This window comes from Capra hircus, chromosome 14 (assembly GCF_001704415.2).
Source record: "Capra hircus breed San Clemente chromosome 14, ASM170441v1, whole genome shotgun sequence".
NCBI lineage: Eukaryota > Metazoa > Chordata > Mammalia > Artiodactyla > Bovidae > Capra > Capra hircus.
Genome location: NC_030821.1, coordinates 1,419,250 through 1,707,607, shown reverse-complemented (window position 1 = coordinate 1,707,607; position 288,358 = coordinate 1,419,250). Strand labels below are relative to the sequence as shown.

The following is a 288,358-nucleotide window of genomic DNA, read 5'->3' as shown; positions in this document are numbered from 1 at the left end:
CATTTAGGCCTTTAATCAATTTTGAGTTTATTTTTGTGTACAGTGTTAGAAAGTGTTCTTCTCTTTTCACCTTTAGGAATTCAGCTTCCTGAAAGGACATCAAAAGAGCTAGTTTCAAGACAAAATATTCTCAGCCTACATTTAGAGGAGGACAATAAATATGTTTGACATTGAAAATTTAGTTAGGAAAAGTTGGGGTGGAAAGATAATGGTAATAACTTTAATAATGACTAATATTTGTTGAGCAATGCTTTATTACAGGTACTATACCCAATACTTTAGGTGCTAATTGAACCAAAAATATAAATTAGAAATCATGTGTGGCCGAAGAAATAAAGGAAAAGGAAATAACATCTGTGAACATCAGCTTTGTGTCAGATCTTTGTACATATCATTAAACTTATTTTTCTCAGGAAACTTATCAGATGAAACTTAGATTCAAACCCAGATCTTTTGACCAACAAATGCTCATGCTTTCTCCTGTGAGGCTTTGACCTGTATCAGGTAGCCCCCTGGAAGGGAGAGGCCCTGGTCCTAATGCAACTCAAAACCCTGCCACTGGCGGCACTATCACGAGACAAAAAAAATAAAAAAAAGTAACCCCTGGATTCCTGAATAAAGGAAAAAAAAACACAGAGACGGGGCAATGCATACCCAAATTAAGAAAAATGAGGAATTTTCATAATGAAAGGTGAGATGCTGCTGCTTTGAACAGGATGGTGAGTGTATCACATACATTGGGACATGGAAAATCATCATTTTGTACAAACAAGGGTCTTCAGAAGGGAAGGACCTAGAAGACACATTCCTAGCTAGGTCCTTTCAATAAAATCATTTAAAATGATCTAGTGATGATTTGAAACATGATACAGAAACATGGTTATTTTTAGTTGCATTTAAAGACTAAAATTAGGAAACATATCAGTGCTTCTCTGACGGCTCAGATGGTAAAGAATCTGCCTGCCAATGCAGGGGATGTGGGTTCGATCCCTGGGTCAGGAAGATACCCCGGAGGAGGAAATGACAACTCACTCCAGTATTCTTGCCTGGAGAATCCCATGGACAGAGGAGCCTGGCAGGCTATATAGTCCACGGGGTCACAGAGAGTCAGACACAACTGGGCACCTAACACTCCTAACACAAGGAAATATATCAGTGAAAGGTCAGAGCTAGTCCTAACATACTTGTAGAAATAAATCACACAGCTCTAATTCCAGGATTCTGGGGAAGCAGGCAAAATCAGAGGGTCACTAAGACCCAACTTCTGCTCCATGGACGAAAAAAGACTGGAACTGAGACCTGCTGTGTCATGGAAGAATCTTTAAAGAGAAGACATGACTCAAATTCTCACAACTGTCCCTGAATTTTTAGACATGATTCTGATTCTCATTATTGTCCTTGAATTTTTAAAAGATGTTCTATGAAATAAAAGTAGAGGCCAAGGCCTGTCCAATAGGAGATGTACACAGAGAAATGACCATGAATATTAGGGCCAGGAAAAGACATAATCAACATTTCCCATTGATGTCAGATACACAAATATAGAATTTATCCCAGGGCATATCACTGAAATGATATCTAGAAGAAGGAAGGCACTTTAATGAGTCATTATTCTTTCATTTGCATGGGGGATAGGGGACAGGGGGATAAAATTTTAGTCCTAAACTGCACGTCTCGTTGGAGTTAAAATAGGATTGTCATTGGAATTTCATTTTAAAGGGCTAAAAATTGACAGATCAGAGGATGAGATGAAAACTTTGCTTGACTCTGCTAGTACAATGATCTGGAGCACAATGGTAAAAAAGCACAAAACAGAACCAATTGGAGCTGGTTCCCTTCACTGACTGATTAACAAATAAGAAAATCATATCGGCACTGCAATCTGTTTCCCCAAATATATCTAAATGAAGAAAAGGAGATTGAAAATGGTGATACCATTAAATTGCAAAATTTTCTTCCACTATTAATTTCTCTTAAATTTGAAGGAGTATAATTTTTTTAACTTTAAATTTATAGTCTTAATTAATATTAAAGATATTTTAAAATGAAGAAACAAAATTTATCATTTTTTTCAAAGTTGCTATACTTTTTTTTAAAAAAAACACACAAAGGAGAAAGTTGCTTAAAGATCAGTGTTTAAACAGTCATAATATCTACATATACAAATATCTAGAACTGCATTTATTTTATACAACAAATTGATATTCAGCCTAGCTTTTCCTTGTCTTAATGCATTCCTTGTTCCTTCCCCATCAGCTAACTCTAACATCAGCCTGGAGCTTTACTGTTTTTCTAGAAAAGATCTCTTGCCATTGTGCCTTTGAGTGACTAACATGCACGGCTCACATCCACTCCCATTCCAAAAAAAAAAGGATGTAAAAAAATGACATGTTAAAATCGAATGAAGTTTAACATCTTTTTGATAATTCCAAAGTTTCAAACTCCATCGTGTTTGTTGCACCTCTGACAGTTTTCTAAATTAATTTATTTATTTCAATTGGAGGCTAATTACTTTACAATATTGTAGTGGTTTATGCCATCAGCTCAGTTCAGTCGCTCAGTCATGTCCGACTCTTTGCAACCCTGTGAACTGCAGCACGCCAGGCCTCCCTGTCCATCACCGGCGTGCTGTGATTCGTGGGGTCGCGAAGAGTCGGACACGATGGCAAAAACCACTACAATATTGTAAAGTAATTAGCCTCCAATTGCCATACATTGACATGAATCAGCCATGGGTGTACATGTGTTCCCCATCCTGACCCCCCTCCCACCTCCCTCCCCATCCCATCCCCTGGGTCATCCCAGTGCACCAGCCCTGAGCACCCTGTCTCGTGCATCGAACCTGGACTGGCGATCTGTTTCACACGTGATGATATACATGTTTCAGTGCTATTTTCTCAAATCACCGCACCCTCACCTTCTCCCACAGAGTCCAGAAGACTGTTCTTTACATCTGTGTCTCTTGTGCTGTCTTGCATATACGGTTGTTGCTACCATCTTTCTAAATTCCATATATATGCATTAGTGTACTGAATTGGTGTTTTTCTTTCTCACTTACTTCACTCTGTATAATAGGCTCCAGTTTCCTTATGAACTACAGCATGTTCTTTTTTTTTAATTATGGAAATTTTCAAACATATAGAAATGTATGAAAATAGTATAAGATATTTTATCTACTTCTTAATAGTGATTGACATTTTCCAATCTCAGCATACCTCTGAAAAAAAAAGAGTTGTGTGCTCTTTAAAGGAAAATAAACTTTGAACCACGAAGTAATAAACTTACCATCATATTTTACATTATAATTATTTTAAACTGGATCCCATAAACCTATAAGTTTAATATATTGTCCTTTCATTAAACTCTTGGGTTTATGGGATGCACTTTAAATCTACATTTTACATATAAAGATATAAGTATATCTATATATAACTCCTCTACCGTCTGTCTTAAAGAATGAAATATTTAGTGGACAGTGACTGCAACTGGAAAACATAATACTGGAGGTCAGATTCTGTGTCTACCACAACAGACCAGACAACTCTTTGTCAGTCACTTATATTTTACATTTCCTGGCAACAGTTTCCTCTGTTCCAAGTTTAAGAGGTTAAAATCACTTCCAATTCTAAGATTCTATGATTTCCAGAGAGTACAGTTCAGTAGTATGGCTACCAAAATTTTCACTATTATTTGAGATATCGCTCTCATTTACATGGCTTTCCCACAAGTTTTTTATTTTATTTTTTTTAAGACATAATTTAAGTTGTTCAAATGTTCAGAACATATGTGAACTATGGACTTCCCTGGTGGCTCAGACGATAAAGAATCTGCCTGCAATGCAGGAGAGATGTGGGTTCGATCCCAGGGTGGGGAAAATCCCCTGGAGAAGGGAATGGCTACCCATTCCAGTATTCTAGCCTGGACCATGGGGACAAAGAGCCGGACATGACTGAGCAACTTTCACTTCCACTTCACTTTTCAAAGGCAAAGTTTAAGGGATAACCAGAAAATGTGTCATACACCCCATCAGAAAATAAATCTTTTTCAAATAACGTCATAATAAGAATCCTTGAAGAGTGTGGTAGAAATTTCTGCAAAGCCATCAGTAGCAGGAGACTGCAAAGGAACATAGAACTGAGTAAACCTGAAATCCACGGCATGAAATAAACCATTGAGTGTTCCCAAATCTGAGGACAGAGACTATTCTCCCCAGATTGAAACAAAAGACTAACTTGGAAGATCCCATAACAAAATTGAAAATTGTACTCACTTTCTTTGTTGCAGTAGCCACAGATTTGATGGCTTAAACAATACAAAACTGTTACATTTCATGATTTTTTTATCTGTAGTCAGAAGCCTAGCACTGATCTCACAGGGTTAATAGCAAGGTGCCCTGTCTTCCTTTCTGCAGGATCTGGGGGATCCATTTCTTGGTCATCTGCATGCTCACGGAATTCAGGCCCTTGCAGCTGTGGACTGAAGACTTCACAGGGGATCTTCCAGGCTGTCAACACCTGGGAGCCGCTAAGCTCCCAGAGGCCTTTCTCCAGCCCTCACACACGGAACGCTACATCTCTGAACCAATGATGGGGCGCCAAGTCCTTTCCACACGGCCATCTCTCTCTTTCACAGTCAGGAGAGAGTCTCTGAATTTAAGGACTCATGTAATGAGATCAGGCACATCTGGATAATCCAGAATATTCTCTCAATCTCAGGGTCCATAACCTTTATCACAACTGCAAGGTAAGGTAACAGTGATGGGTTCTGGGGATTTAGGGCATCAAAACTACAAAAATTTATTCAAAATGGATCACAGAGCTGAATGCGAGAGGTAAAACATTAAAACTCTTAGGAGAAATTATAGGAGGAAATCTTTGTGATTTTTGGATTAGGTTATAGATTCTTAGAAATGCAAGCAGGCAAACAAAAAGTAGATAAATTAATTTTATAAAAATGAAAAACATTTGTTTTTTAAGGGATACCACTGAAAAAAATAAAACAACAATCCAAAGGAAAAAACATTTTTAAATCACATGTGTCATAAAGGAAAGGCATTCAGAATATATAAAGAACATTTACAAGTTAATAATAAAAAGATAAAGCAATTAAAACCAGACAAGGAATCTGAGTAGGTATTTCTGCACAAACCATATTCAAAGAGCTAATTAAACACAGGAAAATATGTGCAATCAGCATTAGCCAGGCACCACTTCATACCTGCAAGACTGGCTGCGGCCAAAGGACGCCAAAAAGCGCGTGTTTGGTGAGGATGCAGGGAAGCTGGGAGCCTCATATGCTGCAGGAGTCATGGGAACAGTCTGGCAGGTCCTCAGACGGCTAAAGAGAGAATTGCCATGCGATCTAGCAACTCCTCCCAATCCAGAGAAATAAAAACATTCAACCACATAAAAACTTGTACATGGATGTTTATAAGGCAGCATTACTCATAACAGTCAAAATGTGGAGACGGCCCAAATGTTTATTAACTGATGAATGGATATATCTACTTATTAATAAATAATAAAATCTGACCTATGTAGATAATAGAATACTCTTTGTTAATAAAACATAAAATGTAATGGATGAAGGTCAAAAGCAGTATACTCTAGTGAAAGAAGTCAGTCACAACAGACCATATATTGTATGATTTCATATAGGAAACAATGGTAGTCAAATTTTGAAGATAAATATGTTGATGGTCACCTAAGCCTGGGGTATCTGGAATGCTTGTACAAGGATTTTACTTTTTAAACTAATGCTAGATTTTTGATTGATGAAAATGGAGTAAAATTAGATTATGATGGTAGCTGTGTAACTGCAGATATCCTAAAATTAACATTAAAAATATTGAATTTTATACTTTATTATTTATGGTACTAAATGAAAACTATTTCAAAAAGTATCTATTTTAGGTTTGTGATCAGCAACCTGGCTTTTTTGTATGTTGCTTTCAAATTCTCAATCCTTTATTAGCTTTTCTCTTAATACATTTATGAGGATGACTAGCCTAATGTTAAAGAGAAAAAAATCACAGTGGTCATACATATCTCATTTCTCATTTCAGGGAAAGTTTCTAATGCTTAATCATGACTCTTTTTGTTTGCCATAGATTTTGAGAGATAGCCAACTCATATTTTACATTCTCCACAAAGAATTTTCAGACTACAACAGCCCTGAATCACATCTTCCTCTTTGAGTGTCTTTGATATTTACTGTTTGCATCATACATGCAAAGACAATAATCTTTGTGTTCCAATATTGCTAAATACTAAACAACTTTCAGAGTAAAACGAATGTCATAACTTCCCAGGCTATACCAGCACAGAATGAGCTACTTCACCCCGACACACCCCTGGCAGCCATTTCACATGTAGTGCCAAACAGATTTAAAACAGCTTTTCATGATTATCAACTAATTTTGTGTATCTTTTATGACTGCATCTTATTTCTCCTATTAAGCTCCTAGTGGGCATTAACTGTATTTATTCATATTTCCATGAAGTTTAAATGTAGGTTCTCAGTAAATGATGGTCAAAGCGCTATAAGCACAGTCCGGGAAAGGCCTGGCCTAGCACTGAACCCCAGTGTTCACACTGGGTTCAGCATTTCTTCCGTGTCTCTGTAGGACACTCATTTTTTCAAAGGTATTGTGTTGTGTGTGCGCTCAGTCGTATCCAGCTCTTTGCAACTTCGTGAATGATAGCCCGCCAGACTCCTCTGTCCGTGGAATGTTCCAGGCGAGAATTCTGGAGTGGTTGCCACGCCTCCTCCAAGGGACCTTCTCAGCCCAAGGCTTGAGCCTGCACCTCCTGCGTCTCCTGCATTGGCAAGCAGGTTCTTTACCCCTAGAGCCACCTGGGAAGATTGTTTTCAAAGGGGAGGGAATACACATTTCAAGACCCGGGTTAACCAGGGAGAGTCTGGGCTAGGAGACTTTGCTGTACTCAACAGTTAGTACAGCTTCAAAGTTAGCAGCGAATTAGTCTTGGAGACCAGGACCTATGCAATGTCAGTCCATGTGGGAACCAGGTACATTCTTGTTCTCCTTTCCTTTCCTTAATTTTTTTTTTTTTTAATTTGAACATTCTGTTTTAATGGTCGACTGTTTTAGCTCCGATTTTGTGCAACCTCAGAATCAAAGCGATTTAAAGAAACTATTTTCGAGGTAAGTCAGGCCTATATTTCCCATTTGGAACATGAACAAAGAAAAGAATGAATCATCCACCAACCTTGTGTCGTGAACTGATATTAGCACCGTGGTTAAACCTTCCCAACTGTGTTCTATTGATTGAGCAACGAAACTCTGCTCGAACTTCTTTGCTCTTCCCTTTTCACACAAGGCTTTTCACTTAATGAACTGGCTCCTGAGATGTGAATTGTTGTCATTCCTTGAGCCACAGAGTTAAAAATACCCAGACTTCATCAATAAGAATTATAGAGTTAGGTTTTTTTCCAGTCTGCCAGTATCACCATAAAAATGTGAATAACATCTTTAGATCAAATAGTACATAAAAGAAACTTTAGCAATAAAAATTAATAGGGTATCCATTTACTGCCTTACGGTCTGTTGCTTATTGAATTAGTCCAGTTGCTGGGGATAAAATCATAAAGCTTACTAAAGAAAAATAACATAAAAATGTATTTGTTTATGATCTTTCAATACCAAGAGAGGAATCAAATCCCTGATTTGAAAATCATTTTTCAAAAATATAACAGAATACAGAATAAAAAAGCAATTTACCTTTACCCAGTAGGATATGTTCAGACTGCAGGAATCAGGCAAAGAAACTCTCCACCATGTGCAGTTTTTCAAGGTGAAAGAAAATCCTTGTCAAATCCCAGCAGTGGAAGGAAATGAGGAACGGCGATTAATAACACTGTTGGCAGGACAGAATAAACCTTGAGATCTAAACAATCTTCCATCATACAGAAAGCACATGAATCTATTATCTCTCTGTGTTTTTTAATTGTTGGCTTGTTCTTTCTAAAATACTGTGGAATTCAGTTTAAATGTCTGCAAATATTTCTCATCATTAAAGTAGAATTATAGAAATTATTAGTCAGCCACATAAATACCCAAATGCTCCTATTATTTTGAAGGACATAAAGTACTTCAGCTTTTCCAAGAGTTATTTAGTAATTCGAAATAAACATTGCTCATACACTGTCTCTCACAGCTTCCAGCTACATAAACTGAACACCATTGCGGCTTGGACTGCCCTATCTCAGAGCGTGATTCGGACTATTATGTCTCTTCTTACACAAATGAGCAAATATAATCACAAATATCCTCCCTTGGAATATTCACCTGATTAACAAACTCATACATTTTGTTTTTCTTTTTTACCTTTGATCCATAGGTTTAAGGGATCATAAATGGTGTCCTCTCTGACATAGGATACTTCTGTTCCATTTCGGATTCCTCAAATTTGAACATTCATCCTTCCTAGTAAGAAAATGATCATACTATAAGAGAGAATGCTCATCTATCAAACTGTACACATTAGGGTAACACTAGCTGTTGTTAAGAGGAGGGCATGGCGACCCACTCCAGTATTGTTGCCTGGAAAATCCTACAGACAGAGGAGCCTGGTGGGCTACAGTTCATGGGGTCGCAAACTTAGCACACAGCTGTTGTTAACAAATGTATCTCAAAATGATCCAAACAATTTAGGTTATTTTGCATTTCACAATATTACTGGAAAGGTAACTGTTTTGGTGGGAGAACTCTCACCCATGTAATAACTCAGGGGCGCAGCTTCACAGCACCTCTGCAATGGGTGAGACTGCCACTGACTGGTGATCGTCATCCCCACCAGCCTGAGGGGATGAAACAAGGGCTGCCCACCAGAGCACTGGGAGGGGCTTGCCGTGCCTCCTCACGGCGACTCTGACTACGACGATCAGAACTCTAAGCACCAGCTGAGAAATAAGACCATGCTGTGTACCCAGAAAGCAAAGGCAATGCATATTTTGATGAGCAACTAGTTGCTTCTCTCACAGTTAAATAACTTAAATTATACTTTGTGAAAAATTAATGTTTACACTTCATAAAAATCTGAGTAATTAGGTCATTTATAAACTTGGTATAAGTTCAGAATACTTTATATGATGTATTTTATGATGCAATATATCCATTTCCTAAAAATACCTGGACTCAAAGGAGTTGTATGACTTGATCTGAAGTCACAGATTTAACTACTTTCCTGCACTGCATTGAAAGCAGATTCTTTACCAATGAGTCACCTGGGAAGCCGACTCATTGGAAAAGTCCCTGATGTTGGGAAAGACTGAAGGCAGAAGGAGAAGAGGGCGTCAGAGGATGAGATGGCTGGATGGCATCACTGATGCAATGGACATGAACTGAGGTGAACTCTGGGAGATGGTGAGGGACAGGGAAGCCTGGTGCCCTGCAGTCATGGGGTCGCAAAGAGCTGGACATGACAGGCGAACTGAACAATAACAGCTACCATCCTAGCTTTTTTTTTGGCCCTGCAGCTTGTGGAATCTTGGTCCCTGAATGGGGATCAGCTCAAGGCCCCTGAAGTGAAAGCCCACAACCATAAGCCCTGGAGCACCAGGGAAGTGCCAAGCCTAGCCTTTCTACTGGGCATTTTCAGTGTCCTCAGTGAAAGAGGACTAAGCAAGAGCACTAACAGAACAGTGTCTGCTTTGCATTCAGTCTGCTTATTGACCTCTTCTTCCAACAATACCTCATGCTAACATAAGCCAAACTTGCTGTACAGGTAACAATCACAGAAATCGAGAAACGGTGTGATAGAGCGACCACTATTTCAGACACCTAACAGGTGCTCATTGCATTTTAAAACTATCTGACATTTTATCAGAGACAAATCCTGCTCCAGGTGGCTTCAGTGGTGAATTCTTCCAAACTTTGTAGAGAGAAAGAATGCAATCTATTCCAAAAACAAGATGAAGACAGAATACTTTCCACCTCGTTCTGTGATGCCAGCATCATATCAACACCAAAAGTAGACAAAGACATTACAAGAAAACTATAGCAAAATACCCTTCATGAACATAAATGCAAAACTAATCAACATCACATACCAAACTAATTACAGTAACATGTGAAAAAGAAACAAGTGGACGTACCCTGCAAATGCATGAGTTTTAAATATTCAAAACTCACCTGATCTCATAAACAGACAAAAGTAGAAAACCCATGAGAGCTTTTCAAACAATGAGCATGTTATGAAATTCCACAACTGTTAATAGAAAATAAACCTCTCAGCAGACTAGAAATGTGTAGAAACTTCCATTAGTCTAATAAGTAGCATTAAAAAAAAAAACTACAGCAAACATATTTAATAGTAAAAGACTGAATTTTTCCCCAGACTGAGGAAAAGCAATGACGTTCACTTTCTCCGATTCAACATCACACTGTAACACAAGGGGAATAAGCGTGCATACGAAGTAGAAGGGAATCGAACTACCAATGGCGCTTTTCACAGACCTAGAGCAAGAAAGCTCACAATTTGTGCGGAAACACAAAAGACCCTGAACAGCTTGCGAAAGAAAAATGGAGCTGGAGGAATGAACCTTCCTGGCTTCAGACTACACTACAGAGTCACACTCATCAAAGCGCGGTACTGACACAGAAGCGGCGATGCAGACCAATGGGGCAAGACCGCAAGCCCAGAGATGAACTCGTGCGCCGGTGCGCGCTTCATCTTGACAAAGGAGGCGCAAATATACAACGGAAATACAATAGCGAAAGCCTCTCCAACAAGCGCTGATGAGAAGACCGCACATGCGAAAGAATGAAACTAAAACACTTCCCAACGCAATACGAAAATAAACTCAATATGGATTAAAGACTTAGATGGAAGGCCAGAAACTATAAAGTTCTCAGAGAAAACATAGGCAGCATGCTCTAACGTAAATCACAGCAAGATCCTCTTTGACCCACGTCCTAGAGTAATGAAAATAAAAACAAAAATAAACAAGATTTAATTAAACTTGATAATAAACAGAATTAAAAGACAAGCCTCAGAACCAGAGAAAATAACTACAAAGGAAGCAACCGACAAAGGATTAGTCTCCAAGATATACAAGCAGCTCATACCACTCAAAACCAGAAAGAAAACAGCCCAGTCAAAAAACGGGCAGAAGACCTAAACAGATGTTTCTCCAAAGACATACAGATGATCAATAACCACATGAAAAGATGCTCAACATCACTAATTATTAGAGAAATGTAAATCAAAACTAACACAAGGTATCACCTCACACCAGTCAGAATGGCCATCATCAAAAAATCTACAAACAGAGAATATGGAAAAAAGGGAACCGTCTTGTACTGTCGGTAGAAATGTAAGCTGATGCAACCATTGTGGAGAACAGAATGCAGATTCCTTAAAAATCTAGGAACAAATCTACCATATGACCCCGCAATCCCACTACTGGGCATATACCCTGAGACAGCCACAGTTCTAAAAGACACACGCACCCAAGGTTCACTGCAACACTATTCACAACAGTCAGGCTTGGGAGCAACCTAGATGTCCACAAGAGATGAACGGATCAAGAGGGCTTGGTGCATATATACAACAGAATATCACTCAAGAAGGAGCAGCCTTGAGTCCGGGATAGAGAGGTGGATGAACTCAGACCCCATTAAACAGAGTGAAGCAAATCAGAAGGAGAAAAACACACATCATATATTAACGCATTTATACGGAATCTAGAAAAATGGTATTCATGAACCTATTTGCAGGGAAGGAATGGAGATACAGATGTAGAGAACTGTTTCGTGGACTCAGTGGGAAAAGGATAGGGTGGGACGATTGGAAAGAGTAGTATCGACATGTACATGCTATCGCATGTGAAACAGACGGCTGGTGGGAAGTTGCTCTGTGACAGCGAGCCCAGCCTGGCACCCTGTGATGACCGAGAGCAGTGGAGTGGGGGCGCGGAGGAAGGACCCAGAGGGAAGGGATGCATGTGTAATCGCGACTGATTCGGACTGATGTATGGCAGAAACCAACACAACATTGTAGAGCAATCTTCCTACAACTGAAAAATAAACTAAAAAACAGAAGGGAAATAATAAAAGTATTACGCTTCATAAAAACTACACAATTATCTACTTAGAAAGTCTTTACAGAATATAAAAAGGAGCTGGGGGCTTCTAGAGCCATCAGTGACTTTACAGAGTCACACAGGATGGAGCTAATATACAAAATCCAATTATTTTCTATATGCTAGCAATAAACAACTGGAAATTAAAGTTTAAAAGGCAATATTATTTATAATAGCACTAGATAATGGAATACACAGTTATAAATTGAACGAAACACATGACGTTGTGTATGCTTAAAACACAAAACACTGATGAAAACAGGCAAAGAGAATCTCAGTCATTAAGAGAAATAAATCAATTATGGGTTAAAAGACTTTACATTATAAACATGTCAATTAACCCCAAATAGATTCATAGATTCAATACAACCTCAGTCAAAAATCTAAGCAAAATCTCAAAAATATACAAACAACTTCTGCAGCTCAATTCCAGAAAAATAAACGACCCAATCAAAAAATGGGCCAAAGAACTAAATAGACGTTTCTCCAAAGAAGACATACGGATGGCTAACAAGCACATGAAAAGATGCTCAACATCACTCATTATCAGAGAAATGCAAATCAAAACCACAATGAGGTACCACTTCACACCAGTCAGAATGGCTGCGATCCAAAAATCTGCAAGCAATAAATGCTGGAGAGGGTGTGGAGAAAAGGGAACCCTCCTACACTGTTGGTGGGAATGCAAACTAGTACAGCCACTATGGAGAACAGTGTGGAGATTCCTTAAAAAATTGCAAATAGAACTACCTTATGACCCAGCAATCCCACTGCTGGGCATACACACCGAGGAAACCAGAATTGAAAGAGACACATGTACCCCAATGTTCATCGCAGCACTGTTTATAATAGCCAGGACATGGAAACAACCTAGATGTCCATCAGCAGATGAATGGATAAGAAAGCTGTGGTACATATACACAATGGAGTATTACTCAGCCGTTAAAAAGAATTCTTTTGAATCAGTTCTGATGAGATGGATGAAACTGGAGCCGATTATACAGAGTGAAGTAAGCCAGAAAGAAAAACACCAATACAGTATACTAACACATATATATGAAATTTAGGAAGATGGCAATGACAACCCTGTATGCAAGACAGGGAAAGAGACACAGATGTGTATAATGGACTTTTGGACTCAGAGGGAGAGGGAGAGGGTGGGATGATTTGGGAGAATGACATTCTAACATGTATACTATCATGTAAGAATTGAATCGCCAGTCTATGTCTGATGCATGATACAGCATGCTTGGAGCTGGTGCATGGGGATGACCCAGAGAGGTGTTATGGGGAGGAAGGTGGGAGGGGGGTTCATATTTGGGAATGCATGTAAGAATTAAAGATTTTAAAATTTAAAAAAATTTAAAAAAAAAAGTCTAAGCAAAATTTTTCAACAAGCTAACCCTAAAATTAATACAAAAAGACGAATTAGAATTCCAAAAACAATTTTGAAGAAAAGAACAAAGTTGGAGGACTAACAATACATAATTTCAAAGCTTACTATAAAACGGCGCTAGTGAAACAGTGTAGTATTAGAGAAAAGAATGACTTAATGAGCAGTAAAGTGAAAGTGAAAGTCACTCAGTGGTGTCTGACTCTTTGTGACCCCAAGGGTCATGGAATTCTTTAGGCCAGAATACTGGAGTGGGTAGCCTTTTCCTTTTCTAGGGGATCTTCCCGACCCAGGAATCGAACCGGGAAGCCCAATGAAACAGAATAAAATCCAAAAATATATCTACATATATATGGCCAATTTATATTTTCTCAAGGACTTCTCTGGTGGCTGAGACGGTAACGCATCTGCCTGCAATGTGGGAGACCAGGGTTCAGTCCCTGCATCGGGAAGATACTCTGGAGAAGAAAATGGCAACCCACTCCAGCATTCTTGCCTGGAGAATCCCATGGACAGAGGGCCTGGTGGGCTACAGTCCATGGGGTCGCAAAGAGTCAGACTTTCACTATCACTCAAGGACAAATCTATAGAGAAATGACAGTCTTTCAACAAAAGATTCTAAGGCAAAGAGACAGTTATCCATCTAGCTCTACTTCAAATTATATTTCATCCCATCTTGAAAAACTGATTCAACATGAATCACAGACCTAAATGTAAAATGTAAAACTATAAAATTCCTAGAAGAAAGCATAAGATAAAATTTGCATTACTTTATGTTAGACATACATATGTTTGATCCTATGATCTTTGAAGGAAGAAATTAACTTCATCAAAGTCTAAAACATTTGCTTCTCCAAAGATACTTTTGAAAGAATGGGGACGAGAGATAGAAAATAAAGTCTCTGCTATGAATCTCCTTCATTGTTATTAAAAGTGTAGTTTCCTACAGAGAAGCGGGGCTGCCTCTGAGTTCTGGGTTCCCGTATACATACACATGGCTGCAGAGGAAATTTATCTGAAATTTCCTAAGCCTCTGATGAGAATTTCCCTCCATTCAAACTGTATTAACTCATTCTAAAGTTCCTGATATTTACTGTAGCATTTTCTACACATATCCAGGAGACACACGTTGGGTCTGTAATTAATGAGAGACCCAGTGCTTCAAAATTTGCAAGATAGCCAATGTACTGGCTTTTTAAAAATCTCTCTCAACCCATTTCCTTATTTTTATTTCCATTGCCACAACCTTGGTCTAGGTCATTTGTACTTCCTTCTTCGGCTACTGAATTACCTCTAAATCAGTGTTATTTCACTCCCCATCACACCCCAGTTTACCAAAGTCCTTCCTAATAAACAGAAGGGATTTAGTTTTTAACTTCCTAAAAGCTTCCAGCAACTCACTAGACAAAGCTCAATTTAAAAATTGTGAAATAAAAATATATACTTGAAATGACTATTATGGCACTTGAATATTAGAACAATACTTAGAATAAATTTTCTAACAGATGCTGTTTTAATATATCTTAAAAGAAAAGATCTGAATTCATAGAAATCTAAGTATTTTCTTATAAAGAATGTAATGAAAATCAGCTCATAAAATATATCTGAACAATATCCCAGCAATGCTCCTAGATCTTTAAAATGATCCATTTTGCAACTTTAGTTCTAATTTTATCATTTTCAGTGAGTTCACTGGTTGTTTGGTTTCATGTAAGGTTTTTCTACAAAATTAAATGTTGGCTTTCCTGGGGACTCAAACGGTAAAGCCTCTGCCCGCAATGAGGGAGACCCGGGTTCGATTCCTGGGTCGGGAATATCCCCTGGAGAAGGAAATGGCACTCCACTCCAGCACTCCTGCCTTGAAAATCCCATGGACGGAGGAGGCAGATAGGCTACAGTCTGTGGGGTCGCACAGAGTCAGACACAACTGAGCGGCTTCACTTTCCCTTTGACATTCATAGGTTCAAATGCTTCCTCAGACTCCTGATTTTTTCTGTAATATTTCAGATCTGTCACCATCATAGGCCTTGTCAAATACAATGCACAAACACACACATACATTTAACAAATTAATTTTTAAAACATAATGTATTATACTTATTGTACTTATTGTGATATTTCATTTCTTAAGTAAGCACCCTTAAAATTCAAAATTGAAGTATATTTACTTATTTTGGGGGTAAATTAGAACAACTGCAATCCCTCATTAGAATTCTAAATACCTAAAAGTCAAAACACATAAAAATGACGTTAAACAACTCAGTATATTAGGCAGTTTAATAATTCCCAAGGGAAATTAGCTAGGCAATTACTTGGGTAATATAAATCCCCAAAAAGCTGCTCTCAAACATAAAAACAGAGGAAAGAATAATTCTACTTAGCAAGGAAAGAAAGTGATTTTCTAAAAATCCCTTTTCTTCCATTTTCATGGTTCACTTTATGACAGCTGTGTATGATAGTTAAGTAATTTTATCTCTCCAACCAGCAATGACCATTTCTGTAGTGGACAATGACTTCTGTACAAGGTCAGAGCAGTGTGAATGGTTCTATAAGGAAAAGGTTTTTGAGCAAAGTTCATTTGAGACCATTCACTACCACAACAGCAGAAAACTGTTTCCATTATCCACATGAACCAGCTTTACTGCTCCAAGTCCAATGCACAGTTGCCAGGAGTGATGTGCGTCATTAAGCTTCAAGCAGATGCTCAGACTCAGAAGGTCCTGGGCGTTGCTCACCGTTCCAGCATAGTGCACCCGCAACGTCTAGGCAATCAAAGGCCAAGTGAAGAGCACACACTCTACTATTACAGAAGATTATTTGGCACACACTCTCAATTTTTACTGTCCTCCCTGGTGATCAACAGCATTAACCTGAAATGCAAGGCATTTCATACAGAACTTGCCATAAAGTAAAGCTTAAAAAAGCAAGAGAGTTCCAGAAAAACATCTATTTCTGTTTTATTAACTATGCCAAAGCCTTTGACTGTGTGGATCACAATAAACTGCAGAAAATTCTGAAAGAGATGGGAATACCAGAACACCTAACCTGCCTCTTGAGAAATCTGTATGCAGGTCAGGAAGCAACAGTTAGAACTGGACATGGAACAACAGACTGGTTCCAAATAGGAAAAGGAGTACGTCAAGGCTGTATATTGTCACCCTGCTTATTTAACTTCTATGCAGAGTACATCATGAGAAACGCTGGAGTGGAAGAAACACAAGCTGGAATCAAGATTGCCAGGAGAAATATCAATAACCTCAGATACGCAGATGACACCACATTTATGGCAGAAAGTGAAGAGGAGCTAAAAAGCCTCTTGATGAAAGTGAAAGAGGAGAGTGAAAAAGTTGGCTTAAAGCTCAACATTCAGAAAACAAAGATCATGGCATCTGGTCCCATCACTTCATGGGAAATAAATGGGGAAACAGTGGAAACAGTGGCTGACTTTATTTTGGGGGACTCCAAAATCCCTGCAGATGGTGATTGCAGCCATGAAATTAAAAGACGCTTACTCCTTGGAAGAAAAGTTATGACCAACATAGATAGCATATTCAAAAGCAGAGACATTACTTTGCCAACAAAGGTTCGTCTAATCAAGGCTATGGTTTTTCCTGTGGTCATGTATGGATATGAGAGTTGGACTGTGAAGAAAGCTGAGCACCAAAGAATTGATGCTTTTGAACTGTGGTGTTGGAGAAGACTCTTGAGAGTCCCTTGGACTGCAAGGGGATCCAACCAGTCCATTCTAAAGGAGATCAGCCCTGGGTATTCTTGGGAAGGACTGATGCTAAAGCTGAAACTCCAGTAGTTTGGCCACCTCATGCAAAGAGTTGACTCATTGGAAAAGACCCTGATGCTGGGAGGGATTGGGGGCAGGAGGAGAAGGGGACGACAGAGGATGAGATGGCTGGATGGCATCACTGACTCAATGGACATGAGTTTGAGTGAACTCTGGGAGATGTTGATGGACAGGGAGGCCTGGCGTGCTGCAATTCATGGGGTTGCAGAGTCGGACACGACTGAGCGACTGAACTGAACTGAACTGAAAGCTTGAAAGTGAATGGCCTATAACGAACAATTTGCTATGTATACCGATTTACTCTTGGGGGATGACCGTGGGTGCTTTATTTTTAGCAAAAAGAGACACGATAATTTCACTAGTTCCAGTCTTCACATCACCAAACTCTGTACAGTCAACATGAACACAGAGACTGTCTAGACACAAAGCAGCTAGTACCTGGTATTGCCTGCGGACACACACAGCCAGAAGGGAAGGGACGTGAAAGGGAGAACCATAGATTCTCTTTGCAAGCTGAACCCTAGATGCCAGCTGAAGAAATGTATGTGTATTATACTGACTTCAAAAGAAAAGGTTTAAAATTTAAGTAGTCAAGACACAGAAACAGAGCAACAAATATACTAGACCCTCTTAATAGCTTAATGGTTTTTCAGTGTCCTTGGTCTCTCCCGCTATAAATTTTCCCTTTCTGCCTTCTATCATGCTAACTACTAAGTAAAAACAAAGTCAGCTGATGATACCAGTGATCCCGCCTACTGTTTTCTCTAACAGTCACATCCCACCTCCTCTTGCAGAAGCCTCCGTCCTTCGCCATTCTGAGAACTCCGCGTCACAGCCAGCGCCGACCAGGGACAGTTTCTCCGTGGTGGCAAGTCTCGCATTGCAAGTGGTGCTCCACACTTGGAAACTTTTCCACGTTCGCGTCACGTCGTAACTGATCCAGATCTAGTCACTTCATCGTCCAGATCTGTCATGACCATGCAGTTAGGTCCGCACCCTCGGCCTCCTTCTCCAGGGGAGTCTTCCCAGCCCAGGAGGGTACACTGCAGCTCCCACGTTGCAGGCAGAGTCTTTCCCACCTGAACCGCCAGGAGAGCCCAGCTCCCATTGTTTCCTTCATGTCCTACTCTTAGCCCTTAATCACTATTCATGCAATATTTTACTTATATTATTTGACAAATTATTTGACCAAAGACGGTATCCTCCGTGTGCCTTTTATCTCTCGATTCCTGACCTAAGCACAGACCCCTGGTACTCAACGGGCACAGAATACTTATTGAATAAATAAGTACAAATAGTAAAATGTATTTAAAACAATGACTTCACTGTGCACTTGATGCTGAAATTCAGTCTCTAAGAATTCTATCTGAAGTAGTCAGTTAGATAACAATACAAAGATGTCAGTACATCTAGGGGCTCAGTTCTCCGAGCCCCCATCTTGGGGCCTTATATCTTGAGTTTAGTAGTGGGTAAAGAGATGTCCACTACATTTTCCTCTATATTTTTGTATGTCTGAAATATATCTTAATAAAATTTTTAAATTAAAATAAAAATGTAGAGATAAACAAAAATGTCACACATGAATATATTAACAGTGAACAACTAGGAAAAACTAAAATAAACTTTTAATAGGAAACATAAAATTAATTGTGGTATGTGAATATATAATAAATTGAAATAGATATAGCATTGAAAATGATGGTTTAGATTTTCTCTTTTGTGGGAAAATGACCATAATATAGTAATCAATGGGAAAGACAGTTTACAAAATACAAATTATATTGTGACCCCATTTATTTTAAACTCTTTGTTAATACAAAAGATATTTAATTTTTTCTTTCTAAAGATATACTGTGGTTCATTCTGGGTGGCAAGATTTTAGGACATATACATATTCTTCAAGTAAAATTTAAATGTTTTTTTACATAATTTATTATTTAAAAATTTTTTAAATGGTGTTTCTATTTGGAAAACAATTTTCTAAAAGTATTAATTCACTTGTATTTCTTTTTAAGGTCAAAAGAAATCCAAAGGGTGTTTGTTGATCTTTCTTTTGGTTTTATCTTTATTTATTTGCTTTAAAATAACTAAAGACATACAGCTAAATAAAATAAACCAAGGAACACATAATAAAACAACTTTATGCCTTTAAAGGCATATATAATTTCTCACTTTTTTCTCCTTTATGTTATAATCAGAAAGCAAAGTTTTTCTATGTTCATAAAGACATATTTCCTCCTTAGGTAGGCTGTTGTGATCATATTACCCAAGGCAATCAATCCCTATCAAGTTCCCAATGACATTTTTGTCACAGAGCTAGAATTAAAAAATTTTTTAATGTGTATAAAACACAGAAGACCCTGAATAGCAAAAGCAGTCTTGAGAAAGAAAAGTGAAGCTGGAGGTATCAGGTTCCCTGATTTCAAAGCTGAAGTAATCAAAACAGTATAGTACCAGTGCGTGCACACACGCACACACACACGCGAAACTGAAATATAGATCAACGGAGCTGGATAGGAAGCCCAGAAATAACCCCATACAGCAGTAATCAATTCGTCTATGACAAAAGAGGCAAGAATATACAATAGGAAAAGACACTCTCTTCAGTAAGTAGTGCTGGGGAAACTGGACAACCAAGTGCAAAAAAAAAAAAAAAAAGAAATTAGAACTTTCTCTAACACCATACACAAAAACAAATTAAAAATGGGTTAAAAACTTGAATGTAGGACTGGATACTATGAAGCTCTTAGAGGAAAACACAGCTAGAACACTCTTTGACATAAATCACATCAATATCTTTCCGTATCCATCTCCTAGAGTAATAAAAACAAAAACAAAACAAATGAGACCTAGTTAAACTTAAATGCATTTGCACAGTAAAGAAAATCATAAACAAACTGAAAAGACAACCCACAGGGTGGGAGAAAATATTTGCAAAAGAATTGACCAACAAGGTATTAATCTTCAAAATAGACAAACAGCTCATGGAACTCAATATCAAAAAAACAAACAACTCAATCAAAAAATGGACAGAAGATTTAAATAGATATTTCTCCAAAGAAGATATACAAAAAGCCCAGGAAAAGACACTCAAAATCACCAGTTGTTAGAGAAATGCAAGCCACACACATATTGCAAATAGAACACCTTATCTTTGACAAAGGAGGCAAGAAAATACAATGGATTAAAGACAATCTCTTTAACAAGTGGTGCTGGGAAAACTGGTCAACCACTTGTAAAAGACTGAAACTAGATCACTTTCTAACACCACACACAAAAATAAACTCAAAATGGATTAAAGATCTAAATGTAAGACCAGAAACTATAAAACTCCTAGAGGAGAACATAGGCAAAACACTCTCAGACATAAATCACAGCAGGATCCTCTATGATCCACCTCCCAGAATTCTGGAAATAAAAGCAAAAATAAACAAATGGGATCTAATTAAATTTAAAAGCTTCTGCACAACAAAGGAAAATATAAGCAAGGTGAAAAGACAGCCTTCGGAATGGGAGAAAATAATAGCAAATGAAGCAACTGACAAACAACTAATCTCAAAAATATACAAGCAACTTATGCAGCTCAATTCCACAAAAATAAACGACCCAATCAAAAAATGGGCCAAAGAACTAAACCGACATTTCTCCAAAGAAGACATACGGATGGCTAACAAATACATGAAAAGATGCTCAACATCACTCATTATTAGAGAAATGCAAATCAAAACCACAATGAGGTACCACTTCACACCAGTTAGAATGGCTGCGATCCAAAAGTCTGCAAGCAATAAATGCTGGAGAGGGTGTGGAGAAAAGGGAACCCTCCTACACTGTTGGTGGGAATGCAAACTAGTACAGCCACAATGGAGAACAGTGTGGAGATTCCTTAAAAAATTGCAAATAGAACTGCCTTATGACCCAGCAATCCCACTGCTGGGCATACACACCGAGGAAACCAGAATTGAAAGAGACACATGTACCCCAATGTTCATCGCAGCACTGTTTATAATAGCCAGGACATGGAAACAACCTAGATGTCCATCAGCAGATGAATGGATAAGAAAGCTGTGGTACATATACACAATGGAGTATTACTCAGCCATTAAAAAGAATACATTTGAATCAGTTCTGATGAGATGGATGAAACTGGAGCCGATTATACAGAGTGAAGTAAGCCAGAAAGAAAAACACCAATACAGTATACTGACACATATATATGGAATTTAGAAAGATGGCAATGACGACCCTGTATGCAAGACAGCAAAAGAGACACAGATGTGTATAATGGACTTTTGGACTCAGAGGGAGAGAGAGAGGGTGGGATGATTTGGGAGAATGGCATTGAAATATGTATACTATCAGGTAAGAATCAAATTGCCAGTCTATGTCCAATGCAGGATACAGCACGCTTGGGGCTGGTGCACGGGGATGACCCGGAGAGATGTTATGGGGAGGGAGGTGGGAGGGGGGTTCATGTTTGGGAATGCATGTACACCTGTGGTGGATTCATGTCAATGTATGGCAAAACCAATACAGTATTGTAAAGTAAAATAAAGTAAAAATAAAAATTTTTTTAAATAAAAAAATAAAATTAAAATCTCCCACCAGACAGAAAGGCCATCGAAAAAGTCTACAAATAAATGCTGGAGAGGGTGTAGATAAAAGAGAACTCTCCTAAACTGTTGGTGGGAATGTAAATTTGTGCAGTCACTATGGAGAACAGTATGGAAGTTTCTCCATACTGGAAAATAAATAAACTTTAATCAGAATTTAACTTTAAAAAAATTAAAGGGAAAAGTAGAATATTTTTCAAAATGACATCTGTGGTCTCATTCAGTAATTTACATCTAAAGAGCAATTGCCAATTTCTATTATCCTGTAATCTGAAGAACTAAAAGTTTGTTACATAAAACCTTTTTACATACATCAGTTCAGTTCAGTTCAGTCACTCAATCGTGTCCAGCTCTTTGCGACCTCATGAATCGCAGCACGCCAGGCCTCCCTGTCCATCAACAACTCCCGGAGTTCACCCAGACTCACATCCACTGAGTCAGTGATGCCATCCAGCCATCTCATCCTTTGTTGTCCCCTTCTCCTCCTGCCCCCAATCCCTCCCAGCATCAGAGTCTTTTCAGTGAGGCAACTCTTCTCATGAGGTGGCCAAAGTACTGGAGTTTCAGCTTCAGCATCATTCCTTCCAATGAACACCAGGACTGATCTCCTTTAGAATGGACTGGTTGGATCTCCTTGCAGTCCAAGGGACTCTCAAGAGTCTTCTCCAACACCACAGTTCAAAAGCATCTCTTCTTCAGCGCTCAGCTTTCTTCACAGTCCAACTCCCACATCCACACATGACCACAGGAAAAACCATAGCCTTGACTAGATGGACCTTTGTTGGCAAAGTAATGTCTCTGCTTTTCAGTATGCTATCTATGTTGGTCATAACTGTCCTTCTAAGGAGTAAGCGTCTTTTAATTTTATGGCTGCAGTCACCATCTGCAATGATTTTGGAGCCCCCCAAAATAAAGTCTGACACTGTTTCCACTGTTTCCCAATCTATTTCCCATGAAGTGATGGGACCAGATGCCATGATCTTCATTTTCTGAATGTGGAGCTTTAAGCCAACTTTTTCACTCTCCACTTTCACTTTCATCAAGAGGCTCTTTAGTTCCTCTTCACTTTCTGCCATAAGGGTGGGGTCACACAGAGCGTATTATTTTTTCTATAACAAACCTGGTCTTCCTACTGTGCCCCTCTGCCAGGAGGCAGCACGAGGAGTCCCACCCATGGCAAAGGTCATGAGGTTAAGGCGTCCGACAGGCAAAGGCGAGTCGGGCCTTAAGGGAGCCTCGCTGAATTTTCCTGAACATCTACCCCCAAAACCAGAGTCTGCCTGCCCTATTGTACTGTGCTTTCCACTCTTCTGACGTTACGGGGGCCTATCCCCGACCACCTTTCTCTGGAAAAAGTTAACTTGGAGCTCCAGTTAGTCTCCTGCATATGAAAAGAATGTTTCAGCTCCAACCCCCCTTTGATGGCTTTCTAACTTACATGACCGGTCTGTCCGGATATTTACAACTATGCTTGTGAATTGTTTATGGCCCCCAACAGGAGAGGCACGAAGCTTAAAGCATCTTAAAGATATAGAGCCCCTTTTTTAAAGAGCTAAGAATTATATTGGTGATGGGTTTCACTGTTGAGTCAACGACTGCTGCCAGACCTCCATATTCTTCATCTTTTAGGCACCTGGAGGATATTAATCAATGTAATTGGGATACAGAAAAAGGAATATAGTAGTTTTGATGTTAGCAACACTAGGCTTTCACGTTAGTAAACTTTCTCTTTGTTATAAATCACTGTACTCCTCTTTCTTTGTTATAAATCATTGTGTCCTTGCTATGTAAGAATGTAACCTTAATTAGTGCTTTCTGAGAGTGGCACCAGACTTTGGGAAGTACAACACTTTTAAGGGCAAATAAGTTTTCTGGTTGACAGACCCTTATCAGAAAAGGGCCGTAAAATGTCAATTGGCCTCCTGGCCAGAAGATGATGTAAATCACCCAAGACTTGTGTATACAGCTAGGTATGCAGAGAGAAAGCCTGGTCTCTGAGAAACTGACGCTGCATAATTTTGTATTATCCATTGATCTCTATGTACAACCAAAAGTATAGAAAGCTTTCCTGAACAATAAAGGATGGACCAGTTTCTCAGACCAGCTTCTCAAACTGGTTTCTTGGAAATCTGGCTCTCCGTGTCAACTTTCTCTCTCTCTCTCTCTCTTTCTCTCTTTCTCCCTCTCCCTCCCTCTCCTTTTCTGGCTGAATTCCCATCTGGAGCATGGAGGCTCACCACATCTATTTAACTTGCCTTGGCTTCTAAGACCCTGCGAGACAGAGCCCAAGGCAGGGCACCCTCCGCTATTCAAGCGGGCGCCAGTGGCCTACGTAGATGGTGCAAACCTCTTGTCTCGAGGTTTTATTAGCTTTTTGCGTAAACCAAGTTATTCAGCATCTTTTCTCCACCAATTTTCCTACTATACTATTCTTCCCTAGTCTCTCTTTATATTTTTGATTAAATAGTCCTTTCCCAGATGCTGACTCTGTCCCTGCTTCGAATTCCCTGGATCCACCAGGGCTGGACCCCAGCACCCCTCCTTGTCTGTGTTGAGTAAACAGTTTAAAGTTTAGTCTGATATCAAGAAAGGGCCCTTCAGGATATGTTCCATCTTACAGATAAAAAGGCTCAATCTCAAAGACAACTTCCTTCCAGCTGCTTCTCTCCTTAAGACAAAGCAGTCGTTCAGAGGCAGAGGGGAACACTTTATGATTCTTAGATGAAGATTCCTTACCAACCTCAAGGCTCCTCTAGGATGTCAACCCTTGGTAAACTTTCAGTCTGTCCTTCTTTGGTTGGGTCTCTGTCTCCTTCTCTCTTTTTTTGGAGTTGATTTACAGCGTTGTGTTAGCTTCAGGTGTGTAGCAAAGTGATTTGGTTATACGTCTACATGCACCCATTCTCTCTCAGGCTCTTTTCTCGCGTGAATTATTACAGAACATCGAGCAGAGTTCGCTGTGCTGTACAGCAGCTCCTCTTTCGTTCTCTCTCACACATACAGCAGTGTGTGTGTGTTAATCCCAAACTTCTGATTTATCCCTCCCTGTCTTGCTCCCCTTTGGTAACCAGAAATTTGCTTTTGATATCCATAAATCTGTTCCTGCTTTGTAAGTCAGTTCATTTGCACCATTTTTGGACCCTTGTTTGTGCTCAGGGTTCACTTTATCTCCTGCTGCTGCTGAAGGCAGTGCCAGAGTCTAACTTTGATCCTTCTACTTTCCAGCACAGACACCTGATCCTACAGCCGCCGCTGCAGGGCCAGGCTTGCTGGCCCAGGGTTTTGTCGAGACTTCTTTCCCAGGCATGTGTTCAGTGACATGGCCTTAGTCAGTCTGCCAAGTGCAAACATAGCATGAAGGCCTGACCCTGTGTGTTTGGTGATGTCCTTATTTACCTGACACGTGACCGCTCTGGGTTGAAACCTGAAGAATCGAAAGCGGGGCCCTGCAGCTGACACCTTCACACGCCATCTGCCTCACATGTGTCTCCTCTCCATTCAACAAGACTAGGAAAGCGAGTTCTCCCCATTCTTCCTCCTCTTCTTCTTAACAATATCTCCCCTGTTTAAACACAGGGATCTAGGTTACCAAACAAGATTTCTTCCATGCCTAAAGGGATGTGAACCACAAAAATCTCAACAATAACCTAGCTTTCAAGGCAAAATATAGATGCAAAAAGCTTCCTAGTGGATTAGACATGAAATCTCTTCCTGGCTGCATGCCTACATAGGTAGATACTAGTGGAGGAAGCACAGAAGGTCAAAAGGGAACCAAACAAAAGATTTTAAGCTATTAACACTATAGCCCATGTCAACTCTCCCTCATCTCTCTGCACAATTTAATTAAGCAGGCTTAATAGCAAAAGTGACAAAAAGTAATAAAAGTGATACCAGCACCTGCCTTCTTCTCTGCTTTCCCAGCTCTGGCCCCAGGGCACGCTGCAGTGGGTAGGGTACACAGCTAGAGCCAGCTCCATCACTCCTCCTGGAATCCAGTTCAGCTTCCAGAACTCTCAGTTCTGGGAGGAGATTCAGGGGAATTGTGTTGAGTCTCAGGTATCACCATGACAGGAAGTTCTGCTTCCAGCAATTAATACTATTTGAATTAGCCTCAGTTGATGTACCAAATTATACAGTCCCTCTCCCAATGTCTGTCCATCAGAGTGGAACCTGTTTTCAGAGTTCTCTCTCTCCCAAGGCTCATGCCAGACAATTATTTCCTTCTGAGACTTGGGAAGAAAAGGTTTGAATTGTCTATTAGCTCAACTACTTTATCTTACTTAGAAAGACAAGTTTAATAAATCAGAACATTCTTCTATTTGAATCCTGTCTACCAATACTACATTATCTTTAATTCATAAGGGGATGCACTATCTGAACTGTGAACAGTAGCATGACCTTGACTGTTTCTCATCTCTAGGGGAAGATTTCAAGACAGAAATTGAAATCTTGTTTCACCTTTTCATACCAGCTCCCAAGTTGATATATCCACATCCAGAATCTTCAGAAATTAAACGATGGTAAAAAAGATTAATACGGAGCTTCCCCAATGGCTCAGCAATAAAGAATCCGCCTGCAGTGCACGAGCTGCAGGAGATGTGGGTTTGATCCCTGGGTTGGGAAGATCCCCTGGAGGAGGCATGGAAACCCACTCCAGTATTCTTGCCTGGAGAATCCCATGGACAGAGGAGCCTTGCGGGCTACAGTCCATAGGGCTGCAAAGAGTCAGACGTGACTGAAGCAACTTAGCATGCATGAAAGAGATTAATAGTGGGAAGCAAAGGAAAACAGGGAAAAGCTCAAGTCTACTTTCCTAATCACCCTAGAAAATCCAGATGTTTTGTGAAGGATGACATTTGAAAACAGTGAGAATAAAATCACAGTTTGCAGGTATTAGGGACTGGAGCTGGGAGATGACTTTATACATAGTTAACAGTAAATGGGGAGAAGAAAAGTTTATTCCTGGTTTAGACATGCTGGAAAACACTTTCAAGGGGTATATCTTAGTTTGAGTTGCTATAACAAAATACTATAGACTTGGAAGTTTCTAAATGACAAAAAGCTATTTCTGAAGGCTGGGAAATCTAAGATAAAGGGTCTGGCAAATTCACTGTCTGGTGAGAACCCAGCTCCTCATTTGTCTAACTTTTTGCTACTGTCTTCCATGAAGGAAGGTCCAAGGGATCTTTCTGGGATCTCTTTTACAAGGAAACTAATGCCACTCACAAGGTCTCTGCCTTAAAGGCCTAATCACCTCCCAAAAGTCCCAGCTCCTAAAACCATCACCTTGGGGATTGGGTTTCAGCATATGAATTTAAAGGCAATGCAGTATTCGGTCCATACCAGGATACTGGAGACAAAAAGATCCAACTTGATAGAATACAATTTTCAAGTTGATCATTTCACCAAGACATTTTGTTCCATAGTAACAGCATTGTCAAAGAGTGAGGCAGGTTGCCTGACTCCTCTAGAAGTATTCTGTCAAAACATGGAGGCTTCTCAACATCTTTCCCACGAAATTCTTCTGAGAATTTTTCAATTGAGCCCCCGAAAACTATTATCTCATAAAATTTCTGAAAAAACAAAGCATCTTAATGGCAAATTTATTTCCTAACACCCCTCTCCAAGTAACTGAGGGCATAGGGGGCAAGGAAAGAGGTCTGATTATCACTAGCCAACATCAGGGTCACACCTGGCACGTAGTAGATGCTTGAGGGGAGAAGCAGCTGCTGCTGCTGCTAAGTCACTTCAGTCATGTCCGAGTCTGAGCGACACCCTAGATGGCAGCTCCAGGCAAGAACACTGGAGTGGGTTGCCACTCCCTTCTCCAATGCATGTATGCATGCTAAGTCGCTTCAGCCGTGTCCAACTCTTTGTGACCCCATGGACAGCAGCCCACCAGGCTCGTCCGTCCACAGGATTCTCCAGGCAAGAGTACTGAAGTGGGTTGCCATTTCCTTCTCCATGAGAGGCAAGCAGAGTGTGGCAGAAAAGAAAAAGGAAGAAAAAGAACAGACTCAGGGAAGGAGGATGGAAGGAATGAAAGGGAGGAGCAGTGAATAAGTGCATATTAGGCAGGCTTAACAAGGCTTTCTTCTTGACTTACATGAAATTGTAAATCTTGCATCATTCACAGATAGGAAACCTCTCAGGGAGTAACTGAAGGGCAAGGGAAAAATAACTTTTAGGTCAATAGAATTCTGAATACTTGACAACTGGCAGGGCTGGACCAAGAAAATTCCTCATATATCAGATTTGCCCAGAGTGAAACAAATCTCTCTTCACCAAGTAGTCAAAAGTGTCTTCAGTGCCTCATGTGCTTGGGGAAACACTCCAAGAATTGTCCAAACATTTCACTTGTACCGCTCCAGAAACGTTATAGCATCAGGCTGGCCTGCTCAGCGGTTGACTGCAAAACATACACTTGAGGAATCCAGGTAAAGCTTACCTGGTTTCCCTGAGCTTCTGGTAAAGTGCACAAGAGGCATGTGAGTGTGCGTGTGTGTGCGCACGCATGTGTGTGTGTGTGAGTGTGCGTGTGTGTGCGCGCATGTGTGTGTGTGTGAGTGAGTGTGCGTGTGTGTGCGTGTGTGTGTGTGCATGTGTGTGTGTGAGTGTGAGTGTGCGTGTGTGTGTGTGTGTGTGCACGTGCTTGTGGATGCATATGCACTTGCAGGCCTGCAGTTAATGCTGTGCAGGCCGATGCCTCAGAGCACAGAGATCTGTGCTCCTGGAGGTGTGTGTGCACGCTCGCACACGTTTGTGTAAGCAGAATGGGAAGTCTTGCTTGATCATCTTTTGTATATAATGTTTAGTATTTCTTATAAAAATTAAACAGTTGTTAAAAATTGGGGAGAAATAACAGATAATCACACTAAAAAGACATAAAAATCCCCCTTCAGTTCAGTTCAGTTCAGTCGCTCAGTCGTGTCCGACTCTTTGCGACCCCATGAATCACAGCACACCAAGCCTCCCTGTCCATCACCAACTCCCGGAGTTCACTCAGACTCACGTCCATCGAGTCCGTGATGCCATCCAGCCATCTCGTCCTCGGTTGTCCCCTTCTCCTCCTGCCCTCAATCCCTCCCAGTATCAGAGTCTTTTCCAATGAGTCAACGCTTCACATGAGGTAGCCAAAGTACTGGAGCTTCAGCTTTAGCATCATTCCTTCCAAAGAAATCCCAGGGCTGATCTCCTTCAGAATGGACTGGTTGGATCTCCTTGCAGTCCAAGGGACTCTCAAGAGTCTTCTCCAACACCACAGTTCAAAAGCATCAATTCTTCAGCACTCAGCCTTCTTCACAGTCCAACTCTCACATCCATACATGACCACTGGAAAGACCATAGCCTTGACTAGACAGAGCTTAGTCGGCAAAGTAATGTCTCTGCTTTTGAATATACTATCTAGGTTGGTCATAACATTTCTTCCAAGGAGTAAGTGTCTTTTAATTTCATGGCTGCAGTCACCATCTGCAGTGATTTTGGAGCCCCCCAAAATAAAGTCTAACACTGTTTCCATTGTTTCCCCATCTATTTCCCATGAAGTGATGGGATCAGATGCCATGATTTTCGTTTTCTGAATGTATCCCTCATAATGCCACAAATAGAAAATAAGCACTATTAATATTTTGGTATGTATATTCCAAGATTTTTTTCTACTGGGATTATACAAGGCATAATATTTTGTAAACTACTTAGAGACATAGCATGAATCACCCTGAATATTACTTTCTATCATGAAGTATATATTCTTTTGCCATGTGTTATTAATGCCTACAAATATTCCTATCATATAGTTATGGTCCTTCAATCATATTTTAAATGAGGGTTGTCACGTTTGCTATTAAATATTAATGCTCTGTTCACATCCATGACTATTTCCTTAATTGCTGTAGAAAAAAATCACTGGATCATAAGATATTATCTTTTAAAATATATTGCTCTACACATATGTCCTGTCACCTGTATTTTCCTCTATAAAGTGTATACTTTTTACCTAAACTATTGCCAATACTATCATTTTTCTCAGTTTTTCATATTTTAAATGTAAAGTATATAAACTTTTGTTTTCTTTAATCAGCTGTGAGATTAAATAACTCACATTCCTTTTAATTTAATTTTGTACTTTTCTGTTGTTTCATGTCCTATTCATGTTTTTGTTATTTATTTATTACTAATTCTTTCATTATTTTTTGTAAGGGCTCTTAATTTAATAAGAATATGTAGTTACTTTGGGGGAGTTTGTTGGAAAAGCACCTTATTGAGTTTCTTTTTGTTACAGTAAAAATAGTAACATGAGATCTACCCTTTCAGAAAAATTTGAAGTGTACAATACAATCTTGTTAATTATAGGCATGATGTTGCTCAGCAGATGTCTAGAACTTAATTCATTTTACATAACTGGAACATATTTTTAAACTTTATTCAAATATGCTAACATAGAAAGATTTTAGGTTTTTATATAGGCAAATATGGCATTTACCACTGTTTTTACTGACTATGCATGATGGTTTGCAATAGAGCTTATTTTTTGTGTTTTTTCTTTTAGCATTCCTGTTTAAATAGTTATTTTCCACTGGTTTGAAACTTTACTTTACATTGTATAAAATTCTGATTACACTGGAGCTTGTTCCTGACATTTTTATTCAGTCTCATTAATCTGACTTGTTGAGATTTGGTGCTAATTACATGCTGCTTTGATTAAAATGGCCTGGTTTTAATTCAAGAATTTGGTAACACCCTTATTTTTTAAAAAGAAATGTATGCTATTCTTCACTCTGTTCTTCCATTAAACTTCTGTACAATTTTAAGTTCCAAAAAAAATTTTTGGAAGTACAGAATGGAATTTAATTAATTCTTTAGTGGGATAAAATTAGCATCTCTATAACACTTATACTTCCCATCTCAGAACCTGATCTATGTTTATTTAATTAAGGTTTTTATTATGTCTCAAGTAAAGTGTATTAGCTCTATTTATTTAGGTTCTACATCTTCGTGTTCATTTTCAATAGTTTTTGATCTTCCAGAAAATATATTTGAAAGCCTTTCATGGATCAGGCAGTGTGGTAATTTATTCCTAGATAAATAAAGTTTGGATACCAATGCAAATGTAAACAGTTTATTATGTTGTCATTGCTGATAAATAATACAGCTTTTTATTTTTCTACTTGTATTTTAAAATATCCAATTTCTTATTAATCTTAATTTCGAATTACTTACGTTATCTAGTTAACAAACCCCATTATCTATAAATTAGAAAAATTTCGTACCATTCTTTTGAATATTTTTGCTTCAAATTTGTCTTTATAGTATTCAGTAATAGAGTCCAGAATAGTATGTATTTAAAAGTGTATATTAATACAATCAGAATTAGTTACAATAAGTTTTGTCCCTTTTTTCATTCTTCATTTGTGTACATTTTCTCTGTTTTACTTCATTTTTAATTATGAAAGCTTTGCCTATTTCATTATTTTTCAAGAAAGTAGGGTGGAGGGTTTGTCTACTTAAATGACATAAATTTACTTTCTCACATTTCTTGAGCTAGAAGTCTGATAGCAAGTGTCAGCAGGGTTAGTTTTTTCTGAGACTTCTTTCCATGATGTGTAGACAGCTATCTTCTCCCTGGGTCTTCTGTGTGCACTTCTATGTCCTAATTTCTTCTTTTGTTATTGACATAGCTGATTTAAGATGTCATATTAATTTCGGATGTTCAGTAAAGTGACTCCATTTTACACACACACACACACACACACACACACACATTCTTTCTGTACTCTTCCCCATTGTGGTTTGTCACAGGACGCTGACTGCAGCCCCCTATGCTATCAGTAGGGACTGCTGCTCCCCATTCTGTATAGCAGCCTGCATCTGCCAACCGCAGGCTCCTAATTATCCCTCCCCTCCTCGCCTCCCCACTGGTAACTGCAAGCCCGTTCTCTGAGGTCTGGGGGTCAGTTCCTATTTCACACATAGGTCTATCTGTGTCGTATTTTAGATTCCACATGAAAGTGGTGCCACATGGTATTTGTCCTTCTCTTTCTGACTTAGTATGATAATCTCTAAGTCCACCCATCTTGCTGCAAGTGGCATGATTTTATTCCTTCTTACAGCTGAGTAGTATTCCATTGTGTGTGTGTGTGTGCGTGTGTGTGTGTGCATGTGTGTGTGTGTATATATGTAGCATATCTTCTTTATCTATTCATCTGTTCATGGACATAAAACAGGCTGTTTTTATGTCTGGCTATTGTGAACAGGGCTGCTATAAACACAGGGGTGTGTGTATCTCTTTGAATTACAATTTTGTTCAGATATGTGCTCAGGACTGGGATTGCTGAATCACATGGCAATTCTAGTTTCAGTTTTTTGAGCAAGTTCCATATGTGTTTTTAAGAAAGCAGTTTTTGGTATTTATCCACCACATGTGAAGATTGTTCAAATTATTAAATTATTTCTTTTTCTTTATTATTTATGCCTACATGTGCACGCTCACTCAACATGTCCAACTCTTTGTGACCCCATGGATTGTCATCCATCAGGCTCCTCTGTCCATAGGATTTCCCAAGCAAGAATACTGGAGTGGGCTGCCATTTTCTTCTCCAGGGGATCTTCCTGAGCCAGGGATCAAACCCATATCTGCGTCTTCCACATTGACGGGCAGATTCTTTACCACTGAGCCACCTGGGAAGCCTGTATTGTCCTTAACATCTATTTTCTGGATTTAAATATATATATATTTTTGAATGGAATACTTAATTATTTTAAAGATGTTAAGGTATGAATTCTTCTATTTTTGTATGTATGGATGCATCGCCTATACTTCAGTGTTCAAATGACAAAATTTTTAATTTCTACAATTAGATTTAATTCCTTTCCATGAGCTACCAGCTTGCTTATGCAAACAACTTTCTCAAGTTCCTATATGTATTAGATATTACACAGTGGCTCCAAAAAAATCACGCTCCCAGTATTCAGGTCTTGTGTAATTCTACCACATACTGAGTTTGGGCTCGGCCAGGAGACTTACTTTGGCCATACATCAGCATACATGATGAGAGCAGAGGGTTGGTCAGCATTTGTACCCTGGGACTTCCTCTTCTAGAACCCAGTCTCCATGCTAGAAGGAATCCAGGCTATTTTCCTGAACAGAGAGAACACATGGAAATACTCCAGAGGATACAGCCTCACACGGAGAGCCCAGGTGGCCTGGCCCGCCCCCAACTAAAAGCAGCTGACAAAACCTGGTGCATGAGCCAGCTAGCCAAAAGAACCACAGGAACTAATCAGCACTGTTACCCGAAGCCATGGAACGCTGGGAGTGTTTGCTGTGCAACAACAGAAAACTGAAAATGTTTCTGTCTGAACTTAATCTGACTCGATGATATTTCTATTTAGCCAAGTCTCAGAGAAGGCTGTTGAGCAGGAAGATACTTAATTCTCCATATATCAAAACCACCACCAAGAAGCCAGGAATGTCCACAGTGAAACATGGAATGAAAACTTTTGTTCGTCTTTTGTTTTCTGCTGTGATGAATCCTTGCATTTTTTCAGTATAATTAGTGACCCAATGAAAGTAAAAAATATCGTTTATTAGATATCAATATTTTCAAAGTCATTGAATGCAATTTCTAAATCATCTCTTTTTTAAAATACGTGATGTCACATGTAACACTTGACTAGTGGTGATTAATTTGTTGTGAGTTACAAGCCTCTTTAAAAAAAAATGAGAAATTTGTGTGCCGTCTCCTCAGAAAAATATATCTGCATGAAGAAATAAATGATTATACGCAATTTTAGCAGTCTCATGGATTGTCTTATGCAAAATCATAGACATTTTAAAAATGAAGAGATTTTCAAATATATTTTAGTCAACTAATCTGTACTCAGACAAAAGCTTACTCTGAAGAAATACCAATAAAACAGAGAAAAAACAAAAATGTTCAGAGCCACCACAGGTGAAGCAAAGGTGATGCCTGACAAACTGCTTGTTGCCTTGAGCTCTCCATTTACCCACCGACACACCACACTGGCTTCCCTGGTGATGTGGGGGTAAAGAACCCGCCTGCCAATGCAGGAGACACGAGAGACACAGGCTCGATCCCTGGGTCAGGAAGATCCCCTGGAGCAGGAATGGCAACCCGCCCCAGGATTCTTGCCCAGAAAATCCCAGGGTCCAAGGAGCCTGGCAGACTACAGTCTAAGGGGCTGCAGAGTCGGACACGCCTGAGCACACACACCACACTGCTTCGCATAGCATCATCTGTGAATGACCACTTTAAAATAACGTGATAAAATTAAAGGCATGCAAGAGAAAGGTAAGCGATCAGGATGGGGTTGGAGCCAGAGCAGTTCTGACCCAAGCTGAGAGCGAGGAAAGAAGCTGAGACTACAGTCATTCCTGTCAAGGTAGGAGAAAACTGTGGGTATCACTGTGGACAGTTCAACACGAGACAGCAAGTGAGCAGCGGCTTTGCAGTCAGCTGGGCAGCCATTGCAACCATCCATTTCCTGTGTCAACTGACTGGATCACAGGGTGCCCAGATATTCGACCATGCATGATTCTGGGGGTCTCTATGAGGTGTCTTTGAATGGAATTGGCATTTGAACTGGTAGACTAGCTAATGCAGATGGCCATTCATACTGCGAGTGCCCTCATCCGATCAGCCGAAGGTCTGCAATAGGACAGAGAAGCATGTCCTCCCAGAGTAATAGAGAATCCTCCTGCCCGGAGACCTTCAAACTGGGACATCAGGACATTAGCTCTTCCTGGTTCTGCAGCAGCTCCCAGCCTTCGGACTGGAACCGAAACACGAGCGCTACAGATTGTCCAACCTCCGTCATCACCACGTGAGTCAATTGCTCACAATAAATCTCTTTGTGGACAGTATACATATAAAGAACATGGAAGAACCCTAATACAGCCATGTATTCTAGTGAGTCCAGGACAGACCAGGTTTGAGTCTGTGGCCCAACTCTTAACATTAATGCCTTCCTTTGTTACCCACATGCGCACTCAGGGCTTTGTTTTTGTTGCTGTTTTTACAAAGCAGGGAGAGGTTGTATTTGTCTGAAAAGAGACACAAGGGGAGGCTGAAGGTGTCCCCTCTGTGGGGCTGGCGAGTCATCCGTTTGTTGAGGATGACCCTGAGCAAGGCAACTGGCGGGTCACTGCGGGCTGGGGATGAAAGCCCCCAGAGGAGGACAGACCACCAGGGAGGCCATAAGATGGGGCGGGTAGGCTGGGAGAGGTGGCTGTTTGCCCAGCCTAGGCCATTCTTTTCAGGGCCCGTGGAGGCTGGTGGTGGCTGGCGGTACATGGCCTGATTTAACACACCCCCGAGTGCCGCCTTGCCCCTTGGGCATAGGAGGATAAGTCGCTTGTTCACAGAAGGCCTTCTGCTTACCAGGTTTGTTCTGGTGGGCAGAGCCGTCTAGGGATGCCCCTGTTTCTCCTAAGGTAAGTATACTTCACCTAAGCTGTCCGGCAGCACCAGCAGAGGCAGTGTCATGAAACGTGCTAATTTAATAAGGGGAAAAAGTATCAGATCAAGGAAAAAGTTCTTATTAATTAAGTTAACCACATCTCAAAAAGTATTTCTTTCTCCAAGTTAGGCTACAATAACAGCTTTATGTTGTTGTTCAGTCGCTCAGTCACGTCTGACTCTTTGTGACCCCATGGACTGCAGCACACCCGTCTTCCTTGTCTGTCACTCTTTCCTGGAGCTGCTCAAACTCATGTCCATTGAGTCAGCGATGCCATCCAATTATCTCATCCTCTGTCGTCCCCTTCTCCTCCTGCCTTCAGTCTTTCCCAGCATCAGGGTCTTTTCAAATGAGTCAGCTCTTTGCTCAGGTGGCCAAAGTATTGGCATGTCAGTTTCAGCACCAGTCCTTCCAATGAATATTCAGGGTTGATTTCCTTTAGTATTGATGGGTTTGATCTCCTTGCAGTCCAAGGGACTCTCAAGAGTCTTCTCCAACACCACAGTTCAAAAGCATCAATTCTTTAGTGCTCAACCTTCTTTATGTTACAACTGTTACATCTGTACATGACTACTGGAAAAACCATAGCTTTGATTAGATGGACCTTTTTCAGCAAGGTGATGTCTCTGCTTTTTTTTTTAATACACTGTCTAGGTTTGTCATTGCTTTCCTTCCAAGGAGCAAGCGTCTTTAAATTTCATGGCTGCAGTCACCATCTGCAGTGATTTTGGAGCCCAAAAAACTAAAGGCTGACAGTTTCCATTTTTCCCATCTAAAAGCTTTATTTTAGATAGAAGTAAAAGCACATTTTCATTCACCTTTTCCTCCACATAACTGAATCAAAAATTCTAAAGCCTTAAAATATATCTCCATTTTAAGTTCCATCCTGTAGGATTTTATCTTCACACTTTGGTTCTTTTTCCAATTAATGGTCCATTTGTGGAATGCATATGTAGTTATTTCAGTTCTCCATGGCTCATTAGAGAGCCTTCTCACTGACGGGCTTCATTCCCCTCGGTCTGATATGAATGTATTCATTAAGGACACACTATAAAATAACTAATAAAATAAATTTTGAGCATTTAAAATGAAGTAATAAAACACAACATACATGCCTTAAAAATAATCTAATCTGTTGTGGCTGTTTTAAAGATTTGAATTTGGGAAGCAAGTCTTCACAAGTGGTTTTTATTATAACTTGGAACCTGACTCCTCATTCAAATGTGCATATTAATGCCTAGTGCATATCAGGTAACTCCTGTGGGATGGATAACTGTGTTAGACTGTGCCAGAATAAAGAAGCAAGGATAAACACGAACCCGGCAGAGGGGCACCTGGGAGGAAACTCTTCCATTTATCCTTCCCCGAGTAATTTCTCAGTTTGCAAGAAACCATTGTCCCACTTTAATAGTAGAGTAGATCACAATTTAGTCTGACTTGTGGATAAAATCCTGTGTAAATATGTTGCTCCTGCTATTCTGCTCGATTACTTTTTACTTGTCTATTGTTTCAAAGAAAGGCCAGATCGCACCTTCTTGATTAGGGAGTGATTTCTTCAGCAGACGTGCCCTACCTCAGACACACTGACACTTTCATATTAACAACAAAACCCCCATATTCCTGGGACAAGCAAAAATTAGATTTGTTTTTCCTCTACTGACAAGAGGAAATTAAGAGAAAAATGCTGAATAAAAAAGTAACTATCCTAGATGGAACCTATGAATTGTATACAACTTATGTTAAAAGCAAGACTAAGTGTGTCTTTAGCTGATTGTGAAACAGCACATTTGACCACCAGCACTACCATCACTAACAAGTAAATAATTCAACTACATATCAAGATCTATAGATGCCCTTCATTACTTGGATTACCAAGAAGTTGTCATTTGCAAGGTAAGTTCCCCCAAATTCACAAATGTGATCAAGCTCCATTTCAATCTGGTCTCACAGCTACATTTAACATTCAAGTTCAAACCACACAAACAAAACCATTGTATTATCCTTGATGTGCAATGCTAACAAACTTTTGAAGAAAATACCACTTTCAAACTTATCTCTTACTGGTTTACTGATAGTGAGCTACAAGATAGGCATTTTAAAATTAGTGTTTCAGTATACATGATACGCAATACCATGGTTCTCTTTTTAATATTGCCCAACTGATAGAGTTGAAAACGAGACATGAGACGTGGTTGAAGAAGCCATTATTCTTAGCCATATGTTATGATGGTTAGATATAACTGCAGTGGTTTCAGATGCACACAGCAGTGAGTGATAGCTTGTACTGAGCAGCAGCAGTGAGCAACAGCTAGAATTGAGGCCTCGGTTCCCTGACCAGGAATCGAACCTTGGTCACCTGGGCTAGGGAGCCTAAATCCCCAGTTCTTACCTGCTTTGATGGGAAATTTCTGACGAGGAGACAGCAGGTAAAGAGAAAAGGAAAGTGCCTATTGGGAATGGGGAGCACACGTGAAAAGGTACGAGGTCAAACTCTGCAAAAGTCATGAGAGGCGTGCCTTCGGGAGGGTTCAATCATTTATAAGGGGGTAGTTTGGGGAATCTTTGCCTCCCCTCTGGCCACCTGTCTTGTTTCGCCCCCCTTTGCTTTGCCCCCCTGGCTAATTCATCTCAGCACCTTCCCCAAGGCACACACAGAACCCCAGCCAAGATGGACTTCAGCCCAAGGGTGTCTGGGGTGGGGGAGAATGCAAGACTATAGCCTGGCCTTTCCTGCCTCTTGACCCCGAGGGCCTTTCTGCCCGTGAGTAGTCTCTCCCTGGCCCCAGGAAGGGGAAATGTGTGATCTCTCGATCCGTTCTTCAAACCGAGTTTAGCCCCTCTTTGTCCCTGCCGTGACTGTTACAGTAAGGTGTCCACAGGAGACAGAGCCTGGCAATTTACCCCATGTCTGTTGTTATTTCTATTTTGAAGAGCAAACAAAGGCTGATTGTAAATGCCTAATCTGGAGCTCGCCTATCTCCTGTCTCAGGAACTGCAAACGGGAGGCTGGTTGTAAGTGTCCAGCCTGAAGCCTACCTTTTTCCTTTTTTCCATTTCCTACGAAACGTAAACAGGAAGCCAGCTATAAATGCCTAACCCAGAGTGGGCCCATCTCCCGGCTCAGTAACAATAAAATGTCAAAAAAATCCAGAGTTCTACCCTTTCTATGAAATATAGATCAAAACATAATTCAAAAGACCTAAAGTAAGCCATAAATAAATAACACGAAATAGTTTTCATAGGGAACACAATTGGTTTGGGCGGGATTAGATGGTCCTTTGATGGGATGGTGAGTTAGAAATGGTCCATTAAAGGGAACCAACTCAGCCATTCATGACCATTCTCAGACTTCGGAATCTCTAAATTTGTGAGCATTTTCTCTGTCTTACCTGTTTCATCTCTTCCCTCAGATATTCACAGCAGGGCATTCAGGTCTAAATATGCTAGCCTGTCATGAATAAACCATGCACTGCATAACTCTTTCATGAAAGCACATTTGTTAAATATTTAAGACATTTATACTCTGGCAGAAGGCTGATTCATGGATGTAAGAGTCAGGGTCACTTGATGAAGCGGGGTCACTCCTATTATTAGTCAGCTGAGACTAAAAATGCAATGTGGAAGGAATTCGCTTAAAAGTAGATGCGTACTAACTCGCTGTTTTGCCTACAGACATGGGAAGGGAGTGACCAGAAAAAGGAAGACAGAAGACCAACGGCCAAGAACTTGGCTTTGGTGTTGAATACACAGAATTCCTCACGTGGGTCTATTTTCTGCAAGCTGTGTAGCCACTCAAAGGGCTTCCTAAGATTGGCCTTAAGAAACAACTGAGTGTATCCCAATTATGAGTATTAAATGAGGTGATGGGGATGGCATCTGGCTGTATTCACAACGCCTGAGTAAGTCTTGACGCGATTTAGATCAAGGCTTCCGGGTAAAGGGATGTGTTTAGGAAGCACAGCTCTCAGCCCCCAAGTTTTCCGGAGAAAAGTCCTGGGGATTTGTGGCAGGCAGACGCAGGGGCAATCAAAGAGGAATAAACACACCCCAGGCCAGGTCAAGGGCCTCCCCCACTGGGTAAAAACACCATGGAACCCTGAATAATGGAGTGAGTCAGGGTCACGAGATACTGACAGGACTTGCTAGGACAGATTCTAGCTGGGAACAGCCCACGGAACGTGTCTGCCCAAGTGAAGGTGTCTTGAATGGACAGTCTGCGATGGCGCAGTTCCTGGGTGGGGCCCGGGACCCCAGCAAAGACGGCGCTGATCACCTGCGGGTCCCTGCACCTGACTCTCCCCAGATGCCAGGCTTCCTTCCTGGGAGATGTTCTTAGGAATCAGTTATCTGTCAAAGAACACTGTTTCTGAAACCCCCCCCCTTGATATATGTATATATCCCGTGCTTAAGCCGGATGTGGCTTGAGGAGCTAGAGGAGAGACAGACAGACAGATATTTCCAGGTAGATAGACAGGTAGTTTTTCTGCCAAAGAAATCTTTTGTCTGTCCTGCAAATCCTCTTCTCCTTTCTAGTTTCTAAATAAACTCTTCTCTTTTCTCATATTCTTTAACAGTAGTACTTACTGACCCTTTAAATTCAGATTGAATAAAGGAAAATAAATTCCTTTTTGGCTTTATCTTCAAATACAACTAGAGAAATAGTTGCATTCTTCTAATGCAACAACAACAACAACAAAAAAAGACAGAGAAATATGAAAATCTGTATCCCCCATATATTTACTGAACTCTCCATGGCGCCTGAATGCAATAAATATTAAAATAATAGATAACATTTCTACTTTCAAGAACCCAAACTTTGTTTTCCTGGGCTGTCATGTGGAGTAACAGAGCTGGGGCCTTTGTGGTAAGTCACTCGTGCCGACTTTAGACTGTTGCTGTTTGTAAGGAAACCCACGTTTCTCTACGGGCTTGTATATGTTTTGTCCCCCATCTGTCCTGTATCCACTGTACCGAAGTGAGCGACGCTTAGAATAAACTTTGCAGTGTGATCGAGGGAACCAAAAGCGACCTCGAGCCCTCCAGACAAAATGGCAGCAGCAGTGATAATTAGGGACCTTAAAACCTCCAAAGGGAGAGTGAAACTCGGGAGCCTTAAGCACAGAATGCTAGGTTCCTTGCAGCCTGTGCTTTAATTTAGCATGCTTGCCACTCAGCCAAAACCAAAGAGGTGCTAGTAAGACAATTCACCAAAACCCTTGCCCCATCGAAACAGCAACTTTTAGAAAAATCTTTGTACCACCTTGATACTCTTCCTCTAAATTCTAAAGCCATTTGTAATCCACTCTGGGAAAGATGAATCGCTTCCTTGATCCCAACTTTCTGTGCTTCTCAGATACCCAAGGATTCTCTATTTTCTTTGACCCTGAGAGTCCTAAAACTCTAACGGCCTGATGGACCTGTGTCTCTGTGGTTTCTCAAGCCAACCATTCTATTTCTTCCCCCATATCATCTGAAATAAAATTTCCTAAAGCTTCATCATCTCACTTTGACCTTAGAAATCTGGCCATCTCTGGCCATCTCTGACTATCTTATTTGACCTTAGAAATTTTAAAGCTCTATCATCTCAAAAGCTGCATCACTCCCCATCCCATCTGCTGCATTCCCCTAGAATTTCAACATCCACTAGAAAAAGACTGGATTTGGGAAACTCCTGACTGAACTTTATCTATGAAAGTTTTGGTCCACTGAGAGCCCTGCGTTACCCCGTCTCGCCAGTCCAGTTTTGCTCACAGGAGCAAGTGCGGACATCAATGTGCCAGTAATCTTTTGACATTATTAACATTCCCTGCCCGAAAGGATCAGGCTCGGATAACTATAACGCAGAATTATAATATGTTCAAATTTTCAAAAATCGTCACCAGTCTTGACAAGAAACTGAGAGTTTGGCAATTTGAGAGTTCTATGCCATTGGGATAGAAACCCAGGTGCTACCAAACATCAGTGCTACAAAATACCCCTTTTAATGGTATCACCTGCAGCCCTATGAGGAATATTATTTTCTAGAAAGCAAACATTTTTTTTCAATTAATCCCACACTGGATCATACTTCTGTCAGTGTTTGTAACGAAGGTGAGCAGTTTGTTTTTGGCCTCAGGATATGCTGTTAGAAATAAAATGTGCAACTTCCACTGTGCCTTGGGGAAACATCCAGACATCTGTACATTTTACAGTCTTTTTCTATGTTGCCACAGAGAGTATCATCTTGCCTTCTTCTTTGGCAGCTCTGGGGTAATATACAAAGCTGGTCTGAGTTATGAAATGCCAGTTGGAGACCCTTCAAAGTGTTCTCAAATAGAAATCACTTCCTTTGGAAATAAGGATTATCAGTTCTTCCAAAATACAATTTAATTATGCACTTACATAAAATGTCATCATCCTGGTACACTTGACATTTGTAATACATATTCTATTCCTATCATCTATATCAATGACAAATGACAGACTAAAAGCTGAGTTAAAATTATATCATCTGAAACATTTTATATAATTATGGGCAATTAGAATTTGTAAAGCATTAAAATAAATTTATCTTGTTTTTTTTTAAGCCTAATAAACCCAGAAGAAAGCTGGTACAAACAGTGACTCCTCAGTCTCTTAATCAAAAGGCTCGGTAAGAAAAACCAGGCACCAAGCTGAGTCGTGGCCCCTTCAGTCCCTCACCTTTGACCTTAGATAACCACCTTACCCCCCAAGATTGTTTTTTCACCAGCAAGACAAGAGGGAAAAATTAGAAACTCCCTAAGATTCTTCCAAGCAACAAACTCATGATCTCCTAATATCTACTGGGTACTGTATGTCCAGAATTTGCTAGATGCCAGAAGGGATCTCGACATAACTCATTATCTTGGGCTTACAGCCTATTTTTGTAAAAAGGAAGAAAAATATTAGGAACAGAATAAAAGATAATAAACAATTACCAAAGTACTTACTAAAAAATGTGTGCTCTCTAACCAGTATCACAGAAACTGAGAGCGGGGAGAGCTAAGTGATACAGATCTCTACACTTAAGCTTCATGTTGGTGTTGTTCAGTCACCCAGTCATGTCCGACTCTGCAACCCCAGGGACTGCAGCACGCCAGGCCTCCCTGTCCCTCACCATCTCCCAGAATTTGCCCAAGTTCATGTCCATTGCATTGGTGATGCCATCCATCCATCTCATCCTCTGACACCCTCTTCTCCTCCTGCCCTCAATCTTTCCCAGCATCAGGGTCTTTTCAAATGAGTCAGTTCTTCGCATCAGGTGGCCAAAGTATTGGAACTTCAGCTTCAACATCAGTCCTTCCAATGAACACTCAGGACTGATTTCCTTTAGAATGGACTGGCTGGATCTCCTTGCAGTCCAAGGGACTCTTGGGAGTCTTCTCCAGTACCACAGTTCAAAAGCAGCAATACTTTGGGCCTCAGCCTCCTCTACGGTCCAGCTCTCACAACCGTACGTGACCATTAGGAAAACCATAGCCTTGACTAGACGGACCTTTGTTGGCAAAGTGATGCCTTTGCTTTCCAACACACTGTCTAGGTTGGCGCAGCTTCCCTGCCAAGCAGCAGCTGTGCTCTGATTCCATGGCTGTGGTCACCATCTGCAGCGAGTCCGCAGCCCGAGATGAGGCAGCCTGTCACTGCTCCCACCTTTTCCCTTCTATCTGCCCCATGGAAGCGATGGTGCTGGATGCCACAACCTTTGTTTTCCTAAGACTTAGTTTTAAGCCGCTTTTCCTTTCTTCTGCTTCATCCTCACCAAAAGATCCTTTAGCTCCTCTTCACTTTTCTGCCATTAGAGTGGCACCATCCCCATACCCGAGGTTGCTGATGTTTCTCCCGCCTGTCTTGATTCCAGCTTGTAACTCATCCAGCCCGGCATTTCTCACGATGCACTCAGTGTATAGCTTAAATAAGCAGGGCGCCAGCAGACAGCCTTTCTTACTCCTCACAGGCAGCAGACACCCTGCCACACTCCTTTCTCAACCCCGAACCAGTCAGTTGTTCCACACAGAGTTCTAACTGTTGCTTCTTGACCCTCATACAGATTTCTCAGGAGACAGGTAAGAGGTTCTCAGGTTTCATAAGAATGACCACATTCTCTTCAGGTGGACTACAACTGGCTTTTCTAAGAAAATCTGGATGAAATTATAACCAATTCAATATATATTTTTGAATACTTTCCACACAGCTAATCAACAACTTATTTCAACAATTTTTCATTCATTTTTATTTCATCACTATTTGTTTTCCTAGTAAATTTTGCATCCTCAAGTTCTTTGGAATTGGTTTTGGTTTTGTTTTTAGGCTTTTTAAAATTTTAATTATTAAAGTACAGTTTATTTACAATACTGTGTTAGTCTCAGAGGTACAGTTTTGGTTTTTTCCATTATAGATTATTGCAAGATATTGAATACAGTTCCATGTGCTACAGAGTAAATCCGTACTGCTCAATTTTACATACCTTAGTGTGTATCTATTAATCCCATGCTCCTGATTTATCTCTCCTGATTCTCCTTCTCTTTCCCCCTACATCTCACTCACTGTTTCCAATTCACCTAAAGCATGCATAACATTAAGCCTGTCGACTTCATTAAATCTCCAAAAGCCTTTCATTCTACCCAACGAGGCACCTACAGCAGTGGTTTTCAATGATGGAATACTGACATACTTGTGTATAGAGAATCATGAAAGAGAGATGAATTCTAGGTGGCTTTCTGAAATTTTTATATGCCTTATACATGATGTAATCTGTTAGAAAATTCAGTCGTACTCCTAGATAGCATATACAAGAAAATCTTCTTTCAGCTGCCTGACAAAGAAAGAATTCAGGCTTCTATCTATACCATCCTATGATGCTTTTTGGTGCTTGAATCATTTATTTTGGTATGTAGCATATGTCCACCTTGAGTTGAACGGTTTTAATATATTTCTTGTTTTGGATCAGCTAAATTATATTATTTCACAATAGCTTATCTTTTCTTTCAATAAACCAGCAAATTGCTAGGTCCTCAATACATTTTTATTAAGAAATTCAATGAGTTTCCAAGTACTACATGGGACTTGAAAAAATGGGAAAAAACTGTTTCTCTTTGGAATTGGTTTCAGTTCTTACACTTTGGTCCAGGAAATCCCTCCATGTTACTCAGCAACAGAGTGGGACAGAGAAAGACAGAACGCAGGTGAGCCACTACTGGCTCCACCCCTGGGTCGGGAAGAGCCCCTGGAAGAGGCCTTCACTCCAGGGTTCCTTCACGGTGACCACTCCAGTGTTCTTTCCCGGAAGATCCCATGGACAGGGGCGCCTGGTGGGCTGCAGCCCATAGGCTCGCACAGAGCTGGACACAACTCAAGGAACTTGGCACTCATGCGTGCAGTGGTTATTATAAAAAATAAGGCAACCTCTGAAAATAAACTTTGGATACACCCTTAAAATGTTCATATCTGTACTCTTGAAAAGTATAGCTCAGTATTTGGCTTTAAAATAATGCAATTTTTTGCATATCTTCATGCATATTTAAAGACAACTCTGAGTATTTAAATATCCATGTGAAGAAAGCCGAGTGCCAAAGAATTGATGCTTTTGAACTGTGGTGTTGGAGAAGACTCTTGAGAGTCCCTTGGACTGCAAGGAGATCCACCCAGTCCATACTGAAGGAGATCAGCCCTGGGATTTCTTTGGAAGGACTGATGCTGAAGCTGAAACTCCAGTACTTTGGCCACCTTATGCGAAGAGTTGACTCGTTGGAAAAGACTCTGATGCTGGGAGGGATTGGGGGCAGGAGGAGAAGGGGACGACAGAGGATGAGATAGCTGGATGGCATCACGGACTTGATGGACATGAGTCTGAGTGAACTCCGGGAGTTGGTGATGGACAGGGAGGCCTGGCGTGCTGCGATTCATGCTTTTTTCCCCCTACAGCTGTAAAGAGTCGGACACGACTGAGCAACTGAACTGAACTGAACTGATATAGAGGCAATTCTATTTGATCAAGTTTATGTTTTTTTTTTTAACAGAAATAAGCATCCATTTATTGGATGTAGTGTTGAGAATGCATTTGCTTTAAACAGTTCTACTTCCAAATATATAAAAGAAAATTAAATATCAAACCATTTTACACATGCAGAAACTGAGGGAAGGAAAAATAAGCAAAATTAATAAAATGCCAGACTTATATAAATGATTTTCACACTAACCATGGCCATTCCACTGAAATAACTCATTCCAAGGCCACTTAATACCTTCAAGTTACCAAATTTATCAGTTATTTCTCTGTATTCATCTTGCTAAATGATTTGCTGAGATGAAACAGGTGACCCCTAACCACCAGACCCCTAGGGAATTCCCGACCCTTCTCCCCTCTTGAAACATTTCTTCACTTGGCTCTTCTGACGCTGAGTTATCTGATTTTTGCCCACATCTTTTCTTGCTCTCTCCTGGTCTTTTTCTGTTGGCTGCATCTCCTATTCCTGACTTCTAAATTATGGGGTAGCTCAGCTCCTTCTCTTCCTGGAATCTTCTCTGAGATGATTTCCTGCAGTCCTCCTATCTTAAATATTATCTAGATGTTGTAATACCCAGACTTACAGCCCTGAACCCATGACATTTACTCCTGATAGTAAATCTGCATGAATGTTTTATAGACCCTTCAAAGCTTACTTATCCAAAACAAATATATTTATTTCTGACCTCAAAGACAAGCTTCTCTCCCAATCTTCTTGACTCACATGGCTCCAATCATCCAATCAAAGCCTGAAACTGATTCCTCAGTTTTCCCAACTTCACAGAGCCAAACCTTCAAGAAACATTGCCTGCTCAAACTGCAAAATATCTCTTCTATATACAGCTGCTTTTTTTCCCCTACAGTTGCCTCTCAAGTTTCATTACTTCTTACTTGGACTACTGAAATCATTTTTCAACTGGTATCCCCGCTTCTAGTTTTGCTCTCCTATATTCCATTCATTGGAAAACAGCTAGAGTAATCACTGTAAAACATACATAGATTGTATCACTTATCTGTTTAAACTCTCTAAGGATGTCTCACCATTGGCAGATAAAACTGACCTCAAGCCCCAGAGCCCCCACATAAACAGTCTCTTGCCCACTTTTCAGATCACTTTTGAAAATGTTATCCCCTCACTTACACGTTCCAATTACACAGGTCATCCTTCTCTGTTCTCCAATCTTGCCAATGTTCTTCCTACCTTGGGGGTTATTCACAGTGTTCCTCCTAGCCTAGAAGGTTATTCCCACATATTTTCAAATAGTCAGGGCCCTCTCATCATTGAGGCCTTTGTTCAAATGTATGCCTAGGGCCTGAAGAAGGGAATGGCAACCCACTCCAGTATTCTTGCCGGGAGAATTCCATGACCAGAAGGGCTACAGTCCACGGAGTCGCAAAGAGTCGGACACGACTGAGCAATTAATACACACATACCTAGGGCCTAGTAAGAGCTCAGTCACCTCAGTCGTGTCTGCCTCTTTGCAACTCCACAGACTGTAGCCCCCCAGGCTCCTCTGTCTGTGAGATTCTCCCGGCAAGAATCCTGGAGTGGGTTGCCATGCCCTCCTCCGAGGGATCTTCCCGACACAAGGACTGAGCCTGCGTCTCCTGCCTCTCTTGCATTGCAGGCAGACTCTCCACCCACTGAGTAAGGGTTCAATAAATGTGGACAGATTGATAGAATGAACGAATGAAACATCACCTCCTCAGAGAGATCCTCACTGAGCATCTGAATTCCACCCATCTAAGTACCCATCACAGCCATTCTCTAGTGTTACCATGTTTTATTTTTGTCACCGAACATAACCATTCTCCGGAATGAATTACTCTCAGGTTTCCTGCCGATTATCTGAGTATCTCACAAGAATCAAGTGTCATGAGAGCAGGGCTCATCTTCTCTTACACTTCACGGCGTCGAGAGCAGCGCCTCGATTAAAGGGAGACCGCAAGGGCGGACACCGTGCTGAATAAAGAGGGAATGAGTAAATGTTATCTCCACTTTACAGAGAAAGAAAATGAGACTCAGAGAAGCCCAGTGAATTTCCTAAGGCCATACTGGTCATGCAGATGAGCGGCCAAACAAGGGTCCCAAGCTGACACTGTCTCACCTCGAGTTACTTTCTTTCCCCAACAGGCCAAGGCAGGTGGCAACTTGAGGTGAAGACAAGACATGTAGGCTCCTTTCTCCCTGCTTCTGCACACTAAGGCTCATGACAAATTCTGGAAACAACACAGAAGGTAAGCAAAGAAAAACTCTGGAAGGTGAGAAGAGGAAGGCACATGGTTTGGAATCCCAGAGCCAGAAAAATAAGGCAGAAGGAGGGCGATCTACAGGCATCCTCCTGTCGATCTAGAGACAGCCTTCAGGCAAGGGAGGCTCATTGCTTCCCGCAACAGAATGGAAGTCCCTTTGATAACAGCAGGTGAGCCCAGCACCACCCACAAGGGGGCTGGAGAGGGGACCCCATGAACAGTAAGCTGCGGGAGAGGCCTCTTCTCTCACAGAGTCTGACGCTCCCCTCCTTCACCTCGAAGGCAAGGCAGCTGGGCAACACGAGCAGGAGGGATGCCATCCCAACCTTCCCTGGCCGGGGAAGTCTTATCCTCCCTGAGGCTGAGGCTCTTCACCTCCAGGAAGGACCAATAGCTACCACAGCAGTGCCCAACAAGCCAGCAGACCAAAATAATATTACAAGTACTCTGAAAACCAAACTGCTGTTGGCACCACAACCCCAAACAGTAAGCCAGAGCCTGGGTACTAAACGAAGGACAACTGCCGGCTAAGTATAAGATTTGAATAATATCCAAGAGTTTCCTGTCCTAACAGATGAAATGACCAGTATACAACCAAAAGTCCTCTTGCTAAGAATCAAGAAACCACAACTTGAATAAGAAGAGACAATGGACTTGTGCTAATGACAAGATAAGCCAGATATGAAAAGTATCTGACAAGGAGTTTAAAGCAGCCATCATAAAAATGCTCCTACAATCAATTACAAATGCTCTTGAAACAAATGGGAAAATATTAGAAAACCTCAGCAGAGTGATGGAAATAATAAAAATTAACTAAATGTAAATTATAGAACTGAAAAATATGATAATGGGAACAATAAACTTGGTGGTTAGGCTCCATAGCAGTGGAGATGACAGAGAAGTGGATAAGTGAACTTGAGGAGTGATCAATAGAATTTGCTCAGTAGGAAAAACAGAAAGTAAACTGGAAAAAGAATAGACTCAGAAACTCCTGGGAATATAACAAAAGACTCAACATTCACATCATCAGAATCCTAGGAAGGCAAGGAGTGAAAACGGAGAAGGCTGGAAAAGATATTTGAAGACATAATGGCTGAAAGCTTCCCAATTTTGGCAAAAGACACAAACCCAAAGATTCTAGAAAACAATGGAGGGACTCCCTAGGTAGTCCAGTGTTTAAAACTTAATCTTCCAATATACGGGGTTGCAGGTTCAACCCCTCAGAAGCTAAGATTCCACGTGCTTCATGCCCAAACAACCAAACATAAACAGCAGAAGCAGTAAAGACTTTAAAAATGATCCACATCAAAAAAGTCTTTGAAAAAATAAAAGAAAATATAAGTGAAATTTAATACAGGGCAAACCCAAGAAAATCCTTGGCAAGACCCATAAATAAGCTTCTGAAAATCAAGACAAAAACAACCCTGAGAGCAGTCAGAGAGAAGGGCAGCATTACTTACAGAAGGCTCATTCTAATGAAATTCAGATTTCTCACGCGGACTATAGAGGACAGAAGGAAGTCGCTAACTTTCAACGCTGTGTGACTTTCCTAAACAACAGAATCATTAACTATCACTGTTAGTCGCTCAGTTGAATTCGACTCAGTGTGACCCCAAGGACTGTAGCCCGCCAGGTTCCTCTGTCTATGGAATTTTCCAGGCAAGAATACTGTGGGTTGCCATCCCCTTCTCCAGGGAGTCTTCCCGACCCAGGGATTAAACCGGGGCCTCCTTCCTGCATTGCAGGCAGCTTCTTTACTGACTGAGCCAGCAGGGAACTACATAGATAAATCTCTGATGGTACTTACCTAGAAGCAGACTAGATGAAGTTGCAAACGTGAGAAGTAGCTCCATGCAAATCAATGCCTGAAGCTCACCAGAGGCGTTTCTTTGACAGTCTCCTGGGTCTTCCCCAAGTGAATTTCTTACTTAGTAGGTAGCCTACACATTAAGTCCTGAGAAGGCTTTCTAAATTTGAGAGAAATCTGTCTAACCACTCACCATATAAAGTAACCACCGGAGAGAAACTTTGTTTTCTTCATATAGACTAGCCAGGACAGGACATTCCAGCTTAGGGTTACATATATTTTACAGAAGTATGCTCAGGTTTTTGTATTGTAAAATCTTAAGCTTTAGTCTTACCATGCATTTCTTCTGAAAAAGGACAGTAGAGCTGGAAACACGTATGCATGCGTGCGTGCTAAGCTGCTTCCATTGTGTCAGACTCTGGGCAGCCCCGTGGACTGGACCCCCCACAGGCTCCTCTGTCCATGGGATTCTTCAGGCAAGAATACTGGAGCGGGTTGCTGTGCCCTCTTCCAGGGAAATGTGTGTACACAGTATTCATTTTTTATGGATATACATATCAATATAGCTTTTAGATGTCCTCATAAGATTAGAAACCCCAGTGAAAGACTGAAAATTAAGTTAAACGGTAGATACCCACTAGGAAAGACTGAAGGGAAAATAAGGTTGCTGACTGTAGCTTCTTTAAAAGTAACTGCCATTATTTGGTCTTGACATTTCATTTTATTTAAAATATGCTTGTTTTATATATATAAAAATTCTCTCGAACTGTCCTTTGAGAACTAAAGGCAGTCTTTTAAGTGGGAAAGGTATTTCAGCTTTGCCTCTGATAGTATATCCTCAATGAAATGTAACTTGAAAATGGATTTTCTTATCATCCATGAAAAAGTATAAACTTAATCTAGTTTCAATTTCTTTATCTCCATACCCTTTTAATTGACACGTTGCCTCATCTAATGAAAAAGCAACCTCTCCACAATCATAGCTATTAGAATCTTATTTTGGCCTTGTCAAGACTAACTGACAGCAACTTGAAGCTTAAACACTGATAGTCGAAAATCTTCTAATCCGCAAACCAGTAAAATCTTCAGTATCCTGACTGAATATATATCTATTATTCTTTATACCTAACGTCAAGAGGATTTAGAGTGACAGATAACAAGAATCGAGAGCCTTAATGCACTTTAATTCTAGCTTTAAAAGTATTAGCTACTGTGATTTTTTCTCTCTAAAATATATTTAAATATAGAACAGGAGCTAAAGGTAAGCTATACAGACTTCTTAAAACACACCATTTACTGCCTTTTTAAAAATAATTCATTTTGTTCAACATCCATGAAAAAAGAATGAGCCCAGAGCTATGACCCAGGATATCAAAATCTGAAATCCCAAAGAGAATATACTCAAAATATAGAGCATATCCACTGAGATATAGCTGAGCAAAACTCTCTATTAGCAGCATACATGATACTACTTCACATATAAATCATATACAAAGGTAGGAAATGCATGTTTTCTATGTTAAATGCCTATTTTCTAGCTCTTTCTATATTCTATAAAAACAGAATATGAAATTACACTTCTAGCAGCATTCAGATTTTTATACATCTCTTACCCCCATTCATTATTGCTTTGTTTTCACATATGATTCAAATGTTTGTCTGCAAATATACCTGGAAGCCCTCTTGTGAGTCGCAGCTACATTTTCACCAGTCTCCCCAGCTGGCGAGCTGACGCATTCTCCATGAGTCTTCTGCTACTACTCTGCTCACGCTTCCAGGAGCGGCGACTTTCCTTTGGTAAATTAAGAACTCACAGAGTTTACCACAGACGTCATCAAGATGGAGAAAAAGGAGACCCCAGCCTCTGTTCTCCAACAAAAATAAAAAATCAGCTATCCACAGACACAAACAGCTCCAGGAAAGCTCTGGAGCTCAGTTAAGAAATATCAAAAACAGATTGGGGCAAAAAACCCTGAGAATTATTTTCCAAAAAACGGAAGAAAGAGAGCTGCATTTTGCCTGCATTATCCCATTCCCAAGCCAGCATCCTCAGCACTAACAGGGCTCTCCCAGGCTATTAACAGAAAAAGATCCCCTGGCAGGGAGAGAAGGTGAGCAGCCAGCTTCCTCAGCCTTTCAGGGCACTGTATGAGGGTCCCTGCTCACCTTCACCCCACTCAGACGTGAAAAGCTGAGGCACAAAGAGATGGCTCAGAACAAGAAAGAAGAGCAGGGACTGCCAGTAGCAGCCACACAGCCAGAGGAATCAAGGCTCCCAGGGACCTGCTCTGTAGACAAACTCAGCGGCCTCTGTCACTGAAGAAAGCAGTAACCAACACAGCTGCCATCGCCAGCACCCACTGCCATAAGCCTGGAGCAAGACTCGGGGTCACAGCGGTTCACACTGACAAAGGTCCACCAGTGTGGGAGCATAAGCTGGTGTAGCCACCAGGAGAAACAGTATGGCAGTTCCTCAAAAAGTCAAAAAATAGAGCTATCAGTTCAGTTCAGTTGCTCAGTCGTGTCTGACTCTTTGCGACCCCATGGACTGCAGCACACCAGGCCTCCCTGTCCATCACCAACTCCCGGAGTTTACTCAAACTCATGTCCATTGAGTTGTTGATGCCATCCAACCATCTCATCCTAGGTTGTCCCCTTCTCCTCCCGCCCTCAATATTTCCCAGCATCAGGATCTTTTCAGATGAGTCAGCTCTTTGCATCAGGTGGTCAAAATATCAGCTTCAGCATCAGTCCTTCCAGTGAACACCAGGACTGATCTCCTTTAGGATGGACTGGGTGGATCTCCTTGCAGTCCAAGGGACTCTCAAGAGTCTCCTCCAGCACCACAGTTCAAAAGCATCAATTCTTCGGCACTCAGCTTTCTTCACAGTCCAACTCTCACAGCCATACATGACCACAGGAAAAACCATAGCCTTGACTAGACAGACCTTTGTTGGCAAAGTAATGTCTCTGCTTTTGAATATGCTGTCTAGGTTGGTCATAACTCTTCTTCCAAGGAGTAAGCATCTATTAATTTCATGGCTGCAGTCACCATCTGCAGTGATTTTGGAGCCCCCCAAAAATAAAGTCAGCCACTGTTTCCACTGTTTCCCTGTCTATTTAACAGATGTATGTGTCTAATATTAGAGTGTATATATCTAATACATCTGTATGAGGTGGCAATCCCACTACTGGGCCTTTATCTGAAAAAGGTAAAATCACTGCCTTGAACAGATATCTGGACTGCTACACTCATTGCAGCATGATTCACAATCGCCAAGACACTTTCAGAAACAACCTTTGATTAACCCTTTAATGGATGACTGCAGTTTACAAGGCAGCGCTGTTTTATACAATAGAATGTGATTCAACCCTAAAAAGAAGGAGATCCTGCCATGCTCACCGTCACGGATGGACCTTGAGAGCATCATGCTAAGTGAAATGTCAGACAGAGAAAAACAAATGCAGTAGGACCTCACTCATGAGGAAACTAAAACACCGAGTTCAGGGAGACAGTAGGACAGCGGCTGCCGGGGCTGGGGGGTGGGTGAGACGGACGTATGTTAGTCAGAAAGAACAAACTTTCAGCTCTAAGATGATTAGGGTCTGGAGATCTAATGGTCACAGTGACTGCAGTTGACAATACTGTTCTGAATGGTTGAAAGTTGCTGTAAGAGGAGAATTACAATGTTCCCACCATGGGTTTCCCTGGTGGCTCAGTGGGTAAAGAATCCGCCCACAATGCAGGAGACCTGGGTTCGATCCCTGGGTTGAGATGATTCCCTGGAGAAGGGAAAGGCCACCCACTCCAGTACTCTGGCCTAGAGAATTCCCTGGACTGCATCGTCCCTGGGGTCACAAAGAGTCAGACAGGACTGCGCGACCTTCACACACTCACTCATCACGACAAGAACAAAATGCTGATTATGTGATGTAAAGGATGTGCTAACTAACTTTATTGGGGTAAATATTTCACAATACATACCAAGCCATTTTACTGCACACTGTAAGCTTACACAATGTATGTATCAATTATGAAGAAAGAAAAACGTTATTTAAAAAGTTATAAAAAAAAAAGAAAAACTAGAAGACCCAGGATCATCCAAGGGAGAAAGAACAAAATAGTTCGTCTAATAAAGTCACATTGTTGTGAGTTGAAAACTAGAGAAGCATTTGTTCTTAGGAAGTAAATTCAAATAGTAATTATATTCAAGATAGGCTTATCTTTCAATGTTATAAAAATCTTCAGAGTCCTCCATCATTTCAGACAAAATCTACTAAAAAGAGCATTAAGCAACAACTTTGATTAACAGCATCTAAATGATCAAAATCATGTTCTATAGTGAGAAGATAGAATACAGTTGGGTTGAATTCATAAGTAAAGAATTATGCTCTTCACAGGCATCTATACTCAATATCCTGTAATAAACCACACTGGAAAAGATATGAAGAAGAATAAATATATATGTGAATCACTGCGCTGTACACCAGAAGCTAACACAACACTGTAAATAAACTATACTCCAGTTTAAACAGAAGACAGAATTGCACTCTTACTGCGAACAGGTCTTTACGCACATGTGTGATCTCATTTAATGGTTTGATCACAAATTAGAAATCTGTGTTTCTCTTTGTAAATTTATCGTGTCCCAAGGTCGGTGAAAGGCAAAGTTTAAATGCTTCAAAACCAAATCTTTTCTCTACAGGAAACTGGCTGTGGAATGCGGTAGGGAAGCGCCTGCGAACAGCGGGTGGGCGGCAGGCTTCGGCCCACCGTTCCCATCTGAGAAAAGAGCCCCACACTCTCCGAGTTACCCACGACTTGTCTTTTGTGTGTCTCTTCCCCCCAGTTCCATAGTCTATCCACAAGCCTCGGCGACCCTACCTTGAAATTGCATTTTAAATCCCTGCATTTCTGCAAGGCTTTCCAGGTGGCGCAATGGTAAAGAACCTGCCTGCCAATAGAGGAGACATGCGATGCAGGTTCATCCCTAGATGGGAAGATCCCCTGGAGGGGGAAACGGCACCCCGCTCCAGTATCCTTGCCTGGAGATCCCATGGACAGAGGAGCCTGGCAGGCTGCAGTCCTTGGGGCCGCAGAGGGTCGGACACGACTGCGCAGGCACGTGGCCCCTGCTGCTCTTCTGCCGTCACTCCAGCCCGGGCAGCAACCATGTGCTGTTGAGCAAAGCAACAGATGCCGGCTGGGCGCTCTAAGCTTACTGATGGCCCCTTCTAGGGTATCCCCCATTTGGTGGTCAAAAAACATAGATAAAATTATGCCACTCCTTACTTACAAAGTTATTTTGGTTCACAAGTCATATTTGCAAAGCCCTACAAGATTTATCTTCTGTCCACGTCACCTGCCAGTATTCTCTCCTATTATCTGCTTCTCTCTTGACACACTGACCTTTTCTTGGCTCCTCACATGCACCAAGCCCATCCTAGACTTAGAGCCTTTGCACTAAATTGTTCTCTTCTCTCACAATGTTCTATATTTTTCTAGTGTCCAGCCGTGAAAAGGAATGAAGCGCTAAGACATGTTCACAACGTGAATGAACCTTGAAAACATGATGCTAAGTGAAATAAGCCACACACACGAAACAACACATAGTGTGAGTCCCCTTATAAGAGGCGCCAGAAAAGCAAAGACAGAAAGTCAAGTGGTTTCCTGGCAGGGAAGGCGCGGGGCAGAGGGCAGACGGGGGTGAAGGTGGATGGGCACAGCATTTCTTTGGGAGGTGATGAAAATGTTCTAAGATAGACTGTGGTGATGGTTGCGCAACTCTGTAAACACAGCAAAGTCACTGACTGGTACAGATTAAGTTTAAGGTACTGGTTCCAAACAGGAAAAGGAGTGCGTCAAGGCTGTATACTGTCACCCTGCTTGTTTACCTTATCTGCAGAGCACATCAGAACGCTGGGCTGGAAGAAACACAAGCTGGAATCAAGATTGCCGGGAGAAATATCAACAACCTCAGATATGCAGATCACACCACCCTTATGGCAGAAAGTGAAGAGGAGCTAAAAAGCCTCTTGATGAAAGTGAAAGTGGAGAGTGAAAAAGTTGGCTTAAAGCTCAACATTCAGAAAACAAAGATCATGGCATCTGGTCCCACCACTTCATTGGAAATAGATGGGGAAACAGTAGAAAAGTGTCAGACTTTATCTTTTGGGGGCTCCAAAATCACTGCAGATGGTGACTGCAGCCATGAAATTAAAGGACGCTTACTCCTTGGAAGGAAAGTTATGACCAACCTAGATAGCATATTCAAAAGCAGAGACATTACTTTGCCGACTAAGGTTCGTCTAGTCAAGGCTATGGTTTTTTCTGTGGTCATGTATGGATGTGAGAGTTGGACTGTGAAGAAGGCTGAGTGCTGAAGAATTGATGCTTTTGAACTGCGGTGTTGGAGAAGACTCTTGAGAGTCCCTTGGACTGCAAGGAGATCCAACCAGTCCATTCTAAAGGAGATCAGCCCTGGGTGTACTTTGGAAGGAATGATGCTAAAGCTGAAGCTCCAGTACTTTGGCCACCTCATGCGAAGAGCTGACTCATTGGAAAAGACTCTGATGCTGGGAGGGATTGGGGGCAGGAGGAAAAGGGGACGACAGAGGATGAGATGGCTGGATGGCATCACTGACTCAATGGATGTGAATCTGAGTGAACTCTGGGAGATGGTGATGGACAGGGAGGCCTGGCGTGCTGTGATTCATGGGGTTGCAAAGAGTCGGACATGACTGAGTGACTGAACTGAACTGAACTGATGGACATTCTCTCAAAAAAAAAAAAGAAATATTCTATGCCTTCTGATAAATCAATTCCATGCTTAAGCATTACTTTTTTAAGGAGGACTTTCCTAGCCTCCTCAGGAAAGTGACCACACAAATACTTTGTCATATCATCCCATTAAACTTCTCTTTTTAACACTCAGCCACTACCTATTTTTAAATTAGTATTTATTTACTAATTATCAATTCATCGTTGATGGTCTCTCTGCCTCCTCACCAGCACGAGTCTAATCCGAATGATCAGAACCTGTCCTCCGTGGTTCACCCCTGCACCATTAGATGGACTGTTGTAGAGCTCATGTCCCATAAATAACCACTGACTTCATCAGTGAGCCTAATTATCTTTCAGCAACAATCTTCACATCCTAGAGTCTCCTTGAAACGTGAAACATCTACAGGTCTTTCTTACCTCTAACATTTTATCTATCACAACATTGTCTATTGTCAGAGTTAGCCAAGCTAAAATGGCTTTGTTCTTGCTACCATTTTAGTATTTTCTGTTCTACACCTATTCGGGAAATATTTGATCCTCATCAAGGAAAAACCATCTAATCAATGAAGAATAATAAACTGAGATCAAAGTAGGTCTATACAATAACTTAAGCTCAGAAACTAATAAATAACTTGAAATAGCAATGGCATTTCGAATGTGGGAAGCAGACATATGGTCAAACAGCTCTAGGAACAACACGTGTTATCAAGGCAGTAACACTGCATTCGTGGCTAAAAACAGACTAGTAAAAGAAAGAATAGCAAGCCAAGTTCAAAACAATGAGGGAGGGAGAGATGAAAAGGAAGAGAAGGCGGAAGATATTACCAAAAATCTCAACTATAAATGTAACAGAAAAAAGTTATCACGGGCAGTTGGTACATGTACAAGTATCGTAATCCTTGCTCCAATGGTTTCCAAATCAGAACCACCTCAAAAGCAACTTAGAAATACACTTTCAGAGGTCATCGGACTCTGGTTTCAGCAAATGGCAATTGATGTAATAGACTTCCAAATACGTTGGTAGGGGGAAGTACTGCCTCTAATAAATACTAATATGAGTTTTTCTAGTTTTCAAAAATACCTGTATATATGTGTGGAGCACTGGAATTTTAAAGAGGTTCATGCATGATAAGAACCACCAAATGGTATGAGAAGAGGCTTCTGATATCTATCATAAATGAGGGCTTCCCTGGTGGCTCAGATGGTAAAGAATCCGCCTGCAATGCAGGAGACCTGGGTTTGATCCCTGGATTGGGGGAGATGTCCTGGAGGAGGGCATGGTGACCCAATTCAGTATTCCTGCCTGAAGAATCCCCATGGACAGAAGAGCCTGGCGGGCTATAGTCCATGAGGTCACAACTATTTTCCAAAAAAAAAAAACATACAGTCTCAGATCCAAGTCCTTGATGTTCATAATTCAAAGTCTTGAAGTACAGACCCTAGAACCTATATTTTTTAACAACTGTCTTATGCTATTTTAGACTTTGAAAATCTCTGATTTAATCCCATAAACTTGCATTTTGCAGACACAGAAGCAAAGATCCCCCTAGATTCTTGCTACCCAACCCAATAACCGGTGAGCATTAAGCTCCCAAGGATGCTTTCAGATAATAAAAGGTCTCCTTTAGTTCAGTTCAGTTCAGTTCAGTTGCTCAGTCATGTCCAACTCTTTGCGACCCCATGAATTGCAGCACGCCAGGCCTCCCTGTCCATCACCATCTTCCAGACTTCACTCAGACTCACGTTTATCGAGTCAGTGATGCCATCCAGCCATCTCATCCTCTGTCGTCCCCTTTTCCTCCTGCCCTCAATCCCTCCCAGCATCAGAGTCTTTTCCAGTGAGTCAACTCTTTGCATTGAGGTGGCCAAGGTACTGGAGTTTCAGCTTTAGCATCATTCTTTCCAAAGAAATCCCAGGGCTGATCTCCTTTAGAATGGACTGGTTGGATCTCCTTGCAGTCCAAGGGACTCTCAAGAGTCTTCTCCAGCACCACAGTTCAAAAGCATCAATTCTTCAGCACTCAGCTTTCTTCACAGCCCAACTCTCACATCCATACATGACCACTGGAAAAACCATAGCCTTGACTAAACGGACCTTTGTTGGCAAAGTAATGTCTCTGCTTTTGAATATGCTATCTAGGTTGGTCATAACTTTCCTTCCAAGGAGTAAGCGTCTTTTAATTTCATGGCTGCAGTGATTTTGCAGCCCCCCAAAATAAAGTCTGACACTGTTTCCACTATTTCCCCATTTATTTCCCATGAAGTGATGGGACCAGATGCCATGATCTTCGTTTTCTGAATGTTGAGCTTTAAGCCAACTTTTTCACTCTCCACTTTCACTTTCATCAAGAGGCTTTTTAGTTCCTCTTCACTTTCTGCCATAAGGGTGGTGTCATCTGCATATCTGAGGTTATTGATATTTCTCCCGGCAATCTTGATTCCAGCTTGTGCTTCTTCCAGCCCAGCATTTCTCATGATATACTCTGCATAGAAGTTAAATAAGCAGGGTGACAATATACAGCCTTGACCTACTCCTTTCCCTATTTGGAACCAGTCTGTTGTTCCATGTCCAGTTTTAACTGTTGCTTCCTGGCCTGGATACAGGTTTCTCAAGAGGCAGGTCAGGTGGTCTGGTATTCCCATCTCTTTCAGAGTTTTCCACAGTTTATTGTATCCACACAGTCAAAGGCTTTGGCATAGTCAATAAAGGTCTCCTTAGAAGACTCTTAAATACTTTGGTAAAACAGATGAGTGAAGTGCACGGGTGCCACGGTCACTAAGGAAGTCTGCGGTGTATCCAGTGGACACTCCCCTCCTGGGAGTCATGCACTGTTTGGAAGCACCCCGTATCAAGGAAGTGCTGTCATGTAGCTTACATCTGTGTTTCTGAACTTGGATTCAGAATAGAAAATCAAGTAAATTCACAGAGGCCAATTACAGAACTATTGTCAGTTCAGTCACTCAGTCGTGTCTGACTTTTTGTGACCCCATGGACTGCAGCATGCCAGGCTTCCCTGTCCATCACCAACTCCCAGAGCTTACTCAAACTCATGTCCATTGAGTCACTGATGCCATCCAACCATCTCATCCTCTGTCGTCCCCTTCTCTCACCATCAATCTTTCCCAGCATCAGGGTCTTTTCAAATGAGTCAGCTTTTTGCATCAGGTGGCCAAAGTATTGGAGTTTTAGCTTCAGTATCAGTCCTTCCAATGAATATTCAGGACTGATTTCCTTTAGGATGGACTGGTTGGATCTCCTTGCAGTCCAAGGGACTCTCAAGAGTCTTCTCCAACACCACAGTTCAAAACCATCAATTCTTTGGCGCTCAGCTTTCTTTATAGTCCAACTCACATCCATACATGACTACTGGAAAAACCATAGCCTTGACTAGATGGACCTTTGTTGGCGAAGTAATGTCTCTGCTTCTTAATTGCTGTCTAGGTTGGTCATAACTTTCCTTCCAAGGAGTAAGTGTCTTTTAATTTCATGGCTGCAATCACCATCTGCAGTGATTTTGGAGCCGAAAAAAATAAAGTCAGCCACTGTTTCCACTGTTTCTCCATCTATTTCCCATGAAATGATGGGACCGGATGCCATGATCTTAGTTTTCTAAATGCTGAGCTTTAAGTCAACTTTTTCACTCTCCTCTTTCACTTTCATCAAGAGGCTCTTTAGTTCCTCTTCACTTTCTGCCATAAGGGTGGTGTCATCTACATATCTGAGGTTGTTGTAGCAAGTCAGTCAGTGGCCGTGTCTTGGATTCATCAGATTACCTGCTCCTCCTGCAAGTCTCCTGCGTTGCAGGTAGATGCTTCACTGCTGAGCCATCAGGGAAGCCCTGCAGTATGCGTGGTGCCCCTGAAATGGTTCAATAAATAGGCCTGTAGGCAAGTTAGAATGAGAGTGAGAGGGACAGGTTAATAGCTGAAATGGAGATATATTTAGGACATAAATATGTATAACTTAGATATACAAGTAAAGCATAAGTTCATGGGAAACTGTAGCTACTCAGTCAACTTTTCCAATATTATATATTTTTAGGACTATATTTTCTAATTTTCCACTTAAGTTTCTCCACATCTTTTACACAAATCTAATCCAGCTTACTTTGACCCAGGTAGTGGAAATAAAGAAGGCAGAAATTTTTTCATTATTCCAGGGATGTATGCTTCTTTTGAATAAATACCCTTCTACACATTTCCAGTAATTCTTGTAAAAATAAAGATATTCCACCATATTAATTTCTAAAATAGCTTGAAAAGAAATTAGAAAGTTCTTAGTAATGTACTAATAAATAAATGATTAAACAGTATAAAGTAATTAAACATTTCAGAAAAAATTCTTCCTTAAAACCTTATTTCAAAAAAAGTAGAACTTTTCATTCAGTCTCTTTGCTGAATTCCAAATCACCATTAAATATTATCCTACTTGGTTTGACAAAGAAAAGAAACTAGTGATATTAATAGCAGTCTCCTTTAAAAGGAAAATGCTTGAAAATCTGGTATCCCTGTCGAGAAAGTTAGAAAAGCAAGAGAAAAACGTCGTTACATTGAAGCCATCACCTAAGTTAACTTTGTTTACAGTGTCTCTGCTACTGGAGATGGGCGAGAGGAGAGGCTCCAGATTGAGCACACACCGCGCGGTCCTCCCAGCTCCTAATTCAGCATGTCTAGGAGAAACAACAGTCAAGTTTGCATGCACTGATTTTTCTTCCCTCTAGAATCTCCTGTAGTTTATTGTTCATGACTTAATTATCCATAGTTCCATAACTTTAATAAAAACCTAATTTAATGAAGGAAGTTTAAATTTATTCCAGATCAGCATACAACACTTGCAAAAATGAGTTTAGCAGAAAAAAAATACATAAAAAGCTAACAAGGGCGAAAACGTCAGAAGACCTTCGGCTGTGAACTTAATTTTTTTTTAAGGGAAACGCAAGTTCATGCGTAAAGTAAATGACTAAGTAAAAATTTTGAGGCTTGTAGCAATGAGCAAGTGCTTGCAAGAATAAACAGCTAATGAAACATTTTTATGAAAAGAATGAATTAAGTCTGTACTTTATGCTAACAACTACCTGCTCAAAGAGAGGTCCTCCAAGTTGTATGTTTGACTGTACATTTATGCACCCAGTCAGTCAAGCAAAACGTGAGTCAGAGCTCACTAAACGAGCGCTGATGGGACTCTGAACCGAGAAGGCATCGTAAGAAGGTGCTGACTTTCCCGTCTCCCGCGTGCACTCCAAATACAGCCACATATGCAGCAAATTCCCTCCAGGAGAAATCCAAAGCTGAGGGACTGTTAGGTATGGAGCTAAAAAGAGAACATTCACATTGAGAAGGCTGGGAAAAACTACGATAACCTCTGGCCACCCCTGGACAGTCCCATCCAATCAGGCTGCGCGCAGCTTTCCCTGGTGACAGAAGTGCTTGGACCTCGCGTCTGGGCCCCAGCGCCCAGCTCTGACAGCCAGAGGGGCTCGCGAGCACAAGTCCCACCCGAGTGCGGCAAAGATGCAGGTACTAACGGGCCTCTGAGAGCTCGCTGAAGCTGTCCCCGCAGGGACCAGCACAGAGGGGCAGGGAAAAATCCTTGTCTCCCGGTCCCTCCTTGGAAGGGGTTTGATTGCAGACCTTACAGGCTGCTGCCTGAGGGTCTGACTTCCCTGCCTTCTCTCGCCAGCTTGCTCCAGTAAGAAAACCAAGCTGCCAGCATGCCCCTGGAAATAGCTTGTTCACGCATCTAGCATCCCAACTTTTGAGGCGGTTGCCTCAGGGACCAGTCATGGAATCACCCATCTCTGATAACCAGTAGGGCTCAGCACCCTGAGTCCCACGAAACTAGAGCAAACACACAGGCGGTTGCCAAGAAGCAAACAGCTCTCTAGATGGCTGTTCCCCTAGGGCTCAGCACAGAGACGGCGACTGAAAACAAACGGACTGCCAGGTATTTCTCCAGCAAAGATGGGTTTATTTGGGACCAGCTGAGAATTGCAATCTGGGGTCTGCAACCATGGTGAGCCATGTGGAGGTCCCCGCACAGCAGGGAGGAAGGGCGCCTTCACAGGGAGGACAAGGAGATTGGCGGCGACAGCAAAGCCCGCGGCTCTCCACGTGGAGTTCTCGCCAGGAAAGCTCTCTTCTCCGTTTTGAAACCTGCTGCCATCACGGGTGTGAGAGCTCCCCTTACTGGTCTCCCAGCTCTGAGATTTCTGCTTCTTAATTTTACAGGAAGCAGGTGAACATTTCCACCTCGTGTTTCTCCCTGTGAGGGCGTAAGGACATTCTCATAGATGGCCATCTGCTTCCAACGACTCCACACAGTCTTCTCTCCATACGTCTGTGTCCTAAACTCCTTTTCTCATGTAGACAGTGGGCTTCCCTGGTGGCTCAGAGGGTAAAGAATCTGCCTGCAATGCGGGAGACACGGGTTCCATCCCTGGGTCGGGAAGAAGATTCCCTGGTGAAGGGAATGGCTACACACTCCGTATTCTTGCCTGAAGCATTCCAAGGACAGAGGAGCCTGGCGGGCTACAGTCCATGGGGTCACAATGAGGCAGACACGACTGAGCAATAGCATTTTCATTTTTTACTTTTCATATCAGGTTGGGCTTCTCAAGTAGGGCTAGAGGTAAAGAACTCACCTGCCAGCGCAGGAGACTGAGAGAGGAGACTTGGATCCCTGGGTCGGGAAGATCCCCTGCAGGAGGGCACAGCAGCCCACTCCAGTCTCCTTGCCTGGAGAAGCCCACGGACAGAGGAGCCTGGCGGGCTGTGGTCCAGAGTCCAGAGTGTCTGACACAGCTGAAGGACGTAGCACGCACACGTGTCAGATTAGGGCCCAACCTCTTGACCATGACTGAGCAACTAACATTTCACTTTTCCCGTGACCTCATTTCCTCTTTTTTTTCTCTTTTTTTAGAGTATAATTGCTTGACAATGTTGTGTGAGTTCCCGCTGTACAGCACAGCAAATCAGTTACGGGTCCAGAAACCCCCGCTGTCAGGAATCTCCCTCCCCGCGCCCCAGCCAGCTCATCACAGAGCCCCGAGCTGAGCTCCTCGTGCTGTTCGGCAGGTCCCACTGGCCGTCTATTTTACACATGGAGTATATACGTGTCAGCCCTACTCATGTATCTTCATCACCTCTCTAAACAGCCTATCTCCAAATACAGTCACATTTTGAGACACCAGAGTTTGGAACTTCAACATAGGAATTTGGGAAGATACACATTTTAGCCTAAAACACCATCTGACCCCTCTTCCGTGTTCCTGCTGCCACAGTCAGAGTTGAGAGCCTGTCTCGTGACGTCTGTCCTAGAACCTCAATCCCAGCCTACAGCCTCCGCTCTCTCTTCCACATCGCCCTCATTCCTGCTTTATCTCTACTCGGACTTTGAAACAGGAGACGACTAGAACCCTTAGAATGAGTTTGCCCAAGGGTTAGCTCCTGCCTGAAAAATAAATAAGTTGATAAAGTATGCCCTGGCTTCCCTGGTGGCTCAGTGGTAAAGAATCCATCCACCAGTGCAGAAGATGCAGGGTTCAGTCCCTGGTTGGGAAGACCTCCTGGAGAAGGACATGGCAACCCGCTCCAGCGTTCTTGCCTGGAGAATCCCATGGACAGAGGAGCCTCGTGGGCTGCAGGCCACAGGTTTGCAGAGTCGGACACGACTGAGCACACACACAAAGCGTGTTCTGAACATTTTTAAAGGTCTCCCAGCCAAGACAAAACAAAATCTATAATATTAGGGTTGCCTTCAGGAAGACACAGTAAATTCACTTTTATGAAACGCTGAGACAATAGGGACAGACATGTATGTAAAACAGACCATACCTCTAGTTCCCAAGTGTTTATGTTGGTGCTTTCTACTCAGCAGACATTTCCATTCTTACATAACTTGTAAAACTTAAATTATTCTGGCTGCTACAGCTAAGGATACAGCTCTTCTATTTTGCTTACCGCTATTTCTCAGGGCTCAGAATCTACATAAAATTATCAGACACTCATCCATTCACCATAGGAGTGGTAAAGATAGAGCCCTTTGGGAAATAATTTCCCCACATAAATTGAAAGCCTTAAAAATGTTTATTGAGTCAGTAATTCCAACAGGATTCTAATGTAAGGACATTATTCTAAATATAGAAATCTTTTGCACAAAGATATTTAATGCTACACAGATGTGTAACCCTGAAGACAGAATTAACATATGTTTATAAACAGGTCAAATCCTTGAGAAAATAACAATAAAATTAATAGCTTCATAGTGAGCCATTTACTATGTGTCAAGCATTAAGCCACGTGTTTTATAAATATTATCTGAATTAATTATCATGACAACATCATGAATTAATTATTATTATCCTGGTGGCTCAGATGGTAAAGCATCTGCCTGCAATACAGGAGACCCAGGTTCGACTCCTGGGTTGGGAAGATCTCCTGGAGGAGGAAATGGCAACCCACTCCAGTATTCCTGCCTGGAGAATCCCAGGAATGGAGGAGCCTGGTAGGCTACAGTCCATGGGGTCGCAGAGAGTCAGACATGACTGAGCAACTTCACTTCACTTCACTTCATCCTTATTTTTTAGATGAAGAACCCAAGACTTAGAAAGATGAAGTAACTGGTCCAAATTTAAGCCGCTATTAACCCAGGGATCGAACCCAGGTCTCCTGCATTGCGGACAGATTCCTTATCAGCTGAGCCACAGGGGAGCCCAAGAACACTGGAGTGGGTAGCCTGTCCCTTCTCCAGCCAATCTTCCTGTAAGAGGAATTGAACTGGAGGTCTCCTGCACTGCAGGCGGATTCTCTCCCAGCTGAGCCACCAGGGGAGCCCCATGACAGCAGGGGCGCCTCCAGAGTATGAGCCTCCCCAGCAAGCAGTGCAGCCAGTCTTCAAACTCCAACAGCGAGCGACACTAGGATTCACTGCCTCTCGTTTCCCGCGGTTTTCAAGGCCACATTCCCTTGGAGTCTACATCGTTCTCATTCATTCCCTCTCTTCCACTCAGGACTCAGTAAGTTAATCGATTCACCTTTTGGTGTTAAGTAAAGGTAATGTCCTTTCTGAGTCTGAATTTTAAAGGAGACAGCTGAGAGTTAATGTCACTGAGTCTCAAAGTGTGGGCTAGGACCCATGAGAGTCCCTGAGATCTCTTCAGAAGACAGGTCAAGATTTACTTCATAACAAATCTAACACATCCATTGCTTTTTTCATTGCTTTTTTGCAGGTAATTTACAAGCGCTTCCCAGAAGCTACAGGATAGATCCCATCTCAACAGACCAAATGCAGAAATAGATCAGAGAATCTTGATGCCTTCTGTTAAGCCAGACATTAATCAGATTTGCCAAAATGAAGGGGGTTGGGGACTTCATGGCAAATAGATGGGGAAACAGTAGAAACAGTGGCTGACTTTGTTTTCCTGGGCTCCAAAATCACTGCAGATGGTGACTGCAGCCATGAAATTAAAAGACGCTTACTCCTTGGAAGGAAAATTATGACCAACCTAAACAGCATATTAAAAAGTAGAGACATTACTTTGTCAACAAAGGTCCATCTTGTCAAGGCTATGGTTTTTCCAGTAGTCATGTATGGATGTGAGAGTTGGACTATGAAGAAAGCTGAGCACCAAAGAATTGATGCTTTTGAACTGTGGTGTTGGAGAAGATTCTTGAGAGTCCCTTGGACTGCAAGGAGATCCAACCAGTCCATCCTAAAGGAAATCAGTCCTGGGTGTTCATTGTTAGGATTGATGTTGAAGCTGAAACTCCAATACTTTGGCCACCTGATGCGAAGAGCTGACTCATTTGAAAAGACCCTGATGCTGGGAAAGATTGAGGGCAGGAGGAGAAGGGGACAACAGAGGATGAGATGGTTGGATGGCATCACCGACTCAATGCACATGGGTTTGGGTGGATTCAGGGAGTTGGTGATGGACGGGGAGGCCTGGCATGTTGCAGTCCATGGGGTCGCAAAGAGTCGGACACGACTGAGTGACTGGACTGGACTGGGGATTTCATTCTTCTCACTAATCTTTTTTATTTTGGAAAATGTATTTGTTTTTCATTACAATATTCTTTATATTAACATGTAATGGTCTTATTATAACAGTTGTAAATTTTGCCTTATATTTTTATACAGTAATATCAATAGTCACAACTCACATAAACAAGAGTTCTCTGGAATTCCCAGTCATTTTTAAAAGTATAAACATGCCCTAAAACAAAAATGTAAGAATCACTGACCTTGCTAAGTTATTCAATAATAATGAAGTCCCTATTATCAGCTCCAGGTCAGCAAAGAAAACATTTTGGAAGATGTGATATTTCTAGCAGCTTTGATCTTTTTCACAGACATGGACACCTACTTGACCTAAGTTTGCTTTCAAGTTCTCATCACTCCCTCAAGATCTTAAAAAAAAAAAAAAAGAAAGAAAGAAAAGAATGCAGGCTGCTGCACTTATATCCAACCCCAATATTCAGCGATGAACAACTCATTTGTCCTTAAACCTAATAACATTTGCTGAGTACCTACATGAATCAAGTATTTAATCAATATTTGGCAGTGCTGAGACATAAACCTAAGTTTTCTTATTCCAAGTCAATTGCTCTTTCCCCTACATTGCCACTAAATAATGTTTTAAAGCAATCAGTTTAAGTACCCCCAGCAGCAGCATCACCACCCACTGTGCCAATATATAGCTGCCCACACCCCAACCCGCCTCCTGCTTTCTCTCAATTTCTTTCACACACACACACACACACACACACACACACACACACACACACTCTTAATAGAAACTAGCTGGACCCACATTTTCTAAAATAAAAAGAGAAATCACCATTTTGACCTTTGATCTCTTACGGTAAAATAGTCTCAACTGTAACTGTGACAGGAAAGGTTTTTGCTTCATTTCCATTGATAACGGTATCATTGAGCTCTTTCCTTGCAATACTTAACAATTCTCCGTGGTTTTTACTCAACGTCTCAATCCTTAAACTAACTTGTGAGTTAAGTATTATTATCCCCATTTTACAAACGAGGCCACTAATGCCTAGGGAGAGCAAATAACTTCTCCCTGGTCACGTAGCTACTACATTACAGAGCTAGGATCCATACTCAAATTTCTCTTTTTGAAATGCCTCAAATCCTTAAGCTAGCCCTTTACTGTCCTTTAAAAGTGTCGTTCTTCTTATTTCTATACGTGGTACCTGGAACGGAATCATTTGCTTGGCTCTCTCACGGCGGCTGGATATGGTGCACAAAGGCATGAGGAAATCAAGTTTTACTCCTATTACCCACTCGCTGACTTTTCTCGTGAGATGGTTTTAGTTCCCACTGTGTTATGGTTCCTCGGAAGTTTAAACAACAGGTCATGAAGCAAATGAAATGATGAGTAGCGGTATTTATTCACCCAGCTCTTCTGAGTTCAGTAAAAAATAATAAATTGGCTTTCTATTTTAATGTTAACCGAGACGCAAGAGAGCCCTCATGCAGTCCAGAGAGGAGGGGAAGAAATATGGACAGCGGCAAGTACAGTTAATTGAACATTTTATAGAACATTGAGAGAGTTCAAGGAAAGTGCATTTCCCATTTTTTATCTTCCCGTGTTTAATGAAAATCCACCTATTATGACTGCATAGAAAAAGAAGAAATAAAAGAGAATTATCATTTTTATTTCTACTTAGCAGCTCATCCAAGCATTTGAGTTTGCCAGGTCTAGAGGCAAAACGGGGAGAGTTGGTTGAAAGAGACAGGAGAGAACAAAGATATCCACCTTCAACCCCCCTCACCCAATTAGAACGCGCCTTTCCCTGGATGCACAGTTTAGCTTTTACAGTGGATTCTGAAGGAGACGAAGATTCCTTTCATTTCCCAGGACTCCTCCTGTTTGGGGCTTTACCTTCTGTCTCTCCAGTGGGTGCCCTGCTCCATTCTCCCTTGGGTGTCTGAGTCCAGATTAACTAAAACGTGTGCTCGATCAGCTTTGGCGGAACGCAGTACTGGGGTCCAATACCACTTATATTTCACTGCCGATCAAAATCAATAGGTGAGAAGAATGGAGCCCCAGCAAGAAATTTCAGGAAAGGGGATTACTCATTAGAAGCCGAGTCTTTGAAAAGCAAGTTCAGCCGTAGTGTCAAGACCAGCTCAACAAGCAGGGTTTCCAAAAGCGTGATACGGCCGGAGAATGAGAAACGAAACGCGAGAATTCAGTGAAAGGCGAGGATCAGGGGGCCAACACCGCTCCATGGTGAAGGTGCCGAAACTGAATCCAGCCAGCTTTACCGGACTTTCAGCCGTGAAGGACAGAATACGCAGGGAGTGAAGCTGTAACTCATGAGGCCTTCAGGGCCAAAGAACAAAAAGATCATTAACCACGGAGTAACTAAGAACCAGTAACCAATAACAAATCAGTAACTAAGACTAATATTCTTACCTATAGATTTTCCACCAGATACATAAAACGTGACTCAGACGCCAGCTGAGAAACAGTCTGGGGTCGGTTTCCCAACCCCAGGACCATATCTTGCTTTCAAGACTACGAACTGTTCCCTCTGGACTTGTTCCAAGAGTCTCCTGCCTTACGGCGTCCAGTGTATCAGTAATCTCGCATCCAGGGCCTGCTTTTCTGTATCCTTCCTGTCTCCTGCACCATCGTTGCTACCCTTTTAACCTAGTCACTGGGTTCTGAAGTCAAGTTTTCAGGAAGGACGTGTGTATCAGTCATATTACTGCTTTCATTTTCTGCATGTTCATGTTCTGATAAATATGTAACTCTTCCATGAAACTTTTAGAGGATACTGTACTTAAATTTTTTATAGCTTGTAGGTATTAGGCCCTAAGTGCCTATTAGCAAGAAAACGGAAAAGAGGAATGGAGGAACAAAAGGAATCCAAAGGAAGGAAGAGAGAAAACTGAGGCTTTGAAGAAGAAATGATGCTTTCTCTCGGCGGGGATTTTTCACTGCACCACCCTTCACCGTGAGGGCCCAGGATGGAGGAAATCGATGCCAACGGTGAAAGATTTTGCCAAGAACAAACAGGGAGATGCTGAGTCATTTCACTCCCAGTCCAGAATACTTTGCACAGCCGTGCCAGGATTCACTCTGTTTCAGTGACTTGGTTATAAAACCTCCATTTTCTAGATGCATTCTCTGGAGAGGTTTGGTAATTCCCATATCCCCTTAGGGTCTTACTATCTTTTCTCCCCTTAACCACACAAACCATCCTCAGCTCTATGATGTTTGGTTTCCAAGGAGAAATAAAAATGCTAATATCACATGTTTTGGTCACTCTGCTTAATCCGTTCTCTGCCCTTGGTTGCTTTGTTCCCTGTGTTAGGGGAAATGACCCCATAAGTGAGCCAGACACCCATGCCAACTGATTCCCACCTAGGTTTGACTATGGAAGAAAAAGTAAGGTGAGAGGAAGGCACAAATGATCTTACTTCCGTGGATAGCCTCTCTCCACAGTCTAGAGGGGCATCTCTGCACCCCCACACGGCCCCAGCCCACCCACAACAGTGCCTCGCTTCAGAGACCCGGATCCCACAGCCTTCGCCACGGCTCCAGCTGGCACCCCAGCTTCGGAAGCTCTGGTAGCATTTCCTGCTGCTTTCCCCGGGCAGAGCTGGAAATGATGCCCTCCTGCTGCTAGTGCAGCAGGTCAGCTGTGTGACCATTTGGGTATGAAGCTCTGTTTGAAATGCCGGCAGAGTTTGCTGCTTCTTGTCCGGACCCTCATGCGTCTCAGCTCCTCAGCTGATTTCTCCCTTTGAAAGAGAGCTCTTTGTTCAGCCCCTGATGTCCTCCCACTCTGTCGGACTCTCCCAGCCTCTCAGTCCTCAGGGCCAGACCTCACAAATGCAAGGTCTGTGCACAGAGAAAGCAGATGGACGCAAGAGCTGAGAGGCAGGATGCTTCTCACTTTCCTTCTGGGAGGCCTTATAAACAACCACAGCCTGAGAACTCAATGTAATAAGAACGACTGACGGAAGTTACTAGTAACACCCAGATGGTGCTAATGGTAAAGAACCCGCCTGCCACTGCAGGAGACATTAGAGACGCAGGTTCGATCCCTGAGTTGGGAAAATCCCCAGAGGAGAGCATGGCAACCCACTCCAGTGTTCTTGCCTGGAGAATCCCATGGACAGAGGAGCCTGGCAGTGACAGTCCATAGGGTTGCAAATGGACCCAGTTGGACATGACTGAAGCGACTCAGCACACAGCACAATAACACCAGTATTCCCCTACACACACACACACACACACACACACACACTCTCTCTCTCTCTCTCTCTCTCTCTCTCTCTCACATACACACTCCCAGAACCCTTTAGAAAAACATTTCGCAAAACTGGGAAAAACTCTGACTGTGCATTGATGTTTTATTTGATAGTATCCCCCAAACAATATGTCCAGTGTTTGACCAACTACAAGCCAGAAAACTCTGGGCACCTATGCGCCAACTTTAAGATGACATACGTGAAGCAAGACTACATGGTAAGATGGATCACAAACCGGTCATTGTCTTACAGGGAGATTCATCATACCATTCCTTCAAGCGTCAAACATCTCTAGCATACTCGAAGCATTGCTTTATTTATTAAAACTTGGGAAACACTTTTTCTCATGAGAAAAATATCAACATATGTCATCACTATATTTCAATTAACTGTCTTGAGTTCAGTTTGCCAAAATCTATAATGGAGACTGTCCTACTGAAAGCATTCTCAGGTTCAAAGACTAAATGCCTGGACACTTGGGTTATGTCCTACTTTGGGGCATTTGCTTCACGAGTCTTCCTTTAGAACAATGGAGATTCATGCCACAGAAGTTTAAAGAAGGAGGTATTCTGGAAGAGTCAGGATGCCTGAGGTCTGGAGAACAAAGATAGGACCTGAAGATCCAGTTCAGGGCAGCCCATTAGAAGGGCGTATCCTTTGCATCAGTGAGGCTGTCACAGGAAGCTACAGCTGAAAGGGTGTGCATGCTCATTACTCCAGAAAGCCTCAACATTTTAGTGCTAAATGTGCACTAATGGAGAGTGTTGGGGGGAAGAAACGGAGGCGGCACTACCAGGGAGTGCAAATCTCTATACTGGCTTTGCTGGGCAGTGAGGAGCATCCTGTTGAGGGGACTACATCCAGGAATAACCAGCAACAAGAAGCACGGGGTGGTGGGCGCCAAGGCAGAGGCGCGAAGGATAGCTTGGGTGGGAACGACCTTCCCAAATGAAGATGAGACAAGATCTCTTATCTCCCAGTAAACACTAAAGCAAAACAATGTGTGTACGTTTGGGAGAGCGGGGAGAGAAGGAGGTGAGGAGGCTGGCCATGAATGGCATAGGGTTTTGTCATATTAGGGTGCAAACATATACAGCAGAATTCTATTTACCCATACTGAACTATCCACCCATGCTTTTTCATCAAAACCTTTTAAAGGAATCTTTATAAGTGTAATGAAAGAGTATAAAATTTGGTACATTTCTCTTATGAGAAAATCAAAGATATCAATATCTAGGGTGTATTTAAAAGTAAAAGAGCCATGGCTTGAGGAACACATTATTCTAATGCCAGTGCTTCACTAGAGGACCTGAGCTTACAGTATAATGACTCAACAAGCCCACAGACATATGGACTGTTCTATGATTTTTTCTTTTTTTTTAAATGAGGTCAACACCTTATAAGCCATAGAGTTTTTAAAGATGAAATCACACACACACTCACAAATATTGGTTTCTATAAATCAGTTCAATTTTCTGATGAAATTGTTTCGATCAAAATTTAGTTCACAAAATGCAGATATAATTTATTTTTTATTGCCTTTACTTCCCTGTCAACACCGAAGTATTAGAAACTGTCAACACCGAAGTACTAGAAACTAAATATAATTTTCATTATACACAAAACGTGAAAGGTGAATACAAAGAATCGCTCTACTACATAGATTATTCCTAGGCTTCACAAAAGCAGTGATCAGAGGCTTCTAATTCATTGCTGAAGTGTATTATTTTTTTCCATGGAAAAAACAAAAATATAATGACAAAGTTGTTAATCCACTGCTGCTGCTGCTGCTGCTGCTAAGTGGCTTCAGTCGTGTCCGACTCTGTGCGACCCCATAGACAGCAGCCCACCAGGCTCCCCCGTCCCTAGGATTCTCCAGGCAAGAACACTGGAGTGAGTTGCCATTTCCTTCTCCAATGCATGAAAGTAAAAAGCAAAAGTGAAGTCGCTCAGTCATGTCCGACTCTTAGCGACCCCATGGACTGCAGCCCACCAGGCTCCTCCATCCATGGGATTTTCCAGGTAAGAGTACTGGAGTGGGGTGCCATTGCCTTCCAAAATGCAGGATATGATTTTATTTTTTTAGTACTTTTCCTTCCCTGTCAACACTGAATTACTAGAAACTGATTCTGAAAGTGAAAGTGAAGTCACTCAGTCATGTCTGACTCTTTGTGACCCCGGGGACTGTAGCCTAACAGGCTCCTCCATCCATGGGATTCTCCAGGCAAGAATACTGGAGTGGGCTGCCATTTCCTTCTCCAGAGGATCTTCCCGACCCAGGGATCGACCCGGGTCTCCCACATGGCAGGCAGACACTTTAACCTCAGAGCCACCAGGGAAGCTTTTCTGTGTAATTTTTCATTCACCTTTCAAGGGTTAATAATTTTGTTAATTATTTTCAGAAAGAAGGATACAACACTAGAAATAGCTTGGAACTTGGAGACATTGATGATAATGAGAGAAATTCAATCATTTTCTGGTTCTATCCCTGTAGCTCCATCAAATAAATTTAATAGGAAAAGAGATGATGATCCAAACGCAACCATGATTTCAAATTGGCAATAAATGAATATAAACCTAGCAAGATATTTTTACATGCTTATTTATAGCACTGATTTATAACAGGGAAAGCCCAATGGGCCTGAATCTTCACACGAAAGCCCTGCAGAGGGATTGACAGGACATGCGTGACACTGCAGAGGGGGGCCTGGCAATGCCGTCTACAGTCTAACATCTAGAAAACGTGGAAATCAAGTTACCAGAGTGCTTTGTCAGGAGCTAATCCAGGGAGGGGTCTGGAGCAAGAAAATACAAATTATAATCAAGTAAGTAAATAAGTTAAATTTGCTTAAAGCTTCCTTCAAAACCAGCTGTGTTGTAGAAGATGGGTAAGGATCTCAGATGAGGACTAGCCAATCAAATGCCTTATCACATGTCCCAGGCCTTTAATATATCCACTACATAAATGCAACAGTTTGTTAGACAAGAATATAGAAAATGTAGGTCTCAGCACAGTATTTCTGATGATGATGTCTAGAAAAATATTTAGCTATTGAAAGTGATTGGTGATAAAATAACTGTTGAACAACTTCTCCAGAATTTATCTGACAGGTTTTACAAGGAGAAACACGATCGACTGGGGAAACAGATGGGGTGACATGGATGGAGCTGAGTTTATGAGAGTCACACCAAAGTTACCAAAGGTAGCCGGGATCAGATTAATCAGGTGCTTGGCAGAGATGAAGTCATATACTGAGAACCGTGAACAACTCACTCAATCAATCTGTATACAGATCATCTCAGAGTGTTCAATATGGTAACAGAGGTGGTAAATATGGGAACAGGGAACTGATTTAAACACTCTATGAATTTTCATCTATATACAAAACATGAAAGCTGATATGAAGAACTGCTCTACTACACAGATTCTTCCTAGGCTTTACCAAGGCAGCAGTCAGAGACTTCTAATTCATTGCTGAAGTGTGTTCTCTTTCTCTGAGGAGAAAACAGAAATACAATGACAATGTTGTCGATTCAATTTTATCCTTAATATTCTCCCAAGGCTGAGTGCTTAACCACTGCTATGCAAAAGTATGAGTATTTTTGCTGCAAACACAATTGTTAGAGTGAAAGTGAAGTTTGAGAATTTGACAGAGAAAGTTGATTTTAAGCACATGCTATCAGTTGTTTAAGCCAGGATTAATGACAAAATTAAGAGTCCTGTTTCCACTAAAATATCTTTTGATAATAATATTCCTGGACAACAGAAGAGCCAGAGTTCAAGTAAACTTTCAGTTCACTGTACAGAAAAGTTAGTTAGATGTCTCAATAAGATAAGTAGAGAGAAATTTCCACCAAGAATAGCTTTAAAGCTTTGCACCGTATCACCTTTTAGCAACATTCTTTCAAGTGACTGAAGGTGTAAACCTAATTTCTCTCTGTACTTTTATGGGAGTCTGGATTAATATAAAAACAATTACCTCATCAATGAATTTAAAACGTGGCTCCATCTCTTTATAAATTCAATCTAACAGTCATAAAGATAGTGCATCATAGAACTATCAAAACAAGGGAAGAGATGATTAATTTTCCTAATGGAGAATAATAAAATATTGCTTGATATTGAAACCAATACATTTTTGTAGTAGAACTAAGCTAACGATGCTTAGTATGAAAGAAAGTGCTTCAAATGAATCATGCCTGCCTTGAACTTTCAGACTATATCCACAGACGCTGCTCCACCCTACACTTACTCAGCCTTCAGGAGATATTCTTGACAAAGCTTATGAAACATTAGTGTAGTTGATATAAATCTGGATTCATTAACATTCTATATATGTTACTGACTAGTTCCGTGAGGTTGGAAATTGTTTTTAAGTTCCCAGAACCTCAAGTTCCTTATCTTTCAAAATAGATAATAAGCTCTAATTCACAGAAATATTTTAACAATTAAACTTAACAGCGACAGAGACTGGAAGACAAGCATGGAGGCGTCCGCCTTTTGAATGTGATGAGTGCTGCATCCGAAGGGCCTCCCACTGTCTGAGAGCACCCAGGTGAGGCGGTTAAATCACTCCTGGGGACACAGGAGAAGCTGCACAGAGGATGCCGCATGCGATAAACGGTGCACCCAGAGAAGCTCAGAAGAACGTGAGCAACCAAGTAAGGGCCTCCTCCAGTGGGAAGGGAGAGGGGATTTTCAGGAGGAGACAGGGATCAAATGCCGGTGAGAGCGCCGACGAAGTTTCCCGCTAAATTAGAGAAGCCGTAACAAACCTTGTAAGACTTCAGCTTTACAGCACACAGGGAGCCAGTGGAGAAGCAGGGCAAGTGCTTTTATTCCTTGTTTTCTCATACTTCGGTCTTGCGTGTGGGATCCTAGTTCCCCGACCAGGGATCGAACCAGGGTCCCCTGCACTGGAAGCATGGAGTCTTAGCCACTGGACTGCAAGGGAAGTCCCTGCTTTTATTTCCTTTATTGAGCTACAATTAACATATAACACTAAAAGTTTAGGTGTACAATGTGTTAATTTGGTACATTTACTAATGCAATATGATTGCCACCATAGCGTTGCTGCTGCTAAATAGCTTCAGTCATGTCCGACTCTATGTGACCCCATAGACGGCAGCCCACCAGGCTCCCCCGTCCCTGGGACTCTCCAGACAAGAACACTGAGCGGGTTGCCATTTCAATCTCCAATGCATGAAAGTGAAAAGTGAAAGTGAAGTCACTCAGTCATGCCTGACTCTTAGCAACCCCATGGACTGCAGCCCACCAGGCTCCTCCACCCATGGGATTGTCCAGGCAAGAGTACCGGAGTGGGGTTAGCTAAACCTAATACCTCTATCACATACATAATTATTTCTTCTTTTGTGGCATAGACAATTAAGCTCTAATCTCTTATCAATTTATAATACAGTATTGTTGACTATGATCATTGCGCTCTACATTAAATCTTCAGTATTTATTTATCTACCAGTTGCAATTTTGTACCTTTAAACAACATCTACTGTGGAGAGTATATTGCTTTTAAAAAGACACTTTCAGCAGCAGTCTGGCATAACAGGGAAACTCATGGATAAAGGACACTGCCACAATAGCCAATAACTGAGGGAAGAAATTATGAGAAAATTATAAAACAGCACTTTACATAATATTAACGTCAAAAGACAACACTTTTATAAAATATAGGAACATATAAGAAAACATGAAAAAATAGAAAATTGCAATAGCTGTAAGCAAAGAAAAATTTGGAGGCAAATTTATGATACATACATTCTTCAGCTTTTTGGGCTTCCCTGGTAGCTCAGATGGTAAAGAATCTACCTGCAATGTGGGAGACCCAGGTTCAATCCTTGGGTCTCGTTTTAAAAATAAGCTAATCATTGACCTGGAGAAATTATAATTAAGTTTAAAAATATAAGTAAACTTGAAACAAAACGTAAACAATAAAATGAATCCAAACATATTTTATTTTAAAAAATACTATTGCTAATAAATTTTTACGAAATCTAGTCAAGAATAAAAGATCACATAATAAGTAAGTAAAATTAAGCATGTAAAAGGTGGCAGGGGGGGAATGGTCCTAAGATGGCAGAGGAATAGGATGGGGAGACCACTTTCTCCCTCACAAATTCATCAAAAGAACACTTCAACGCTGAGCAAACTTCACAAAACAACTTCTGAATGCTGGCAGAGGACATCAGGCGACCAGAAAAGCAGATCATTGTCTTCAAAAACAGGTAGAAAAAAATATAAAAGACGAAAAGAGAGACAAAGGAGGTAGGGAGGGAGCTCCGTCCTGGGAAGGAAATCTTAAGAAGAGAGGTTTCCAAACACCAGGAAACACTCTCGCAGCCGAGTCTGTGGCGAGCCTTGGAAGCACAGAGGGCAACATAACAGGAAGGAAAAATAAATAAATAGTTAAAACCAACAGATTACAAGCCCAACAGTAACTCCCCCAGCGGAAAAGCAGCGCAGATGCCTGCATCTGCCACTAGCAAGTAGGGGCAGGGCAGGGAGGCGCCAGAGGTGCGGGCTGCAGTGCTTTGTAAGAATCGGGCAGGAATGCCCCGTGCATAACCAGAACGATCTAACTCGGGCTAGCAAACCAGACTGTGGGATAGCTACCACCAGAAAAGCTGGAACATAAGACACCGCCAGGACCCTGCACAGAACAAAGGACGGAACAGAAATAGCCGGCTGCAGACCATCCCCCGCCGGGGACAGGCAGCCAGAGCCGTAAGGGCTGGAAAGGGGCAATCGCAGCCCCAGAGAGACTTTACCTACCTAACTGCAAGCAGGCTTCTTTGCTAAGACTTCTGGGGGTGCTGGACAGTCACCATCTGCCTCACAAGGGGCACCAGCGGTCCACCCAGAAAGCTGAGCAGCAGAGACAGGAAAGGCGACAAGTCGCAGCGACCGCGCTCGCCAAACACCTGAGCTACTCCAACCTGGGAAGGGCACAAAACGCAGTCCCAACTGAATCTGCGCCTCTAAGGGCTACCTGAGCGCCAAACCTGAGCGGCTTAGACCGGGCAGGTGCATGCACCCTAGGGCCGGCCTCAGACGGTTCCCGGCTGAGCAACGTAGAGCCTGAGAGGTGTGCGCCATGAGCAGGGGCAGGCCCAGTGGGGCACACGCCAGTGCTATTTCTTTGCAGCACCCCTCCCTCCCCACAGCGCAACTGAACTAGTGAGCCTAAAAAAAAAAGTGTCCACCACCGCCCCCCTGTGTCAGGACGGAAATCAGACACTGAAGAGACCAGCAAACAGAAGAAGTTAAACAGAGGGAACCGCCTTGGAAGTGACCCCACACTGCCCACAACACCAGAGAAAGGGCCAGATATATCTTTACTATTTTTACGATCATTCTTTTTTTTCTTCTTTTTTTTCTTTTTTGTTGATGTTCTTGTGTGGTTGTTTTTTCTTCTTTTCTTTTTCTTCTTTTTTTTTAACTTTTTAAAATTGTTAAGTCCTCTATTTCCCATTTAATTTTTATTTTTATAACCTGCTATTACTTTTCAAAAAAAAAAAGACCCTTTTTTTAAAGCAAATGCCGTATATAGTCTTTGCGTGGTTGTTGTGGTTGTTGTTTAATAATTCTTGCAGCTTTGTTATTTTTGTTTTTTTTTTTTCTTTCTTTTCTTTAATATTGTATTTTTGAAAATCCAACCTCTACTCTAGATTTTTAAACTTTGCTTTTTGGTATTTGTTGTCAATTTTGTACATTTAAAAACCCAAACTTCACTACCCAAGTTTACCTGAGAGAGAGATTACTGGCTTGACAACTCTCTCCTCCTTTGGACTCTCCTTTTTCTCCACCAGGTGGCCTCTGTCTCTCCCCTCCCCCATCTCTTCTCTATCCAACCCTGTGAATCTCTGCGTGTTCCAGATGGTGCAGAACACCTAAGGAACTGGTTACTGGCAGGATTTGTCTCTCTCCTTCTCATTCCTCTCTCTTATCCTCCTGGTCACCTCTGTCTACTTCCTCCCTCTCCTCTTCCCCATATAACTCTGTAAATACCTCTGAGCAGTCCAGACTGTGGAGCGCACATAAGGAAGTGACTACTGGCTAGCTTGCTCTCTCCTCTTTTGATCCTACCTCATCTCATTCTAGTCACCTCTAACTACCCCCTCCCTCTTCTCTTCTCCATGTAACTCAGTGAACCTCTCTGGGAGTCCCTCAATGTGGAGAAACTTTTCATCTTTAACCTAGATGTTTTATCATCAGTGCTGTATAGATGGAGAACTCTTGAGGCTACTGTAAAAATAAAACTGAAAACCAGAAGCAGGAGGCTTAAGTCCAAAGCCTGAGAACATCAGAGAACTCCTGAATTCAGGGAATATTAAGCAATAGGAGCTCATCAAATGCCTTCATACCTACACTGAAACCAAGCACCACCCAAGGGCCAATAAGTTCCAGAGCAAGACATACCATGCAAATTCTCCAGGAACACAGGAACACACCCCTGAGCTTCAATATACAGGCAGCTCAAAGTTGCTCCAAAACCTTTGATGTCTCATAACCCATTACTGGTCACTCCATTGCACTCCAGAGAGAAGAAATCCAGCTCCACCCACCGGAACTCCAACACAAGCCTCCCTAACCAAGAAACCTTGACAAGCCACTGATACAAACCCACCCACAGTGAGGAAGCTCCATAATAAAGAGAACTCCACAAATCCCCAGAATATAGAAAGGCCACCCCAAATGCAGCAATATAACCAAGATGAAGAGACAGAGGAATACTCAGCAGGTAAAAGAACAGGAGAGTTGCCCACCAAACCAAACAAAAGAGGAAGAGATAGGGAATCTACCTGAGAAAGAATTCCGAATATTGATAGTGAAAATGATCCAAAATCTTGAACTAAAAATGGAATCACAGATAAATAGCCTGGAGACAAGGACTGAGAAGATGCAAGCAAGGTTTAACAAGGACCTAGAAGAAATAAAAAAGAGTCAATATATAATGAATAATGCAATAAACGAGATCAGAAACACTCTGGAGGCAACAAATAGTAGAATAATGGAGGGGAGAAGATAGGATTAGTGAAATAGAGAATAGAATGGTAGAAATAAGTGAATCAGAGAGGAAAAAAGAAAAACGAATTAAAAGAAATTAGGACAACCTCAGAGACCTCCAGGACAATATGTAATGCCCCAACATTCGAATTATAGGAGTCCCAGAAAAAGAAGACAAAAAGAAAGACCATGAGAAAATCCTTGAGGAGACAATAGTTGAAAACTTTTCTAAAATGGGGAAGGAAATAATTACCCAAGTCCAAGAAACCCAGAGAGTTCCAAATAGGATAAACCCAAGGCGAAACACCCCAAGACACATATTAATCAAATTAACAAATATCAAACACAAAGAACAAATATTAAAAGCAGCAAGGGAAAAACAACAAATAACACACAAGGGGATTCCCATAAGGATAACAGCTGATCTTTCAATAGAAACTCTTCAGGCCAGGAGGGAATGGCAAGACATACTTAAAGTGATGAAAGACAATAACCTACAGCCCAGATTACTGTACCCAGCAAGGATCTCATTCAAATACAAAGGAGAAATCAAAAGCTTTACAGACAAGCAAAAGCTGAGAGAATTCAGCACCACCAAACCAGCTCTCCAACAAGTGCTAAAGGATATTCTCTAGACACAAAAAGGGTGTATAAACCCAAACCCAAAACAATAAAGTAAATGGCAACAGGATCATACTTATCAACAATTACCTTTAACATAAATGGGTTGAATGCCCCAACCAAAAGGCAAAGACTGGCTGAATGGATACAAAAACAAGATCCCTATATATGCTGCCTACAAGAGACCCACCTCAAAACAAGGGACACATACAGACTGAAAGTGAAGGGCTGGAAAAAGATATACCACACAAATAGAGACCAAAAGAAAGCAGGAGTGGCAATACTCATATCCGACAAAATGGACTTTAAAACAAAGGCTGTGGAAAGACAAAGAAGGCCACTACATAATGATCAAAGGATCAATCCAAGAAGAAGATATAACAATTATAAATATATATGCACCCAATATAGGACCACCACAATATGTAAGACAAAGGCTAACAAGCATGAAAGGGGAAATTAACAATAACACAATAAAGTGGGAGGCTTTAATACCCCACTCACACCTATGGACAGATCAACTAAACAGAAAATTAACAAAGAAATGCAAACTTTAAATGATACAATAGACCAGTTAGACCTAATTGATATCTATAGGACATTTCACCCCAAAACAATGAATTTCACCTTTTTCTCAAGTGTTCATGGAACCTTCTCCAGGATAGAGCCCATTCTGGGCCATAAATCTAACCTTGATAAATTTTTAAAAAATCGAAATCATTCCAACCATCTTTTCTGACCCTAATGCATTAAGACTAGATCTCAATTACAGGAGAAAAACTATTAAAAATCCCAACATATGGAGGCTGAACAGCATGCTTCTGAATAACCAACAAATCACAGAAGAAATCAAAAAAGAAATCAAAATATGCACAGAAATGAATGAATATGAAAACACAACAACCCAAAACCTGTGGGACACTATAAAAGCAGTGCTAAGAGGAAAGTTCATAGCAATACAGGCATACCTCAAGAAACAAGAAAAAAGTCAAATAAATAACCTAACTCTACACCTAAAGCAACTAGAAAATGAAGAAATGAAGAACCCCAGGGTTAGTAGAAGGAAAGAAATCTTAAAAATTAGGGCAGAAATAAATGCAAAAGAAACAAAAGAGACCATAGCAAAAATCAACAAAGCCAAAAGCTGGTTCTTTGAAAGGATAATTAAAATTGACAAACCATTAGCCAGACTCATCAAGAAACAAAGACAGAAAAGTCAAATCAATAAAATTAGAAATGAAAATGGAGAGATGACAACAGACAACACAGAAATACAAAGGATCATAAGAGACTACTATCAGCAGTTATATGCCAATAAAATGGACAACGTGGAAGAAATGGACAAATTCTTAGAAAAGTACAATTTTCCAAAACTGAACCAGGAAGAAATAGAAAATTTTAATAGACCCATCACAAGCACGGAAATTGAAACTGTAATCAGAAATCTTCCAGCAAACAAAAGCCCAGGTCCAGACGGCTTCACAGCTGAATTCTACCAAAAATTTTGAGAACAGCTAACACCTATCCTACTCAAACTCTTCCAGAAAATTGCAGAGGAAGGTAAACTTCCAAACTCATTCTATGAGGCCACCATCACCCTAATACCAAAACCTGACAAAGATGCCACAAAAAAAGGAAACTACAGGCCGATATCACTGATGAACATAGATGCAAAAATCAACAAAATTCTAGCAATCAGAATCCAACAACACATTAAAAAGATCATACACCATGACCAAGTGGGCTTTATCCCAGGGATGCAAGGATTCTTCAATATCCACAAATCAATCAGTGTAATTCACCACATTAACAAATTGAAAAATAAAAGCCATATTATTATCTCAATAGATGCAGAGAACGCCTTTGACAAAATTCAACATCCATTTATGATAAAAAAAAAAAGCTCTCCAGAAAGCAGGAATAGAAGGAACATACCTCAACATAATAAAAGCTATATATGACAAACCCACAGCAAACATTATCCTCAATGGGGAAACATTGAAAGCATTTCCCCTAAAGTCAGGAACAAGACAAGGGTGCCCACTTTCACCGCTACTATTCAACATAGTTCTGGAAGTTTTGGCCACAGCAATCAGAGCAGAAAAAGAAATAAAAGGAATCCAAATTGGAAAAGAAGAGGTAAAACTCTCACTGTATGCAGATGACATGATCCTCTACATAGAAAACCCTAAAGACTCCACGAGAAAATTACTAGAGCTAATCAATAAATATAGTAAAGTTGCAGGATATAAAATCAACACTCAGAAATCCCTTGCATTCCTATACACGAATAATGAGAAAGTAGAAAAAGAAATTAAGGAAAGAATTCCATTCACCATTGCAATGAAAAGAATAAAATATTTAGGAATATATCTACCTAAAGAAACTAAAGACCTATATATAAAAAATTATAAAATATTGGTGAAAGAAATCAAAGAGGACACTAATAGATGGAGAAATATACCATGTTCATGGATCGGAAGAATCAATATAGTGAAAATGAGTATACTACCCAAAGCAATTTACAAATTCAATGCAATCCCTATCAAGCTACCAGCCATATTTTTCACAGAACTAGAACAAATCATTTCAAGATTTGTATGGAAATACAAAAAACCTCGAATAGCCAAAGCAATCTTGAGAAAGAAGAATGGAACTGGAGGAATCAACTTGCCTGACTTCAGGCTCTACGACAAAGCCACAGTCATCAAGACAGTATGGTACTGGCACAAAGACAGACATATAGATCAATGGAACAAAATAGAAAGCCCAGAGATAAATCCACACACATATGGACACCTTATCTTTGACAAAGGAGGCAAGAATATACAATGGAGTAAAGACAATCTCTTTAACAAGTGGTGCTGGGAAAACTGGTCAACCACTTGTAAAAGAATGAAACTAGATCACTTTCTAACACCCCACACAAAAATGAACTCAAAATGGATTAAAGATCTAAATGTAAGACCAGAAACTATAAAACTCCTAGAGGAGAACATAGGCAAAACACTCTCAGACATAAATCACAGCAGGATCCTCTATGATCCACCTCCCAGAATTCTGGAAATAAAAGCAAAAATAAACAAATGGGATCTAATTAAAATTAAAAGCTTCTGCACAACAAAGGAAACTATAAGCAAGGTGAAAAGACAGCCTTCTGAATGGGAGAAAATAATAGCAAATGAAGCAACTGACAAACAACTAATCTCAAAAATATACAAGCAACTTATGCAGCTCAATTCCAGAAAAATAAACGACCCAATCAAAAAATGGGCCAAAGAACTAAATAGACATTTCTCCAAAGAAGACATACGGATGGCTAACAAACACATGAAAAGATGCTCAACATTATTCATTATCAGAGAAATGCAAATCAAAACCACAATGAGGTACCACTTCACACCAGTCAGAATGACTGTGATCCAAAAGTCTGAAAGCAATAAATGCTGCAGAGGGTGTGGAGAAAAGGGAACCCTCCTACACTGTTGGTGGGAATGCAAACTAGTACAGCCACTATGGAGAACAGTGTGGAGATTCCTTAAAAAATGCAAATAGAACTGCCTTATGACCCTGCAATCCCACTGCTGGGCATACACACCGAGGAAACCAGATTTGAAAGAGACACATGTACCCCAATGTTCATTGCAGCACTGTTTATAATAGCCAGGACATGGAAACAACCTAGATGTCCATCAGCAGATGAATGGATAAGAAAGCTGTGGTACATATACACAATGGAGTATTACTCAGCCATTAAAAAGAATACATTTGAATCAGTTCTAATGAGATGGATGAAACTGGAGTTGATTATACAGAGTGAAGTAAGCCAGAAAGAAAAACACCAATACAGTATACTAATACATAAACATGGAATTTAGAAAGATGGTAATGATGACCCTGTATGCGAGACAGCAAAAGAGACACAGATGTGTAGAGCGGACTTTTGAACTCTGAGGGAGAGGGAGAGGGTGGGATGATTTGGGAGAATGGGAATTCTAACATGTATACTATCATGTAAGAATCGAATTGCCAGTCTATGTTCGATGCAGGATACAGTATGCTCGGGGCTGGTGCACGGGGATGACCCAGAGAGATGATATGGGGAGGGAGGTGGGAGGGGGGTTCATGTTTGGGAACTCATGTACACCCGTGGCAGATTCATGTTAATGTATGGCAAAACCAATACAGTATTGTAAAGTAAAATAAAGTAAAAATAAATTTTTTTTTTAAAAAAAGGTGGAGGGTGGTACAATAACAAGTAAAAAACTGCTCTTTTAAGTTACCACCAGTGATTTAAATGCAAAACTGTATGTTAAGATATTTGAAAAAAAAATCATGAAATAGATAATTTCCTGGGAAAAAGGATAAAATTTCAAAAATTACCTAAAGAAAAATAAAAACCTAAAAAGAAAAATTGTAGTAAATTTTTAGTGGATGGATATTTAAAAATCGCTAAGTGAAAAGCATATAAATACCAAGCAATTGAAAGTGCAATGAAGAAAGGTTTTCTTTATAATAGCTGCCAAAAACACATAAAATATTGAAGAGCGATTCTGACAATATGTCCCATAGGAATTAAGCTCCCAAGCTCTTTACTGAGAATAAGCAAAGATCTAAATAAATCATTCTGGAGGCATCTACTAGGATTAAAGTAAGAAGGAATGAGCTAATTTTGCCAAACCTAACAATGTAGAAATATTACTGGATTATTTGAAATTCATAAATTATTGAAATGAAATAATTGGAAACAACAGTTAATACATGTGTAGCCTTTTCTATATGCCATAGCACTTTTACATAGATTAACCCATATAATCATCATATCTACCCCTTAGGTACATATTATGCTTTTCCGCATTTTATGCAGAAGGAAATAAAGCTCAGAAAAAATAGACTGCCCAACATCACATAGCTAGTAGATCTGGACACCAAGAATTAAATTCAGACAGCATGACCTCAAAATTCATGCTCTGACCTCTGTGAGAGTCACCCTCTCAAAGTTAAATGCCCCAAAACTGGAGGCCGGTCAAAAACATAGGATAAATGTATGCGTGCGTCCTAAGTCGCTTCAGTCTGTCCGACTCTTTGTGACAAGGCTCCTCTGTCCACAGGATTCTCCAGACAAAAGTACTGGAGTGGACTGCCATTTCCTTCTCCAGGGCACCTTCCCAACCCAGGGATCGAACCCGTGGTCTCTCATCTCCTGCATTGGTAGGCGAGTTCTTTACCAGTAGGACCACCTGGGAAGGATAAATATATATGCCTTTGAAAAATGGAAACCGCTGATATGTAATGTTAAATGAAAAAAGGAATAAATGGAACTCTGTAAGTGTAATATAACCTCAGTTGTATTGTTTTCACCCCCCCCCATAAGTGAATGTATGTTGAAAGAACAGATTAAAAATTAATAAAAAGCAGCTGACCAGAAATACACCCAATATGTCAAGTGTGGTTTGAGGTAAGATTATATATGAATTTGATTTTTAAATACATTTCAGGCTTTCTGAAGCAACAGGTACTACTTCCATTAAAAAATAAATAAGGCTGATTGTTTGGTATGAATAGTGACCATAGAGAAGAATAGTTACAATTTTTCTAAAAATAGTATTTTTAAAATGAGACATTCAGACACAAAATGTTCCCTGGCTTTAACATTTTCCAAAATATATGAAGTCAACTGAGAAACTATTATAACCAAAGCCAAAATATCCTTCCTTCCCAATCCAACTCCCATCATACCCTTCCCTCCTGCTCCAAAACATACATGATAACACAAGCTAACAAAAATTTATGTTTGATAAATATATAAAATCGATATTTACTGGAATATCCCCAAAAGTCACATAGTTACCCATTTCAAATAGTATAAAAAACTTATCTTAGTCTTTTACTATTCAATTCATACACAAAGATCAGCACCAGTCCGTCCAGTTACAGATCATGTGATTTTAGGCTTCATTGCAACCTTTTTCCCTAGCACATTTCTCTAGCGCAAGAAAAGAAAAAATAAATAAAGCAAGTCCAAAGTTTTTAGATTATCTTATTCCTAAATTAAATAAGCTATCATATTTTATCTTTTTGTTCAAATACTAAAGTCCATTGTTTTTATTGTTAAATATGCAATATTACTGAAATCTTTTTTTATTCAATGACCCCTCCATAATGCAGAGAAGGTGATGGCACCCTACTCCAGTACTCTTGCCTGGAAAATCCCATGGACGGAGGAGCCTGGTAGGCTGCGGTCCATGGGGTTGCGAAGAGTTGGACACAACTGAGCGACTTCCCTTTCACTTTTCACTTTCATGCACCGGAGAAGGAAATGGCAACCCACTCCAGTGTTCTTGCCTGGAGAATCCCAGGGACGGGGGAGCCTGGTGGGCTGCCGTCTATGGGGTCACACAGAGTCGGACACGACTGAAGTGACTTAGCAGCAGCAGCAGCAGCCTCCATAATGATGACTGATTTCGGGTCTCTTTCAGTATCCTTCCTGCCTCAAAAATCAAGCCTCCTCAAAGACAATGAATGTTTAACTGTATAATTATCTGCTTGGGTATCTCTCCCCAGGTCCACTTATCCTAGCTCAAAGGTCTCAAGTCAAACCTGGAAACCACAAATTGTATGGCAGCAACAGAATTCTGCCATAATGCAAGTGTCAGCGCCAGCCTCTATCTGCAACCGCAGCCGCTTTCAGCTTTCAGTTTTTATTTAAAAGGCTTAATTGGAAGTTTTTATTACTCCCAATTAGGCTTTTTAATTAAAAGGAAAAGTTGAAAGAGGCTGCAGGCAAATACTGCTGAAGCCCATATCAGCATAAAATCAAAGGAAATAAAAACAAAATTACGCTACTGTAAAACAGCAGTAACGGGCACAGCTTTCAATAATGTTTACCTCTGGTCATATTTAATGTTACGATAGCACACTGACAGTGATGAAGTGGACATGACTGATTGGAAAAACCAGAGCGTACCTAATGCAACAATAAAATTCATCAAAATGAGACTTAAAAAACCACATTAGCATTCAAGGCGAAAATCTACCAAAATGCACAGTTGACAATTCAAGTGGTTAGCAACTCTAATTCACCAGCATGGCGCTAACTCTACAGGCTAATGCAGACTCTCAAAATCTCTTTAACAAGCAGAATACTACGCATAAACAGTGTGGGTAATTGTTTATGTTGTAAGATGATTAGCTTTTTAATTTCGTTAAGGATTTTTTCGTTCCATATAAAGCCTTAGCTTGTCATTACTGTGGAGTTTTGCACTAGTGACGGTTTTTTAACTCAAAATGAAATTATAAGTAGCCCTCACTTGTATTTTGGGCATCTTTTAAATTCCCTGTTATGTTTTAGAGTAAAATAGAGCTTCTTATATAAAGGTGAGTTTATCATCAGTGGTAACAGATACAGGTAGAGATATTAGATCGGTACCAGATACAATTTCATACCTAATAAACTAGGCTATTTATCCTGAATTTTATCAATTATATCAAGGGTCTGAAGAAGATATTGAGAATAACTCTCATATAAGCTGTGGTATCAGGGAGTTATTTCTTCATGTTAGCTTTCTAACTCAGGATTAGATTAATATTTGCCCCCAAATAACAATACAAATTTGGGGGGAAATACACAACTGTCTCTGGAAGAAAGGGTAAATGCTATGCCACCAGGGTTGACAGAAATCTTCGTGTTTACGTCCAGTCACTTAGGGAGTTCATGTTTTTGGCAGTTGAAGTCTTTACTAGAAGATAACGGACATGTAACAGAGCCTCTCTTCCTTTCTCTAGAGACAATAAGCATGGAGTATCTCTTTCAGGAAGAGCGGTTCACTAAATCTGCAAACTGGGGACGGGCGATTCTGACTGTGTCACAGATTACAGTTTTCTTTGCTCTGCATATTCAATTTTCACAGAAAAAAAAATTAATTCCTGTTTTTCCTGGCCCTGCAAACACTTTTATGACTTCTTATAGTAACTAGAATAAAGTGAAAGTGAACTCACTCAGTCGTGTCCGACTCTTTGCGACCTCATGGACGGTAGCCCACCAGGATCTTCCGTCCATGGGATTGTCCAGGCAAGAATACTGGAGTGGGTAGCCATTTCCTTCTCCAGGGGATCTTCCCAACCCAGGGATAGAACCTGGGTCTCCTGCATTGTAGGCAGATGCTTTACCATCTGAGCCTAGAATAAAACCCCAAATTTTATGCATAGCTTATGAAAGTCCTACTTGATTTGGCTCACAATTTCAACCTTATCATGAGTCTTCTCTCTAGCTTACTCTTTTCCAATAGTAAAGATTTTCTTTTCATTCTGCAGACACACTAACAAGCTCTTTCATTCCTTGGGACATTAGCATCTGTCCTTCTCTATGCCCAATACTCCAACTTCCCAAATGCTAGTTTTCCTATGCCTCTCAATTTACATATAGTCTGAAAGTAAAATTTGCCTCTTCAAAGAAGACTTCTCCAATCATTTAGAAAGTCGATCACAGTTAATATCATATTCTGTCAAAATTCATATATTTATATACAAACCTAGACAGTGCATTAAAACGTAGAGACATCACTTTGCTGGCAGAGGTCCATCTAGTCAAAGTTATGGCTTTTCCACTAGTCATGTATGGATGTGAGAGTTGGACCATAAAAAAGGTGAGCACTGAAGAACTGATGCCTTTGAACTGTGGTTTGGAGAAGATTCTCAAGAAACCCTTGGACTGTGAGAAGCTCAAACCAGTCAATCGTAAAGGAAATCAATCCTGAATATTCATTGGAAGGACTGATGCTTAAGCTGAAGCTCCAATACTTTGGCCACCTGATGCGAAGAACGGGCTCACTGGAAAAGACCCTGATGGTGGGAAAGATTGAAGACAGGAGGAGAAGGGGACGACAGAGGATTAGACGGTTGGATGGCATCACCGATTCGATGGTTTTCCACTGTGTTCTTCAGCTCCAGAAATTTTCTTCGGTTTTCTCTTTATTATTTCTATCTCTTTGTTGGTCTTCTAATTTTGTTCATATGTTGCCATCCTAATTTTGTTTAATTGTCTTTCTGTGGTGTGTGTGTGTGTATTTCACTGAGCTTTCTTGAAGCAGTTATATTTATTTCTTTATCAGATGAATTGTAGATATTCCTATTTTGTATTAAGTTACTCAGAATTATTGTGATCCTTTTGTGGCATCATATTTCCTGGATTTTTCATGTTTCTTGAAGCTTTGAATTGTCTTCACATTTAGAGCAGCAATCACCTCTAGTCTTTACTGACTGACTTTGGGAGAGAAATACTTTCTGTCAGCTCTGTTAGGTGTTCTAAGGCTTTCACAGATCTTCCATGGATACAAATACCAGTACTGACTTAATTTTCTATTGTTGTTATAATAAATTACCTTGAATGTAGTGGCTTAAAAACAACACAAATTTATCATCTTCCAGCTCTGGGAGTTAGAAGTCTGATCTGGGTCTCGCTGGACTGAAATCCAGGTGTTTGCAATGCTCTGTCCCGTTCTGTTATGGTATGAATGCTGGTGGCCTCCCAAAACTCACATGGTGAAATTCTAATGCCTGGTGTGATACAATTAGTAAGTGCAACTTTGGGGATCTCCTTTGGTCGTGAAGCTGAAGCACTCAAGTACAGGACTAGTGCTCTTATAAAGCAGATCTCAGAGAGCTCTCTATAACCTTCCCCCATGTGAGACTATAACATGAAGTCTGTGACCTGGAACAGGGCCCTCAACCAATCAACCTAGCACCCTGATCTTGGATTTCCAGTCTCTAGAACTTCGAGAAATACATTTGTCATTTATAAGCCGTGTAATCTGTGGTTCTGTTATAGCACCCTAAACAGACCAAGACACTTTCTGAAACCTAAAGTGTTAGGCTTTTTGGCTTTCACAGACACGAAAAAACAAGGCAAGGGGTCTGCTTCCCCGCACTTCCCAATGTCTGCAATACGCCTGCATGCCTCGGCTCAGGGCGCCCTTCTTCCCTTCCAAACCACAATTTTATGCCTCTCTGACTCTTCCTCGTCATCACAGCTGGATCTCGAAACTTTTTTAAAGATTTATGTGATGAGGATGGAGGCACCCAGATAAACCAAGATAATTCCCCCCTCCCACCCCTCGGTCCTTAACTTTAACCGCATCTGAAAAGTGTCATTTTCCTAATATAACTCAGTTACAGGTCCCAGTGATTAGGGTATGGACGTATGCAGGGAAGCCATTCTTCTGCCTTCCGTGTTTCTCTTTCCGAGTCTCAATTCCCTCGCCTGGATAACAGGAGAGATAATGGTTCCTACTCTATAGGATTATAAGGATAAAATGTGATTATACACATGAAGCAGTTGGCCCAGCATCTGGCATATAATTGTGGCCTTAAAACTGTTAGCTACTCTCATAAATAATAACCTATACCTGCCCTGCCCACTCACTTTTAACAAAATCCACTTTCCACCACCAGAAAATAGTCAGGGTCACTAATTTTGAACCCTTCTTTATCACAGATTATTTTCTGTTTCTCATAGAACAAATTTTTCTGTTTCCACTGGTTAATCTTAACATTTCAAAAACATGTGTCTCCTTTTCAAATAAACAGGAGAGGTAGTACCAAGAGTTATACTTGCACCAATGAAATTTTCAAACTGCCACTCACTAATGGGTCTTAGACGCCTTAAAAACGTCTCCTGTGACTCTCCATGGATACTTTCAATCTAAATAAACCCTACACTAATATTCATCATAAAGATTCACATGTCTCTTTCCCCAAGGTCCAGAGCTGAGAGTGGTAAGGCAGCTAGCAATCACCTGCTGTTTTCAGAGGGCCTGGCGCCACAGTGTAACCAGATTGTCAAGGTTCACCTAGAGGATTACCTGCTAAATCACAAGTTTAAAGAAAACAATTTGGAGTTACCCAAGAGGAAACAACACACTTACTTATCTCTAGACTCTTCACACAGACTGTATTAAATTTTCCATAACCAAATTTACTGCAGAACTGAGAACAAGCATGCAATATTTGTGCTGAAAGTTTTTGATATTTGAAACTGCCTTTTATAAAGAAGCTTAAAACGTAGTGCAATTCCACATCTCTTTGGCAAAACTCATTTTTTTCCATTTTGGGAAACTTGTTTGGCCATCTAAATCCTCCGGAATACAAAGTAAAAATCAGTTCAAAACACAGGATATAAATTAAAGTAGATAATGGTTTCCACTGTTAAGATTTTTAAACACTATATTTGATGTCACTGAACTGTTCAAGAATTCTTTTAGCATCAATTTCTGTACATTTTTAAACCAATAAAATGCAAGTACTCAAAAAAATGAAGGGAAAAAGGAACAAAAAATCACATAAAAATACCCTTTTAATGACGACTAAATATATATTAAAATATAGCAATTGATGAGCCAAATGCTAATGAACTCTTAGAAAACTATTAAGCATTCTTCCAACACAAAGCAGTCATTGTTTTAGGTGTACGACATAGGAATTTAGAAAACACGTAGAATTCAGCCAAATAGATTTGTTGTAGTCAACATTCACAGACGCTGAAAAGGAAAGCATGTTTTGTTTGAAAAGGGCACCTCAATTCCCATCCCTGCCATCAAGTGAAAGGGAAAATATATGAGGATATCAACTGTGAAATGTCAGCATACTAAGTAGGGTATATAGCTTGTGTTTCTTGATATGAAAGGGAAAGACCTCAGTGAATGCTATTTGAAAGTCCATCTGCTGCAGAGCTAGACTGTACTTTCCACGTTCTATGAAGCCGCTCGGGGGGACGTGCAGAATGCGGAAGCACTATCTCCAAACATCGCCCCATCACCACCCACAGCTGTTCACGGGAGCGCCAGAGAGAATTTGGTGTGCTAAAGAAAATAAATCTAGAAGTAAAAAGAGCTTCTGAATTTAAACAAGAAAACGCAAGACCTGGAGCAAATGATATGGTTACCTTATCCCGTGAGACAAGCAGGCATGAATGAATGAATACATAAGATTTCTTACGAAGCCTAAACACAACCACAAACTGTAAAAAGAGTCTAGCTCTTCTGTTGCACTATCAAAGGCGGGGGGGGGGGGGGGGTGATGAGCTAGTCCAAAGCAAGGTGCAAAGGCAGATAGTGAAAGCCTGAAATTGAAATGGTGATAAACTATGTGAGCAAGTCCTGTAGATTAGATGAGTGTTTATTACAGCTCCGTTTCAGATTCCACTACAAGCACATACCATCTTAAAGAATAATTTTAAAAGCCCTCGTATTTTCATTTCAAAGGCAAAAGAAAAAGGAATGTAATCTACATGGACGCATCTGAGTTCATAAATGGCAGTAAGTCACAGTATCTGTACATGTTTCTCAAGAACACCCTCATCACCTCCCAGATTTAACAAGATGGCGTCAAAACTATAAACAGGATCATTTCCCACACAACGCGATCGCAGACACCTCTGCGGGGGGAGCGGGACACTGCGCGGCGTAACGTGCACGTGGAGAGGGGACGTGCAGCCAGACCCCCCACGCTCTATGAGCGAACATCACGAGATCAACAACGTGAGACATCCAGCCCAAATCCTGCTGCCCAGGCCAGGTACTTGTGCTTTTCTTACAATGGTAAGTTGGCTGGAAACTTTTAAAAGAGAGGATACTGGCGTTTGAGATGGATTTTGCTTTGAAAATATGGTTTGATAGATCACGCTACAAAATATAGCTTCATAGATCGCTCCAAAAGGAAATGGGCAGCCAAGCGGAACAAGGGCTCTCAGGAAAACACGTTTTCCACACCAACTTGGCCAAGGAAAAGAATGTGGGAAATACATTGAGGTTTGATTTGATGGTTCTCTTAAGCAAAACAAAAATCCAAACAAACAAACAAACAAAAAAAACCCTCTTTCACATCAGTGGCAAGATAGTGGCGTTGGTCTCTCTAAGATCAGCGCAATGACGGCTTGCTCCGTAGCACGCATCTCAGTAACCTGTCTTGGTGTTCAGTCGCTCAGTCACGTCGGACTCTTTGTGACCCCCCCCCCCGGACTGCAGCCCATCAGGCTCCTCTGTGCATGGGATTTCCCAGCAAGAACACCAGAGCGGGCTGTCATGTCCTTCTCTGGGGGACCTTCCCCACCCAGGATCTGAACCAGCGTCTCCCGCATTGGCAGGCGGGTCCTTACCACTGGGACGCCAGGGAAGCTCAATTAGGACAATGATGATCGGGACTCCGATTTACAGTCCACAAAGTGTGCTGGTCTGAGACAGCTTAAGAAATATGTCTAGTTAATGAGATCCAAAGCTTTTATTTGCTTTCCCTCAATCATCTGGATAATTTGTCTAAAACACTACTCTCTTCTACTGTGCCTTTTTAAATAATTCTGGCTGAATAAATTTTACTCATTTTTCAGTTGTACCTCCTCCCCTATTAAATATTAATCTGCCATCCTATTTTTCAGAACAGAAAAATCAGAAACACACTCCATATTTTACTAACATAAAATGATGGCAGAAAAACATCAGAAGCCAAAATATTCTTATTTTTTTCCCTTTTGTTCCCCTCAACCAGCTTAGAAAAGGAAACAACCAAAAAAAAAAAAAAAACGAGTCTGTCTTGCTTGAGCTTTTAATTAGCTCATCTCCCAAAAGAGGTAAGGCAGTGCTGTTAAGTGCTGTTCTGGTTTCAAATAATTACATGAAATGAGAGTCTGGGGCTGGAGTAACGATTGCCTCATCAGCATTCATCACTATTTCTCTACCATAAAGTGAAAGAAAAATAGTATTAAAAGAAAAAGAAAAGGTAAAATTATAAGTAGTGTACACAATTAAAAAAAAAAATCTTGGCATGGACCATCTTTTCCCCAGACACTGTTTGATTGCACACAGTGTGATGGTCATGTAAGAGCCACATTCTTGAAACACACCTATCTAGAACAATTCTTGTATGTGTTTCTACTTTCCATGCAAAAACCCTTACACTTTAGTGGGCCCCAGAACCATCTGGGGAGCTTATTAAAAGTTAAGATTCCCAGGACTCAAAAGATTCTGAAGCAGCATGTATGTCTGGGGCCTGTGAAATCTGAACACCCCAGGTTGATTCTCATTCAGCACACGTATGGATCATACATGGAGAAATACTTCCCTAGAGACCTGCACTACATCTTCCACCTATCAGAAGAAAGAAGATTCCCTGAATAAACCCTACACCCTAATAAGATGAAAATCCAGCCACAACCTTGTCTCACTGCCCACTCATGAATGAAGCCAGTGCACCTACCCTAAGCTGAAGCTTCTGGTGCCAGGTCCTTAGTACGTCCAGAAGGAATTCCTTTTATCTGAAGTAGGCTCTGTTCTAACCTTTGGAATCATATTTTATAACAAATGTTTTCCTCTGCTAAGCCCTCCATCTGACAATGCAGACAGCGTAGGCAGACCCACCTGCAGGACTGGCAGGGCTACAAACCCGGTGAAAATCCTCCTGGAGGTCACATGAGACGATTCTTTCCTACAGAGAGATGCAGAGGCCTAAGCTGTTTGAGATTTGGGTAAAGTGTGAGTCGTTCAGTCATGTCCGACTCTCTGTGGCACCATGGACCACAGCCCGCCAGGCTCCTCTGTCCGTGGGATTTTCCAGGCCAGAATACTGGAGCGGGTTGCCATTCCCTTCTCTAGAGGATCTTCCTGACCTCTCCAGGGGATCTTCCGGACCTCTCCAGGGGATCTTCCTGACCCAGGGGATCTTCCTGACCCAGGGGATCTTCCGGACCTCTCCAGGGGATCTTCCTGACCCAGGGGATCTTCCTGACCTCTCCAGGGGATCTTCCTGACCTCTCCAGGGGATCTTCCTGACCCAGGGGATGAACCTGCATCTCCTGCATTGGCTACTAGCGCCTCCTGGGTGCAAAGCTACTTGTGATTATAAGACATAGACGAGGAAAATGGAAATACCAAAGGGGAGCATCTTTTCTAAAGAGAGAGGATACACACGAAAAAGTAAATTCAAACGATATGAAATCTAAGAGTGAGAAGGCAAGATCTCTCCCCTCATATCTAACCTTCCAGCTCTGTTCTCCTAAAACAGATATTTCAACGTCTTCATTTTTAGTTATTTTACTGGTCACCATCACCACAATATATCTCCATGTCTCTCTTTATTTATAAAGGCCAGGCAGCTTCCCACGCTTTCCCATCATGAGAGATGAGGGATTTGGTACCTACCTAGCTCTCCTCCTCCCTCCTCCACCTATTATTTATTACTCATTAGAGATATTCCCAGTGTTTGCCTCTATAATTTTAAATTATGGTATTAAATTGCTAGCTTTGAATTAATTATCTCAGGCAGTATCTAAAGATGCTTTGGAAAATGAGGAAATTAGCCCATATCCTTCCTAAAGGTAAAGTGTTCAAACTGTTTTCTTAATCACTGACTTACGTGTTAGGTGACTAACCTGAGGCGAATCTATTGAAATCATTCTCTCTGCTATTCCTAGGCAGCAGTATGTCAGACAGGTATACTGTGGAGAATTGTTATAGAGTTTCTAAAACCTTATATTTGACATAAATATGAACTGATCTGACTGTTCTCATACATTATCATTCCAATAGACATCATTATCTTCTTGTAACTTTGATATGATACATGATTTTGACTCACACTACATGACTCTCACGTGTTAATAGAAAGTTTATGCTCCATCTTAAGGCTTCCCAGGTAGCACGCTTTATTTCAGCCCCATAGAAGCCCTTCTTATTTGACAGTGCCCTTGATTTCTAATCCAACTTCATCAGTATCATCCAAGAGTAATAAAACATGTATTGCAGAAAAAAAGGAAGTTACCAAATAACATCCTGAAACAAAGACAAGCTATCCATTCTGAAAGAATGACTGCTTTCAAACAACCTCACTGGCTTAGTTTTGCTAGAGGATAAATAACAGATATTGCTCAAAAGCTAACATGCTGCTGCTGCTGCTAAGTCGCTTCAGTCATGCCCGACTCTTCACGACCCCATGGACTGCAGCCCACCAGGCTCCCCATCCCTGGGATTTTCCAGGCAAGGACACTGGAGTGGGGCGCCATTGCCTTCTCCAATGCATGAAACTGAAAAGTGAAAGTGAAGTCTCTCAGTTGTGTCCGACTCTTTGCGACCCCATGGACTGCAGCCCACCAGGCTCCTCCATCCATGGGATTTTCCAGGCAAGGACACTGGAGTGGGGCGCCATCGTCTTCTCGGAAAAGCTAACATAGAATGACACAAATGGCAGAGCCGTACGTGAGGACTTAACGAATCTCAACTATTAAAGACATGGCAGGTGGGCAAAAAAACAATAACGAAGCCATGGCGTTGCTGGGACGTGCTTACTGAGCCAAACGGCAGGCTCACCTACCGATTGCTCACTCCTGTGCCCGACAGGAAGAGGGCTTCTCTCATTGTTTCTTTGAACAACAATATAGACACTGAATCAAAAGAAAGAGAAAGAAACACTACAATTACAAATCAAAGGCCACCTTTTACAAGAATTCTATGTCATATGCAACTAGAGACACAATTGCTTTTTGTTGTTGTTGTTTTAAGCACACTTGCACCACACAGAGCATTAACTTTCAGTATCATCGTGAGGCTAATTTATGTTATCAAGCTTGGATTTTCCTAGAATCAATTTTTTAATTTTCCTGGTAGGAAGTTACTGTCTCTTGAAAAACATACAGCATTAACCAATTACACAGTGTCTTTTAAACATTTATCGCAAGGCTTTGTGGAAAAGTATAAACCATTATGCAAGTTTATAAAGTCATACACTATTACGCATCCATGTGTGCGAAGTCCCTTCTGTCCTGCCTAACTCTTTTGTGACCCCATGGACTAGCCGGCCAGGCTCCTCTGTCCGTGGGATTCTCCAGGCAGGTTGCCCTGCCCGCCTCCCGGGCATCTTCCTGACCCAGGTGTGGAGCAAGCGTCTCTTACACCTCTGGCATTGGCGGGTGGGCTCTTTACCACTAGAGCACCTGCAAAGCCCAGATTGTGCGACAGTAGCTTCGTCTTGGGTTTGATATTTTCCCAAGAGGAAGAAAAATAATGGTTAGCAAAATCCTGCTACTGTTGCTAAGTCATTGCAGTCATGTCCAACTCTGTGTGACCCCATAGAGGGCAGCCCACCAGGCTCCCCCGTCCCCAGGATTCTCCAGGCAAGAACACTGGAGTGGGTTGCCATTTCCTACTCCAATGCATGAAAGTGAAAAGTGAAAGTGAAGTCGCTCAGTCATATCTGACTCCTAGTGACCCCATGGACTTGCAGTCTACCAGGCTCCTCCGTCCATAGGATTTTCCAGGCAAGAGTACTGGAGTGGGGTGCCATTGCCTTCTCCAAGCAAAATCCTAATTCTAACTAAATCTTTCAACTTTCTATTCATGAATCTGAATTCTACCCCTAGAATTTATTCCAGTAAAAAATATTTCCCTGCTCTAGCGACTATTTAATATAATGTTTTTTATTATTCATAGAATAAACTGGTACCAAATGGTAAGTAATTCCACAGTTGCATATGTAGCATCAAAGTACCAAGAAATCACAGTTCATGAATATAAATGATTATGGTCAATTCAGTATTTCATAAGAACAATCATTACGTACATGAAAGTGCAACGGACCCTCTTTACCACAGAATTTATACTAGCCCCTGGTGAACAACAATTTTTAGATATGAATGTTTTTGGTTTCAGCAATTTTCACTGCATTCTCTATATATTACAAATACTTGGTAACAGTAGCTACTATTTATTGTGCAACGTAGCCCTAAATGTTAGGTCAGAGTTATAACTTAGTGGTCACAACAACTGTGTTCAAGTGAAAGTTTACTAAGGGTTATTCATGATTGTTTCATGAGACTTCAAATTAAGCTCCCATAGAGGCAAATCTTCTAATTGCTAGTACAATTCAGATTCGATTTTTATTATTTTCATTATCTTGTTACAAAGATCAGGAAACAAAAGATAGACCAAAGGATAGAGAGAGAAGAGCAGAATTATTATAATGGAGAAGGTACTGAACTGAATTCTCCCAGTACGGCTCTGAAGTTTCAACATGTACTTTCCAAAACCACCTTAAGAAGAAAACCAAGGATTAGATTAGTGGTGTGGTTTGACATAATGATGTTCTTTGAGCCTCGGACACCACTCTACCTATGTGAATGCTGTTCCCCCTTTGAGCCACAGCCAAAGTGCATCCAGTCTTTCGTGGATCAAATGTCCAACTTCTCCCATTAAGCCCTTTTTGATTATTAAACCAAAGAGTGTATTTCAACTTTTAGTATTTAGAGTTTAAATAAACCAATTTAGCATAGAATTAGGTAGAGAGTAATCAAGCAGAAGGTACAAAGGTTTCCCACATATACCTGCTTTTGAATACATACAGCCTCCCTCTTTATCAACATCCCCCATCAGAGTGGTACATTCGTTACAACCGATGAAACCGGACCTGCACATCATTACCCATTGCCTGTCATCTATATTAGGCCCCCTCTTGGTGGTGTTCATTCTGTGAGCTGGGACACATTTATAATGACATGTAGCCACTATGACAGTATCACATCTGGCAATTTCACCGCCAATTTATCCTTTCCTTCTTTCTAACCCCAACAACCACTGATATTCTTTTTTATTGTCTCTATAGTTTTGCCTTCTCCCAAATGTCATACAGTCAAACAGTATGCAGGCATTTTTATATTAGTTCCTCTTGCTTAGTAATATGTATTTAAGATTCCTCCGTGTCTTTTCCTGGCTTGATGGCTCACTTCTTTTTCGCACCGAGTAATAATCCGGTGTCTACATGTACCCCGGCCTATCCAGTCACCTGTTGAAAGGCCTCTCGGTTGTTTCCAAGTGCGGGCAATTATGGATAAAGCTGCTGTAAACGCAGGTGTGCAGGTTTTTGTGTAGATGTAAGTCTTCAACTCCTTTGGGTAAATACCCAGGAATGTGACTGCTGGATCATACGGTAAGAGTAGGCGTAGTTTTACAAGAAACCACCAAACTATGTTCCAAAAGGACTATACCATTTTGCATTCCTAAATATAAAATAGCACAAATTGCTACTATTTATTTAGTAGCAATAAATGAGTTTCTATTGCCCCACATCCTTGCCAGCATTTGGTGTTGTCAGTATTCTGGATTTTTAGCTACTCTAATAGGTGTGAAGTGAGCGGTATCTCTTTGCTCTGACCTACAGTCCCCTGATAACATTCGATGTGAAGCATCTCTTCATATGCTTCTTGACATCCATATATTCTCTTTGGTGATGGATCTGTTAAGACCTTCGACCCATGTTTTTTAAGTTGTTTATTTTCTTGTTGTTGAGTTTTAAGAGTTCTTTCTATATTTGGGTCAGAGTTCTTTATCAGCTTTATCAGGCTTTTTTAAATTTTCTCTATGACTTGTCTTTTCATTCTCTTGATGTCTTTCACACAGAAATTTTTTAAATTACTGAAGTCCAACTTAGCAATTCTTTCTTCTTGAATCGCATCCTTTGTGTTGCGTCTGAAAACCACTGACAAATCCAAGGCCATCTAGGGTGTCTCCTACTTAATCTTTTAGGGGTTTTATAGTTTTGCGTTTTGCATTTAGGTCTATGATCTACTTTGAATTAACTTTAGAGAAGGGTACAAGGTCTGTATCTAGACTCCGTTTCTGTTTGCAAGTGGATGTCCAGCTGTCCCAGTAGTGATTGTTGAAGACCGTCTTTCACCATTGCGTCACCTTCGCCCTTTGTCACGCATCGGTTGACTGTATTTATGGAGGTCCGTCTCTGAGCTCTCCACTCTGCTCCACTGATCCGTGTGTCTGGAAGTGGGGTAGCATCCATCTCCCCTCATGCTGTTTTCTTAGATTTTTTCCTTTTTACATAACCATAATTAATAATAATAATAATATTTCCAGCTTTGATTCATGCTATATGCCAAAGAAAATGCTTGGCTAAGGTAAATCTAGTGGGTTCAGCTAGAATCCAGAGAAAAGCCAAGCTTCCTGGTTAAATGGGAAAAGGGGACAAAACATAAGCCGAGAGGTATCGCGTAACCCTGCGGATGGGAAATACTTCAATGTCCGTATTGAATGTCCTTGCAGTTAGGGGAAACTAACTTGTATAATGCACATTTTCTTGGCCTGTGAGTTAATTAGTTGGTAAATGTGAATACAATAGCTGATACCTCCGCTTAGCTCGCCTCACTTCCTCCTGAGATGGAGCGTTCCTGCAGAGACACAGACCTGTCTCTCCTCCAGGGTAGGGTTCCTGCATGGGCCACAACCCGGAGCAGACCCAGACATCAGAACAAGGAGTCTGCATGACCTTGGAATTGCTGGACGCAAGTCTATTTGGGTAGCAGAGATCAATCTCCTTGCTCTGCCTACCCTCTGTTAGTAGTAAACATTATTCTTGCCTCTATAGTTCTTTCGGATTTTTCTCTCAACATCTTCTCAGATGTTGAGAAAGGATGCTATTTGTTGGAGCTCTCTTGAGAAACCCACAAACCCATTTTTGTAAAATTCTGAATGTGCATTTACTTAAAAATCTAAAAAACAATTATATCAAAGTGGGAGAATTACAGGCAATTCAGTTTTGCATCTTTGCATATTCTAAACTTTTATGAATATATACATCGTAATTAGGAAAAAAGGTTAAACATATATATTTTTCAATAATATGTTTATCTCCTCCTTGGGAAAAAAATAATTGATCATACATAGTCCTTACACAAGGTGTTGTCTGAAAATGCTCACTATTCTTATTTTAGGCATTAAATGGTATTTCAGTAATGAGTCCCCAAATGGATTGCACAGTCAGGAGAAGCTTGCAGGAATTCTCCTGCCTCCTATATTATTAAGAACCTTCTCTAATCAGCTAACAGACTCTTGCAGTAATCAAAGAACACTGCCTCCCTTTAGCAGTTACAGATCTACATGACTTTTCAAAAACACATGAGCACGTTGCCTTCCCATGGGAGACAGCATCCCTTTGGTCCAGTAGAAGCCATGGTGTGCTTTAACGGTGGCATTTTCCTCCAAACATCACTAGCTTTCATAGAAGCAGCACCTGCGAAGTGCTGGAGGCAGCAGGCTTGGAATTAGGAGACATTTATTCCCTTCCCTGTTTCTGCTCACTTAGCCTGGCTTCATTTTGACCACCCAAAAAATGAGAAAAATAACGCTTGTTTGTTTCTTAACAGTAATACCAGGAAAAGAAATGGGAGTCTATAGAGAAAGGCTACAATCTGAGACTTTTACAAATAAAGAAAACTACACACACATGAACATTCAGAATCGTTATTATGTAATTAATTTCAGCCCTTCATCCATTTAGGTTATGTAAGAATTTTTTAACCCAAGATGAACTTAAATATGAGACATTTTCTCCGAAGATCACTAACTTTCACAAAAGCCAGGAGCTTCACAGTGCTAGAGGCTGGCTGGGTACCAAAATGGCAGAGAAGCACGGCCTTTGTCTCTAGGAGGAAAGCTGGTGTTCTCCAGCTCAACATCACCCTTGAGAGCTTCTTTCCCCAATCAAGAAATGAAAAATCACTTGTATGTGGCAAGTTAACCAAATAATAGTGGAAGAACGCCAGTTCTAGGAAAAGACGTTTTGATGGATGTGAAAGGAATGAAATCAGATTCCTGCTTTTAATAAAAGACAACAATAATAAAACTACAACGGATCGGTGTTCTACCCACAAGAGGAAGCTTACAAAGGAACAGAGCAGTTGTGCCAGGGAGCTGAAGCCCACAAGCATCTACAGCAGTTTGAAAAGGACAAAAGCATAAAGTACACAAAGCATAAACAGCACAAAAACAAGTGACATCTAAAAAAAACCACAAGAGACTCAGTAGAAAGGCAGGACAGCTTGAAGACAGAAAGGAGCAAATTAGACTCAAGGAAAAGGCTTGTTTTTATGAATCTGAACACACTGGCAAGACCAGGGAGACAGAAAATGACCTTTGCAACTTATCAGGGCTATGGGCGTCAGATAACTGGGAAAGGCCAGATTAAATAGCTTTTTTTTTTCCGCAAGAGTTTTGCTTTTTTTTAATAATTGAATTAATGAGCTTGATTTCAGTGTCCTTTAAAAAAAACAAGTAGGCAAAAGAAATAAGCCAGTGTTGACAAACAAGGCATTAGAAGATGCTTAAATGTTGTGCGATAGTTAAGCTTATAGCTTAGAACTGAGCCCAGCTGTGATCTTAGGGTAACAGCTGCAACACACATAGAGGGTTAAAAGTGTCGTGAGAAATCTGGGAGATCGGTTTTGAGGGTTTGCATTCCCTTTTTGAAGCGATCAGTTTGCCTGATTACCTCAGAGGCTTAAAGGAGATCAAAAGCTCCAGATGCTGTAATCTACTTTGTTGGAAAGAACTTCTAACTGAATCAGACATGGATAGAATACAATTACGTAAAAAGTAATGAAGTCTCCGATCGAGATTTGGAGCAGCAGTCTTTGGACTGCTCTAATTTCTTTACTGTTTCTTTTACAAAAGACACTGGTCGTTAGAAACATGCAGTGTTTCCAAAACGCCAGTAACTCCTGTTTAGGACAGGAGAAAAGACCCTCAGGGAAAAAACTCCTGGGGACTCTTTCTATATTTATGTTTTTGCTATGAAAATTATAGTCACATAAGACAGTGGGGATGGCATGGATATACAGTCATAATGAAGAGGGATAAACATGGCTTCCCATTTGAATTTATGACAAAGCATTTGGACAGATCTGGCAAAGCCCAACTCCCAACAAAACCAGATGGAGCTGCATATCACAGAGAGAAGCTCATGGGAGCTTTCCTCTAGAACGCAAAAACAAACCCCCACTTCTGACCATTCTTTAAACAGTGTGTCTGTGTGTTTGTTCTTCGTATCTTGGCCAGTCCTCTCCAGATAACTTCTGTACTCAAATTTTGAGAAACAGAAAATGATAAAGCAGTTGAGATGTTTACTTTCAACTCAGTATTGACAGTCAGGCAGGCAAAAAAAATATTTTCTTAACACGCACAGGGCTCATAAAACTATCGTGGGCACTTGGTACATGTTAAAGAAAAAGCATTGTTTTTGAACCAAAGAAAATGAATGGTGATGTTATCGATGATACGGGACACATATGTTCAGAAATTCATTAGAGGAGGAAGCCAAATGCAAGAGATGCAAGAAGGCATTTCTGACAAGAAACTGATCGTTTTTCTTTTCACTTTTGCTGTAAAAGAGCTCACGCTGGGAGGACCAGTCAGCCTCTCCTTGCTACACACTGCCACCTACAGGCCATCCCGAGATTGCTAGAGAGGACCTTGTTTTCTTTCTCAGGACTGAAAGTAAATGTCCTAATTAATTTCATGATGCCCCTACCTCTCATGCAGCATTACAGTTAACTCTGCAAATGCGCACTGGATCTTATGTTTACAATCATAAAATGAAAGTGCTGCCTCGGGTTTGAGACTGGTTTAGGAAAACTGAGAAAGCCCCTTCCTACACATCACATTTCATAGCAAGGCATGTCTTCCTTCCTGCTCCATTTCCTTTCAGGAAGCGCAGTATCAGGACTAGATGGTCAAAAAATTCTGAGTAAGGATCCCAGTGCTGCTAATTGAGATAAATCTAATATGCGAGCGCAGCATTTAATGAAGGCTTTTGATGACAGTGCTGGCTGGCAGGAGGAGTCTTTTTACCTAAATGTTTACTTATCTGTGATGCAAGCAGCCACTGCTTCTCAAGGAAAACATCACCAATGTTTACATTCAAAAAGATTTGGATTTTTTAGGTCATCTTTTTATAAACATAGAAAAAGGAAGTTAATAGTAGAAAGACTTTAACTGACACACTTTTAAAAATACACAAACTCAAGTATTAGTATCTGCTGAGTATAAATAAAATGACCAAAATATCATGGTTATTAGGGGGATACCATTATGAATTTAAAGACACAATTTGGTTCTTTCAATCAGGAACAAGAACATTATGACATTTTCCCTTTGGAAAGAATTATCAAATTACTTGCTTGAAAAAAAATTGATCAAGTCAGGCCAGAAAAGCAGCTTCCATGGCAACCAATGCATTAGAAGATCATAGATGTTCTATACCCTCATTTAGCATCTTGACTGATATAAATTCAGAGAGATTTAGTAAGCCCTAGATGAACTGAAAGCTAAATTTGATCACACTGATTGGTGAAAGCTACAATAACATTAGTGGCAAAAAAAATCAACAGATTCCCAAAGATGGATTGTGGTTTTTGTTAAATGCTTTAAATTCTCCCTTAACGTGAATTAATCAGAAACAGCCTTACACTTTAAAAATCTTTCTTTTTGTTCCACTGCAAATGTTTGGCTGGAAATTTCTATATACATCACGTTTCTGTTATTCAATTCACATCTTAAATGCACTGGAGAAGCTCCCTGTTTATAGGAATCATGCAATGGCATCATTTTGTGAAACAAAATCTTTATGTAGTACAAATAGTAACAATTTTCTCTCCTCCATGTATTTGTTAAATAATGATCTCCAGATATTGAATTTTCTTAAGGTAATACAGCCATAATTTGCAGATAACAAAATACCAGGAGACACTTTCAGAAATTACTCCTTGAGAGTTCAAAATTCAAAGATACCACACTGCAAAAAAGGAATTTGTACAAGCTGATTATCTCATATTTTCCTGTATTGTAAATGATAAGCATTTGTGTATTAGTCCAGTCTACTGACAGACAACCAGTGAGTGGATAAAGAATCCTTCTGCCAATGCAGGAGACCCAGAAGACGCAGGTTCCATCCCTGGATCGGGAAGATCCCCTGGAGGAGGAAAATGGCAACCCACTCCAGTATTCTTGCCTGAAAACCCCATGGGCAGTAAGGTCACAAGAGTCAGACACAACTGAGTGACTCTCTCTCTCACACACACACACACACACACACACACACACACACACACGACAGGCAATAAGGATCCTGCCATTCAGGTTCTCAGGTTGAGTTTGATGCTAAGTTGCTTCAGTCGTGTCCAACTCTTTGTGACCCCATGTAGACCACCAGGCTCCTCCGTCCCTGGAATTCCCCAGGCCAGAAGTGGGTTGCCATGGGGTGGAGTGGTTTGCCATTTTCTTCTCCACAGGTTGAGTTTAGCATAGCAGAAACTCAGTGGCCTGGTTATACTATGCACTCCAACACCAGAGGGAGGAAAATACTAATCAATCCTTTCTTAGTTAATAAGCTTTATTGTAGCTACATTTAGTTTCCTTTTCTTTTAAGGCTGATTGAAACCTGCAATATGTTGCATCGTTCTGGATCGGTGTGTGTGTACATATAGTGCCACTTGCCTGTTACATGGCTGGCCAGATGAAAGACACGCCCCCTCAGAGGAGAAGAAGATCTCATTTAAAACTTTCAGATGAGACTCTATTTTGGGGGCAGAATTTCTCTCCATATAATTGCAAGATTTGAGTTGAAATTCTGCATTCTAGCAGTGATACAACGTAGAACAAAAATGTCAGTCTTGATTCTTTATTCTTATACAGTGTTTTTGTCTGAACTTAAAGGCTTTTAAGTTCGCTGTCTTATTTCTCAAAAATGAGGACGGTATTTTACTCCAAATTATTTTAAATATTTGAAAATTATTTAAGACTCTGTAAGCCAACAATCACTTTTGCCTAAAATACTAATTTCCCCAGAAGAAACATACTATGATTCTATTTGCCAAATAATTAGGGGAAAGGGTTTGGTTCTATTTTGAATTAATTAGAAAATTACTTCCATTTTCCCATCTATTTGTAAGAAAAGACTGATCACAGGTGTGACTGTATTAGAAATTTTAATACTTATGTTGCAGAAGGGGAAAATACACATTTTATACGGAAACATTTGATAATGACCGTGCCTGTGACAGGCCCTTTGAAATTTAATAAGGCATTTATATAACACATCGGTTTTGACTAGATCACAACACTATACAGATCATCTCACCGATTTTCACAACACTGTTGACAGACAGGATATCCACCCTGAAGCTAGCGGGCTGGGGACATGAATGATGACCCACGTTTAAGTTTGTTCTGAAGCTTGTAACTACTCTGAGCTCCTTGAGGGTGAGCAGAATGTCTTATCATCGCATCTCCCCTGCTGAAGACACTGCTTTGCACAAGTTGAAAACAAATGAATTCATGACTCTTTGCCTCCACACCCCTTTTGTCTTCACAGATCACTACCTAAGTCCACCGAATCATACACCATCATGACGTATTTCCATGTAGCTAAACTAAGCATGGTAGGGAATCCGCCTGCAGTGCAGCAGACCCCAGTTCAATCCCTGGGTCAGGAAGTCCCCCTGGAGAAGGAACAGGCTGCCCACTCCAGGATTCTTGGGCTTCCCTGGTGGCTCAGATGGTAAAGAGTCTGCCTGCCATGCGGGAGACCTGGGTTCACTTTCTGAACTCGAAGAGCCCCTGGAGGAGGGCATGGCAACCAACTCCAGCGTTTCTGCCTAGAGCACCCCCACGGCAGAGGAGCCTGGTGGGCTACAGTCCAGGGGCCGCAGAGTCGGACATGACTGAGCGGCTGAGCACAGCCCTGAGGCCACGTGTGGGAGAGGGCTCTTCCGCGCGGCTATTCTCCATGTGAAACGAGAGCGATCCTTCTCCTTTTACTTTGAAAACTGGAAAACAAAATGACTTGGAAACTATGGTGCATAAGTTTAGACCGTCACTAAGAGACATGATCCAGCAAACTGGAGGATGCTAACAGAGGAATAATTATCTAAGGTTAACCACAGGTCTTAGTGCACTACCGTGACTTAATTAACGTCCATGGGGATTACTGATTTCTTCAGAAGAAACCCAGAACGCTTCCATCTGAAGGCCTGGATGACGCACTGAAGGACCTGGTAGCAGCAGCCCTCCACGACGGCCCGTGGGCCGCACCCCGTCTCCCACCCTGTTCTGCTCTTCACTGCCGTCTTGCATCTCAGGCGCTGGTCCTGCAAGGATGCTCTGGAGACCGACAGAACATGGCGGAAATGATGATACCTTTCTTCCGAGAAGACGTTATAGATAACTTCCATCTTATGCTCTCCTTCCCTCCGCACGTGTCTTTTCAGTTAAACTCTCCAACTAAAAGCCTGCAAGGAACCAAGGCTTCCCTATAATCAGATGAGTAAGTTTCAAAGTAATTCCAGATCCCCAGTAGAGACTTGGGATAACAGCAACCAGCCTACAGGTTGGCTGCAAACTCTTGAGAGACTCAGATGCATAATCCCAACTGAGTTGCTCCCAAATTTCTGACCCTCAGAAACTGTGAGATAATAAAGGCTCATTCTTTTAAGCTGCTATGTTTTGGGCTAATTTGTTTCACAGAAATAGATAACTAATACAGATTTGTAGATATATCTAAGGATTTTATGCTTTTGCAGTTTGAAAGTATGAGTGTAGAATTGAATGTTTTTTAAAATGCAAAAAGTGAACATCTAACTACATAAGACATGATCAGGATTTGGTTTTTCTACACTAAAGTTTGTGAGCCTGCATGCTCACTTGCTTCAGTCTTGTTCAACTCTCTGTGACCCCACAGACTGTAGTCCGCCAGGTTCCTCTGTCCGTGGAATTCTCCAGGCAAGAACACTGGAGTGGGTTGCCATGCCCTCCTCCAGGGGATCTTCCTGACCCCGGGGATCAAACCTGGGTCTCCTGCATTGCAGGCCAACTCTTTACCGCTGAGCCATGAGGGAAGACCCAGACTAAATGTTACGACTCCTAAATCATGGACATTGGGAAAAGCTGGAAATCTAAAAAGGTTTGTAATGAACATTTTCTACTATGATAAAGAAAGCTTTTAAGACATGAGGGAGTGGAGAATATTTCTGGATCAAAATATTGAACTAACAGTATGAAAAATAAATTCAACATAAAAAGAATAATGATTGAAGTGATGCTAAATAATTCACAGAGCAAGAGTTTTGTAATAAAACAAGGCCTTATGGGCTTAGGGTCTATATTTAGAGCAGATTGGAATATGAATGTCCATAAATTAAAGACATAAAGAAGGCTGAGCACCGAAGAATGGATGCTTTTGAACTGTGGTGTTGGAGAAGACTCTTGAGAGTACCTTGGACTGCAAGGAGATCCAACCAGTCCATCCTAAAGGAGATCAGAACGCTGAATATTCATGGGAAGGACTGAGGCTGAAGTTCCAATCCTTTTGCCACCCGATGTGAAGAGCCAACTCACTGGAAAAGACCCTGATGCTAGGAAAGACTGAAGGCGGGAGGAGAAGGGGACGACAGAGGATGAGATGGTTGGACGGCATCACCGACCTAATGGACATGAATTTGAGCAAGCTCCAGGAGACAGTGGAGGACAGAGGAGCCTGGTGTGCTGCAGTCTGTGGGGTTGCAAACAGTCGGACACGACATAGCAACTGAACAACAGCAGCAAAACAAATTAGACAAACAGTTTGGAAAATCACTGTTTAAAAGATTACATATTGATAAAATTGACCTTTTGACAAAGTCTTCCCTGAAATACCTGTAGGGAACAAATGAATGATGCATGACAACAGGCACAGCAAGAGAGCAGATGTAATATATCAAGTGTTGAAACTTGATCTTAGGAACTTCAGATCAAAAGGTAAAGGAAAGCTGGAAGAAATACTGTCACAAAGATTTCTACCTGGATACCATGGATACTGAGGCTACTGCTGCTGCTGGTAACCTGTTTCAATGTGTTTAACATGCAGCAGAGAAGGAGGGTGAGAAGATTTGCTTGGTCTCCAAGATGCTTTGATTTCATGTACAAAAGCTACAATCTCTATCTCCATGAAACACAATTTTCATTTTGGACTCTATATCAAAAATGTGCAATCCTTCAAGAATCACCACAATTTAGGCAGCACATTTATATAAGGAAAAAAACGGTCCCATGTTCAATACATTGAAGTGTATTGTGCTAATGTGTTTCATAAAATAAAGCAACCTTTAGAAAATGTATAGTTAATAAGCCCACATGTAGAAGCCTTCAAAAGTTGGATTAACTTGGATATGGGGATTATTTGATTTCATATTTATAAATAAAATGGAAAAAAATTCCACTATCTAAAAAATCTATTCTTTTATATGTAACGTTTCAGAAATTTCTTTCAAAAGATTTTTCTTTTGCACAAAGCATTCTCTTTTCATTTTATCCTGTGATTCTTCATACTACCTGACTTGTAAGAAGGTGACTGATATTTCCTTTTGAGGTTAGTTCAAACATGCTCTCAAGGGATCAATAACACAAATTCTAAGAAATTTAGTACGCACCCCCTGCCATGTACTGCTAGGTCAGCCAGAGGACCTAAAATCTTCAAAACACATGACTTATTTTTCTATTATCAAACACATTACTTTGAACTACAATCTTTAAAAAAAGAGACATTAACCTATTTACTTCTTATACAATATAACATACTACAGATTAAATGAAAGATTACTAAATATTCTAAATAATCCAATATAAAGCATAAAACTAACTAGTCTCTTCACTTTTAAATGGTTAAGCAGTGGTATTTGTCCATTTGATCTTCAAGATACTATTTTAAATAACTCTTCCATATTACCTGGGAAGCTCCTCAGGCAATACTTCATATCAGTGTTTTGAACAGGAATTTTTCTGTGTAGGCTCTCTCACTTTCACAAGAATCCTACATTTAAGGTATTTATTGATTGCAGAGAGTCTGGAGAAACATTAAGAGGGCAAAACTGGTGTTTCTTTTTTTTTAAGTACATTCAACAGGAAGCATTTAAGATCAAACTTCACACGGCTGCTTCCTGAATTAGCAAGATTTGATTTCTGCAGTTCAGATTCTTGCCAAATAGCAGAATCACAAACACCAGCCATTTTTATCTAAGGCTCAATTGTGATCAACCATCCACACGGAAAATTGCCAAGAACTCCAATAGATCACTGTTTCTCAAACTGTGGTCTCTGGACCATGGGCATCAGAAGCAACTGAGATGCTTTTTAATAACAGCTTTCTGAGCCCCACCCTTGATCTGCTGAGTCAGACTCTACCCAGGCAAACCTTAGACAGTCTAAAACTTGAGAACCCACTTTAGATGTGTTTTGTTACATTTCGGCCAAGCCAGACTACTGTAGCAAGAGCTACAGAGAGAAAAAGACATATAAACTCCTCAAATTATATTTATTTTACCTGTTTGTTAGTGGATATTGACTGCTATATCACACAGTTTCCTTTCTGTGGGAACACAGAAAGCATGGATTTCAGTAAAAAGCTTGGTTTTTCCTGGAAACAAAAAAAAGCTTGACTTTTATTCATAATTCTTACTTGTCTCTTTGTTCTGGTTACTAGATAGCTCAGCAACAAATTTGAGACCTGCCTCTTGTAATATTACAATATGTAATAAAATGTTTTGAACCTACTTCAACAATCTATTTAAATCTTCACCAACCCATGCAGGCGACGCAAGACACACGGGTTCGATCCCTGGGTAGGGAAGATCCCCGAGAGGAGGAAATGGTAACCTACTCTAGAATTCTTGTCCGGAAAATCCCATGGACAGAGGAGCCTGGTGAGCTATTGTCCATGGGGTTGCAGAGAATCGGACACGACTGAGTGAGTGAATACACACACATTAAAAAAATATCTCTTGAACATACTTCAGTAGTTTGATATCTTTAAAGAAGCGTGGATAGTAAAACAACTTAACTTAGTTGGGCAGGAAAAATGGAATATAAATTGGTAGACAGGTCAATAAACCTCCTTACAATGCAACCTAAGACTGCTTTCACTATTTTGATTGTTAGGTGGCACGTTAAGTCCATCCATTGAAATATATGCTTTATCATGTATGCTTTACATAGGTCTCCCCCATCTTTTCCTTTAAATGTTAAAAATTAATTTATTTGGCTTCACATTCTCCACATCTCAGACCTGGTGCAAAGGTACAACTGGAGGAAAACTGGGGATTAGAAATGGAGAGAGGACCTGAGTGTGCCATCGTAGGTGGAGCAGTGTCCAGGAAGGGTGGAGAGGCAGCTGGGGCGGTGGACGCTGGGGCAGCGGGCACTGGGGTGGTGGGCGCTGGGGCGGCGGACGCTGGGGAGGCGGACACTGGGCCTGTAAACCAGAGCTCTTTGTTGTCACAGTTAGCTGATAACCTATTTAATAATGTATCCCATATTTCAACGACATTTCCAAAAAGGTGAGAAACTTGTCCATGGGCCAAGATCCATCTACACTAAATATACTGAATTTCTGCAACATTACTAGATTAGTCATTGAAAAGAAACACATGTGTGGACTGGTCTTCACTGCTTGTCTTGGTGTATCAACACAGGCTAATTCCCAGGGATCACTTTCCTTCACATCCTTCAATAAGTGCTCAAACTAGTCCTTCACAAGTCATCTGTGGTGATGAACTAGTCTGGTTTGTTGTTTTTTTCTTTAATTTCCCACCTATCATCAACTGAAACTTTTGTAAAATACAATAATAAGTGAGTCATTAGAAAAATGAAATCACATACAAAGACACAAAATGCAAGGGCATTTCTTAATATTTTTTAAATAGCTTAAAATTATTATTATTACATTTGATAGATGTAAAACTGTCTGACAACTGTCTACAAAAGTTTCTAAATGCTTACTCTCAATTTATATATTCTTAATTGGAGCAGTAACATTATGTGGACAAGTACATCTTTGGGCTACTGTTTCTGAAACTTTCCATAAACAACCCCAGCAATAATCCATCAGTTTATAGTTTATGAACCCAATTTCCTATCAATTTTTACAAAAGGGATTATGCTTGCCCCTCTCAATTTCTCTTAATCTTTTTTCCTCCAAACAATTACTCAATTACAGTTGAAAATGAATTAGCAATCCCCAAGGCAAATCCTTTTAGTAGTACATGGTATAATTGAACCAAATCTAATTAGAGTAGCTTTTTAGCTATTCTTTTCTCAATTTTGGCCCTAATTTGGGACATCACTTCCTTTTCACCATTGTTGTTTTTTAGGGATTTCACTCGCGAACATCAGATTCTTCCCCCCTCAGGGCACAAAGCGAACTGCATTTCTCAGGCTCACGCCAGTTGGGCGGGACTATGACTGATCCAGCAACCAGAGCGTCAAGACCTGAGCTAGTCTCTTCCTGTCGCCTGGACCGAGAAACCAAAAACAAGCAAGCAAGCAAATAGGCCACAAAACACCCCCACAACTCCGTTCTGGTAGATTCACCTGCAGCATCTGCCGGAGCCTGCCTCTACTGCCCTGAGTCTCTGAAGGGCTGTGTGAAGCCAAACTCTCTTCTGATCCACACTGGAAACGAAGCACAAGCAAGAAATATATCTCCGTTGTGTTATGCACCTGAGATCGTGGGATTAATTGTTCCTGTAACTTAACCCAGGCTATTCTAGATAATGGTATTTTAAAAAAAGGAAAACGAAGCAAGAAAAAGAGACCTCAAACAAATATTAAGAGATGGAATAACTGTAGTAAAATTTAAAAGAAAAATGAAATAAAGGGAGACATTTCCTTATATCAAGAGGGCTTGACTTAGTCTAAGCTGGGCCAGGGAGTCCAGGAAGATCTCCCTGAAGACGGGAAACAGGTTGAGACACGAGCAGGATGTGGAGTTATTTGGAAGAAGAGGCAAAACGAGCACTTCAGACAAAACAAACCACGTGCGATGGTCTGGAAACTGGAAAATGTGCCGGCTGCCGTGTTAAAAAGAACAAGCAGCCCCTGGGGAGCTTGGGGAGCTGCGAGCCCGCGAGACGCCCGCCGGACACAGTCGTTGCGCCTCCGCTCCTCGGGCTCAGTGCTGGGCTCCTCTCCGCAGCCTCCGTCCGCTGAAGACCCCATCAGTGTTCTGGAGAACACACGTTCTTCTGCAGCAGTTCTGGGCGCACGAAAAATCTCATGTTTATTACCTGCCTGACCCATACAAGTTCCTAGTGAATAACTGACGACTGACTTGACGAATGAAGAAAAAGAATGACCGAAACAATAGTCTGCATGGGTCCACAACATCTGTCATCCGCTCTCAAGCAAAAGTCAGACCCCAAAATCATGTTAGAGCTATCCTAAACGTTGTGATTATCTAAATGTTGTTCCTATCACTTCTCTCTCAAGGATAGAGGAATCTCAAATCAGTTCTCATCAAAATGTGGAGAGAGCCAATATGAATTATCGAAAACAATTGATTTTTAAAGAATAAAAAAATGCCATTTTATTACTGCCAGTACAATAACACAAATTAATAGAATGATTGCAATGCTAAGGAGGAATTCTACTAATCCTTTTTTAATGAATCGGTCCCCAAAAAGTACCTGTTGGAGATCACCTGTATGACTACTCTTAGAGACGTAGTAAATAGTCTTTAGAATCTGTGCTACAAATCTTGAAGAACACAAAATCACTCAGAAAATCGACACACCTAGCTGGATAGACTAGAAGTTGCTGGAGATTTAACAGAGCAAAAACAGTGTATTTTTATGACAGTTACCATGTTTGTATTAGCATACTCATTTATTTTATGTGAATATGTGTAACAAAATTAATTGAAAAAAATCTTATTTCCTGAAGTTGATGTTTTACTCCCAAATCTTTTTCTATATACTATTTAAATAATATATTTCTCCTTTGTGAAAGGCACTGGAAAATAAAATTGACTTAAATTTGGACATATGTAGGTGCAGAAAAGTCTAGGAAACAAATAACCAAAGAGGATAGGCCCTTTCTCCTAGAAGTGTTTTACAGTTTCTATTCTTCACAAAATAGTCTTTATAATCTTTCAAATTCTCTCTTTTCACTGAGTAGTGAGCATCTATGGAAAAACTACCTTAACATTCCATCCACCTTTGATTCAAGAACTATCTCTAGTTTATCAAAGGCCCTAGGATAATGGAATACTTGCTCTTTCTAAAAAAATTATATTTTTTTAAATTTTGCTCTCCAGATTATTTTACATATGAACAACCAACAGAGAAATCTATTTTCCATTTTTGAAAGAAATTTCTGTCACAAGAAATTAAAAAAATAAAAATAAAAGGCAATTCAATCAATTTGAGATTTGCCCTGGATATTACTTCCTGATTCTCCTTGCTGATGGTTAGCAAGGTCGTTTCCATGATTATACTTTATCTTGATCCACTTTACATTTCAACTTAATGAAAAGTCATCCTCACTATAGGATACTGCTCTTTTATGAATCAGTATCACAGGAATCATTTATGCATCTTCAATATCGAGTCAGTCCCTCTGTCATTGCAATATCTAATCTACTATAAACATACCCCTCTGAGACAGAAACCGCTTGCAATAATTATAATTACTAATCTGTTTTCATCAAAAGTAATAAATTTTGCAGTCTATACCTGCAGTAATGCTGGATCATACTCCGATAAATTATTCTTAAATTGTATATTTTGCGTAGCTAAAGATTCCAGATGCATGAAGGCAAAGATGGATGGATGTATTCTTCAGCATAAAATACGTCAGGCTCACTAAAAGAGAAACACGGGGTCAAATGCCACTTAAAGCTGAGTCACTACTCTCTTTTGTGGTCTGGTGATTGAATGCACATAGTACCCTTCAGGCTTTCAACTCTTCTGTTTTTTTCTCCTTCTACAATAGCTCCTAATTACCCATGGCAGTGACTCATCTCGCAAAACATTACTAAAATTCCATCTTTAAGAATCTGCTGCATTTAAAGTCACTGTATTCAATTATTCCAATAACAGAGACCGACGTCCTGTTCTCTGTCCCTGGTGACTCGACTGGTAAAGAACCTGCCTGCAAGTGCAGGAGACACAAGGGACGCGGGCTGGACCCCTGGGTCGGGAAGATTCCCTGGAGGAGGAAACAGCAACCTGCTCTGGCGTTCTCGCCTGGAGAATCTCAAGGACACAGGAGCCTGGCGCGTTACAGCCCACACGGACGCAAGTAGGGGACACGACTGAGCACACACACACGCTCTATTCAAGGAATAAAATTTAAAAGCAGCAGATACGTATGGATTCTCGGAGTAATATTCCATTATTTTAAATTCTACTCCTTTCTAAAAGAAAAATCCTTAGTAATATCAGGGGACAGAGTTCATGAAAAGATTATGAGGAATCACCTTATGAGAAGATGACTTTTACTCAAAATCCTCAAGGGCCTTCCCATCTTCCATATGGATTGCAGTTTAAGCTGATAAATAGACAGGTTTTTGTCTCGGTTGAAAGCCTATAATTTACTTCTGTATAGAGAAGTTTAAACGGATTTTTCTTCTACTTAAACACCGGTATTTTTTCATCACCATTTTCTTCTTAGCATATTCACTCGTCAGTAATGTAAGATGACTGGGGACAGTGGAAAGATAACTTCTGCATTTGACAATAGAGCAGACATTATACCGTTTAAGGTAGGTCAAAGGTACCTTTCCAAGGGGTATCAACAGTGACCTTGAATGGTAACTTTCTGCTGTAAGTAAAACAATTTGGGGTAATATTCACCAGAACCAACTGCAGCCTCAAGGTCTGGAGATCAAGGGTCTCTTGTAAATGCAAAGAGTACAGACCTTTGTGCTCTTCATTAGCACATGTGAAACTTAAGGTCAGAAAGAATTCCAATGATGCTTCTGGTTTTATAGCATATATTCAGAGAGAAAGATTCCATCACAAGTAGATTTTGGCTCATACTCTTCCTACTCCTAGTTCTATGGATAAGAGACGGAGAGAGAAAAATTGGGGCTGTCAATTTTACAGTTATTTAAAAGTAGATCTAGTGACTTTCACTTTCAAATTGTCTTAATGCATACCTCACATAAGATCGATCCAAAATGCTTACTAGCAGATACTCACACTTTGAATTCCAATGAACACTGTATCTGTCGCCTCTTTTTAAATTCAACGCACATCTTTTTGATAGTGAGCCGCAAGAGCTGTTTGTGCATTTTGGAGATTAATCCCTTGTCAGTTGCTTCATTTGCAAATATTTTCTCCCATTCCAAGGGTTGTCTTTTTGTTTTGTTTATGGTTTCCTTTGCTGTGTAAAAGCTTTTATTAGATCCCAATTGTTTATTTTTGTTTTTATTTTCATTACTTTAGGAGGTGGATCAAAAAAGATCTTGCTGTGATTTATGCAAAGAATGTTCTGCCTGTGTTTTCCTCTAATAGTTTTATAGCATCCAGCCTTACATTTAAACAAGTAACCCAGTCAAAAAACGGGCAGAAGATCTAAACAGACATTTTCCAAAGAAGACATACAGATGGCCAAGAGGCACATGAAAAGGTGCTCAACATTACTAATTATTATAGAAATGCAAATCAAAACCACAATGAAGTATCAACTCACACTGGTCAGAATGGACATCATCAAAAACTCTGCAAACAGTAAGTGCTGGAGAGGGTGTGGAGTAAAGGACTCTTCCAACATTGTTGGCGGGAATGTAAATTGATTCAGCTACTATGGAGAATGGTATGGTGGTTTCTTAAAACACTAAAAATAGAACTACCATAAGACCATCGCACTCCTGGGCATACACCCAGAAGGAAACAATTCAAAAAGACACCTGCAGCCCAGTTCTCACTGCAGCACTGTTTACAGTAGCCAGGAGGGAAGCAGCCTAAACGTCCACAAGGGAGGGACTGACAAAGAGGGCGCGGAACAGATATACGACGGAACATCGCTCAGCCATAGAAGAGAGCAAAATAACGCCATCTGCAGGAGCGTGGATGGCCCTAGAGACTGCCACACCGAGTGAAGTCAGACACAGGAAGACAAATATGACATTGCTTACATGCGGAATCTAAGAAACAGGGTGCAGACGAATTTGCTGATAAAACAGAAGCAGAGCCATGCACGTAGAGGACAGAATTTACGGTTCCCAGGGGGAAGGGAGGGAGGGATAAATGGGAGATTGCAGGGGACACATACACGCTCCTACACGCACAACGGATGCCTAAGAAGAAGCTGCTGTATCGCACAAGGAACTCCACTCGGTACTCTGTAGTGGCCTGCATGGGAAAGAATCCACACCCACAGAGCAGAGTGGATACAAGCATGTGTGCAGCTGATTCATTTTCTGTGCACCTGAAACTAATATGACTGCCAATCAATTATACTCCATAGTGAAGCTGCTCAGTCGTGTCCGACTCTTTGGGACCCCATGGACTGCAGCCTATCAGGCTCCTCCGTCCACGGGATTTTCCAGGCAAGAGTGCTGGAGTGGATTGCCATTTCCTTCTCCAGGGGAATCTTCCTGACCCAGGAATCGAACCCGGGTCTCCCGCATTGCAGGCAGACGCTTTACCGCCTGAGCCACCAGGGACGCTGCCATTATACTCCATACATTTTTTAAAAAGAACAACCTACGTCATTACCTGAATGGAAAAGGTAGAAATGAAAAACCCTCTCCCGTCATCTTACACCATCACAGACACTAAACATAAAGTAGCAATGAAACAAGACACGGTGCTGCTAGTCCTATCTATTAGTCCAGACACAATCCCTGGATCTGCGTCAGGAAAACCGAAAAGGGATGAAAGGGTGGGGTTCCACGGGACATGATACAGAAAAACCCATTCCCCTCAGAGGCTAGAATTGAGTGATACAGAATTAGTGCATCAGCTCCCAATCTTCTTCATTCTACTGTAAGTAGAGAAATGAGAGCCAAGAATTTGTAGTTAAGTGGACATTGTTAGCTAGGCAACTATGTCCAAAGTATGTTATAAAACGAATCCATGTCTAGGAGAAAAAATGTCCTACGTAAACCACATGACATAAACCTTAGACCTAGACTGATATGAAAGCATAAAAGACATACTTCAGGTGAAATATCCCTGAGAGCAGGAACTTACCAAATCAAGATTGAAGACTGTTTCCCAGAAATGAAATTCTGGGGTAAAACCAATCAAATTTTAATAAAACTGTGTATACTTTCTCATTTATGTATTTATTTATGTTATCAAGCAGAGAAGAGGCTGAGAATGACCTAATTTGAGAGCATTTAAAGTGAAAAGCCTTAATGACATTAGTTGACCAGAATTTCAATGAGTCAGTGGGATAATACAAATATCCCAAAATGTTGATGCAGTCATGGACTATATTAAGAAGAAAATTTCGAAAGAAGAGGAACACAGTGTTCACATCTTTAAAAGAGAAAGAAACCCTGAACTCAGCAGGGATAAGGTGACATTTGGAATGTTGCATTTTTCCCCCATACTTGACATTTAAAGAGGGACGCTGGCAGTACACAGAAGTGCTTCTTGAAATACATTCAAAGGAGTATCACTGTGTTACAGAGAATAAGGCTATTGTGATCAAACAAATTTGAAAAATACGAGATTAAAAACATATGTCACTTTTAAAGCAATTTAAAAATTGTTTCAAAAGCCTCTTTCATGTGCGCATCCTTGGAAAATGTCTGTGCAAGTGTGCATTGAAGGTATGGTTTCTGGCCTTTCACTGATGGCTTTGACCACGGGATCCCTTTTTAAGATGGAGCTGTCAGAAATAGTATCGCAAAGGACATGCTTTTGGAAATATTGCCCTAAGTATGTTCAAAAGGTCATGGACCAAATGATAAGAAATTTGAAAGCCATACTCTTTGATTGGAAAAGTAGGCATTTTATACTGGCAACGAAATGGCTAAGGAGAATCATAAGAAGTGAATTACATTGGAAGACACTGATTTCTTTTGAGGACATATAAATTACAGTCATTGAATGGAAAACAAAGGGCATCTTTTGGTTTAATATAGAAAAGGCATTTCTGTCATTATATCTAAGAGTGTCATGGTCTTCCACAAGTAGCAATGAGGCTTCCTAAAAGAATAACATTTTTCCCTAATAGCCATCAGTCAGGAGATTTGGGAAAGAAACCTTGTATAGATAAAAGTTCAAATTAAAATGAGGTTAAAATTAATTCCAATACTATGATTTACATCTATGCATAATCATTTCTTCTCACTAAACCCACCTATATAGCTCTGCCATATTAGTAATAATCATAGAACATAACACCCTCTACTTGCTATCACTCCCTAATTAAAACTTCCAGTGGCTCTTATAGTGCTTATCAAATAAGCTCCTATTTCTTCAGACTTTCCATTAGTCATGTGACTGAGCCTACATGTAGCAAAACTCTAGCACTGTGTGAAAAAAGACGCGTGTTGACTGTGCGACGTTGTACAGATACTGTCTTGGGGATAAGAGATTACTGAGTGTTGTATCAAAACAGTTAAATCATTAGAATACTCTAAGGCGGCGGCGGGGGGGGGGGGGTGGGGGTTGGAAAGGCAAAGTTTTCAGCAATCCATATTCAGCAATTCTGAATCCAATGTGGGGTATGGCCCAGGAGTGTATGCTTTTCAGAAGCCCTCCAGTAGATCCTGGTGAACTGGTTTGGGGGCCTTTCTTCTGAATTCAGGCACCATTTGCATGGGGAGGAGGGGTGGAAACACACACCTCCCTGCCTCCTCTCACTGTTACTATCACGTCTCTGAAGTGAACGGTGGTGACAGATAGGCAAGATATAAGACCCTCAAATCCTTATCCTCAAATGTGAATCCAGTCAATGCTTTGCCCTTGAACCCTTACATGATGGACTGAACTGGCTCACTTCTAAACCACAAGGATGGTTTTGCCCAGACGCGACCAGTAGCCTAGATGATGCCTCCTTTACCCTGGGCCAGATCTGGTTCTGAAATGGATTTTCCTTGACTAGAAACCCTTCCCACTTTGGCAGGCAACCTCAGGCCTATCTTTCCATACCTGTCACATGACATCTCCCAAATGCATATTTCCAAAGATGAGTCAAAGACTAACGAATATCACTTTATTGCTCTCTTTTCCTGAGCACAAGTTCCTCTTTGGAAACTACTCTCATGAAGAACCTCTTCTCCATAAAAGTTGAGCTAGAGAACCATGACCATTCCTCAGATCGGTGCTGTGTTCTCCCCAGAGGATGTAAAGATTGTTACCAACATTTAAAGCCTCCTATAGTTTTCATTCAAACTACCTTTCTACCTTTATTCTTTTGTGACACCTTCACAAAGCAATCTACTTACTGTCTCCTGAACATTTAATCTTTAATGAATAACCCGTGTTCTCTCACCAGGTCTCCAAGCCTCTGGACATGCTACTTTGTCAAATGTTGGTCCCAGTAAAAGCAAGCTTTTTAGACCAGATGTTGGCAAACTTTTTCTATGAGAGACCAGAGAGCAAGCATTTTGGGCTTTGTCAGCCATCCTCTCCTCGTTACGACTACTCCATTCTGCTGTCATGTAGCATGAAAGTAGGCCCGTGTTTTGTGTTAAATGAATAAGTATAGCTGTTGTTCCTATAAAACTTCATAGACACAGACATGGGCAAATGTGGTCTGCAGCTCATGGCTCACAAAGCCACGTTTTAGATTCAGCTCAAGAGTTCTCTTCTCTGACTCCTTTCATGAAACTTTAGACCTGTTCACCCCAATCAAGCAGAAATAGAATTTCTTTTTTCATGCTCATCTAGAATTTATACTTATTTTTATTATGATAATTCCCTTATTGTACTACATATTTACATATTTAGTTTCCTCTCTAAACAGTGAATCCAGCAAGGATAAAGACTGTCCTATAAATCAGTATCAAACAAAACAGTTAGCATCCTATATGTACTCAATAAATGTTGACTATTTGATTAAATAAATGAAGTAATTAATTACCAGATGAATATAAATGCTAATTTAATGTGAATCTTGAAAAATGGATAGGATTCAGCAGACCTTTGAAATGTAAGTGTAAAATACTTTTACATCTAAGGAGAAACTATTTGTTTTTCTCCCCGAACACCCTCCTTCATTCAATCTGCAAGTATTGATTGAAGAGTACGTGCTAAAGGCAAAGCCCTTGAGAATTAACATTCTGTAAAGCAGTGCTTCCCAGAGTTGAAGACTATAAAGTTCACTAAGTCACTGTGCCCACTAAATGTGCCTATTATCGCCTGTGCATGAAAGTCCTTTTAAAAGTTAATGGGATCCTAATGCATAGAGCAGAATAAAAGAGAGGAATACGCAGACCAAATTACACAAGAATTTATGACACTCTGTCCCTGTATGTTGAACCAAGGGATTTAGGTTACTGAAGAGAGCATTCTAATGAATTCTTTTCATCTACTCTACACATCACTGTCCTTTCATTAGCAACACGTTGGAGAGGACAGCATGGCAGAGCACCAACATACTAATCGTTTGTTTGAGAAGATCCCTAGGTCTTTATGCCCCCTTTAAGTACCTTTAATCTTCTTTAATTAACTATGAATTTCTTAGTTTGTATTGTTTATTATTCTGTCCAATTGGCTCTCCTCATGGCCATCTGCTCTAATGTATATTTCATAACTGATCTGCATATATTTTAGATGTCATACTACTCTGGGCAATCATTTATGCAGTTGCTAAGAGCCAATTTCTGTTGGCTGAAAACTTAATATTTAAATGATGAAAGCTTAAATTATTTCTCCAAACATGTGAATATCTATTGTTAAGTTTTGAACATATCTGATCGCATTAAACTTATACCTCCTGTTTTGGGACAAAAGGACTTCATGTGTATGTTAGTATCCTGAGCCTCTACAATGTTCAAATGAGGTCCAACTCATTGTCATAACTGAAATTTTCACAGGTTCTGAGATTATCTGCCAAAGCTGAACTTCAGCTCATTGAAGTTGCCCCCAGCCACCCTCAAGTATTTGAGGATTGCCAAGAGACGTCTTGGAAGGGGACAGCAGAGGATGAGGTGGTTGGATGGCATCACCAACTCAATGGACATGAGTTTGAGTAAACTCCAGGAGTTGGTGATGGACAGGGAGGCCTGGTGTGCTGCAGTCCATTGGGTCACAAAGAGTCGGACACGGCTGAGCGACTGAACTGAACTGAACTGAAGAATGTCTTCTGTGTTCTCAAGAGGAAATCCATTCTCACTCGGTATTAACCCTTCTCTGCCACCTCTTGCTGTAAAACAGGATCGATATACGAAGCCTTCAAGGTCCCTTGCTATGGTAATAGAGGGAATAACATCTCCCTCTTTGTTCTGCTTTGCTGGTGGGAACAAGGCGGGGCCTATGCCCCGGTAGTTCACATATTTTAATAAGCCAAGTCTATTTTTCATCACAGTGGTTTTTTATTCTTAACACACAGACATAGGTCCATGTATTCTGATACACGGTATCAGGATATACCTTGAAAGGTAGGCTTTCAAGTAGAAATTTGCAGCTGTCTTCAAAGTAAGCTTTCTCCACTGAAGTCAGAAATTTTGTTCTTGGGAAAAGTTTATTTCCTTGATGGATTTCCTCAGGACCAGTTCTTTCAAAGCATCACCTCGCTGTTATAGTTAATGTACGCTAATGTCTCCCAGGTCGGCCCCTGTCCACACTGCTGTTTGTCATATTGAAAGACCAGCTTGTGCTCAAAATAGAATCCTTGCTATGTTCATAATACTTTCATCCTGAATGCCTTCTTTGATTTAGTAAAGACTGCTCATAAGAATTCTCAAAAAACCGTTAATCCACTTCTCTCTGGATTTAAAAAAAAAAAAGACATACAGGCTCTCATATATTAATATTACTAACATCTTGTCAGAAAGATCTGTCTTATATGGAGAAGTTCCCTGGTGACTTCGACTTTCTATTTAATGCTGGAAAAGATCTTGGATAATGCCTGCAGTGGCAATGTTCTACAAATGAGAATATTTAGCTCCAGAAAAATTAAAGGAATTTCAAAAGTCAAGCAGCTGGAAAGTTGAATATTGATTATAATAGTCACTCGGAAAGCCTAGAAAGATAAAGCTTTGAAGAAAAGGTTAGGAAAAATTCATCACAAACTTCGACGTACATAGTCATCGCAGGTCCTGGGAATTCCTAGCGCCGAGCTAGAAATGGCAACGTGCCTTAGGCAGGCCGACAACAAAGCTAATACATGTCACAGTTTACATTAGTTTCCCAGGGAAGGCTTATAAGGAAATGTTGCCAACCAAAAATTATGCTGAGTCCACACCCCACATCAAATTTTAAAACTGTATTTAGGACGATACAGTTTTTGTCATTCGGTATCGTTTTCATGCGCCCACTCTTTCCTCCAGTAAGTGCTCTTGTGGCAGTGTTGGAGATTTTTCTGTATTTATTGCATGGTGCCAAAAGACGGGTCAAAGGACATCTCTGAAATTCTTGCGGGCTAAGAAAAGAGAACATATTTCAGTGTCTTCTGAAAACAAAAGGAGCCTGCGAATGGGAGCTATGAATCTGCTCTCCGACAGCTCCTCTGTTTGTGATGGTTATTGCTTACAGGGCTTTACCGCTACCTGCAAGTGTAAATTGCGCTCCTGGGACTGCTCTGCACGTAACCTTTAGCTCACACTGGATATCAAACAAATGAAAGAGAGGCAATACCATCAGATGTGATGATTTATTTTTAAAGCACAAGTTTTTTGTTTAATATAAATGTAAAAACATAACTTTCCCTTCAAGCCAGCCAGGTAGTTTAGGCAATTTATCAAGCCAAAAGCACTGCAGCTTCACAGCAAAAAAGGAAGAAAACGCATTTGTGCCCAAGTAATTGTCTTTCTCTCTCTGTAATCTACCAAGATACATTTGGGGTGCAGGCGATTACAAATAACGATTACAGTCAAATACAGAAATTCCTTCAGGCAATGAGCCCAGTTTCTTCTTTAACTTTTAGAGGTGCACCAACATGACTAATTTAAGTCTCCTTTTGCCTTAGAAGTGCTTTGTTTTGTTTTTTTATTTCTTCAAGAAAACTTGTTGGCTCTCATTTTCTAATGAATTCCAATTCTCCTGAAAGACATTTTTTCTTCCATTGTCTCCTTTGATGAAAGCTATTTTATAACCTTTGTGCAAGTCCTGCCCAAATACAAGCAAAGCCATGTAAAGTGTGAGCTGTGTTGTGACTATTCCACATAGCTATCAGGTATTTACTGGGCGGTTCAGATGGTAAAGCGTCTGTCTACAATGTGGTAGACCTGGGTCGATCCCTGGGTTGGGAAGATCCCCTGGAGAAGGAAATGGCAATCTACTCCAGGACTATTGCCTGGAAAATCCCACGGACAGAGGAGCCTGATAGGCTATAGTCCATGGGGTCACAAAGAGTCGGACATGACTGAGCGAATTCACTTCACTCTACTATATGCCAGGAAGTATAAGGAAATGTAAAGGTTAACAAAAATTGTAAGATTATTGATCTCATGGAATTGACTATAGTGGGGAGATAAGAATGAAAGTAAGGAAATTAATAAACCAGGTAATTTAAAGTGGGTTAAATGACTTAGGATAGGAATGGCAGTTACTTCAAAGTGAGTAGAGAGACAGTACTTCCCTGGGAAGGGAATATTTGAGCTGAAACATGAAGACAAGAAGGACTCAGGCTTGGGAAGATCCAAGGGGAAATAGTTGGGATAGAAGGAATAAGCAATGTGAAGACTCAGTCAGAACAGAAAGGGGGTCAGTGAGGGGGAGTCACAGAGATACATGCTAAGAGTAGACAGGGGCCGGGTCACCCAGTGCTTTGCAGGTCACTGCACAGGATTCAATTACATCAGGGTGCAGGAGACCGATACCGGAAAATCTGAAGCAAAGGGACATGGGAGTCTTCAGGAAAGAAAGAAAAGATAAACGAAGCAGTAATTTCATTATGATATATTCTTGAGGTGTTTGCTTATTTGCTTTTTGCACAGAAATTTTGAAGCTTTGGAATTTAGCAGAATGATGGTATAGCATCTCTTGTCTAATAGACTGAGTGCTTCCTTCCTGTTTTGAGGTAACTAAGCCTGTTCTAACTTGCTTTGCAGGTGCATAAAAGTGGAGAGACTACAGCTACCTGATAATATACACTCCCAAGTACATTTAGTGGAACAGGGAACTCCAGAAACAGGGAACAGAAAATATAAATGCTATAAAACCTGAAGAATAATTTGAATCACAAATGGGCAATTAAACCTTACATTCTCTGACAAATGCAGAAGCCCATAGGCTGACTGTCTTTATCAACACAACAACCAAATTTCAAAACAAGGCTGCCTTGCCTTTACTGTCTTCAAGCTGTCTTATTCACACTCATAACAGAAAGTCAAATGAGAGGACTGCTACATTTGAATTAAAATTTCATAATCAGACTTCAAAATCAAAAATAGCTATAATGTTTAGACATTTCAAAGCACAGAAACATTAAGGAAATAGACTATACATTAAATCCTTTCATCTGTCAAATTCTGTACCATTTTCCACATATTCTCAGAACAAAGGGGAAAAAACTCAGGAAATTACTTCCAGAATTAGATCAGAAAAATTAAAAACCATTTTCTGTGCAATTTACTGTACATTTTGAAAACAAAGTTCTTAATGCCACTGAAAGCCTTTAATAAACTTTGAGCTACATTTTATGAAAGCAAAAGGAAATCTCTGCTCAAAGATATAGCTGATGTGATTCTGAAAGTCAGTTTGTCAAAGGAGTTAAATCAGATTAAAAAACTGGCTCAAAGTAAGCAAAACTGGTCAACTGAATGAACATTTTGTTAGATACCTGTACAAATATGGTACAAAAGATGTCTTTAAAAAGAAGCTGAAAATTCAGCTTAACTGATCACCTGAGAAGCCTTTATACACTGTCTAAACACAGAAAACCTGCCATTTTCCTCCCCATCTGTCTCTTCAGCTTTAATACCCAAACATCTTAGTGGTTTAGATGAGACTTTCATCACAACATTAACATGATGTGTTGAGGTTTGGCAGAGACTGGGCTTGAGAATTCTGTCTTCCCCCTACTATATTCTGTTCCGTCTTTTGATCCGAAAGATCAGAGACCCAGAGGAAAATATAAATACCAACTACTGGCAATGCGCAAGAATTCCTCAATAGTTTACCATTAATATGAGTCAAGACTAGACAAATTTCAATTGAATCTGAATTGTTATTGAGTACTAAAAGTATACATGTAATTCACAAGATATAGATGCAGAAGAATAAAAACACTAAGATTGATGTAAATGTTTGTTTTTTCTGAAATTTAACTACTTAAATTCAGTTCATCTTCCACAGTGTCTCTTTGATTGGTCCTATATCTTCCTGGGAAATGGAAACTGGCAATAAATTGAAATATTTCTGAAGAGAGAACCATAAAGGGCAGGTAACCCATCAATTTAAAAATAGCAGAATAACATAGAAGTTTAGCCTGTAAATGCTGGAAGTAGGTTACCTGGTCTTGATCTGGCTTTTCTACTTATAGTCATTAACTTCCATTATTTGTATAATGGGAATAATAATAGTACCTACATCATAGGATTTGGCAAATAATTAAATGAGAGGATATCTATAAAGTGTTGAAAATTGTTCCTGGCATGTAGTTAAAAGTATATATACCTGTTAGGCATTATTTTTTTAAAAGAAGTAACAGTTTACAAATGACCAGGAATTGTTCAAGATAAATAAAAGTGAATCCTGAAGTCTATAGTAAATGAAGTGTGAATAAATTATACGTAATGGTACTTAAAAAGTAATTGTAGTATCATCTGTTTTCATTCTAACTTATTCATCATTGGGGAATAAGCACAAATAATAAATAAACCCCAAAAGGCTGTATTAATAATTCCATTATTGAAAAATAACTAATGAAACAAGGGACACACTCCTCACTACATGATAACTTGAAAAATCATGAATGGGCTTACAGAGAGCTGATTTCAAATCTAGGCTCCACCCATGCTAGTTAGATGATCTCTCTGATATTCACAGGGTGGGTGGTTCCAACAAAATAGAAATATTAGGAAAAAAATTCTCACGAGCTTGGAATAGGGATTGAGAGAACTGTCAATATCCCTCAGCACCTGGCACAGAGTAAATATTCAATAAAAGTTACATGCTTCGCTTTTAAGACTAGTGCCACTGAGGTCAGTGCAACCTTCCTCCAATACCTGTCTGTGTTGCCATAGTCTGGGGCAAAGGTGAAGGCTGAGTTGATAACTGGTCTACCCTGGGAAAGGACTGACTGCTCCAACATGTATCTCATCAGGTGAAGGCAACTGAGATAAATTCTAAGCTGAAAAAAATAAAAGGAAGAAAAAGGTTTTCCTCTCTTGGGCCTCAGGGTTTTGTATTACTGAGATTATGTAGATCAACGTACCTTGCTCAAGATTCACTGAATTTAGTCGGATGTGATGGCCCGTAGCAGACTGGATCACACACAAGGACAGCCTCAAATGCACTGCGTCGCGAGAGTTGGCAAGACAGAGCAAGCACAAGCCAACTAGAAACGAATCAGCAATTCTTTTTAAAAGTGGGAATAGCTGCCTCTCCTTCCTATCGTTTTTTCTGTTTGGTCTTCATAAAAAGATACATTTGTACTTGCTTCAGGCAGATGCTTCTACTTTCTTACCTAATGATATAGGGAATCACTAGGGTAGTATTTTGGAAGAACAGATGTTGACTTCAACAAATGTGGCATTTTACTGTGGACAAAGCCAAAGAAAATCTGGCAAATACAATTTTCATAGGCCTACTCATCTGTAGAACTATTCTCAAGAATATTTAATCTAGATTAGCACTGTCACATAAAAATATGTGAGCTACTTGCTGAACTTTAGATTTTCTAGTAGCTATATTAAAAAATAAATGACATAATAAAAAATATATCTGATTTAATACAATATTTCAAAAATATTACTTCAAGATGCAATCAGGAAGTTCCCTGGCAATCTAGTGGTTAGGACTCTGCACTTTCACTGCTGGGCGCCCAGGCTGAGTTCAATCCCTGGTCAGGGAGCTAAAATCTGGCAAGTCACAGGTTGCAGCCAAAGGAAAAAAATGTAATCAATACAAAAGTATTAATGAAATATTTTACACTCTTTCTTTTGTACTAATCTTAAGAATCTATAGGGTATCTCATACATATGCATGTCTGCTACATCACTAAGTCATGTCCAACTCTTGTGAACTCATAGATTGTAGCCCAGCAGGCTTCTCTGTCCATGGGATTTCTCAGGAAAGAATACTGGAGTGGGTTGCCATTTCCTCCTCCAGGGGATCTCATCCCAGAGATTGAATCCATGTCTCCTGCATAGACAGGCAGATTCTTTAACACGGAACCACCTAGGAAGCCATCTTATACCTATAGCAGATCTCAATTCGGACTAACCACATTGAGTTAGTTGCTAGTCAATTAGCTCAGACTAAAGATTTGATATGAAATAATATAAGTAGACTGGGTTTTTATGTTCCTTTTTAATGACCATATATATCGATTTAGCACCATTTAAGATAACAAACTCTAATGTATTTTTTTGAGTCAGTTTTTGATCTGTTTCAATTCCTGGGCATAATCTAGGTGGTATAAATGGCTGCAACTGTCTTATCTAAAACTACCAGGGAGAATTCTGAAGTAGTGGTTCTCAAGAGGAAACCCGATGTACAAGATCAAAACCCACAGCAATCTGCCCTTAAGAGCCATCCTGAAATGCTTTTAAATTTTAATTACAATATCTAAGAAGATAGATATTTGCTAAATGAGTGAGCAAAGAGATGATGATGAAGAATGTATAACTGGATAAAATTCATATTTCATAACTTTATAGTTCATATTTTTGTTGGTAAAGATTTATTATATGTTCTGTTAAACCATTTATGGTGAAATAAACAAACACAGAGAGATATTACTATGGGTTATCTAAAACTTTTCTTCCAAGTAAAATTTACAGAAACCTAAAATTACTTCTAAATCATTCAATTCAGGGTAGAAACTGTATAATCAAGACAGACAGAGGCATGACATTAAAAAAATCTAGGACAGACCATGGAAGGTGAAGATCAGTAGAACCTTAAATTCATTACTTCAAGTTTTTCAAGACTTTCTAAATCTTTTTGTTTTAAAGTTGTTCAAAATTTTAGAAATATCATCTCTGCCTTTAATCATATTCTACATAAGCAGAGGAATCTGAAAATAATCATTAAAAGCTCATTTTCTCCTGTCCACACTATAATAACTTATAATTACATCCTACTTTTTTCTCATGTTAGCTTACCCAAGACACTATATCAAGGTCTTCTTATAAAATGTAGTTTTTATTACACTCTTCCCATACTCAAGGACTTCCTTGCTACTATCAGAGCAGCTCCAAACTCCTTGGCATCTTAAATCTTCCATCGGATGCCCATACATAATAATGTCTGCTGACTCACTATCGCATCAGCCACTCCTCTTTATATTTCTGCACATTCCGTGCCTAACAAATTATTTATGTCCAGAGTCTATGAGAAATGGTGGAGAGAGACATGCCAAAGTGCTCTATGAAATTTCACTCTGTCCTTTCTGAGGCCAGCCAGAGCGCCCATGAATCAGCTGTAAGAGACAGATACTCACACCTGGTCAGGAAGCAGCTGCAAATGTGAAGAAGAAGTGATGGGATCAAACACACAGGTATGGGCAATCTGATATTATGAGATCAGATACACAGACTGGAAAATCTGTTCAGTTGATATGTTAGAAACTCCTGCCAAACACTGAGAGGTCTTAAACCCTGAGTCCCTATAGAGCTGCCCAGTGCTAAGGATTTTTAGTGGTATTTGAAGGTCTGTTCTGTCAAGGTCGATGAAGTGTGCCAAATTAAACGACCTGTCCAGCACATGAATCAGTTTTGGGAATTTTAAGAGTTGAGTTTTTTTCCAGAAACTTTCCAGATTAACCAAAATCATGGTTACATGTGAACTCTTATTGTTTTACATAAGTTCAGACCTTATTAAAGCTAAAAATATAAATAATTTCATCACAGGCTCCTGTGCTACCTTCATGCAGAAAGAAGATGTAACATCAGTCCTATAACTAAGTGGAAGAGAAAATGCGTGAAAGTTGATCTGGTTACATGTAAGATCTATAAAAGGACTGTGTCTCTTTCATCCCCATTTTCAACAATTCTCAGCACTGAGAATAGCGGACACCTTAGAGTCTTTCTTTCAATTCTTTCAGTCGTTTATGACTGCTTAGTGAATAATCGGGGAGAAGGAAATGGCAACCCACTCCAGCATTCTTGCCTGGAGAATCCCAGGGACAGGGGAGCCTGGTGGGCCTCCGTGTATGGGGTCGCACAGAGTCGGACACGACTGAAGTGACTCAGCAGTAGCAGCAGCAGCGAATGATCTGGGTGTCAGAAGTGTTCCACCAAATGCATCTCAGGTTCTCGACTATCTACAGCATTTCCTATGGCCCAACACATCCCTTTCAAGAGTCACATGAACAATATTCTAGAGAGGACTTGAATCTTTTACTCACAAAGGTGTTGGTTTTGAATGGGAAAGGATGTATTCTTTACAGGGAATGCTGATATAATGTGCGCCAAGACAAGCTAAAAACACATACCATCATGCAGTTTTCAGAATGTTAGGCTAGCTCTAGATAACTATGTTCAGTTCAGTCAGTTCAGTCGCTCAGTCATGCCCGACTCTTTGTGACCCCATGGACCGTAGCACGCCAGGCCTCCCTGTCCATCACCAACTCCTGGAGTCCACCCAAACCCATGTCCATCCAGTCAGTGATGCCATCCAACCAGTGTATTCGCTAATATGTAGTTTTCTTTTAAGACAGAATTGTATTTTTCTTTCTTTTGGAAATATCAAAAAGGCAACATTGTCTAACAATGTCAAATACATGAAAAAGACCATGTAACTTTTATTTAGTATAATTATTGCTCTTTCCTAATATAAAATTTTATATAAAAGAGCTGTTCTTTTACCAAGTGAAAAAATAAACAATTTCTAACAATGGTACCTTTTAAAAAACTCAAGTGAGGTAAATTTGGCAAATAAGATATCTACTACAAGGCAATCATACTAAAATCTCATAAGCATCAATGTATAACTAGTATAATTGTGGTCTAAGAAAAATTCTATTAAGCAGTGGTATTAACATTTTTCTCCACTGTTTTCCTATTCTTAATATGGGTCACTGATCAGCTCCTTCAGAAATCATTTGTTATAAAATACTTTATAAAAATTAAGTTGACATTCTGGTCAAAACAATGAGTTAAACGGTCCCCCCTTCTTCTACACACACACACACACACACAGAGGACATATTTAATTACAGAAAATGGAAGTCATCTAATGTTGCCAGAGTCCTACAATCATTAGGCTCACAGGCTCACATTACAGTATGTATTATCTCACTGACTCCTCACAAAGAGGGGATATAAATATTCATATTTCTATTTTTACCGGGGAGGAAAATGAGTCTCATACATAAGGTGATTTTTCCAAAGATCAGTCAACTAGGAAGGTGGAATCTGGATATGAATTCAAGCGCTCTGCTTCTACAAGCTATTTATTTATACAGCATGACTCTACTTTTTTAGAGCTTTGTTCTTTTTATGTTTGTTTTTCCAGGAGCTTTGTTCTTGAAACAACATCTTAGGAAATCGGGAGAGCCTCACATTTTCCCTCAATTTAGTTCTGGTGCAGAAACACCACACATACACACGTGTGCACACATGCTCATGCACACACAAAGATACGCAAAAGGGTCAAAGTTAGGACATTAATCGTTTGCGGCGGACTCTCGTGTATGTGTGGTGCATTCCCAGTGAGAAGACGTAATGAGAAAGAGGCTGGATGGTTGTCGCGGTTATGAACATATTTTAGAGTCAAAAGCTTGATTCCTCCACCTCAGCGCTGTATGACCTGGAGCAAATTGTAACTTCTCTACATCCCAGACTCCTCACCTGTAAAAGGGGTCGAAGAACACTGCCTGCTTCATCCAGCCATTACATAAGGCCCGGGGCTCAGAGCCGGGCAAGGGGCAGGGGCGCAGGTAAACCACGCCGCCCTCGGGCTCAAAGGGAATGAGCAGAAGACGTGCTTCCTGGCCACCAGGACTGCTCTCCAATTTTCAGAGGCGAGTTTCGCACCAACTGTGGGGTGTTTTGCAAAGTGAACTTTGCAGCTTTTTACAATGAGAAGCGATTAAGTCACCTGCTGAGCTGTCATATACGGGCTATTGAGAGGACTGTAGGGCTGGAGAAGCTAAGTTGCCCAAGTTCAAAAAGCAGGTTCCTCAGCTGAGCTACATAATAGGAAGAAAGGTCACCTTTGACTGAGTTTTGCTCTTGGCTATCAAAGGTGGAAAGTCTTTCACAGCATATTCCCCACGTGCTTTAACAGCCCCCTGATGGACACTTTTGATAGAACGTTGGAAAGAAATGTTAAAGAAGTGAAAGTCTAAACTAAGCTTTCTCTCTGCAAGAAACTATCTTCTATTGTAACTACCTCTAGCTCCACCATGGTGCACTCTTGAAAAGGACCCCTTACAAAGCCAAAGATACAAACAGAGAACAAAAATCCATGCTACAACTCTCCTTTAAAATGCTTTAGATTTATTTGGAAAGTTCTACAAACATTCAGAGACTCAGCTGGAAGATTATTCAAGAAAAGAACCTCAGAGTCCAGCTGAACATTGATGAATACGCTTCCATCTAGCACGGTTCAAACAAACAATAATTCAGTTACTAAATCCTAAAAGATTTCAAAATCATAGAACTTGGAGGTTAAATAATGTGCCAGCACTACTGAATGTGCATAACCTCCATAAACTAAAAGCAATGTCTGTGTGAAGTCAGAATAACCACATGAGATGAAAAACAAAAGCCTCAATCAATACAAGTACTGCTTGGTAGGGATAAGCAAAATAACTTGTTGGATCATACCAAGTTTTTCTGATTTTGGTGAATCAAACAGTTGCTTTCTCACCATGCAGGAAAAACTTAAGAGGTAAAGCTCAGTACTACAGATATATTTGGATGTATATGAAATTGACAATTATGCGGAGTGGGTGAGGAGTAAGTCTAGCAACTATAAAGTGATCCAACTTGAACATTGATGGTAATGCTAAAATTTAATTTAATCTTATTCAAAGAGAAATGCATATAAGTAATAAAAGAAAATATGCCTTTGCACTTGCCAGTTAACTAGAAAATTCTGTGTCATCATTAGCCTTTTCAAGCATGTACTAAGATCTAATATTTCGCATGATGCATCTCTTCGTTTAGAAAGATGGCACTTCCAAACCACTGTCAGTGGATAATACAGTTCGAATGACTGTTTCAAAGTAGTGATCACTTTCCTTGCTGCAGGAAAGCAGTGTGATGCAGTCCTGTGTAAATCAGACCATCGTTCTCAATACCTTTTTCCTTCCGTACTATAAAATTATCAGTCTGCTCCTCTGGCTGTGTCATTTTCCAGTTCTTCCCTCTCTGGGGATGCTTCCTCACTCCCTCTGACATTAGGCGTGGCCACCTGACTCTCTTGAAGCGTTGTGGAGGGACAGCACAGAGGAAAGTGCACAGCGGCCCGTCCACGTCCCAGGCTGCACATCCCTAGATTCGACCGCGGGTCGAGCGCTGTGTTTACAGTATGCGACTGGTTGAATCAGCAGATGCAGACTCTAGATACAGAGGGCTGACTAAGGGACTTGAACAGCCTCAGAATTTGCATCCGTAGGGGGTCTGAAACCAAGTCCTCCCCCTCCCAGGGGATTACCAGGGATGACGACGTGCGGTCACCTGGGCACCTCTGATGTTGTGATGAAAGTACACACTTAGCACAACAAAAATGAGACACATGAGCAGACCCGAACCCAACCCACAGCTGGCGTCAACCCCGCTGACCCACAGCCTGAGACAGAGCTGACTCGGCAGGCCCCCAGGTGCAGGGACGAAGACAGGAAGGAGGGGTAACTGAAAGCTGCTGAATTCTGGGATGGCTTGTGCAGCAGTATTGAAACAAGAGCTGTCTTAAATGTTTAGAATGTGGACTCCAAAGTCAGAGAGGTCTCGATACGAACACTTATTCTGAAGTTTAACTCTGCAACTGTGCAAACTTCTTAATCTACCTGACTCTCGGCTCCCTCATTTTGTAAATCTGAGTGTAGCGATGTCAGCCTACTAGCACTGCTGCAAAGATTAAATGGCACGGTGTATGTGAAACAAACTGGAGAGGCCCAAGGGAGTCCTCTGTAAATAGCTCCTGTCATCATCATCATCATCGCTACCATCAAGTCATTTCTTCTACAATAATCGAGGCCTTGCTGAGTCAACGGTCGCTTGTGTCACGAAAGAACTCGTGTGAAACATCCATGGTAGGGTGTTACACAAAGTAGAACCTCATCAACATCTCCTTCCTAATAACTCTTTCCCAACCAGCACATACAGAAATGGAACTCGTGATTTTTGTTTCAGTAGGCTTCTCTGGTGGTTCAGAGGGTAAAGCGTCTGCCTACAATGCGGGAGACCCGGGTTTGATCCCTGGGTCGGGAAGATCCCCTGGAGAAGGAAATGACAACCCACTCCAGGATTCTTGCCTGGAAAATCCCATGGATGGATGAGCCTGGTAGGCTACAGTCCATGGGGTCGCAAAGAGTCGGACACAACTGAACGACTTCACTTTCACTTTGCACTATGCTAAACAACCAAGGTGACCAAAAATATAGCATCTTTTTGCACAAAGAGATGTAAACTCGCTAGTCCATCCCAGACTGAGGCCATAATCAAATCATTTTGAGAGTAACAACTGGTATTTCTCCGGTTTTCAAACCCATCTGCTGTTTTTCAGCCAACAGTCTGCACACACACACACACACACACACACACACACACACACACCCCATAAGCACGGCTGTGAGTCTGCAGTGGCAATCTCACACAAGTCTGAGGATCTACTGCCATAGTCTGTTAGGACTGACTGCTAAAACAAATGCCAGAAAATGAGAGACGTAAATAATAAACGATTATTTCTCACAGTTCTGGAGGCTGGAAGTCTGAGATCAGGGTGCGCTCATGCTTGAATTCTTGTTGAAGGCAGTCTTCCGGTTTTGTAGACAGCCATTTTCTAATTGTTTCCTCTCATGGTGGGGAGGGAGAGAGAGAGAGAGAGAATTACTCTGTGTCTCAAAGAACACTAATCCTACTCATGAGGGCCCCACCCTCCAAAACCTAAGTATCTCCCAAAGACCCCACCTCGCAGGGGGTTAGGACACCACACACGAACCTGAGGCAGACAGACGTTCCGTCCATAACGTCCACCTTGTGACTGGGCACCGCCATCCTTTCTAGACTCAGCTATGCTTCCATGGGGCGCCACAGTCCTCAAGGCCCCTGCACTTGACACTGGTGGCACTTCCTGCCACGGCCTTTGCCAGCTAATAGCCAAAGCCACTCAGTGTTCTAGGCCAACATGGGGAGACATGGATCCCTTTTCTCATCCACAACAATCTGTCAGAAATGAACCAATGTAATAGTCTCTTCTGTCCTAATAACTTACAGAGATTTTAGAGGAAATAATCCTTTCATTTTTTATGCATAGCCCTCATGTTCATAATATCCAAAAATGAGCCTGTCCCAGAAGGAAAGAAGGATGAAGCTGGACTTGAAACAAGTCTGAGAGATGGGCACCATTCTGTGGCCAGAATCACCACTCTGGGGCAACTGACCCAGTCCTGCTCCTGGGTCAATTCTGTCCTTTGCTATTGGGTCAGGTTTGTTCTCTTTGCCTTTCCTATTGATATGGATTATTCTCTATGAGGTCCTTCAGTCTGTCTTTTGAAATTTATCTTTCCACACACCTGGTCTCCCTGATCTACTCACACAAATTCAGGCTTGTAATGATATTGCCTTGAGCCTCCTGCTATAAATAAACTGCCATTTATTTGGTACAAAACAAAATGAATAAATGATGAGGAAAAAGCTTGAATGTGGGTAAGTTATCATACTCAGATGTTCAGCATTATTCTATTTTTAACCTCTTGGTTATCTAACAAGCAGCTCAAACACAGCACATCCAAAAATGAACTCTTGATTCCTCAGCCCACGCCCAACCCAAGAACCTACACGCCACCTTTGGCTCTGCTGCTTCTCACATTTCACATGTAACCCAAGAGCAAATCCCTTTGACTCTACAGTCAAAATAAATTTAGAATCCAGCAACTATTCATCGTTTCCATCACAGCAATGCTGACTCAGGTCTCTCATGGCCTCTCACCTGGGCAGTTATAAAAAACCCTCAAGTGGTCACTGCTTCCACACGAGACCATCGATTGTCTATTCTTAGTAAAGCCTGTGTGATCCTCTAAAAATATAAATCAGAAAATATCTTTGTTCTGGTCTTAGCCATTTACTGCTTCCCATCTCACAATAAAAGCTAGGATCTGCTCCCTTCACTTCATGGCAAACAGAAGGGGAAAAAGTGGAAGTGGTGTCACATTTGATTTTCTCGGGCTCCAAAATCACTGCAGATGGTAACTGCAGCCGTGAAATTAAAAGACGCTCACTCCTTGGAAGAAAAACTCTGATCACCTAGACACTATATTAAAAAGCAGATACACTACTTTGTCAACAAAGGTGGTGGTTTGGTGGTTTTAGTCACTAAGCTGTGTCTAACTCTTATGACCCCATGGACTGCAACCTGCCAGACTCCTCTGTCCATGGGATTCTCTGGGTAAGAATACTGGAGTGGGTTGCCATTTCCTTCTCCAGAGGATCTTCCTGACCCAGGGATCGAACCCGGGTCTCCTGTGTTGCAGACAGATTCTTTACCAACTGAGCTATAGGGAAGCCCCGTAGCTTCCCTGTCGACAAAGGTCCATCTGGTCAAAGTTATGATTTTTCCAGTGGTCGTGTATGGATGTGAGATCTGGACCATAAAGTAGGCTGAGTGCCGAAGAATTGATGCTTTTGAACTATGGTGCTGGAGAAGACTCTTGAGGGTCCCTTTTATAGCAAGCAGATCCAACCAGTCCATCCTAAAGGGAATCAGTCCTGAATATTCATTGGAAGGGCTGATGCTGAAGCTGAAACTCCAATACTTTGGCCACCTGATGTGAAGAGCAGAGTCATTGGAAAAGACCCTAACGCTGGGAAAGATTGAAGGCAGGAGGAGAAGGGGGTGGAAGAGGATGAGATGGTTAGATGGCATCACCTACTCAACAGACTTGAGTCTGAGCAAGCTTCAGGAGGTCTTGAAGGATGGGGAAGCCTGACGAGGTGCAGTGCACGTAAGACGTGACGGAGCAGCTGAGCAACAACAACAAGAGTCCTTAGGATACCTGGAAGACCCTACGTCCCCCGACACCCTGCTTCTGCCCGCGCTCGCCCGGTTCCCGTCACCGGCCTCCTTGCTGGGTCTCCAAGAGCCCAGATCAGTTTCCGTCTGCGGCCCGTGACTCTGCCGATCCCTCCGCCTGAACTGCTCCTCCTCCAAGAGGACTCTTGGGTGACTAATGCCCGCGACTTCCCTCCGATCGCGTTTTCGCAGGAGACCCATGCTAGCGCTGCTGACTCCTCTCTCCCCGCTCCACTTTGACCACCTTCTCCCATTCCCTCTACCCTGATTTATTCCTTCAGGTTCCCAAACATATCCGCCCCTATCATAGTAAACATTTATCCGTTCGCTGTGGAGTTGTCTTCTGTCTGTTCCCGTCCGTGTAAGCTGCATGAGGATGGCTGCTCTTCTTTGTTTTGCTCATCAAACAGTGCTAGATCTATAAAGGAACACACATTAAAAGCAAGAAAAACAAAATTATTTCATAACATAGTTAATGTTTATTTATATCAAATAGTACTTGCCCATCCTAAGGTATGGCCCAGGGAACTATCAGTTATCTTGTGATGAACCATATGGAAATGAATTTGAAAAAGTATGTGTATATATGTATAACAGAATCACTTTGCTGTACAGTAGAAATTAACACAACATTGAAAATCTACCATTTTCAATAAAATACATTTTTTAAAAAATAGTACTTGTCTCATCCAAGCAGAGGACCAAAGAGAGTTGTCAGATTTTATGAAACACGTTTTATTCTTCAATTCTAGTTATTTTTCCAAGTTGTCTGTATACACACCATTCTCTTGCACAAAAATACATACTAATTATTTCATCTATTTAAATGTCTTACATATGCAAGCTTCACATTTGTTGACGCTCTATCTAGTCTCCTGGGACCCAAGAGGTGTAAACGGATATGCAAATGTAACTTAGTCCAAATAGCTACATCATGATGTAATTTTTAGTAATGGGAAAATATCAAACACTGCTGATGTAAAAATGATACGGATAACAACGCTATAGAGAGAAAGTGGAAGGTGCTTTGGAACAAGTAAGATGAAACTTATGTATTAGCTTCATACACATGCTTTACTTACACTCACTCTAAAACAGCGTCTGCTTCTTCAGGCTCACACACAGACCTCAAGTATAACAAGTTAAAAACAAAAAGCTTCTCCTCCCATTCCCCAAACTTGCTCTTTCCTTAAGAAGAAAAATGGCACCAACATTCACCCTGTTATTCCCCCACCTTCAACACCTACTTAATACCAATAATCAAGCTCTGTCAATTCTATTCCATAATGTTTCTCAAAACCACCAATCCATTTTTTGCCTATACCACAGGAGCATACTCCTAAGTCAATATCCACCCCACAGCTTGCCTTTCTCAAATCTAGCCTCCAAAGAACATCTGATCTTACCATTTCATTGCTGGAAACATTCTTGTCCCCCTTGCCTTTACAGTCAAGTTTTAAAAATCTTAATGTGTCTGACCCAAAACTCTTTGGTATCTTAATATTGCCTTCCTCTTGAGAGTCAATTAAAGAAAACATTCTATGCCTGAGTGCAAAGTACACAGCAGAATATTTAAGAGGGATGATTTGGGTTACATCTCCTCAGAAGCAAACCATAAGAAGATTTGAGATGATCTGAGATAAACAGAAGCTCCCATCCCTTGGCCACCTGATGGGAAGAGCTGACTCACTAGAAAAGACCCTACAGGAAAGACTGAAGGCAAGGGAGAAGGAGGCGCAGAGGGTGAGATGGCTCGATGGCATCACCAGCTCAATGGACATGGGTCTGAGCAAACTCCGGCAGACAGTGGAGGACAGAGGAGCGTGGTGTGCTGGAGACCACAGGGTTGCAAAGAGCTGGACGTGACTTAGCAACTGAACAGCAGTAACAATGAGAAAAGAGGAAGATAAGGGAAGGAGAGAGGAGGAGGTGAGGATGGAAGGAAGGAAAGAAGAAAAGGGGGAAGAAGTGGGGAGAGCTGCCTCAGTATCAGCCTTTATAGATGCGTGTGCTCCGTCCCTTCGGTGGTGTCTGACTCTGCGACGGTGTGGACTATAGCCCCCCGGGCTCCTCTGTCCGTGGGACTCTCCAGGGAAGAATGCTGGAGCAGATTGCCATTCCCTCCTCCAGGGGGTCTTCAACCCAGGGATCGAACCCATGCCTCCTGCATCTCCTGCATGGCAAGTGGATTCTTTACCACTCAGCCACTGGGGAAGCCCGCCTTTACAGATAATGAGTCAGAAACATCTCGTACGGAAGCACACTATTTCTATTGTGAGTAACAAGTAACTTTTAAAACTTTATTCGCATCATAAGTGAATACCCAAATGGAAAAAGTTTCTCACTGGAAGAATTGTTTTCAATTTTTCCATATTAAATGCTTGCAGTAATCTCCTAGTTACATAAGGGAATAATAAGCCTGACGGATATGATACACTGCTTATTAAGGAAGAAGCATCTATTTCTCATTTCAAGTTAAATTAGATGCCAGGTAAAAATGCTGCTGTTGCTCTCCTTGTTTATTTAATTTTGGGGATTCATAATTACTGCATTGTTCTATTTCACCTAATCGGATGACAATTACAGTTTTCTGATTTGAAAAGTGTTTTCGCATGCTTCATCTCTTACACCTTCGTGAAGACCCAGCTCTCTAGACAGGGAGTGTCTAATTGTTGAATCGAAGTGACTCACCCCAATTGCATTGCTGTTGACGGAGCCAGCTCACTGCTCCTTCTTTCAACCACACTGACTCTCTGCATCTTTGTAGGAATTGTGGATTCTCATTTCATTTATGATTAGATGGCTTGGTTTTGTAGCTGCAGGAAGCCCTTCTGATCATTTATATTCATAGAAATATCAAATATTATGGCAAGCTACCTTATATCAACTCATCTCTCCCTTCAAAGAGCAGATGAGAAAATAAGACAAAGGCGATGTAGAGAGGTGCACTGACTACTGTTGAGTTCACTGAAAGGGCAACAAGTACAGCATAGAAACCTGCTGTCTGTTATCACCTATAAGGACAAAGATGAGCCTAATTTATATCAACAGTAAAGTGACTTTGCTTTCTCATTTTCTTTTCAAATCTAGTGGCAAAAGTAAATAAAATTAGAAGGAAGTTTTTGGAATTTCTCATCCTACCAACTTTTAAAATTTGAAAATACTTACCATAAGAAAGTCTTCTGCTGCCTTTTTATCTCACTCTCCCTTTCTTTCTGCTGTAAATAACCTGGTGATACAGAGCTGAAACTACTGGCATCTTGAAAGTGACTTCCAGGTCTTTAATCTTGCTGTTTCTGTTATCTTCCGATCTGTTTTCTTTGAACTATAAAAGCTCCGTCTCTGCCTTTAGCTATTTCTTTTAAAAAAAATCTACATCTCAAAATTTTTGCTCTTCTCCTCTTCAATCAGAGGCAGTCAGGATGATGTTTCATGCGCTAAGGCTACCAGCAGGGAGCTGAATATATCTTCAGACCAAGCACTTCTCAGCCACTGTTTTCTTTCATAATGATCCACCAATGGTCAGTTGTGCACTCTTGAGCAATTTTGATGTGCTAAGTCTCTTTAGTTGTATCCGACTACCTGCAACCCTATGGACTGCACCCCGCCAGGCCCCTCTGCCCACGGGATTCTCCAGGCGAGAGCACTGGAGTGGGCTGCCGTGCCCTCCTCCAGGGGATCGTCCTGACCCAGGGATCGAGCGGGTGTCTCTTAAGCCTGCTGCACTGGCAGGCAGGTTCTCACCACGTTGATGACAATGCACGATTTTAAGAGAAAGTTTATGGACCCTTTTAAAAATAAGTTGGATCACATCCAAGGTTATTTCTGGAACATTGAAGCTATAATTTTTTATGATATGCTTTCCTAAATGGGGAATAAAAGGATGGTATACATTTAGAGGTAGGAATTTCAAAATTATGTTTACACCTTAGGAGCAGGTTCCTGTGACTGTTATCTGAGCCATCTACTATGGTGACAAGAAAGGCAGATAATTATTTTTTAATCTGTGCATCAACTCTTCTTTAAGGAAATCCAAGGTGTTTTTGTTTGGGGGTACAGAAATATTTGGCATCAAATATTAAACATTTACTGTATGTCAAAATCTTGCCTACAGCCTTGCAAACTGGGTCTTGTGGAATCCAACTTGTAGTTAAGAAAACTGAAGCTGAGTGAAAGCCAGTGACTTGTGAACACTACACAGCTAATAAGCAGTAGAACTGGGAATCAGCTAGAATCATCCCACTCTAAAGCTTACGGTCACGTCACAAAAATAGTGATGCACCGTATCAAGATATATGTCATCCATCTTTGGGGGCACCCGTCCCTGTCCTGGGCTCTCAAACCCTCCCTAAGTGAGACTGACTCGGAGTTAGATCGGGTGAGCCAGGAACCTAACGTGAAAGGCTGAAGGAAAGAAAGAAGGGAGGGAAGGAGGGCATGGGAACAGGAGGGGCTGGCGGGGACCCAGAAGAGCAGCAGTCCCTGCCCCACTCCACCCCGGGTGCATTTCAAGTGCAAAATAACTCCGCAGGGGCAGCAATTACGTGGGGCAGGCGTGTGCCTCTCTGTAAGTGCATAGGTGGGAGCCCATCTCACAGGTCAATTTCTCCTCCACTTTATGGGCTGTAACATGCTGTGCACATCACGGTTCTTCAGGACAAATGCATTTCAGAAGAAAAATTAGTCTTGAACACTGAAACTTGCAACCATGTATATTTTACCAAACGTCAATCCCTATTTGCTGCCTGATTTGAGTGAGTCTGATTCATTATGCAGTTTCAAGCCTGAGAAAGTTCTTTCAAATAGAAAAAGAAAAAAGAAAAAGTGACTTGTCCCAAATCTTGGACCACATGCAGTTTCCAGAAGTATAATTTAAGTCATTTTCCATCATTCACTTATAATTTTGCTTTCTACTCTCCTGCTTCCAGCTAGGTTACAACCTCCTGGCCATAAGAAAAATTGCCTCAAGTCTTACCTTAATTCTCCCATTTTCAGATAATTTCAGATAAGAGCACATATTTGTTTGAGAGTCTACTGTACTATTCTCCTTTCTCTGACTAAATGTTAGACTAATTTTTTTTTATTTCAAATTTCTCTTCAAACTGTGACACTCTTCACTAATGATTAAGTATAATATTACTTATGATCATGTAAGAGGATCCTTCTAGATGCAAAATTTCTCAAGACAGGTATTTTTTGTCATGATTATCAAATTATCCTGAGACCTCTTTTAAAATAATATAATGTGGTGAAACAAATTTAAATTCTGTTATTATTTGTACTACAATATTCTAAATGAATGCTACTGGAAGTGAATTTTGAACATATTTTATGGCCTATATTTGTGCCAATAACAATAACAATAATATTCATGTTGTGCTTATATGCACCTGTGTTTAAAATAAATTATCTCATTTAAGCATCAGGAAAGACCATTTCATTCTGTACTTCAGATTTCTTCCTCGGGTAAAATTCCAAGATGAGAGATTCCTGGGTCACTAACTGTGGGCAATTTGCAAACTCAAAATACAGTTGTATCTACAAAGATTATATTAATTTATGCTCCCACCACCGATGCATGGAAACGCCTTTCATGCCATAGTTTTGTTAGCACTGGGTAGCCTATCATTCTTTTTTCAAAAATTTCTTCATTTGACAAGCAAAACCTGAGACCTCCCTCTTGTTTTAATTCGTATACTGGTAAGTTCGCTAGCCTCTTTTATTTCCTAATTGTCTGTTAGTGTCACACTGTTATCTTCGAGGATTTTCTTAATGCTGTGGTTCTCAATTTGAAAGTACTATTTAAATACTAAAACAATTAACCTTTCTTACATTTATTATAAATAGTTGTCCCAATTTAGCTTGACTCTTCACTTTAGTCTTTGTTATTTGGGACCTGCAGTCTTTTAGGTTCAAATAATTAAATGTATTTCTCTTAGTCTTTATGTATTCTTCCATTACAAAGCCATCTTAATAGAACGCAAAGAGTTCATATCACTCCCCTATCTTTTGACCTGCAGAGGCCCACCCCTCAGTGTAACATTCAAGATCATGACTTAGTTCTCACACATCTCTTACAGATCATCTTTCCTCATGTTCACCCTTCAAGGCTGTGACCTAATCTTGCCAAATTCCTTTTGTGAAAGCAACCTGCTTTCTTTCCCACAGCTCATTCTTCTCTCTTGTCGTTTTCCCCACTTCTGATGCCCACCATCTCCAGCCGCATCCCACTCTCCTGATTAAGTCAGATCCCATGTTCTCTTGCAGGACGCACGTCCCCAAGCCTCTCATCCTGTAGAACGTTTTCTCAAATGTCCCCACAGCATTCAAGTTCAGTTCCTTCAGAGCATTTACGGTGTGCTCTTTCCTTCCCAAGTAGACGCCAGACGCTCTGTGCAGGCCAATAGCTATATACTGGCATCTATGTATTATTTGACACATAGTTACGTCAGTCATCTTTTTGTTAAATGAATTAATGGCAAAACTTGATGATGAGGGTACTGGAATATCTGGCTTGTCTTATATATATATGATTTTTATTTCTAATACATGATGTGAAGAGAAGTAATCTGGAAGTCTTACACTTGAAGTAGGAAAGGAAAGGGCAAGAAGTATAAACATGTTTCCGAGGCCAAGAGCTATCGGAGTTACGCCGCAGCGTCTAGCCGGGGTATCTATGAAGAATGATTCATTAAGGCCTGGAAGAAGATGTGCATTTTTCCTTCCTCCTGTTATATTTCCCTATTTTACTCAACCTCAAATAACGCATAGTATGTGAAATTTAAATGCTACATCAAGCGATAACATCAGAAAAGAGAGTTTAAAGGGAAAAAAAGAAAGAAAAACTAACAAGAGAAATCTTAGGATGATTCAGTGAAATATCACGTAAAAGGTAATTTTAAAGGGAACTGGAATGGGTAGAAAGCAAGAATCTATTTCATTAGCTACATAAACCATTTTAGTGTGAACCTTCCCACAAGCTGCCAAAGAAAGCAATCTCTGATGTTTATTTTTCCCAGTCTGCCTCATGAATTTCAGCCTGGTGAAAACACTGATTCACTCTCAGAGCCCTTTCACAAACCACTAACCTGAAAAACGCAGCGGGTGGGTGTGGCAGGGGAAGGGGCCTGGCCCCTTCATGGTACAAACGTTCAAGACTAAATAAAGTGCTTTGTCAAAAATGAAAATTATTGTCCTAAAGAACAAAAGTGTCCTCAATAAAACAAAAATTGATCTCACTTCAGTGAAAAAGGCTATAAATCCATGAAACATGTTTCTCGATACAGTAAAGCAGAGATTAATGCAATAAACCTCTAAAGGAAGGCATGTCAGCAAAGCAAAATATCCAGCATGTGTCACTAAATATCTGTTTATCTCCAGTGACTTTTGTCCAGGTTTAACCTCAGATCTTCACTTACTTTTTCATTTAACAAAAATGTTGGGTCTTTGGGCTGAATAACACACTACTAAGGACTTCAATAAAGCAGTTCATATAACTTCATAAGCCATAAAATCTTTTTAAGGAGCTGATAATTTAATAAAAGTATGAAAAGAAAGCAATGAACACCTTAACTTTAAAAGTGCAATGAAGGGGAGAATGGTGCACAAGTTCAACAATTTTACTTTGTTTAAACTAGTATGGCAAAGATAATTATTTGACTCACATATTAAAAATGTACAACATCTATAGTCATGTACAAAGCAAATATTTTCACCAATAAAATTAATAAAACGTCAGGCAGCAAGCTAGTCGGTTTCATCTATCAAACTGGAAAAGACTGAAAAGGCACAAACAGCCATGGTGAGTGAGCGCGCAGGGAAGCCCAAGCTCTGCGCTCTGCGGACGAGCAAGAAAATCCCTGTACTTTGTTTCTAAAGTCCTCTTCAACATTTTTCCAGGTATTTTTTTCGCCTTTTCCGCCTAAGGAAACACTGCCTATTCCATTTTGGCATTGTTTCTTCCTTTCAAAGAAAATACACTCATTCACTTGACCGCGCTGGGTCTCAGCTGGGCCACAGGGGGTCTTTGTTCTCCGGAGGCAGGGGGAATCTTTAGTTACAGCAGGATCTCGTTTCCTGACCAGGGAACAACTCACATGGGTCCTCCCCATTGGAAGCCTGGAGCCTTAGCCACTGGACCACGAGGGAAGTCCGACTCTGTTTCGTTTTGAGTCCTGGAGATAATGCAAGGCTTTCTCCCTCTCATGTCACATGCCACCGGACCCAGAAGTGGGTTAGGTGTCCTTATTTCCCCTTGCCATTTCCAACTATTATTCTCAAAACAGTTAAAAAATACACACACACACCTACACACACCACACCCCCAACACACACCCCACACACACACACCCTCAAACATACACACCCATATTAAGGTAAAACTTTACCATAGAACAAAGCTTCTTGTTGATAGCATCTTTTTAAAAAGTATTAAGAGCAAAGGCATGCTAAATAAATTAATTAAAGAAAGTGGTCAGAAAAGGAAAAGAAAGCATAAATTTGAACATGAAGATTTCATAGCACCTTTGCGAGTCTAACCATCCTTCACTTCTGCTGTTTTCACATTTCTACGAGCTATGTCGCGATCTTGCGCACTCTCATCTAACACGGCATCTCTGACTCCCGCCAGTAGAGGCAGCACCTGCAACAGGAAGCACAGCTCACCAAAAAAAAGAGGGGGAGAGATTGTCATTACCAGTGACACACGCTCATCATTGCCCCTTCACCATTAGTAAGCCTACCACACTCCTAAACGGGGCAATGTCAATGAAAAATCGTAACATCAGACTTCCCTACCCATGCCTAATCTAGTTCACAAGCCAACCTGAAGTTGGGAATGCTGATTTATTACCATTTCCCAATTATTTTCCTGAAGGCACACTGTATCATTTGAATAACAGATTTCTGGAGTCAGAGCCTCATTACTGCAATGATTCAGCCCTCTATATATATCATTTATAATGCTATTTATGTCCATTTCATAAAAGAGCTGCAACATTTTCTCCATCAATTTCTGCTGCAAATTGCAAATGAGACAAAAGCCTTTCACTTGCATATATATCATAATGTTGCCCATTGGTTATAGTAATGTTTTTCAAATTTGATAATCACTACCAGCCATTAAAAGATCACTCCTTTCTATAAACTATAAAGCTTAAAATCATTGAACAGATTGGAAAAGCAATTATTAAAGCTATTTAGCAGAAAGTTTCTCTCAACAGAAATTTTATTATGCCTAATTTATATGAGATCTTATACCAGAAGATGGCATAAATTTGCTGCTTGTCTCTATGCTCCCCTTGAAGCACAGAAAGGACCCAAAAAATCATCTCATTATTATATTTCCACAAGAAACCCAGAAGTTAAGCTTACTCAAAATTTGCTACAGAAAAAACTAGGCAAGAGCCTCATGAATGCAACTGAACAGCCCTACCTCATCTTTCACAATGACTGCTACAATGTGGATTTATCTGAGGGGTCCACCATGAGCATGAAATGAGCTATTGTTTGACTGCTCACCTTGAATGGAATTCAATGATCTAGTTACGGGCAAAACCACCTCTGCACATGTTATTCATCATCATGTATCACTGTACCTAAGAGCATGGATACCAGTACCGAGCTTGCAGACGAGTCAATGCCTAAAGCCTTTAAGTCACACTCACATTTCCTCCCTGGCCTTCAATTTTCCCCTTGGATGAATGAGGGGAGTAATCTTGCCCATCTCAAAGGATTACTGCGCTGGTGAACGACTGATGCACAGCACCCTGCATACAGGAAGCTGTTACTGTTTAGTTGCTGAGTCGTGTCTGATACTGTTGTGGCCCCACGGACTGTAGCCCACCAGGCTCTGCCATCCGTGGGGTTTCCCCAGGGAAGAATGCTGGAGTGGGTCGCCATTCCCCTCTCCAGGGGATTGTCTGAACCCAGGAATTGAACCCACATCTCCTGCTTTGGAAGGTGGATTCTTTACCCCTGACCCACAGAGGAGCCCTAGGAAGTACTCAGTGGGTAATTATTGTCACGGAAAGTTTTCTCTCACCACACACTTGATCTGCAGTTCAGCTAGTGGGCAGGGATAGGATTTTATCTGGGAAATAGAGCGACATCAACAAGATAGTAGCATAGTGCTTTTCAGCCCTCTCTCCCCACCTAGAGAAACACAGATTTTGACAAACACTTAAAGATGAGAGTACCTTTGTGAGAGCCTGGAAGTCCAGTGGAAAGGTCCTTGCACCCCACTGAAGCAAAAAATCTGCGAACAGATACATCAAAGAGGATAAGAGAAAGTTTCACTTTATCCATAGGCGCCTTTGCCAAGATGGTACAGCTCAGGGCTAAGCGAGGCCTCTCAGCCCATGATTTCTGCCATGAAGAAAGCCACAGCAGAGTAAATGTCCCCCTTCACAGCTCTAAGGAACACTGCCCAGGAGGCCTGCTGCTTCATGCCCCGACCAGAAGGCTGAAGTGGCCAGCATGGCTGAGTAAACTGTTGTTAAGTTACTGCCAGATTACACTTGGCTGTTCCACCTCTATTTTATAAAACCACAAAGACGCCACCAAAAAACTGTTAGAAGTATGAACAAATTCAGTAAAGTTATACACAAAATCAACATCAAAGTTATACACAAAAGCAGCACTTCCATGCACCAAAATGAACGGTGCTGGTGGCTTCCAGGTCCCGGGTGCTGGAGGGGATGGGAAGGTGCTGGTCACCAGGTACAAAGCTTCAGCTCTACAGGGTAAATAATTCCGGTAATCTGATGTGCAGCATGGCGACTGCGGTTAATGACACTGCTTTACACACTTGACATTTGCTAAGAGGATAGACTTTGGATGTTCTCAAAAAAATGCAATAATAATGGTATCTATGTGAGGCAATGGATATGGTAATCAGCTGAATTGTGGTAATCACTTCACAGTCTGGGCTTCCCTGATAGCTCAGTTGGTAAAGATCGGCCTGCAATGCAGGAGACCCCAGTTTGATTCTCCAGGTTGGGAACATTCACTGGAGACGGGATAGGCTACCCTACTCCAGTATTCTTGGGCTTCCCTGGTGGCTCAACTGGTAAAGAATCTGCCTGCAGTGCGGGAGACCTGGATTTGATCCCTGGGTTGGGAAGATCTCCTGGAGAAGGGAAAGGCTACTCAGTCCAATATTCTGGCCTCGAGAATTCCAAGGACTGTGTAGCCCATGGGGTCTCAAAGAGTCGGACACGACTGAATGACTTTCACTTTCACTTTTCACAATCTATACATATATTAAACCATCACTTTGTACATCCATATATATACTTTTTATTTATCAAATATACCTCAATAAAGATTAGGGGGAGAAACAATATGTAAATAAGTTTTTGGAATCAGTAAAAAGACTGAGCTAAAAATGGGGAAAAAAAGCAAAAAATTCTATGAAGCACCTCTAAAATAACAGTATGCTCAAATGGCCAATAAAAATTTTTATTAAGATGCATTTAATGCATTTCTTACAGAAATATGATGAAGCATGCACCAAAAGAGAATATTTTGAAACTTCATAGCTAAATATTTTATTTTCCTTCATCCCCAAAGAAACAAATAAAATAAAAAGGAAATTAATTTGCACATTTTCTGAAGGCTTCTAAATGTTCAATAAATCTAGCAGGCAAAGGCATATAGGTGCAGGCAAATCAGACTTAGTGAGCTGATTCTCCCTTTGTGCTCAAAGTTATTCATTCATTTCTCAGGTTCCATAGGAACTGGAGTACTCAAAGCACTGTAAGCTTTATAAACATTATTATTTTGATAAGTAATTTTTATCCATAATGTTTTATTATTTCTATAGAACAGTGAGTTAGGTCTCATACATGGTAACTTAAATAGAGACTCTGCCATCAAGAAATCTAAAATTAAGAAGCAAGACAGACTACCATATAAGAGAACAAATAAGCACATAGGTTAAGATGTGTACGTGTCTTATGGATACTAGTATCAATAATTAGCAGAAATGTAAAAATAATAACAGGATTTTACAGTTACAAAGCACTTTTCTAATACACATGTTAAATGCTTCTCTGACTAATACTCTGAAATAAGACTTCATGCCCATTTCATAGGTAGAGAAACTGACACCGATGCTGATTGGCAGGTATTCATTTTCCACTCATGGCACTCACTGAACACTCCTGAACTTTCCTTCATTCTCCTTGGGGGGTGTGTGTGTGTGTGGTTTCTTAAAATTTTATTTATTTTTTAACTGAAGGATAACTGCTTTACAGAATCGTGTTGTTTCTGCCAAACATCAAGATGATTCAGCCACAAGTAGGTATACATGTCCCCTCCCTGTGAACCTCCCTCCCTCTCCCTCCCCATCCCACCCTCTAGGTTGATACACAGCCCCGGGTTTGAGTTCCCTGACTCATACAGCAAATTCCCGCTGGCTATGTATTTTACACATGGTCATGTATGTTTCCATGTTACTCTCCATACATCCCACACTCTCCTTCCTCCCACCCTCCCTTAGTTTTAATAAAATCTCTCAAAGCTTAGCAAGGTATATGGCACTCAAGCTAGAGACTACATTTCCATCTGAGTAAGCTCTGACCACCAGGCAGTGAGTGGAACTGAGCTGTACAACCTCCAGACTCCATAATTAAGGTCGCTTTCCTTCTTACTCCCTGTCTCTTTCTGCGCGCTGCAAGGCGGATGTGAGGCTGACTTCAGCCTCTGGAGGAGGACAGCACCGCAGGAGATGGTGGAGCACTACAGTGGGAGGATCTCGGCCGGGAGGCGCTCCGGAGCGGAGCTGCCGCCTCCCCTACACCCTGCACTCACAGGTCTGTGTGGTTGCCTCAGAGACACACGAGCCCCGCTGTGTATCTGAGCCCTGTACCTGAGGCCTCTGCTCTCTCCTCTCAGTCTCATCTCCGTTTCTCTTTACATTATTTCAGCCATAACTTTACCAAACCATCACTGAAGGGGCCAGAGGTCACCTGGCTAGAGATGCAGCAAGAAGTTGGTCCTTAAGCCTAGCCCCTGACCCAGCACCCTTCACATTTGCCTTAGGGAAATAGACTCGGCACAATAACCAAGCATGGCTGCAAAGAAACGTGTTAGAGGGATTTTCGGGATCTGCTTGACCTCACAGCCTGTGGAACAGAGGATATTAAAAGTAATATGTGCTTCTTTCTCCGTCTATTTTACCAGAGTCACTTCTTAAAAAATAGAGTAGGCGGAATGCTGAGTCTCTTCCATTTCCTACAGAAACGGCCACGTCTGTTAAACACAAGGAGCTTGCTGTCTCTGCACCAAACCCAGCTGTCTCCGCCCCAGGAGGCAAGCGCGCTGCGGCGGAAGTCTCGCATTCTGGCACATTCTCCTGATACAGCTCCGAGCCTGAGTCAGGGCCGCTTCCCTTTCTTCACTGCTCCACTACTGCACCCACCTCGGCATGAATCTTAACTTTGCCACAACAAGCCCACCATGCGTTCTTATGCCTCTGTTCTCTTCCCTCATTATATTGCTTTTTGCTGATTTATTTGTCACCCTCTGGTAAAAAGAAACACAATTTACTTTTAAAAATATGTACACGGATAAAACTATACACACATAGGCACAAGTTCAAAAACAAAGCCAAACATATATACAACTATCTGTGATAAAGTAAGGCTGTACCAATGTCAACATGTAATAGAATGGTCTCAATATTTAAATACAACACAGCAAATAACGTCCAATACAAACACGCTGGAGTGATTTCACTAAATGTCATGCACATGCTTTCCTTTTTACCAGATCAACCCAGTGTGGAACACACGTGGAACACATGCTGATCTGACCCACTATCGATCTTATTTCTTTTGCTTTTAATGAAAGCCGTGGTTGAAAACCCTAGCTGATACAAACAAGTCATTGTGAATAGTATTAAGGGCAGTACATTCTAGATAACAAGAAAATTCAAGTTAATTGAAATTAATAGTAAAATTAAATTCTGTGATCATCCTTCAGTGTAAATGAAGAACTATGCTATAATATGTCATTTATGTCTTTAGACACGAAGTTTAGCTCAATTATTTGTTCAGGACTTTGAAAATCAAGTACATCTTTTATTTAAATGTTTCTCTTAATCTTTCAGATAGCTCTTTTGGAAGTAACAGTTAAAAATTTGGGATAGAAAAGTGAAATGTAATACTGTATCTAATTATACTTTCTTCAAATTTTCATTTACAGTTACAATGCTGAGAAAAAAAATAGCTCTGGCCATCACTTGTAAATCTCACTGTAACAAGATTTTTTTCTTATTATCTCAGATATATCTGATTTGTTGAACTACATCATGTAATTTCAAATTTAATTGACTAAGGCTGTGTATAAGGCTTGTGGCTCAGCTGGTAAAGAATCCTCCTGCAGTGCGGGAGACCTGGGTTCGACACCTGGGTTGGGAAGATCCCCTGGAGAAGGGAAAGGCTACCCACTCCAGTATTCTGGCCTGGAGAATTCCACGGACTGTAGAGTCCATGGGGTCACAAAGAATCAGACAGGACTGAGTGACTTTCATTTCGGAGAAGGCGATGGCACCCTACTCCAGTACTCTTGCCTGGAAAATTCCATTGACGGAGGAGCCCGGTGGGCTGCAGTCCATGGGTTCGTGAAGAGTCGGGCACGACTGAGTGATTTCCCTTTCACTTTTCACTTTCACGCATTGGAGAAGGAAATGGCAACCCACTCCAGTGTTCTTGCCTGGACAATCCCAGGGACGGGGGAGCCTGATGGGCTGCCATCTATGGGGTCGCACAGAGTCGGACACGACTGAAGCGACTTAGCAGCAGTAGCAGCAAGGCTGCCAAAACTATTTTGAAATATGCTGAACTCTCTTATCTAAATATCGTCTTTAGCTTACTGGCGTAACAAACACACTGACACTGGTAGTTTCTGATGTTTTTAAAGAACTCCACTGTATTTTCTAGTTATACTCTCTGCTCCACAAACTTCTGATTCCCCTACAGTTTTTCCTCTTTATATTAATCGGTAGTACATTTTCCTAATTTTATAGGTATATCTCATTCAGCTGTAGGTGGGTTAAACTTAAACACAATAAACGTTTATGAAATCATCTTGCCATGTAACTCAGGCCTAAAATCTTGTGACCTGCAAAACTGATGCTTCTCCGGCTGTTACTCCTGTAATAACTATCACTTCTAAGCATTCTGCAACTGTGCATGTTTGAGAGGACGGCAGGTTATTAGTAAACCGTGTAGTTTTAAGTTGTAAGTTGTTTTATCACCAAAATCCCAAGTACCTCACCCGTATCTACTGAAAGAAAACTTCTTAGCATCTTAATGAGACGTTTTTCCTAACGGCGCCCAATCACAACCACATTTGTCTCTACTGAGGATTTCTCAGACAAGGTCAGGGGGCTGAGCAGGACACAGGACTCGCCTTGTCCCCTGAACACATCAGAAACGCATGTCCCCGTGGAAGGATTCTCACTGGAAACTAACTGGACGTTGGCAGGATGGCTGCCGCAGGACACGAGCTCTGAGGAGTCCCAGGGCATTGGGTAGGAAGGGAAGGGACGATGGGGGTGGGCCCTGCGTGCCTGGGAGGGGGCCTGGGGAGGAGAGGGACCCTCAGGGAGTGGCCCCTGGGGAGTGAGCACTGAGAGCCACACAGTGGGGACTCCGGCCTGGGGTGCAGCCCAGGGACACATCAGCGCAGCTGGCTGGGGGGCCTGTCGGAAGCCTGGTCTCTGCTACCGAGGGGTGTGTGTGTGTGTGTGTGTGAAGTCATGTCTGACTGCGACCCCATGGACTGTAGCCTACCAGGCTCCTCTGTCCATGGGATTCTCCAGGCAATAGTACTGGAGTGGACTGCCATTCCCTTCTCCAGGGGATCAAACCCCGGATCTCCCACATTGTAGACAGGCGCTTGCAGAATAGACATTAAAAACACAGAATGTGGGGGGAGGGTATTATTTATATCTTTTAGATTGTATTTGAACTTAAATGACTACCTGTTTAAAACAAGCAGATGTAATTATATGTCAACATATACAACCCCAAGGTAACCACAAATCAAAAATAATAGATACACAAAAACAAGAGAGAAAGCCTATATGTACAAGCTATGTATAATGACACGTGTTGCATTCAACATGTCAGCAGATATGGAAGACCCAGCAGTGGCCACAGGACTGGAAAAAGTCAACCTTCATTCCAGTTCCCAGAAGGCTAGTACTAAACAACTTCAAACTATCAGACAGTTGCACTCATCCCCCATGGTCATAAGGTCATGCTTAAAATCTTGCCTGCTAGACTTCAGCATTACACCAATCAAGAACTTCCAGGCATCCAAGCTGGGTTTAGAAAAGGCAGAGGAACCAGAGATCAAATTGCCAACATTCACTGGATCACAGAGAAAGTTAGGGAATTCCAGAAAAACTTCTATCTCTGTTTCATTGACTACGCTAAAGCCTTTGACTGTGTGCTGCTAAGTCGCTTCAGTCGTGTCCAACTCTGTGTAACCCCATAGACGGCAGCACACCAGGCTCCCCCATCCCTGGGATTCTCCAGGCAAGAACACTGGAATGGGTTGCCATTTCCTTCTCCAATGCATGAAAGTGAAAAGTGAAAGTGAAGTCGCTCAGTCTGTCCGACTCTTCACAACCCCATGGACTGCAGCCCACCAGGCTCCTCCGTCCATGGGATTTTCCAGGCGAGAGGACTGGAGTGGGGTGCCATTGCCTGTGTGGATCACAATAAACTGTGGAAAGCTCTTAAAAAGATGGAACTACCAGACCATCTAACCTGTCTTCTGAGAAACCTGTATACAGGTCAAGAAGAAACAGTTAGAACCCTGTGTAGAACAACTGATTGGTTCAGGATTGAGAAATAAGTACGACAGAGCTGTCTGTTGTCACCCTGTTTATTTAACCTATATGCTGAGCACATCATGAGAAATGCCAGGCTGGATAAGTTACAAGCTGGAATCAAGATAGGCAGGTGAAACATCAACAACTTCAGATATGCAGATAATACCACTCTAATTAATGGCTGAAAGTGAAGAGGAACTAAAGAACCTCTTGATAAGGGTGAAGAAGGAGAGAGAAAAATATGTCTTAAAACTAAATATTTAAAAAACTAAGATCATGGCTTTCCTGGTGGGTCAAATGGTAAAGAATTCACCTGCAAGGCAAGAGACATGGGTTTGATCCCTGGGTTGGGAACATCCCCTGGAGAAGGGAATGGCAACCCACTTCAGCATTCCTGCCAGGAGAATCCCATGGACAGAGGAGCCTGGTGGGCTACAGTCCATGGGGTCACAAAGAGTCAGATATGACTGAGTGACTACTCACAAGACCATGGCATCCAGTCCCATCACTCTGTGGCAAATAGAAGGGAAAAAGGCAGAAGCAGCAACAGATTTCCTCTTCTTGGCTCTAAAATCACTGCCTATATGCAGGCGGTGACTGCAGCCATGAAATCAGAAGATAATTGCTGCTTGGCAGGAAAGCTGTAACAAACCAGACATCATGTTGAAAAGCAAAGACATTACTCTACTGACAAAGGTCCGTATAGTCAAGGCTATGGTCTTCCCAGTGGGCACACACAGTTGTGAGAGCTGGACTGTAAAGAAGGCCAAGCGCCAAAGAACTGATGCCTTCGAACTATGGTGCTGGGGAAGACTCCTGAGAGTCTCTTGGGCTGCAAGGAGATCCAAGCAGTCAGTCTTAAAGGAAATCAATCCTGAATACTCACTGAAAGGTCAGATGCTGAAACTGAAGCTCCAGGATTTTGGTCACCTGATGAGAACAGCCGACTCATTGGAAATGTCCCTGATGCTGGGAAAGATTGAAGGCAGGAGGAGAAGAGGGGGTCAGAGGATGAGATGGCTGGATGGTATTACTGATGCAATGGACTCGAACTTGGGCAAACTTCGGGAGATGGTGAGGGACAGGGAGGCCTGGTGTCCTGCAGTCCCTGGGGTTGCAAGGAGTCAGACATGACTGGGCGACTGAACAACAGCGTGTATAATGACTGGTCACTAACAGGTTTGCATTCGCATTGAATCTTATACTTTGACAAAATCACATTTGAAATAACATTCATTTTCAAGTCTTGCCCTTACGTTGTCTCGGGGTCTACAGCTTACCGGAAATCACAGTTTACTGCCCAGAACTGCCGTGACATTGGACTGTGTCAGCTTAGCCAAGTCTAGGTCAGCGTTTCCTTGAATCTTCTTGTATGGCTCCAACTGAGACTGACCACAATGGAAATTTGCATGATATTAACATTTGAAAATGAAAGTGAGGAAACAACACTTTCCTCCCCTTCGCTCCCTTTTCCTCCTTTTTCCTCTTCCTTCCTTCTCATCTTGAAGCTCACTGTAAGAGTGTCAGGCAATACAGCAGCTCAGGCACCTTACTGCTGATCTGTTGCAAGCTCATCTCACTGGTAGGAGGTAACAGCCAGCCCCGTGGCATCTCCTACAGCTTTCCGGCTTCCAGGGGATTCCCTCCTTACGCTTTTCCACAAGCTGGCATGGTCCGTGTGTACTTCTGTGACAAAGGATGCCAGCTTCTACTGCAGGTCACCCACACCATCTCACTGAGTTGGAGATGATGAAAGACTAGATTCTAGCATGTCCTTGCTCCTATTACATGTCCTGTTCTCCTCCCCAACAGCCAGCCTGGCTGGCCCACAGCAACATCAGATCTAACACCAGACTTAAGAATCCTTGCTTAGACATATCCATTAGGTCTCATAATTATAAGAGCTAAGTGAAAGTGAAGTCTCTCAGTCGTGTCCGACTCTTTACGACCCCACAGACTGTCGCCTACCAGGCTTCTCTGTCCATGGTATTTTCCAGGCAAGAGTACTGGAGTGAGTTACCATTTCCTTCCCCAGGGGATCTTCCCAACCCAGGGATCGAACCCAGGTCTCCCAAGCTGTAGTCAGACGATTTACCGCTTTACGGTCTGAGCTACCAGGGAAGCCACAAGATCTAGATGGTAAGATCTAAAGCCTATAATAAATCCTTTATTCTATGTCACTCATGCTGGTTGCTCCTCCTGACCAAACCTTGACAATAGTCAACATTTTCTCAATGTTGACCATTTGTATTTCCATACCCAACAGCTGAGGGCTGCCCTGATGGCTCAAGCGGTAAAGGGTCAGCCTACAATGCAAGAGGCCTGTGTTTGGTTCCTGACTCAGGAAGATCTCCTGCAGAAGGAAAAGACTACCCACTCCAATATTCTTGCCTGGAGAATTCCATGGACTGAGGCGCCTGGTGGGCTACAGTCCATGGGGTCCCAAAGAGCTGGACATGACCGAGTGACTAAGACACACACACACCCCACAGCTGAAACAAACATGCCTCCGTATTTTGACTTCATTATCTTCATTCTAATAATAAAAACTACTTACCTAAAGGTAATTGTGTTATTTCGACTAAAGTGTTATTATTTATCCCAAACTCTAAAACGTCATATTCCATAATGTTCTTTCAATAAAACTCACACAAGCATTGAAACTCAGTCTCAATGCTTTGCCAACTGTGAGTCAGTTTATTCTTAATCTTTTTAATATAAAATTAATTCATACAATATTGGCACCTTAGTCAAGTGATGGTCAGTATAGTATCATGATTATAAATATAGATTGCAGAGGCAAACACCGGTGTTGAACCCAGCTTCTCCTCACACTTGCTGTGTATCCTGGACATGTTACTTATCTCTCTTGTCCTTCATCTCTTCATCTGCAAAATGGGACTAAGAAGAGTCCCTATGATTAAAGACTTGCTGTAAAGATTTAAAAATTAATGTAGCAAAAGTTTTTAGAACCATCCCTGGTATAATGTAAAGAAAGACCTTACTGGCATTAATTAGCTATTATTTAAATATTTGCCACAAATTCAGGTAAGAGACTAATGAGCAAAAGAACAAAGCTCTTTCTAGCTAGTAGGCTGCATTTATAACTCCTTTCCACTAATATTCTGTCTCTTAACAACTCATAAGTGGCTACAGCATAAATTTTAAAGTGCCTGTTCTTGCTAGCAATGCCTATAATGCACTCTAGTATTTTCTATTATTTTCTATTTGATTTTATTAACATGCTAGCTACATAACTCTTCCTCTAGGGAATTCTTTTTTTTTTTTTTTTTTGTCTCAGCTTCTTGACTTAGACCTGGAAGCCTGAAACAATTATGATGGGAATGCTGGGCAGAGTTACAATGAATTGCTTAAATTAATCAGTTCCTGCCCGTGGAGCTGTGATAAATCCCCCAAAGTGCATCCTGCTACATGATGGGGGAGGAGTGGGAAGGATGTTGAGAAGACCTCACCACTATCCACTATCATACATATATTATCACATCTCTATGAGTAAATATTTTGGGAAATTCTCTTTTTCTGAGCTTTGGTCCTTAACATTAACTCCTGTCATATGGGTTAGGACGTATTTTAATACAATCTCCTAAGACTGCCAGCTCCCACACCAAATGCTGCTCATAATCTACTAAGTTGATTTCATGACTTACAAAGTTATAATTTATGGCTTAAAAACCCTGTACTACCTTCAATAGCAGAGCTGTCAATCCATGCCTTCTCTTTCCAAAAAAAAAAAGAGCAAAGATGAAGAACAATGCAGAGGCCGGGCTCGCCTTGCAGCACCCTCACCTGTCCCTTCCTGGTCACCACCCACTTCAGTGCTTCCGCCTGTGCCTAGCTTCACTTTCTTCTCCCCCTAGCTCCCTGGCCTCACTGTGTAGCATTTAAGAACGTGAATACTGGGGTCAGAGGCTTGAACTGGGGCCTCAGTTTTGCCCGATTAGTTCTCTGACCTTGACCAACACTATTTACCTCTTTGAACGTCATTTTTCCCTACGTGCAAAAATAGGATACTGTAAACAACACATTCATAATATTAAAGCCAGGACCAAATGAGATAACACATGAATACCTGGAACAGATAAAGAACTTAATATAAATCAGCTGTGAATGTTGCTCTAAAAGCGAACTCACATAATAAGCTAATTGCTCATTTTTACAAAAGACTACTTAAAAGTAATTAGCCTCCAATTAAAATAAATAAGTAAATTTTTAAAAAAAGAAGAATGGGCCAAAATAAATAAATGACTACTTAATGTTTCCATTTCCAGCACACTAAATGTCAAAAACTTAAGCAAAGAACTTCTAACTACAGAATGTCAAAGATCAGCCAGCTTACAAAGAGAAACTTTTATGGCCGAAAAGCACTCCTCATGTCCTCCAGTCACATTTGTTGTTGTTCAGTCACTCAGTCACGTCCAACTCTTTGTGACCCCATGACTGTGGCACGTGAGGCCTCCCTGTCCCTCCTCACCATCTCCCGGACTTTGCTCAGTCTCATGTCCATTGAGTCGGTGATGCCACAGTTCAGCATCAATGTCCAGTCGGTAATGCCACTGGGCATTGCTGACACGTCACAATACAGACAGCTATATACTTGACTCTATTGTTGCTGAAAAGAAGAGGAAAAAAATAAAAAAGCAGATTTTTTTTCTTAAAAAGCACTAACAATATTTCTCTTTGTCTCTGAGTTAGCCTGGAAATATTTCAGAATTAGACCCATGGAAGTAAATTATTTTACTTTCTTCTGCTAAGACTAGTATTTAAAAAAAAGCAAATCTTAAGAAATGATTACACAGTGAGCTCTTTTGGAAAACAAGTAAGTCAAGACATGAATTAGCTGAATGAAAACTGTTTTTAGAATCATTAACAATCTGCAGGACACCCCCCCAACCCTTCCCCAATGAATCTTCCAATTTGCCACATGCTATTTTATACTTTTGTTGAAATCTATTTATGTATTCACATTACTTATTCACAGCCAGGAGATCAGAGCCCTAAAACAGAAATCACATTAAATGCAGCAGACAGAATGTGAAAAGGCTGTAAAATTACCCATCCATAGTTATGGAACTGTTATTAACCCTATGGCAACAGGCCAATCTAGAGAAGTTGTTTAAAGTTGTCATTCAGAGAGTGTTAGCACTCCACTGTGGTCCCATATTTTTCACATCCATTACGTCTGATTTACAAGTTTTCACTTTGGTAATGCATAACGTTTGCCCATTGGTAGTGTCGCTTTTTGCAGTTAGTTATAACTAAATAGAAGTTATATATCGTATTTTGACAACAAATGCATGAGGTAGATTTATGTTCATGTGTTCAATGCTATACAGTTCTGAATATTCACTTTCCCAGAAGCGAACTTCAGTGGCTTCAGCTGCCACCCATAAGCTTCATTCGGTCCTAAACAGAGGCACTTCAGGCTAGAGGATGAGTGAGTGGCTAAAAGAGGGAAAGCTGAATAACTCTACAGACAAATAAAAAGAGCCAGGATTTGATCCCTCGGGTTTTTCCTCTCTTTCACTGCTTTGACATAGGAGTATCTTATGAGTAAACTGAATCCCAGTAAGAGAAGCAGCTATGCATCCACTTTCAATTCTTTCAGTATACTGTAGTGACACGTCATTCTTTAGATTTATGCTTCATCACACTGAATTGAAATGGCTAAAGAAGACCTGACTTATGCCTGGAATAAAACGGGAGCATGAAAAAAATAAAAATCTAAGTTTGTATCTCTGACTAATTATAGAACTTCTTTGTATAACTGATTATATTTTGAGATGAGTTTTTACTGTCTCCAGTGTTCTTGCCTGGAGAATCCTATGGACAGAAGAGCCTGGTGGGCTGCTGTCCACAGGGTTGCACAGAGTCAGACACGACTGAAGTGACTTAGCATGCATTTACTGTCTTATGCTAAAAAAAAATCCATCCTATTACATTCTGATCATTGCTTCTTCTAATATACTTAGTAAAAAACTATTCAGTTTTTCTTAAAGGATTAAAATGAAGCTAAACAACAAAAAGAAGCAGAATGCAAAAATGTAGGAAGGCAGTCACTACTAAGTAATTTGTATCTTCAACAATAACAACTCCTAAAAATGCTTTCATAATTTACCATGTTTCCACAATAACCTTATGAATGCAATACAATTTTACAAAGCTCAAAACCAAAGGAAATTAAACAATTTATTATTTATAATATATGCATACATGCTCATTCCCTTCAGTCATGTCCAACTCTGTGCAACCCCATGGACTGTAGCCCGCCAGGCTCCTCCATGGGATTCTCCAGGCAAGAACACTGGAGTGGGGTGCTGGGCCCTGCTCCAGAGGATCTTCCCGACCCAGGGATCGAACCCAGGTGTCCTGCACCTTCTGAATCACAGGCAGATTCTTTACCACTGAGCCACCGGGGGAGAAAAGCAAATGAATGATACATATTCATTTATAACCAATTAGAAAGTAGAAACAGAAATTTGAATAGTGATTACCATGGTAGGCAGAGATGTATGATAAAGGAAGAAAACTTGAAAGATGAAAGCTATTGCTGGTGTTCCAGGACAAGGGTTGGTAAACTTAAACCCACAGGCTAGTCCCATTGTAGTCTGTTGGCCAAGGAAAGATTTCTTGGTAGACAACCATGTTCATTTGTTTACATACTGCCAAGTGATTGTCTTCATACGACAGCAGCAGAGTTGTTGTTCAGTCTTGAGTCCTGTCCGACTCTTGGCGACTCCATGGACTGCAGCGCACCAGGCTTCTCTGTCCTTCACTATCTCCTGGAGTTTGCTCAAACTCATGTCCGTTGAGTCGATGATGCCATCCAACCATCTCATCCTCTGTTGCCCCCTTCTCTTCCTGCCTTCAATCTTTCCCAGCATCCAGGTCTTTTAGAATGAGCTGGCTCTTCACATCAGGTGGCCGAAGGATTGGAGCTTCAACTTCAGCATCAGTCCTTCCAATGAATATTCAGGACTGATTTCCTTTAGAATTAATTTGTCTGATCTCCTTGCAGTCCAAGGGACTCTCAAGAGTCTTCTCCAACACCACAGTTCAAAAGTATCAATTCCTCAGTGCTCAGCCTTCTTTATGGCCCAACTCTCACATCGATACATGACTACTAGAAAATCATAGCTCTGACAACACAGACTTTTGTCAGCAAAGTGATGTCTCTGCTTTTTAATATGCTGGCAAGATTTGTCATAACTTTCCTTCCAAGGAGCAAGCATCTTTTCATTTCATAGTTGCAGTCACTGTCCACTGTGAATTTGGAGCCCAAGAAAATAAAGTCTGTCACTGTTTCCATTTTTTTCCCCATCTATTTGCCATAAAGTGATGGGACCGGATGCCATGATCTTCGCTTTTGAATGCTGAATTTGAGCTCAGCTTTTTCACTCTCCTCTTTCTCCCTCATCAAGAGGCTCTTCAGTTCCTCTTCACTTTTTGCCATAAGGGTGGTATCATCTTCATATCTGAGGCTTTGATGTTTCTCCTGGCAGTCTTAATTCTGGCTTGTGATTAATCCAGCCTGGCACTTTGCATAACATACTCTGCATATAAATTCAATAAGCCAGGTAACAATATACAACCCTGTCACACTCTTTTCCCAATTTTGAATCAGTCCAATGTTCCATGTCCGGTTCTAACTGTTGCTTCTTGACCACATACAGATTTCTCAGGAGACAGGTAAGGTGTTCTGATATTCCCATCTCTTTAAGAATTTTCCAGTTTTTTGTGATGCACACAGTCAAAGGCTTTAGCATAGCCAGTGAAGCAAACAGATTTTTTTCTGGTATTCCCTTGCTTTCTGCATGATCCAAAGAATGTTGGCAATTTGATCTCTGGTTCCTCTGCCTTTTCTAAATGCAACTTGTATATATGGAAGGTCTCAGTTCACATACTGCTAAAGCCTAGCTTGAAGGATTTTGAGCATTACCTTGCTAGCACATGAAATGAGTGTAATTGTGTGGTAGTCTGAACAGTCTTTAGCATTGCCCTTCTTTGGGATTGGAATGAAAATTGGCTTTTTCTAGTCCTGTGGCAACAATATTTGCTCAAATATTCATATTGACTACAACAGTTAAACAGCATTATCTTCTAAATTCCAGTTAACTTTTTGATCAAACACAAATTAAAGTACAGTGTTTCTTTTTAATGTTTAATTGTCCTTATACACCATTTCATTAGAGCAAGTTTATATATAGACCAGTGATTCTCAACTAGGGTCAATTTTGACACCTCTCCACCCTCCACATGGAACATTTGGCAATATCTGGGGACTTCCCACTTGGCTGCTACCACCAAGTTTCCTAGTAAGTAGAGGTCAAGGATGATATGGAACAGCCTAGAATGTACAAGGCAGCCCAGATCAAGAAAGCCCCGAATGTCAACTGGGCCGAGGTGAAACACCCTGACAGAGTCTCCCGGATTGAATCAGATGACAACTAGGGTCAAGATTGTTATGGTGAGGCCAAATCAACACAAGTGACGCCTCCTACAAAATCCTTCTGGACTTGGTCCCACAGGATGCATACCCAGGGGCTTCCCAGGTGGCACAGTGGTAAAGAATCCACCTGTCAGTGCAGGAGATACAAGAGACGTGGGTTCGATCCCTGGGTCAGGAAGATCTCCTGGAGTAGGAAATGACAACCCTCTCCAGCATCCTTGCCTGGAAAACTCCAGGGAGAGAGGAGCCTTGTGGGCTACAGTCCCTGGGGCTGCGAGGAGTCGGACAGACCGAGCGACTGAGCCTGGGCACACAGCCAGACACACACACATCCTGCACACTTTCATACAAATCATCTGCACAGTGAAAAGACTTGCAGCTCTCTCCATGATTCAGACTTCTTGGGTGTGCATTTTTCTCAAATCAAAAGCATTGTTCAGTCTGAGTTACCCACACAGACGGATCGCCCACGTTCTTTGGTGTATTTTCCACACAAGGAGACAGCACATGGACGTAATATTTTAACTTATACTATGGCTTACACTTCATCATTTCATATAGATAACTGACCACCTTTCAACAATATGGATTGCCAGAGGACACTTTTGCGAGGTATCTTATTTGTTATGCAGCTTTGAGTAGAGTGTGTGGCACCCATACATGCCTTGATCCACATCCAAATGATGTTAGTGAGCAGCCTTTTTAAAGAATGTCTGGAAAATTACATGTCATGAACTTCAACAGCCTGGCTGTCACCACCAGGAGGAAAAAAATGATTTCAGCAAATGCTTCAGATGTATCCCAAAGAGGCAGTGAACATTTGCATTGAAATAAAAAATCTGTTTTATAATTAGTATTCCATATGTAACTGTTTCCTTTTTAATTTTAGTGCATTAATGGGCATTTCTAATCTTCACAAGAAGATATATGACAGCTTTGTTGTTCATTAAGTGTCTGATTAGTAGCCTCTGACAAAGCAGGATTCTAAACAACCAAAATTAGTAAATGTTAATAGCCAATTCTGAATCTTCTGAAATGCATGCTCTGATGTTCATAATCACAGCTAGCATGCCCATTATTATTTGCTTATAGATGTTGTTAATAAAGACCTAGTAGAAACACTTATTAAGGAAATTGAAATAGTTGCTCTGCAAATGAATTAATCAATGTCTTTTTCTGTATGGTCTATATTAAATTGCAAAATTATTCAGGTTTACAATGTGCCTTAATATGTAAAGTTCACCAAGTGAAATATAAGACATTTTCAGAATTAATCTTAATTAATTGTTCTATCCACGACTAACCTAGACAAAATTATAAAGCAGATAGTATATATCTCAGTGTGCTTTCTATCCAATATATTTAGAGGTGCAAGAGCCACTTTTCATTGTTTTATTTTATTTTTAACTAACTTCATCCCTATCAGTTCAGGTTGTTCACGTTTCCAACAGTGCGGTTACTGTTGGAAACACTGTGTGGTTCAGTCTATCACACAAAGAGTGAAGTCACTCAGTCATCTCCGACTCTTTGCAACCCAATGGACTGTAGCCCACCAGGCTTCTGCGTCCACGGGATTCTCCAGGCTAGAGTACTGGAGTGGGTTGCCATTGCCTTCTCCAATGCATGAAAGTGAAAAGTGAAAGTGAAGTCGCTCAGTCCTATCTGACTTCTAGTGACCCAATGGACTGTAGCCCACCAGGCTCTGCCATCCCTGGGATTCTCCAGGCAAGAGTACTGGAGCAGGGTGCCACTGCCCTCTCCAATGCATGAAAGTGAAAAGTGAAAGTGAAGTCGCTCAGTCGTATCTGACTCCTACCGACCCCATGGACTGTAGCCCACCAGGCTCCTGCGTCCATGGGATTCTCCAGGCAAGAGTACTGGAGCGGGGTGCCACTGCCTTCTCCAGGTCTATCACACAGAAGCCACATCCACAAATCTAGCCAGAGTGAGCCTCCTCTACCTTGAGCTACCTCTGAAGCTGTTGTAAGACCACCACGCCCTTGAAAGTGTTACTATTTAAAGGCAACTATTTGCATAGCATGTTCTTAAAAATTCTTTTTTTTTTTTAATTATTTCCTTATTTGGCTTTGTGGGGTTTTAGTTGCATTACGTGGGATCTTTCCATGCTATGCTTGGGTTTACTTGCCCTGAGTCATATGGGATCTTCATTCCCTGATCAGGGATCAAATCTGTGTCCCTGCATTGCAAGGCTGATTCTCAACCACTGGAACACTAGGGAAATCCCAGACCTTAAGATTCTAAAGGCATGTTCGTTCATGTTTGAGAATTCATCTTAACTTTACATTTTATGTAAAACAGCAAAATATCACTATTAAGTATGGTGTGGAAAGTTAAGAATATATGTTATAATTCCTAGAGCAAATACTTAAAAAGTAATGTGGAAATGCCAATGACAAAGTCAAACATGGATTTTAAAAAAATATTTGATTAAATCATAAATGACAAGAAAGGAGGAGCAGAGGAACAAAAACAGAGGTGTCAAAGAGAAAATAAACAACAAATTGATAGGCTAAATCCAACAAAACCAATAATTACGTTAAATATTAATAGACTGAACATGCCAATTAACAGAATTTAAATGTCAAATTCAACTTTAAAAAAGGAAATCCCAACTACATGCTGGCTCTTGCATACGTAAACTTTAAAGATAAAGAGCATGTAGACTGAAAGTAAACAGGGGGGAAGCTAATGGACTGCTAACAGGGAGCAAGAAAGACTGAGGTAATGTTATATTACTATCAGACAACATTTATTTCAGGACAAAGCATATCCTCTCTATGACCTGAGTGATAATAAAAATACATTATATGAAATAAGTAGGATGCAAATATTGCTGTTGTTGCTTAGTTGCTACTTGAATTCAGTTCAGTCGCTCAGTCGTGTCCGACTCTTTGCGACCCCATGAATCCCAGCACGCCAGGCCTCCCTGTCCATCACCAACTCCCAGGGTTCACTCAGATTCACATTCATGAAGTCAGTGATGCCATCCACCCATCTCATCCTCAGTCGTCCCCTTCTCCTCCTGCCCCCAATCCCTCCCAGCATCAGAGTCTTTTCCAATGAGTCAGCTCTTCGCATGAGGTGGCCAAGGTACTGGAATTTCAGCTTTAGCATCATTCCTTCCAAAGAAATCCCAGGGCTGATCTCCTCCAGAATGGACTGGTTGGCTCTCCTTGCAGTCCAAGGGACTCTCAAGAGTCTTCTCCAACACCACAGTTCAAAAGCATCAATTCTTCGGCGCTCAGCCTTCTTCACAGTCCAACTCTCACATCCATACATGACCACAGGAAAAACCATAGCCTTGACTAGATGGACTTAAGTCGGCAAAGTAATGTCTCTACTTTTGAATATGCTATCTAGGTTGGTCATAACTTTTCTCCCAAGGAGTAAGCGTCTTTTAATTTCATGGCTGCAGTCACCATCTGCGGTGATTTTGGAGCCCAAAAAAATAAAGTCTGACACTGTTTCTACTGTTTCCCCATCTATTTCCCATGAAGTGATGGGACTGGATGCCATGATCTTCGTTTTCTGAATGTTGAGTTTTAAGCCAACTTTTTCACTCTCCTCTTTCACTTTCATCAAGAGGCTTTTGAGTTCCTCTTCACTTTCTGCCATAAGGGTGGTGTCATCTGCATATCTGAGATTATTGATATTTCTCCCGGCAATCTTGATTCCAGCTTGTGTTTCTTCCAGTCCAGTGTTTCTCATGACATACTCTGCATAGAAGTTAAATAAGCAGGGTGACAATATACAGCCTTGATGTACTCCTTTTCCTATTTGGAACCAGTCTGTTGTTCCATGTCCAGTTCTAACTGTTGCTTCCTGACCTGCATACAGATTTCTCAAGAGGCAGGTCAGGTGGTCTGGTATTCCCATCTCTCTCAGAATTTTCCACAGTTTATTGTGATCCACACAGTCAAAGGCTTTGGCATAGTCAATAAAGCAGAAATAGATGTTTTTCTGGAATCTCTTGCTTTTTCCATGATCCAGCGGATGTTGGCAATTTGATCTCTGGTTCCTCTGCCTTTTCTAAAACCAGCTTGAACATCTGGAAGTTCACCATTCACGTATTACTGAAGCCTGGCTTGGAGAATTTTGAGCATTACTTTACTAGCATGTGAGATGAGTGCAATTGTGCAGTAGTTTGGGCATTCTTTGGCATTGCCTTTCTTTGGGATTGGAATGAAAACGGACCTTTTCCAGTCCTGTGGCCACTGCTGAGTTTTCCAAACTTGCTGGCATATTGAGTGCAGGACTTTCACAGCATCATCTTTCAGGATTTGAAATAGCTCAACTAGAATGCCATCACCTCCACTAGCTTTGTTCATAGTGATGCTTTCTAAGGCCCAATTGACTTCACATTCCAGGATGTCTGGCTCTCGATGAGTGATCACACCATCGTGATTATCCGGGCCGTGAAGATCTTTTTTGTACAGTTCTTCTGTGTATTCTTGCCATCTCTTCTTAATATCTTCTGCTTCTATTAGGTCCATACCATTTCTGTCCTTTATCGAGCCCATCTTTGCATGAAATGTTCCCTTGGTATCTCTAATTTTCTTGAAGAGATCTCTAGTCTTTCCCATTCTGTTCTTTTCCTCTATTTCTTTACATTGATCACTGAAGAGGGCCTTCTTATCTCTTCTTGCTATTCTTTGGAACTCTGCATTCAGATGCTTATATCTTTCCTTTTCTCTTTGCTTTTCGCTTCTCTTCTTTTCACAGCTATTTGCAAGGCCTCCCCAGACAGCCATTTTGCTTTTTTGCATTTCTTTTCCTGGGGATGGTCTTGATCCCTGTCTCCTGTACAATGTCATGAACCTTATTCCATAGTTCATCAGGCACTCTATCTATCAGATCTAGGCCCTTAAATCTATTTCTCACTTCCACTGCATAATCATAAGGGATTTGATTTAGGTCATACCTGAGTAACCCAACGGACTGCAGCAAACCAGGCTTCCCTGTCCTTCACTATCTCCCAGAGGTTGCCCAAACTCATGTCTGCTGAGTTGATGATGCCATCCAACCATCTCATCCTCTGTTGCCCCCTTCTCCTCCTGCCCTCAATATTTCACAGAATCAAAGTCTTTTCCAATGAGTCAGTTCTTTGCGTCAGGTAGCCAAAGGATTGGAGCTTCAGCTTCAGCATCAGTCCGTCCAATGAATAGTCAGGGTTGATTTCCTTTAGGACTGATTGGTTGGATCTCCTTGCTGTCCAAGGGACTCTCAAGAGTCTTCTCCAACACCACAGTTCAAAAGCATCAATTCTTCAGCACTCCGCCTTCTTTATGGTTCAACTCTCACATTCATACGTAACTACTAGAAAAATCATAGCTTTGACTATACAGACCTTTGTTAGCAAAGTGATATCTCTCCTTTTCAATATGCTGTCAAGGTTTGCCATAGCTTTTCCTCCAGGGAGCAAGAGACTCTTCAGTTTCTCTTTGCTTTCTGTCATTAAGGTAGTGTCATCTGCATATCTGAGGTGATTGATATTTCTCCCGGCAATGTTGATTCCAGGTTGTGCTTCATCCAGTCCAGCATTTCTCATGATGTACTCTGCATATAAGTTAAATAAGCAGGGTGACAATATACAGCCTTGAGGTACTCCTTTCCCAGTTTGAAACCAGTCTGTTGTTCCATGTCTGGTTCTAACTGTTGCTTCTTGACCAGCACAGAGGATACAGTTTTCTCAGGAGGCAGGTAAGGTGATCTGGTATTTCCAGCTCTTTAAGAATTTTCCACATGCAAATGAAATCATGCATATAAAGAAATTATTAACTTTAGTGCTTAATTTAAATCTAGTTTCTTAAACTTCTGCCAGAAGAAGCTCAGTAAACCAAGAATAAATAGAAAAAGGAAAAAAACAAATGTAAGAGTGGAAATGAAAGAAACAGAAAATAGGCAATTGAGAAAACTCAAAATGCCAAAAATTGTTTCTTTGAGAAGATCAAAGAAATGTGTCAACCCCGGGCTACACTGATCCAGAGAAAGAGATAGAATGTAAATTACCATGATCAGCTTTGAAAGAAGTCTTGTCACTACAGATCTAGAAGACATTAAAAGGACAATGAGGAAATATTCTGGCTCAGCAAGCAAAAAATCCACCTGAAATGCAGTACACTAGGTTAGATCCCTGGGTCAGGAAGATTCCCCTGGAGGAGGAAATAGCAACCCACTCCGGTATTCTTGCCTGAAAGGTCCCATGGACTGTGGCCTGCGGGCTACAATCCAAAGGGTCACAGTCAGACATGACTGAGTGACTGAGCCCTCAAAGGAAATATTTTGAATAAATGAATGCCAACAATTTGGACTACTTGATAATATCTACTGTGAGAAGCTGTTGAAAAGAATAATGCATAAAGGAAAATGTATATAAAATGCTTAGGTTACATTGGTGCCAACAGTAAGTCAGGCCTTATATCTCTCACACAGCCTCTTAACTCCATGGGCATGAATAATTCACTTAATAAGTGAGAAAAGAGGAACTTAAAAATAATGACTAATTCTCAGGTTTACACAGAAAACAAGGAAGAGTTGTTATTTGAACCCATTGTCTACTTGGCTCTAAAGCTTATGCCTTCTTTTCTTCCAGAAACGTTTTAGTAAAACCTGGCTGTTTCCAAGAAACACCCACTACATGCCCACAAATAAAAGGGAACCATAACACAGCAGAAAATGTACTATATGTCTATGGGCTTCCTTGATAGCTCACCTGGTAAAACATCCACTTGCAATGCAGGAGACCTGGGTTTGATCCCTAGGTCAGGAGCATCCGCTGGAGAAAGGATAGGCTGCCCACTCCAGTATTCTTGGGCATCCCTTTGGCTCATCTGGTAAAGAATCCGCCTGCAATGCCGGAGACCTGGGTTTGATCCCTGGGTTGGAAGGATCCCCTGGAGAAGGGAAAGGATACCCACTCCAGTATTCTGGCCTGGAGAATTCCAACGACTCTATATTCCATGGGGTCAAAAAGAGTCAGACACGATTGAGTGTCTTTCGCTTTTCACTTTCACTATGGTTTAAAGAAAAGGAACTAGTGAACGCTCAAGCACCCAAGCAAACTCCAATATTAAAGTCACATTCTTTCTTATGAGCTATGATTAGAATGCAAAAGTAGGAAGTCAAGAGACACCTGGAGTAACAGGTAAATTTGGCCTTGGAGTACACAATGAAGCAGGGCAAAGGCTAACAGAGTTTTGCCAAGAGAACGCACTGGTCATAGAAAATGCCCTCTTCCAACAACACAAGAGAAGACTCTACACATGGACATCGCCAGATGGTCAATACCAAAATCAGATTGATTATATTCTTTGCAGCCAAAGATGGAGAAGCTCTATACAGTCAGCAAAAACAAGACCAGGAGCCAACTGTGGCTCAGATCATGAACTCCTTACTGCCAAATTCAGACTTATTGAAGAAAGTAGGGAAAACCACTAGACCATTCAGGTATGACCTAAATCAAATCCCTTATGATTATACAGTAGAAGTGACAAATATATTCAAGGAATTTGATCTGATAGACAGAGCGCCTGAGGAACTATGGATGGAAGTTCGTGACATTGTACAGGAGGCAGTGATCAAGACCATCCCCAAGAAAAAGAAATGCAAAAAGGCAATGTTGTCTGAGGAAGCCTTACAAATAGCTGAGAAAAGAAGAGAAGCAAAAGGCAAAGGAAAAAAGGAAAGATATACCCGTTTGAATGCAGAGTTCCAAAGAATAGCAAGGAGAGACAAGAAAGCCTTCCTCAGTGATCAGTGCAAAGAAATAGAGGAAATAGGAAATGGGAAAAACTAGAGATCTCCTCAAGAAAATTAGAGATACAAAAGGAACACTTCATGCGAAGATGGGCACAATAAAGGATAGAAATGGTATGGACCTAACAGAAGCAGAAGATATTAAGAAGAGGTGGCAAGAATATGCAGAACTGTACAAAAAAGATCTTCACGACCAAGATAATCACGATGGTGTGATCACTCACCTGGAGCCAGACATCCTGGAGTGTGAAGTCAAGTGGGCCTTAGGAAGCATCACAACGAACAAAGCTAGTGGAGGTGATGGAATTCCAGATGAGCTATTTCAAATCCTGAAAGATGATGCTGTGAAAGTGCTGCACTCAATATGCCAGCAAGTTTGGAAAACTCAGCAGTGGCCACAGGACTGGAAAAGGTCAGTTTTCATTCCAATTCCAAAGAAAGGCAATGCCAAAGAAGGTTCAAACTACCGTACAATTGCACTCATCTCAGATGCTAGCAAAGTAATGCTCAAAATTCTCCAAGCTAGGCTTCAACAGTACGTGAACCGTGAATTTCCAAATGCTCAAGCTAGATTTAGAAAAGGCAAAGGAACCAGAGATCAAATTGCCAACATCCATCCTAAAGGAAATCACTCCTGACTATCCATTGGAAGGACTGATACTGAAGCTGAAACTCCAATACTTTGGCCAACTGAACTGATTGGATCATCGAAAAGGCAAGAGAATTCCAGAAAAACACCAACTTCTGCTTTATTGACTATGTCAAAGCCTTTGACTGTGTTCAGTTCAGTTTAGATCAGTTCAGTCGCTCAGTCATGTCCAACTTTTTGCAACCCCATGGATTGCAGCATGCCAGGCTTCCCTGTCCATCACGAACACCCGTAACTTACTCAAACTCATGTCCATTGAGTTGGATCACTACAAACTGTGGAAAACACTTGAAGAGATGGGAATACCAGACCACCTGACTTGCCCCCTGAGAAATCTGTATGCAGGTCAAGAAGCAACAGTTAGAACTGGACATGGAACAACAGACTAGTTCCAAATCAGGAAAGGAGTACATCTAAGCTGTATACTGTCACCCTGCTTATTTAACTTATATGCAGAGTACATCATGAGAAATGCCGGGCTGGATGAAGCAAAAGCTGGACTCAAAATTGCCGAGAGAAATATCAATAACCTCAGATATGCAGATGACACCACCCTGATGGCAGAAAGCAAAGAACTAAAGATCCTCTTGAAGAAAGTGAAAAAAGTTGGCTTAAAACTCAACATTCAGAAAACTAAGATCATGGCATCCAGTTTCATCACTTCATGGAAAATAGATGGGGAAATGGTGGAAACAGTGAGACTTTATTTTCTGGGCTCCAAAATCACTGCAGATGGTGACTGCAGCCATGAAATTAAAAGACACTTGCTCCTTGGAAGAAAAGCTATGGCCAACCTAGATAGCATATTAAAAAACAGAGACATTACTTTGCCAACAAAGGTCCATCTAGTCAAAGCTATGGTTTTTCCAGTAGTCGTGTATGGATGTGAGAGTTTGAATATAAAGAAAGCTGAGCGCGGAAGAACTGATACTTTGAACTGTGGAGTTGGAGAAGATAAGAGAGTCCCTTGGACTGCAAGGAGATCCAACCAGTCCATCCTAAAGAAAATCAGTCCTGAATATTCATTGGAAGGACTGATGCTGAAACTACAATACTTTGGCCACCTGATACGAAGAACTGACTCACTAGAAAAGACCCTGATGCTGGGAAAAATTGAAGGCAGGAGGAGAAGGGGACAACAGAGGATGAGATGGTTGGATGGCATCACCGACTCAGTGGGCATGAGTTTGGGTAAACTCTGGGAGTTGGTGATGGACAGGGAAGCCTGGCGTGCTGCAGTCCATGGGTCACAAAGAGTCAGACACTACCGAGCAACTGAACTTAAGGTTAGGGTTCTGAATGGACATTGACATAAAGCTTAATATGGACACTGAACTATTAAAGTCAAAAGACCTCTACAGAAGAACCTGTCCTCAAAGGCATTCTAGTTTGAGATTGTTGACTGAAAAATATAGCCACAATCTGAAAGTAGAGAGTTATTTTATTTGGTGGGAATTTTTAGGACTCCAAGCCAGGGAGACAGTATCTCTGTAGCTCTGAGATAACTGCTCCAAGGAGGCTGGAGGGGGAGTCAGGCAATATACAAGCTTGCCACAAAGGGAGCAGGCAGTCTGAGCATTAAGATCAGGTATGGGTGAGGGAACTTTGTGCTCTGTGTGCGGGGAAGATGCAAGCCACTGGGTTTACTGGCTTCTTTCCTTTAGTATGCACCACAGTCATCAGGGGTCAAATCCTGTTTCCCTGTTCACCCTAAGGAGTGGCCGAGGGCTGCTTCCTGCATTCCCCCAGCTCCTCCGCAATCACCGCGTGGGTGGGGTGCCAGCATCCTCTGGATAGCAGTTTGAGGAGCTCGCATGCACAGTAGGAGACCGGACGTCCTGATAGCTGCGACATTTCTTGTCTATTGATATGGCAGGAGATAGTTTCATTTCACAAGACTCAATTTCAGAACAATAAAGCCTATGCCTTTTAAATGATACAACATGAGGCTTTACTAATAGATACAGTTTACCTTAGTGGATGCTTTTAAAAAATTATATCTAAATATTATTCTCTGTTTTCTTATTACTCCTAACATTCTAGGTGTCAAAATTGTATATTGTGAAAAAATTTTTTAATTTTACTTTTAAATTTAAAAATACAGGATAATAATTTTCACTTTAAAATTCTAAAATTACAATTAAATTTTAAGTACTATGAACATAATATACAATAACCATAATCATAGCAACTTCTCTAGGTCAGGAAGTAGGTTTCATACAGCTTAATACTTGCTATTAGGTAGTTAGAATAGGAAACAGGAATCCAGAATGGCGGTGGCAAAGGAAGGTGGGAGGTCGGAGTGCAGACCTCAGTTAGAACAAGCAGCTCTCCTGGGCAGCGCAATTCACACAGGGCGGGCCCAGGGGAGCGGGAAACCACACGCAAATAGAGGAGCCCAAGGGCCGGGGTCTGTCTCTCTCTCTCTCTCCCTCGCTCTCCCTCGCTCTCTCCTTGTCTCTCTCTCTTCGCGTCTTTTGGGTAGGCATGCTCTCACGCCTCAAAGATGTATTTTCCTTTATTTTCTAAACAAAACTGAGCTGTAACACGGAGCCATAACACTGGTCCATCCGAGGGCTGTAACGCTGGTCCGTCGCTTCAAATTTGAGTCTTAACAAGACAGAACCGAGGAAATTACATACTTCCCAGACACTTGCCATAAAAACTCAGTGCTATCCAAATTACTTATTTATTTTTATTGGCGGATAATTCCTTTAACGGTGTTGTGTTCGCTTCTGCGGAACGACAAGGTGAATCAACTGTAGGTACACACACGGCCCCTCCCTCGTGAGTCTCCCCCATCCCACCCCCAGGGCGTCGCAGAGCCCGGCTCCCTGGGCCTCCAGCAGCTTCCCACCAGCTGCCTAGGCACGCGCGGTGGTGAATCCGTCAGTGCAGCTCTCTCAGCTCAGCCCACCCTCTCCTTCCCTCCTGCGTCCACAGATTCGCTCTGCACGTCTGTATCTCTACTCCTGCCCTGCGAATACGTTCCCCTGCACCATTCTTTCTGGATTCCACAGATATGCTTTAATATATTACATCTAACTTCCTCTTTCTGACTTCCTTCACTCCGTATGGCAGACTGGGTTCTTCTACATCACTGCAAGTGACCAGTTTTGTTCCTGTTTATTACTGAGTAAAATTCCATTGTGTATATGTACCACAATTTTTCATCCATTCCTCTGTCAATGGACATTTAGGCTGCTTCCAAGTCCTGACTACTGCTAACAGTGTTGCAGTGAAAATTGAGGTACATGTTTCTTTTTGAATTATGGTGTTCTTAGGGTACATGCCCGGTAGTGGGACTGCTGGGTCTTTTTTAGTTTTTTAAGTGACCTCCATACTGTTCTCTAAAGTCAGTGTATCCAAATTATTTTCAACCAAATTACTTTTAAATTGTTAACTGCTATATATCTATACCCCAATGTACAGAATATAAATTTAATTCATAAGTTTATAATTTGTATATAAATTAAATGGATTTAGCAGACTAACAATGAATTTAACAGATTTAAATTATGTTTAATGGATTTAACAGACAAATCATGCTGAAAATATAATTAATTACTTAGTTAAGTTAATTACATTTCTAAAACATCAACCAAAAATCATCTGTGCTCTGATTTCTTATCATCAAAATGCTAAATGACAGTGCAGCAAATTTTCCATTTTCTATGTGAAATTGTAATATACCCTTACTTCTGAGGGTGAATCTAGAACCTATTATACAGAGTGAAGTAAGTCAGAAAGAGAAAGAAAAATATCATATACTAACACATATATATGGAATCTAGAAAAATGGTACTGATGAATTTATTTGCAAGGCAGCAATGGAGAAACAGACGTAGAGAACAGACTTATGGACACGGAGAGAGAGGAGGAAAGGATGAGACGTATGGGGAGAGTAACATGGAAACTTATATTACCATATGTAAAATAGATAGCCAGCAGGAATTTGCTCTATGTCTCAGGGAACTCAAACAGGGACTCTGTATCAACCTAGAGGGGTAGGATGCGGAGGGGGAGGGAGAGAGGTTCAAGAAGGAGGAGCCATTGACCTATGGCTAACTCATGTTAAGGTTTGACAGAAAACAACAAAATTCTATAAAGCAACTATCCTTCAATTATTAATTTTAAAAATGCTAAATGACAATGGAGCAAATTCCCAATTTCTATGTGAAATTATATGCTCACTTCTGTACCATGGCAAATTATAAATCCGATGTGAACACAAATCAAAAATATTTTGAGATATTCAAGAATTTAAAACGTCAATTGACTATTCTTTCCAAGCATGTGTGCATGCATATTCAGTCGTGTCCGACTCTGTGCGGCCCCGTGGGCTGCAGCCCACCAGGCTTCTCTGTCCATGGGATTCTCCAGGCAAGAATACTGGGGTGGGCTGCCATTTCCTCCTCCGGGGGATCTTCCCGACCCAGGGACAGAACTGCAGTCTCTTAGGTCTCCTGAGCTGGCAGGCGGGTTCTTCACCACTAGTGCTGCCTGGGAAGCCCCCAGATTTCTTTCCAAGAAACCCACTTAAATAAGAGTGGAAAATGAGAAAGAAGACTTGGGATATGAAATACAGCTTTCCAAGGATTCTGATAGAATGAAGTGTGCAAATAACAGCTGTGCAGCAGGTCTAGGAAATAACAGGTCCAAATGAGAAGAGGAACTTAGTAGGCTCTAAGAAGAAATTTGGATGTGAGAGTTGGACTGTGAAGAAAGCTGAGCGCCAAAGAATTGATGCTTTTGAACTGTGGTGTTGGAGAAGACTCTTGAGAGTCCCTTGGACTTCAAGAAGGTCCAACCAGTCCATTCTAAAGGAGATCAGTCCTGGGTATTCATTGGAAGGACTGATGCTAAAGCTGAAACTCCAATACTTTGGCCACCTCATGTGAAGAGTTGACTCACTGGAAAAGACCCTGATGCTGGGAGGGATTGGGGGCAGGAGGAGAAGGGGACAACAGAGGATGAGATGGCTGGATGGCATCACTGACTCGATGGACATGAGTTTGAGTGAACTCTGGGAGTTGGTGATGGACAGGGAGGCCTGGCGTGCTGCGATTCATGGGGTTGCAAAGATTTGGACACTACTGAGCAACTGAACAGAACTGAAATGAACTGAGGAAGAAATTCTTCCTAAAGAAAGCCACAAGAAACAACACAGAAATACAGTTTATGAAAAACTCATGTTTGTTATAAGAAGTCAATGACAGTGTGGCATGATTTACAGAAATTTATGAAGGGTTGGAAAAGCTAACCCAGGGACTTCCCTGGCAGCCCAGTGGTTGACTCTGAACTTCCACTGCAGGGGAGTGGGTTCAGTCTCTGGTCAGGGACTTGAGATCTCACATGTTGCTGTGGTACATCCAAAAAAAAAAAAAAAAGCGAATCCATTTGTCCTTAATCTTGGTGATATTCTTTTTCTAACCATGAAGTATTAACAGTGGGACTTTAGGAAGGAATTCTAGCAAGTAGTGATGATTCTGAAACTAAAAATATTAAAATAAAATTTATTTAGAATCAATATATGAAAGATCCTAAAGTATTTATTTAAATATAGACAATACATGAAATATTTATCTGGATGTAGGCAAAGCATAGGGTAATTACCTCAAGTCAACCTCTAGATTAACAGTGAAAGACCCCATTATGCTTGCAAAATCAAATATAAATATTATTAATAATAATAATGTGAAAGTAAAGCTATAGATGGCACAATTAGGAGAGGAAGGATAAGGGCACTAACAATTATGTCTCATATTAGTGCAAAGCCAAGAAGAGTTACTATCTGATTTTGATGAAATAATAAGTGTAAGTTGATAAATAATGCTTAATGTTATGAAAGTGAAAGTGTTAGTTACTCAGTCATGTCTGACTCTCTGCAACCCCATGGACTTTAGCCTGTGAGGCAGCTCTGTCCATGGGATTCTCCAGGCAAGAACACTGGAGTGAGGGTAGCCATTCCCTTTGCCAAGGAATCTTCCTGACCCAGGGACTGAACCCAGATCTCCAGCATTACGGGCAGATTCTTTACCATCTGAGTCACCAGAGAAGAGTCACTGTCTGAATTTGAGGAATAATAAGTATAAGTTGACAAATAATGCTTAAAGTTATAAAAGGAGCTAATAAAAGATAATTAATAATACCAATAACAATGATTGAGAAAAGAGGAAGGGATTGAAAAATATGAGTTAAATACCAATCTTCCCTAGTGGAGTCAATAGAGTTGATATTTCCAAAGGTGATATTTCAAGAACTACCTTATAGATGCATGGGATTATCCAGTAAAAGATCTAATAATAACAGTTGAAAAGGATTGTTTCTGACAAGGGAGTATAAAGGATAGAGCTTTTCATTATAAGCTTGTCTGTACTGCTGGAATTTTTAGCATACCCATTCTGTTTTGATCACAACAAATAATTTCAAATAAAATATAAAACAAAGAGAAAGAGTATTTCACAGATAATAGCATATAACCTTGACTAACAAATGAATTCTCTGAATATATTGCCATTGACATGAGAAAAAAAGCCTATAAAAGCAAGAATAGAACAAATTTCTCTAAGAGGTAGACAATGGCTATAATTCATATAAATTATTCTATATGCAATTTCATTAGCAATAAAACAAAAATTGATACGGCAAGAATAATTCTACTTCTAAAAGTTCTGCAAGCAATTCTCTTGTACAAGCTAAAGGGAATGTTGAGTCAAAACACTGCGGAGCAGCTTCAGGGCTAAGTCACCCCTGAAAAGATCCAGGTTATCAGTAAATCAAGGACTTCAACAAATTCTTAAAAGGATAAGAAGGTTCAACTCTATTCCAATAATGAGATATATAAATAATGAAAAATGTCAGCCAGCACAGTCTCCAGCAGAATTTCTGAGCCATCCACAATGCTTCCATTAAAGTTTGACAGTCACCAATTAATAGAATAGAGAAAATGTCTCCTTCAAAGCTAAGACCTTAGGATCCAGAGGCCTTTCTCTTTACTTGCAGTCTTTTAGTTTACGTCACCTAAATGCCCAGACTATTTTAACAGTTTTAGAAACCTCAGACCCCAAACTACATAAGGAAGATGCAATGTAAAAGTTCACGATTTCATGTTATTCAACAAGCTTACATACTGAAAACGCCAATTGTCTTCCAGTCTTCTCAGCTTCAAATGAGTTTCAGCCAGCCCCAGGAGTTGGCAATGGGCAGGGAGGTCTGGCATGCTGCAGTCCATGGGGTCGCAAAGGGTCGGACATGACTGAGCGGCTAGACTGAACTTCTCAGCTTCACCCCTTCTCCAGGTAAACTGGATTCAGCTGTGAACACATCCATGACGCATCAGGTGCTTATCAGGACACACTTATTCCCACCTGCTTCCTAAGAGCAGGCATTCTATTTCTGACCACAAGCTTGCATCTGCAACTTGATTTCAGGGAAAATCTACTGTTCTCACACAGCCATCTAGGTGCTACTCAATATCTTATGGTGAGTAGTGTGGTCCAAAGAATCTTCCTGCTCTGAAATGCATTCAAGTAGATTCTGTTATGTTAGTTACTACAGGACTGCATGACCAGGTGGGTTACACTGCCTGTGCTAAGATGAGGAAATGGGACGGGAAATCTGTGTGTGTGTGTGTGTTGCTTGTGGTCATGGGAAGCCAGGCGTTATTAAAGTTACCAGAAGGAGGGAGCAGGAGGAGATCATAAGTCATATTATGTAACATAACAGTTATAGTAACTGGTACTCCAAACAGATGTGTAACTTCTCTTAAAGCACTGTAGTATGATACAACTGCAAAGCTCCAACAAGAAACACGATGCAAAACCCCAGAGAGCCCGAGAAACACGGGCGATAACAGCAAGAGCATCAACAATTAAATGACAAGTATCCAGTGCCTATGACTCATATAGTTCACCTACACTTACATTTATCTATCTTATCTTATTTAATCTCAAAAAAATCCTATGCACTAAGTGCTATCACAACCCTTATTCCATTGATGAGGAAACGGAGACTTGGAAAGGATCTCTAACTTGCCCATACCTCGCAAATGGTATAACATCGATTCAAACTCAGACAGTAGAATTCCAGATCTGACATGATTAAGCACTCAGCTCCTGCATAGCTCAAGGGGGCTTCCCCAGTGGTTCGGTGGTAAAGAATCTGCCTAAAATGCAGCAGACCAAGATTCGATCCTTGGGTTGAGAAGATCCCCTGGAGAAGGAAATGGCAACCCACTCCAGTGTTCTTGCCTGGGAAATCACATGGACAGAGGAGCCTGGTTGGTGACAGTCCATGGCGTCAGAGAAGACTTAGTAACTAAACAACACAGGTCAAGACAAAGATTTACATATAAAGAGTAGATGACTGATTTTACTGAAGCTGAGCTAAAAGATATGCATTAGGTATCCAAGAAAAGGGTTATAAAGGAAAATAAGAAAAGGGGGATAACAACCTGTTGAGCTAGTACTAAGAAAAATTTAAAGGTGCCTAGGAGATCAGCCCTGGGATTTCTTTGGAAGGAATGATGCTAAAGCTGAAACTCCAGTACTTTGGCCACCTCATGCGAAGAGTTGACTCATTAGAAAAGACTCTGATGCTGGGAGGGATTGGGGGCAGGAGGAGAAGGGGACGACAGAGGCTGAGATGGCTGGATGGCATCACGGACTCAATGGACGTGAGTCTGAGTGAACTCCGAGAGTTGGTGATGGACAGGGAGGCCTGGCGTGCTGTGATTCATGGGGTCGCAAAGAGTCAGACACAACTGAGCGACTGAAATGAACTGAACTGAACTGAATCTCTTTTGTAAATATCTCCCAAAACTCAGGACTGATACAGGAAGTAGTTAGGTATAAATCACAAATACGAGAAAGGCAGAGGTAAGGCTGAACATATTTTAAGAGTTTATTTGTTAGCAATTTTAATTTAATAGCATATTTTAATAAGGGCTTCCCTGGTGGGTCAGGCAGTAAAGAATCTGTCTGCAGTACAGGAGACCTGACTTTGATCCCTGGGTCAGGAAGATCCACTGAAGAAGGGACTGGCAACCTGCTCCAGTGTTCCTGCCTGGAAAACTGCATGGACAGAGGAGCCTGGTGGGCTACATATAGTCCATAGGGTAACCAAGAGTCAGACACGACTAAGTGACCAATGCATTCACTTTTTAATAAAACAAGTTAAATTTATTTCTATGCATAAACAAAGTACTATGAAAGGAAAAGAGAAAATATATTTTAAAAAACTAAAGGATCTAATCTTATTTTTAAAAGACTGATATACAAAGATTTGTATGGTAAAGGGAGGTGATGAAATTATGAGGTTCAGTATTACAGAAGTTTAATAGGTCATTAATATCTATTTCTGTGTTCAATCTAACATTCGTTTTTCTCTTTTTCTATAAGCGTTATGGCTGCAACTACATTTTCCCTATTTGCTGAACTTTGAACCTGATATGCCTAAGACCTTCAGTCATCTTTCAGAAGAAGGAATGATCTAGCCTTTTGGAGAATAGAGTAAGCCCAACCTAATTGAAAAGACTCAAGATTCTATAACTCTGGATCTACTTTGGGACAGAAATTTTTTCAAGACCATTTGGAGTTGAAATACTATCTTCTTTGACAATTTTGTATTCTAAGAGTTGTGAATACATTTAAATATTAGATTAATAGATGAATAGGTGAAAAGAGAGGTAGGTAGGTAGAGAGATGGACTGATTGATTTCTAAGAGAACTTGGGACACAGAATGTAAACTATGATTAAAAAAAACAAGCAGTGTAGTCAAAAGGAAAGAATTAAACTCAAAATTCTATCCAAAATAATTCACTTTGAGATTTCACCGATAAATTATTTACTCAAGTTACACAGACCAAATGTAATATTCTTTGTCAGTGGGACACTTCATGGCTTGTCACCTTCATATGTAAAAACAACTTTTTAACTCTTTTTCTTGAGTTGGCTCAGGTTCCCACAAGTTTCTCTCAGATATTGCCATTTAGCAGTGTGATTGCTACATGTAATATAATATGACAAGACTGCCCATTAATGTGTTCTCTAAAACACCCTTAAGTAACTGACTTAATACAATATTTAGAATGGTGCAATCAGCTGGGAAATCTTGCTCTTGACTATAGTGACTGCTGAGCACAGATGGTAGCATTTCCCTCCAGCCTTTTATCCCTGAGCTTTCAGGGGCAATTTGTTCCCCCTGGAATCAAGTGCTCCAAATCAAATAAAAGTTTTAAAACAATGTTTTCTTCTCTAGAGCACAGACTTTAAAATAGAATAAAGAGGATTCTCCTGCTTAATTTACTATTTTCTTCCTTTCTCTACAAAATTACTGGTCACACTCAGTTCCCATTAATTGTTCAACTACAAAGGTTATTCAGAACTTCAACATAATTGATGCAGATTCATTACAACAGAAGAGGTTTTTCTAAATGTTACTTTTCCAAGCCTCATTTTTTTCCTTATCTAGTCAAAATACAAATGTAGGATCCACTGTTAAACTACATTTCTCTAGCCATGGAACATAAATGTCTGTTTCTCTCCAGAAATCATCTGTCACTTACAACAGAATCTCCAGAGTCTTTATTTCAGATTTACTGGATCAGAATCTCTGAAAAGGAGGCAAGATAAATTGCATTTTAACAAGATTCACAAAAGCTTTTTGGAGACATTAAAATTTGAAAGTATTAAATTATAAATTCCATAATTCCTCATCTTGATTGTAGACTTATTAATTGAAGCTTTATGAAGAAGTGAAAAAATTAACAGTTTATATATACATATATATATTATGTGCACATATATATATAATAAGTTAGTAAAATATTATAATCAAACTTCAAGACTTCAAACTCAGACCCATTAACTATAAAATTTTTTTTTAATTTTCAAATAAAAAGGTAAGCCATACTAAATGAAACTTAAAGGGATTGAGATTCTTATTATTTTTAACATGTATATGAAAATATTGAATTCAGAACCAAAAGTTAGGTCAATGAACTCATTGCTCATTCATTCTTTAGCTGATCCGTGTCAATCCTTCTACTAAGTGCTGGAGATAGAAACGTGAATTAGATACTCCAGCTAGTAGAATAAACACAAAAAAAAAGAGATCCCTGTAACATAATGCAGTAAAGATAGGCAAAGGTATATCAGAAGCACCAAAGAGTAAACTATCTCTGGTTGGGTGCAAAATGAAGGGATAGTGACAAGACTTCTTGGACATGACTCATGGATTGAGACTTTAAATAGAAGTATGAGTTAGATTGCTCAAGAGTATGAGTTAAGAGGATTCTAGGCAGAGACACCAGAATGAACAAAGATACGGAGACAAGAAAAAGTATGGTTTGTGAGATAAACTGGGAGTCATTCAGTGACCTGAAGAGAAAAACCAGTGTTAGGAATTGGTTTAGATTTGAAACTTGAAGACAGGCAAAAGTCTGATCATTAAATGCCTGGTGAGACATGTGAACTGCCTTGGATTTTAAATACTTTTTACTTTGCTCTTCCCTTCTCCCGGGACTCCAATTACAGGTTTGATAGACCACGTGGTAATATCCCCAAAGTCACTGAGATTACACACGTCTTAGTTTTCCTCTCCCCAGGCCTCATTGTCTGTGCCCTCTACATCCATATACTCAGGCTCACTGACCCCTGCTGCAGTGTCTCACCTGCTGTAAAGTCAATCCAGGGGATTGTATTCTGATTTTATTTTTATCTCTAAAACTTCCTCCTCACTTTGTATCCTTTACTTCTCTTCTCTTTATGCTCATTTTCTTTTTTTCACTTTTTAAGCCTTTTTTGTATTGAAGCACGGTTGACTTCGGCTTGCCTGGTGGCTCACATGGTAAAGAATCCGCCTGCAATGCAGGAGACCCAGGTTCACTCCCTGGGTAGGGAAGATCCCTGGGGGAGGGAATGGCTGCCCACTTCCTGCCTGGAGAATCTCACGGACAGAGCAACCTGGAGGGCTACAGTCCATGGGGTCACAAAGAGTTGGACATGACTGAGAGACTCAGCAGAGTTAATTTACAATATTACATTAGCATTAGCTGTACAACAGAGTGATCAAAATTTTTATAAATGTCAGGCAGAGAGAGACAAATAGTGCCTATTTTCACCTGTGGAATCTGAAAAATAAAACAAATGGACGTAACAAGACAGAAACAGACACAGAGAATGAACTAGTGGTCACCACTGGGGAGCGGAGGAGGGGAGGGGCGAGATCGGGGAAGGAGAGTAAGGAGAGACTGAGACATATAACATAAATAAAATAAAAACAGGTGATGTACAGCACTGAGAATATAGCCAATATTTGCTCATGTTTTCTTCTAAATCTCTGAGTGTATTTATAATCTGACGTCATTTGCTAATGGTATAATATTCATCACTTTGTGCATGCTGCTATAGACTGATTTTTCCCCTAACTATGGTCACAATTTCCTTCTTCATAAGTCTGGTAATTTTTTATTTATTGATGGATATTGTGTGTGTTTTCCCATATTTGGAGATTAGGTTTTGATCTGACAGGCAGTTAACTTACACGATACTTTTGAAATTTGTTTTTAAACTCTGCAGAGTGGATATAAAATACTCCTTGTCAGTTAGGTTTCTGCAAGAAAATTAAACCCTAGTGCCTAAGGCAATATTGAACATAATGAATTAATTATATCTAATGTATTTAGAATGGTATTATATCAACCCTGAAAGAAACAAGAAAAGAGTTATCCACATTTTTCCCACAGAATGCCAGCTGAGAAACACCAGTGGTTCAGCTGCACTACTAACGCATGGCCCTTTAGCAGTTTCTCGGAAGGTCCAGGTGTTTAGGGAGGACTCCTCATTCGAACTAAAACTCAAATGTCTTCCAGCTATGTGTGAATTCTGGAAACTTTTCAACTTACAGCTTCATAGCTGTTCTTTGCCTGACCTCAAGCAGTTTCACCATACACATGTACAACTTAGTATTTAGCAACAAATTCAAGGAGATTCCTAGACAGATTTTTTACATTTTTTCTCCATGCAGCCTCCACCTCCTCGCTATTTTGCTCCATAAATTCCAAATGCCTCAAGGTTCCTGGACAACAGTTCTGTCTACTCAACTCAGTAATACCACTGTGCTCTGTTCAAGACCCCCTCTCTACACTGTAGTCCGGAAAGTGTTTGAAGACAAAATAACTGTATTGTGCCAATTATTTGCTCAATGTCCGAAAGTTGTTGCAGCGTATATATTGTCCAGTTTTACCATTATTTATGGGAGGAAGGTAAGTCCAGTCCCAGAGTGAAAGCTTTATCTTGGACCTTAAATTATAGCTGATGGAGAGCCAACAGAGGATTTTAATCAAAAGACTGACATGGTTAGCTTTGTATCTCAAATGACTGTAGCAGTCCTGTGGAAGGAGAAGGTGAAAAAGATTAGACTGATAAAAGGGAGAAGCTCCAGAAATACTTAGGAGCTGAAACCATCAGGATAAGATGGTTTATTTTTTAAAAAATGTGAGAGGAAGGAGTCAGAAATACCTGTTAAGAACTTAAGCTTGGGTGTCTGAGTGCCACCCACTCATATGAGAAAGGGGACCTAGTTGGCGGCAGTTTTGTTGTTCACATTGTCTGTGAGGCGTCTTCGGAACATCCAAATGGAGAGAACCTTTGAAGCCTTGACTACACAAACCTGAAACTCAGGGGGTAGGATTTTGGTTGGAAGAAATGAAATCACGAGTAATGAGCACACAGTATACAGAAACTACAGAGGAAACGCTGTTGTTCAGGAAGCATATATGGACCCTAAGACAACACGGGGGAAATCAGCACACTAACATTTAAGGGTGAAAGGGATGAGATGGAGCTGGAGAAGTCCTCTGGAATGAAGAGAACCAGGAGACTGCAGAGGTTTCAAGGTAACGAAGACTATGATTTCAAATGAGAGCTCTAGCTAAGTAAAAGCTAGGAGAATGGTCATTTGTTTGTGCGATTAAAGAAGCAGAGGACCTTTACTCACTCAGTAGTGAGTGTGGCTGAAAGCCAAATGCCAACAGGCAAAGAACATGATGGGGAACAGAGAGCAAGTGAAGCCGACTCCTTTAAAGGCTAAAGAAAGCTCAGGAAGACATGTGTGGGTCAGGAGAGAAGACCTTTAGTATATGAGACTTGAATTCCTGAAAGCTGAAGAGAGGAACTTAAAAATACAGGAGAGGGTGGAGAAAATGGATTAAGGTCACAGAAGAGAGAGGCCAAGATGAAGTCAAGAACACAGAAGGATCGATTAGCCTCGATCAGGAGCCTTAATCTCCACTGGTGTCAGAGGAAAGAACATAGAAACCAGCAACGAAGCCCACACAGGTTTGTTCTGACCGAGGTTCCCACCTGTTTCGAGAGCAGTGACAAGACCTTGATCTGAGGATAGACTGCTACAGAGGCTGGGAAGAGAGAGCAAGGGTGTTGGGAACTGAGGGCAAAGGCCTTATTCTGAGAGACAGCTTTCATTCAAAGCCTTTACGGTGCTTCCCTGCTGACTCAGTCAGCAAAGAATCCGCCTGCAATGCAGGAGACCCAAGGTCAGCCCCTGGGTGGAGAAGATCCCCTGGAGGAGGGAATGGCAACCAAGTCCAGGATTCTTGCCTGGAGAATCCCATGGACACTACAGCCCATGGGATCTCAAGAGTCGGACACACTTAGGGACTAAACCACCACCACCACCACTGACAAAGACCCTGGCTAGGGAACAGTTGCTGAAGGCCTTAGTATCAATGCAAGCTGTCACATAGCATTCAGAGAATTTACAGGAGGGGGATACACATGAGAATGTTAATCACAACGATGATGATTAAAACTTATGTCCTGACAGATACCTCTCCACCCCGACCCTAACCCACCCGCCCTGCCCCCACGCACACAGGAGCTCCCTTCAGAACCGCAGTCCCCTGGCTTCCGAGAAGGCAGTGAAGCCTCAAGGCAAGGGAATCTCCGCAGAAGAGAGGTGCTGTCCCCAAGGTCACGATTCATTCCCAGCTACGGTCTGCACCCCCTGAATGGTCAATGCAAGGACCCAGAAATCCGGCCTCTGTGCCCAATGGGTGGGCTGAACTGCCATTCCAGTTCCAGGTCCCTAGAGAGCCGGCGGAGGCCGTGCTCGCTGTGGACCAGCAGTCCGACCTCTCTGTGTCCACTACCTCCCCTTCCTCCTCACACAGGGGCGTCACACACAGTACAGGATGCTTAGGTCTGAATTTCAGGCAATCGTGTTCTGAAGACTGTGTTTCTAATTAAAAAGTACTCATTGCTTGCCAGAAATTTTTAACTGGGCATCCTATATTTTTACCTGCTGAATCTGGCAACCTTATCCACAGGTTTTAATTCTGAGAGTACTTCCTAGTAAACATCCTTCACACCGATTCCATTTCAGAGTTGGCCTCCCAGGGAATGCAACCTGCACTCATCAGTGAATTCTGGAATTAGTTACCTACTGGACAGCTGGCAGTGAGGAACCCATGTCTGGGCATAAGCAGAATATAAACAGTTCCCAGAAGTAGAGTGACGCATGCGTGCTAAGTCGCTTCAGTCGTGTCTGACTCTGTGACTCCACGGACTGTAGCCCGCCAGGCTCCTTTGTCCATGGAATTTTCCAGGCAAGAATACTGGAGTGGGTTGACATTTCCTCCTCCAGGGGGATCTTCCCGACCCAGGGATCGAACCAGAGTCTCCTGCATCTCCTGAACTGGCAGGCAGATTCTTTACCACTGGGCCACACGGAAAGCCGGAAAGAAGAGGTAGCCTTATTTATATCCCTCCCAGGGAAGAACTTGGAGAATTTTTGCTTTTTCCTCACAATTTAGGGCTCTATGGGTTGAGAAGTCCTGACTCCCAAAGCAGGAATTCTACCAGGGGAAACGACAAAAATCTCACTAAACTTTAAGCTATGGTTATCTCTCTAGCACCTTAAGCTTCACGTGACAAAGGACCAGCAGGCAAGAAGTTACCAGACTGGGCAGAGGCAGTTGGTCATTAGAAAGAGACAGAGCTACTATCACATCATGGAGGCAGGGAGAAACAGGTTTGGCGCCCTTAGACATTGCCTGTTACTCCCTCGCTCAGTTTTGATGGTAAGCAGACAAGTACAGAACTCATGACTAGAGAAGGGCATAAATGACTAGGCGCTTTACTATATGCCCTAAAATGTACTGTGGCGGGACAAGAAAAAATTAAGACAGAAGAATAATAGAGGAGTGTTATAGAGAGGTCAGAACAAGCTTTCTCTATCAGAGTACACTGATTTCGCCTATCATCTTCTCCTGATTTTCCAAGAATAAAGATCTATTATCACTGAAAAAATTACTACATTATAGAGAATACAAATTAGTGTTTACTGAGAATCTGCTATATGTCAGGCAGTTTTCTTACATTATTCCCACATTAATTCTTACAACAACCTACAGGTTAAATCTTACTCGCCACGGATTGGAAATTGAGTTTTAAGAAGTGAACAGTGAAAGATATTTCTCTTACAGGATGCCCACCTGGGAAACTAATAGAACCTTGGGCTTCAGACAGACCATGGAGACTGAAAACAACACTGATACGGCCAATTAAAATGCTCAAAAGCATGGCTCTGCAATAGAACTTTCTAGGATGATGGAAATGTTTAATATCTATGTGTTTTCTGTCTCACAGGGTAGCCGCTAGCCACAAGCAGCTAGTGAGCAACTGGCATGTAACTAATGCAACTGAGGAATTTTCTTATTTTATTTAAATTTAATTAGCTTAGATTCTCGTTTAAATATCCATTTGTATTCAGTAGTACAGATCTAAAGTACCCCTGGAATTTTCTTTGTGCTTCTAATAAAATACACCCAGGGGTTAAGATGGTTGTTACATCAATGCAGCTCTGCATTTCCAGCATTAAGATCTCCACTTTATTGACCATACTTTTCCTCTCCCTCAAGTTCTGACAAAACTGCCCTCATGGCACTCCAAGCTCTAACTCTTAAGCAGAGCGAATGTGTCATACATGCTATGGGCTCCCGGGCAGCTCAGCAGTAAAGAGCCCACCTGCAATGCAGAAGCCGCAGGGAGACTAGTTTGACCTCTAGGTCGGGACGGTCCCCTGGAGGAAGGCATGACAACTCACTCCAGTCCTCCCGCCAAGAGAATTCCATAGAGGAGCCTGGTGTGCTACAGTTCATAGGGTTGCAAAGAGACGGACACGACTGAGTGGCTCAGCATGCACACACACATCACAGACATCAAGTAAAGATTTTTTTTAGCAGCTACTGCTAATTTCAGAGAGACCCTGCTATACAGAGGCTTCTCTGCTGGCTCCGACTGTAAAGAACCTGCCTGCAATGCGGGAGACCTGGGTTCAACCTCTGCTTTGGGAAGATCCCCTGGAGAAGGAGATGGCTGCCCACTGCAGTGTTCTTGCCTGGAGAATTCCGTGGACAGAGGAGCCTGGTGGACTATAGTCCATGGGGTTGCAAACAGTCAGACACGAGCTACTTTTTCCTTCTTCATAAATCCTTAGCTAGATAAAGCCTAATTTTTCTTTCTCAAAAATAATGTAGATCTATATTAAGTTAAACAGCTGTTTTCTCCTTTTTGTTGTTTTTATGCCTGGTTTTGTCGAGAGAGGCCGGTTTTGTTTTGTTTTTCACTGTGTGACTAATCTTTAAATGTCGCCAATTTACTGTTTACTGTCTGTTCAACCTCCTTCTCTAGAGATTTAGACCAAATAGATTTTTCCTGATTAGGTTGCTCATCATTATTTTCTGAGCTTCCAATTAAGTATCATCTGGCAATCTGGCAATTTTGTGAAACATTAAAGCAGGCTGTATTCAGTTCTGCCTTTTAACGTTTAACTTCCATTAAAGAGAATCTATTTTGAGACCACTGCAGAACTGAGACCTCCAAACATTTCATAAGTTTTGACACTTTGCCAAACCTACAAAAAGCTACACTCTGCCTAAAGGATTTTTTTAAATCAAATCCTGACAGACCATTTACCAAATTGAGTATCTTTAACTAATTTTCTGGCTTCTCTCATTTATTCTAGCGAATCACACTGAAATTCTTGAGTTTCGGTAATTCCACAACTTCCACAAATGTTTTGCAACTAACACTCCCTTTCTACAGGTTAAGTATGAGGTGAGAGAAACACCTCTTTGAGAGTGCTAGCAGGGTATCTCTCCCTGCCTTCATGAGTACTCGCTTTTAGCACCTGCTTCTGTGCTGAGACGAAAAAGGTGTAGGTTTTTAAAACCTAGAGTGTACTGCACATTAAAAAACCAAAAAGAAACACCAAACTTTTACCCTCAAGTTCTTATGGCTTTCAAGTAGCTGGCTAGATGATAGAGGCCACACAAAGAGAATCTGAGCAAATGCTCAGCTCTCTGAAGCCAGAGAACCTGAGTTTGAATCCTGATTCTATTGTTGAACATTAGACAATTATTGGACATGTCTGAACTTCTGCTTCTTCATCTAAAAAATAGGGATAATAATACTACCTACCTTATAATCTTGTTTTGAAAATTAAATAAGTTAATATTTGTAAAGCACTTAAAAATAGTGCCTGGCATAAAGAAACCTAGCCTAAGTACATGGAATCATAGTATACAAGGGTTGACTAGAACTCCAGATACTATTAACTTTATGTGTATATTTAACACTTGCATGATCTTAGAAACACTTCTTACACATACCTTTGAGACTGTAGTATTTAGATTCTAGAAATAGCACTAAAATTTTAAATGTTCGTTATAATTTTAAACAAAGAGGATTCACAGAGAAGGGGTTTTCACTCAAATTAGAGACTGGTGTTGCGGTATTTCTGTAATGGATACAGACAAGAGCTCTGTCTCCCTAATGGAAACGATGCCTACAGTTCTCACAGTGATGACAGCTATGGGCAGTGATGTGTCTACGGGCACCGCACTGCATTATTCATTCTGAGCAAATCTGCTCATTCAATCGACCGGTGCTCCTAAGTCACCTCCATTTCACCTCTTTCTTTGATTTTATTCACCTTTATTACTAAGTATGAGCAGTAACATTAGCACCGAAATGGCTTTCATGACATTTTACCTTTTACTCTAGTAAAGGATAAAGACATTAATAAAAAAAAAATCACAGAAATGTGAAACTTCAACTGATTTATACGAATTTACTTGAGCATATTAATTGAAGATGTGATCTAGTCAAGAGATTAAGGAATTTTCCCTAGAGAAGAGAGAATTGAACAGATGCTTGAAGGTGTGAGGAAGTTAACCATTCCTAGAAACAGCAGGAGCAAAGTGTCATGGAATGAAGTGAAGGTGAATGAGATCACCAACAAAGCTGGAATGGCAGGGAGAGAGCAGACCATACTGTGATATTAGGCCACGCTAAGGAATCTTACCCACGTCATACAGCCATAAAACCCACTGAAGGATCCTAACCAGGAGGTGAGGAGGGAACAAGCACGATCAGGTTTGAAATTAGTAAATTAGTAGGCCTACAAGGAGAAGAAGACAGACAGGGAGAAAAGGAGGTAACAGTTAAGTCAGTTAGTAGGGAGGCTATTTAAATATGCTGTCTTGAGCTCCCAGGTGACTAATGGAGATGGAAAGAGGTATAAATTCAAGAGATACTTAGGAATCTTGATTCACTGGGTGTGGGAGGTGAGGAAGAAGAGGTGTCAAAAGTAATTTCTAACTTTCTGACTTGTATAACTAGACCAGATTTAGGGAGAGAAAAATCATGAATTTTGAGGAGGGGGGGATTGCTGCATTTGAAATGCTTTTCTGTGTGTGCTGGTTTTTCCTGTTCTTTTTTTTTAATTTAAAGTACAGTTGATTTACAATATTGTATTAGTTTCAGGTGTACAACATAGTGATTTAATATTTTTGTAGATTATAGTCCATTTAAAGTTATTATAAAATATTGGCTATATTTCCAATATTTTGTGCTGTACAATATATCCTTTGGCTTTAGTTTTTATTATTTTAAAATTAGTTTTTGCTGGAGAATAGTTGTTTGCCGTGTTGTGTTAGTTTCTGCTGCACAGCAGAATGATTCAGCCACACAGATGCACATGCATACGCCCGCTCCCTTCCGGGTTTCTCCCTGTTCCCGGTCAGCGCAGTGCATTAGGCGTGTTCTCACTCGATGTCTACTCCATACGTACGCCAGCAGTGTGCGCGTGTCAGTCCCCATCTCCCAGTTCCACCCCCTTTCCCCCTTGGTATCCGTATATTTGGCCTTCCCTGGTGGCACAGACGATAGAGAGTCTGCCTGCAATCCAGGAGACCTGGGCTCCACCCCCGAGTCCGGAAGACCCCCTGTAGAAGGGAACAGCGCCCACTGCAGTGTTCTTGGGGCTTCCCTGGTGGTGCTCTCTACGCCTGCGCCTCTATCTCTGCTTTGCAAATGAGATCGTTTATGCCATTTGTACCTCTCCATTCCTACCTTATTTTGCCCCTATCTCTTTCCCGCTCCTAAAATATTCAAATACAGATATCAAGTTCACGGTGAGAAAAATGTCTAATTTTAAATACAACAAATTAGCTGGTACCAGACTACTCTTCCCATAGTAAATGATTATAAAACTGACAAAATATATGAAACAGTATTTTCAGATCTTGGTCAAGAAGGCAGCATTGAACTCTAATCCCTGAGAAAGGAAATACACAAAAGAAGTCCCATCATTGCCCTGAATTTCTGCCTCAGTGACAGTTTCCAGATCACAATGCAGGAAGGTGGGGCCCAGCAGAGCAAGGCAATTACCACTGGGCTGAGGGATCGAAGGCTGAAGTTGCCGAAGAAACTAAAGTTTGTGGAGCTGGATAGTGCAGACAAGGAAGCTGCATAGAAAAAGAGCTCACAAACCGACGTAAGGATCATCTATTACCTAGATATCTGAACAGGTTACAAAGTTTTGCTCTAAATATTTAGCAGGCCTTCAGGACACGCATCCAGATGCAGCTGTTCTCCCATCTCTGCTGGCTGCCAGTATTCCTTGTTTCGTAGCTACATCACTCCCACTGTAAACGCAGTCAGTAATGTGTTGTTTTTTTTAATAAGAAACAAATCAACTCAAAATGACTGAGAAAAAAGTTTTAACATTTTAGCCAATGAAATGCCAAAAAATGCAAATTCCAGAATCTAAAAAGTACGCTGGTGCCTCATGGACTGTCTCAGAGAGGAAAGCAGTACGTTTCCTCAGGCATTTCTTAAGGACAGAAATGAGCTCTGACTTTTACTCACATCTGGGGGTAAAGGTCTGTGAGTCACATCTCCAAGCCAACAACTGCCATGAGAGAAGAATAAAAGAGAAACTGCACTCGAACATGCTCGTATGCCTGCTCCCAAGCCCCTCAGGATTAACAGTAAAGGATGAAAAGCGTGATCCCACAAGAACACGGAGAACTGGAAGGTACAGGCAGCGAATGGGAGGCGTCAGAACTATCGCAGAAGGTAGAAAACACGATCGCGGCACGATACGCGCGACAATTCAGCAGCCAAAGTGTCGCAGATACCGACAGGGCAGCGGAAGCCAAGAGCAGCGACAAAGCCACACCGAGAGGCCGCGGGAAGGAGAAGCCTCGGGTAACGAAGGCTAGTCTTTAATATCGACTGGCCGAAACGTTTGTTTGGTTTTCCATACCACCTTATGGAAAAACCCAAACCAACTTTTCGGCCAACCTGACAGTAACAAGATCTAGTAGGTATCTAAAATCAATAAATGAACAGAAGCAGCTTCTTTGGACGTATGAAGGAAATGGCAGGAAATGCACAGAGAGAAGGCCGCACAGTCCCCCTTGAAGGGACCCGATCTGGAGTAGAGAGGAGGGGTGTAGAAAACAGCCGCACTCAGTCGTAAGCTTTTAAACTGTGTGATTTTTAACCCTACATATTTTGGACTGATGAAAATTCAGATTGCTTTTCTAAAGTTCAATAAGGCTCAAAATAAGTTCAGTAAGTTTATCAAATACGTCTTTTTTCAAATGTCACACTTTATTAAAAAGGGCTCCAGTTTTCTCAAAAGATCAATACTGTCATTTTCTGACAGTCAGTCTCCTCTGAGTATTACTGTTGAAGGTTGATGTATATTAATCACTGGCACATGGCGCTAGAAAGAACATTTATCTTACGGTTCTTGATTAAAGGATTATCACTTTACTTCTACATTCCTTCCATATATTAATCAATTTGCGAAAATCTTCCCACTACAAGCCTCCACTTGTTCACCCTCTGACGTGATATTTGAGGAGACGTAAAAGATATTCCAGGAGACTGGAAAGAGAGTGGAATTTGAAGCCAGATAGACTGAACTTTGTACTCTTGTTTTCTAACTTTCTAGCTTAAATATATTTATTAATTTCTCCAACCTACATTTTCTCATCTATAAAATGATAGCAATTCCATTATCATATAAAATAATGCACATAAACACCCTGCAGTGTGCACGGCGTGCAGTAGGTATTCAGCAAATGATGGGTATTTTCTCACATCCATTACATGATGGATTTCTATGGTATCTTAATCAGAATTTTGTAATCCGAGTGCCCATAAATTCACAGCCTATACAACAAGGCCATGTATCCTTTTAAAGTTTAAATTATCATCATCCAACTGTCCACAAGCTTTATTAACCAAAAAATGGTACCCCTAAGTGTCCCCAGTTATTTTAGGTCATCCAAGGAGCCCTGACGATTGTCCAGAAACCATCACTCCACACTGCTCCTCAGTGTCCTGCCCGTGAGGCGCCAGAGAAACCCCCAGACCAGCTCCACCACCACCTCCCGCGACCTACAGGGCCTGAGGGAAGACTCGGGCGTGAAGAGGCAACCAGATGAGAGCCCAGACTACAGGCAAGATCTGCGAGAGTTATCTGGGGGCGGGGGGAGGGGGAGGATAATTTAAGTTAGGGAACTGAGAGTCAAGTTGTTTTTGTTTTAATGAGGCGGGTTTTTAGTCTGTGCATGGGAATTACTGCAGCTAGTTTATCTGCCTTTGGTAAAAAGGGAGCTACAGCCAGCCATTCTAAATGCTTAAGATTCAAGCAGGGGCCTGTTTAGAATCAAAAAAGTTCTTGAATCAATGTAACTTTGTACCCATCTGAAAAACATAGTGAATCTTCATCATTCGCAGATTCTGTATCTGCAAATTTGCCCACTTGCTTACAGTTTACTGGAGACTCTGAGAGTGGTGAAAAATACGTCATCCGTGCATGTTCCCGGGGGAAGGCAGAGAGACACTGCCTCCCTGTTCTAATTCTCACAGTGTAAATGGTGTCCTTTTAAACAAGTGTCCTTCTCAAGGGTATTTAGTGCCACATTTTTTACACGTCGTGCTTTCTGTTGGTCATTCCCCTGTGGACAGTGGCCCTGAGCACAGTGCTGAAGGGCTGGCTAGTGTTTCCAACCAAGTACGGGGGCTGTGATTCGTCTTATGGAGAAAATACACGCACTAGATAAGCTTCCTTCAGGCAGGGGTTACAGAGCTACCGGCTGCAAGTTCGCTGCTGATGAATCAAGAATATATATTAAATAAGGTTTTTTAAAAACAGAAACATGTGTAAAAGAAGGTTACGTACTGATTGGCTGATGAAAATGCTGTGACTACAGGCTCCCTGGCATCCAACCCTGCATTTCCCCCGGGGCAGCGATTCCTCTTCTCTGATTCAGTGTTCCTGAAAACCCCTAGATAACAGAAGCGAATCATAAGCATCTACTATAGCCTGAGCTATTAAAGTAGCTGAGGGGCCTCTTCTTTGTCTGGGCCCTAGGGGAAAGTGAACCAGGGAGGCGTCAGCTCACTGGGGCAGGCTGGGGAGACAAGAACTAGTGAGATTCTGACTCTGCTGTGACAGAGGCTCTTGAGAACGCAACAGGGGGAAAAGCTCCAAAGGGTCTGAGCCGTAGGTCGCCACAGGTGGTATCAACCGTACCTCAGAATGGACCCTTCTCCAACTCCCCCAGGACTAGCAAGATGAGGGTCCAGGCCACTCAGTCATGGTCCAGGGGAAGCCATCCGCACTGGAGCTGCCCAGCTCATCTCTGCCCAGGGACAGAATGCCTTATTCCCGAGAATCAGCGCCGGAGCCAGAAGGGGCAGAATGGGGCCTGGGAAGGACTCATTCTCAGGCTTTCCTGTTTGGGGCCTACACTTACTAAATGGGTTTCTTTCTCGTTTGTTTGTTTAAGTGCCCAGTGTTAAAAGGGTATTGACTTCCTTGAACTAGGCAAGCAGACTAGAGTGAAACGGAAAAGGGATGGTAAATCAATAAAGTCAGCCTTTAGAAGCTCTTCTGAAACACTCCAAAGTAACTCTGTTTGCTGTTCCCAAGGTCCTGCGCGAGAGTCCTCTCAGCTTCTGACCATCGCCTCTTCCTGGCACCTCCCCACATCTTACTGAGAGCAGCAGTTCTGTTAAGTCTTTAAACACGTCTAATTCAAACCCAGGAAATCAGTCCTGAATATTCATTGGAAGGACTGATGTCGAAGCTGAAACTCCAATACTTTAGCCACTTGATGCAAAGAACTGACTCAATTGAAAAGACCCTGATGCTGGGAAAGATTGAAGGCAGGAGGAGAAGGGGACGACAGAGGATGAGATGGTTGGATGGCATCACCGACTCAATGGACATGAGTTTGAGTATGCTCCGGGAGTGATGGACAGGGAGGCCTGGTGTGCTGCAGTCCATGGGGTCACAAAGAGTCACACACGACAGAGCAACTAAACTGAATTCAATTCAAACCCAGTTCGTTTGCCTGCTTGGAAACAGATTCCAAACACTGGCTTCATTCTCAGTTCCTCTTCTTTCATAAGCAACACACACACACACACACAGAAGCACACCAACTGGTACAAATAAATACTGGTAGAGGCAGCTTTTGCATTATTAGTTTCGTAGTTTAGCTCAACGAGCCCCAAATGGAGAAAAGAGTAGACAAAGAAATGTCCTGCCAACTAAAGACAACAGCAAGAACACAGTGCTTACCAAGTACTAGGGACAAAGTCTTACCTACAGTAACTCATTTAATCCTCACAACTCCATGAGATGGTGATTTTCATAACCCTCATTTAAGACCTATGGCAATCAAGGGGTAGAACAGTTGAGTAACTTGCCCAGAGTTGCACAGTGACAAGCTTGAACTTGGGCAGTGTGGCTCTACAACATGCTTTCTGAACCAAAGCATAGCACTGCCTCCCCAGTTATCTGGAAACTCCTAAAATGGGAGAACTTGTTTGGTCTTTCTCTAGCAGTTCCTAGCATGATACGCTTACACCATTAGCTCACAAATACAAGTATCTACATGAGAACTTCTCTGAAGCTTGGGCAAGTTTTAGAATATGAAACTACCTTGAACGTTTTCAAGGATTTGTGGTGTCCCGTGTAATGCCATTACCAAGGGCAAGATTGTTCCAGTTAGCAGGTGGCGCTGTTTTTCCCTTTCTAGAAAAACACAAGCTAATCTGTGGAACAACAGGCCTTTCCCCAGTTTCCCATAGATAACCCAGTTCAGATTCAAGAGCATGGAGGTTTTGGTTGAAAAATACGGTTATGGGCTTCCCGGTGGCTCAGGGGTAAAGAATCCACCTTCCAACGCGAGAGCTGTGGGTTTGACCCCTGGTCCGGGAAGAGCCCACATACTGCAGAGCAACTAAGCCCATGCGCCGCAGCCGCTGAGCTGTCTCTGGAGCCTGGGAGCCGCGACGAAGGAGCCCGCGTGCGGCAGCCACTGAAGCCTGAGCGCCCCAGAAGCCATGCTCTCCAGCAGCAGAAGTACTGCAGTGAGGGGCACACGCCACAGCTAGAGAAGGGCCCCTGCCTGCTGAGACGAGAGGAAAGCCCACCGACGAGAGCCAGCAGAGTCAGGAAGTGAAATAATACATAAAATTAAAAATTAAAAAAAAAAACACACAAAAATACGGCGATGGTTCTGTGGAGCAGGGAAATAATAGCTTTTTGTGATTCTCTGACAGCTGGAATATGAGATGAGAAAAAGGTGAGGTGAATCTGAGATCACATACTCAGAGGAGACGGTACAGCGTTTATGACTAAGGGTGACAAAAAACACTGAGGAAGCGAGGAAAGGCCATAAACCATGACAAGCAAGTCAGCCTCTGGTATACTGAGACTGCCAACAGAAACAGCTGTCAGCCTGGGAGCCTGTGTCCTGTCAGTCAAATATTTACCGACTGCTTCTCAGGAAGATGCTCAGTGGTAAACATTCCGCAGAGACAAACACATTATACAAATGCGGTAAAATGTGCTGGAGAGATTTCCAGCCACTGCTAACCTCATCTGAGCAAATCTGAACAGTTCATTAACATCCAGACAACCATCCACATCTGACACTCCAGTCATTTTAAACCTTTCAAAAGTGAAAAGATTCAATAGAAATCACCAAAACAAAGTATGTTTCCTACTGTTTGATAAATCAGTAGTATTGTGTTTCTCACAAATATCTAACTCTAGACAGAACTTCAGTGTAGCGATGTGAACAGACTTACAAGCAATATTTTATTTCATTTGTTTGAAGATACCTGTTGATTTCTTATATATAAACTCCCTAGTTCATTTAATTATTTCTAGGTGATCTGGAACACCATTTTAAAGTTGACTACCCTTCTTTCAGCCTTCCCAGGTGGTGCTAGTGGTAAAGAACCCACCTACCAATAAAGGTTAGACCTAAGAGACATGGGTCTGATCCCTGGTTCGGGTAGATTTCCTGGAGGAGAGTATGGCAACCCACTCCTCGTCTGAAGAATCCAGGGACAGAAGAGCCTGGCGGGCTATAGTCTACAGGTTCACAAAGAGTCAGACACAACTGACGTGACTTAGCATGCATGCACACCCCCTTCTTTCACATGCCAATCTCTTTGAGATATACAGACTTAATATCTATTAATCAGGCAACAATCATTTGAATTCTATATACATAAAAGAAGAAGTTTCCACAATAATGTCTCTCATTCTTAAATATTGGTCATGTTGTAACAAGATAATGTTGCCATTTATGTACTAACAGAATTACTTTACACAGTAAGGTATTGATTTTCAAACTGCTCTCCTGAAGCCCAGGGTTCTGGGATGTGTAAGGAGTCTATTTGGGTGAAAAAGATGAAGAGAACTAAATGGCCAAGGGAACTGGGCCCACAAGCATCACTGTAATCAATTTTTAAATCTATCATAAATTACAGTCTTACATACAATATTTTGGGGAGAAAAATGATTTCTAGCTAAAAAAATACGTAAATTATCTCTAACGGAATTCTGTTCTGCCAGAGGGAAATATTGCAAATCTAATTCTAGTCTTCACCCTGTAAAAATGATAATTATTTTTAGTGGTTTCCAAGATAATGTGCTTCAATTATGCTCAGCTATTGGTTTAGGTAATTTCATATCAAGTGAATCTCAAATGTAATCAAATATCACAAAACATTTAAGTCACACTTTTAATCTGAAAAAAAATTTAGATTCCTTTCCCTTAAACAAATATATTACCTTTCACAATAATCATCAAAATGAGGTGAGTTTTTCTTTTGTTTTCCACACCTGTCAATAATGTTTCTTAGTTATTTGCACTTAAATTGACTATTTTCTCTCCAAAGTATTCTACCATCTCCATGAGTTTATTTTTCTATTATTCTATGTGAATAAAAATGAGGCATTCCTATCATACAACAAAATTAAATTATGTTATATGCCTGAAGTTCAAGGATAATTTAATTTTACATTTATTTATTTGTGGTATTTCTAAATTTATTTGAAGTGCTATGTTATTGTACAGAAAAATGATTCCATCTTTATAATGAAAAATAACTCATAATTTCATCAAGATTCCATTTAAAGTTATAGAGATAAGAAATATTCAAAGTCTCATCAACAGAATTCCTTCATAAATATCAATAGGTGACCAACATGTGTGAGTTGTGAGAAGCGTTTTAAACAGAATTAAACTGTATGTAGATCTTTTTATATTCTTCATCACCTCCTTAAAATATGGGAAATTAATAGATTGACAACACTGGATAGAAAGTTTAAAATTATTTTATCTAACACATTGTTTTATTGTTCAATATGGTGAATTTAAAGTCCCCCAAAACTCTTCTATCCAAAGCCCTTTCAATTTCATTACCATAAAACAGAATACTATAGACAATGGCATACAATGAATATAATAGAGAATTGTAGCTGTACGTCAGGACAGCCTTCCCTGAATTCCTACCCTCCAACAGAAATCGTAACAATAACCAAAGCACACAGGACATGTTCTATTTAAATATACTTACCAGAAGATTATAGGAATAGTTATTAACAGAAAACTACAGATAGCGAGCATTAAATGAGAAAATGACACGCAGATACTAAGCCAACTGCTTAGCTATTTATCACAGACTCTCCCATCTTCGGAACGTCCCTCTGCTCAGGCACAGCAACCAAGGGGCAGACGGCTCCTCGGTGTCCCTCCCACTCTGGCCCGAGGAGGCCCGAGCTCTCTCATCAGCATCATCATGCTGGCACCCTACCATTTCCAGGGTTTTTACAGGAATCATCTCTCACTTTCAGAGAAGGGTTTTCAACAGACTGAGAGACAATCACTCTCCTCCTCTCAGACATGCTCAGTCGTGTTCACTCTTTGTGACCCCTGGACTGTAGCCCACCAGGCTCCTCAGTCCATGGAATTTTCCAGGCAACAATACTAGAGTGGGTTGCTGTCTCCTACTTTAGGGGATCTTCCTGACTCAGGGATCAAGCCCACATCTCCTGCATTTGCTGTACTGGCAGACTAATTCGTTACCACTGTGCCACCTGGGAAGCTCCCAGGGACAGTCAGAAAGTCTAGCAAACAGACAAGATGGCACACGCAAAATTCACCTGGGACTGCGGGCAAGGCGGTGGTGAGGAAAAGTCGCCTGAAAACTAGTAAGGAAAGAGATCATTTGTAAAAGGGAATAAAAGGCTGTTTAATCAGGATTTGCTGACAACTGAAAAGAGACATGTATTCTCAAAAACATCATAGACTGTTATTTAAAGAGAAGAACTTTCGAGCACCCTAAGAAATAGGCAATCATTTGGAGGTACTCAAAAGACTGACTGTAGCTCAAGAGGGAAACGTTTGTTCATGGACAGTTGAAACTGATATTAGGCACTAGAGATATAGGCTAGCTATCAAAATGTCATTGACAGAGAACATAGTGGTTTCAAAATTAAACCCAAATCAATTAGGCTAACATAGTGGGATTACAAAATAAATCTCTATTACTACAATATGGGAAAATGAAAGCAAATCTTTTCTAGTGAACCACATTTCACTGAGTAACAAGGAAATTTATACTTTCCAATTAATACTATCTCAGTCATTTCAAATTTAACTTGTCTCCTTTTAGTATACAATATTTCCTTTCAAGTAACTATGGTTCAAGGATTCTCCCTGTCCTTTCCAAAGACTGCCAGAATATCTCCCATTTCACCTTCTCTTCTACAATGTGACCTTACCACATACCAGAAAGAAGTGGGGTCTAATTTCCTCAAAGAAGATATACAGAAGATATACAGATGGCACATGAAACGGTGTTCAACACTGCTTAGTGTTAGAGTGGTGCAAATTAAAACTACAATAACTCACACCACTCAGAACAGCCATCATCAAAAAAAAATCTACATACAATAAACGCTAGAGAGGGTGTGGGGAAAATGGAACCCTCTTTTGCTGTTGGTGGGAACGTAAATTGGTACAGCTACTATGCAGAACAGTATGGAGGTTCCTTAAAAAACTAAAAATGGGACTACATTATGATCCAACAATCCCACTTCTGGGCCTATACACGGAGAAAACCATAATTTGAAGATACATGTACCAAAACGTTCACAGCAGCACTACTATTTACAAAAGCCAGGACATGGAAACCACCTAAACATCCATCAACAGAGGAATGGATAGAGAAGATGTGCTGTATACACACACATACACACACACACACGTGTACACACATACACACACATGCATACATACACACATGCACACACACACAAACACATACACACACATATACACATACACGCACACATACACACACCCATATACATGCACATATACACACATGCACACACACATATACATGCACACATACACACACATGCACACACACATGCACACACACATGCACATACACAACCCCATATACACACACACATAAACACATGCACACATACACACACATACACACCCATATACATGCATACATACACACACGCACACATACACACACATGCACACACATGCGCACACACAGGCACACACACATACACACACGTACACACACCCATATACATGCACACATACACACACGCACACATACACACACATGCATGCCTATTTACATGCACACATACACACGCGCACACATACACACACATGCACACATATGCACACACATGCGCACACACAGGCACACACAGGCACACATACATACACACACATACACGCACCCATATACATGCACACATAACACACACATACATAACACACGCACACATACACACATGCATACATACACACATAACACACATATACACACACAACACACATACACACACATACACACATGCATACGCACACATACGCATACACACACCCGTATACACACATAACACATACACACGTGCACATACACACATGTACACACACATGCACACACATGCACACAGATACACACAACACACACAACACACGCACACATAACACACGCACACACATACACACGCACACATACACACATGTGCGCACACACATGCACACATATACACACATATACCCACACACACACACACACACATATAATGGAATATCACTCAGCCACAAAAAAAGAACAAAATGATGAAGTAATGCCATTAGCAGCAATGTGGATGGACCTAGAGATTGTCATACTGAGTGAAGAGAGTCAGACACACAAAGACAAATATCATATGATATCTCTTATATGTGAAATCTGAACAGGGGTACAAATGAGCTTAGTTACAAAACAAATGTAGAAATTAAATTTATGGTTACCAGGGAATAAAGGAGGGAGGGTAAACTGGGAGTTGGGAGACTAGGATTGACACATAACACTACTATATATGAAACACACAACTAATTAGAACCTACTCTACAGGACAGGGAACTCTACTCAATATTCTGTAAATCTGATACGGGAAAAGAGTCAAAAAATGCGTGGCTATATGCGTAACTCATCCACTACACTGCACCCCTGAAACTAACACAACACAGTAAATCAACCATACCAAAAAAAATCACTTTTGAAAACTGTAATAAGGTGCTACCACATACCACCATGATGGCTATCACCAAAGAGTCTACAAACGCTGAAGAGGGTGCGGAGAAAATGAACCATCTTACACTGTTGGTAGGAAAGCCAATTTGTACAGCTAGTATGGAAAACAGTATGGAGGCTTCTCAAAAATGAATAAATAAACAAAAGTAGAGTTGCCATATGATCCTGCAACCCCATTTCTGTGCATATAGTCAGAAAAAACTATAATGTGGAATGATAGTTTCACCCCAGTGTTCATAGGGGCACTATTTACCATAGCCAGGACATGAAAGGAAAATAATGTCCATTGACAGGTGAATGGATAAAGAAAATGCGTGTGTAATGGAATACTGCTGCTGCTGCTACGTCACTTCAGTCGTGTCCAACCCTGTGCAACCCCATAGATGGCAGCCCATCAGGCTCACCCACCCCTGGGATTCTCCAGGCAAGAACACTGAAGTGGGTTGCCATTTCCTTCTCCAATGCATGAAAGTGAAAGTGAAAGTGAAGTTGCTCAGTCGTGTCCAACTCTTGGTGACCCCATGGACTGCAGCCTACTAGGCTCCTCTGTCTATGGGATTTTCCAGGCAAGAGTACTACTCAGCCATAAAAAAAAGAATGAAATAATGCCATTTCTGGCAACATGGATGGACCTACAGATTATTAGAGTAAATACAGTAAGTCAGAAAGAGAAAGATAAATACCATATGATATCACATCTATGTGGAATCTCAGATAGAAGAAGCAAGAACTACAATCCCACAGACTCCAGAGTGAAAAACACAATCACAGAGAGCTAACCACAATGATTACATGGATCACAGCCTTCTGTGACACAATGAAGCTACGAGCCATGCCATGCAGGGCCACCCAAGACAGACGGGTCATGGTGGAGAGAGTTCTGACAAAATTCGGTCCACTGGAGTAGGCAATGGCAGACCACTCCAGGATTCTGCCTCAAGAATCCCGTTAACAGTATGAAAAGGCAAAAAGGATAAGACACCAAAAGCTGAGCCCCGCAAGTCAGTAAGGGCCCAATATGCTACTGGGGAAGAGTGGAGAAATGACCCCAGACAGAATGGAGAGGCTGGGCCAAAGCAGAAATGGCGCCCAGTTGTGGCTGTGTCTGATGAAAGTGAAGTCTGATGCTGTGAACAATGTCGCATAGAAGCCTGGAACGTTAGGTGCATGAATCAAGGTAAACTGGATGTGGTCCAGCAGGAGATGGCGAGAGTAAACATCAGTATTTTAGGAATCAGTGAACCAAAATGGATGAGAAGGGGGGAATTTAATTCATGGCCACTATACCTACTACTGTGGGCAAGAATCCCTTAGAAGAAATGGAGTAGCCCTCAAAGTCAACAAAAAAGTTCGAAATGCAGTACTTGGGTGCAGTCTCAACAACAAAAGAATGATCTCAGCTCCTTTCCAAGGCAAACCACACAGTATCACAGTAATCCAAGTCTATGCCCCAACCACTAATGCCCAAGAAGCTGGCACTGAACAGTTCTGTGAAGACCTGCAACACCTTCCAGAACTAACACCAAAAAAAGATATCTTTTCATCATAGGGAATTGGAATTCAAAAGTAGGAAATCAAGAGCTATCTGGGATAACAGGCAAGTTTGGCCTTGGAGAACAATATGAAACAGGGCAAAGACTAACAGTGTTTTGCCAAGAGAACACACGGGTCATAGCAAACACCCTCTTCCAACAACACAAGAGATGACACTACACATGGATATCACTGGATCATCAATAATGAAATCAAACTGATTATATATTCTTTGCAAATGAAGATGGAGAAGCTCTATAAAGTCAGCAAAAATAAGACCTAGAGCTGACTATGGCTCAAATAATGAACTCCTATTGCAAAATTCAGGCTTAAATTTAAGAAAGTAAGGGAAACCACTAGACCATTAAGGTATGACCTAAATCAAATCCCTTATGATTATACAGTAGAGGTGACAACTAGATTCAAGGGATTAGATCTGGTAGACAGAGTGTCTGAAGAACTATGCATGGAGGCTCATATACAGGAGGTGGTGATTAAAGCCATCCTCAAGAAAAAGAAATACAGGAAGGCAAGTGGTTAACTGAGGAGGCCTTACAAATAGCTGAGGAAAGAAGAGAAGGGAACGGCAAAGGAGAAAAGGAAAGACATACCCAACTGAATGCAGAGTTCCAAAGATAGAAAGCCTTATTAAATAAGCAAGGTGAAGAAACAGAGGAAAACAGAAGAATGGGAAAGGCTAGAGATCACTTCAAGAAAACTGGAGATACCAAGGGAACATTTCTAGCAAAGATGGGCACAATAAAAGACAGAAACAGCAAGGACCTAGCAGAAGCAGTAGAGGTCAAGAAAAGGCAGCAAGAATACTCAAAGAAACTGTATAAAAAAGATCTAAATGACTTAGATAACCATGACAGTGCGGTCATTAACCTACAGTCAGACATCCTGGAATGTGAAGTCAAGTGGGCCTTAGGAAGCATGACAATGATCAAATCTAGTGGAGGTGATGGAATTTCAGCTGAGCTATTTCAGATCCTAAAAGATGATGCTGTGAAAGTGCTGCACTCAGTATGCAAGCAAATATGGAAGACTAAGCAATGGCCACAGGGGGAAAGTTCAGTTTTCATTTCAATCTCAAAGAAAGGCAATACCAAGGAATGTTCAAAGTACCATACAACTGCATTCATTTCACATGCTAACAACCTAATGTTCAAAATCCTTCAAGCTAGGCTTCAACACTATGTGAACTGAGAACTTCCAGATGTACAAGCTGGATTTAGAAAAGGCAGAGGAACCAGAAATCAAAGTGCCAATATCCATTGGATCATAGAAAAAGAACTACTCCAGGAAAACATCTACTTCTGCTTTATTGACTACACTAAAGCCTTTGTGTAGATCACAAAAAAATGGAAAATTCTTAAAAGAGATGGGAATACCAGACTGCCTTGCCTGTATGTAGGTCTGAGGTCCTTTACACTCAGACACTCAGACACTCAGACACTCTTCGTCTCATCTCTGAGCCTCTGACGGACCATTGACACGACCAGTCCCTCCACATCTCCTCTCTAGAGGATATAGAACTTTCTTAATTTCCTCACACTCTGTGCATACCCAGGAACCGAGAAGGCCGCCTGCGTCATCCCCTCACCATACTCGCGCTTTCACCCTTGCCATATATGTGAGATTTTCTCTGAACTTGGCAGTCTCCCCTGAGCTCGCTTCTACTTGGCCCTCTGATATGATCAGATTCTTCCACACACGTGTGCACGTTTTTTCCACAGACGCTGGGCTCCACTTCTGAGAGGAGAAAAATGAGGGCATGAAAACCTAACCTCTTGACCACATCTCTCTCTCTCTTTTCTCTTCCTAAATCCACATGTTCAGAAAAGGAGAGCATCCTACATATGTTTTTTACAAGCAAACACTTCTTCATTTTATCTATTGATAACTCCTTCCCAGGAGACATGAAAACTCAGTTCCCAGCCTCAATAATAGAAGAGGGGTCTTCTCCACACTAAAAGATCATATAATCTGAACATCCCTGGCATGGCTCTTCATACAAAAGTCATAAAACTACTAGGAAAAAAGTCCATTTTGGCTTAATATCATGAAAATATCATTTCTGTTACAACATGGAATATTACTGTTTTCTAATCTTTAAATGGAAAAGTGAGCAGAAAGGGACCTGCTTTACCACTGAGTTCTTTCACTCAGGAGACATAATCTAACTGCAACATATTGGGATCATACTTTTAAAAGTACAGTGGCAGGTTTTCTGATTCCTTTGGATGTGGGTTTCATATCCTTTGGATATGATCATAGTGTAAGAGTGAAGACATCTCACATGGTATTAATAAATACATAATTAGCAGGTGAAATGAAAATCATTTACAATATGGATTCATAGAGCATCTTCCTCTTAGTGTCTTTATGTCATTCTGGTAATTCCCAAAACTTCCACGGGGCAAATTTACTAAAACAGTGAATATTTGCTTATTTTTGTCCTCCTCATCCATCATTGTTGCCCATTTGTTAAATGGGCAAGATAATTTATATTTGTGAATCAGTTGTCCCCTCTGTACAGCACTGAAAAGCAACAGGAAAATTTCCCGTACCCAAGTCAGATGTAAGGCTACCGACAATAATGCCAATCTGGAATTGAGTAAGAGTCAGTGCGTGGAGTGATCTCTCTAAAGGACTCTTGGGTTTAAAATACATATGTCTGACTAAACCCTAGTCTATGTGTGATCAATACACTAACCAATTTTCTGTTGTTTAAAGTCAAGGGCCAAAAAAAAAAATTTAAAACAAGGGCCAATTACTATAAAATAGCGACAATATGTTTATCACTATTTAACCATTAAGACTTGTCTTGTAATGAGAACTTTTAAGCATATGAACATCAGTAAAATATGCTTCTGAATAAAAAAGAAAATATGGATATTTCATTATCCATCTATAATTAACCATTATGCCACCTCTATGAAACTCTAAAGGAGAAAGCATTTTAAATTCACATAAGCCTTTTAAATCAGTAGAAGACAGGCACTCCATCTTGCTCATCTCTGTATTTCCAACACTAGCATCTGGCACATAAGCATTCTGAATAAATGAATGAGCCTAGATCAACCATTTTATTTTACAACTAAGGAAACTGAGACCCAGAGAGGTCATACATCTTCTCCTATCGTTCAGTAAGAACACTAGGAGGCTGCTAAAGTGAATCTGTACTCAGCATGAATGTTTCATTAATGTTGCTTATGTTATTAATGTATATGCTTATGGTTTATCACCTCCATATACACTTTTAGTATTTGCTCTGGTAATTTAGTTTAATATTAACAAGTACACTCAACTACATTTAGGTTCTTTTTGCTAAGTAAGATATAGCTACGTTTGCTACTGTTTGTTGATAATAAAACAAGAGGAAAAAAACAACAAGAAGAAATAATGTGTATACAATATTTAGTCAGTTTGGGACATATGGCTTCACTATACCCTAAGCTAAAACTTTTCTTTGGAGTGAAATATGTAAGAGATACTCAGGTGCAATAATATAATTTAAGTAATTCTGTATGTTACATATGGTCCTTTTGAAGAAGACCAAAAATCTTTAAAATTTCATAATATTGAAAAGTAGGTTGTAGCAAGGCTCTGCTGCTGCTGCTGCTGCTGCTAAGTCGCTTCAGTCGTGTCCGACTCTGTGCGACCCCATAGACGGCAGCCCACCAGGCTCCTCCATCCCTGGGATTCTCTAGGCGAGAACACTGGAGTGGGTTGCCATTTCCCTCTCCAATGCATGAAAGTGAAAAGGGAAAGTGAAGTCGCTCAGTCGTGTCCGACTCTTAGCGACCCCATGGACTGCAGCCCACCAGGCTCCTCTATCCATGGGATTTTCCAGGCAAGAGTATTGGAGTGGGGTGCCATTGCCTTCTCCAAGGATCTGCTACTGCAATTTATATTATTTATTATATATTATTTAGAATTTTTTACTATTTATTGAACAGAAATATATTTATTAAAGGAGAAATACATTTTAATGCAGATTATTCCTAGATCCTTCTTCTATAATATCTTGAAATTTCTACTTAAATTCAGTAATATTTATTGTGTGCCAAGCAGAATTGCCCACCCTGATTGGAATTTTCAGTCTAAAAGGACAAAGGGGGAAAAAATTAAAATATGATTGACAAGTACCACTGTAGATCTCTATACACATTATTTTAAGGGTGAATATTAGAGATTATTAATTCTGCCTGGGAATCCTTTGAGGCATTTTTTAGAAGAGGTGATTTTGAGCCAGGGTTCAAGGCATATGGAGGAAGTCATCAGATTAAAGGAAAGAAATAAAGCTCAAGACCTAAGGAAAACATGCACAATTACACAGAAAAAAGTGGAACAGCTGACAAATACAAGGCGCATCCGATGGTGCTGTGTGAGTAGAACAGGGGACATGAAGAACGGACACTTCCCTGGCATGGTTCTCAAAAGCAGATCTGGGCTCAGGTTATGAAGAACATTTTGCATCATGATAAAGAGTTTAACCTCATCTCCCAGGTAATGGAAAGCAATTTCTAAGCGGGAAACTAGTATAATTTGCTTTATAGATTAGAAAAAAGAATCAGTTGGAATAATGCAGAGACTGAAGACAGATAATAAGCAGGTTATTTAAACAGGTCAAATTTGATGACAAGAACATTATCAGAAAGAGCAGAAAGGAGGGAGCAGATTCTGGATACCTTTGAAGAGTTCCTTCGAAAGCCCTTGGCGACTGATTAACTGTGGACCTTAAAGAGAGACCTGAAGCGAAATTCCTCGGCTGAGCGGCTGAATGGATGCCAGGCAACTCTAACCAAACTGAAATGCACTAAAAAGAGAGTCAGGAGATCATAGCGTTTGTAAGACACAACAGCAAGTGCTCAAAATTTGAAAACTAAATAACTGATTGGTTTAATTTTCATTCAACTAGTAAATCAATCAACTCTATTTTCTCATCACAGTGAAAAGCTATATGAGGCCGACAAAGGGCCTGTTTAATATTCTGCTCCTGAAAACACTATTAAGACATAGTTTGATATAGACCCAAGTTGGACAGAAGACGGGATAACCTTTAGCTTCCCTTACTTCTTGTAATGAAACCATAGGGCGTGCAGCTCATTTTCCAATCCTGATGTCATAGTCCATGTAAACGGATACTTGTTCAGCTTCACACTTACCTTTCTCCTCCCCCTCACTCGGTCTAGGGGAAGATGGGCTGAATTACCTAACAAGTCACTGAGTTTGGAAACTATTAAAATGTTAGTTCAAGTCCTCCGGGAAGTTTATGCAAGACGGGATGAGACATGCAAGAGGTTACTGGAGGAAGTGCCCGTTAAGGATGAGGGGAGAGGAGACAGGGAAGGCAGGGAGAGCCTCCATGGTGCAGCGCGGGTCTGACAGCGGCTGCGGAGCGTCAGGAAAACTCTCAGACCACAGCGCCATTCCGAGAGGCTGGGCAAGGGCAACGGGGCCCTCACAAGGAGGCCGCCGACGAAAAAGCCTGAGGAAGGAGCGGCGCCAGTCCGCAAGCCCTGCTCAGTCCGCGCTGGGAGCAGCCCCAGGAGCGCCGAGGTGGCTCCAGAAAGGGCAGAAAGCGGGCAGTGGGCCAACCACGCTCCCTGCCGCAGAAGACGCAGGCACCGCGTCCCGCTCAGCCCGGGAGAGAGCGCGCACTGTCTCACCGTCCCCCTCCTTTTCTTGGGAACCAGACTCCCCGCAAATTGTTAGACACTCTACTGCTCCAGGTCAGGACATAAGATCTACCCTGTGGAGGGCAAGGAGTCCTGTGTTTATTTTTCAGGGAGGAAATATCTTTGTAACAGAAAGGAGGCTGAATCTTTGGGGACTGACATACCCTAAGAGTGATGAAGGCTTCTGGGGTAAGCTATGACCCATGACTTCAGGCTTTTTTGTTTGTCTGTTTACTTTGACCATGTGTAGAAATTATCGACCTTGAAATCTACAATTATCCATTTGTTGTTTTGTTTTGCTGTTCCTGCCCTGGCCTGAGAGACCGTGAGCTTTAAGCACAATGGCATTTTTTCACTTGCTGTCGATCACCGCTTACAGAGACGCTTTCTTTGGGAGGGCAGTGACATCTGCCCCAGGACTAACACGATGATGGCCATAACAAAGGTGGGGTTGCGTCTCCATGGAAGGAAGATCTACAGCTGACTCAGGAGGGCTACAACAGGCTCAGGAGGAGGGCTCCTTAGACAAGTATGGCTTCCTAGGCAGCCACGGCTGAGGCAAAGCTGAGCTGCAAGCAGCAGTCTTTATACACAGAGGCCGGCCCTAAAATTGGACAGGAGACAGAACATTTGCCTCTCTTGTGCTCAAGAAAATTAGAGATACCAAGGGAACATTTCATGCAAAGATGGGCTCAATAAAGGACAGAAGTGGTATGGACCTAACAGAAGCAGAAGATATTAAAAAGAGGTGGCAAGAATACACAGAAGAACTGTACAAAAAAGAGCTTCAAGACCCAGATAATCACGATGGTGTGATCACTCACCTACAGCCAGACATCCTGGAATGTGAAGTCAAGTGGGCCTCAGAAAGCATCACTATGAACAAAGCTAGTGGAGGTGATGGCATTCCAGTTGAGCTGTTTCAAATCCTGAAAGATGATGCTGTGAAAGTCCTGCACTCAATATGCCAGCAAGTTTGGAAAACTCAGCAGTGGCCACAGGACTGGAAAAGGTCAGTTTTCATTCCAATTCCAAAGAAAGGCAATGCCAAAGAATGCTCAAACTACCGCACAATTGCACTCATCTCACACGCTACTAAAGTAATGCTCAAAATTCTCCAAGCCAGGCTTCAGCAATACGTGAACCGTGAACTCCCTGATGTTCAAGCTGGTTTTAGAAAAGGCAGAGGAACCAGAGATCAAATTGCCAACATCTGCTGGATCATGGAAAAAAGCAAGAGAGTTCCAGAAAAACATCTATTTCTGCTTTATTGACTATGCCAAAGCCTTTGACTGTGTGGATCACAATAAACTGTGGAAAATTCTGAGAGATGGGAATACCAGACCACCTGACCTGCCTCTTGAGAAATCTATATGCAGGTCAGGAAGCAACACTTAGAACTGGACATGGAACAACAGACTGGTTCCAAATAGGGAAAGGAGTACGTCAAGGCTGTATATTGTCACCCTGCTTATTTAACTTCTATGCAGAGCACATCATGAGAAACGCTGGACTGGAAGAAACAAGCTGGAATCAAGATTGCAGGGAGAAATATCAATAACCTCAGATATGCAGATGACACCACCCTAATGGCAGAAAGTGAAGAGGAACTACAAAGCCTCTTGATGAAAGTGAAAGTGAAGTGTGAAAAAGTTGCCTTAAAGCTCAACATTCAGAAAACAAAGATCATGGCATCCAGTCCCATCACTTCATGGAAAATAGATGTGGAAACAGTGTCAGACTTTATTTTTGGGGGCTCCAAAATCACTGCAGATGGTGACTGCAGCCATGAAATTAAAAGACACTTACTCCTTGGAAGAAAAGTTATGACCAACCTAGATAGCATATTCAAAAGCAGAGACATTACTTTGCCGACTAAGGTCCATCTAGTCAAGGCTATGGTTTTTCCAGTGGTCATGTATGGATGTGAGAGTTGGACTGTGAAGAAGGCTGAGCACCGAATAATTAATGCTTTTGAACTGTGGTGTTGGAGAAGACTCTTGAGAGTCCCTTGGACTGCAAGGAGATCCAACCAGTCCATTCTGGAGGAGATCAGCCCTGGGATTTCTTTGGAGGGAATGATGCTAAAGCTGAAACTCCAGTACTTTGCCCACCTCATGCGAAGAGTTGACTCATTGGAAAAGACTTTGATGCTGGGAGGGATTGGGGGCAGGAGAAGAAGGGGATGACTGAGGATGAGACGGCTGGATTGCATCACTGACTCAATGGACGTGAGTCTGAGTGAACTCTGGGAGTTGGTGATGGACAGGGAGGCCTGGCGTGCTGCGATTCATGGGGTCACAAAGAGTCGGACACGACTGAGCGACTGAACTGAACTGAACTGAACCCGAGTTTTGCCCATGCTACACCACACTATTGAGTGTCCAGGTTCAGATTTTCAGTGTCAGGCACAGATAACAGTACAAAGAAGACGGGCAAAAAAAGAGGCTTTGACTATGGGATGGAAATGAGAGACTCCCTGAGATTTTCTGTCTGAAAATTTCTGTCCACCATTAAAAGTTTCTGAACTTTGAAAAGCAGCAGCCATGTCTCAAATGCAAGATCTGGAAGAGGACATGGTCCACAGAAGTGGATTTTGCTCCATATACACTAAAGAAAAAATTAAACTCTTACTTATTTCTCCCATTTGAGTTTATGACTTCTGGACCAACTGTCAAGCCAGGCTTTACAGCAAAGCTAGATCAAGATACTTTGGGTGAGATAAAACCTGTGGGAGTTTAGAGAAAATAGTTATCAAAGAAAAACCAGGACAAGAGTCATAATATCAGAAAATTATCATTTGGAACATCTACCAACGAAGAATCCTTCTTAAGTCATTTCTTATTTCCTAATTGATAAAAACCTCTGAAAGTGAAAGTGAAGTCGCTCAGTCGTGTCCAACTCTTTGTGACCCATGGCCTGTAGCCCACCAAGCTCCTCCGTCCATGGGATTCTCCAGGCAAGAATACTGGAATGGGTTGCCATTCCCTTCTCCAGGGGATCTTCCCGACCCAGGGATCAAACCCAGGTCTCCCACATTGCAGGCAGATGCTTTAACCTCTGCACCACCAGGGAAGCCCTTAAATACAAGAATACAGTCTCTCAGAAAACCTCTTATAGAGACACAGAACTTCAGATCCAAGTACTAACACCAAAGATTTCAAGGGAGAAAAGGAAGCCAGGTTGAAAGAAGGGGGAGGAGGCGGGAAAGGGGGGCAAAAGAGTGGCCTTACAGGGGTCTCCTGCCACCTGCAGATACCCAGGCGTTATGGGACTTTTCCCTGGGCTTCCAGAGAAGAGAGGACTGGAACTCGGCCCTACCAGAAATCAGACCAGACCAGAACCAGAATTCGAGTTCTCTGCCAAGAGGAGGTGATCAGTCTCCAATCCTCAGCCCTTCGACCAGATTCCTGCGTCCAGGACTGGGGGTCTAGAAAAACAGGGAAGGATAGGAAGGGTTAAGGAGAGGAAAGAGAGAGGGGAGGAGAGAGAGATCAATAAAGTCTCTTGTTCCTTACCGGTCAGTGCACTCTGGCCAGTTGTCCGCGTCAGGAGGAGACCAGGGACAAAAGGGTCCCAGTTGCGGCCGCTGTGTCTAGTCCATCAGCAGGCAAGCTGGCCCCTGAGTACCCCGAGTGGTCAGGATATCAGTCTCAGCAAAGAAGAGTCCCCGCCAGAGTCGCCATTTGTTGCAGGAAGGCAGACCCTTTCCAGGGCCCGAAACTGGGCTCTTGTCTAACACTCGGAAATGAACTGTCCGAGGAGACACAAGTGCTGACAACGCAAGAGACTTTATTGGGAAAGGGCACCCGGGTGGAGAGCAGCAGGGTGAGGGAACCCAGGAGAGCTGCTCTGCCGCGTGGCTCGCAATGTCGGGTTTTATGAACCAATGAAGAATCCTTCTTAAGTCATTTCTTATTTCCTAATTGATAAAAACCTCTAGCTTTAAAAAAAAAAAACTTTTTATTTTATATTGGGGTATCATATCATGCTCAGTTGCTCAGTCATGTCCAACTCTGCAACCCCATGAAATGCAGCCCGCCAGCTTCCCCTGTCCATGGGATCTTCCAGGCAAGAATACTGGAGTGCGTTGCCATTTCCTCCTCCAGGGGATCTTCCTGACCCAGAGATCAAACCCATGTCTCCTACATTGGCAGGCAGATTCTTTACCACTGAGCCCCCTGGGAAGCCCTGAATTGGGATATAGCAGATTAATATGATAGTTTCAGGTGAACACAGAAGGGACTCATCCATACATACACATGTGTCCATTCTCCTCCAATCCCCTCCCATCCAGGCTGCCACATAATGCTGAACAGAGTTCCATGTGCTATACAGTAGGTCCTTTCTGGTTATCTATTTTAAATACAGCAGTTTGTACGCTTTTTTTAAAGTGTGGCTTTTTTTAAAGTCAAAATCTTTCTTTTTCATACTTCCGATGCTAGATTCAGCTTTGTCTTCTGGGAAAGTTTAAAAATTTAGATATTTTGATGTTCAGAGATTTTCTGAGTAAAGTTTAAACTAAATACATTAACAAAAATGAAAAAAAAGAATTTTTTCTGCATTCCTTCACTTACACATCCTTGAATCAATGCTGTGGTCTTTGACAAACAACACTTACTTAGACTAGATCTTGGGTTCTGGATTCTGGAAATATTACTTTGCCTTGTATAACTGCTCTAGGAGCTAGGGATTGGCTCATTTCACAATTTGTTGTGTCTGTCTAACGCCAACACTTTCTGATGTGCATTTGGTCTCTTTAAAAAAAAAAAAAAAAGAGGGCAGCTCATAAGACAAACATTGGGCATTAAACATAGATGATGTCTGAGACTCTGAAGGACCTACACCCAGTGCAGGAGGGAAGAGTCCAGCCTGCAGCTTTTCAAAGAAACCCAACTCCGCCAAGGACTGAGAAACGACTCTACCTGAGGCTGAGCAGAATGTTAAGTTAAACAGGAGGGACTTTGCACTTAAATTTCTCTGGCATTCTACAACACAAGGGCAACAGAATTTGATTTTGGACTTTATTTCCTTCACGCTTTTTCTTAAACTTGAATTGATGAGCTGGTTCTTTTCTGCCTGCTCTCCAGATCTCTCTGTATACTTCTTGCCCCACAGGCGGTGCAGGCGCTTGGCCCCCTGACTCTCCACTGAACTCACCCCCAGGGAAGCACTGGCAGGACAAGAGGGAACTTAGGGCACGTGTTTATCCCCTCTGTTCCTCCCAGGTTGCCGTGAGTTCCTTTTCTCTCTGTGTGTAAGGTGGCCCTCTCCATGCAACTCCTCTCTCCAGAGTCTGAGGCTCCCCTGCTCCGTGGGTCCCTTCAGGCCCAGCGTGCTATCAAGTACCCCCTCCTGATAACCCCAGGACGCTCTTCATCCTTCTTCACTTCGGACGCCTTGTCTCCACTGCGGTCAACAGTTCTTTTATTAAACCCTTCTCTACTGCCTAGCGTGAGCTGCCATCTGCTTCCTACTAGAAGTTAATGGATACAGCCTGGAAGGGAATTCAGCGGACAAGTTACATTTCTCCCTGGGAATCTGATAAGAAGAAGAGGATTGTATTTTATGATTTTTCATTTGCTCTCTTTGAAGAACCTCTGATCGCCCCTTCTGGATATGCGGTTGGATATATTTGGGATGTGAAGTAACATATAAGTGAACTTCAGCCTTCAATGCAGAGAAGTCTTGGAGGAGGTAATTCAATTGGCTGTTGGTTTATCCTAGAACCGTTTGAGTGTAAAATCTATACTGCCTACAAGTGGTCTCAGTGGGTACTCAAAGGCGCAGTAACCAGTATTCGCAGAGCAGCCTCAGAAGGGTCATCCTGAGATGCCCACTCCCCTTCCCGGCTGACAGGGCTATAACTCTGGCTGACCAAAGACTAACAGTTAAGCCCCAGATGGTAAAGCCTCTGCCTGCAGTGCAGAAGACCCAGGGATTGAACCTGGAGAAGGGAACGGCAACCACTCCAGTATTCTTGCCTGGAGAGTCCCGTGGACAGAGGAGCCAGGTGGGCTACAGCCCGTGGGGTCGCACAGAGTCAGACACGACTGAATGACTAACGCTTTCACTTCCCAATGGATTAAGGTGCAGAAGCTTAGGCAGTTCTCATGGTGAGAGACGTTCACTGGCCACTCCCAATGTTCCCCTGGATGCAGAGGGAACCTCATCAGTGAAACACTGCTGGCCTCTCTCCACCCATGGCCCCCCAGTTCCCAACCCCCTAAATGACGCCACGTGACTGGTGAGTCCACGAGAAAGTGGGTATGAAGCCCTTCCTCCGGGTTGTGCATTCTTTCAGGAAGCCTCTGCCGACAGTGAGCAGGCAGTCCGTTCAGCTCCAGCCACAGATTCCCACCCTTTGGTTTGCGCTGTGTTGTGCAGAAGGCTGTCTTAATCCAGACAGCTACGACTTGGTGAGGAAACTGATCTAATTCCAGAATTCAGTATGAAGAAACACATTTGTATACAAACACAGGCCATCAGAGATAATATTTGGACTTCCAGCTGCCTTGCTCCTTGGAGAACAGAGGTAGCATTTATTTGTCATCCTCCCTGACCCCCAAAAAGTTAAAAGTTTCTCAGACCAAATTCCGTATTTTGCTAACATGATTTCTTGGCATTTATACCATGTAAATACTAATAAAGTTAATATTAACCTGCCATCAAAGACTGGCTTTCCCCGGGGGCTCAGTGGTAAAGAATTCTCCAGCCAATGCATGAGATGCAAGTTTGATCCCTGAGTTGGGAAAATCCTCCAGAAGAGGGCTCAGAAACTCACCCCAATATTCTTGCCTGAAGAATTCCATGGACAGAGGAGCCTGGTGGGCTACAGTGCATAGCACGGAACAGTTGGATACAACTGAAGTGACTTGGCAGGCACGCACCACCAAAGACGAAGCTGTGATTTCATTCTTTCTTTCACAAGAAAGGTAAATGCTATAATTGCCAGCAAAAACATAAAACGTTAAACTACATAGCAATCAAGGAAAAACCAAAAATAATATATCTGCAATTGTTTGGAAGATTTCGATTTATTAAGCCAAAATGAGCATGTAATTCTTGAAAAAACCACCTTGAAAACTGAATTAAAATAAATGGTGGAATTTTTCACTTAGTGTTACCTCTCCTGAGTCTTCCATCATTTTCTGTTCAGATAAACTACCAGCTTTGTTTCTTCTTCTTTGTCCTCCGTGTGGAGAATAAAGGTCAAAATCTGAGCGTGCATCTCTGTGGTAACTGTGACTGCTGATGAGGGCGTCGGGGAAGGAGCGGCTGACACCAGGCCAGCTCGAATGACAGAAAAAAGCATTGCACTGATAAGGGAGTCAGGCCTTCCTTGTGTTGTGTCATGTCTGATAGCAGTGGAGCACGCAGGGTAAGTGCTGGTTGACAAAGATATGCTCTTATGTGAAAACTATCACAGTTCAAATGAGGAAGACTGCTGCTTGGGAGGAATATTTCTGGGTTAAACAATTGAAGAGCTGCCAGAGCAGGCCACTGGAGGGTCATCGACAGCCCTGTTGAGAAAAAGACAAGGCTGGTGGGAAATTTCCCAACACGAGTCCCAGCGTTGGTACTGGTGATTTTGTGACATGTCTCTCTGGTGGTGGATTTCACTTCCTGAACAAACCCTTTTTTCAGCAAGGTTTGAGCTGGTCTGTGCTTGATACCAAGAACACAAGACTGACTTGTCCCAGGAGGGACAGTAAGTCACAATGCAAGCAGTGCGGACCAGAAGGAGAATGCTCTGAGTACACCAAGAGAGGACACGGCTCTGCCAGGAGAACCCAGGGATTCACAGGAAGTTGTTCTATACATAAACTACGTCTTGCAAGGAAAGATGACTCACTGGAAAAGACCCTTATACTGGGAAAGATTGAAGGCAAAAGGAGAAGGGGGCGGCAGAGAACGAGGTTATACTGTATCGCCAACTCAATGGCCATGAATGTGAGCAAACCCTGGGAGATGGTGAAGAACAGGGGAGCCTGGCGTGCTGCAGTCCATGGGGTCTCAAAGAGTCACACACAACTTAGAGACTGAAAGAGAACAACATGGAAAAAACAATGTCTGAGGAAGGAAGGGGTATTTCACGAACGAGGAGTGTTCTGCATTACTGTATCACCCGTGCTCATCAACCATAAACTTTCATCCAACATCAGCTCAGTGTCAGAAACTTTGCCAGGCAACGGAAATACCTGCTGTCAAGGAACAGTCAAGTTGAGGATACAGAACATATTTATGAAGCGTCAAACAACATAATGAAGCAGAAGATACTACACAACAGGTCAGGCAGTCAGCTAGTTCAGTCCCTCAGTCACGCCCAACTCTGCGACCCCATGGACTGCAGCACGCCGGGCCTCCCTTTCCTTCACCAACTCCCAGAACTTGCTCAAACTCATGTCCATCATGTCAGTGATGCCATCCAACCATCTCATCCTTGTTGTCCCCTTCTCCTCCTGCCTTCAATCTTTCCCAGCATCAGGGTCTTTTCCAATGAGTCAGCTCTTCACATCCGGTGGCCAAAGTATTGGAGTTTCAGCTTCAGCATCAGTCCTTCCAATGAATATTCAGGACTGATTTCCTTTAGGATGGACTGGTTGGATCTCCTTGCAGTCCAAGGGATTCTCAAGAGTCTTCTCCAGCACCACAGTTCAAAAGTATGTAACAGGCAATAATGAAGAAAGCCAAATATCCCAGTTTTAGGGAAATATACCAATATCAGGCTAGTAGAATCATTTTAACAAGAGAATAGAACCAAACCAACATCCTTGAGCACTGGTATGGTTTTTCCAGGAAAAAAAGGAGTTTTCCTGTGTCAGTCATACAAAAAGAGGTTAAACCAGAGAGCTGGGATGGGAAGGGGGTGGTAGGGACCTTGGGTATGAGGGACACTAGTCTTTCTGGGAAAGGGCATCTGATGTACAAAGATGACTGAGAATTCTGGAGTGGTTCTAACGGTGAGGCGTGAGTTGTCCCTGGTCAGAGGACACAGGCTGAGAGCTAGGCAAAGAATGAGGCTATAAGCGATCAGAGGTGTGAGCAGAGGTTTAGGCAATGATTGCTAAGAATTATCTAACTTAAACCTCCCTACTCTTTTTTCTTTTACCATGGTGCACCTAAAAGACCTAAGCAAGAATTAGCAGGGTCTCAGTTGGGTTGAGGATCATTTAAGAAGGCCTAGTACAAGCACTGTGGGAAAGAATGACGGGAATGAGGGTAGTTCTTCCCCATCCTGGAGAGGATCAGGAGGGGTAAGGCAGGGAGTCAGGGGGCTGGGCAACGCAGGAGCACCGTGTGGAGTGGCTATCTACTAAGCTATCAGTGGTCAGGAAGGCAGAAGACACCTGAGGATCAAGCTCTGTTCATGAAGAAGACTGAGCGGAAGAACCTGGCGTGTCTGGGTCTGAACAGTCGAGAAACCGTACTCTTGGAAGGGCCAGAGATAGCTAAGGTTCATTGTGTGCACCTGTGTGCTTAGCCGCTCAGCCGTGTCTGACTCTAAAGGTTCACTTTAATGAATCTCATTTTCTGTCACATAAATTTATGGGAGATTTGCCATACCAATTTGCATATAAAGATAGTTTGCTGTGACTTGATAATAACAGATCTGATAACTGAGGGCTGCACTATTCAGAAGGTAACCATCTGTCTCTTTGCCCAGGTCAGCCCCGATTTATGCCAGTTGTCCCAGCGTAATTATCAGTGGTATGCACTTTCACTATCAAAAGAGTCCCAGCTTGAATAAGAAATAATGCAACTTCTCTAACTGAGCACAGCATCAATGACAAAAAAAAGAAACACGCCGCTTCAGAAGAGCAGACATCCCTGAAGAACAGGGGTTGGTTCTGAAACGCGTTGAAGCAAAAGAGAGCTGAAATAAAGAAAAAAAATGTAATGATTTTCAGAAAAACAAGTGGCATGTGAAAATAAAGTCAAATCTGCCAATTTTGCTGATACAATATTGAATTCTTTCCATGTGTCACGTATGGTTTTCTGTGATTTTAATGTAAGAACATTTTACTCCCCATAATAACTCTATGTAGTAGATACTGTTATTAGTTCTCTTTTAGTGAGACACAGGTAGTTTAATTAATTTACCCAAGCTATATAGTGAGAAAGTAGCAGAGCAGGAATCAAATACAGGCAACCTGGTCTCTCTAAATACACTGCCTATCAGGGAATAATGAGCAGATTTATTTTGGTCAAGTTTTTGATGGGAGAATAGCTGTAGATAAAGTTGGCAAGATGGATTAAAGGGTCTGCAATACCTAATACAGCATCCATACTTCATTCGCCACATGGTACAGACTTAGTGAGGAGTTCTGAGATATTGATTTGGGCAAGTCTTATTTTCAAAAGATTTACCTTTGAGAGAAGCATACAGAAGGAGTCAGAATTAGACTTAAAGGTTGTTTTAATCGTACTGGTTTATAATCTCTAATTCATTATGATTGTTACCTTTAATCTACACATTGATATAAACATAGGTGACATTTTTAAGAATTGCCTGCAACTGAGATTTATGGAGAATAAGATTAACAATCAGAATACAGGAAAAGAAAGTTACCAGGGAGGGAGATACACACAGATATTTGAACATATAAACATTTCTTGTTTAGAGATAGGTATCTAAGACAAAGCCCCAGAGCCGAGGTGAAACCCTGTAGGAGCGGATTAAGGCAAAGATGAAAGGAGAAATGAGCCGCAGGACTATGAAATGAGATCAGTGTTTCAGGAAAGACTGGGCATGCTGCTTGCTAGTAAAGTGAGCTCAATGGACAGAAATTTCAGTTCAAACCAGGAAAGAATTTTCAAAGAATTACAACTCCACAAGTGTGATTCTATGAGCACTTGTTCCCAAATTCCTATATTCTAAAAGTTGATCTACTGAATGTCACACAAAAATGGGAAAGAAATGTAACTGACAGAGCATATACACACACACATACACACACAGAAGACAGTAAATGTTTCGTCAGAGAAAGAGTAACATGCGTAGTGCACACACTATAGGTAAGCTGGTGAGAGGTGGACAGATAGTCCTAGGATACATGCGTGCTCAGCTGCTCTAGCCAGGTCCGACTCTGCAACCCTAGACTGTAGCCCACCAGGATCCTCTGTCCATGTGGACTCTCCAGGCAAGAATACAGGAACGGGTTGCCATGCCCTACTTCAGGGGACCTTCCCCACCCAGGGATCAAACCCGCATCTCTTATATTTCCTGCACTGGCAGATGGGTTCTCCACCACTAGCACCACCTGGGAAGCCCTTCACAGGATACGTAGATATTAACTAGATAAATGAACGTCCACGCAAACAGGCAGGTAAGCATTATTACATTTTTTATCAAATTTCCCAATTTCCAAAATGTGAGAACCCAATCAAGACTCCAAGAGTGTAAGGGCTATGCCTGAATAATGATTTGCATGGTCCATGTACCAGTAAATGGGAAAAGGAAAATGACTGAAGACTTTAGTAATTATTTCTAACATCTGGATTTGGACAATTAGCATTTGTTATTGAGGTGAAAATTGGGTAGTATTTCACAGTGTTAAAAATCTAGTGAGTATTGGAGTTTGGGGAGATCATTTTCCCTAAAAGGTAAAAAAAACAGTTAAAAGTATTCTTTCTTTCATCATGTGAGAAAAATGAATTCATCATGCTTCTTTTATAAGCATCAACATTTGAGGAATCCTACTACATCCAATGTAGTGTTTTTTCATGTACTGGGATTGTGTATGTGTGTGTATGTATAATATAAAATGAAAATTATATTTCTGAAAAATTATATTATATTCATCTCAAATAGTAAACTTAAAAATTAATTGTTAAAACTCCTATGAAAGCAACTCAATTAAAATATATATATTTTATTTACCCTAATACATATGTGATATATATATATATAGTACATATATACATACAGTTTCCCTTCCTTTGCCTAGGCAGCTTATATCTCCCAGTAGCCCAAATGAAAATTCCAGTACAGAACCAGACACTTGTCTTCTAATGGCAATATAAATATTATAATATAATATATATTATGTATAATATATTCAAAGTAATATAAATATTACTTTAAAAATGGATTCTGCAGAGGAACAGGAATAAAAATAGATTCATTTTAGATCACTTATTTCAGTAGAAAGACAACTAAAATTTTTTATTTATATTTTTACTTTATATAATGAAGTCATTATTTCCAGATGATAATTCTTCTGTCCAATTGCTTGAAACCACTGTCATAATAATTCGATTTAGATTGGGAAGAAACAATCATAGCCACTTTTCAATTAAGAGACATTTCATTTTCCAATACCTCCAGTTTCTTCATTTCTTCTAAAACTCATTATAAAATAAATTATTTCATTCAGACCAGGTAATTTCTGAAAACACAATCAAGGGTTACAGCATAAGCATGAATTTTTAATTTTTTAGTTTATCTTTTTCTCGGGAACATTGTACATTAACAGTTAGAAACTCCAGCTTTTAAAAATATTTCCCTAGGGTAGTACATCTGCAGTGAAAAACAATATTCAGGAAAACTATAATTTTTCTCCTGGATTAGCATCATATAGCACCATTAAAACATGCTTTGTAAGACACAAATGTTGTCAAGAAACAATGATTGGTGTACGATCAAAGAAAGCAAATAAAAGGAAGTTTAAAATAAAAATAATCTCAGGTATGTGAGTTTTTAAAGTCAGGAAAATAAAAATGTATTCTTCATATGTCTATGCATGTGTGTGTATGTGTGTTTAAGCTAATTTCAGAAGCAATGCTACTCCCTGAAAATTTAGTAATCAAGCAGGACTTTACAACACCATGTGGAAGGGCCAAAATAGAGCTTATATATTATTAATTTTTTCCTTTCCTTTATCAAGTTTTTATTTGAAATATATTAAATATATTAAAATACATTAAATTAAAATAATAAATATGCAATACTATATTAATAAAATATTGCATCATATATTTTATTATATAATGAAATTATTATGTTATTTATATAATAAATAAATTAATTAAATATATTAAAAACTTTTAAAAGGAAAGGAAAAAAATTAACTATAATTCTTAGCTCCAAGAATTTCACCACTTTACACATGCAGTTAAGTCATTAAATCTTTTCAACAGTTCAGTAAGGAAGGTTGTTATCACTGCCTTTATTTTATGGATGAAGAAAGTGAAGCTGAAAAGAAAAAAAAGGAGCAAATTACCCAAGATCATACAAATTGTGGCAAAGTAAAAATTTCAAACCAGACATCAATTCAAAATCCTTCCCTTACTGACATGAGGATTCTTTAATGTACTATACTATAATTTACCTAGACAAAGCACAACGAAGTCAGCATTGAAAAGACATAAGAAAATATTGATAGCCATTTAAGAGAGTAATGTGCTAGTAGCTATCAAAATTTTAAACATTAAAAAATATCCTTTTACCCAGTAATTCACTGTTAGGGAACCATCCTATAGAAATTCTTGTTATGCACAAGTACACCATTGCAACATTAATTATAATATTCAACAATAAAATGTAGGCTCACCTTACTGTTCAGAAATAAGGAACTATTTCATTCATAAAGTGTGCCTACACCACAAAATTGTACATAACAATATAAGATTATGGTGATTCTACACATACGTACACAAAAAGATCTCTAAGATGTATCTTTAAGAGTAAAAGAAAAATAGAATATTACAAGTAACATGATCTTATTTATGAGTTACATTAAATTACAAATAGAATACTGATTGATAGATAAATAGACATATTGAGAAAGAGACCTTCTTACCATCCAGAGATCTTGCAACCTGATTTATCTTTATTCCTAGAAAAGAGCCCACATTACATTTCAAAAACCAAGAATTAAAATGTTTCCTTCACGGGTCTATTGGAGCTTCAGGACTGAACCCACTACCACCATATTCACTGTAAAATACATCTGACATTTACCATTTTAAAGCACTTTCGCTCAGTTCTCACAATATCCATAATCAAAGTATCCCAGAGCAGATAAAAGCCATGTCATACTATTCTGCCATTTTATGCTAATATAAACTCACATTTATTCATTTGATAAGCATTTATTGAGGGTTTACTATGAGGCTGCTCCTCATAATATGTGCTGTCAGGGTAGAAAGATGAATCAGATTGGACAAAGATCCTACACTGAATAAAATGAGCAACCAAAGTGTATGTGTTGGGAGAAGCAGTGAGTTACAAGATCTATGCACAAAGAACGTAATTTCAGGAAAAAAGTGAATAGATGACATCAAAAAGGTACCAAAAAACATACAAGCTATGGTCTCAATGATGTGCAAATCTCAAAGCCTAGGGGTCTTCTGTAAGAGTTAAAACTCCGAATTCAAGTTACTCATGTCACTTTCTTCGCTTGTTTATTCACAACAGTTCTTTTAAGATGGTACTGATCCCACAACACTCTACTCTTCTATAGAACCAAGGGACGCACACACAAAGTCGGAGACCAGTGAGACGGGTCTGCTGAGGCGGCTCCACTTACTGGCTGTTTGGGAGCATCATCTAAACCCTCCGAGCCTCCATGTGGTAAACTGTATTTTATAAGTGATCGCACCATCACTCCTCTTCAGGACCTTGTCGCTTCTGCATCAAGGGGAAAAGCCGGTCTCCTCGCCTTGCGTCTGGGCGCCCCCATACTCACACAGCCACCCAGCAGCAGAATACGGCAAGCTGCACTGCCGCTCCATTCAAGGCTGCTGACACCAACGGCCTCCCTCGCCCCTCTCCCTCCGTCTCTTTCCGTCTCACCCTCCTTCTCCACTCCTAACGCTCACCCCTGAAATCCACCCACCACGCTCACAGTCCTCAGCATCCATCAGCACCAACTACTCAACTCATCAGTGGATGAGCCTTCAGATGACCACAGGCTCTGCTTTCCAAGCTTCCAGCTGAGGTCTTGGACACTGCGGAATGGAGAAATAAGCCATCCCCATCTGAATTTCTTGTCCACAAATCCATAAGCATAGCAAATGGTTGCCTTGATGTAATCTGCAACAAGGGCAGAGTAACTAGAGCACCCAATTTCCTCATCAGAACAAAGTGGGGAGAGAGCGCGGGGGCAAGAGAGTGGTTTGGGATTAAGAAACACAAATACACAGTAATATATAAAATAGATGAGCAACAAGGGTATAATGTACAGCACAGAGAAATATACCCACCGATTTTTAATAACTTTAAATGGAGCGTAATCTATAAAAATATTAAATCACTATGAGGTACACCTGAAACTAATAGCATCAATAAACTGTACTTCAATTAAAAAAAAAATTACTGAGACTTGTTTTGAGGCCTAACGTGATCTATCCAGGAGACTGGATAGATCCAGTCTCCGTTCCAGTCCTCCGTTCCAACATCCATTCCATGTACGCCTGATGGTATTCTGAAGTTTTTGAGTGGCATATTCTACAGGTATTATTAAACACATCTGATCTAAAGTATTGTGTAAGGCCAGTGCTTACTGACTGATTTTTGTCTGGATGATCTATCCACGGATATGAGTGGGGTTAAAGTCCCCTACTATTATTGCATTACTGTCGATTTCTCCCTTTACATCTAAAGTTACTATTCACTTTACATGTTTAGGTGCTCCTGAGCTGTGTGGATAAACACTTGGCAACATTATATCCACCTCTTGCACTGACCTTCTTTATCATTATGTAATGCCCTTCTCTGCTTTTTGCTACAGTCTTTCTTTTAAAGCTCATTCTGTTTGATATGAATATTGGTACCCCACCTTTCCTTCCATTTCCATTTCCATGGAGCATCTTTCTCCTTCCCTCCATTTTCGGTCTTTGCATGCCTCTAGATCTGGAGTGAATCTACTGTAGGCAGCATATCCATTCAGTCACCCTCTGTCTTTTGACTGTTATCCCGTTTACATTTGAAGCGCCATTGACAGGTATTCCTTACTGTCATTTTGTTAGCCGTTCTTAGTTTATGTCTGCTCCGTTCTTTCTGTGATCTTTTCCCTTGTGATTGAACAACTTTCTTTCATGTTGTTTAGGCTCCTTTCTATTTTGTCCATGTGACCCGATTGCACATTTTGGTTTGTGGTTTAGCACACAGTTCATATACATCAACCTGTATGCTGCTGCTGCTGCTGCTGCTGAGTCGCTTCAGTCGTGTCCGACTCTGTGCGACCCCATAAACGGCAGCCCACTAGGCTCCTCTGTCCCTGGGATTCTCCAGGCAAGAACACTGGAGTGGGTTGCCATTGCCTTCTCCAGTGCATGAAAGTGAAAAGTGAAAGTGAAGTCGCTCAGTCGTGTCTGACTCTTAGCAACCCCATGGACTGCAGCCTACCAGGCTCCTCCGTCCATGGGATTTTCCAGGCAAGAGTACTGGAGTGGGGTGCCATTGCCTTCTCCATCAACCTGTATACAGTGATTTATTTTAAGCTAATAGTTGCGTAACTTAAAATGCTTCCTAAAATCACTACAATTTTTTACTTCACCTTCCCACATTTTTATGTCATATCTTTTTATGTCTTTTTAGTTTTTATCTCATATAATTATTATAGCGGATTTTATTACTTTTGTCTATTAACATTCATACTACCTTTTTAGGTGGCTGAACCACTGCCTTCACTATATATTTGCTGTTACCAGTGAGATTTTTTTTCTTTCATATAGTTTCTTTTTCCAAGTTATGGTTTTTTCTTTCCTGCTTAAAGAACACTCTCTTAAATTTTCTAGTAAGGTCAGTTTAGTGGTTGTGAACAGCTTTAGTCTTTGGCTGTCTGAGAAACTCTCTCTCCTTCAATTCTGAATGATAATCTTGGCAGGTAGAATAGTCTTGGTTGAAATTTTTTTCCCTTTCAGCACTCCCTTCTGGCCTGCCAGTTTTCTGCTGAGAAATCAACTGTTAGCCTTACGGGGTTTCCCTTGTATGGGACGAGCTGTTTTCCTTTGCTGCTTTTAAAACGTTCTCTTTACCTTGTGCCGTCTTAATTATGATAGGTATTCATGCGAATCTCTTTGCCTTTATCTGATTTGGGATTTTGTGTAATTCTTCGACCTGGATATTTGTTTCCCTGCCCAGGTTAGGGAAGTTGTCAAGTCACTATTTCATCACACACGCTTTTTGCCCCTTTTTCTTTCCTCTCCTTTTGAGAGTCCTAGATGCGAATGTTAGTACGCTTGATGTTGTCCTGCAGTCCCTTAAACTACTCCCATTTCTTTTAAGCTCTTTCTTCTTTTGCTGTTCTCATTGGGTGCTTTGCACTGCTTTATCTTCTAGATCACTGATCGATTCTTATCATTTTTTATGCTGTTTATTCCCTATAGCGTATTTTTTATTTCAATTTTTGTATTTTTCAGCTCTGACTGGTTTTTTCTTTTGTTTTCAAAGTCCCTGTTGACATCTCCTGTTTCTCCATTCTCCTCCAAATTTCACGGAGCGTGCATATGACTATTACTTTGAACTCTTTATCAGGTAAATTATCTCCATTTCCATAGGATTTCTTCCTGGGGTTTTATCTTGTTGTTCCATAGGGAACATATTTTCTTTCTCCTCATTTTGTTTAACTTTCTCTGTTTCTATGAATTAGGCAAAACAATTACCTCTCCCACTCTTGACGGTGTGTGTGTATAGGCGAGCCTCTTATGTAGACCGCATGTATTGGGGGGTGCTGAAGTGGGCGCCAGCTGAGGGTGGCATCCAAGAGTTGCCTTGACAAGACGGCTGGAGCTGGGGCAGGTGCAGACACGGCAGGGAAGGGTCCGGGGTGTGGCACGTGAGGCCCACCTTGGCAGGATAACTGCAGTGGGCACACTAGAGGGAGACCACAGAGCATGGCATGCCAGGGCCCCCTTTGGGGGACAGTAGGAGCTGGTTAGAGCCAGGGCCTGGAGGCACACTGACAGGGCTCTGGCAAACCTGCCCAAACACGTTCCTGCTTACGCTAACAAGATGTCAGGGGAACAAGGAAAACGGCACTCTGCTCGCCAGCGAGTCTGCCCAGGAGAGCTCCAGAAGACCCCCGCCGACAGGCCGACGCTCCAGGGTTAGCTCCAATGCGTGGACTTCCTGCACGCACAGTCCTCTCGCCTGGTACTCCAGCGCACGCAAGTCTGCACACCAGCCCCTCCCAGCTATCCCTTCCTCCTGGAGGTACCTCCATCTCTCCTACCCGTCTGGAGGCAGCCGCTCTCTCCTTTGCTGTGCAGAAGCTGTTCAACTAGTCCTTAGCGCTTCTTCAGGAGAAATGGCTCTATTAAGTAAGCATAGATTCAACGTGTCCATGGAAGCATGTGAATTCAGGGTCTTCCTACACTGCTCTTCTTGAACTTACTCCCTTCCGCCCCCGCACCCCCCTCCCCCAGTTTGTTCTCTACATAGTAACAAAAGTAACTTATAAAAAGTAAATTTGAAAACAAAAAAAAAAGTAACTGAAACTTCTGCTTTAAAAAGAAAAAGGAGATCTTCTTCCCCTTATTTCTCCTGTGAAGTGCAACTGAAAACCCTGGAAACTGTACGTAAAACAAACATAAGAAGACTCTGAAAAGTGGGGAGAAGGCAAACCAGCCAGGTATGCGATGACAGAGGAACCACAGAGCAACGAGTTAACCTGTGTTCTCCATTAAGCCCATGTACCCCAGATCTGGAGGTGAAGAGCTGCCAACTCAGAAACACCAACAGACATACACAAACAAAAAGCCCAAACAGAAGCCACACATCTTTGGGGATCCGAGAGGGATAAATACACCTGGAAATGAGAGGGGAGGCAAAAGTCGGGGAGAGGGTTTCGTTAGTAACAGCTGCCTGGGCCGCTGCTTCCCTTTTCTCCTCCTTTCAGCCCCGCTCACCTACTTCTCCCCCCCCCAGACCAGGGTAGTTTACGCTTCAGATCCCCCTGCTACACTTCCAGGCCATCACCACCCACTCGACTCCACCACCACCAGACAGGAGTCAGACTGTCCAGTGAAATCTGGGAACAGGAATGAAGGAAATGAGAAACAGAGAGTGAGATGCCAAATTAACCTCTTAACTTCCAATAAATTCTCAAAGTGTCAGTGAAGAAGGAAAAAGAGAGGAAGCTCTACGAAAATGGTGTGGGGATTCCTCCATCAGTACACATCATGAACACTCACTGAGAGCTGCAAACTCTACACCACATTCAATCAAATGGGGAAGATTTTTACGGAAGACATGAACATGTGAGAATCAGCTGAAGGAAGGATTCAGTGAGTTGCTGGGATGTAAGAAAGAAACTTAGGAAAAACTGCAAAGGTGTCAACATAATAATTGAACCAAAAAGGAAATTTAGTATACAACTACTGTTATATAAATACATTAAAATATATAATAAAGTTTCATTTTTAAGGTCCAAATCAGTGTTGAAACTGAGCATACTAGGAAGCAGCTCAAACCTTGAAATGAGCATTTTATGTATAAATCCATTAGTGTTGTATGCAATATACTAATGAATTACTCTAGGTTTTTTGAATTCCCAATAAATACTTTTGGATAAAATTTTCTAATGTTAAAAGCAAACTGACTATATCAGAAACCATATCAAGTGACTTGCATATAACATATATTAATATATATTCAAATACCTTTTGCTTTGCTATCCAATGATTCCTTTTAAAGCTGCTTATAATTTTTTGTTCAGTATATATAACTGTGAAATGCTAAATATTACCACAAGGTGGCTCTTCTGATATTCTAAATGAACTGTATCATGTAAGTAGCACTGAAAAGACAATTTCCATAGAGAATATATTATTTCTTATATGTTCTTTTAAAATGAATACTATTGAAATAAAGCCAGTCTGGGAAAGGAGAAAAATATAATATATACAACTACATACTCTTTCAATGATTTTGGTGTGTTCATGGTGGAGGAGAGAGGGCAACTGACTTGAAAATCCATGCTTTAACCTTTTTCACTTGTGTATTTCCAAGAGTATATTTCCAATTCAGTGCTGGGTATAGGATACGAAATGTCAGATATGAAATAATTTACTTAAGGAATGTCTTAACTAACATTTGAGAGAAGCCCAAATTATCAATACACAACATTCATCCATTCAACAATTATATATTGGTTCTGACTACATTCCAGACTGCAATAGTCAACATAACAGAATGGTTCAGAACACAGACCCTGGAGCCAAACTGTCTAGGTTCCACTAGTAGTCTCGCCCACCTTACTATCTGTGTCTTAGAAATACTTAACTTATTGTACCTATATTTACTCACATATGAAATGGGCCCAGTAATACAAGCTATATAAGCTTCCCATGTAGCTCAGTCAGTAAAGAATCTGCAAGCAGTGCAGGAGACCCACCCAGATTTGATCCTTGAGTTGGAAAGATCCTCTGGAGAAGGAAATGGCAAACCCCTCCAGTATTCCTGCCTGGAGAATCCTATGGACAGAGGAGCCTGGCAGGCTACAACCCATGGGGTTGCAAGAGTCAGACACGACTTAGCTACTAAACCACCACTCGCCAATACAAGGTTATCATGAGAATCAAATACTCAACATAAGTAAAAAGTATAGAAGAGCACTTTCTAAGTTTAAGTACTTAACTATTAGCTATAAAATTAGGTACTGTAGTTAATTTAAATCACATCAGCAAATTCCTTGACACTCCTCCCATCAAAATTCTTATTTTCTTTTCTTTAGGTATGCTGCTGCTGCTGCTGCTAAGCCGCTTCAGTCGTGTCCGACTCTGCGTGACCCCATAGGCGGCAGCCCACCAGGCTCCCCCGTCCCTGGGATTCTCCAGGCAAGAACACTGGAGTGGGGTGCCATTGTCTTCTCCACTTTAGGTATGAGCAAGCCTTAATAAGGTGTTCCCGACAAGCAGAAATGCAAGTTAGTTTAAAAAAGCAATACAACCTCAGCATGGTCCACTCTTTCTTAGGATGCTCACCCTTGGAAGCCAGATGCCACATTGTCAGGAAACAAGGAACAAGACACAAGGAAAGTCCAGGGGGAGGGGTCCTGGGCAAGAGCCCCAACTAAGGTTCCAGGCAACCGTGAGCATCAGCTGGCAGGCGTGCGTGAAGGAGCCCACAGGTGACCCCAGTCCCACCTTCGAGCCGCCCGAGGCGCTGCTCAGTAGAACAGAGCCAACTTTTCTTTCCCAAGCCATGCCTGCTTCCTTTGCAGAGGCATGAGCAAACTAAATGCTATCGCTTTAAGCCACTATATCTGCATGTTTAATCACTCACTAATAGATAACCAGGACAGGCACTGAACCCATAAATAAGAAGACACAGCTTCTTCCTTCAGAGAGGAGTACAGTGAGTACACAGGGACAGTGTGACCTCCTGAGAAAAGGTGTGGACTTTGGAGTCCGATAGTCCAGAGGCTTAATCCCGTTTAGTGCCAAACACCTCCCTGAGCTCTGCTTCTTCACCTGGAAAATCAAGGTAAATAATAACCCTTGCCTTCAAAGGACTGTTCTATACCCTAGCAAATCACCTCCCCGCCTTGAGTCTTACCTCTCTATTTCTTCCAGATGCCAGAGACAGAGGAATCGGTCTGAAATGCAAATGTGATCCTGGGACCTTCTCTCTGTCTTCCCACTGCCCACTCCCGAGAGGAAACTTCTCTGTTTCTCAGCCTTGCTTTCAGGGCCCTCTGTGACCTGGTCCTCCATCTTCCTGGCCTCATCGTGAACCTTCCCTAACTCTATGCTTTGAGATACTTGTCCTCTGAACGTTCTCTTCTTGCATTTCCTTCCGAAATCCACAGAATTACCAGTGCAGTCTCTGTGTGGTGTCCCAGCCACAGAAACGTGAGCCTTGAGTCCAGAAGTCGGAGGGACAGCATAGACCTTAACTGTGACGTTCTTAGAGAGGGTAGATCTTAACTGTGACGTTCTTAGAGAGGGTAGACCTTAACTGTGATGTTCTTAGAGAGGGTAGATCTTAACTGCGGCGTTCTAGAGAGGGGAGACCTTAACTGTGGCGTTCTAGAGAGGGGAGACCTTAACTGTGACGTTCTTAGAGAGGGTAGACCTTAACTGTGACGTTCTTAGAGAGGGTAGACCTTAACTGTGACGTTCTTAGAGAGGGTAGACCTTAACTGTGACGTTCTTAGAGAGGGTAGACCTTAACTGTGACGTTCTTAGAGGGTAGACCTTAACTGTGACGTTCTTAGAGAGGGTAGACCTTAACTGTGACGTTCTTAGAGAGGCGACCCAGGACTTTCACACAGAATTTCTCAGAATGCTACCTAGGCATTGCCTTTATGCAGCTTTCTTTCCCCTGAGGGTTTTCCATGGCCTCTGAAGCTGGCAAAGATCTTTTCCCCCATGTGGCTCCCTTACAGTCAGGTAGCTCTCCCTCCATTCCATCCCACCCCCACCATGTAGCACTCTTGGTCCCCATTCTTCCACTCAAGCCCACTAGCTAAGGTAATCCATCCTAGGATGGCCTAGGACAGCCAGACAAGCCAGCAGATCAGCCCCCTAGAATTCTCTTGCATCCTCAGAGAGGAAGCACACATGAAGCTTCCTGGGAATGGCAGTCACAACTACCCTCTTTGTTGCTGTAATTATTTTTGAAAAATCAGGCTATTTCCATATTGCATGAAAGACCTAAGCAGCAAGATTGACTCCTCTAAGGTCTAGGGTGCACAGAAAATTGTACAAATTCATATACTTGCAATGCTTTGCCCCTAAGACACTTGACTCTACCATGCTGTTCTTCACTATCTGACCTTAGAAAGTACTGTCCTGCCTAGAATGTCTTCCTCCCTCACTTCCAATCCCACTCGCTTCTCCTGCCTGACTTTTCATAATCCTTCAGGTCTGACCTTACTAATAGGTGCTGTTTCCTCCAGGAAGTCCTCACTGACAGCCCACCTGCAGCCTGGGTTGGCCCACCTCCTCTGTATGAACCCTCTACCCAGCTACAGTGCTTGCTACGCTGTATAGTAATAGCCTGTTTGGTCTGCCACCTTTGAATTCTACTGTAAATGCCATGAGGGCAATAACTAATTCTGATTTGATTACCACTGTATCTCTTGGTCCAGAGCATGGTAACCATAAGTGTTCATTAAATGTCTATTGGTGAAGAAGAGTAACTGGGGCAGCACATGTCACTTGACGGTCACTATCGATGACCCAGCACATAAGCCCCAACTCCAGGCAGCAGAACCACTTTCAACCTTAACGCTGACCAGGTACCCTGCTGAGAGACCCATCCTGCCATCCAGAACACACTCATATTTACTTATTCAAGTGCCTATCTCTATTTAATTGCTCAACCAAGCTGGTAAATACTAAGTGTTTATTTGTAAAGAGCTAGCACTCAGCACTGTGCTTCACACACACAAAGTGCTCTGGAAATGTGGGCTGACTGAACGAAGTGGGAGACAAATATGAAGACAATTTCAGTACCGTGTGATCAAGGCCGAAATTTACACAAGGGACACACAGAAGCACGGAGGAGGAAATGCCAACCAAGCGTGGGCAACTTACGGAAAAACTCACGAAGGACCTAAAACGTGAGCTTTATGAACAGGATCTTTCAAAGAGAGAGAAGCAGCAGCCAGACCAAAGAGGGGAGACATCTCACATCTGCGACAAGCGCGGCATCCAATACATGGGCTAAAGAGAGAGAGAGAAAGTCAGGAAGGAGGAGGCTAGGGAGGCAGGCAGCAGCCAGACCACAAAGTCTTTGTTCGGTGCCAGTTGTCAAGCAAAAGAGTTTTGCATTTCATTTCTTAAACAATGAGTGATAATGAAAGAATCTGAACAGGTGAGGTAGGATGCATATAGAGCTGTGTTCCAAAATTCTAACTCTAGTAGCGAAAGACGAGAATGAAAGTCTGGTGTCAAACATACCAGTGTGGAGTCAGTTGTCTCAGTCCAGGCCAATATATACGGATGCCCAGAGGAAGGTATTTGTAGTGATAAGTGAAGAGAAAACAGTTTTGAAGGATATTTTTAGAAACAACCAACAGACTACTTCTGACAGGGTGGAAGGAATGGAGAAATGAAAATCTGGGATAATTCTTAAGTTTTTGCTTCAAGTTATCTGGCTGGTAAAAATACTGTCACCAACGAAAGCAGGGAGGAGGGAGATACTGGTCTTAAAGTGATGATGGAACATTCAAGTAGAAATTCAACCATCTTCAAGGACTAAGCCCAAGTGAAATGTTCCTCCCTTTTTTGTTCACTTCTAGAAAATAAAAACCTGGGGGTGAGGGTTAGCTTTACCATTTTTTCCAACTGGACTGTTAACAACAGGCAAACACTTCTCATCACTCAGCAGACACAATGAACCTTGCTTAATTAATCCTAATTAATCTTGCTTAATCAATAAGGAAATTTATTATCTCAGACCACCTCAACACCAGAAGCAGTGTGGACTCCAGGAACAGTGAATTCAACGGTGCCATGACGTCATCAGGGTGCTTAACCTGCTTCACTACTCTGCCATCCCCACACTGCTCCATCCCAAAGTGACTCCCTTGCGGTTGCAAGAACAGGTAACGGCAGTCAGGACTCTGTCTTCCTTGCTCATAGACAACTGCAGAGAAGAGAATATTTCCCCTCAAGTTGTTGTTGCTGTTGTTCAGTCACTTAGTCGTGTCCGACTCCTTTGTGACCCCATGGACTGCAGCACACCAGGCCTCCCTGTCCTCCACCATCTCCCGGAGTTTGCTCAAACTCATGTCCATCAAGTCAGTGATGCCATCCAGCCATCTCATCCTCTGTCGTCCCTTTCTCCTCCTGCCTTCAATCTTTCCCAGCATCAGGGTCTTTTCTAATGAGTCAGTTCTTCCCATCAGGTGGCTGAAGTATTGGAGCTTCAGCTTCAGCATCAGTCCTTCCAATGTATATTCAGGACTGATTTCCTTTACGATGGACTGGTTGGATCTCCTTGCAGTCCAAGGGACTCTCAAGAGTCTTCCCCAGCACAATTCAAAAACATCAATTCCTCAGAATTAAAAGAGACACGTGTACCCCAATGTTCATTGCAGCACTGTTTACAATAGCTAGGACATGGAAGCAACCTAGATGTCCGTTAGCAGACGAATGGATAAGAAAGCTGTGGTACATATACACAATGGAATATTACTCAGCTATTAAAAATAATGTATTTGAATCAGTTCTAATGAGGTGGATGAAACTGGAACCTATTATACAGAGTGAAGTAAGTCAGAAAGAAAAACACCAACACAGTATATTAATGCATATACGTGGAATTTAGAAAGATGGTAATGATGACCTTATATGTGAGACAGCAAAAGAGACACAAAGAACAGACTTTTGGACTCTGTGGGAGAAGGCAAGGGGTGGGATGATTTGAGAGAATAGCATTGGAACATGTATATTACCATATTGTGAAACAGATCACCAGTCCAAGTTCAATGCATGAAACTGGGCACTCAAAGCCAGTGAACTGGGATGACCCTGAGGGATGGCATGGGGAGGGAGGTGGGAGGGGGTTTCAGGATGGGGGACACATGTATACCCATGGCTGATTCATGTCTATGCACAGCAAAAACCACTACAATATTGTAAAGTAATTAGCCTCCAATCAAAATAAATTTAAAAAGAAATAGGGCTGATTTCCTTTAGGATTGACTGGTTTGATCTCCTTGCTGTCCAAGGGACTCTCAAGAGTCTTCTCGAGCACCACAGTTCAAAGGCATCAATTCCCCTCAATTTAAATCATTCCTTTTTCTTGGCCTTTCTCTTCACCCTTCTCTTCACTTCCTTATGTAGCAAGCAGTTCAAAAGTGGCTCTGTCAAATTTAACACATTACTGACTGGGGGATTTTTTAAGAAACTAACACCTGTGGCTGGAGATTTGTTATGCAGGCAAATATTGAAACATTCCAGTCAATAATGCTTGGGTAGCAAAAGATGTATTAACATGCCTATGGTCAATAAGTTGGTAAGAAAAAAGAAAAACTTTAAGGATATTGACTAGCTTACAGAACTCTGAAATCCCTGGGGACATTGCGTGCATGTATGCTAAGTTCAAATCCTGAAAGATGATGCTGTGAAAGTGCTGCACTCAATATGCCAGCAAGTTTGGAAAACTCAGCAGTGGCCACAGGACTGGAAAAGGTCAGTTTTCATTCCAATTCCAAAGAAAGGCAATGCCAAAGAATGCTCAAACTACCGAATAATTGCACTCATCTCACATGCTAGTCAAGTAATGCTCAAAATTCTCCAAGCCAGGCTTCAACAATATGTGAACCGTGAACTTCCTGATGTTCAAGCTGGTTTTAGAAAAGGCAGAGGAACCAGAGATCAAATTGCCAACATCCACTGGATCATGGAAAAAGCAAGAGAGTTCCAGAAAAACATCTATTTCTGCTTTATTGACTATGCCGAAGCCTTTGACTGTGTGGATCACAATAAACTGTGGAAAATTCTGAGAGAGATGGGAATACCAGACCACCTGACATGCCTCTTGAGAAACCTATACGCAGGTCAGGAAGCAACAGCTAGAACTGGACATGGAACAACAGACTGGTTCCAAATAGGAAAAGGAGTGCATCAAGGCTGTATATTGTCACCCTGCTTATTTAACTTCTATGCAGAGTATGTCATGAGAAACGCTGGACTGGAAGAAACACAAGCTGGAATCAAGATTGCTGGGAGAAATATCAATAACCTCAGATATGCAGATGACATCACCCTTATGGCAGAAAGTGAAGAGGAACTAAGAAGCCTCTTGATGAAAGTGAAAGACGAGAGTGAAAAAGTTGGCTTAAAGCTCAACATTCAGAAAACGAAGATCACCATGGCATCCAGTCCCATCACTTCATGGGAAATAGATGGGGAAACAGTGGAAACAGTGGCAGACTTTCTTTTGGGGGGCTCCAAAATCACTGCAGATGGTGATTGCAGCCATGAAATTAAAAGACGCTTACTCCTTGGAAGAAAAGTTATGACCAACCTAGATAGCATATTGAAAAGCAGAGACATTACTTTGCAAACTAAGGTCTGTCTAGTCAAGGCTATGGTTTTTCCTGTGGTCATGTATGGATGTGAGAGTTGGACTGTGAAGAAGGCTGAGTGCCGAAGAATTGATGCTTTTGAACTGTGGTGTTGGAGAAGACTCTTGAGAGTCCCTTGGACTGCAAGGAGATCCAACCAGTCCATTCTGAAGGAGATCAGCCCTGGGATTTCTTTGGAAGGAATGATGCTAAAGCTGAAGCTCCAGTACTTTGGCCACCTCATGCGAAGAGTTGACTCATTGGAAAAGATTCTGATGCTGGGAGGGATTGGGGGCAGGAGGAGAAGGGGACGACCGAGGATGAGATGGCTGGATGGCATCACCGACTCAATGGACGTGAGTCTGAGTGAACTCCAGGAGATGGTGATGGACAGGGAGGCCTGGCATGCTGCGATTCATGGGGTCGCAAAGAGTCGGACACGACTGAGCGACTGAACTGAACTGAACTGAACTGATGCTAAGTTGCTCAGCTGTATCCAACTCTTTGCAACCCTGCGGACCATAGCCCAGCAGGCTCCTCGGTCCTTGGGATTCTCCAGGCAAGAACACCGGATTGGGTTCCAGGAACATATCCTGCTTGGGCACTCAGTCATACCCGACCCCGTGGACTGTAGCTCACCAGGCTCCTCCGTCCATGGGATTCTCCAGGTGAGAATACTGGAGTGGGTTCCCATTTCCTTCTGCAGGCAAGCTTTCTGACCCAGGGATCAAACTCACATCTCCTGTGTCTCCTGCACTGGCGGGAGGATTCCTTGCCACTGTGCCACTCAGAAAGCCCAAAACCAAACCATATAATGAATCTTGTGAGCAAGCCACCCACTACCTCTGAGCATTAGACCCTATACTTCACACAACACAGCAGGCGTGGGAAGAGTCCTCTGATTGGTAATGCTGAGGCATGTTCTGTACCCTAGCTGGAATGAGGTTCAGAAAGCAAGGATATGGCAATCTAGAATTTGAGAGTGGGAAGTGGGCTCTGACCTCTCACCAAGATTCACAGAGTGGGAATTCCCTAGATGCAGAAAGACACTCAGAGAGTTGGCATCCGATGAAGTCCACTGCAGAACTGTTACAGGAGCTTCAACCAACTCAGCCACCCATATGGATGGCGCTCCCTGGGGAAAAGAGGACTATGTGAGCAAAGCTCAAAGGGGGTGCCTGACAAAGTCTGCAACACTTGGGGATTCAGACAAAAGTGCACGTTCTCTGTTTCAGTGGCAGCAGACTGCCGCCCGGCGGGCCTCCTGTTCAGCGGGGCAGCGAGCCCTGCAGGAAGTCCTCCAGCTGGCGTCTGTGTGAGAGCTTGGCTCAAGGGGCACTGAGTGTCTCACCTCTGGTCGTGGGAAGGCGACTGTGGAGCTGTCGACACGAGCAGGATCCTGCCGGTGGCAAAGCAGGGGCAGCGGCTCACCCAGCCGTGAAGGGAGTAATAACCAAAACAGAGTCCCTGGCGCAAAGAAGACGACTCTTGGGGAGTTTAAGGATGAGCAGAAAACGGAAAATTGACACAACACTAGAATTCCTTAAAATGAAGCGGGAGCTTGAAACTAGCAAGACTGGGATATTAGTGTTAAAATTCAACGTGTCAGAAACAAATGCATCACATATGCAACTGCAGAAACATCTGGCCCTTACTTCCTGGGACCAGAGCTCTTAGAAAAAGGAAGAAAGAACGCTCTGGCTAAGTGGTTTCCTTTTTCCTCCTACAGAGCATGTGGGGCAGCCTTCCTAGAATGCTCTGCCTACATCCTCAGGTTTACAAAATTGTTTTCTTCTAGATGTCCAAATCTCAGCAATCAAGACACACGTTCAGAGAGGTGTGCTCCGACGCCCCCGTGGGTAACTGCTGCACCTTCCCCTGCCCCACCGACTCTGATCATGTGACTCATCCTATTGTCTGCAAAAAATATAAACCTAGATAAACTCTTAACACTTATTTCTTGTTACGTTTATTGGCCACGTAAACATTTACCAAACACGGACTCCGTGAGAAGGGTGGTTTTGCGTACGTTGTTCCTGACAAATTCCTAGAGGCTTAGAACAATAACTGGAGCATATGGTAGGCGGGCAACAAAGCCCTGTCAAATGAAGAGGAGGGCGGGCTCCTCAGAGTGAAGGCTATTCAGTATCACACAAACATTGAAACTGCAGGTCTGTCTTTATTTCAGTTCAAACAACTTTGTCTCTCATTATTAAAAAATTTCTGTATAAAATCCTCTATACCTTTTCTGCCTAGGATACTCCTCTTCCCAACTGCACCCCCACTTCCAATTCCTATCCAGGCACATACTCTACCTGCCTAATTCTTTCCCAATCCTTCTGGTCCATCCAATCTTTCAACAAGGAAGATGAGAGAAGCCAGGGCTCAGAATCAACATAAACATCAAATGAGAACAGCAGGAGAGCCTCTGAGGACAGGAGAGGCACAAGAGAACATCTACCAAGACAGACCATTTCAGGAGCCAAACCCAGGATGCATGAATTATACTACAGCTGGGCAACAGTCAAAGAAAAGGGTAAAAGAAACGAAGTCACTCGGGCCAGCTCCCATAGCGTTAAATAAAGTGAGACCCCACGCGTTTCTGGAACTAAGTCTAAAGACTTCACTTTCAATCTCTGTCTTGCCAAGGATGGCCTTCTGAGGGGCGATGCTTCATCCCATAAGATGAAAGAGAGAGGGATGGTGGGAGAAATCTGAGCATGGGCTTCTGAGACAGACAGAACCAGGCTTGAGTCCTTTAACCTTTCCAAACAAGGCTGTTCTTGTGGCTTAGTCACTGAGTCATGTCTGACTGTTTGCAACCCATGGACTGTAGCCCACCAGGCTCCTCTGTCCATGGGACTTCCCAGGCAAGAATACTGGAATGGGTTGCCATTTCTTTCTCCTTCAAACCAGATAACTTCTCAGAGAATAACTTTTCATATATAAAGAGCTGCTATTTGGCCTCTTAGAGACTCAGTGTGGAAAGAATCAATCATAACAATACTATCTGACTCATGGGATTATTTTGAGGGTTAAATAAGTTAATGTACATAAAATAAACAGTGCAGATCTCTGCTCATAGTTAACTACTATTCATTGCATACGATAGGTACTTAATAAATGGCTGGTAAATTAATTAATGAATTAATTCATCTAGAGGAAACAGACCATAAAAGAGACAAAAGTCATTACATGAAGGGACTCATGGACCTACTCAAAAATTTAGATTTTATTCTCTAAACCAAGAGTGGAAAATGTGTAAATCTAGAAGAATATTATAGGAAATGTGCACCAGTAAGATGAGCCAGGTATTTTAAAAAGTACTTATTATGGAGACTATACCCAAAGTACCTGCCTTATTCGGGTACCATATAAGGTCAGTACACGGATGTCCAATACACAGTCCTAGCCCTTATGCTGTACATTTAATGAAAGTGAAAGTGTTAGTTGTTCAGTCATTTCCGACTCTTTGCAGCCCCATGGACTGAAGCCCACCAGACTTCTCTGTCCATGGGATTCTCCAGGCAAGAATACTGGAGGGGGTTGCTGTTCCCTTCTCCAGGGGTCTTCTCAACCCAGGGATCAAACCCGAGTCTCCTGAATTGCAGGAGGATTCTTTACTGTCTGAGCCACCGAGGAAGTCCTCACAAATAATGCAATGACTGCCTCCACTCATGTACCAAACACAAGGCGCTCACAGAGGCTTGTGTGAGTGCTCACTTAATTCCATCTGAAGAAAGCAGGAAGGTATTACTAATGAAGCTATATTTGAGATGGACTTGAGGGATGAGTAGGAGCTCATATCTCTATTTCCAGCTACATTCAAAGGCCCTTCAATTTAATCAGGCTGGTCTACTCAGAGTTTCACAACACTCCACACAATTATGCCCTTTCTCGAGTTTTTTACTTTGCCCAGTGTGCTCTGCCTGGTGGCTCAGACCATAAAGAGTCTGCCCATAAAGCAGGAGATCCAGGTTCAATCCCTGGATCAGGACAATCCCCTGGAGAAGCAAATGGCAACCCACCCCAGTACTCTTGCCTGGAGAATCCCATGAATGGAGGAGCCTGGCAGGTTACAGTCCATGGGGTCACAGAGTCGGATACAACTAAGTGACTTCACTTTCATTTTCGTTTTTTGCCCTGCCTGCATCCTTCACTTATTCAATTCCTAGCAACACTTTAAGCCCAATGTAGGTCCTCCTCATGCACAAAATCTATGAAGACTTCCCAGGCATCAAATGTTAACTGAGAATGTAGCAGGGGCAAGACACTATTGGAAGGATGACAGACATTTAGGACCCAAGTGCAAACGTGCTCAGAAAAGGGCATCTTACTATCCCGAGTAAGAAGCTTACCAGTTTGAGAACCAAGAGTTCATGGGCAATGGAACTGATTACAAACAGATCCTTTAGCTTCTGTTTTCCTTTCTGTTTTTGAGGAAATGAAAGGGTCATTTTAGAGTCATTTTAGACTCTAAAATGGAGACTTATCTTCAAGATCATTATGGTCTCTTTCAGCTCGAAGACTGTGATTTTGTGAAGAAATTTGGTCTCTTTGTTATATTTCCAGTAGAATTTCCACACATGCTTTCAAAGTCTTTCTTATGTAATAGGAGTAGAAAATTACGAATCCATGCTAGTAGTATGAAAGGCTCTTCTCTGTGCCATTATAAACGCCTTGTAATTCCCACCCTGGATTTAGGGCATCCACAGGTCACAAACTCACTGTAATAAAGTTGGCTATCATGTTGCTCCATTGCTACTTTGGTCACCTCCTGTCACTCTAAGAACAGACTACCTATAGTTCTTTTTCTGAACTTTTAAAATTTCATGACAGGGAGAAAACAGAGGGCAGGTGGAGTTCAGATCCTGACTATTAAGATTATAGAAACACTGCCTATGGAAAACAAGCAATCCGTGAAATTATACCAAAGTAATGACTGCAGCCATGAAACCACAAGACAATTGCTTCTTGGCAGGAAAGTGATGACAAACCTAGACTGTGTGTAGAAAAGCAGAGACATCACTCTGCCAACAAAGGTCCATATAGCCAAGGATGTGGTCGCCCCAGTGGTCACATATGGTTGAGAGCTGGACCGTAAGGAAGGCAGAAAACCAAAGAATTGATGCCTTCAAACTGCGATGCTGGAGAACACTCCTGAAAGTCCCTTGAAGAGCAAGGACATCAAGCCAGTCAATCTTAAGGGAGCTCAACCCTGAATATTCACTGAAGGACTGATGCTGAAGCTAAAGCTCCAGGATTTTGGTCATCTGATGCAAACAGATGACTCACTGGGAAAGTCCCTGATTCTGGGAAAGATTGAGGGCAGAAGAAGAGGGTGTCAGAGGATGCGCTAGCTGGACGGCATCACTACAATGAACATGAACTTGGGCAAACTCCAGGAGATGGTGAGGGAGAGGGAGGCCTGGTGTGCTGCAGTCTAAGAAGTCGCAAGGAGTCAGACACAACTGGGCGACTAAACAACAACAACAATAATTGGAAAAGAGTCATTTTATGTTATTTCAGTTATTTCAAATCATTGATAAGGGATTGTTTGTATTTTATCAACTTTCACTTTGCGCATTCAGTTTGTCTCATTTCAATGTGCCATATTAGTTGTACTCTCAGTTATAAGCAAAATAACCAGCTCTGGCTAGATTTAAGCAAAAAGCAAATCTACTGGAAGAACATTAAGGTACTCATGAACTCCAGAAAAAGTGGATAATGGGGAAGAACCAGACCAACTCCAGTGACCTCAGCCATGAGACTTTATGGACCTTCACACAAAATTTCCTTTATCTGACTTTAACTCCTGTGACTTCCAGTCTGTATGCTTACCTTCCTACAAGACAGTAGAAGAGAGTATCATTTGGACATAACTGGGTCAAAAGTCCTGTTCAGACACAATCAACTATGACAAAAAAACTTTTGTAAAAGAGTAACATATTATGAACATGACCACGAGGACTCATCCTTGTAGAAGAGGGACAAACTTTACAGAAGGGGGAAATGTTGGGATCTAAGAAGCTACCTCAAGAGATGTCTGCCTATTGCACATACTTTATTCTGCTGTGTTTTTTCTTACCTTCATTCTTCTCCCCCCTTAAACCCTCTACTTCTATGTGCCAATATCTACATATCATTGTATAAAATCATACCTTGAGCAGGCTCCATATGTCCTGCTATGTGTATGTTTTATACAAAATTAAAATGATGAAAGGAGAGAAAAATGGTCTTCTGTTACTTTAAAAATTAAAATGAATGCAATTCAATTTGATTGTGTGCACTGTATAAAGGCATCATAGCTCAAATAAAATATTCCATACACAGAGACTAGCCATTAGATGCTATCTGTGTTAATATAACTTTTATTTTGACAATCACAGATATTCTTTCTTGATTGTTAAGGATGTCCTGGAGCTCAGAAGTAAACCCATATGCATACGGCCAATTCATTTACAACTAAGGAGCCAAGAATATTGTTATTATTGTTTTTCAGTCACTAAGTCATGTCCAACTCTTTGCGACCCCATGGACTGTAGTACATCAGGCTCCTCTTCCCCAGTATCTCCCAGAGTTCACTCAAATCCATTGAATCAGTGATGCTATCTAACCATGGACTCCTCGGTCACCCCTTTTCCATTTGCCTTTAGTCTTTCCCAGCATCAGGGTCTTTTCCAATGCGTCACCTCTTCACATCAGGTGGCCAGAGAATTAAAGCTTCAGCTTCAGCATCAGTCCTTCCAATGAATATTCAGGGTTGATTTCCTTTAGAGTTGACTGGTTTGATCTCCTGCAGTCCAAGGGACTCTCAAGAGTCTTCCCCAGCACAATTCAAAAACATCAGTTCTTCAGTGCTCAGCCTTCTTTATGGTCTCACTCTTACACCTACATGACTACTGGAAAAATCATAGCTTTGACGATATGGACCTTTATCAGCAAAGTGATGTCTCTGCTTTTTAATATGCTATCTAGGTTTGCCATAGCTTTCCATTCAAGTTCAAAGCATCTTTTAATTTCATGGCTGTAGTCACTGTCCACAGTGGTTTTGGAGCCTAAGAAAAAAACCTGTCACTGCTTCCACTTTTTCTCCTTCTATTTGCCATGAATTGATGGGATTGAATGCCATGATCTAAGTTTTTTTCACGTTGAGTTTTAACCTAGCTTTTTCACTCTCCTCTTTCACTTTCATCAAGAAGCTCTTTAGCTCCTCTTCACTTTCTGCCATTAGAGTAGTATTATCTGCATATCTGAGGCTGTTGATATTTCTTCTGGCAACACTGATTCCAGCTTGTGATTCATCCAGCCCAGAATTTCACATGATGTACTCTGCAAAGAAGTTAAATCAGTAGGGTGACAATATACAACCCTGACATACTCCTTTCCCAATCTGGAACCAGTCAGTTATTCCATGTCTAGTCCTAACTGTTGCTCCTTGACCCACATACAGGTTTCTCAGAAGACAAGCAAGGTGGTCTGGTACTCCCATCTCTTTAAGAATTTTCCACAGTTTGTTGTGATCCACACAGTCGAAGAGTTTAACATAGTCAATGAAGCAAAAGTAGATATTTTTCTGGAATTCTCTAGACTTACTATAGTGATCACTTCACAATGAGTACAAATATTAAGTCATTATGTTGCATACTTGAAACTAGTATAATTTACACTGTTAATTGGAATCTCATTAAAATATTTTTAAGAAGTGTTCATTTCATTTTCTAAAAGTAAAATCTAGACATTCATTTATGCCAGATATTCTGGAAGACAAAGAATACATATAGTATGCAGGTCCTGTATGCTCCTTTAAATAATTTGTGAAGGAAGTTCTTCTTGGACAATTCCAATGATCTTTTCTAAATCTTTTTTCTATCCCTAACTGAGGTATGTGTATACTTTGCTTCTTGAAAGTTTAATATTCCTTTGCTTCCTGGATATTAGATTATAAGATTTTCCATTTTCAAACTTATCTTTTGCTGCAGTCCTGACAAGTGACGGAAATGTTCCAAAGCTCCTTTTTCTTTTCTACACCTTTATTAACTTACAGAATTCAAGGATATATCTGCCACCTCTCAGCCAAGGCTGCCTAGTCTATCCTGAAAACTACCTCATGTTTTAGTCTACCATCTCTACAGAATTCTTTTTTATTTTTCAATTTTATTTATTTATTCCACTGTAGGAGGAAGCATGTGGGATCTTAGTTTCTCCACCAGGGATGGAAACTTTGTCTTCTGCACTGGAAGCACAGAGTCTTAACTACTCCACTGCCAGGGAAGTCACTAGAATTCTCTTTTTATGTCTCATTCACACTGAAAGAGCAATATTATCAATCTAACACCATCAACATGCCACAAACCAGATTATCTTCCTATGTTCACTTTGAAATTACAAGTATCATGTTTTCCCAGTCTTGGGACTATTCCAACGCCTTAGAACTCATGGAATGATTTTTGTATCAAATTGCTCAATTCTAATAATAAACAGGCCTGCAGACGGGTCTGAATTTTAGTATTTGCCTATCAAAGAACCATTTTTCTGATCATCTTCAGGTCTTTAGACATGCACGTCTAACAAGCCTGTGTGCTAAGTTGTTTCAGTCCTGCCGAGTCTTTGCGACCCCGTGGACTGTAGCCCACCAAGCTCCTCTGTCCATGGGATTCTCCAGGCAAGAATACTGGAGTGGGTTGTCATGGCCTCCTCCACAGGACCCAGGGATGGAACCAAGGTCTCCCCACTGGAAGCCCCTAACAGGCCTAATATTTATTTGAATCAAAATTTCTCTCGAGATAAAAAAAAAAAAAAACCAAGGTCTCCCCACTGGAAGCCCCTAACAGGCCTAATATTTATTTGAATCAAAATTTCTCTCGAGATAAAAAAAAAAAAACGCCACACTGAACAACTTCAGTTCTCTGAAATTACTCCTTCTCATTGGAGGAATTATTCCTCCTCATTGGAGGCCTGCGTCCCCCTTTCAGAATCAGCTGTCCTCTGAAACGCGGCTCCTTCTGGAAACCAGTCTCTAACCCGGTAGAACCAGCCCCGCGGGGGATGACTACGAGTCCCATGACGCAAAGCGAGCCCCGGCCCACATTGGCCGCAGTTGCTCCCGGGAATTGTAGTCTTCTCATCACCTGTCGTTCAAACTAGGGACCGTGGCCTCCACGTCTCAAAAGTTAACTGGTAAAAATAAAGCTATGGGAAAGAAGGTAAAATTCTTACCACAAACTAGGTTCGACCCAGGCGCCGAGGACCCCTGAGACCACGACTCACGCCCCTGAGGCGGGCGCCCTCGACGTGACGTCACTTCCGGGAGCGGCGGCGGCCCAGCCCCTCCCTCCTCCTGGCAGGGAATCTGGGCCGGCGGCCCGCGCGGAGGCGGGCGGGAGCCGCTGTTTTCGGGAAGGGGGTCACGTGAGTTCTCCGGGTGCTGTGGGTGGAGACGGAAAGCTGCGGTGAGGCAGGGTCGGAGTTAACCCTCCCGGGGCAGCGCGCCCGAGTGGGCTGAGGTAGGGAGCGGGCTGGGGAGGGGAGCGCGCTGAGGTAGGTACGGAGCGCGCTGAGGTGAGGAGCGCGCTGAGGTAGGTGAGGGGTGCGCTGAGGTGAGGAGCGCGCTGAGGTAGGTGAGGGGTGCGCTGAGGTAGGTGGGGGGTGCGCTGAGGTAGGTGGGGGGTGCGCTGAGGTAGGTACGGAGCGCGCTGAGGTGAGGAGCGCGCTGAGGTAGGTGGGGGGTGCGCTGAGGTGGGGCGGGCGCTGAGGTAGGTGGGGGGTGCGCTGAGGTAGGTGGGGGCTGCGCTGAGGTAGGTGGGGGGTGCGCTGAGGTGGGGCGGGCGCTGAGGTAGGTGGGGGGTGCGCTGAGGTAGGTGGGGGGCGCGCTGAGGTAGGTCGGGGGCGCGCTGAGGTGGGGAGCGCGCTGAGGTAGGTAGGGGGCTCGCTGAGGTAGGTGGGGGGCGCGCTGAGGTAGGTGGGGGGTGCGCTGAGGTGGGGGGTGCGCTGAGGTAGGTGGGGGGTGCGCTGAGGTAGGTGGGGGTGCGCTGAGGTGGGGGGCGCGCTGAGGTAGGTGGGGGGCGCGCTGAGGTGGGGCGGGCGCTGAGGTGGGGGGGCGCGCTGAGGTAGGTGGGGGGCGCGCTGAGGTAGGTGGGGGGCGCGCTGAGGTGGGGCGGGCGCTGAGGTAGGTGGGGGGCGCGCTGAGGTAGGTGGGGGGCGCGCTGAGGTAGGTGGGGGGCTCGCTGAGGTAGGTGGGGGGCGCGCTGAGGTAGGTGGGGGGCGCGCTGAGGTGGGGCGGGCGCTGAGGTAGGTGGGGGGCGCGCTGAGGTAGGTGGGGGGCGCGCTGAGGTAGGTGGGGGGTGCGCTGAGGTGGGGGGTGCGCTGAGGTAGGTGGGGGGTGCGCTGAGGTGGGGGGCGCGCTGAGGTAGGTGGGGGGCGCGCTGAGGTGGGGCGGGCGCTGAGGTGGGGGGCGCGCTGAGGTAGGTGGGGGGCGCGCTGAGGTAGGTGGGGGGCGCGCTGAGGTGGGGCGGGCGCTGAGGTAGGTGGGGGGCGCGCTGAGGTAGGTGGGGGGCGCGCTGAGGTAGGTGGGGGGCGCGCTGAGGTAGGTGGGGGGCTCGCTGAGGTAGGTGGGGGGCGCGCTGAGGTGGGGCGGGCGCTGAGGTAGGTGGGGGGCGCGCTGAGGTAGGTGGGGGGCGCGCTGAGGTAGGTGGGGGGCGCGCTGAGGTAGGTGGGGGGTGCGCTGAGGTGGGGGGTGCGCTGAGGTAGGTGGGGGGGTGCGCTGAGGTAGGTGGGGGGTGCGCTGAGGTGGGGGGGCGCGCTGAGGTAGGTGGGGGGCGCGCTGAGGTGGGGGCGGGCGCTGAGGTGGGGGGCGCGCTGAGGTAGGTGGGGGGCGCGCTGAGGTAGGTGGGGGGCGCGCTGAGGTGGGGGCGGGGCGCTGAGGTAGGTGGGGGGCGCGCTGAGGTAGGTGGGGGGCGCGCTGAGGTAGGTGGGGGGCGCGCTGAGGTAGGTGGGGGGCTCGCTGAGGTAGGTGGGGGGCGCGCTGAGGTAGGTGGGGGGCGCGCTGAGGTGGGGCGGGCGCTGAGGTAGGTGGGGGGCGCGCTGAGGTAGGTGGGGGGCGCGCTGAGGTAGGTGGGGGGCGCGCTGAGGTAGGTGGGGGGTGCGCTGAGGTGGGGGGCGCGCTGAGGTAGGTAGGGGGCTCGCTGAGGTAGGTAGGGGCGCGCTGAGGTAGGTGGGGGGCGCGCTGAGGTGGGGCGGGCGCTGAGGTAGGTGGGGGGTGCGCTGAGGTGGGGAGCGCGCTGAGGTGGGGGGCGCGCTGAGGTAGGTAGGGGGCGCGCTGAGGTAGCGCTGAGGTAGGTGGGGAGCGCGCGGCGGCTGACACTTGGGCCCCGGTGGCGGGCGGGGGGAACTCCCACGGAGGGCCGGGAGTGCGACAGAGCCCGGGCGGCCACCGGCTCTGCCGCGCGCCGGGGCGGAGGCGGGGGCGTCTTGGGGCCCCCGGGAGCGGGGGCTCGCCGCCCCCCGAGCCGAGGAGCCCTGGCCTGCGCAGACCGTCCTGGGTAGTCCCGGCTCTGCGCTGCCCGCACGCCGCGACCTGTCTCGCTCGCCGAGCTGCTCGGGCTCGGGCCACCTCACCTGCCCGTGGTCCTCCAGAGGACCGAGAGGTTCTTCTCAGAGCAGGTCGAGGCCGCGGCGCGAGCCCCGCTTGCTGTCTTCTCGCCGGGCAGTGCTGAGGGCCTCGCGAGCTCAGAGGCTGTTCGGGTCAGGTGCTCCCCCGGCCCTGAGGCCTCAGGTGGTCGAGTAGCCAAGGGCGGGGCGACCCCGCCGGCCGTCAGGAGGCTGAGTTCAGGCGTTTATTTACTTCCTTGGGGGGAAGCCGTCGGGTGGAACCGAGGAGCGGTGAATCAGCAGCTCGGGCTTCCCGAGTTCCAGATGATGGGGAAGGGTGCCCAGAGCCACGTGCTGGGTTAGAAATGTTGTCTCCGCGTCTCTCGGACTCTGAGCGGCTTGTCTCTTTACCTTTCTCACCAGTAGAGTTGCGTGGACGTAGTTGGATAGGTAGACCGGTTCTTGTGTGCCATTTCCCCGATCTGTACTTTACTGCCGTTTCGTAGTTTATTAACAGCCTAGTGGGAAACCTTTTTTCCTGTATCATTGTGAAATTATGAGACAAGATAAACTCCTTTTGACACCAGAGCTTATGGAGTATGGGTTTTGAACATTTGTTCAGTACTTGCAGTTTATGGTGTAGCAGAATTAGGGGTGGTCTGGAAACAAGAAGAACGTTTAAACTTTTAATCATTTAATCTTGTTCGATATGTTTAACGTTCATTGCGGTTTATTTGATTAATTTGACCAAGTTCCCCCACCCCCCAAAATCCGTTTGATCCTGGTTTTAATAAACTGTTACTTTAAGAACTGTCTATTATTTACCTTACAAGCTGTCAAAGCTTCTGGTTGACTGTCATTACTCTGGGTAATTTTTTAGTTTCCCTAGTTAAATCGGAAGGAAATATAAATAATTTCTCTCCCTTTCTTTCCTTCCCTTATCCCTCCGCTGCCTGTATGATATTTAATAGTGTCAGGATCATAATAAAGAAAATAAAGTTTCAGAACCATCTTTATCACTTTTCCACTTTTCAACTCCTTTATGTCCATGACGTCAGGTTACAATGACCCTTAAAGCAATCCATCACAAAGAAAGAAAGTGAGGGAAAAAGGATAACATATAATATTAGGATCGAGAAAAAGGGTGTAGAATACTTCTGCTCTCCTCATCTTGCAAACAGGAGTTCTTAGAGGTGATATTTTTGGATTAAAGAAAGGAGTTTGGGGTGTGTTTTCTTTCTAAACAAAATAATAGTGTCACAATATTAAAAGAAATGGATATGAGTATTTTGTTTTCTTTTGGATAATGCTCCTGATCAGAGACTAATTTTTCATGTGTTCCTCTCATTTTTAGAGAGTGGATTCCTTAAGAAGAAAACAATGCATTGCTTACTACTTGTTCTCTAATTGTTCGGACTCAGAAGTGTGCAAGTTTGTTACAAAAGCCAAAAGAAGATGGCAACTCCTTACGTTCCAGTTCCTATGCCCCTAGGGAACTCTGCTTCCAGTTTTGCAACCACCAGAAACCAAAGAAGTTCTTCTTTTGGGAGTATCTCAACAAGCTCAAATTCTTCCAAAGGCCAGTTAGAAGACTCAAATATGGGTAATTTTAAACAGACCAGTGTATCTGACCAAATGGAAAGCACTTCATCTGTCTGTAGCAGTCCCCTCATTAGGACTAAATTTACAGGTGCAGATTCTTCCATTGAGTATTCTGCTAGACCAAGAGAAAGTGAAGAACAAAGTCCTGAAACAGTAACTTTGGAAGATAGACCTTCTACACCTATTATCCTGGGTTATGAGGTGATGGAAGAAAGAGCTAAATTTACTGTGAGTATTGACTTCTGCTATCCATCATTAGATGAAAGATTTATTAACCTGTGCTGGAAACTTGTGTTGAATGATGTTAGGCCATACTTGTAATTTATTGTACGTAAGAGTCAATTGGTTTATTCCCCTTAAGTTGTCATGCTGTTGGTGTACTTTTGCTTTACTTGAATGAATTTTTGCAAACCAGACAGAGCGGTGAAACCAGCACACAAATCAAGAATAGACCATTACAACATCCTTAAAGCCTCCCCTCATGCTCTGTCAGTCAATACCCACTCTCCTGATGGCCTAGGTTAATTTTGCTTGTTTCTGTACTTCATGTTAGTGGAATTATGGAGTATTTACTCTTGGGTATGGTCTCTTCAGCATATGTTTGAAAGATTCATCCTTGATCTTGCATGTAATTGTAGGCAGTTCACTTTCATTACTGATGTTACTCCTTTATGTGAATATACTACAGCTTATCCATTCTACTGCTGAATGGCCTTTTAATCATTTCCAGTTTGGGACTTTTATAGATACTGCTGCAAACCTGTTAGTACTTGTCCCTCAGTAAACACATACACTCACTTCTGTTTGATATAAAGTCCTAAGAATAAAGTTTCTAGATCATCTGCCCAGCTTTAGAAGATACTGACGAACAATGTACCAGAGCGGCCGTACTAAGTTATATTTCTTTAAGCAGTGTATGAGAATTCTAGTTATTCCACACCTTCCCAGTTCAGTTCAGTCACTCAGTCATGTCCAACTCTGCAACCCCATGGACTGCAGCATGCCAAGCTTCCCTCCATCACCGACTCCTGGAGCTTACTCAGACTGATGTCCATTGAGTCTGCGATGCCATCCAGCTATCTCGTCTTCTGTCGTCCCTTTCTCCTCCCACCTTCAGAATTCTAGTTTTTTGTTTTTTTTTTTTCATTTTAGCTTTTCTAGTGAGTAGAAAAATACATTGTGGTTTTAATTTGCCTTTAAGACTTTTTTTATTTTTGACCATTTGAGTATTCTCGTTCCTGAAATGTCTGTTCAAGACTTTTGTTCATTTTTCTTTTGGGAGGGCTTTTCTACTTTGATTTATAGTTTCCTGTGCATTTTGAACATAAGTCCTTTTTCAGAACATGTGTTGTGACTGTCATCTCTCTCTCTCTGTGATTTGCCTTCCTTAATGGTTCATTCGATAATCAAGAGTTCTTAGTTTTAATATAGTCCAGCACATTTTTTTTTTACAGTTCAGTTCAGTCGCTCAGTTGTGTCCGACTCTTTGTGACCCCATGGATCGCAGCACGCCAGGCCCCCCTGTCCATCACCAACTCCTGGAGTTCACTCAGACCCACGTCCATCGAGTTAGTGATGCCATCCAGCCATCTCATCCTCTGTCGTCCCCTTCTCCTCCTGCCCCTAATCCCTCCCAGTGAATCAACTCTTCGCATGAGGTGGCTAAAGTACTGGAGTTTCAGCTTTAGCATCATTCCTTCCAAAGAAATCCCGGGGCTGATCTCCTTCAGAATGGACTGGTTGGATCTCCTTGCAGCATCAATTCTTCGGCACTCAGCTTTCTTCACAATCCAACTCTCACATCCATACATGACCACAGGAAAAACCATAGCCTCGACTAGACAAAGAGTAGTTGGCAAAGTAATGTCTCTGCTTTTCAATATTCTATCTAGGTTGGTCATAACTTTTCTTCCAAGGAGCAAGTGTCTTTTAATTTCATGGCTGCAGTCACCATCTGCAGTGATTCTGGAGCCCAAAAAAATAAAGTCTGACACTGTTTCCACTGTTTCCCCATCTATTTCCTATGAAGTGATGGGACCGGATGCCATAATCTTCGTTTTCTGAATGTTGAGCTTTAGGCCAAGTTTTTCACTGTCCTCTTTCACTTTCATCAAGAAGCTTTTTAGTTCCTCTTCACTTTCTGCCATAAGGGTGGTGTCATCTGCATATCTGAGGTTATTGATATTTCTCCCAGCAATCTTGATTCCAGCTTGTGCTTCTTCCAGCACAGCATTTCTCATGATGTACTCTGCATATAAGTTAAATAAGCAGGGTGACAATATACAGCCTTGACGTATTCCTTTTCCTATCTGGAACCAGTCTGCTGTTCCATGTCCAGGTCTAACTGTTGCTTCCTGACCTGCATAGAGTTAGCCCTTTTTAAAATCTGCCTCCTCCCAGATTACAAGTATGTTGTCCTATGTTTTCTTCTAAGAGCTTTATTGTTGGACTTTTCATAGGTAGAGCTATAAACTGTCTGGAATTGATTTTTGTCCATGGTATGAAGTAAGAGTCAAGACACATTTTTTTCTCCCTAAAATCAGGTTTTTATTGAAAGAACAGCTCTATCTCCTTTGCATTTGCTTTGTTGCATATGTCACAATCAGGTGACCATAAATGTATGGGTCTGATTCTGTGTTCCGTTTCTCCCTTCTTTACTGGTTTCACCCTGTCTTTAATTACTAAGGCCTGATGGTAGTATTGACATCTGGTAGCTAAGTACTATAGCTTTGGTGTTCCTCTTCAGGGTTGTCTTGGCCCTTTGCATTGAGATTGTATTAAATCTATCTAGGGAGAACTGACATATTTATAGTACCGAGTCTTTGAATCTACGAACCTAAACCATGTCCTTAAGTCTTTAACTTATTTAAATAATATTTTAATTAATTTTAAATAATGTTTTAATAAGTTATTAAATAATATTTAATGATATTTTAAGTAATAGTTTTCATGGCAGAAGTCTTAACTTCTTTTGCTAAGATTTATTGCTAAGTATGGATATTGTTTGATATTCTCTACATCTTTTCATGTTTTCTGTTTGTTCATTGCTAGTTTAATCTATTTTGTCCTCGTTATATATTACATATTTATATATCCAATGACCTTGTTAAATCCACTTATAAGCTTGTTCTTTGAAACTGTTCTTTCTCTTGGATTTTCTGGAAGTAATGATTTCATATTTACTTCAACATTTCGTGTTATATAGTTAATAACAGTATGGAAGGATCTTCTAGGAAAAAGAATATTGAAATTATAAAGAGGCAGTTTTTAGAGTTAAAATATTGTAAGACATGATATGGGTGGCAAATCTGCGTGGATCTGACTTTTTTGTGAGTGATTTTTGGAAATTATAATAAATTGGTAGCTCATTTCTGTATGGTGACCTACCTTCTCTATGCAAGAATAAGCATTCACTGAAGTAATGTGTGTGAAAAGTTTGTATATAAAGTCTTTCAAGACAATACAGAGGAAGAAATAAATGACACATATAGAATCAATCATATTCACTTATTTATAATTAAGTGTTTTTGGAGTACCTGTTATGTGCCAAGCCCTCTTCCAGGTAATACGCTCAACTGAACGTATGAAATATAGATGAGCAATTTTATTCTTAATGTTAGTTTGTCACATGGTGATAAGTGGTATAGAGAAGAATCGAAAGGAGGAAAGAAATAGTTTCTTGAAACCAGAGTTGCAATTTAAGTGGCAATGCCAGTCATGGCCTCACAGGAAAGATGTAGCACTGAGAGAAAGTGACAGGGACAGACAGAGAGGCCTGGTATGCTGCAGTCCATGGGGTCACAAAGAGTCGGACACGACTGAGCCACTGAACTGAAGAGAAAATGAGCCATGACGATACCCAGGACATTGAGTGGGGAGGGAGGGGGCCTCCCAGACAGGTGGTGTAACTGCCAAGACCCTCATGGCCGACAGCAGAATAATCAATGGGGAGAAATGTAGGAACTGAGGGAAAAGCAAGGGAGTGTGACCCTCAGTTCAAATAGAGCACAGAAGCCTTTATAAGGCCTTTAGAGTTTCCCCCATTGTGAGCTGGGAATCTCAAAAAGATTTTAAAAGGGAAAATTAGATGATCTGACTTAAGCTTTTTAAAGGCTCATTCTGGCTGCTGAATTGAGACTAGATTTTGTGGGAGAAAAAGGAAGGCAGGAGACGGTTAGGTTCTTGCAGTAATCCATGGGAGACGTGGTGGTGTGCACCAGGTAGGGGAAGGGGGCCTGAGAAATTCCCAGATTCTGGAGATGTCTTGAAGAGAGAGCCTTTGGATGGGGGAGATGGAAAAAGCAAAGATGATCCCAACACTTCTCACCTAAACAATGTGAAAAGTAGAGTTGCCATTGAATGAAATGGCAGATTTTGAGGAAAAGACCAGAATTTGTTTTTGCACGTGCTAGGTTTGAAACGTTTGCTAGACATCAAGTGGAGATGTCAGTTATGTGTATGTATATATGAGGGTGTACACATGCATGTGTATTTTATCTATCTATATATATATACACACATATATATATATTCAGTGTTCAGTTTAGGGGAGAGGTCTAAGCTAGAGTTACAAGCTTGAGAGTCTTAGGTTTGTCAAATAATTTCACCTTGGTATATTTCTTTGAGTTGATCTCTTAACTGAAGAAAGTTTAGGGAAAACTGGCGAGGTCTTATACATAGAGAGAGTGTCATGTCTTTGAAAAGTGATTAAAAACAAAAAGTAAATGGGAGGGGTGGTGAGCAGGTTCCGGAAAGAGTCATGGGGTGGACTTCTTTGGTAATGTTTTGTTTCTTCCTCTTGCTACTCGGTACATGGTGCGTTTACTCTGTGAAAATCCATTAAGTGGTATACTGAAGTTTTTGTGCTTTTCTGTATGTATTTTATGATCAGTGTATGTGTCTACATTTGTTTACTTAAAGCATAGACTACATACATAAAACAAGAGTACAAAGTGTAGTATACACTAAGTTTCAAATAAAAGAGTAGAGATAGTAACTGCTATTAGAATTTAGAGGAAGCAATAATCAGTACTGTACATAGTTTTCATTGAAAGTACTACTTAAGTAGATAGGAGAGCTTTCTAGAAAAAATAAACCACAAATTTATCCTGTATTTTTCCCAGAGGAAAAAGGAGTGTTTAGAGACCACTGTGAAGGGTAGCAGTTAGAAAAGGGCTCATTTTCTAAAAAGAATATTTACTTTTTATCCCCTGCATGACTATTTTACATCAGGACTTTCTGGAGACTTTACAGGGTATCCAAATAATCTTCATCCTCACCTTTATATGTTGCAAAGATAAATTATTTACTTTTTACTTGAAAACTAAAGAATCCAATCTAACCTTTGCTGATTCTCTCCCTTCAAAGCTGAAAAAGAAGTCTGTAAGGGAGAAGAATCAAATGGTAAGGATGATCAACAGTCCCTAACTAATAAATTGTCTCTTGATCATCCACTAGAGTTATGAGTCATACTTATAATTTTAAAAATTCCTAATTTTTAGTGTTAAAAAAAGTAAAAAGAAACTGATGAAATTATTTAGTAATGTATTTTGTTTAATATATTTAAAATATGATCATTTCAACATGTAACCAATATATAATCTTTTTAATGAAGTATTTTTACATCTTTTTTCATACTAAGTCTTTGAAATCTGGTTTATATTACACTCACAGCATGTGTCAAAGTCACATTTCAAGTATTCTATAGCTGTTTGCAGCTAGAGTGCAGCTCTAGAACTACAATTGAAAGTTATTCCACAGCTTAACTTGAAGGAAAAAAGTTACTCTTTTTAGGAGAGTTTCACTCATTCAGTAGATAGTTATTGAGTACATTTTGTGTGTCGTGTATTTAGCTTAGCTCAAAACACTATACCAGAAATTACCAGATGTTTCTCTGAGATTCTGTTGTAAACAGTATTTCCTCGCAATAAATTCTAAAATTATCCTTAGGAAATATAGAATCTTCTTAAGTACCTTTTAAAATATTGACATGCTTCAACCAAATTTTTCTAGTCAGTAGCCTAGAAAATTGTACTTAATTATAGGAATGTAAACTTTCATCTAATACGAATATTTTCTACCTTGTATTTCATCCTTGAAGGTTAAAACATCTAATTTATTAGAAAACTTTGCTTGGCAGTTATTGAGTATAAAAATTAAATTGACTGTGTAAGACAATAGTGGCTATTTTTCATATTAATTTTAGAATATATTAGCATAAAATATCGGAGAAGGCAATGGCAACCCACTCCAGTACTCTTACCTGGAGAATCCCAGGCAAGACAGGGACAGGGGATAGGGGAGCCTGGTGGGCTGCCGTTTATGGAGTCGCAGAGTTGGACATGACCGAAGCGACTTAGCAGCAGCCCCAGCAGCAGCATAAAATATATTTTAGAGGCTGATGAGTTTATTTATTATTAGTGTGCTTCAGAAAAGCATTTTGCCTCAAATTAACTTTCTGTCTTTCACTCTCTCCATAGGTATATAAAATATTAGTAAAGAAGACCCCAGAAGAAAGCTGGGTAGTTTTTAGAAGATACACTGACTTCTCTAGGCTTAATGATAAAGTAAGTACTTTAATAAATCTAAAACTGACTTTTCAGTTTGGAATTATTATCTGTTCCTGGAGTTCTACTGTTGTTACTTGTTTTTTTTCCTTTGTTGATTATTTAAGTGAAGTTGAATCTTTGCTATTTCCTAACAACTGTTTCATTTAATTTTAAGAGTCTGAACTCCCATCTCTACATATAACTTCCTTTTGTTGGAAACAAAAAATTATTTTTAATATTAAAAATGTGAAAACCTTAAAATTGGCAACAGAAATATGATTAATTACATAATCTTATAACTTTGAAAAGATGTATGTGTATGAGACCCCCAAAATCATACGACTATAGTAGAAGAATGAAAAAAAAAATTTAGCATATTATGATTAGTTTCCTTTGCTGTATTACAAATTATCACAAACTTTGTGGCTTAAAACACACCTTTTCGTTATTTAGAGATTTGGAGTGCTCAGCTGGGTTTGCTGCTTAGGGTCAAACAAGGTCAAAATCAAAATATTGACTTGACTGGCCTTTTATCTGGAGGCTCTGGGAAAGAATCAGCTTTCAGTATCGTTGTTGGCAGAGTTTGGTTTCTTGTGATTGTGAGACAAGGTCCCTGTTTCCTTGCTGGTTGTCAGCCAAAGGTTGTTCTTGGCCCATAGATACTATTCTTCAGCTCTTGCACATGACCCTTCCATCTTTAAAGTCAGCAAGAGTTGGTCAAGTTTTTCTTGTGCTAGAATATCTCTGGCTTTCTCTTTTGTCACCAGCCAGGAAGAAGCTTTACCTTTATAGAGCTTGACTGATAAGATTAGGCTCATGTAAATAGTTTTCCTGTCTTAAGGTCAACTCAATAGTAACCCTAATTGCATGTACAAAATATTTTTTACTGTGTAACAAGGAAACACAGAGGCTACACCAGGGGCAAAGGTCATGGGGCCATCTAGAATTCACACAAAGAAGATAATAATAAACAGTAGTACATTAAGTACCCTTAAAAATAAGTAACAAGAAACACCCCAAAATAGAAAATTCAGCAAGTGATATGAACAGTGTAATCCACAGAAGAAATATAAATAACCAATAAATTTGGAAACCATCTACTATCACAAGTACCCAAAGAAAAGAAAATTAAGACACTATTTTTCACCTGTTGGGCTTCCCTGGTGGCTCAGTGGTAAAGAATCTGCCTGCCACTGCAGCAGACATGGGTTCAGGCCCTGGTCTGGAGGGTTTCCCATACGCCACAGAGCGACTGAACCCGTGCACCACACCTGCTGAGCCTGTGCTTCATAGCCCGGGAGCCACCACTGCTGAGCCTGTGCTCCATAACCCGTGCACCACACCTGCCGAGCCTGTGCTCCATAGCCCGGGAGCCACCACTGCTGAGGCCACGTGCTGCAGCTGCTGAAGGCAGTGTGCCCTGGAGCCTGTGCTCTGCAACAGGAGAGGCCACCCCAGGAAGAGGTTCACATACTGCCACTGGAGAGTGGCCCCCGCTCTGCCATTAGAGGAAAGTCTGCACAGCCATGAAGACCCCGCACCACCAATAAGTAAATACAATTACAGTTAAAGAAAAGGAAGAAAAACTATTTTAATTTTCACCTATCAGGTTGACAGCCTTTAAGTGGTATGTCTATTGTTAGAAATATAAGTCTTCCTAGAGGACATCCTAAAGCTATGCATAATTTTACATGATACTTACATTTCTGGGATTAATCCTATATAATAAATTATTGATATGGGCAGGATGTAGCCCTAAGGATACCTCTCATGATATCATGTTTTATGTATTGTTGTTCTCTTTTTTCATTTTGTTTTAAATAGTTAAAAATTTTAGAACCAACCTAAATTTCTAACACTAGGGAACTGATTGACTAGATTGCAGTAAGACTTCAGTAGAGAAACAGCAGCTGAAGTGTTCACAGAGCTGGAGGAAAATCAAGTAGGACAGGTAGGGGTAATTGGTATTTAAGAAACCAAGAGAAAAAGCATTTTTCCAAAAGAAGCAAGCAGTTTATGATGCTTCAGAGAGGCCAAGTAAGATGACCTTGGACCACGGATTACTCCCTAATTTTGATAGATGTTGAGTAGAGGAAACTTTATGGGTCCTACTTTCCCACCTGCCATCTTCCCTATCGCTTTCTTGACTCTCAGAACTTCTCAAGTTGGTATGTTCTTAAAACGTTTGGTGATGGGAAATTCCATTTCTGTGACTTTGCAACTGCCGGGATGCCAAAAAAGCTTCCACCATTCGTAAACCTCAGTTTCAGTGAAAAGGTAAAATATAAAATGCTAAACTGTTTTACCTTAATTAAGGTATTGTTAAGATGACTTATTGCAACATGTCAAAATACTTAATATTATTTCTAAGATTTATATCATATATAAATTTTATTTTCTGTTCCTGAGTTCTTATTTTACATGGTTGATTTAAAAACCTGTAATTCTTTACTTCTGTTCATCTTTTTAAATGGTTAAAACACACGAGAAGACCAAAGTGACTCATTAAGTTAACATACTTAAGTGGAATTCTTAGCTTTCTTATGAAATTGTTATGATTTTTGTTCATACAGACTCATTTCTAACAGTTTCAGTTCAGAGCTATTTCATCCTTTATGACTTTTGTTCTCCTCAGGACTCAACTGTTATTTAGTGTTTGCTTCCTTTAATCTCTCTGGATTCATCTTTATTGCCAAAATGTTTCTTGCCTTAGGCAAGCTGGGATTTAGATTGCTCTTAAGCTTTTGAAAAAAGATGTTAATGGAAGCTTAATTTAAGTCTTGTAAATATCTCCTTGATACTCTTAACTTGGGCGCTTAAAATTAATAAGTGTATATGTCAGTCTTCTAGGTACCAGAAAGAGCTCCACTCATCACCTGATTTTACTGGCAAGAGTCAAAAATGTGTGTCAGACAGCAGCAGCCACACAGTTTAAATGGTAGTTATTATTTTTATAATTGTTAAAGTAAAATCTTAGCATCTTTCATTTTGTAAAACCAATCATGAAATTTTTGAGTTCATCACTGTGCTAGGAATTTGGTATCATATGGAAACTATATAGATCTGATTCTAACTTTGAGGAGTTTACATTTTACATTTTTCTATAGTAATGAGGAAAAAAATCGTTGACAATGTGAAAATCATTTTAGTTAAAATAACACTGTTTAGAAAGAGAAATTTTTCCTTCCTCTGTTTTAACTTCCTGGGTTATAATCTGACTTCAGCTTCTCTAGGAGTTTCTAAGAGCCTCTTCTGAGAAAGTCAGAGGGCAGTCATGAGCAAGGTCTGGAACACAGCTCCCCAGAGTTGTAGCATGTGGCAGAGTGGAGCAGGCTGGTGATGAATAGTTTGTAGCAATGTGGCATGAGAGTGGGGTTTTCTTTATTTTCTGCTAGAAAGCTCACTATTTTCTACTTCCAGTTTGCAGAAGTAGTTTAAAACTGAGTAATTCTCTGAGGTAAAATGATTATTCTCAATTGGTTCCACCCAGCAGAGCATAGAGAGGAAGCAGAACCATTATCAGCCCACTGTCAAGACAAGCAGAGCTCATATGAAAATCTGGGCTAAGCCCAACCAAGCATTCAGTCCTTCCATTAAAAAGAAATCCATGGTAATCTTCAACATGTCTGTCTCTTGGGTCACATTGTCCTGCACTGCCCCAAGCTGACTGACATCGGGCGGTTATAAAGCTGCCTTTCACTCTTTCTGGGTTTTTTTCCCTTTTTCTGTTGTCGGGTTTTGTTTCCTCTGTGTCGTGTCTTCTTTCTTGGATCATGGTCTCCTCTTGGCAGAACTAACCCTTCAGTGGCTTCTTGAGGAAGACCACATGGGAAGTGGTGTCCTTCAGACCCTGCACGTCTAAAATGCTCACTCCGTTTTCATACGTAGTTGATGCTCACTCCATTTTCACACTTGGTTGAAATGTGGGCTGGGTATAGAATTCTAAGTTGGAAAATGTTCTTCCAGAATTTTGAAGACATTACGCTATTTTATCTTGTTCTTAGTGTTGTGTATTGCCCTTGAGAAGTCCCAAGCTGTTCTTGCTCCTTATCACTTGCATGTCACCTGTTTTTTTCTTTAGAAGTCTTTTGAATCTTCCCTGTGTAATTAATCTAAAATTTCACAGTGACCTTTTTTTTCCACCTTCTAAATTTATTTTTTAATTGAAGTAAGATTGCTTTACAGAATTGTGTTGGTTTCTGCCAAACATCAACATGAGTAGCCAATGGGAATTTGCTGTATGACTCAGGGTACTCAAACCATGGCTCTCTAACAACCTGTAGGGTGGGGTGGGGAGGGAGGTGGGAGGGAGGTTCAAGAGGAAGGGGACACAGGAGGACTTTTTGTAGGTTCTTCTCTTGTATTAACTTAGACACTCTGTGGGCAGTCCATGTCTTTGAGTTCAGAGAAGTGTTTTTGAATTGCTTTTTTAATGAATTCCTCCCTCCTGTGCTCTGTCACCTCTCTTGTAAAACAGACCTTTGGGCTGATTCTCTATGATTCTGGATCTTTTCCTCCCCATCTGCTATTTTTTGTTGTTGTTGTTGTTGTTGCTGCTATTTTGAAGGCAGTTTTCCTTTTCTCTCTCTAAGACCATCTTTCCTCTGAATGCCCTCTCTTTTGACCATCTTATTCTTATTTCTTAATGTAGTATCTTAATCCATTGACTGTATTAGTGATTGTATTTTTATTCATACTTTTTCCTCTTTGTGTTGTCTTTGTTTCTTTCCTTGTGATATGTCTTTGTCTTCCATGTTAAGCATTAGTGTGTAGTAATTCTTGGTTGTCGGCTCATGATTAAAAGTTGGGTACTAATAGCTGATTGGAATCTCTTACTTCGTGGGAGAGTCTTGTGTTGACTTCAAGATTCACTGTATAATGAGAAAGGTGGGCTTTTACTGGAGAACTTCTGATTTCAGGATCTTAAAGTCATTCCTGTTGAGTTGATCAGACTCTCCACCTCTCCTTGGAGGTGTTTTCCAATCTCCTACCTTGTGCTGCCAGTTTGTGAACAGTCTGAGGTAACTAAAAACTTGGAATAGTTTTTGTACACCTCAGGTTTCTTGGCTCTCTTGAGTCAATTGCTGCTCTCCTCAGTGCTTTTTAGTGTTGTGTTAAGTTTCTTTCCTCTTCACCATAATTTTAGCAGAACTCAGAAAGACAGAATCAGATGAGTGTGCTCAGTTCTCCATCTTAATGCCACAGCATGTGTGTCATTTTCTAAAGGCTTTTTTATAGAAATATCAAATGCCTATTTTGATGTCATTTCACAGGATATCTAGTAAAGTTTAATGAAATATAAAAGCTACCATTTATTGGTTATTTCAAGCTAATGTATAATTCCCAAATTATCCTTTGTTCAAAATAAAGTTATTGAATAAGCACTTTATGAACACTTTGTGAAGGCCTAATTATAGAACAACTCACTCTTTTCTGAAGATTATTTTTTAAGGGGAAAAAAAATCTAACCATACATGTGGACATATGTTACGTTTAAATTTTAAAGCTTAAAATTAATTTTTTTAATGACTTTTTATTTCATCCCTATGGCTTTTATTACTTTTACACAGTAAACACTCACACTCCAAGGCCAAAAATATTTACATCTTGAAATCAAATCAGAATTTTCAGTATAGAAATGTTAACAGAATGTTTTATATTTTTATTTAGCTTTTTACCCTGTGAATTTTTCTCCTTTGCTAGTTTTTTTTTCTTACATTGTAATATTTTGTCTTGTATTTAAGTGGAGAAATGTGAATGTACATGGTTCCATTTCATTCATCATTTATTGAACATAGATTATTGACTACTTGTAATGTAGCAGGCATTATGTTAGGCATTGGGGGTGCAACTGTATGTAAAGTGGTTCTCAATCTTAGCTGTACTTCGCACTTCCCTGGAAAGCTTTTTAAAATTACGATGCCCAGGCCATATCCCAAGCAGTGAAAATCCAAATATGTCAGAGGTAGGACACAGTCATTAATATAAATCATGATTAATCATCTTCAGACAAAAGGGAGCTATTCAACAGTGGAGCCCACTCAGAATCTCTGTGAGTTCCTACTCAAAAGTTCCTTGGGTGATTCCAATATGCAGCCAACATTTGGAATGACTGGTCTGGTAAGAGAGTCCAAAATTAAATAAACATTACTTAATTTGCCTCATGATAAATATCATTCAAAACATAAGTGAAGGATTTGACAATGTGTGGCAGATTGTGTGTTCCAAAACTGTCTGCAGCAGCATTCTCAGTCCCATATGCTCTCCCGGAATCTTGCCACTTACCATCAAGGGGTAGAATCTTGTTTCCTCTCCACCTCAAACATGGGTGAGCTTATGACTGATCTAACTAATAGAGGACAGTGGAACTGATGCTGTGTGAATGAGCCTAGATCATAAGAAGTAAACAGCTTCATCCTGGCTTTCTCTCTTGGGATGCTCCCTCTTTGAAACCCAGTCTCGATGCCGTGAGAAAGTCCACAAAACATGGAGAGTCCATGTCAGGCTTGTGATTGACAGCCCCAGCTAAGGTCTCAGCCAGCAAACAGCCTATTCCCGTATAAATACGTGGGAGTGAACTTCAGATGCTTCTCAACCTCAGGTGTCCAGCTGAAGTTCTAGTTCATTATGAAACAAATAATCCATCCTCACCCTGCCCTGTAGGAATTGCCAGCCCACAGAGTCCATGGCCTAATAAATGATTATTTTACACCACTGAATTTTGAGGTACCTTGTTATCCAGTTATATTAATATATTCAGTTAATCAGAGTGTATAAAGGGAAATCTCACCCAGCTAAGAAGGTGGAAAAGCGTTCCCTAAGAAAGTAAAATGTAAGCCAAATATGCAAAATGGATTATAAGCCAAAATGTAAATGTTAAAACTATGAACATCTAGGAAAAAACATGGAAGAAAATTTTTACAGCCCTAGAATGAGCAAAGGTTTCTTAGATAGTATCTAAAACAGCATAAACCAGAAAAGGAAAAAAAAAAGAATGAGTTACGAAACAGTAAAGATTTTTAAATGTGCTCTGTTAAGAATAACATGAAAAGTCAAAACAGAGTTTGGGAGAATATGTTCATCGTACATATACCTGACAAAGGCCTTGTATCTAGGCTATATAAAGAACTCTGACAACTTAATCCAAAGACAAGTACCCAGTTTTTTGAAAAGCAGAGGGTTCAGAAGATCTGAATAAATCCAAGCACATGAGAAGATACTTAACACCATTTGTCAACAGAGATATACAAATTAAAGCTGCAATGAAACACTGCTACACACCTAGTAAGATGGCTAACATTAAAAAGATGGACAATACCAAGTGTTGGCAGGGACAAGGAGCAACTGTAACCCCTGTGCATACGCAACTGGTAGAAATCAAAACAGTCAAGGCGTAAAAAGCATATCTGAATTTAAATCTTTTATTGTAAGCCTGTTTTGTGAGTAGTTTCATAGAGTCAACAGGTTAGATTTTGTAGAATTCAAGTGATTTAGTTGAACATTGTATTTTCTTTTTTCTTCTTTTTCAGTTAAAAGAGATGTTTCCAGGCTTTCGATTAGCCCTTCCACCAAAACGCTGGTTTAGAGATAATTACAATGCGGACTTTTTAGAAGATAGGCAATTAGGATTACAAGCGTTTCTTCAGAATTTAGTAGCTCACAAGGACATTGCTAACTGGTATGTAACAAATTGAATAAGAGTTATAAATGCATTCCAGTAACTGGTTTAAACTAGAGAATAAAATCTAGGGCCATATTTATTCAAGCACAAAAAATATAAGGTAGGAGTATAATTACTTATCCTGTCTAAAAGCAGTAACTGTGATTTTCTTGGCCTTTTTTCAGTAAGGACTTATTTGGTGTTTGATTTTTATTAACACTTCCAAAAAGTGTAGCAAAGTTAGACTTTGTGTGCCATATAGTCAAACTATCCACCAAGCTGTAAACTTGATTTCAGTATTTTAGTAATAACTTAAAACAGTAGCTAACATATTGGTAGATTTTTGGTAAATATGACACCATATAATTTTGACAGTATTTTTAATTCTCCAAAGTAATACAAAAATCGTGAAATCAGGTTAATTTATAGAGAGAATGAAGTAGAAATACCAGAAACTATTAGAAAGAGAAAGAAAGGGTCTATATCCTTTCTTTATTTTTTGTATCTGAATATATTTACAAGAAAATTGCTAAATGATCTGATTGCATCTGGGTATCTAATCTTGGAACTTACATTATCAGATAAATTAGAACCATTCTGAAAAAAATTAGAGAGCATTTATAGCTTCCCAGGTGCCTCGGTGGTAAAGAATCCACCTGCCAGTATATGAGACAGGGGTTGGATCCCTGGGTCAGGAAGATCCCCTAGAGGAGGAAATGGCAACCCACTCCAGTGTTCTTGCCTGAAGAATCCCATGGATGGGGGAGCCTGACGGGCTGCAGTCCATGGGGTCACGAAAGACTCAGACACGCCTTCGTGACCAAACAGCAGCAGAGAGCATTTACAGTGCCGCAACAGCATGTTGTGTAGACGCACTTTTGTCACGATCTTCAGCAGTTTTCACCCTTTTTCCTTAGTGTCTCTTTTATTTATATCACCTCACGTTGCACGACACACCCACTATACGGTCACACCTTGCTTCCTAATGTGCGCTAAGCTCAGTGACTGCATGAGGCCTCTGCCGCCTTCCTCCCTCTCCTCTAATAAGGCAGCTGCAGGCCAGACCCCTCCTCCCGTTCCCAGACCCACTGCTGAGGTTGCCTCCCTACTGTCTCCCTCAGACGTCTCAGTGTGACCTCAGACCTAAAACAGATGTCACAGCGCATTCTCTCCCTTTCCCCCAATATTCAGCCCTTTGTCTACCCAAAACCCAGTCATCTGGACACATCCCTGCCTTTATACTTTAAATACTACTCAAATCTGTCAGCTTTTCTCCATCCTGCCACTGCCACTCTAGCCTAAGAGGTTGCCTCTCGCTTAAATTACTCCTTTCCACCACTGTCTTCCTCAGCCGCTCCTATTTCTGAAACCCATTGGAGCCACAGTGACCTTTTATAATATTTAAGTCCTCCTTTCTGGGCCCTGACTACATGTCTGTCTTTCCCACCTTATGTTTCATTATTCCTCCCTGCTCCCATTCTCTACATCAGACATAATCGGTCTTGTACTTTTTTAGAGTCACCTGTTCCTTTTTTAATAAGCTGTTCCTAGAAAGGCATTTCACACTACTGCCCTTGCCCCCCCAGCCCCAGCCTAGATGACTCCTTCAGGCTTCAAGCAGACTTCACTTCCTTAGGTTGGTCTGACCAACCCCTCATCCATCACCACCACTAAAAATTAGGTCAAGTCTTTCTCATTGTATCTTCTCTGCTGGTTCTGAAAGTTAGTTCCTAATGCCGTAAGACACCCGTTGCATGTAACTAACTTCTCTCTAGAATGATACTAGCCATATACCACCAGTCTTAAGAGAACTGAGAAAATAGTCACTCATATCATTGGCAATAGGACTTAATCCTCATGTGGGGTCCCAGCCAAAAAAGGCTGGTTGGAACTTTACTTTAGTAGCCTTTCAGTTTGTGACTATTTCTGTGATTATTTGACTGTGTTCTCCCACCAGTCTGAAAGGTGCACGCACAGAGTAGGTCATTGGCCCTTTGACCCGCCATTCAGTGTGCAGGGCCTGTTAGCATAATGCAGCCATCCATGTCGAAAAGTCCTTGCTGAATGAGTGGCAGAGCTGTTGATAGTTGTTATTATACTGTTTATAAGAAAAAGAGGGTGAAACAAATATGATCAAAATTAGCAATTGTGTGTTCTTGTCTAGGTGGTGGGCAGATGTATGCTCCCTACTTTTCTGTATTTTTTTTTTAATATCTCTCCAAAGGGGGAAAAAAAAATTAGTGTTAATTCAGATATACAAAGCCGAAATAAAAGCCAACAAACTCTAAAGTCATAGAGAAAACCTTGAAGAAAATATATTTTATACCATACCATAAAATACTTTTATCTCTAAGAAATCAACAAATCCTACCCCTTTTCTCTTACTCCTTATTCAGTAAACCTTTATATATTTGTATTGAAAATATGGCAAATTAAAATTGAATTTATTCTATGACTACATCATCTTTTTATTTAATGAAATATTATATAGTATGAACCACATTGATAAACTCATGATTTATTGATTTTTTTTAAACATTAAAAATGTGTCTTAGCTGACCTGTATCTTTTTTTAATTATTGGTACTAGATCTCTGTAGAGTACACATTCAAGATGCTGTTTCTAAAACAGTCCTTAGAACAGTGATAGTGGTCTTGTTCAGTTCACAGATAGGTGTTTTCAGGAAAAGAAAGATTTCTTGGTCAAGTAAGTTGCGGAAAGGTTTCATTTGACATTCCTAGAATATTAAAGGTTCTAAAGTCTTGCACAAAAACCTGTCGTGTGCCTCACGCTTACCTGCCTATGTGTTTTTGTCATATATCTCATACTGAAGGAATTCAGTAAGATAACTTAAATAGACTCTAAATCGTGTATGTATTGCTGTTGCTGTTGTTCAGTCATTAATTCACGTCCAACTCTTTGCCACCCCATGGAAGTAAGATGAGCATAGAAACCTTGTTTGTTCTAGGGTACTATCTTTTTCATGAGTGATGAGTAGCATTTTCTATTTCATATTTTAAGCAGTTTCTTACTTAGTATTTAAAACATGACTTAGCAGAGGGAAGAGTTATTGATCTATATCTTAAGAATTTGTCCCTTTTCGTACTAAGAAGGGTATAATAGAAATTGAGGATCTATTTACTAATCTTAATTCCTTTGAAGACATTCAGCTTCTCTTCTAACAAAATAAGGGAGATTATAAACTTCTACTTGACATGATACAGATGGTAAAAGTAAAAGGAATTCAGAGAAGGGGAAGATCAGTCCTGTTTGCAGTGAGCCAAACAACACTGCAAGTAGGGAGTGGGGTTTGAGGACCATGAATGACAAATTAGATTACGGGTCCATCTGTGAATCTCTTCCAGGGGAGGAAAGGGGAAAGACAGAATCCCGACTCTTCTTTATAAAAACATGAAATTGCATATTTAAGAATCACTATTTAAAGTGTCAGTTAGTTTACATTACCTATTGGTACGCCTGTAAGCATCCTGTCACAGTTGGAATGGCAGCATAGAAAGTTACTGTCTCTATACAGCCAAATAATTGATATGATATTAATTCTTTATGCAGTTGTTTCACTTTGCTTTTTGATTCCTTAGCACCTCACATCGCAGTTGAGATCTGAGGGATTTAAGAATTGTTGATTTAAGTGTTTTAAGAGAATAATATTTTCAGATGCATTTAGAGAATACAGAATAAAACAAAAATGTTAATATTTTCATGATAAAATTTCTTAATGGTTTTGTTTGTTCAGTAAATATTTAGGTCTTTTATGGTAGATAAGGTATTGCAGCTACACAAAGAAAGGTTCATTAGATGCTAATCCTTTATTTAAGAAAACTAAATAGGAAGAAGACACACCAAAAAACTAAAAGTTGGATATCTGTCTTTTTCAGAAGGGGAAGAAAAGAGAAAACTTTTAACTGGAGGAGTTAGAGGAGGCTTCCTAGACGGTGGTATTTAAGTTGGGTTTTAAAGAATTACTGATATTTGAACTGACAGAGAGAAAGTAAAGAAGGACTTTCCAAATGAGAAGGAATATTACATCAAAATGCAGAAGCAAGCAGGCACAGTCCTGTACCCAAAACAGCATCTAACTTAGCTTGTCAAATGTGTAAAGATGGATGCATGGGGAAGGTCTCTCATAGCTGTATAGTTAAAATATAGCTGTTGTTTTATCCTGGCTTCTGCTATTTTGAAATAATTGCATCATTTAATCAGCACAGCAAATATCTTACTACTCCATGTTTTCAGAATTACTACACATATATCCTGATTTACCAGATTTTTCTTCTTAATGCTTTAAAATGCAAGAGTTAAAATTATATATATTTTCCTTATATTACCATTCATCTATAAGGGGTTCAGTGCCAGAATTCAGTGTTTTAAATTCTACATCTATTTTAAAAGAAAAATAGTCCAGGTATATCTGGATTAACGGAAGCTCATTATTTTAAAAAAATACTATCCAAACATTTTACATGAGGAATCAATTGAAAGAAATGAGAATCTTTACCCCTTGAAAAGAAAACTTACTTGGAGAGACATGATAACCATATTCAGGTGTTTGAAAGGCTTGCGATGGGGAAAAGAATTAATCAAATGAGGGCTTTCCTGGTGGCTCAGTGGTAAAGAATCCTCCTGCCCGTGCAGGAGACACAGGCTCCATTCCTGATCCGGGAAGATCCCACACGCCTCGGGGCAACTGAGTCCAGGCGCTGCAGCTGGTGAGCCTGTGCCCTGGAGCCTGGGAACTGCAGCCGCTGAAGCCCATCTGCCCCAGAGTGCTCCACAAGAGAGACCCCCGCACCCAGAGTAGCCCCTGCTCTCCACAGCTAAATACCACGCAGCAGTGAAGACCAAGCGTGGACGAGATGAGTAAATGCATAAACACCCAGAAAAGAGTTAGTCAGATGATAGTTAGCTCTAAAGGCAGGCTTCTCCACTGTCAGGCACATCATGTTCAAACGCAGGTTCTGAATTAGCAAGGTCTGGAGTGGAGATGTGGCGTTTCTAACTGGTTTCTCAGTGATGCCGATGCCGCTGGCCTAGGACCTCATTTTGAACAGCAAGACTAACATGTAAAACTCGGAATAAATGAGAAGTTAGAGGAAGCCCCCCTAAACTCAGATTAAAAAGGTACATATCCTTTCAAGCTATCTGGTATAGAAATGTGTTCTGCCTTTTGAGTAAGTGAGTTTACCTTAAGTATTAGAAGAGACTAGGCTAGGTAACTAGCAGTGGTATTAAAGAGGGAATTATTACATGGGATATATTGAATTAATGATTTCTTAGGGGTCTCTTCTAGTTGTAAAAGTCAGTAAATTATAAATTTTGAGCAAGAATATCTAAAGTAACTTTTTTATACATGTTCATATTTTCTCATGTGTATAAGTTGTTTTTATATATAAAGAGACTATCATGAGAGGTTGAGTTAACCTTAGTATTTTTAGAGAATGAAGGAACTCAGTTATGTAAGCAATAACTTAGATATAAGCAATAGCTTATATAATGCCAGGTCATGAGAATGAACACATTATTGCTAAGGTTGGTTGGGCGATTTTTACACAAAACATTAGTTTGGTAGACATTTAATTATGGATCGTTTTCTTTTTAATGCAGTAAAGCTAAATATGTTATATTCAGATACATGTAAACTCTTACCTAATTGAGTCTCAAAGATGTTACGCAAAGTTCAGTTTCCTGAGCTTGGTAGTTAAATAATTTTAAACAATTACTTAACTGATTTTAATCAATGTCTCCAATTAGAAAATGAAGTAATTAGACTAAATGGTCTCTAAAAATATCCCCTTTTAGCTCTAAGTTTCTTATTCTTTTTGCTGTGCTTCTTTATAAATCTTGAAGTGATACCATCAGAAGCAACCAAATTCTAACCTTCTTTTAACTCTTAAGACTTCTGGTCTTACATTTTGCTGTCTAAGCTTACTTTCTCATGAAAGTTGGAATATCTGTTGAAAACTAAAATCCATCTCAAATCTGAGAGTTCTGCTGTATTATTTATCTACAGAGTGAATAGAAGTTTGTTCTGATGCTCTTAGGAGTTTCATTCCTTTTTTTTTCCCCTAATTGCATAGCTCTTACAAAAAATTCAGTATTTTTGAACACTAACTCTGTGCTGTGCTAATTAATTGGTTCAGATTCTGTACAGTCCTGAAACTTGTCATCTACTTTTTGATGAAGCAGAAGACTGCTTAGTTAAACAGATAATACTAAGAAGACCATGTGGAAGTCCCGTGAAAGGGATGTCTTCAAGGTGGTGTCGTAATGTGTATAAGAGCACTGAGCCTGGTAGCATGTAGAGGAGAGGCTGGACCAGGATGGTAGCGGCAGGCGTGAGACAGCAGCATTTCTGAAGTGTCAAATGCGGAAGGCGGTTAAAGTTTGAATGTGCGTGGGTACTTTATGCCGACACCAAGACCTCAGCTTTGTTCTTTCTTGTTAGAGGACGCACAGATGGGTTTTAAGGTGGGTTAGACATAAAACATTTGTTCTGGAAGCATTTCGTGTTAGAAGGAATAAAACTGAAGGTCGGGACACAAGTGAGCTGAAAGTAACCAGGTGAGCCATAATCAAGGTGTAAACCACGCCCACACATCCGCCACAGGAACGGAAGCATGAGCCCTTCAGCCTCACACCCACCAGCCCAGCTCCTGCACGGTGACCCTCACTGCCACCAGCCTTGAGAGTCCCTGTCCTCAGGGCTATAGTCAATGTCACATTTTGTTATTTTCTTTTTACTAGTTGAGAATACTGAAGAGAAGTAGTAACTGATAAAACATTTCTGTCTGAAATCCCTCATTAATTTTTTCATGCAGCGACTTTTTGTGCTTAATTTGGTTTTGACAGAATTAGTATCTAGTATTTTAGTATGTTTTTTACTTAGCTCTTTATTGACCTTTTAATGAGTTGTAGGCACTATTTTTAGCTTTTTTTAATATAAAATTTGAGATAAAGAGCACATTTAGCTTTAAATTACTGGTCTGTTAGGAAACTGGAATGTAAACAAATACATACCCATGAAAGAAAAAAAAATACATTATGAAATAGAAGGTGAAGATTCACTGAGTGAAATAGCTTTTTAAGAAATTTGAAAATTAAAGTGAAACTCTTCTAAAGGAAACTCTTTCAGGAGACTCAAAGGAAGAGTCTAAGTTAGAGGGCAAATTTGCTCTGATAAAAACAATGCTGAAGGATACCATCTCTGGTTTCCTTATCTTTGGTCACATTAAGTTAACAATTGATCACAATTTTAAAATAGGGATTTCCCAACCACTCTAAAAATTTAGGTACTAAAGAGAGCAGAAAGGTGGTCTTTTCTTACTTTTCAATTCCAGATTATTGGCTTTTCTCCTAGATAGATTTCTCTCCTATCCTGATATTACCTTTATTATCATGGTCAAATGAAAAGTATTAAGCATTGAATACAGAAGAGAGATTAGGGGTTATATTGAACTTATCAGTGAACAAGTAAAAGTTTTTTAAAAGAATTGACTTTTATTTAATCCATAGGTCATTTAATAATATAGACTCTTTGGTGCTTATACTTTATTTGAATTTACTTGATTTATTTGTAAATCATACATTGATGATATATAAAAAATCACTGAGCAGGCCATGGCACATAATCAAATGTTTATCAAATCTAAGTAAAGTTCTCTAGTCAGTGATTCTCAAGAAGGGGGAAGAGCTTGATTTTCTAGGCAGGAAAAAAGGATCAGAATTTTTGATAAAGCAGTTGTTTTCTCAAACACGTCTCTCTATCAGACACTCTTGTCTGCCCCTTTTCTTGGATAAGAAAAAAAGCTTGAGAGTATTAGCTCTCTTCCTCCATCAGCTGAGTCCTATTGAAATAGAAAAAATGTACTGAGCCCCTTAAAAAAGTGTTTTGTAAATTACAGTTGTGATGCCAGTTTTAAATTTCATTCTTATGCCGCAGATTAAACAGAGTGAGACATAGAATATAACCTTAGAATTATAGTGAAAAAAAAATTAGAGAATCCGTTGGACTTCATTTGAGTAGAACTCTTGTTTAGTTGCTAAGTTGTGTCCAACTGTTTGCAACCCCATGGACTATAGCCCACCAGGCTCCTCTGCCCAGGGGGTTTCCCAGGCAAGAATATTGGAGTGGATTGTCATTTCCTTCTCCGGGGGATCTTCCTGACCATCTCCTGTACTGCAGCTGAGTTCTTTATTGCTGAGCCACTGAGGAAGCCCAGTCATACTAAGTATCTGCATTTTTAACACACACATAGAGCTGTCTCTCAATCCCAAATTACTTTTTAGAAAGAGGAATGTCATATAACAAGGAAGTTCAGTTTTTACCTTCTTAACCTGTTTCTGATCGTTGAAAAGTATAGATATAACTATCCATATTATTTCATTATTTTGAAATTTTTGGTACTTCATAAATGGGATGGTCAGAAATCTTTGTCTTGAACTCTCTAGAGAAAATATTTAAGTAAATTAATATAATAAACATAATTGCAAGAAAAACCTTTAATTTGTAATTACTTTAGCATCATCTCCTGAAGAAGAAACAATGATGTATAAATTAGAAATTGTGTTTCTTCATAACAAGATCATGACTCTTTTAAACTAGTTCAAATTAACATTTCTCTGAATGTAATGCTATACCTGTTCACCATTTAAGTTGCTCTCTTGTACTGTTATTCAGATTTATGTTTTATGTCATATAAACTATGTAACAAATTCAGAATCTCTGTTCATGTTCATAGGATCTTAGAAATAACCTAAAATCTTTGTATCTTCAATAGATTTTATATTTGTATTTTGTTACCTGTGTGAAAACACATAAGCCATCTTGCTTATTTTCTTGCTTATCAGAAGAACCAACGTACTTAAAACACCATAACTTCGGAATAACTTTTACTTTCTGCTGTCTTTTGTAAACTTATTTGTACCCCAGCTTTTTTTTTTTTTTTCCTTTGAAAGCCTTGCAGTGAGAGACTTTCTTTGTCTGGATGATCCACCAGGTCCATTTGATAGCTTAGAAGAAAGCAGGGTAAGTGCCGTATTATATATCACGTGAAAAGAGGAGCAAATAATACCATACAGTAGCTGCATTGTTTCTTGAATGGAACAGCAAACAGCAAAATTACAATTTCAGGCTGGTAGTCTTGCACAGAAAGCTTTTAATGTTTGAGTCAAAGCTTTCTTTCATTGAAGTATATGGACCTAATTCAGTGAAAAAAAGTAAAATTTCGTACATGTCATATAGTCAGTGAAGCTCTAAAATTAAATCCTACATTTATTTTCTGTGTTTTTACCATTTCAGAAAACAAAACAAAAAAAAAAACTACTTGGAAATTTATTTTACATTCAAAAGCAATATATGTATGTTGAATTTTCTTCCATCCAAGTATCAAAGTAAGGAAACTACATTTAAAATCGAATCCAAAAAACTAATCTCCAGAAGTTGAAGTTACTATCTTGTTATCAGTTCAGCTCAAGCTTGATGCTACTCAAATTACGCTAATTGACGTTTAGAGTGGCCTGTTTCTTGAAGAAATTGGCTAGATTCACAGATTTGATAATAATAAATTAGCTAGGATTTTATGCAAGTTTTTCCCTAAGTGTTTAATGATTTCTAAGTGTAACAGATTTAATTGTTAATGTTTTCAGTTAAACTGAGTCAGTTTTTTGTGTTAGAAGAATGCCGTAGCTTTTATAAAAAACAGCTTTATTGAAGTAAAATTTTCATCCATAGAATTTGTTTGCTATTTCATTGTAAATGTACAACTTAATAACTTTAAGTAAATTTGTAGAGTTGTGCCTTCATTAACATACTCCAGTTTTAGGAATTTCCGAGGCCTCAAAATTCTACAAGCCATCTTGCAGTGCCAGCCTCAGATGACTACTGTCCTGCTCTCAGTCTCTGCGAATCTCTTTTCTGGTTATTTCATGCAGATAGAACCATACCGTGTACATACAGTGCTTCCCCAGCGGCTCAGCAGTAAAGAGTCTGCTTGCGATGCAGGAGACACCGGTTTCGTCCCTGAATGGGGAAGATCCCCTGGAGGAGGGCATAGCAATCCATTCCAGTATTCTTGCTTGGAGAATCCCGTGGACGGAGGAGCCTGGCAGCCACAGTCCACAGGGTTGTAAAGAATTGAACACTACTAAAACAACTTACACACATGTGTGTATATAAATATGTATCAGTTCAGTTCAGTCACTCAGTCGTGTCCGACTCTTTGCGACCCCATGGACTGCAGCACGCCAGGCTTCCCTGTCCATCACCAACTCACGTGCATGTAAATGTATATGTGTCTGTATAAATACATAATACCATATGTACAGTATGCATAATTTAACATAATGCTTCTGAGCACCATCCATGTTATGTGTGCTAATGATGTGCTCAGTCTCTCAGTCACGTCAGACTCTTTGTGACCCCATGGACTGTGGCCCACCAGGCTCCTCTGTCCGTGAAATTTTTCAGGCAGAAATACTGGAGTGGGTTGCCATCTTCTACTCCAGGGATCTTCCCGACCCAGGGCTTGAACCCAGGTCTCTTGCATCTCCTGCGCTGGCAGGCGGATTCTTTACCCCCGGGGAGTGTCACCTGGGGAGCCCGTCCATGTTGCAGTCTCTCAGTGTTTCATTACTTTTTATTATTGAATGGTTTCCCACTGGATACATGTGCCGCATTTTGTTTATCCAGTCACCAGCTGAGGGATATTTGGATTATTTCCAGCTTTGTACTATTATGAATAATGCAGCTATGAACAATTTCAAGAAGACTGTATGTGGACAGATGTCTTCTTTTCTCTTAGGTTGGTTCCTGAGAGTAGAATGTCTGGTTATATGGCAAACATAATTTGCCATAACCAAACATTTATGTTAACTTTTTTTAAGAAGCAGAATTTTCTCAAGTGGCTGTACCATTTTACCTTCCCACTTGCCGTGTATGAGAGTTCCAGTTTCTCCAGATTCTCACAGGCATTAGATGTTATCTGTCTTTTGGATTATAGCCTTTCTTGTAGATATGTCATGGTCTTTCATTAAACTTTGAATTTTCTTTCTGTAATGATTTTCATGTTAATTGCTTTTTCATGTGCTTTTTATGCCATTTGTATGTTTTCCTTGATGAAGCTTTTTGCTTATTTTTTTAGTTGGATTGTTTGTCTTACTGAGTTGCGAGAATTCTTTAGATACAAGTCCTTTATCGAATACATTTTTTGCATATATTTTCTCATAGTCTGTATGTGTCTTTTTATCTTCTCAATGGTATATTTTGAAGTACTAATGTTTTTAATTATTAAGATATTCATTTTATCACTTTTCTATTTTGGCTTATGCTTTTGGTATTGTATCACAAGAACTCTGCCTAACATATGACCACAAGTATTTTCTCCTATTTTTTTTCTAGAAGCTTTATAGTTTTAACATCCATCCTGAGCTAATTTTGTATAAGGTGTGAAATAATGATCCTGAGTTTCTATAAATATTTAATCGTCAGTGCCCTGTGTTGAGTTATATTGGCACCTTTATCAAAAGTCCAAGTGAATGTGAAAGAACAGGGTTCACGTCTGGACTGTCTTCTTTCATTGACCTCATTAATTATCCTTCTGCTGCCAGTACTGCAGAGTAGAAATGAGTAAATGACAAACACATACAGGATGTTAATGAGTCAGCGGAAGAGGAGGAGGAGAGGGGAGTGGAAGAGACTGGGCTGCCTGGGTCGTAGAAAGCAGCAAAATGCCATGATCTAAGAGGCCTGCCTGGTGGATTTGGTGATTCGGGGTTAGGAGGTAGAGCAGATGTTCCCTTGGGAGTGCATTCTAACCTATTGTTGGTCCATCCAATTGAAGAGGACCAATAGGCATATGAATGACAACTATGTACTCAGGAAAGGTCTGGGCTGGAGATGAGCAGGGGAAAAAAAAAAGGAAGTTGATAGCAAATAGCATAGGTTATAGTTGAAGTGCTAACAGTAATTGCCCAAGGATGTCATATAGAGCAAGAGAATATATAATCAAGGACAAAACTGCGAATGCCCACATGCAAAGAACGAGTAGAAATCTCACTGTTTTTTTTTTTTTACTTTTTAAGTATAGTGACATGCTGTGTAGTTGAGAAAACCAGCATTTTGGATTTGACAATTAGAAGTCATTATTAGCATTTGCCTTGGCACAGTTAGTATAGAAAAGAGAGTAAGACTCTTAGTGAATTTGGCTGTAGGTAGGGATGGGAGGGAGGGGTAAATTTGGATGATAAAAAATTTCATCCAAAGGATTCTGGGAGGGTGTTTTTTTTCTGGGATGGGAATAAAGATCATCTTCTAGGCTTGGGATAACCAGAGTAACATACTGTAGGGAGTTTGCAGGAATGAAGGATTCAAACAGTCACACAGGAGACAGGGAATGATAGATAACAAGAGATCATTCAAAGAATTGATCAGCAATACTGAAAAGAAAACCTCAGTGTGTAAGTGACCCAGATTTTTTCATGACATCATTCTTCATGTCAGTATGATTTTAATTTTTATTTCAGTAGTTTAGCTTCCTGTTATAAAGGATAGAATGTCCTGGCATGAATATAATGAAAGGAGAAGTAAGGGGAAATAATATTGAAGGTACTATAATGGAAATTCTGATTATCAGATATGTCTTCTGAGCTAACACAAATGGAATCAATAATCACAGTTTGTTTCCATTTTGTTTTTTAAGTTTAATCATCTCAGAGTGGGCAAAAGCAGAATGAGGAGAATAGAAACTAAAACAGTGGTTATTGGTAATTTTCTCCAAGTTGTACACTGGAGACATATCACGTATTCATTTCTGGCACCCTGACTGACTATTTAATAGTTCTCAGGAAAAGGGACTTGTATTTATCTATGATTTCCCCAGTAAGTGGGCGCTAAGGTAGCAGAGACCTGAAAAGGTGAGAGTGGAGAGCAAAGCACCTGGGTTGTGCCCATATTGTCTTGGCTGCCTGTGTTCTTGAGCTCCTCAGGCACACTCGTCAGCAGTGTGCTGCAGAAGTAGTCCATGTTATTCTCTTTTTGCCTGTGGTTTCTATTTGCTGTTTGTTTTTAAGGCTTTCTGTGAAACTTTAGAAGAGACAAACTACCGTTTTCAAAAAGAACTACTTGAAAAACAAAAAGAGTTGGAATCACTGAAGAAACTGCTCAGTGAGAAGCAACTTCTTATAGACACTCTAGAAAACAGAATCAGGTATGTGCTGTGGACTGCATTTTCAGTCCAACAAGTTCAGCTCAGTACTCTGGACTAAATACCTTTTGTCCATTTAGGAAATTTCTGACTCCAGAAGTCTTAGACTCATGGTGTACATCCTCATAGATGGGGAAAATTATTGTCTGATTATTTATTTAGAAGGCTGAAAATTTGAAGGATAGGAAATACCAGGAAAATAAAGCTAGCTGTTCACCAAGGCAAACATTATTTATTTTAACTATTTAAATTATATGTTTGTTTCTAGTCATTTATACCAACTTTTCACATATTGAAACTTCTAGTTTCCCTTCTTGTCAACATATATCAAATTGATGTTAAAATCATTTTAAATTAATCATAAGTACTGATTTCACTGTTGACACTTAGAGTCAGCAGTTTATTAAGTATATGACTCCACTTAGAGCAGCTAAAAGCTGCTAAAGCTACGTGCATCAACAACAATAAATATATACCTATTTTATTCATAGAAAACAACTTGTCACTGTACTTCACCTCTAGGACGTTATCTCTGAAACCTGAAGAGTCGCTGCTTACATCAGGAACAGATGGCAGACAGACCCTGAAGGTGGAGCCCTCTGCGCTTGAGGTTGATCAGGGTGCCCTGGATGAAGAATCTAGGTATATAAGGTTTGGCTTACTGTAGCCTAATCATCTGAGTAGTTGGCGGGAAATAGTCATGCTCTGTGGGACCTGTTTTTGTGAATTCAGGATCATTGTACCATGGATCTGATGAGCAAACACAGGGAGATGACATATTCTAGGCTGCCCCTAAAAGTAGGTTTGTGTTATCCAGGCTATACAGTTTATTACTCATTTGGAAGATATGTCTGAATTAACAGAGGTGTGACTCGGTTAATTCGTTGATTTTGTAACCTTGACAAGTCCCTTTAATCTCTCTCAGTGTCAGGCTTTTCCGTGCCAGCGTGGGGCACTGTCATAACATCCACCCTGTCTACATAATAGGAGTCATGAATCGATAGTATATTTGAACACACAGAGAATTTGTATTGTGTATAAATCCAGGTCATCATTAATACTTCAGTGATAGTCGTTAAGCTTATAACCATGAGAACAAATTTTATGTTGGTAAAGGTCATTACAAACTAGAATTTTATTGAAAAATAGTAGGTCAGAAAGCTGAAAGAGTTAAAAATAAATCCCCAAAGGTGTTATCTGGCAATGATAACTTTATTAAATTTCTGATTGAATATTTAGATATTCTTTTTTATTGAGTATTTTTCCATTTAATATTCTTTACAGGAGGTAAAAAAAAAATTATAAGGTAATAGGTGAAGTAGTGTGCGTCTGGTCTCTTCATTGTGTTTCTCTTCTATTGTAGGGCTGATAACAAGCAATACTCAAGTCTTAGTGAACCGAAGAGTTCCATATCAGACATAGAAGTAGCAGAAGTGGCGTATCATGCAGAAGACTGATGCAGCTCCAGTGGCTCCTTCCATTTTCATGTTCCTGTGAATTTAGAATAGAGTGACAGATATTTAAAAAGAAAAAAGAGACTGAAGCGTCTACATTAAACAGCTAGATTGCACATGTATAAAGTTTACATAAAGGAAAATTTAATTTATTGGTGTAGGAAATATATTCACTGTTGCTTTAAATTGTCTTTTAGACAAACTTTGTATTTAATACACTGAAAAAAAATCTAGTTAAGAGTTCTGTCATCAAGGCCCACATCCTTAAATACTGCACATAAATTATTTTGGTATTTTGCCAATATATTGATCCAGACTAACATGGGTGAGCACACTGTGTGTGTATGTGTTTAAATCGCCAGTTGTATTAGTTCAGTGGACATAAATTGCATGTTGCTGTCTGTTGAATATATACTTTGTTGTGTCTCTGACCTGATATATTTTTATTAATGGTTTAAATGAGTGGTAAAGATGAGTTTTAAATATTGACATGTTTATCATCTCTAAATGAAAGTTGCTTATTTGGAATGTTACTATTTACAAGAAGAAGAAAACTTTCTAGTACCAAAGCAAAACTCTGAAAGAGCTATAATAACATAGCTAAAGTGATAAAATAGCTTTGATTTGAAAAGCAAATCCATTAATATCCAAATACTATAATAAGTGTACCAGTGTATTACATGTTACACTTATTTATTTTCCATGTAATCTTTATCTTAAATCTCTACCTATAGAATCAATGGGTTTGCCTTTTTCAGAACACTACCTCTTTTAGCTAATCAGGGCATACTCCTTTGAAAATACAGATTCTAAGCAAATAGGCAGTCATACAAAAAAATACAAAAAATAAGAGAGAAAAAGCCATATACCCTGCAGAGTTCCTGTGTCAGCTCCTGGCATTGCCTTTTTATTTCTGTACATGTAAACATGTTGCTATAATGTCTTGATGCTGATTTTCTTCTTAATATATTTAGCTAAGTGATGCACTTTATGATAATTAAACTCCTTTGTGCCAAGTTTAATTGGTGAATTTCTTTAGTAAGTGGAGTTAGGAAAAAGAATTATATAGTGCCTTCACTATTTCACCTTTTACAAAAGTCTCCTATAGTCCTTTGAGTCTGCTTTATGAAAAAGGTGTTTATTTCAGCTTTGCATATAGTTGTCCAAAGTGCCTTGTTTCGTTTTATAGTATGAAGTTACTCATTTTATTTTATATTTCTACTGTTTTGCATATTGCTGTTAATAAATCATTCTAGCATTTTGAAATTCCAGTTGGTGTATTGAACTGCATATGCTTTCTAAAAACTGAAGGAAACTTACTGGGGAATTAGAATAACAATCTCCATTTTTTCCCTCCTCTAAAATTTATCAGTGTCTTGACATACAGCATATTAAGGTGCAGTTGTTTAAAATTCTACTGACATAGATAAACAGATACAATGGCTATTGTTAGTCTTTGACCTAAAAAGGAGACTGCTTTTTACCAAAGTACCAAAACTTTTTTAAAGTTTTCATCAAAATGGACAGGTATGCTTTATCTCAGAATATTTTCGACAAATTGTATTAGAAATATGTTTCCTATCCTGGGAAACAGAAAGAGTATAATAAAATGGCCTACTTGTTCATTTCAAAATGTTTAAAAAGGCTTAAAGAGAACAATCATTTAAATTAATACCATTTTTAGTCTAATAAAACATGGTAATGAATTCCAGGTACTATAGTGCTACACATATGTCTGTTCTAAAGTGAACCAGACACTCTCAGAATCTGGCCTTTCAGAAGATCGTTTTTAAAACTTAGATGGTTGAAGAAAAACTCTTGTTAATTAGGGGAATCACTATTATTTATATGTATTTAGAACTTAATTTTTTTTACTTTTATAATGCACTTTATTCCCAGTATTATATTCATTTAGTAAATTATTTTTTCAGGAAATAGTAGCTGTCTTGTCAGATCATGAATGCCATTTTTCCCCTCCAGTTTCTGTGTTCTTATTGTCCCTACAATTACTGTAAATTGAACTGTAGTGGACTTTAGTGACTAACCCAACAGGTATTTGCATTCCTCTTCTTCACCAGCTCCAAAATGAGAGCTGGGGAAGCTTGTTTTCTCGGCTCCCCTTGCAGCCGGGTTTGAGACTGCGGCATATATCGTCAGTGGCACACGGGGACATTTGCTGGCAGCTGCGTCTGTTGCGTTGCACAGATGGGGACTGAGTCTGTGATTTTCCTGTTAAGTTTATGCTTTATATTACTGATCACTTTAAGTCTCTCTGAATAGGTGCAGTGCACTTCAAATGTAACCAATATCAATAAAAAATTAGAACATAACTGAAACAGAAAACATTCTGTGAATAGTTTTTTAACCTTTTGAAAATTAAGTCCATGTATAAGAAACACAACCATAAAATTCAGCATTTAGAATGTGTTCTATCTACTAAACTTAGATTAGCCATTTAAAGCACATTCATTTAGAAAACCATGGTCGGGGACATCCCCAGTGGCCATGACTCTGAACTCCAGTGCTGGGTCCTGGGTTCAGTCCCTGGGGAGGGAGTTACTCCCACACGCCACCACGAAGAACCTACATGCCACAACTAAAGACTCTGCCTGCCACAACTGAGATGCAGCACAGCCAAATCAGCAACAGCTATTTTTTTTTTAAATCAAAAAATTTTATTTAAAGGAAAGAAACACTGTCCTGAGATAAACCATGTAGTTTACTGCACATGTCTGTGAGACGAAGGAAACAGTGGCCTTAGGTCCAAGAATAATTAGTCTGTTTTTGAAATGGGTTTTTATTACTTCCAGTGATGTTAAAACAAGTTTGTATTCCCAACTAGTAAAGAAAGGAATCTAAATTTTCTGGCAGATTTTCAAAGAGCTACATATTTGGTCCACATTTTAATTCTTCGTAGAAGTAGCTTTGTTCCGTTGCTGTTTGTTTTGATGCTTTTGGCTTGTACTGGCAAAAACGGTCACCAAAACTTGTATTTTCAATACATGTGTGTTTAAAACTGATGTCTTCTCTGTCACATTGTGTACCTGTTATGAGAACTCATGGGAGAGAATTCTCTTAGGTCTCAGTTCCAGTAAAACCTGTGCTTCTCCTAAACAAGTGATTTGTTTTTATCTTCAAGACTATATTACTATCTTGTTTTGTTTTCTGGGCAGCTGTAAGCCAAATTGTGGTTCACCCATAGCTACTGTATAGAAGCTTATGAGTTGTGCTTTTGTGTAGTGAATATGACTTTATTTTTCTCTCATTTTCTCTTAACTCCAATTTTCTTCACTATTTAACTTATTCAATTAGAGCAGATGTATTTTTGTTCCAGTAAAGTCTCAGGCCTGAATATTTTAGACTCCGTTAGATAAGAACTTGCCATAGCCTGCACTGAAACAATTCTTGCACCCTTAATATGATACCAGTAACTATACAAATTACTTTAAAAGGCGCCTTTGAGTAAAATCAGTAGACGTGAGTGCAGATTTAGACATGCTGTCTGTTGGTGGCTATTGGTAGTTTCTTGGCCAGAGCACAGTATTAATAAACTCAAGTTATGGTTTTAACTGTTGCCTCAAATTAGAGCAGATGCTACTTACCATTTTGATATTTATCACTGACAGAAAAGTGATAAATATCAGAAAGTGACAAAAGTGATCTTTTCCGTAAGATATTACAGAAAAACCTGAACGAAATTTTTGGCCAACCCAATAGAACAGTGTTGTGTTATCTCCAGATAAATAATTAAAAATACAGCCAGTGTATACTCAGTAGATGAAAGGGAGCATTTTAGATGCAGGGAAGACTAGATACAGACTTGAAATGTCCTAGTGAAATGTTTGCAACCAGCTAATTATACTCAAAGGGTCACTGGTGTCAGTACCTGAACTCCTTTGCTGCAGTGTGAAGTACAAAGCCCATCCTGGGGAGATGAAGCTCATGAGCAGAGAAGTCAAGAATGACCTGATCCACCAGTCTAGTTTTCCAGTTCCCTATATGACAAATATGCAATGACTAACCCAACAGGTATTTCCGTTCTTCCTCGCCACCTCCAAAATAAGAACTGAAGAAACTTGTCTCAGCTCCCCTTGCAGCTCGGTTTGAGCCTGTGACACATACAGTCAGTGACACACATGGGTGCTCGCTGGTAGCTTCTGGGAGACAGCTCGCTTTTCTTGTAAGAAGGTAAACATGTCACTGACCTAGCCTCTCCAGCTTCCTCCTGTTTTGACCTCGGTGCTATCCAGGGGTATCACGAAAACCACGTTGCAAATGAGGTGTGTGACAAGCATGGGGGAAGAGGAAGAGAATCACAGAGACTCCAGCTACTTGTCAAACCACCCTGAGTTGTAGCTTTTTGTTAATTATGCCAAGATAAAAGTTATCTTAAATTTGGATTGTAGGTTGTAAGCTTCAGGAGAAGATAAAAACCCTTCCTGTGATGATACTGTATATCACCAAAGAAAAAAAGGAGAAAAAAGCTTTGAAAGCTAGAGGGAAGATACGAAATCTATTAGACATATCAAAGGTCGCTTTACATTTGAGGCTCCTTTTGACAAATCAAATATGAATGAAAAGATCTATTATTCTTTGTATAGATATTAGTCTGGTCAGGTAACTAAAACACCACCACAGACTGGATGCCTGAAGCAATGAATGTACAGTGGAGGCTGGGCACCAAGATCTAGGGGCCAGCAGGGTGGGTGTCCGATGAAGACTGTCCCTGGGGTTGCAGTCAGCTGCCTTATTGTGGCTTCACGTGGCCCTTCCTTAGGGTGTCTCTCATAAGTACAGTAGTCCTGTTGGATCAGGGCCTACCCTTGCGACCTCGTTTAAATTTCATTACTCCCCTGTGAGTATGAGTGCGTGTGCGTGTGCGTGTGTGTGCTCAGTCGTGTCTGACTCCTTGCAAACCCCTGGACTATAACCCAGCAGGCTCCTCTGTCCATGGGATTTCCCAGGCAAGAATACCGGAGTGCATTGCCGCTTTCTGCTCCAGGGGATCTTCCCAATCCAGGGATCGTTCCCACGGCTTCTGCACTGCAGATGGATTCTTTGCTACTGAGCCACTTCAGAAGCCAGAGGCTCCATTTACAAACACAGGCAACACTCGGGAGGTAGGACTTCAATATATGAATTTGGGAAGACCGTGAACATTCAGTTCCGAACAGTATGGAATGAATATGACATCATTACATGTCTACAGAGATTTTTCTCAGTTCAAAAGATAAAAGGAGATAGACTCAAAAAAAAAAAAACAACCCAGCCTATTCTTTCATTTGTTCATTCAACAACACTGAATATCTACTGTGTATCTTCTCTGGGTTATAAAAATTGTTCAGAAGTATGTGATCCCTTCCAGGAGTTTAGAGTGAGTGGGTTGTTTTATTATCTATAGCAGCATGAGGTAAACGTGGTAATAGAGATATTCGTGATGAGCTGCGGGAATGAGAGGACTGGAAGGGGGCACATAGAGACAAGCAGCAGAAGTCCGGCGCTTTAGCTGCTTTTTCAGGTGGAACGCAGGGCACACCAAGCGCAAGCGTCAGCTCCAGCCTGCACAAGACACAGGTATCAGCCCTAATTCTCCCTCCCTCTTCCCATGCCTTAGGAACAGCTACAAAATGCAAAAGTCCACCTCCCTGATGTAATAGATCAGAGACACATACTGCGATACACCCGGCAGGCGTTTTAATGTAGGGCACATACTGTGTCTTCATTTACTAATGTTCTGACAGCGGTTCAAACTTTTGCTTGGTATAGCTTCACTAGGATGAGAGTTCCTGGTTCTCTCTCTTGATAAGCCACACCCCTAGCACTTTTGTCTGAATCTTAGCTTTGGTTTGGATCCTGTGACGTGAAACGTATTTTCTTACTGTTTTCTTCAGTCCTGTACAGTTATTTTGCCTTTATTTTACCAAGTGTCATCTGACCTGGTTTTTCCCAGAAATAATTATCTCATATTTCGCTGCTTTATATAGTATTAATAAATGTATTTAAACTTAGTTTAAGTATGGCTGATACAGTTTTGAAAACAAAACTGATAGTTTGGTAATCAATCACACAGGAGTGCAGGTGTTCTAAGCAGTCAGCCTTGAACATTCAGCTTATCACGGATGTTGGTGAGCCCATTGTATAGAGAACATGGGAAACCTGAGTGGGTAAATTATGTCTGTATTCTGAGCTTGGAGGTGACAGCAGATCGCTTGTCTTATGCCTTGAATCTATCCAGTTCTCTTCATCTCCACTGCCATCGCCCTGACCGGAACCACAAAAACCCCTCATGAAATACAGCACTGGGAGGGTCTGTCAGCTTCCACCTTTGCCCCACTTTAATCCAGTCTCCCAGAGCAGCCTTGCTGTTCTTTTTGAAAAACATTAATCATACCATGTTTTTCTCTCTACCTAAACATTTTCAAAGATTCCTCATCACTTTTAATATTATAATGCCCAAACCTCTCTTGAGGTCTCCAAACATGGCTCCACTGTGCCACCCCTCTCCCTAATGCCCGCCACAGGCCACCTTCCCATAACCCCTGTCTAGAGAGCCATACCCCAAGTCCTACCTGGCTCCTCTCCTCCAAGTCTCAGGTTAAATGTTTCATCTTCAGGCAATATAAAATAGTCCTCAAAACAGTCATTTCCATGTCAATTTTCTTATTTTCTTATTTTCTGTTCCACTTGCCCCAAAAGGCAAGGCTTTGCCTGTTTTCCTCTAATCCCTGCCTGCCCCACAACTACCAAGCTTAGAAAGAAATGGCAGATGCTCAAAATATTTATTGAATAACCTAAGTTAGGATAATAGTAGAGAAAATAGAGGTATTTGAAAGGAAAATGTAAGTCTTGGGGATTGATACTTCCTGTGGGTTGTGCTGCCAACTGAGGAAGAGAATAATGCAGGAAGAGGGGGGTTTAGGGGCTCGATTCAGCTTGGGACACACTGGATTTGAAATACGATAGGTCATCCAAGTGGAGCTCTCGAGCAGGCATCCAAAATTCAGAGGAGCGGTCTGCCTTGCAGAACTCAAGTCAGATTCATAAGGATTAACTGTTCTTCACACCCGTTGCCTAGTCTACATTGATCTAAACCCTGTCAGGGCCTCGTATGTTAGCAGTGCTAAAATGAACACCAGAAACGCATGATCCCAGGTGTACTACTGTGACAAGCATCAGAAATACACTTCATGGGCCCAGCTGTCTCATCCAGATAATTTGTTTTTCATTCCAAAAGTAATTTGTAATCAGAGAGAACCATGTTTCTCTTCTTCCTTTAGAGGGGATACAATAAGAGCACCATATCACAGTTTTGTCTTGTTTGGGCTAATTTTAATATTTAGGATTTAAAGTAAAGATTAAGAAAAATTCAAATATACAGTAAAATGTAAATACTTCAACCTCACTAGTAATCAGATATAGTTGCTATTTTTTTTTATGTATTTTCACTAGAGTTGGAACGATGAAGAAATGTATATGATGTTTAAAAATTTTGCTTAAAGGATATACATCACATTTATCTTGAACATGTCAGCCAGTTTCCAGTACTGAGAGAGATTTTGTCAAAGATTTTATGATAGATAAAAAGTAGACTGTATTGTACCCAATAAAGCGATGTTACAGAAGATTTAAAGATATTCATGATATAATTAAAATAAGCATACTTCAAGATAGTACTATCTCACTTTTAGAAGTAAAAAGGTGTTCAACATTTATGCATTTGTATACAGAAAAAATAAAATCATAGTCATGGTTATCTACTTGATGGAATTATGAAGCAATCTTATTTCCTTCCTGTCATGAATCTGTATTCTCTCTCTTTTCTATAATAAGCATGTACTGAAAAAAGTCTTTGTAACTTTTAAATTATCTTCTAACTAATAGTAATTAGTATGTGCATCACCCCATCATCTACAGTGTGTTTGCGTCAAGGCCAGTTTCTTCATCTACTTCACTCCTATCAAAGGAAGATGGTGCCATCCGCACTGTGGCCCTGTGGTGGTCCAAATGGAGTGTGGAAACCCTCAGCTCGGCCTCTCCCATAGCAGGCACTCGTAAAGGAACAGACTCTGACAAACGACCCCCTACGCCGAAGAGCGTCACCTTGGCCCTTCAGGAGTCTACCTGTGAACAGGAGAAACACTGGGAAGCCTTCATTAAACTGACATTGGTGGACGGACTGAGAGTCATTCGTTAACTAACCTAGTCATTCCATCATTTACCCTGTATTTTACATTTTGAAAGCTTGAGTAGGCTCTGTCCGGTTTACAAATGGTTTTTGTTCTAACCACACTTCCCCGTGACTGAATCTGTTGAGACTGCATGTTAAGGCCCTCCTCAGTCGTGTCCAACTCTGTGTGACCCCATGGACTGTAGCCCTCCAGGCTCCTCTGTCCATGGGAGTGGGCGGGTTGCCACGCCCTCCTCCAGGGGATCTTCCCATCCAGGGATCGAACCCACCTCTCCTCTGTATCCCGCGCTGGCAGGTGGACACTCACTAGCGCCACCTTGGGTAGACGGTGCTCTTTCAGATTAATCTTAAAAAGCCTTTCAATATATAAGGTAATAGAAATCTGCATAATGATTGCAACGGGACAATTTATAAAGTTTGAACCGGTGATTAAGCAAGAAAAATTTAAAGCAAATATTTGTGTGGACAAACAGGGCTTCAGGGGGCTCCCCAGGTGGTGCTAGTGGTAAAGAACCCATTTGTCAACACAGGAGACATAAGAGACTCAGGTTCGATTCCTGGGTTGGGAAGATCCCCTGGAGGAGGGGATGGCAATCCGCTCCAGCATTCTTGCCTGGAGAATCCCATGGACAGAGGAGCCTGGCGGGCTATAGTCCATGGGGTCGCAAAGAGTTGGACAGGACAGAAGCGATTTAGCACGCATGCACAGGGCTTCAGGAAAGCAGATAAGTTAGAGATGAAAGTTAAGTGGAGACTTTTGTAAAGAATCGAATGGGAGATTTCCAAGTGAGCCAGGCCCAGCACAAAGAGATGATACAGATTTGGAGTCTCCTCAAAATGACACATCAGGCCACCTCAACTACATGGGCCCACAAGCAGTGCAAACGGTTTGCTGAAAGGATACAGACCGCTTCCAAGCCAGCCTCCAGCCAGGTGACTCAGGCAGCACACTCCAGGCAACAGCTGCACAAAGTCACAGAAGCGGAGAAACTGCCAGGTCCCTCCCTGTGTTCGGTCCACCAGCCGAGGCGGAGCCAAGTCAGCCCACCTACCGCCATACAAGGGAACCCTTTGCCGCGACACCATTACCTGACAGTTCGTTCTATTTTTTAATGTCTTCATGCATTCATGTTTCACAAAAGACTATCAATCCCCAGCTCTAATTTTATACTCATTAATCAAAGTAAGGGCTGTGCTTTTGCCTAAAACAGATTAATAATGCTTTACTTATGATAAATGGACAGGAATTGGAAGACAGAGGAAGAAGTGAAAGATGGCCCGAGGTGAAGTGATCATGCATAATAAGGGAGAGCAAGTTACAGCGCATACGGCTCATGCCCCAGAAATGGAGGCGAGATGAGCAGAAAAACACGGTGGAGGAGAGTGGAACAGAAGGAAACAGGAGGGCGCTCAGTGTGGGAGGCTGATAGTTCACAGTTTCAGACTGCAATCCTGGAGCTACTCCATCAGTGATTTATTTACAGGATCTTGGAGACACTGGTTTTATAGTACGTGAATGGCTTTATGTTCAAAGTAAGATTTTACTGTATGTGTTGAAAGATAGAAATATGTTTAGAA

At 41.1% G+C, this 288,358-nt stretch overlaps 1 protein-coding gene and 2 long non-coding RNA genes across 8 annotated transcripts; 1 reads left to right on the top strand and 2 right to left on the bottom strand.

Moving 5' to 3' along the window:
- LOC106502869 lies at positions 6-8,440 on the bottom strand. Of its 2 annotated transcripts, none has more exons than XR_001296540.2 (3): positions 8,348-8,440; positions 7,742-7,877; positions 6-88 (listed from the first exon to the last, which is right to left on the bottom strand). It is a non-coding gene; the product is annotated as an uncharacterized LOC106502869 (long non-coding RNA). The 2 variants fall into 2 exon arrangements; XR_001296538.2 differs by lacking the exon at positions 6-88 and adding an exon at positions 4,873-5,337.
- On the bottom strand, positions 127,370-249,452 carry LOC106502871. The gene is made up of 8 exons (XR_001296542.2): positions 248,139-249,452; positions 245,742-245,949; positions 178,141-178,323; positions 147,463-147,521; positions 145,790-145,925; positions 137,127-137,684; positions 134,948-135,050; positions 127,370-127,418 (listed from the first exon to the last, which is right to left on the bottom strand). It is a non-coding gene; the product is annotated as an uncharacterized LOC106502871 (long non-coding RNA).
- On the top strand, positions 245,850-279,863 carry SNX16 (sorting nexin 16). Of its 5 annotated transcripts, XM_018058165.1 has the most exons (9): positions 245,924-246,028; positions 249,466-249,714; positions 249,802-249,941; positions 256,193-256,279; positions 263,791-263,939; positions 272,895-272,964; positions 277,005-277,141; positions 277,661-277,780; positions 278,502-279,863. In XM_018058165.1, the coding sequence occupies exons 2-9, from the start codon at positions 249,567-249,569 to the stop codon at positions 278,593-278,595; spliced, it is 945 nt and encodes a 314-aa protein (XP_017913654.1). In that variant the 5' UTR covers positions 245,924-246,028; positions 249,466-249,566; the 3' UTR covers positions 278,596-279,863. The 5 variants fall into 5 exon arrangements, with proteins under 5 accessions (XP_017913651.1, XP_017913654.1, XP_017913650.1 ...); XM_018058162.1 differs by having other exon boundaries at positions 245,850-245,933; positions 249,466-249,941; XM_018058161.1 differs by having other exon boundaries at positions 249,466-249,941.

Coding starts and splice junctions, on each gene's coding strand:
- SNX16 (XM_018058162.1), top strand. CDS start 249,567: ATGGCAACTCCTTACGTTCCAGTTCCTATGCCCCTAGGGAACTCTGCT. Junction 256,280..263,790: donor TCTCTAGGCTTAATGATAAA/GTAAGTACTTTA, acceptor CTTCTTTTTCAG/TTAAAAGAGATGTTTCCAGG. Junction 263,940..272,894: donor CACAAGGACATTGCTAACTG/GTATGTAACAAA, acceptor TTCCTTTGAAAG/CCTTGCAGTGAGAGACTTTC.